Source organism: Plectropomus leopardus, chromosome 6 (genome assembly GCF_008729295.1).
Source record: "Plectropomus leopardus isolate mb chromosome 6, YSFRI_Pleo_2.0, whole genome shotgun sequence".
NCBI lineage: Eukaryota > Metazoa > Chordata > Actinopteri > Perciformes > Serranidae > Plectropomus > Plectropomus leopardus.
This window is the reverse complement of record NC_056468.1, coordinates 14,134,315-14,422,672: the sequence shown is the minus strand read 5'-3', so window position 1 is coordinate 14,422,672 and position 288,358 is coordinate 14,134,315. Positions and strand designations below refer to the sequence as shown.

The window sequence follows — 288,358 nt, the reverse complement described above, 5'->3', positions numbered from 1 at the left end:
TCCCTCCCTCCCTCTTCTCTCTCTCTCTCTGTCTCATTATCTCTCCTTCACTCTCTTCCTCCTCCCATTCCCTCCTCCTCTCTCGATCAGTCCCTTGTGTTAAAATGAAATAGGCTTGGGCTAGCTGTGTATCCCCTGTTTGGAGTCAGACAGGCGTCCCCGGGGGATACAGGCCTGTCGTTGAATGATCTTCCTCTGCTTTTATCAACACATCTCTGCGATGGGGAAAAACAGAGCCAAGGAAAGTTTCCTCTGGTGTTGTACTTGAGTGTGCTGTGACTTCAGTGTTTAAAAAGTTTTCGAAGGGCTCTTTCTAGGGATGCTCAGTTTCATTTCTTTCCAAGGCTGCACAAAAACAAATGCTAATCTGTAGACTTTGTCTCCATTAGCAAGACAAATACGTTTTAAATTCAATTTGCTTGTACAGCATACTGAAGGTGCAGAGAAAATTAAGAACATAACGTGTTGGGTAATGCAACATCCCGATAAATTATCAGATCAAACAGAATAACAAGTCTGTGTTGCCAAGGTCTTCCAGGACATAGAACTGTCCTATGATGATGCATGACATCATGTACCAGACAGAGGACATCGAGGCAGACAAGGACACTGAGACAGACAGAGGACGTAGAGACAGACAGAGGACATGTTAAGAATATCTCACAGGACGGTCGAAAACCCTCAAGGCAGGATAAAAATCACCAATCAGAGAACATCGTCCGCCCAGCACTGACCAATGACATCTCAGTTTAATTGAATCGTAGTGACACTCTCTTGCATGGCAGCACTTGCCCACTGCAGGAGAATGCGCCACCCAAACAGTAGATTATTAGAGTCACGTTCAAGCTCCGACTGATTGTCTGGGAGTGTGTGGGGTTCGCGTGTGTGCTGAATGGTTGTTGGTCTGCAGGCCAGCGTGTGTCCGTACTGTATGAGTGTGTGCGTGCGCTCATCGAGCTGTTGACCTCAGCGGGGCATTACGCAGCCACAGATAATGAGCTTTAACGTTCTATTTCATCTTTCTCAATAAGGAGGTGCACAGCAGACACCTGAGGGCCTAAAGGTCAGAGAAAGCAACTCAGCCTGAAAACAGATTACACAATGCAGGCAAGCAGGTAATTATCAAGACAATCATAAATCGGAGAGGAGGCGATAGAGTTTCCCTACTTTAGCAGCGTGCTGGTTGGATTTAGTGTAGGTGGAGAGGAATTGGGTTTTTCGCCATTAAGGCTGAGTCTTGAAGGCTGCTGACCTCTATAGAAACAAGATAAATGTGAAGCAACATGGATAAACTTCTCATGAGGAATTTTTGTGCATGGCATAGTAGAACTAATTTGAATTTCATGTGACTGTAAATCATTCTTACTTCTTACTTAAAGAAGTATTTCCTGAATTATTTCTTCTTGTCTGTCTATGCAGTAGAAAGACACAAATACTTTAGAAATTGGTGCTACATGACCTGAGAACACAAAGAAAAAGGTCTGTGGCATTTGCTTTTGCTCAAGATGTAGAAAACCTACAGCTACCAGAATGCACTGTGCCGCAACAAACTAATAAATGCTACAAATGGTAGGTGATGTAATGCAAACTTGCCTGTTTGACACAATAGCAGCCAGCTGGTAATACACAATCTTGTGTTACAGGTAAATGGTAATGTTTCTGAAAATATTTGAGGTGAGATATGGGCAACGTCGTAACACAATCCTACTTCTTATTTGATCATCACTGTTTAGTTTTATCGTTTAATCCCACTTTTTAGCCTCTGTTTTCAATACCTCCGCTTTGTCTGTGATTTTGACATCAGTCACCTTTCACAGCAGTGTGATACACAGACGGGCCACATCAGTTGATAACACTGCTGGAAGGAGCTTGTCGCAGCTATACGATACACCGCCTACAGCATCAGCTTGCAATGCTGCTGGTAACGACATAATAAGAGCTAGAAGGTCCCTAAAGGTGGATGGGAGGGGTGGTGGATGGGTCTTTCACCCGAGAGCCCGGTGCTTGGTTCCTGTGTGAATGTAGAGCCATATCATGATGTTTTTTCCCAAACCTAACCATGTGCTTTTGTTGACATCCCAGCGTTGCTTGCAGCAGATACAGAAGTCTGCTGACACAGCTGCCATATGTGATAACTTCAAGTGAGAATGTGTTGGAAACGCAATGTAGTTGAGTAATATTGGTTTATATTTGATCAGGGCTGTTTTATTGTTTGATCACAGTTTGGACTGAATTTGAGAGAGGGAAAGAGAGAGGGGCAGACCTGTCACTTGGTTCACTTCTATACTTTTTGTGTCTGTGGTGCGGGGCAATACAAAATTGTGGAAGTACAGCCTGTAGTTCAGGCAACAACCTGAGAGTGAGAGAAACTAGATGATGCAAAACATGTCATCTGGTGGAGTTTCACTAGGAGTGGAGAAGAGATATCAGGGGGAGGGAGGTTTGCCACAGTTCATTTACACATACATTACCAAGATTGTTAAAATAAGTTGGTTGAAATAGGCAAAATACTTGTGTAATGACTCTGGCTAGATGTCCAAAATAGATCGAAACAACACATAGTAGAAAAGTTGCACAAAATGTTTTCGCACTTACAGTAGTGCATTTTATAACTCATATTCTGCAAAATATTCATTTTAGTACACAAAAAGTGAGTTGATTGATTGATGGTTGTTGTGTCTGCCACAAAAACCTCATCAGATTCAATCCGAACCTGTCACATTTAAGCAAAAATCGACAATAATTGAAAGTTCTTTTCTGAAGAAGCGCCCAGTGTCTAATTTTCAGGCAGTTACTGCAACTAACGAACCAGGAAGCGTGTAGTCATCTCCCATGACGACTGGGGTTGGACAGCTACTTGGAGCATTAAACCCACAAACTAAGTCAAGACCCGTCACTGATTGGCACTGGATTCTATCAGCTGCTTAATCATCTGTCACACTGGCACATGAAAAAGTGGCCAAAAGTTTCCAATTCTTAATTAAAAAAAAAATGTAAAAATTCACACGTCGTGAGTATTATTTTTAGTAGTGAGCTTTCAAGGGTCTAACACTTGGTCGAACTCCATTAGGCTCATTAATGAGCTTTTAAATGCTTAGAATTATTCAAATGTCCCACATTTTTTATGCTATTAGACTAATGAACGCAGAGCGCATCTTCTTCGACTGGCTGGATGCGATGGCCAGATGCAGCACACAGTTCTGGGGGGGCAGAAAGACCATGACAGCTGATTTGGCTGATAGTGCAACCACTGTGTTTTACCTGCTCTCAGCAGCACTAACACAAGGAAACATGTCACGGCTGGGTAGGTGTGAATTGAATCCAGCCGCTTGAATCCAATAGAGGCCCCATGCAGCCAACGTGATCCACTAATGTTTTGTTCAGCTTAATTGAGCGTTGTCCCTTCAACTTAGCCTCACATCTTCATCCCACGTCTAATAGCCACAGCTTCGCTGAAAGTCTAATTACTTCACTGGCAAAGTTACAGCAGAGAAATATACAACTTTAGGATGCCACTGGAGGGAGGAAATTGCCGTCAGACAGGAACTCTCGCTAACACATGGATTCAGTTTTCTTTTTTCTCATTTTGCATGAATATAAGGAGATGTTAATGAATCTTCAGATGTGTTTGGCTGTAGCTCATCTCATGCGCACAACACTTAAATCTGTCCATCAAAACAACAAACACACAGACATGCATGCATATGAAATGAAACTCTTTACTGCAAACCGTGCCTACCCCTATCCGCACACTACACACACATAGTACAGGAAACTCTTAATTTGACCTTTGTACCCGAAACCCATCCGTCCCCCACCATTCCCCCTCCCCCCCTTACCTGCAAAGAGAGTCCTGGCGGCAGACCCTCCGTAGCTCCAGACAGTTGGGTTTTTCCTTGTCTTTATAGGAGCAATCAGGCACAATTGTCTGCCTGCGTCGTTCAGCGCAGCCCTCACTCTGGCAGGGGCAGAAGAGCAGCCGGTGGCTGAACTCAGGGGGCACACGGTCTAGGAACAACCTCAGCGCTTTGTGGCAGCGCTTCTTGCTGCACGCTTCACCCTTGTTGGGGTCCTCCTTGCTGCAGGTAGCGATGTAGGCGGAGCGTTGCCTCTTGCAGCTTCCGTTGAGGTTGCAGGCTTTGGCTGCATCAAGACAGGGGTTGCAGTTTCTTTCTGCATCGACACAGTGGAAACCTTTTGGGGCCGCTGTGAGCATCCCTGACAATAGATGCAAAGACGAGAGAAGACACAGTGACTTTAGTGAACCTAAAGTGAAAAAGAGACGTTAGACATAGCAGATACACTTGAAATAATTTTCTCTCTTTTTCGCGATTGTTGGTATTTAAGCAAACACAACCTGGATCAAATGCAATCACAACAGATGGATGAAAATCTTTCTATTGATCCTCTGACTCAAAATATCAATCTGATAAAGTTAAAGTTTGCAGTCGGCTTAGCTGCAAAGTACGATCAACAAATATAAGAATAATCCTTGCATCTCCACCCGTTGGGGAGTTCATTGCAAATGTTAGACTTGAACAGTGAAGGAGAACCCAACAGCAAGCCACAGGAGGGATGCCTGCAGCTAGCCCGCATCCACTCCAACTGAATAATTGATTCAGTCTGTTTCAGACCTTGAGTGAAATATGAATGAATTAAGCAATGATTCCAAATTGGATGTTAATAAATTATTCATTTCCAGGTAATACTATGATGTGATTATAATATTAGTGCATTATAAAGTTGTCTTGGCAAGTGGATTTCCATACATATAATACTCATTATGATGTTTTTGTTATTTGGCTTATAATGCAAGTAACATGACATTTTAATTATGGAGCTAATGTAAATATAAACAGGAGTCCTTGGGAAAATATTGACAAAACGCCTTATTTGTGTGAATACTGGTCAGTGGAGAGCAACACTAAATACTGTAACATCTGCCCAAAAGGTGCTAAGCTCAAGGACTTGGCAAAGACTCCACGGTGTAGTACGTGCTGTGCTGTATGATCCACTTGTTTGTATGGTTCAAGTACAAGATTAAGTTCCCTCATATGTATGTTTCCGTCGTAATCAAAAGCTGAAAACATTGCAATTACCCCTCAGGCTGCACATCATATTTGTGGAAAACAGATTATGTCATTAGGTGTGTCTGGGTGTTCTGAGATACTGCATATACTACAGTGGTAGTTAAAAAACACACCTTTTTCCTGAGATATACCGGTAATAAAGCAGGATCATGTTCACTTGTGGCGCCCCTCTCTTGTATTCAGGCTATATTAGAGAAGTTAACCTCCCTCCCCTGTAGATAATGATATTTCAGAGGTCGTAGCAGCATGGTGACACCTAGAGAGATTCATCTCTTATTCAACAGAACCAATCTCACTCTGTGTCTATCAGACGGCCTGGAGCAGGAAGAAGACCATTTATTTTAGAGGGGTGTGCTAGAGATGCTGTGTTGTTTCCAAGTGGTGAATCTCGCCTTATCAATCCTAGAAATGGGAATACATAGAGCACATCACCACAGTGGAGGGATAAGAAATAAGCAAACCCCCAAAATTAATGATTTTGTGGTTTTAGATCAAGTCAGATAAAACGAAAGTCGCTGCCACTGAAGAATAGCAGAAGAATATCGGAGCTTAATCACAGAGAGACGAAAGGGCACTTAAACTAGCTTTCTGTTAACCAGGGCTTTCATTTAAGTATCAAGGTTAAATGTAGCAGGTGCTCTGATAAACAGGCAGAGACATGTCCTGAGTTCAAAAGTGTTCAAAATAGTGTTGTCTTTTTCGTTTATGTTGGAGTAGTAAGAGCGTTAAAGGTAAACTTTGCAGATTTTCAAGCAGATTTGTATCAGTAAAGCGGGTAGTATGTGTACATGAACTGTGGTAAACTCTCCTCCATCTAACCAGTGCCTGGAAACACCCCCTTTCTCCCCAAGCAAAACTCTGCCAAATGACATAATTTACATCGTGTTTCGCTGGCTCTCGGGGCTGTTGCTTGAATTAAAGGCTGTACTTCCATACTTTTGTATTGCTCGCAGACCGCCGCCAAACCTGCTGCTGCCACCATGTGCTCAAAGAGTATACAGCTGATCAAGAGACACGCTCGCCCCCCTCGGACCAAAATCCGATCAAATGGTAAAACTAGGCAGAACTGATCGAATATAAATTAAGATTACATTACTACACTGCCCGTTTCTCACCCAAAATGTTTTCAGAAATGTGTTTCAATGCCCTGGTTTTCTGTAATGGTGAGAGTTTGTGAACAGGAAGTGGGCGCCACATTGCTTCATGCAGAGTGAAAATGGAGGCCAAAAAAACTGAGACCAAACTAAGCAGTGCTGATCAAATATAAACAAAGAAGCTGTTACTGAGTTGTATATTCCTCGCCTCAAATGTTTTCATTAACATGGTTTAGCCCACAGTTTAACTGTAACAAGAGATCCAGCTGGCCGCCAATGTTTCACACAGACCATTCCACATTACATCAGGCGCATAGCATTCTGGTAGTTTTAGGATTTCTACTTCTTGAGCAGAAGCACCCTTTTTCTCTGTTTACTCTGGTCATGTAGCACCAATTTCAAAAGTATCTGAGTCTTTCTACTGCAGAGACGGCCTAGTTTTGTGTAAGAGCCGTCTTTATTTTGTGAAATACTTCTTTAATTTTCATGACTCTTTTTAGAATAAGACATCACTGTATCATCAATTGAAACTTGTTTATCCTCGCACTCTCAGAGGAGAGAGGATAAACGATCTACAACAGATGTCTGGCAGCATAGCAAACTCAGTCTTGTTAGTGTAAGTGACTGGAAAGGCAGACAGAATTGTGCTCAGATCACATCTCAGATTCACTTATGCGACAGTAACAAACATCAAAACTTAGAGGCAGGATGTGAGACAATTAGTCGACCTCGCTGGGAGGGAGCGGCTTGGCTGAGCTGTGATTATAATGAGAATCAAAAGGAGAGCTGACTCTTGGCACCGGGCATGAAGAGGCCCGAGCCGGGCCAAAGTTTTACTAAAGTGGGCCAAGCTTGGCTGAAGCGGGCCTGAACAGGGGCAGAACGGTCCAGCTGGAGGAGAGGTTAGCGGGGCTGCTGTCCAGTGGTTCAGGCTACATTACATTGATGGATTGCAGCTCCTAAATCTCCCCTGGCCATCTGCAGGCTCTAATGTGGGCCACTGGGGGGGTCCAGGATGAAAAGAAAATAGGAGAAGGATGAGCTACTAAGATTTATCTGACCAAGCAGGGCTGAAGCAGCTTTTGAGGCTGCAGCTTTGGACGAGGTTTTTACTACCTCTGATTGGGAAGCTGAGATTGAATTTGGTGCTCAACCCAAAAAGATGTCCTGGGGCAAGCATAAGACACAAAGCCCACTTGATGGCTCTGACGTGCTTGCACACAAACAGGATGATGGCAAGAGCAAGTGGAGAGGAGGAAGGAAACAACAAAGTGGAGATGGGAGGGGAAATGTGCAGTATTGTGTTACAGAGTTATAATTGATTTTCCAAGTGCATTACAATGAAGTTTTTCAGCAAACATATTCCGCCATAATGCGAGGAGAAAGGGCTTGATAAGCTAATGATACGAGACGTATAAAAATGGAAAAAGCCTTAAGAGGGGAGAGGAGACTTGAGCAGTTGATTGCAGCAGCTGATCATGACAGATAGAGACATGAAATGAGAAGACGCAGACTCACAGAATGGACAGCCACTCACAGAGACATGTTGGAGAGCTTTTAATTAATCCAGCCTCATTCAGGAGATGTGCGACTCTTGCTCGGAATAATTAACCCAGCCCATCGGCAGTGCAATCAACAACTCGCAGGATCACAATAGTTTACACATATCTATGTACCTCGCCGGCTGTTGTACTATGCATTCATGAGCGAGCGCGGCGCTGACTGAATGAATGAGCAGATAAATGGGCGGGTGGTTGCATTGATTGATTAATGGATGTCATAAACACAGCACATCAGTGTCACTAAGTGCAGGACAAGTCATAAATAATATTTTTTCCCATTAAATCTCAGCACCTGTTGGCTGCGGGGTGAGCTAATTTAAATGTTTGTTGCTTTTTTATTTTTTTATTTTATGAATTCATGGAATACAGAACAAGGATTTACAAAAGGAGTTCCAAATGGTCTTCTGTTGTTTACTCAAAACTGCCTCGTGTGCCTCGGAAAATGCGATCTCATAACTGTTTAGTCGATGTCAACAACAGTTAAAGCATCGCCATTGCTTTTGGTGATCCCGCCGTTTGACTGTAAATAGGCTTTTAATAGGGCTCTCTACTCTATGGGCATCATAAATTAGACCCCACTGATGGCAATGTAGTGGAAATTACCATCTATTCTTCCCGCATATATAACACACACACACGGGGGAGAGGAGGAAAGAGAGGGGAAGGGATAAAGAGAAGGGAGTGAAAAAGAGGTAAAATGTGTGACACCACTAGGGAGAGAGATGGAGAGAAACAGAAAATTACATAAGGCGTGTGTTCCAGTGAGAAAAGAGAGAGAAGGATAATAAGGAGAAAGAGGGAGGTGAAGGAGGTGGACACAGCGTGTTTGAATGAGAGGAAGTGGATAAAACATTCACTGTATCTGGATTTTGAGGCCTTTTTTTCCTCAAAGAGTAAGGGATCTTCTTTCCCCAGTAATTGCTCTCTGTCAGCCTAATTTGAATTCTGCATTTCATACATCATCCTATACTCAAGGGACACTGCGCTGCAGAGGGGAGTTCAGCCCAGGTTAGGAAGAGGCTCTTGGCTCTGGGTATGTTCTCAGTAATTAGGAAAGGTGCCAAAGTTTGGATTTAATACGGCCCTGGGTGAGCGTGCGAGAGCTTGTTAGGGAAGTCTTTAGTCCGGACCCTGAGGAGCATGTCAAGCATTTCCGTGTCAAAGGGCTCATCAGTCATTAGCTCTGTACTCTGTGTCGCTGGGGGGTTTCCAGAGGGGTGGAAGGGGGTGCACCAGATCTACAAAATCATCTCCCTAAGCCTTACTGAGCAAGTTAGACATATAGACGTCATCAGAGGGAGATCGGCAGAGTTCATGGAGTCTTCTGTTCTCGGGGATCAACTGAATTTTACCTCTGAGCTTAAAATTATTGCTGCGAAATGAACCGGCATGCGGATGAGAGGGAGAGAGTGAGGAGAGATGGAAATGATGAGAGAAGACTTAATATTTGTATGTGAGAATAAATACGTGTGTGTGTAGGTGGGAGTGGGGTGTCCAAAGGAATTTTAAATTATTGTAAACACACTTCTAAATACTTGAGCTGTTTATGAGCATCTGCCTTCAAGTTGAGCTTCCTCTGGTGATATTCAAAGCTTGAGCGTCCTCAGTGGCCCCCTCAGTCTTAATATGCATGCTGTTTAGCTCTTTTAGCCGTCACTGGCTATACTGCATAATGTATTGAAATAATCTAACAGGATGTTTGCATCTGGTGGACCTACACTATATCGATAATCTGCTTCCTTGTTCATTACCACCTTGCAAGTAGGGAAATGCTAACAACAAGAAACAAGAAACATGTTCTGTGGATATTTCTCTGTGGTTTAATTCAAACTTGTTAGAGAAAAAAAAGAATGCTGACTATAACAAAGGTTCTCTGATAAGTGAGCGTGGAACAACTCTCATTACTGATCCACAGAGAGACAAGCTAAGGCTGGGCTAAGGGTAAACTGATTAGAAAATTCACACAGAATAATGAAGCATATAAACAAAGTACATAAATACACAGGCACACACAAGAATACACAAAAACAAGCTTGCACAGTCAGTGGATTCGCTCAGACGCTGAATAACTAAAAAACTGTATACATGCTTAAAAAGATCTACATGTTTGCCTAAGTAATAGTAATTGTTATGAGGACAATGTAAAAACGTCAAACATTTCAACAGCATGCTGAGCACGCCTGTTGCACTGCTCCTTTTTCTCCCCAGCTGTAGAAACAGCTTTCTGGATTTAATTGGATGGTGGGCACACTGAGCTGAGAGCCGAGAGGTGAGAGGCTTAGTGCTGAGAGTTAGAAGGTCTAACTAAGGGATGTTAAACTTAATTCCTGGAGGGGCCCCTGAATGCAGGATTCTGCGCCGCCCTCTGCTCCTAATAAGTTAATTAGCTCAGCATTGGGTCAAGAGAACAGAATACATTTTACGCAGGGCATATTAACAATTACATTTAATGATATCTTTGCATGCTGGATGTAATATGGAATTCATTTGGGCTTTGATAAGGGTCCTGGGGCAGTGTGGAGGAAAGTTTCTCTCCCACATCCTTCATACATGATGTCATATTGATTTGAGTAGAGGGCTATTGACTTGTTCTGTACAGCAAATCTGCCTTGAAACCAAATAAACAGTGGTTGTGCATCGTAACTCTAGTTCTATGAAAATGGCCAGAGCTCTTTGGTGGTGGTGGGGCTCTGCATGCCAGCAAAAAACTGGCTGTTCTCATCCACTGTTTGTATTGTTATGTCCCCGACCTAGGGGAAAACTGGACATAGCATAGACATAGTGGTAAAGAGATATACATAGTTATGACCCCAGAGGTCATAACACTATGTATACCTATGAAAACCCCACGTAATCACAAGCCAGTAATTTCTGTATAACCCACGTAATTGGGAGGGCTATGTGACACTGACGGGAGTTAAGAAGGTAGTAATATAAAGACCGAAATTCTGCGTAACAAGGCAGGTTGTGGTGGGGGAAGGGTCAAACAGCACAGGACTTTCTCCTAGGAGACCAACCAACAGAACTTTGGGTTATTCTAAACACATCACCGTTGTCAAAAATATGTGAAAATTAAGTTGTTTGTGTGTTTTTTTGTGAAGTGAAAATTATATTTAATATATATATATATATATAATATATATATATATATATATATATATATATATATATATATATATATATATATATATAATATTTCCAACACTATTATTCAAAATCAAACTGAAGTTTCAATTTCAAATTTGACTTTTTCCAATTTCAGATCTATCTATCTATCTATCTATCTATCTATCTATCTATCTATCTATCCCTGACCTAACCTAAGCTTTACATTCAATAATTAACATCATTTAGTGAAAGCTAATTTGATAATAAAAACCATTAATATCTAACGGTTGAATGAGAAGATTATGCAAAAAATATATATTTTCCTAGATTCTCAAATGTGAAGATTTGCCTTTTTATATTAAGCCACTCTTTTGGACTGTTAGGTAGACAAAAATAAGCAATTCAAATACTTGACCTTGTACTCTGGGGAATTATAATGAGCATTTTCCACTTTTTTTTTCTTGTAAAATTTCATAGACCAAGCAATAAACGATTAATACAGAAGAAAAAGTTCCAACACTACTCATCATCAACAAGAGGTTTCTGTATGCATCAAACTAACAAGTAGGATCACATCAGGCACCAAATGTGATTCATTTTCTGAACTAACTAAGCCTGATGGGGCGAGGAGGTGTCTGTCATTGGCAGGTGTGGGACTGTAAACAAGACAAATGTGCCTTCCTGTAACATCTCCATGCTTCATCTTTTTGTTTGATTTTGTTAGATTCCCACTGGTGTTTAGTCCAATTTGATTAGAACAGGGAAAAATATGCATTAATATTGCTTAATACGCTAAATTCTTACATCAACTGAAGGGGTTTTGGGTAGAAGTGATTATCAAAAGATTTCCTGTGGGAAAGACTCACTCAGCACTACCTTTTATTTGAAGATTTTTTAGGTTACAAAAAGTTACGTGTGTGTATTTCTTTTTGAAGGCTAAATGTGCCTAAGCTTTCCACTAAAGACAGTACAGTTACTGTAAGCGTCCCAGATGTTAAGTAAAGACATATTGGGGGAGTTTAGGTTTGAGCTAACTTTAGAGAGTTCATTCTTGGTAATATTTTGGTGTTTTTATGAACATGTAGCAAAATAATAGATATGATTTTTATATCCCTCCTTTGACAAGATTACTGCTGTAACTGGGGGGAAAAAATCCAATCTGTAATACATGATTGGCTGATACGATCATGATGCTCTGGATTGGACCTGTTGCGAGCTTAAATGCCAAGAAGAAAACACTATCGAGATAAGTTAATGAAATGGTGGTAAAAGGCAACTCCGGGCAGCGGTAAGGTCAAAAATAATACAAAATTGTGGAGAGCTGCTCAATACTGTTATTGCTCGTCTTGGGTTCAGTAGAGAGCACCTGTGAAGTGCATTTAACATGCCTTCATTAAATTTGCTGCATTGTTCTTTGCTTTTTTGTCATTGGAGTGGATTTGGAGTGGTTGGAGACACTGATGATGAGATCAATTACTCTGTACGATTGCTGAAAGGAATATTTTCTGGTTTTATTGAATCTTTTAATTTCTGCTGCATTTAAGATTGCATATAGTGCAGATCGTGCTTTTATGGAGCAGATTTGGCTCTTTTGGTTGTTTTCATAGCCATTGTAGCCATGTCAAAAATGTTGATAATTTGCATGACAGAGGCACTGTCTCCTAGAAATAAACTTCATGAACAACTAATTGTATAATAATAATAATAATAATAATAATGAGAAAATGTTGCTAATTGATGTACCTAGCAAGTCCAAAAAGTTGAGGCTGAATGTATCAGCAAAATGTTTGTTGTATTGCAGTTGTTTTACGCCGATACAGGCAATCTTGAAATACAAACAACCCTTTTTAATAACCCTAACCTTAACCCTAATGAAATATGGACCTTTCCCTAACCTTAACCAAAGTACTTTTGTTTCCTAAAACTAACCCAGCTGGCCAGCAACATCTGTCAATCTTGATATTTTGTTGAAATTAGGTTGTGGTGTCAGGCGACCAAAATTAGATTTCAGGACAACGTCTAATGCCAACGTCAGTTGATGTAGATTCCTGACAACAGATGATATTAATAATTTGCTGGTTTTAAATTGTGTCTTCCAAATGTCGCATGCCAACGTCATCTTGACATAAAATACCAATTTTTACTTATAAGGTATAGAGAATAAAACCCAACATCTGCAAAACATTGTAATGTGTATGTCCACACAATGTTAAATTCTAACCCGAAGAGTCCAACAAAGGTCCTCATTCAGTTTGCACGTCTGCCATCCTCCCCAGCCACCTCCTTGTGAAGCGTATGCTACACATGAATGAATGAATGAATGCTTTTATTTTTGTGTCATGCCACCTAGTGGCCCTTCCCCCACTGGATTATATGACACCTTTGCAACAAGATGAACAATAGTCCATAGTACATAGAGTTTCATTACCTGAAAGAAATGTTGCCTTGAAACATAATTCCAGCAGCACAGCATAATTAAGAAAGCAGTTTAGTAACATACAGATGTAATTTCTAGGAGACAGGGCTGGTGACAGGTATATTCACAGTGACAATAAATCTTGAGATAGTAAATTGTTGTTTTCAGGATATTGCTGGAGTCACAATGTGATTTTTTTCAGCTTCAAATTTTCATGTGGGTGCCTTTTACATAGGTTTACAGCACATAACGATGATCAGATACAGTCTCTAGTGTTACTAGTTGTGGGTGCTGATATACTGTTTGCACTCTGTCAGAAGCACTCCCAAAGGAGAACAACAGTGTTTTTCATAGCATTCCCACTGGCTGGTAACCAGAGGTCACTACTAAACAATCTTTCAGTACTGTCCTATTCACATGTTTTCTGCCCTATATAACCTCTGCTCTCTTCCATCTATCATCTCCATCGTCTATCAGATAACCATGCACTCTGCCCTGACACTGACAGCATGACATAGCGACTGGGAGTCACAGGTCAAAGGAGCGAGCAAACCAGACTGCTTAAGCAGAATGAAGAAAAGTGGGCAGGTGGGCATCACACCTCATGACAGTGGGCCAAAAGGTGGGAGTATCTATCTGGCATTGCACTTCTAGGGTGAGATGGGGAACAAGTTTCTTCCAGCTGATAGTGAAGCCTTAACTGCATGTGTTTGGTGCTGCATCAACTGAGCTGTTTGTCCATTTTAAGTGGTTATATGGGAGGGTGTAGCTGCTAGGCTTCTCTTTGGGATACATAATTTCCTGTGCCTGCCTGGGAACCAGAGAAACATGACAGTAAGTGTTTTTCATGCAACCTGCTAACTTCTAAAAGCTCCACAAAGGGTTAGGGTTAGGGTTAGGGTTAGGGTTAGGGTTGCAAATTGTCAGTGCTTGTAGCAAAATGACAGTATGAATATGTTTCTTTTGTGACGCTGAAGGCGGTTCACTCTGTCTCAAGACAAACTACACCTACCATCACTTTAGTGGTGAGAGGCGTGGCATGAGAGACCACACTGGCTGCCATCACAGAAAAGAGAACAGTGTGAAAAGGCCCACTGATGTCGACAAAGACACTCCAGTCAGCCCTGGATCCAACTGTGCTGAGCACTGAGGTGATGAAACACTGCTGATGCAGGTGCACAGTGCCAGCCAATCCGGGGCGGGACTTTCTAACAAAACCGTACAGTATTGTCGTCACTGAAGAGCAGCCACTGGCCTTATGTAAGGGACAGACCCCACTGGGATAAATGCGCTCATTGTCTTTTTGTCTGTGTTTGTATAGGGCATGCAAATTTTCGGTTTGAAGATATGCAAAATATGAGTGTCTAAGAATACACAGTCCCATTAGAAGAAGAAGCCTGAGTGAAACAGGTTTGCAGGTATCACTTGGGGCAATGCAGAAACTGAGTCTCTATATGTTCTGTTTAATTTTGACTTCAGAGCATACAAAAGTGTATAATTCTTTTTCATTTCTATCACAACTTCTGTCCCTTATCTTCCTCCCAGACAAAAACTTTTAAAGAAGCAGATTATTTTTCAATTTCCTACCTTCCCTCTTGGAGAGTATACATTCCCCTGTCCTCATCAACCAACCAGATATCATATATTCCCTGGGTCTCCATGCAGTTTTACATTTATAGACGTGATTATGAATACTTTTGTTTGGTTGGTTTAGTAATCGAAGTGAGAAGTATTTTCATAAAACAAGTGTGTAATTACTTATCCGTTTGCCTGTGGTTTTCTCTCAGCGCCACAATCAATTACTCTGTCCTCAGAAATGATAAATAATGAGGAAAGCTTGCGGCTAAACAGATTTCAGAGAGCAAATCCAATATTTCACCTTGGAGAGAATGGAGGAAATAGCTGAAGCAAAATAGATGCAGTAATGAGTCCCCTGTTGTATCTTAATATGTCTAGGTACACTGTACTGCAATCCCTGCTTTACCAGGGCAGTTGTGCTCTTGCCAGGCTAAAAATGAGCATCTACGCTTTGATTATTATCTTGTTTGATTGTTAGTTAGCAGGGCTTCTCAAAACTACTGAGCATACTATGTGGGCTATGCCAATAAAATTTGGATAGTTTGAGCCCATTTAGAAGGTACTTTATGTTTCATAACTGCTGAACTGGATTCTGCATATTCATGCTATCACAGGTTTTTCTAAAACTTTGCAGCTTTGAACCACAATTGTCATTCAGCCTTTACCAAATTTGGTTCATAACACATTAGTATAACAATCTTCTCATTTGTAATGTTGCTTACTTTTTTTATTATTATAAGTGGTTGCCTAATTAATGAAGGTCTATTTGACAAGAATGGAGCTGCAGCTAAATGACTGCAAATACTGTATTAATGCTGATCAAAGGCATAGGTTTTGTTTAAACATTGTTGGCGCGACATGTGAAACGGGGTTTGGGGATCCTCCGCTGGAAAATTTTAGCATCACTTAATGTGCTGCATTCTGGTAAAAATTTCTGGTAAAAAAAAAAACTACTCTCATGTTTTTAACAGGAAACAAATGTACGTGTTCTAAATATTGATAGAAACATGTCCTCTGCACCCTCCCTGAAATCTACACCTGTGAATTTGTTTGTATTTGATGGCATTTAATAACACTTAGGTGGCACTATGGCAACAGCATAAATCAAAATGGCAGTGGTTATGAGTCTCACTTGAAAGTTTTTTTCTTGGACAAAACAATAAAAAAAAAAAGCATGATTTTAGATAATTACAAATATTTCGGTGCAGATATCAAATCCAAATGCAACTTTTTATCATTAAAATAACAATTTTTGGATTCTGCAGACTTGGCGGGAGAATGCGTTTTTCTGAATGCCTTTTACATGAATATGCACTTAAATCAGACAAGGCAGTTTGCCATCATTTCTAAAAACTCCAAAGTAATCAAAGCCTGCAATTGTTTTATATTCATTCTGGTACTCTCTCCTTCTTTCAATATATATCAAACAAGTGCATTTTCAAAAACAAGTGATACACTGCTGATTTCAAGCTAAGGGGATTATACATAAAGCGTGTCTTTTTTGTATCTCCCAGTTATAAAACAAAGCAAGATACATCAGCCAAAAGGAAAGGAAAATGTGCTGTCTTCAGTGTTTGTAGATTGCTTCTGGCAAAAAAAAGAAAAAAAAAACATATATAAGAGAACATCCTCCGGAAATTTCTGTCAGAACTGGATGAAAGAAAACGATTGAATTTTCAAGTGACTGTAGCCTGTAGCTCTGGCAATGGACAGGCGCCGTCCCTGTGTCCAATCACACCTATTGTGTAACTTGGTTCTCTGCACTGCATTAACCAGTGTATCTGTGTTTTATAATAAGATCTGCATTGATTAGTGATACCATGACGGTAATAACCAGTAAATTAAACAGCAGGCTATAGCTCCCCTGCTGAGTGGTGGGCAGTTTAATTAGTAAACCAAAGAGGAAATCAAACTGAAAGCTAAATCAATAGCTGCAGAAAAAAATGTGGGGTAATACCCTGAGAGTATATGGTTTCCTCACAAGCTCACAACAACCGTTGTATGTCACAAGACAGATCAAACAATAAGCACTCAATTCATTGAAAGGCCAAGGACAGACGACTGTTGGACTGCCAGCGAGGAAAGATCGACACAGGCTCAGACCGCTAAATTGTTATTCATCCCAAAGGTAGCCCAGTTTCTCCCTGTCTAGAATAAATATCTCCACCCGTGTGATGAACTGTTGAAGTGTTTTGTTAAGATCAAAATGGTGATACCTGAAGAGATGGAGGCCAAGCGGAATGCGTCGGGGTGCCGGTTTGGCGCTACAGGTTCATACGGGGATGAATCATCCATGTCTCCACCTGAAACAACATGACAAAAATGCAAGATTACTCAAGACTATGACATTACCGTCCAAGAAGAGCAGAGCATTTGAACATTTCCAAATAAAACAGTAATGCATTCCTGCTCCAGTAACCTGAAAGAACACAAAAACAGAATTCAGTTCATGGTTCCTGATGGAAACGCTGTAATAAATAAGCTTTTCATGAATGTTTTGGATTTCAACTTAACAGTCTACTGTATTCATAGCCACTATTGGACTGGCTGACCAACAACTGACTCCCACTATGAGCGGTTATTTATTTTTTCATCTGGATTTCCTTTTGGAGGATTTGTTCCTGCTGTGGTTTGATTTGAGGGAGCAACTCAAGGACCAAAGCGTGAGCAATGCATCTTTCCTGCTAACAATGTGTCGCCAGTTTGTTAAAAAAAAAAAATTAAAATCAAATTAGCACTCAACTGACTGAGTCGCTCCCATGTGCCGGCTCCTCTGTAGGCCCTAATCCTGCATTTAAAATTCATAGCCATTCGGTGTGATTGAGACAAACCCTCCAGTGTGTAATAGCTTTGCATTCTGATCCCAACAGAAACACAGTGAGGGTGTTGTGAGGAAGGTTTGGGGGCCCGCTGCTACAAATGAGAAAGTCTGAAACCTGTTGGAACAAGACTGAGCTGCTGAGACGAACAATCAGTAGAGCCAATCAATAGATATAGTACATTTTGTTTATCAACATCCTCCTCAAACCCTTTCTGAAAGGACAAGGCAAACTGATAACACATTGTCTTGTATAATAGGTACGGCTGTTGTTGAAGGTCAGTTGTGTGTATGCATGTGTTTACCAGTGCAGATTGTCAAGGGGTGAGAATAGGGATCAGCGAGTTCACCAGTATCTGTCGATTCAGCTGACTATTATCTGTGTCCGTAGATGCACTTGAAGTAGTTTGGGTTTTAATTTGAAAGTGGGTGCAGCTTTAACTGGAAATGGGTGGGGCCAAACCAGAAGTTATTTTAAACCTGATATTGATATGGCTTGATCAGAAGTTGCTACATTTACCATTTCTTCTGAAACTTTTTACAGAGTGATTTTAGGATTGAACTTTAGATCACTTTGGATAATTTTAGATCATAAGAGTAAGAGATTATCATAGCTACACAAAAGAGGATTGTCCTTTTATCAGCAAAAGAATGCATATTGACACATTTTACTCTAATGATACTTTTACCTGTAAAAAGTACATTAACTCTACTGGATACTTTACAGGACAGCCAAAATAAAAAAATACCATAGATTATCCATAGATTAGATTAACCATAGATTAGTATATGTTTAATATTCAAACTTCATAAACACGTGGATGACAGTACACTTAATAAACAATATTTTGACATTTTTAAAATTAAGTGGGTAAGTGCAGTGGTGTAAAGGTAGTTGATGAGCTGTTACTACTAGGTAGATGCGTATGTTACCAAGAAGGAAATGGGTACATTCATGTATATATTCTGATGGTTTTTTGGCTGATAAATGTGTATACTATAAACAACCAGAAAAAAATAGTGGGTATACCCGTATATCCTCCTCTAATCCACTGGGTAATAGAACTTAAGTCCTTTTTTTGGCACAAATAGTTCAGGTTGTTGCACTGTTCGTAGTCTTCCTGCAAAAAGTAACCCATGTATTTTGCAAGGTTATGATCATATGACCAGTGCACTGATAGGAGTAAAAAAAAAAAAAAAAAAATGATCCCAAGTAGTCGATGAAGGAAGCAGGTTAGGATGGTGGGTGAGTCACAAAAAACAGGACTTTTCCCAGGAGACTGGTGTTAGGAAAAGTTTTAACTTGGGAACTTTGAGTCATTTTAAGGTCCGTTCTCACCATGTTTTGTTTCCTAAACTTAACCACAGTAACTTTACTTCCCTAAAAATTAATGTTAAGTTATGGAGGTTAGGTTTAGACAATAATAGTTACTATGGTTAGGTTTAGGAAAATAAGCATTGGTGTCTTTAGGCTTAGGCATGTAAAGTCAGGGTGGTTAGGTTAAGGAAAAGAAACATGGTGAGGATGTACCTTAAACCACCCAACGTGCACACGGTTCCAAACATGCTTCATCAGAGGAAACTCTGGATCTACCACCCCAACCTGCCTCCTTACAGCACTGCTTTGCTTCTTGTTTACTCCTGTCAGTGCATTGGTCACATGACTGCAGCCTTTCAAAATACTTGGATATGTTATGTATGAATTTGGGTGCTTTAGTTGTTGGAAAAAAATGTATAGTTTTGAGAGGAGCGTGTTGTTGTTTATCATATGAACTGTTGTATGAGTATACATTGAATAGTTCAGTGTGTTCAGTGTTAAGGCTTTTGGCATTTTGCATCAAACTCTGGATTAGTTTAGAATGTAATTTACAAGTACCCTTTTGGCAGTAGAAAGAGCACTTTAATTTGACTAATTTTCCCACAAACTGTCACGTACGCCCCTCTGGTTCTCACACTTTGCAGTACAGTGTTATTCATATCTATTCAAGTCCTGTGAACATATATCGTCATCAAATAAAGGTAAGAAATCAGGGGAAAAAGGCCATGATAACATCAGATATGTGCTGATAATTTACTTAAGGATGTATTTCTGATGTATGAATTTGTCCATTGAAAGAACAGGATGACATGTACACTGTCACATGGTAAAAGGAGATAATTACGGGAAAAAGGAATTACTAAAAGGATTTTTTTTTTCGTAATTTGTCCACAGAGAAAAGAAAACCAACCTCAGACTTGTGTACATCTGCAGAGTCATTGTTCATCTCCCTTCTCCATCAATATTGACAATCATAACAAGATGGAGCAGCTCAGCTGGCCATTCTCTGAGCAGATATAGCTATTGACATCTGGCACAGTTGAGGGTTGTATGGGTTTTGGGAAAGAGAAAAGACCCGAGACACAAAAGAGAGAAAAAATGACGGACAAAGACAGAGAAAATCGCAGAAGGGGAGAAGAGTAGCACATTAAGGGTGACAGACATTTATAGAAAATTACCTAAATCCTCCATGCTTTAGAGCAAATTATGTGGCTTTCTTGTCTGTCTTTTTTTGTGTGTTGAAAAATATGTAGGCACATGAATTCATGCAGAAGTGTATATCTTTTTTTTCTCCAGTTGCTGTCACACACATCTCCATCCATCTTAGTCTTTACATCTCTGTTAATACAGAGGAACTGAAGTAGCTGCCCGACTCAGTATGTCTAATTACAACAATTACCTCCTGAAGCGTTAGTGCTTTAAAGCCTTTCAGAAGCTCAGTAGAAGCCTTTCAAGACGACCACTTTCTCAGTGAAGAACCACCTTAACCCACCTTCCATTTCTTTTGTCAGCTGTAGACACAGTTATTGTGTATTTCAGAAAAAGGGACAAATATTCCACAGAGAAGTGCAATGCTTCTTCCACTACACCCAGAACACTTTGTGCCATTCAGAGCAAAATGGAAATAAAAACAGCCTATCTTTTGCCAAAAGCAAAACATCTTGTTATGAGGTTGCTGAGCATTTTGTTCAGGCAGCCTCTTACAGTGCAGGGAAGCTTCGCTGCACAATCAGCTTGGGATCAAACAGCGTTAAGACACATTACATTTGTACAGTGTGCACTGTGGTGATCCTATAAAACAATAACGTCAAACCTCAACAGTAGCTGTAGTAAATGAATATTAAAAGCTTATTTACATGGATGTTACAAGCCGTGCTGAATAATAAAATTGCAAAACACACTATAATCACACACACCCTTAGGATGTAGAAAACCCCCACAGTGGGAAACGTACTTTTTTTAAAAAAAAGAAAAAAATGTGGTCCTTGACAGTCATCCTGGACCCAATTATGCATTCATAATAGAAAATTCTTCCCAGCTGTTTAGTGATAAGATGTTTTTAGCCACAGGGCAACAACTTATTGCTGTAATTAAGCCTCCGTTTGACTTCATTTGCTCTGACAGTATGGAGCAAGACCAGCACGGCTCAGACAGACATGCATGCCTTTCCCTTGTTGCGGCATGAGAGGAATACTGCTTTTAAGTGGATTCACAGCCCTCCCCTTTGCCATAAGGGGCTTGATGAAGCCGTTCGGCGCTATCACTCATCCTTTTCATATGCATTATCAATGAAGCTAAACTCCTGAGGTGATGGAAACCGTCCTATGGATTTTCTAGCAACTTTCTTGGCAAAGCGTTTATGGCTGGAAGCAAAGTCAATTTTAATAACTGTCATTCACCTTGTTTTGTTTTTTAAAGGTGCTCCATGCTGATTGTGTTCTTGTTTATTAATATTGATTTTATATTGTTCCCTATTTTTTGCTACAGGCAATTTAAGAAAAGACCAAATAGTAATCATACATATTACCTCTTATTTAAATAATAGCATATAGCACAACTGCTTGGGTTCTTGTATTAATCACATACAAAGAAAGCTTAATACGGACTGAGCTGCCTGGAGCACAGCCAGAGTTCCTCTGCAGAGACCTGCTGGTTATTGCGCACACTCGGCTGGTGACAAAAGGTGACCGAGCCTTTGCTGTCAGAGCTCCCAAAGTTTGCAAATGAGCTGTCATTTGAGATCAAGCTAGCCAGAACACTTTGCTCTTTAAAGCACTTCTGAAATCACACTCATATTCTATAGAGATGTATCAGAGGAAGTACACTGGAATATGGGAGTTCACATTTTTATTGCATTAGGGAAAATGCATTAATCTCTCCTCTCAACTTCATCCCATAATGTGCCCATTTCAACAAAGAAAAGATAAAGTGATACCACAGATGCATCTTTCTTCAGATTGTGTTTAACAGGACACAAGTTGAAGCACAAATTCAGTTAACGGCTCGGCGTTTGAAGTGATATTGACACTTTAAACTCAATTCCAAACCATACAAATAGAATATTGGATTAGCTCAGAATAATATTTCAAGTCACAATTCCAATCCTGTGTGGCGTGGTGGGCAAACACAGCTGAGAAAATGAGCTGTGAAATTTCCAAGCCATCCCTTTGGCTATGCGAATGTAACGTTAATGTGAATAGTTACACACTTGCTTCCCTAAATCAGCATTTTAATACCTGGTGGCAGGTACTAAATGTTGAATATGGTGTAAATCCTGCAAAACTTCTGTAAAAATGGCTATCATCTTTATGGCATAGCAGCATATTGGGGAGAACATTAAAAACAGGCAGCAGCAGAGTATGCCAATATATCAGCCTCTCCTCACCATTTTATATCAATATGAGAGTGACTAAAAAACCCCATCATTTTGGATGTTGTAAATTAGCTTAAACAGCTGATATTAAACAACTTAAATATTTACAGTAAACATAATTAGTGCTGCAGTATTGATAACAGAGGAATAACGACCCAAATGATTCATTTAAATATATAAAACATTTGGCTTTGAAAAACTTGGCTGACTTATTTCAACAAGCAGCTATTTCAATTAATGATGCAGAGAGTGACAAACAGAGAGGCAGCGCGAGAGAGAGAGAGAGCGAAAGAGAAGTACCCATGCTGTGATGACAGCCGCCGGGCCTAGTAGTTGACTTCTGCGACGCGCTTTCATTCAGCACTGCTGTGAACCTTCCTGCCAGGAGTGAGTCTTAATGCCCACATCATGACAGTATTCACTGAGCAGAATGGGCCGTCACTCACTCTCCCCTCTCTGATAGAGAGCCTGAGAACTCACTCTGCTATAAAAGGCTAATCTAAACCCTGCTACCTGGGCCCTCATTTCAGCCACACTGTCACACTCCATACAGCCTCGTAGTGAATGGGAGTCATCTCGGGCACTTCACCTTACAGCCTTGAAAATCATTAGATAGATTTACGAGGACAAACAGCGCCTTTTTTGTCATCATATTTCACTGATCCTTTTTACATTTTGGGATGAAAGATGAGAATAAGGAGGGATAAAAAGGACGATGGGGGGAAGCCCTGAAAGACCTTATTGATCACATCCAGAAGCTATCGACAGGTTCCTTTCTCTGATGATAAAGTAGCCACCTAGCGAGTGCCGGCTGGGTCTCTAGCGTTGGGAGGGGGGAAGCAGAGAGGACATATTCAGCATGCAGGAGCCTGCTTCCCCTATCCCCTGACATGCGGGGCAGGCTGGAAAAATGTTCTGCTTATGACAGTGGATGGCTAAGGTAATGGCCGGTGACTGCTACCATTGCTCATAGTAATGATGGTTTCACCCAGGAATACTGTGTACCTTTGTAACTCCCCCTCCTCTATGGCTTCCCCCCATGACTCTCTTTTTTTCCTCTCGCTCTTTCATTCCTTGCTTTTCCCCGTCTCTCTCTTAAATTCTCTTTCCGCACCTTAACATCATTTATCTCTCATCCTCTCCTCACCTCCTGTCCTCACCCCCTGTCCTCTCGTTCACTCCTTCCATTTCTCTTCCTTCCTGCCTATCATGATGTGTGCAGCATTCATACATTGTCCATTTCATTTAACTTCCCACAGCATCACGGGGCCCAACTTGTAGCATTAGCATGACGTGGTGACATATTCTGAGCGCGACCTTTAAGACGATGACATTCATAAACGTGGAGAAAATAAATCATTTTACAAAACTGTCTCTCATGTGCATGTAAAGATAGAGTCCTCTCTCACTATGAACTGGTGCAGACTGGTGTGGAGAACTGGTGGCGCTCCCCTTTCTCTCACTGCACTGAAAGTTGGCTCAACTAATTAAACTGCTCTGAAAGGTCCTCACAAAAGATCTCAGTTTCCTACTTTGAGACCCAGGCTGTGGTTTCATAGCTGGGGCTATGAAATAATGTATGTCAGAGGTGTGGAACTTATCGTTTAAATTACTAATTCTACTGCAATCCTGCAGGGCTATATCCACACAAGGCCCAGGGCACAATTGAAAGAGAACCGTAGCCGCCTATACAATATCCCTGTGTGTAGCAGCCAATGTTTCTTTCTTAGTAATTACTTCTCTTATAGATTCAAACTGCTAGACCTCATTGCTTCACACCAACACCCATTCAGAGCAGAAACCACCCATTATCCATTAAGGACGGCTGCACTGATGCACTGAAATCAGCTGCCATTTTCCGTTACAAAACACAATTAACAGGTCACCGTTTGCACCATTTCTGATGGTTCAAAGGCTGGCATTATGATACCCTTTAGCTTGGGGGTTTAGAGCCAATCAGGGCATTACAGTTTAGCCTAAAGGCAGGGAATAACAGTATAGGGATCAAGAAGGAGCTCTAACACCACAACCTGGCTGGCTCAAATTAACACCTGTATATCACAAAATTTAAAAGTGCTGCAGAGATGTAGCTGCCACCACCTGCCGAAAAGTGCTGGTATTTTAAGAAGTCACATCAAACGACACTCTGTTAAAGTACTGAGTCACGTTGTTGTCACACTCTGTGCTGTAAAGTGTGTTTTCTCAGCAGTGATGCACTATTTCCTCTCGCTAATTGTCAACTTTGAAACACCTTTCAAACACTGAGGCCTCTCGCAGGACTTGCGTAACTGGAGACACTCATGCTGCTCCTGAGTGTGTGGATCTTGTTTGCTATAACTAATGTAATTTATAGTTACATCTCACGGATACAGGGCACACTGCAGTTTGAGGGCCTTTCTGCCAGGGCTTTGTATGGAGAGTCTAGTTTGACTTGGCTTTAGATTGATTACTTTGCAGTCTTTGGGTAGACTCTTCAGTTTGCCTTCAAATAAGTATGACAATTTCAGTTGAAGAAGAGGTAAGAGAGGTGCATGCACCCCTCAGTTCAGCACAATGGTTTAAAGCCTGTGCATGAATAATATCTACTCTAATTTGAAATTCATTTTGAGACCACAGAACTGTACCCATTGATGTCATCACCTGAGTGGGGGAACAAGTAATGCTGGTGATTGGCTGATGGTGTTGTGGTTTAGCAATGATTAGCACACATCTCACATACAAGGTGACATCCCCCCTGTCCTTCATCGTTTTGAGCCATTGTTTCGTGTCCTTACCTTCACTACAATTGAAAAATTTGAATACAAATTAGATAAAACCCTTTCAAAATTGCAATCAAAACACACTGGAACTATCTGCTTGTTTTATTCTCTGTTGAATTTGAAAATTAAAGTAATAACCCTCTTTTTAGCCAGAATTTTACTTTTAATTTATGGTCTCAAACTGTGGTCTGCTGTTTGAGACCATAAATTAAAAGTAAAAACAAACACCATAAGTGGGTAGTTTAAACATGTTATAATGTTTTCAGCCATGTTTGTGGTGACGAAAAGGTATTTTAAAAACACACTTGGACATTTCCAGCCATGTTTGTGGCAAACAAAACTGGAGTATTTTGACAAAAACAATGGAAATGATGTTTTCCTAACCCTAGTCAAGTGTTTTTATGCCTCAAACTAACCACACTAGAAGCTGTTTGGTCATCAAAAAATAGGTATTTTTAATGATTCATTGGCACATTTTCAACCATATTTGTGACTGAAAAAATTTATGTATTTTACTGACCCAGTCGGGATATATCCAGTTGCATTTGGGAAACAAAACTGGGTATTTTTTAATGAAACGTTGGGGATTTCCAGCTGTTTTTGTGGCGACAAAAAAAACAGGTATTTTTAACGACACGTCAGGACATTTCCAGCCATGTTTGAGGCAACCAAACTGGGAATTTTGCAAAAACATGACCTTTTTCCGCTGTTTTTGGGCTTAAAACTTAACACATACAGTATTACCCACATGCATTGTTACAACATAAAGTGAAATATGTATGTGTATATATATATGTTGTTATATATTATGTTATATGTTTTGTATACATATACAAAAACATATCTGTGGTTTGCAGACATGTACAATTCCAACATTTATTCTTTCGATTGGCTTGGCATCATCTTGGAGGCAACTTGCAGGCCCTCATGTAAAATACTATGACAAGGGACTCACTTGTGTAGTCTATATGTAATATTATTGTAACTATCATTATTATTTTCCATACAAAAACAAGAATAATTTCAATTTTTTTTAAAAATCTGACAAACTCATGAGTTATTGGTTAATATTTAGTTCTTACTTTTGCTTTACTTACGGTGCTGATGCAACCATTGTGTAGCTGAATGACATAAACCTCAGTGGAAAGAGACAGAGCTGAGGCAGCAAAGTAATGAATGTGGAGAAGCAGATCTTTCCAAGGTTGTTTTGAATCTCTGAAAGACCGATATTCTTCACATTATTTAAAGCATAGGCTTCCAGCTAATTCACATGGTGGGCACATCTATGTACTGTGGTCTTTTAGTTGACAAAGTCCTTTTGATCCCCCCCCCAAAAAAGATCTGGAGATGAAGAATGTGGTGATGTGCACATTTCAAATGCAATCATATCTTATTCAAGTATAAACCTCTCTGGCTCAGGGGCGATCTTTCCATCATTCACACATAAAGAATGATGAATGTGCGTTCAGATTATGACAAAGTCTGAATTCCAACCAAGTTAAAGAAGAGCTCACGGTTCCAAAAAACTGCACTGTGAATTTTTTTGACTGAATATAAACATTTCACTATTGCGAATGTCGGAAAAATATTATTTATAAGGTATTGTACAGTTCATGGCGTCCATATTCAAAAGAGGTATGTTTCTTTCTTATTTAAGAATAAAACTACAAAGTCATCAACATTAAGGAAAACAGGACTTTATTACTGGAGACCTAATAATAGATATAGTTTGATAGGGTTGCAACTAATAATTACTTTCTTTATTGATGAATCTGCCCATTATTTCTCTGATTTATTAGTTAATCGTCTTATCAATAAAATGACAGAAAATAGTGAAAAATGCCCTGTGTAATTTCCAAGAGCATAAAATTTCCACATTTAAGAAGCACAAATGTTTGGTTTTGTCGTTTTTTTCACTGAAAAATTACTAAAACAAATATGTGAGTCTCAAAATTCCTGCAATATAATTTTCTGTCTCCAGACTAATCATCTAATTATTGCTGCTCTTACCTCAACTGTTTTTTTTTTTTGTTTTTGTTTTTTTTAATATTTCACGATCATGAAGCCTGAAAAAAAGAACATAAAAGCCCTTTATCATTCTGAAGTTATTAAAATTTAAGACAGTTGATGAACTTCATGATTATTCATGTTTACAGGTGTATTTTTTATAGAACTGTTTACTACATCCCCTTGGTTCTGTATTGAAAAATAAAGGATATTAGTGTATGCCCTAAATAAGGTAGTGAGGTAACCTTGCCTGGGGCTGTGGATCTGTGTGCTGTTTGCGTAGAGCTGATCTGGGAGTAGGGCATTGTTTCAAACCCCAGTCCATCCCCATGGTCGACATCAGCTTTCTCTTCATAGACACAATGGTTTAGCCCTCAAGCTTACAGGCCAACGTCCTGCCCCTGATCAACATGGGTCATAAGAAACAGCCCAACTTTTAGCTGGAGCCTGATTTCTAGATGGCTTTCTACTCTTTGTAATGGCCTTAGGTTGTAGTAAAGGGGATATCTGTGCAAAGTGGCTCAATTTGTTTGTCCTAAAGGCACCAGACCTTACTTTTCATGTGGAGCTTATCACATTAGTAGAAAATGACACAGGTCTTTAACAATCCCTGCCCTCTTTGGTCTGTCAGTTAGTCATCCTTGTCCTTTCACCTTCTCTAGCTCTACTCTTCTTTTAATCCCTAGTACCTTGCTTTTCTTATCTTTCTCTCACATGCTCTTGCACTCTTCCTCTCTCCACATTACCATACGTAAAATAAGACTTTCAAAGCTACATTACATGCAATCTAACCCCACAACTACGTCGAAACCTTCCTTATTTGTCCACAAATGATTTTTAAAGTGGTTTAGCACCATTTCGAGAGGGTGTGTGGGGATTTGGCCCTTCGTGTTTGTTTCCAGAGATGGATGTTGTACATAGATTGTTTCCAGTTAACAAAAGCCTGCTTGACTGCACAATGGATCGTGATTAGATTAAAGCTGCACTATAAGAGCTTTTCGTTTGTGTTAAAGCCAGTTTTATCTCCGAGGGCGACGGGGCCAGAACAGGACGGTGCTGAGAGGCGTTTGCTCGAAAAGAGACACGTGCCCCATGAAGGGTATGCTCCAGGCACAGGAGGTCTCTATCCTTGACAGGCAGACAACTTGCATGATGCATTCAAACACAAACACTTTGACTGATGCGCCTGTTTGTTGGTTGAGAGGAGAAAGAGAGTGAGGAGGGCACAAAAAGGGAGAACAGAAAGATCATTACAAAGGGGAAAGAGTTTGAAAAGGAGAGAAAGACAGGGAGGCAGACAGAAGGCCTGGGGAGCATCCATGTCATTACATTTCCCTTGAACTCATGTCAGGGACCCTCTGCTGCCATCAGTCTGATGAAGTGTAGCTGGTGCTATGAGCAGTCAGCCCGGCGAATCACTTCACGGATCACAACACAAAAGCCCAGTATGCTCAGAGCTCGGAGACTTTGCAACGTTTCCACCATTACCCCACGTGTCAAAACAGCTGAGCACATTATGTCCTCCATGTTTACGTGGCATGACACTTGATATCAGTCACAGAGACTTCGGCCATGTGTGCAAGCATGGAGAAATGTCACTCTCGGGTTACGGCCCCCCTTTAGCCTGATCCCAGGGGCACGGCATCTCTAGCAGCTCCAATCAGTCGGATATGTTTTCATGTGAAACACTGCGACCCTTTTGGATGGACAGTGTCGGTTCAGGAGGCTGCTTTATGCCCTCTAAATGCATTGCAATGTAACAACCAGAAGGTTTCAATGTTACAACAAGAGTGCTATTTTACGTCCTGCACAAGTGGACACATAAGGGCCACTGAGCTATACGATTGTAACCTAATTACATAGTGATGTGGAACACTTTAGGTGAAAACCAATAAGTCTACCATAACAGGTCTACCTAATGTAATCCCATTATGGCTCCATTATCTTCGAGAGGGTGAGGAAAGTAGGAAAGCATATATTTTTCATCAGGGGCTTCTGGGTATCACAATAAGAGGGCATCAGGGAATAGAGCATCAACAAGGGTGTGGTTAACATCCCTCTTGTCTTTTCCCGGAGAGCACACTGAGATCAGAACCTTCATTTCAAGTAAATGTTCTAATGCTTAATGATACATGGTGTCATACACATCTTTATCAACAGAGGTGTGATGCACATCCACAGACTGTCTACTACAGAAATGTTGCAATGCATTGCATCGTTGTACATGACCATAAGGCTTATGGAGAGCCCTCCTATGTAGCAAAACCACAGTACACAGTGTAAGCTTAACTCACTGCCACAGAGGGAATACAGAAAGAAACAAATGACACTGGAGCTCCAGGTCGGTCATAATAAACTGACTGGATGGTAAAAGTGTGAAAGAAGCAAGTGCTTATTTCCCATCTGTAAATTTGTAGTTTTAAAAAGAAACTGCAAGACTTAAAGAGGTGTATAACGGGATCTGAAATTGCCACGCAGTTGAACATGATGTGATATGAATTTTGTGAGACAGAGAATCGTAAAACCGTCTGCCTCCTACCTTCAGTGAGTCCCATGTGGATGGTCCAGTAGTTCTGCAGACACTGCAGCTCCTTCTTCATGCCCCTCTTGCAGCGGCAGTCATACAGAGGACTAACCAGCAGCACTTCCAAAGCAGCCTGGCACTCCCTGTTGTTGTCCAGCATGGCTTCCTTCTCTTTGCCCACAAGGCACTGGCGCATCACCCGGTACCGAGAGCTGCAGTAAGGGTTCTGGTTGCACATGTCACTTGCCTGGATGCAGTCCACCCATTCTGGCTGAGCTCCGGGCCCAGACCCGGTGCCCGCAGATCCCGGAGAACCATTGGCCAAGGATACAGACGAAGCTGAGGGACCATCCCAGGAACTCACTGCCTCATCTAGGTGTGAACAAGGGGACAGAGATGGGTGTGACAAGAGACAAGGGGGCTCAGAAATTGCAGATTAATGTGCAAGGGATTTTGTGCTTATATATGTGTGTATGTGAGTGTGTGCAAGTGCAAGCACATATCATAAACCTGCTCTCATTTCTGTTTTGTTGATGTGAGACCTGTAAACAGGTTTGATGGCCTATGACATGCCCATTCATGCCAAGGCATATTTAAGCAAGACAGTCACATTCTTCACGGTTCACACGAGTCTCTTCTCAGGGTCTCATTATGTCTCATTTAATTAATATTCTGTGATTTACCTCTGCTTATCTGTGCCCACTTTAGTGCATCTAAAGCCTCCAAAACAAGTTAGACTGCGGCTTTCAGTTTCCTATTAAATGTAATTAAAGGACGACTTGATCACTGAAGTGTATCTAATTATCTCACCTTAAAAAAATGTGAACTTCGCTTAATTCACATCTAGGTAACCAGAAAATTACAGCTTACGACGAGTAAACAGCAATCCACAGAGCAGAGACTCAGGTGTTTGACAGGAGTCAAGATTCAAACGCGCCTTAAGATAAACACACACACACGCACGCACACACACAGCGGAGTACAGACTGTTTTGGTGAAATGACAAGAGAGACCCCTTGTGGTTATGTGCAGCATTGAGCTCAGAGAGGAGGGGAGACTGCATCAGTATCAGAGAGCAACGGGTACAAGAGGAGTAACATGAAGTTGACTGTGAAAATATTTGGTCAGTCAGATGATTTTGACCGAAGCACTGGCGTTTGTGGACCACTCATAATGATAATTGTGTTAACGATGCCGATGTTGATGATGATGAGGAGGAGGAGGAGGAGGAGAAGGAGAATGATGGTGATGTTTTTCTTATATTCATCCAAACACAACTGTGTAACTGCAAAGACCTCGGAGATTTTTCCTCCACCGAAGCTGGTACAATAATAAGCTTTTATATTCCATCTACTGCATCTGGTTGCTCAGTGGATCCAATATTATGAATTCACTCACACATTCCAACTTCGGTTTGAAGCTGGCTTACAATAAAACATAATGTAATCAAACCCTTCTGCTATAACATGAACGCCCATTAACGTTTTATAATAAAAAATAAAAAATTAGAATAAACCTTGTGCGTCAAACTCCTGTATGAGAAAAGTGGACATATACCAAACAATGCCCCCTGATCGTATTTACTAATGTAAGATTTTATCTAAAACATTTCAAAATTGTACATATTTTGCGCACAATTGTACACGTTATTTTCCATTTTTCACTTCTCACCTAGGAGCAGGAGAAAGATGTGGACGCACATCCACACAGTGACAGACTTCATGTTGGACTCAGCGGCAGGAGAGATGAGTTAAGGTCCAATACGACTAATATTTCCACCTTGTGAAAGGTTAATTCCCCTCTCCGGATCCTTGACCCAGGCGTGGGATAAAATCTATATCCTCATTAAAGACGCACCTCCGAAAAAAATCCTCGACTCCCAATAATAATCCACGATTTTGTTTATTTTGAATAACACACTAACCACGACACATGGAAAAAAAAATCCTCCTATGTAGAAAAAATAAAAAAAGCAAATGCCAATCAATCAATCAATCAGTCAATCCATGAAAGCAGTTTCTCATGGTCCGTCTGCGCTGCGTTCATACCGACAAACTACTGAGACTTGATCTCTCCGCATTATAAGGGCACAGACTGCCCGCTCCAATTGCCCCTTGGAGACAAATTGTCCCTAAAACATTCCTCAAACTGGCGTCAAATGACCTATAAGCTATGCCAATATCTCTGACGAAGTAGAGGAACTCGTCTGAAAGTGCTACAAAACGCTGACTGGATTGTTTTCCTCCCTTCTCACCACTGGCTCCCTCAAAAAGCTGTGCGCTCCTCTGGAGGGAGTGAACGCTCCTTTTGCACTGACTGCATGTGTGTCGAGGCATCACGGCACTTTATAAAGAGGAGAGTTTCTGCGAGCCAGCAGAGGGCGCTGCCGAGGGGGGTGCTCTTATTGGAAAACGTGGGACTCGGTCACAGCGCGGCCCCCAATAGTAAATGTGACCCTATAGAAAAATTACCACGACACAGCTGTAATCTTCCCGCAGGGAGCTTGTGGGGGAAGATGCACCTGTGGTACTCAGCAGTGAAATTACAGTGACCTCACTTGGCCTGTGTAGTGTTTCCTCGATCTCCTGGGGGTATTGCCACAGGATTTTCTGTGAAAGCCTATACATTTTGGGAAACAATTTCTGTGATTCATGTTTAATATCCTTCTCACACGATTACTATCTCTTTCATAAGGGAGTCTTTACAGTCTTGTAAAGAGAGATAAGGCCACAACTGCAACACATCAAGGCAGAAATTGGGAAGCAATAATAAGTGTGTTGGCTACTTGCACTCATAGCAAGGATATCCGGTCTTCCTGCACATAGTGAATCTTTTATTCCAGTATTTAGAAGGGTCACTAGGCCGATTCATTTCTGGCTGACGTTAAGGGCTTAATACCCACAAGTCATAGAAATTTGCAAATGATTTTTAGGGACAGGGTTCAAGGGTGGACTCAACCATGATGATGAAAATGTCATCATTCATCTCAGCAATACCCTGACACTTCTCATGACATCTGTGTTTTCTCTGATTGAAAGAAAGATTAAAAAACGGGCACAATGCCCCGTATTATGCCTGCGCTCAGAGGAAATAAGCCCACAACCCACAGAATCTGCCATTTTTCAAAGTGGCTTCGCATTAAACAAAATGACTTTGTTGTGCATCATCGCTTAAATAGTGCCTGGAATGTCATAAATCTTTACAAATCTTGAAAACAAAGTCTCTATTTAGAGGCACTGACAGTGACAAACTGCAAGGCCACTGGCTCATAATGATGTTTGACTGTCAGCCCAGGCTTCCATCCAAGAGGGAAAAGAGCCCGCCGCTATAATGGCAAAATCAGCCTCATTCTGCCTATATTGGCCTGGGCTTATTCTTGTCTCCCCTCAGAGTTTGAAGTCTCTGTCATTATGAGGACACTGAAAAGCGTCATCCTCCACCATGAATGTGTCCTGCATCTGTCCTGCAATAGTGCTGCAGTGACTGATGCAGCCACAATTGTTCTTAAGAGCAAACACATATCTTAACACAGAAAATCAACCTTTCACGCATTTTTTTTTCCCAAACCCAGACCAATTCTCAGCTGAAAGAAGGCATTTAGTTATTCAAGTAATTTTTCACTGAGAAGCTGTTGCATAAACTGTATGAAGTTTACAGTTGCTTGAGCACTAGGCTCAGGAGGAGGCAGACATTTCTTATAACACAGAAAGGCATGAAACCAAGATAGAACATTAGCTGCGAACACAGTGAATAAAACAGCTACATTTGCATTGTGGATTCTTTTTCGGGCATCACATTATTTCCATCCATGATTGTGCAATATGAATAAATCCTCCCCTCACATTTTTTTTTACTTGAGCCAGGCTGTCAGGTCCATGGTGGGACATTATTCTTTTTGTCACTGCACGACTCGCCCCCTCCGTGGGTATTTAATTGCTCCATTCTGACTTCATAAAGCATCTGCAGTTTATTTCACGTGTACAATTAGTGGGAGCCCACAGAGAAACACACACTGTATTGGTACACTCCTTTATAAATAAGCATATGTGTGCTTGCAGACACACACAGATGCACATAATCTGTATGTCAGATAACCCTGCTTCCACATGATGGCCCGAGACCGTGAAGATAGGGAATGACAAATCTGGATATAGAAGACATTGTTCTCGCTATTGAGAGAAATCAGGGCCTGCCTCTGAGAAGTGTGTCTAATATGGTGAATATAGATGATAGTATTATGAATTCATAGGATATGAAATAATGATACAGATAGCAGTCAAAGTTAAGACTCTGTGCAATAACTTGTGCTTATGCAGAGACAGCGGGGGGGTTGGAGAGTGAGCTTATACGTACTCTCACAGGTCAAATAAGAGCTTAGACAGTCTGAAACTGTCACCTTGAAAGCAGAATGGACAAACTTGCATACAAATGTTGTGTATGGCGTATTATTTTATATTTTAGGTGCCTGCACAAGCGTTTCTCAGAATTACTGTAGTTAGTGTGATGGGCCGTCATTCAAAGTCGACCCAGGTGAACCCAACCCATTTAGCCATCAAAGATTTAAAGCTGCAGTAGGTAACCTCTTTAGCAAATCTGACAAAAAGTTATTGTTTTTTAAAACTGTCTCTATATCCTCACAGTAGTAGTATTTGCAAGCATCATAAAAACAACCAATCACAGCGGAGGAATGTCTAATATTGTGGTTACACCAAATGTAATATAAGCGTCTTACAAGGCAAGTTCATATATAAAGTCAATGCACAGATGCAAATAGATGCACATACGCACCAGGCAACACAAAATCACACTATTCACATATCTGTGCAAGTTGGAACTTTTCAACTTGAGCGAGAAATTCACTTTACGCTGTGTTGCATAAGCCTATTAGCTTTGAGATCTAGTTGGGATTCTCCTGACATTGCAGAGATGGTCGACAAACATTGTCGTGATCTGTGTGCACCAGGAGCTCAACAACTTAATATGAGTACTGAGACAGAACAGAAAAGGAGAGGGCGCGGAGGTTAGTGAGCGAAGCCATAAGACTAAGTTTCTGTAAATATGTATTTACAAGTTATTTTGTTGAGTTGCTGTAATTAAAGCTGATGTTTTATTGTGAAAAGTAAACAGTGGCAGAAGTGAAATAGCAATGCGCTGCTGTGACAGTTTGAACAAATTATTCAGCGTTGCCATCTTGGTTCACGCTGGTTCAGAGCATGTAAATTTGCATGAGTTCACATCGAACAAGATGTTCGATGTGAACTCATTACTAACACAGCTGTTAATCATGTCAATCATGCTCCTAAAATGCTGTCAAACTGTCTAGATAGGAAGCACTGACCAAATACAGAGCAAGATTCTGTTACTGCATTGCCCATTTTTCCACCCAAATGTTTTCAGAAACATATTTTAGTGTCCTATTGAACTGTTCAATGAGAACAATTGTTTCAGCCGGTGGGCTGTGTCTCATGTTGGCTTTACTGTTTTCAACATAGCAGACAAACTTTCTCATTTTACAGCTAAACATTGCACTGAAATGTGTTTCTGAAAGTATATGAGGCAAGAAATAAGCAATGCAGTAACAGAATCTTGATTCATATTTGAGTTTGACAGTTTGACCTCAGTTCATGAGTAGTGATTGACATGATTGACTGCCGCTTTCTCTAAAAATGACCTGTGATTGGCCAGAGTCTCCCATCATGAGCTATATTTTTTCAAGCCAGAAAAACAGCCAAGAAGTCTAGTGTTTTCTCAGATCTCTTGATTTACAATAAGCTCAGAGTTTATTAGGGAATACTGCGCAATGATGCCAAAATTAAACTGTCTACCCTGGCTTTAACTATCTAGAACAACACATTGAATGAACCATCGATCCTTGAGCTTAATGTCTCACCTAATAATGCTTTAAATTAAAAAGGGTGTTTGGAGGAATTGATAAGGTTTTGCTTCCTCTTCCACATTGGGGAAAACGAAATTTAGCTTGAGATTTATCTGGGGGCAAAGGTCGCTATATCTCTCTCTGCTGGTCATGCTCGTCAGAGAAAGTACTAATGAATCTGAGCATACAGTACACACACACACACACACACACACACACACACAGGGGTTAAGCATGACTGATTAGATTAGGAATTATGGGCTAATTAATGTGTATCTTGGGAGACCTGTACAGCACGCTTATTAGAAGACACAGCCTGAGTTAAGCAGGGAACATGACAAAAACATAAGTGTTGTTAAATTAATTACATTAAATTAAATTACAAACAATACTCTGTAGCTCTATTCCCTCCTGTTTTATTCAGTTGAGCGTATTAAGAAAATCTACAGATGAATCCTCGGCCTGTGCTTACTGTACAGTCATAAATTATTGACGGTTAGGTTGCAAAATATCTTTAAAACTTAAAACCCATAGTAACTCTTCACTGAAAGTCTATTTTGAAATATTAAAAAAGGCACAAAAAATATATGGGTCATAAGATATTTGAAACCTCTCAGCTTTCACAAACAGCCATTAGTGCCTGTATCAGGTGCGGAGCCTGAAGTCAGTTCAAATCAATCTGTCCAAATCAATATGAGAAGGAAAATAGCCGATGAAATAAGCATCAGTAAAGTCAATTGTGGAGATGGTGGAGTGACAAGTGCAGCTGTAGGCTACTTCGCATTCTGGGTAGGATCTGTGTGTTTCACTCTCTTCTTATTCGGCCCACAGTTTAATACAATGAAAGAACAAACTGCTCTCGTTCGAACACAAGGTCCTACATGTCAGTGTTTATGTGTATGTCAACTTTGTTTTGGGTTGTTTTGAGTGTATAAACACCACTACATTTTAGATGTGACCTCTGCTAGACTCTCTGGAGGCTATCGACCAGTTAGATCCATTTGTTTTCCAGCCATTTCAGACGTTGTCCATTTCTATCACATTAGTTTGACAGAAATTGAATTTCCTCTGATGCATTTTTATGTATCCTAAGTGCTGTTGTGTTCTCGATGGGGGTATAGCGTTTCCAGTGGCGTGATGATGCAAAAACACTTTGGGTTTACACAGAAAAAAAAGGGGAAATGGATTTTTATTTCAATGTGTGTATTGACTTTCATCTTTTGTCTTTTGTTTTTTTCAACGTAAAGTATCCACATGGGACTTAGGCTGTCGTCTTAAGGCTGTTTTAAAATCTTACATGAGCACATAAGAACACTTAGAGGACGTTCTTTATCAGTGCACTGATGCCATGCTGGGCTTTCTGTCTTGTTAGTCTCCAACAGATTGCCATCTTTCTGACTGTAATGGCAGCACAGGAGGACATGCACCTATTACTATCAAGGAGGCACAAACAAATACCATGAGTCTGCAGTTTTTGTCCCCGCACAGCTCTTATTTCTTTTATTCTTTCTTTTACAGTTCAGGAACTTTGCAGGCAGTGACATCAACAGAGATATTCTGTTTTGTGGATAAAGTGGTTAGTTGCTGGTTCAATTTCAGCAATTTGCCACAGAGCTGCAAACAGTGGCACATCTAGCCCATCTCATTAAACACGCCATGGGTCCCGTATGGGATATTGACAGGGACTTCTGCTCTTCCAAGCTCGGTGAAAGTCTTGGCATCTAGAACAAGTAGGAAAGTACTTTTCTCCTGGAAACAGACGACATTTAATACAGAAAAAGGTCAAATATTTCTCACAGTACGGCGTCAAAGTACACTGTTTCAGTCTAATGTCAGTATCAGTCAAAGTAATGCTGTCATCACTCAGGTTAACGATGTCTGCTGCTGCTTTAGATTGGTTTTGTGTTGTTTTTTTAGTACTTGTTAACTTACTTTTCTGGGTGTGATGATAACTGACAAGACCACTCCATCATCTTCCTCAGTAGCTTTGGGCGACGCAACAAAGACAGGCTCAGACGGGAACAAGCCAGGATAACGCCACACCTAGACGGGGAAGATTACATAAACATCCCTTTCACTCGGAGCCGTTTCATGTTATAAAACCAAAATCCCAACCTCCTGCCCTCAGTGATAGAGAAGCAGCGGTGGAAATAACTTTGATGTGAACAGTTAACAACGGGGTCTCCCTAAGTAGTCTTTGATTGATAGAGACCTTAAGCTCCTTGGTGTGGACATCCATTTTGAGCAGGGAGTCGCTGAAGACGTGTCCAAAGCCACAGGAGTAGAAGTAGCGGTAAGGTCTGCCATTGTACCGGTCGTAGTTGATCTGAGGGAACTCGAGGCCGCCGTATTGCAGCAGCTCATCGTCGTGAAGTTCCTCGTGGGTCATGTAAACCTGGAGGAGTCGCAGAAGAAAGTGAGGATTTTACTTTCAGTGTAACTTTTACATTTTAGCCAAAAAATTCGGCCAGCTAATGCACACCAGCAGAGCTGATTTACTGTACACTGTCGAGAATCAATACTGCATTATTCCCTAAAAACACGTAAATGGATGCTTGCAAGATCCTGGGCACTCATTTCTAACTTCAGTTAAGAATAAATCAATTTCTTGTAATTTTTACTTTGATATATAAATATATGTAGTACCATCATTTGCAATTACAAACCTATACTGTTCTTTTTGCACTCTGGGACCACGGTAGCCGGCAGCACTTTCACAGCTGTTTTTCTACTGTTACATGAACACTGCTTTTACAAAGTACTGAGGACAGTGTCACTTAGGTAGTCATGACAACTAAACATCACATTTTCTTTTAACGTTTCAGCTTTATTCTGTCATAAGAAAACGTGGGACTGTGTGTGTGTGTTTGCATTGTGGGGGCACACACAAGCTGTTAAATGGCAATTGTTCAGCCGCATGATGGACTCTCATTTTGACATCAGTTTTATCTGCCATAAGTCATGAAATTACAATCTTGCAGAAAGTACCTTCAGTGTTTCATCATGCCGGATAATTGCGCAGAGCGTGTGGGAGTGAATTGGCTGTATCATCATGATTATAGGCCTCAGTTTTTACTTGATTCAAGGAAATGCAGATCCAGTGCGATGTACAGTTAAACATATTATGCTGTATGCACAATGGCCATGCTGCACTCTGTTTTATCCTACCTCTTCTGTGTTTGTCTTCTTTGCTGTGGCTTTATAGTTATGCAGAGTGACAAGGTTTTGGTCCAAAGGAGTTTGTTCGTCCACAGTCAGGGGTAGGACATATCTCCTTGGGAGGTTTCTGCACAACGAGTTGTAAAACTGCCAAACAAAATCAGACAGACATGAAAAGCTGTGAGTGGGGCCGCTTTGACTGAAAGGTGCAATGCAACCTCAGGGGCAATCAGAGCCAAACAGACAGCATACTGACACAAAATCATGTTGGCAGTAATATTGTTTGGAGGAATTTTTATATTATTTTTAGGTGAGTATGTTTTGATTAAAGTAACACACTTCACCACTTTTGAAAATTGCAGAGATTTCAAAAGCTTATTGCATCAGAAACTCTAATTTATGAGAGCGGAGGAAGTAAAAGGAAAAATAAGGAAACCTCAGAGACAATTGAATTATCATGTAAACAAGAAAAAAAAGAAAAAGGAGAGAGAGATGACATTAGTAAAAAAAAAACCAAAAAACGTGGCTCTAAATCCTTGCTGATTCATGTTTTATATTTTTTTGTTTATAAATTAATATTTTTACATAATGTTTTTATAGATATTGATTAAAGTGAGTAAAAACTTGATGAGTGGATGAATTGATGTCAATATTAAGAATGCAAATTGATATATTAGCTGAACAATTGTGGAAACAGAAAAACCTAAGATGAAATCTGTTAGTAAAGGCCACAACGTCAAACTGAGCTGTTCATGGATGACAAAATAATAAAACATAAGTTGGTAGGTATTTTTTATTGTGTATGCATTGATTGTTTGCATTTCTTTTGCACTTTATTTGTTTTTAGTTTCTAATTAGTAATTAGTGTCGTCAGTAAATTAAAATTGGTTGAATTAACCAGTTAAAAGACTGAACTTTGTGTAAAAGAAATAGTAGGAACTCTCTGAGGCCCCTCCCTGAGAGGCACAAAATGGTTTAAACCACCCTTTCACTGGATTTGTCTCTAAATGTAGCTAAAGCCCAGTGAAGGACTGCTTTTGCTGCTTGAGCACCAAGGAACAAGTCTTTCCCGAAGAAAGAGAAATCAGGGCTCCACAATAAAAAGGAAGAAAGTAAAGGGGAAAAACAGCAAACTGACTGTGAAAAAAATTATTTCATGAGGTGCGTGAGAGAGAAATGGATCAAGAGATGAAGGGCGGGGGGCCCACAGAAACTGCTTATGCGTCGCGTTCAGAATTTGATGCTACGCCCCTGTGTGTGTGTCTTTGCATATGATTCAGAGTGAATCTGTATGTACCTTGTCCATTTCTCCTCCGGAGTCTCTGCGGAGATTCTCCAGTGTGAAGTCTCCAATGACCTCACCATCGTCCCCACAGCACATGTCCATGATCAGAAACCCGCTATCTTCAAAAGCATTAATTTGATGCAGAGTGAACATGGGTGCTGCTGTGTATTTCACCTTACTCTCCTGTTGGATCGGTCATATCAAGCAATTAGGAAGACAAAATAAAAAAGGATTATAAAGGCAAAACAAAAAGGAGCTTCTGTGTTGGTTTTAACATTTGAGGAAAAGCATCCTCGCTGGCACTGCTGTTATTGTGTTGTACCTTCACATTATGAAAGTTGGATATTGTATGCTTAATGGGTATGCGGTGTAATGAGATGAGAAAATTGAGAGTAACAATGTATGAGAAAATGCTACACCATCAGAGTGTGACTTCATCAAAATAAATAAGGAAAAAGCTCCGCCATGCGTGAAGAGATTAGCTTGCGGCTTTTCTTTTTTTGTTCTGACTATTCAGCATATGGGTTTGTGTTTCCTACCTTACACTTTTTTGTGTGTTTGAAGTCAATCTGCTGCTGTGCCGTAAACTAACCCACCTTGCCAGTGTGCCTGTTGACCAAGTGGAAGATGGTTTTATACTTCGGCTCCCAGGTCATGACTTTATGAAAGCTCTTTCCTTGGATTCTGTACAGCATGAACTTCAGCAGGTCCAGCTTGATCGGCTGCTCGATGAACACAATGTAGTTCTCTGACATGACTGGAGAGGGACAGTACACACAGAAGGAAATGTAACATTTAGAAAAAACTCTTATTTATCATATTTTCTTCAGATATCATAAATAACATTTTCAAGGTTGTATACTATAGACTTACTGTGTCCTGGTGGACTAATACTTTAAAATTTGGTTACAAACAAAGTGTAGGTCACCAGTGCAATGCTGATTACATAGTTCATCATTTTTTGTTGCCCCACTGATATGCCTTTTAAACATTTTTATCAACAAACATCATAGCTCAGTGGGTCATAGCTCATTATTGCAAGGCCACGTGATCTGCCAATGTAATTTCAGTTGTGACCCAAATTTGTAAAATAATGGTAGGGTCTTTATGTCTGTAAATAACCTGAAAATTTGTTTCAAAGTGCCCCCATGTTGTTAAACTGGACCAGGGATAAAGGGCTTGCACAAAAGAGGCCAATGGACTCTTTTTCTGAAGTGGCCTTATCCACTGCTACTCTGCTTTTGGCCTGTCAGTTTGCAAAGTAAATTGCCTCAGCCCCAACCTTTGAGACAAAAGTATTGTGCAAGCAGATGAACATATGGAACAGGGGCTAAACATAACCACCCAATCTACTGTAACCCTACTGACAGAAGTAATTACGCGGTGCCTTGTATAACCGTACAATGTTCCATCACTTGTGAGGTTCCTTGGAGCCAGACAGTCTGGCAGAGCAAGGGTGGTCTGCCGGAAATACAGACTGAGATACAATCAGGGAACTAGTGCAGTACAACAACCAAATACAGCAACATTGTGTTAGATTGTGCAGAGCATTAGCTGATTGTCATCAGCTTAATGCTATCACTTGTGTCTTCATCAACTGCTTGGCTATCAACTGACTAGTAACATCCAGTCATATTCATACAGGTGCATGATGAGGTCAGTGTAACCTGAATTTTCTCCTTATTTCCACTAATAAACATTAGTTTTTCATTAAAGAGTTCTCTCTGCAGAATACTTTTTACTTCTGGGATTCTTTAAGAGCTACCTTAATGAGACAGTTCACTGCAAATTTACATGCATATCTTTGCTCTAACCTGTACTGCTGTTAATCTATCTGGATTATTTTGGCGTAAATTGCTGAGTGTTGGAGATATTAGCGGAAGAGATGTTTGCCTTCTCTCTAATACAATGGAACTAGATGGCACTAAGCTTGTGTTGCTCAAAGAGACAAAATAAATAAATAAATCTGAAAAACTCAACAGTGATGTCTTTTTCCAGAAATTATGACCTGATAACTGAAGATAATCCACAGATGTTGTTGTGAGCATTTTCATGTAGGAACTTTTTTTTTTTATACCAAACTACACCTGCCAACTGTATAACTGTGCAGAGGAACTGGGTCATGATTTCTGGAAAGAGACATTATTTTTGAGTTTTTCAAATGTTTTTGTGTGTGTGTGTGTGTGTGTGTGTGTGTGTGTGTGTGTGTGTGTGTAATTCTTTCAAGGGAAGGCAAACATCTCTACATGCAATCCATCACCAACTTTCCACAATTCACACCAAAACAATCAAGATTCATAAATAGCACTACAGCTGAAAAACCAGAAAAGTAAGCTTAAAAGTAAACTTGTGATGTCATGGCGTATAAAATCTGGAGCTGCTCCATAAAAAACGGATGGGAGACTGATTTTGTGGACCAAAATATATATTTTTATTATACCCAAATGAGCTTAGTTCTACTGTAGTGTTCTTAGTTGTGAAACAGAAAATGTACCCATTCCCTGGGTGCTCTCTGTGTCATCTAGGACATCTTTTCCTTTGTTTGTGGAGTAGCTTAAGAGTTTGTTTAATATTTTGAACTGTCTTAGACCACAGGAATAACATTTATGAATTTTAAAAATGGCCACAATTCTCCCTTTAAGTCACAGAAGAAACTAACAGTAAAAAGTTGATCATGTGTCTTTACAACATATTTAATATTTTTATGAGAGACGCAGAGAGTGAGAGAAAGTGTGTAGTTGAGTCAAAGGCAGACTTATAGATGGAGAGAGATAGTGAAAGCTGAGCAGAAAGACAAAGGAGCTGTGATTGTCAAAAAGAAGCAGGGCGAGACTAGAATTCAAATGAGTAATTAATAAGAGCACGAAGAACTGCAATGCTCTCTTTCAGTGAAGTAGACTCACCCTGTCAGTGCAGGCGAAAAACAAAATCTCTCATAGAACTCATTAATTCCACTTCAGTATACATCCAGCGTGCAGACAACTTAAAGGAGGTGTTTGTTATACTGTAGCTGTATCTCACCAAAGCTGTGATAATAGGAGGGTTTCCTGGGTTCAGATGCACGGATGGAGCAGATCACTTTGGCTCCGCTGAGGTCCGCAGAGTCCCCCGTTGCTACTTTCTCCTCTGGAGGAGGCACACGGATGATGTTGTAGAAGAAACCTGAAAGGGCCGAAAAACAAATATGTAAAGTCTTTGTTTGGATGGATAACAAAAGGATATTTACAAAAATTCAGACATATAGTGGGATGACGGAAGGCTACCGTTTTTTCCGTAGGAGTTGCCCATGTTGTAGGTGGCTCCTTCCTGGTCATAGTGTGGGTGAGCTGTAGCTGAGTTGACAGCGATGTATTGACTCCAGTCCACCTTAAATGGACAGGACCATCATTTTTGTTGTCCTCATCATCGTTATCGACATTTGTCGATCTTTCTCATCTTTACCCTCTGACTGTTTATCAGCATTGGCATTCAAAAGAGGCTTTCGTATTTGTTGCACTGCCTCACCTTTTCCTTCGTCTCCAGGCTCTGTGGATCTACTCGTCTCATGTAGTTGGTTTCTGTGCTGACATAATAGTCCCCCTTGTACTTGACAAAGTTCACACTGGCATTATCTGTGGCCTCTGTTCACACATGCAGATGTTAGGAACATATGAATTATGACACTTCAGCAAACTCATCACATTGGCAGATAATACATTTCTTCCAGCATAGTTTTTCAGAAGCTTTATGACACACATACACACACACAGACACACACACACTCACACACAGACTTGTGTTCACTTTGCCACCATAAAAACACAATATAATGTAACACTATCTTTCATTAGGCTGAAAAGCCCATAAACAATACAGCACATCCAGTCAAGGCTGAGCATTAAGGAAAAATAAAGAATAAGAAAATATACTTTTCTCTGACTATTTGTTTGACTTCTACTTTGCCTGCAGTTATCTGGCACAGCTTCCTTGTTACCTTCATACAGAAATGAATTGAATAGTTTAATAATGCATTTGGCACTGCTGGTGCTAGATTGCGCTGTGCTGAAGAGGATTACCCATGGGAATATGCAATATGTAAAGAAGACACACATACTGGGAATCTGAAAGCGTGAAAAGAAGCGAGCAAAGAGGTTCTTGCAGGGATCAGGCATGGCTAATGTCCCGAACTCTGACACCACGATGCGGTTCCTCTCCGAGTTTCTGACGTAGGAGTCACTTCGCAGGAATCGGCTGCTGTAGGTGACATCTCCATCACAGATGTGGAAGCGGTGCATCATGGCCATGCCATCAAACCAGTGGGTGTAACTGAGAGAACAAAGAAAAATAATTTGTCCCCAGGGTATTTGTGTGAGACAATATTATTGTAATTTTTTGCTTTAACACATTATTATGAAGTAAATGTTGATGTTTTAAATGTAATGGGCTTAAACTAATGACACGAGCTGTGTGTAGATTGGGTCCCTATAAGTCTTGTTTTTACCTTGCAATCCAGTCTGCTGACAGATACGATCAACTTGGAAAATAAGGGCTTGATTTTTGGTGCAAAGGAAGTGCATCATGCATTGTGCAACCAAAACAGTGAGAGGATATGGAAACGTGGGAAAAACAGAAGTAACTGTGGAAAACAAAATGCAGTGTGTTATGTTGTTTCTAGTCTCTGAGAAAATCAGAAAGTGATCCAGTTGTCTTTGCGCAACATTCCTCATTCAACAGTCTCATTAAAAGTTAACACATAGGTTTGTATAATATCTTACAAATTAGCACACTTACCAGTTACGTTTAAGAAAAGATTGTGATGTAATGTGACCCTACAACGTGACTTTTGGCTTTACATGGAACACAAACACAGGTTTCCCTGGTCAAAGTCTTGTGTTTGTTTTAACACCTCAACCACCTCTCTACGCAGACTTTGTTCTTTTTTACACTTCATCACTTCTCCTTTGCCCCCAGCATAGGGAATACAGCATATTGTGCATAGGTCATGTGATGACAGCCTTCTGGCTCACAATTACATGGGTTATATACAAAATTATGGTCCATTTTTTTGTGGATATAAGCACTGACACTGAATGAGAGCAGCCTGCTTTGCGACAGCAGCACCAACAATAATACCACTTAGAAACGCTAGTGTGAAAAAAAGTTGTCTGTTTCCACTTTGAACAATGGTTCTATGGTTCTATCTACGTGGACTCTTCATAGAAATCACTGAATATCCCCAAAGTGTATTTCCACAATCCTGCTATAGATATACAGATACAGGCACAAATCACTGGCCGTCTCAAAACTACTGCACACTGTTAGCATTTAGACGTCTGACTCATATTGTTTCCTTTGTTGCTCTTTCCCTGTTGTGTTAGTGTACTTTAAATTCTTCAAAGGTATTTTTCCCCTGCATGTAACTACAATTATTTTAATTTTAAAAGACCAATCTGTCAGTCAGTGTGGCAGTAATAGAAGATTGCTATAATCTCATGTGACTATGCTGTATTTCCTTTTCTTTGGTAAACTGTCAAGCTAATGCAGCTCTGTAATTTGTGTAGGCTATTCTATAAGTTGTTTCTTTTCCACAGTATTTCTTAAATACCTGTCTTTCCCAAATTCAAATTTCCCAGGACCATTCCTCAGGAAGCTCCCATTGATCCAGGTTGGAATTCTTCCCGTGATGGAGGTGGGGATCGGATCAGGGGTTTCCTCTACAGAACACACCAGAGGCGCAACGCTCTCCAGCCCCTTGGCCTGTGGACATCGCTGCCTGCTGGAGGCTGAGAAAGAGGAGAGCAGAGCAGAAGATGGTTGTCGAATGGTGAATTTTTGATTAAGGTACAGTGTAAGAGAGAGCAGAGAGGAAATATTTAGATACAATCATAGCATGCTGTGCTTGAGCAGCAGCTGAACTCTTTGTCCCTCAACCTCACACCTTGCTGTCAAATTCAAATAGCTCTATTAGCATAAACAAAATTATGTTATCGCCAAAGCAGCTCACCAAAAAAAAAACCGTTTACACGTATTACATACATTCATTTATTGCATATATACCATCTATCTTTCTCTATGCATCTATATCTATATCTCTCTACCTATCCATGTATATATAGACACACACACACACACACACACACACACACACACCACACGTATATGTATATATGTGTATATATGTATATATATGTATATATATGTATGTATGTATATATGTATATATATGTATGTATGTATGTTTATATGGAGTTTACATATATTTTTGTGAAGAAAGTTGTTGTAATTTCTCTATGTTAGCTATATATGTCTTGCTCTCTTGCGTTCTCTCTCTCTCACACACACACACGGGTCATATCACTTACATGTGTTTGAAAAATAGGTGTTGTGCTGTGAACTATAGCTTTTGGACTTTTAACGAGTGAAAATGAGGAAATTATGTAAGTATATACAGTATATCCTACAGAGAAACTGTTTCACACCCTTGCAGGCCGACATTGTCAGTATTTTTTTCTTAATTTAATTGAATTTATCTAACTCTAATGTGGCAAACAGTATCTCACTTTCACACCTTAACACTTTTGCAGCTGTTTTTTAGGCTATCAACACTCAAATCAAATAGTCAAACAAATAATTAGGAAATGGTGAGTGAGATAGTGAGAAAAACATAATCTCCTCTGTGACAGGAGACATTATGTGCTGGAACAGCTCCTGCTTGAATGTTCTCTCCTGGGTCATGCACTGTGAATGACACCTGCACTGTCTACTGTCTTATCTGTTATCCAATAACCAATTCCTGTTCATTACACCATATCTCCTCACATAATGGAGATTGTAAAATATATATGAGAGTAACGTGATTAAAAAAAGCAAATCATTGTGGTTCAATACAGTGCCCCATGCTGAGCTCAGGTTACAATATCAGGGGGTTTTTGACGATGTGAATGGTTATTTCGACCAATCAGCAAAGCCAGAATTTTGTTCATTCCCATCACACTACTACAGCAGACAATAAAAATGAGAATGTGCAATAGAGAGATAACTGCTGTAGGCTTTCACAATCTCTCACAATGTGGACTTTGTGAGTTTTGATTGTGATTACTGCAGCACTGCAAATGATGCCTGAATGTGTGCTGTCATTTTTTAGGGCGGTATTTCATGTACTTTCCCCACTGCTGTATTGAAAATCGTGTCTGCTGAAGACAAAACAGCGACACTGACGAGCCTAGAACTGTTGTGGATAATAGATTCAGGTATTGCTTTTTTTTCTGTCTCCCATTTTTGAATAATCACAATTGCAACAGTAGTTTATTTGTAACAGCTATTACTCTAACGAATTGTTTTCCTCACGGCACCAACAGTATGTCAGGGAAAAAGTAAATGACCTTGTTGGAATTAGCTGTCATATTCATGCACATCTTTTTTATTTCTCTCTTTTCATTTTCACTGTGCAGGGAACTGTCAGCCGTTTCTCCTCTTATAGTTAGCAGCTGAGAATGACTAAAAGCTTTTAATTAGACATTGTGCATATTCTTTCACCGGCTCTGATTGAACAGGAGACCTTGGAGCAGGAACAATAGAAAATGCCAACATGTCATATTATAACTGCAGCTCTGATTTTGAAATGCAAGAAAATAACATCATGACTAAACCACTTTTTCCACTTCTTTATGTGCATGTTTGTTGCTGTGTCTAATTCTATAAAGTTGTTTTTACATTAGATGCTATATTGTCCCTGCCGTAAAAGGAGGTACACCAAAATATGGAAATGCTACAAATGTCTGCACTTTGATTTTTCTTCAGTTCTAAGTACAATGTTGATGCAGTTAATCATTCCCTTTCCTCAAAATCAATGATTAAAAAGACTTGTGCTCAGCTCTTGTAGAGGCTGATCAGATATGTATTTCTGGAGAAACAAAACTAGTGTGAAGCCAGCCAGATACATAAATATTAGAAGGAATTATGTATTTTGTTGTTATGTAATAATATAAAATAGCAAGACAAGCAGAAGGTTTCCCTCTTTCAGGACTATTACTATCCTCACTGTCATTTACAACTCATCCATCTCAAATATACTCTTGCATTCATATTTTTTTTAATGATTTATGAATTAAATCAATCTGCTAGAATCTGGCTGCACTTCTGAAAGTGGTGTTTACTCACTGCTGTGTGTCTGGGGCTCTGTGATCTTGGACATGGCTGGTCGTTCTGCAGATTTGATCAGACCTACGCAGAGGCTTTATACGAGCCCTGAGGAAAACCTTTGAACCTTTGGTTCCTTTCCAAGTTAAGGAATTGATCTCAGGCGTGAAAATGATGTCGTTAAACCAGTAATAAAAGGACTGCAAAACAATAAAGGAATGACAGTGTCCACTTTTCAGTGATGCAAGCCAATGTTTGTATAACGTGACACAATACGTAATATATTATGTGCCTGAGCAAACAGTGACCTGCATCATAAAGCAATAGACAGTAATGGACTGTATCATACAACAGTGTAGATTTCTTAAGAATATAAAAATACACTTATTTTCTGGAAATGATTAACTGATTCCATCATTATGCCATACTCAGTGGTCTAACTCACATCAGGTTATTATTATTGCTATTATTATTGGGTCCAGAGCACCGAACAGTGCGAGGACCCTATTGTAATTGGTCCATTTTTTATTCCTATTAGGGCCTGAGCGCCAACGGTGTGACGGCCCTATTGAAACGGAAGGAATTCTTCCTCTACTTTTTTTTTTGAGCAAGTTAGACCCATTTTTAAGGGCCTTAACATACCTAAAATGTCACCAAATTTTGCACAGACATCAGCACTGGCAAAAAAATTGATATTTTTGGGGTTACTTGTATGGGCTCAAAAAATGGCTCAACAGTGCCACCTAACGGACTTCAACGAAGGAGCCCCTCCGGCCCGTTTCATGTAGACACAGACAGAAATTTGGTGGTGTATGGAGCATCACAAGACAAACAAAAAAGTCAGTGGCAGCCATACGCTAAACCCAACAGGAAGTCCCCCATTTTAAATTGAAAAAATAATTTGCTGCAATTTTTTGCTATTTTTTAGATCCAACTCAAAATTTGTAAATCCTGTCTTCCAGCGGGGATTTGAGTTTTCGTTAAACAGTGTGGAAGTTATGAGGCAGAAAAGTTAGATGTTTTGCCACAAACAGAAAGTAGACTATAACTCAGTTGTACATGATCCAATCTTCATCAAACTTCACATACTATATGAGTCCCGCCCTGAACACATCTATATGACTATTTTATGCTTTACACTTTACACTAGGAGGTCCAGCTCCTAGCAGGTTAACTTGATTGATCTCAAAATTGTGTCAAAAAATCATTAAGATGCTGGTAATGATGGAAAATTAATATTGTCTGTTTTCATTGAATGAACATGGCACAGACATCAAAAGTCCTAAACTGTGATATCTGATAAGATTTTTTTGCATTGATGTGCAAAAATGACTCTTCAGCGTCCCCTAGAAAATTTCAACAAAGCAGCCCCCCCGACCCGTTTAACCTAGAGCTACAAAACTTAAGAAAGCTATGTAAAAGCCCAAGACCTACCATAAAGCCTCTTAGAGCCATGCCCTAAACCCAACAGAAAGTCCACTAATTTTAATTTTCTTTAAATCTTTACCAAATTTTTGCCATTTCTGCAAGAGCCTGACTCATTTTTCAATATACCTATATTATCACCTGATTTGAGCCTTTTACAGACATAATAGAGCAAAATTAGCCTCATCAAATATTTTTTTTCAAATGCGCTGATAGGAAAACTATGTTCACAGACCATATAATGCAGAAAATGATGCTGGGTGGTTTTGAAATGGTTGCATTCTGTAGTTGTTCCAGCAGAGTGCGCTCTTACTCCATTGTTGACACTACTCTCAGCACTGTAAATCACATACACTACAGAGCAGCAGAATAGAGCACATGCAGCCAAGGCACAATCACACAGGCTGGCTGCTTCCCTTTTTCCCACCTGCCATAGATTCACCTGGAGCTTCACCAGCTCCACCACAACGGAGAAAGCACTAATTTACTGCTGCGTGCAGTGTTGCCCTTACTCAGAAAGATGCGGTCGCATCAGTTGGCGTCCAGCATGTAGCCCCGACATGCGCAGAGGTGCGAGGGCCCGTTCATTGCTGCTTGCAGCTTTAATTTTTTATTGTCGTTGATGTTGCTGTTGTTATAGCAATAGTAACTATTTATTGCAGTTACTGTCAGCTGTAAACAATAATATCTGTTAAAATGACCTTTAGATTATATATAGCACTTCGTCAACTTAGTCTGTGCTGATTTGAATTAATCTCACTATACATCGTCTATATTCATGCAGTTTAAGGTTGGTGTATTGCACTGCAGTCAAGATTCATACACATTTTTTTGCTGAAACAAATTATGTAAAATGTCCATCATTACTGTTAATACCACAAATGCAGCAGCAAAAATCCTAGGCCAGCTGTTGTTGTGTATTTGAGCCAGATGCAACTATATCTTTAGTCCTGTGCATTCTTCCAGGTTAAGTGGTCAAAAAACAATTGTAAAAGACTTGACTGCCAGTAAAATATAAATACATGTATAAAAAGGTAATGAGGATATTTTCCCAAAGACAACTCAGTGTTAATTGGCTATGCAGAATTCTGTCAGTGTGCCCAATTCTGAAAAACACTGTTTTCAGGTTCTGTGTCACTGCATGCCTTCCCACACCCCAAGCAACCTGTCAGGCAGGCCTTCCACATCTGTAGAATTGGTGGTTCCAAAACCAAATTACTAAATAACAAACAACACTTTGTTGGATACAAAAAATAAAAATAGCAACTGTGGACAAGACAGTAGGCCTATATAAAATAGACAAAAACAACATATATGTCTCTAATATCTGTTAAGTATTTTTTGTTAAATTTGGTGGATGACAGCTCTTCAAGACTTTCTAAATGTTATTGGACTGAATGGTTTAAATTCTGAGAGTGAAATGAGTCATTTTGCATTAGTGGTAATGCTGAAAATAAAAGTATCCACCAATTTATAGACGTTTCTTTCACCATGTATGTCAATGGGAAAAAGTCTTTTTGGGCCCCATGGAATCACATAACAAATGTAATTTCACTTTTTGGCCGGCCCTGCGATAGTCTGGCAACCTGTCCAGGGTGTACCCCGCCTTCCGCCCGATGACAGCTGGGATTGGCTCCAGCCCCCCCACAACCCTTACGAGGACAAACGGTTACAGAAAATGACTGACTGACTGACTTTTTGGCCACTGCGAAAATTGACTTTGAACCTCGCACACTTTCAGGAGACTTGGATCTCACAGGATGTGTGTTTCTGTGACTTCCTGTAAAGACTGAAGGTGCAAAACCGTAAATCGTCTAGCTTGACCAAAGGTTTTTTGTCACCTCCACCTGCTGCTACCACCTGATTTCAGCCTTCATAGCAAGGCATAATGACTATTTATGAAGGTGGACAACGCAGGTCCACTTCCTCCCACTGTACAAAAATTAAGCCAAAATATCCTTGATACAGTCACTTCCATCTTGCGCTTGTGTCGAAATTTGGAACCAGAATCTGTATGAAAGCGATCTCCACAAAATTGAGTTGCCAACATCTGACCAAAAGCGAGCTGCACCATTGATCACAGGGACCAGATTGGCATACACAGCTGTCAATCATGAAGTCAAACATCAAGCATTACATTAAAGGATCAAATAACTAATTAAAACCAAATGTATCAGTAAAATGAACACTTGAACACACATCAGCATGAAAAGAACTACCTAAAATTACAGAAACAATCTCTGGGAAAAATTTATTTGACATTCACCTTGAACTTTTTTTTTTTTTGTTTTTTTCAGAATTTTTTGGACCATGTACCATCCACTAACATGAAGGAGCCAAGGTTTATGACCCATACTGCAGCCAGCCTCCAGGGGGTGAGCAATATGTTTTGGCTTCATTTTTGGCTATAATTGGTCAATCTTAATTTAATCTTAAACACATCTGCTGAGGCCTTTGCATTTGTTTTTTCCAGTAAGTAAAAGGATGGAGAGTAATACAAGACACTGTTCACCTGGAGCCCCTGAATCACTAAATCTGGCCCTAAAAATGGTCCCAAGCTGCAGCTACTACCAGTCAGAAACACAGGTAAAATACACTCAGCAGATGTTTTAATTGTTAAATAGGGATATTAGTCACATGTTTTGACATAACCACTGCAGTTATAATGTAGAGCATGGATTTACTTAGTAGAGATATTTTGCCAGTGATAACATTATCAGTATTTTAAGTTATATGGTGAGATTGTGGCCACCCATGGTTAGAAACTCTGGTGGAACAAACATGGTCAATATGCTTGACTCTCTGTTAAGTCTTGAAACTCCATTCCTGATGGCTGCACAGAGGGCCTTTTGCTTGCTTTTAGTTCAAGTTGTTCAAGTTTATTTATATTGGGCTTGTTGCAGGTTCAAAGTCCAAATGTGATACTGCATGTCCTTGGGTCCCCAGCGATATGCCCGCTTAATGTGAAGTAGATCGAATGAGCGGTTCTCAAGATATGTGAAGGACACACATGCATAAAGGCACAGATTCCTTGTTGTATAGTTAGACTGATAGTTTATATATTTTTCATAGAAAAAGGCAGAGGGAAGAATATTATCCAGTAAAAATAGAAACATGAAGTGACTGTTAGCATAAGAGGCATACATGCCAAATCAAATAAATAATAGGCTACAAAGCACACAGTTCTTTACACACTGGAGCACTGTTTGAGGTGAGAGAGGCTGCACCCAATCCCACTACTCCCCTACTACTCTCCCACTCAGCATGAGAGTAAAGGAAACCTGGCAAGTACGTACAAGACCTGTAGGAAGACCAGTTGGGTCATGACATGCTTACGGGATTTAATTAAATCAGTACTTCCAAACATGGGAGTTTCTATGGGATGATAAGCCAAAAATGTTGGGAAGCAGTGAATTAAAACCACAGTAAACAAAGACATCAAAATGAAATAAACATATGTGCCAACAATCGAAAAGCGAAGGCAGGGAAGGCCGTCTGTTAACATCAGTGGGAAGGATAATGATAAAAGCAAATCAGCAGCAGACAGCCGATGTTTGGATTTACTTCAGCCCTGCGGCTCAAAACACACTGCCTGTGGCAAATAAGGCAGCCACTGGAAAATACAGCTGTATGTTTTTAAAGGCAAAAAGCTTAACAATATGGACGTAAGTGGGCTCAGAATGGGCTCAGTATTAGACTATTGCCACAAACCAAAAGATCCAGCACACTGTGCGTAGGCATACTATGCATACCAGTGGTGGTTTACAAAGAGGTATGCATGGGAAATCAGTTAAAAACCACACAGCAGGCTCAAGCCAGCAGTGCCGACCTGTCACAATAATATTTATGTATTATAGCAAAATCTGTCTCCTGCTCCTTTGTGGGGAATGGCAATGGCCAGGTACAATGTTTACTGCCCCAAAGTGATATAAGCAACCATAAACCTTACAGGTGTCATTCAGAGTTCAGCTGCCATTCTGATAGGGAAAACAGGCTCAAGTGTACCTGTTTCAAACCCCCGGGGGGCTTTCGGTTGATGAGGTGTTCTGCTTTGCTCAGCCATGAAACTACTAAGCCTCATCTCACGACATGACAGACTGAATCCGACTGCACATAAACATATTTCAGTGGTTAGGAGTAGATATTGGAGATCAGAGGTTTCAAACTGGATTTGAAGGGTCGTTGATATCTCAGGTCAGGCTAATATGTTTTGCTGTAAAAAAAAGAAAATGGAGCAACTGAGATCATTTTAGCAATTAACTATTCAAATCATTTTTTTCTGTTTAGCTCTATCAAAACAGCATGCACCTCAGTTCATTATCTTGTGTCATCTGGCCACTGTCAAATTAATGAATACAAGAAGTTTAATCAGAAAATGGGAGAGGGAGGCATCTATTCTGGACACTGGCCCGTAATATGTTTAACAATGTTTTACAGAATTATTGAAGAGTCATTTTAATTAGCTTTCAATTAACTGCATATCGCAGCCGTAGAGGTGCTCGAACTCACATGACGGGGATGCTTTCACACACACACACACACACACACACACACACACATTTAGACACACAAACAAGTCAAGGATATCTAAGCTTGTTTTGCTGCCGTTGTTCCCTTTCAAGTGGTTATTTTTTCATCCTATCAAGTGTTTTCTACAGTCTGTAAGCTATAGATGGGTAGCTCTAACCAAACTTTGAAGCAAAACATGAAAAACACTGTTTTGTGGATTCAGCTATCATAAGTTGTAAGGTATTCTCCGCCATGTATGAGTGTCTCTTACTATCCTTTGCAACGGCAAAGTGTTCTCTGACCTCCTTTGCAGATGCTACAATCCAGTTAAATTGAGAACCGGTTTTCTAAATGACTCACTTTAAAAAGCTTGGACACAAAATGCTGCATTTAATTTTTGTCTTTTGTAAAAGAGTACAACTCAGGTTAGTGTCTGAACAGATAAATTGTCCCATCTAGTGGTGGAATGGGAAACTAAATGATTCATGAACAAAAGTATAGTCTGCTGTCTGAAGCAGTCTGATGAAAATGTTTTTTTATTTGTGAAATGCTTTGTATTTCAGCTCAGAGTGAGCTGAGAGGGGTCACAGACCAGAGATAGAGCTCCTGTAATGATGTTTGGCCTCCGGTCCAAGCTGATGTCAGGTTCTCTCATCAGAAACAACTTGCAGATAATTACAGACGAGCATTTTGTGTTCAACACACTCAACACCTTTTCTACCAACTCCACAAGTTTAGTAGTTTACTGCTCTATAACCTTTTTTGTGTAACATCACTCAAGAAGCCTTTTGACAGATTTACAATGTCTGCATGCTGAGTCACTTCGGGCTGGCACACTGTGACACTTTCACACCTCAGGAAGCTGTGTCTGTGTCCTCCAAGCCTCATAACTTATTCAAGTCATTATAACAACCTCATGATACACTGGGTCAGTGTTTTAAACTGCATTTTTTACTTTTCAGCAGAAAATTGACCCTAAGAAATAATACCAGGAATGTTTGTTGAGTGACGTGTTTGGTGACAATCATGGACATACAGTATATCTCATACTCCTGGCGCTGCAGAATTTACTGCAGAACTGTGTAGGATGTCAAAGGATTGTGGTGTATCTGTCGATATTTTCTGCACCAGCGACACCATCTGTTTCTCATTGTTCTGGTTATTTATCATAGTTATGCCTCTTAGTTTGAGTTTTGTTTCACATTTCAGAGAAAACAGGCCAATTCCAGTAATCCAGATGTTGGCTTCCCATGCAGTTATGCAAGCATTTAATTCCAGGTTTCAAGAGACTTTTCCATGCAAAGGTGTAAAGGTGAGTTCAAAAACAGAATATGATGCAGAGCTTGTCTGGTATGAGTGTCCAGCATTTACAGACCTACAGTATACATACTATGCATCTTTACATGTGAGCAGGCATGATACACATATCCTATGCATAGTAACAGAGCACAAACTGTTACCTTACATGAAGGTCATGAGAAATGTTCCAAGAAACACACCTGTGTGTTTCATCAGACACCACTGACCTGCATTGCCATTGGTCCGTCTTCATCTCCGGGCCAAGACAAACCAATAGGAGTGTGTGTGAGTGGGTGTTGTCTGTGGTGGAAAGTTTAAAAGAGAGTGTGTGTCCTGTTGTCCCTCAGCAGAAGCATCAATCAACATGATCCCCATTGTGCTGGCCTCAGTGCTCATTGCTAGCGGTAAGAACATCTGGCATTCTCTAATTCTGTGTGTAATTGTTCCTGCAAGTTTGTGTGTGTGCCTGTATATTACCCCACAGGGAGCTAACTCTGTGCAAGAGTTTACTGAAGAGAACAATGATACAGTTTGTGCCATAATTGGGAATCAAAATAATTCCATTGTTCTCCTGCCTCATGAACACACCCAATTTCATGTGCATCACACTTGTGTCTGTTTCCTCCCCATCCAGCCCTCGGGTGCGGCACCCCACCCATTCAGCCCCTGACTTCCCGTGTGGTCAATGGAGTAGATGCCAAGCCCCACAGCTGGCCCTGGCAGGTATGTTAATATCTACACATCTGTTACTGTTTTTATATTTACTGGCAAAACCTTAGGGGTTCTGCATCTGCTTATTTCCAGGCTTTCCAGAGCTAGTTATTAAGAAATAACTATTATTATACATCTGCAACCTGCTCCTTACTGTATCCTTTATGTTATCCCCTTTCCTCTCTAGATCTCTCTGCAGTATGAGAGGGATGGTGTGTGGAGGCACACTTGTGGGGGATCTCTGATTGCTGCCAACTGGGTCATGACTGCTGCTCACTGCATCAAGTACGAGCAGCAGAGGAAAACACAAACACAAAAACACAACCATCAATTCTCACTACAAGTCTTTTGTTAAATGTAGTGTACATACTCTGCACCACACTAGTTGTGTTATTCTGCACCATAAACTCGACTTAAAGGAGCAGTGTGAAGGATTTAGTGGCATCTGGCAGTGAGGATTGCAGATTGTGACCAGCTGAAACTCCCGTGCGCCAAGCATGGACTTGCAGTTAGGATTTTGTCAGTTTTTATCGCTCAGGAGGTTTTTAACTGGAGCCAAATTATCCGCATAGGTCTCTTCCTCTCCAAAGCAAACGGACCAGGTGATTAAAGACGGCAAAAATCCTTCAGCAGTTTCACGCTAAAAATCAATGTTTCTCCGATGACATTCAGCCTGGTGCAGTCTGACCTTTAGCCTGCACCTGCTAATGTGTGTTATTATACATTACATTATTACACTTATAAGATCCAGATATTCAGGAGGTGTTAGGTAGGATCCGAGTTAGCTGCAGAGGTCTCTTTTTCTCCAAAACAAATGGACCCGGTGATATGAATAGGTAGAAACACTGAATAAAGTAGTTTCGCGTGAAAAAATCTGTTTTTCTCATGCTACTTGTTGTGGAGGAGCTGCTAACTATGGTGGCCAATGTCAAAACATAAATACCCCTATCTAGACCCAGTGTTTGGTTTGTTCATTCTGAGCTACTGTAAAAACGTGGCGGTGCAATATGGCAATTTCTGTGGACGAGGACATACTCCCTATTTAGATGTAAACAGTTCATTCTTAAGTAACAAAAACATGAATATTTTTATTTTCAGGTGATTATACACTGAAGAAAACATCCCTTTATATTGTATTCCATGTCTGGCACTGTATCCCCCTAAATCCTGCACACTGGACCTTTAACCCTTACAGAAATGAAGATCGGGCAAATCATGAATTCTTAAACCTGCCATCATTAAAAAAAAAAGTACACTCAAGATCATCTGAGCCACTGTCCTTGTTCAAATCATCTTATCATCTTGCCGTCACAACCACTCATCATTGAACTCATCACATCATTCAGCTGTGCACTGAATTGTCTGTCTGGGTTTGCCTGGACCTCAACAGTCTCTTCTCTCCCTCCAGCACCAAGCTCTCCTACAGGGTGTTCGTCGGCAAATACAACCTGATCGAGGAGGAGGCTGGCTCCAAGGCCATCCTGCCCGAGAAGATTATCGTCCATGAGAAATGGAACCCGATCTTTGTGGCCCTCGGGTAAGACAAGCACCGCCATACAGCAGAAAGAGCTATCTGAGTCACCTGCCGTGACGTACAGTACATCATAATCTCATCTGTTCTGTGTCGAGGTGACAAAGTGGGCTGAGCCTCAAATTCCATTTATTCACTCTGGTCCACCACATACCTTTGACACAAGTTCTCCATCTTCATACATCTCATATTTCTCCACAGTCAATAAAAAGAGTAAGACAACATGAGTAAGAGTAGACCTCTTTAAGCATAATATTGCACTCAAGTATGCAGCTGGACATTTTCCAAAGTGTAAATTTTGAGAGACAATATTAGCCATTGAGTTGATTTAGTTGTATGTAAAGACGTTATAGCACTTTCTGTCTTTCTGGCTCTGGGGGAAGATTAAGGATTGCCTGTCAGTACGAACACCTCACTCAGTTGCTTTCTCTCTCTCTGTCTTTCTTGTAGAAACGATATTGCCTTGATCAAGCTGTCCGAGCCTGTGACTTTGAGCGACCAGGTGCAGCTAGGATGTATCCCTGCTGCTGGCACTGTGCTGCCCAACCTTTACCCCTGCTACATCACCGGATGGGGCAGGCTGTACAGTAAGTCCCTGTTTGTGGAGGGCTGGGTTGTGTTTATGTGTCTGTATTTTTTGTTTTTTTCAGCTTCTCAGAAATGTCCTCATGTCACTGTCCTTTAGGGTGTGAGCGTGATGTCTAGATTTAACTCTGTGAGTGATCGGGGTTACCCAGGGAAACCTCCAAAGTTGGGATGAAAATCACATGCATGAGATTTGAGCTGAAACTTTTTTTTACTGGGGGAGGATTACTCTTAAATTGAAAATTTGGGTCGGACTGTGAATTTGGCGCTCGGGGAAATGCTGTAAAGCAGATTTGACAGACGGCTAGTGTATGTGGATGATGGTAATAGAGTTGGCTTGTATGTTTTAGCCGGAGGCCCCATAGCTGATAAGCTGCAGCAGGCTTTGATGCCTGTGGCTGACCACGCCACCTGCTCCCAGCCTGACTGGTGGGGTATCGCTGTCAGGACCACCATGGTGTGTGCCGGTGGGGATGGAATCGTGGCTGGATGCAACGTAAGTTTGTAGTATGTGTTTGTTTGTTTGTGTGCATGAGGAGGAGAAGGCAAATATTTATTATGTTTTCAGCTTCTCCTCTTTTTTTCCCCTTCTAAAAGAATGCATTGTAAAGCTTGCACAACCTGATTCGGCAATACTGCACTTAATTATGCCAGTGAAGCATATTTCAATTGGTTTAAACAAAAATGTCCAAGTAATCAGAGGGGAAGCTTTTTTGTCATTACACTCATGTGTTGTCTAGCTGCCAAGGAACATGACAAATGTTTCTTGTGTCCCCATTATACTCGGTGAAACAATGATTCTGATTGTGATTCTCGCAGTTGTGCCTTGCCAGTCTCCCAGCAGCTCCAACGTATGAATAAAACATATGCCCTCCTCCTCCTCCTCTCTCTTTCTGCGTCCAGGGCGACTCCGGTGGCCCTCTGAACTGTAAGAACACAGAGGGTGTCTGGGAGGTCCACGGCATTGCCAGCTTCGTGTCTGGCCTTGGCTGCAACTACGAGAAGAAACCCACTGTCTTCACCAGAGTCTCAGCTTTCAATGACTGGATCGACCAGGTAACGGACACACACACACACACACACACACACACACACTTGAATTCTGTTTCTAAGTAGCATCCCTAGTTGGCTTACACTAAATGCTTTTTCCTTGTTTCAGTTTCTTGCTTATGACTCAATACTTGTGTTTTCAGGTCATGATGAACAACTAAAGGAGATGAAATACAATAAAAAACATACCCAGCAAACTGTGCCTCGTGTGATAGTGTGTTTTCGATACCCACCAGATTTAGCAGACTTTCACATCTGATGAATAGTGCATGACTCCTAAACCTTATTAAGCCACATTAACAGATCCTGTGCCTTCCTCTGGGGCTGGCTAAAAAAAGGAAACAATGTCAAAAAATATCCAGCAGGTGTCCTCATACACTCATGATAGGAAATTGAATCTGACAGCTTTCCAAATCAGGAGACTGTGCAGAATGACCAATGTTTCTTCCTGCAAAAACATCACCAACAAACAGACGTCATACACAGCAAATAGCTCACATAATACAAGCAGATGATTCGGATGACATTGTCCATCTACAATGATGTCAAATAACTCCAAGTTGCATATTAGATGATCAGAAGGAATGGTGGGTGCTACTATGAAACAGACCCCTCATATGAAATATGAATCTAATATCCCAGCTTGAAACTGACCTGGTTTATCCCTGTGCCCTCTCAACAGGAGGGCTTTATGAAAACCATAATACTCTGGAGTCTATCATTCCTCATGATAATAGCGCTTTGAAAATGAAGAATGTGAGAAAGTAAAGTTGAGATTAACACTTCAGTCATTTTTTTCATGTAATAAGATGAGGGTGGGACAGTAGAAATAAAGTAAATTCTGTCTCAATTCTCTCTTTTTTTCTATCTGACTCTCTTTTCTCTGTGTCACATTTGCAAGACAGTAAAGCAGACACACACCCTGATTGGTTTTGACAGTGTAATGGAGGTGTGCAAACGTCTCCATTGACATGAGAGGCTGTGATTAGACATGACACGTCCTGCTAGAGCAAGTGATAATGACTCTGTGTGTGTGTGTGTGTGTGTGTGTGTTATTTATAAATAAAACACAACCCTGTTAAAAAATAATAACAACCTATCACTCAAGGAGTAAAACCTCAGCTTAGATCTGCACTGCTTTCTCAGCTTCACACACTACAAACCGAAACTGAAGACAATTCTCTATACAAGAAACACAAATCTAACATGATGTCACTTCTTTGCCATTTCAAGGCACTGCCTTTCAAAACACCATGCATGTATGCACTATTGATCAAACACAGCTGTCAGGTGTACAGACACTCAGGTGCTTACTGTAACTGTAAATTAACCAATCATCAATCATTTTCTTTCTTTTTTTCTTTTAATGCCTCTGTGCAAGCGACAGCAGTGGGCAAAAGACTATGTTTTCAGTTTGTCCGTTCATCCCATTCTTGTGAACATGATTTTTGAAGAACGCCTTGGACTTAACAATGGACTAATTAGATGTTGGTTGTCAAAAGGTCACTTTGACCTCACAAAACATGCCTTTGGACATAATTCAATAATTCATACGCTAATCATGACCAAATTTCACACAAATGTCTAACAGAATAAGATGATGAAGTGATGACATTTTCTATCCAAAAGGTCAAAGATTAAACTTCACTGTGATTTCATTATGTTCTGCAGAAAGACTTTGCTGGCCATTTTTATGGACCTAACTCAAGAATGAAAGGGGAGTCATTTTGTTGGATACTGAGTGGAGACACTTATCTTGACTTAGCTACCATGATGTTACTCATTGGCTTGTAGACTGCTGTTTTTGAAGACTCAAGTTTGGCCTTTTTGACTTTGCCATCCTGTTTTTGGCTGTTGTTGTCGATTTTTTTTACCAAGAATTGACCATATTCGGTTTGGGTGAGAGGCTGGAGATACAATCAGCAGACAGCGTGTCACTAAAGCATTAACTGTCTATTAGGCTTTAATAAAATGTCAATGGATGAGTTACATAAAAATTCACCACCATACAGTTGTCATGAATGTTGAAATTTGCAATGGAGACCAAAACTTTGTATGAGGCCGTAAACATGTTTATTTCTGCTGTAATGTTGGACATTTTAACACAGAGGTCTATGGGGATTAACTTGCTTCTTGAGCCAGCCTAAAGTGGCCATTTAAGGAACTGCAGTTTTTGGCATTTCCACGTTGGCGTTTTATTTTAGCCATAGAGTTTGCCACTTGGTGCTGGTTGTTTAGATTCTCTGTGCTGCCGGGTTAAAGATGTGTGTAAAGCATCAGAGCTTAAGAATTTACAGCTTCTTTACAGAAACATCCTTTTAAGCATTGCCGACTGCCATGGCTGCATATGAGTTTGAATAGACATGGATGTAAACTGTAACTGCAACTTGACTTTTTCGCAGAGGCATTCAAATGTGAGACGCATTATTGTATAGTTGTGAATGAAGTCTTTCATTCTGCAAAAGATCTGAGGTGTTCTGCTACTTGTGTGTGTGGCTGTGTGAACTGTGTGTTGAGTTTTGACAAAATGTGCTTTGCTTCAAGATCATGCTTTTGCAATCGTATAGTGGACAGAGGGAGACACAAGGAGTTTTACTGCGTGTCCATGATTCTCTGAGGCAACACAGTACTTCAGAGTGTTTCTCTGATATGATGAATCACTCCTCTGAAGCAGCTTTCTCTGGAGTATCAGTCTGTGATCAGTGATAACCATCCCTTCTAAGCTCTCATGCAGGCGACAGCACAAGTGTTGCTCCCTGACTAATTCAGTGTGATTTGGATGAAAAAGGAAGGTGTCCGTGGATATTGCCTGTCTACATTTGAAGTCCATCCATAAAAGGAAAACCTCTGCAGCTTTTACAAGTACTTTGTTTTGTTACAGTGTGCAGTACAGATGACATAACACCAAATGAATGTGGAATAATTCAATACTGACTGAGTGCAGTAATTCATCAAAATTTAATAAAACAACTGGGTTAGAAATGTAATTGAACTTTTAATGTGCCTGACTATTACATGACATCATCAAATCCTGGGGCTGAAATTATTATATTGGCTGATAATGTAATAACTAAGATAAATGCAATAACTGAAGTCATTTCGCTTTAATCACTGCTATTAAATGTCACAGACAGGATTAACCTGTTGTTATCCAATGTTGTCAGGATTAATTACATCTTTGACTCATTTAACACAGAATTTAATTACATATATCAAGCTACTACGTCATCTAGCAGTTATTACGCTGTCAGTCACTATATTCATATTTAATTTAAACACTGCACTTGTTGAAGTATTGCTTTTATGTGCAAACAGTACACTTTGACTAAATGTCTGCTCTCTGAATCTGTTAGCCAGCTTTTTTTTTTCTTTTCTGAAGTTGGTGGCGAGGGTGAATATCAGGCCTCAAAAGAATGCTTTGTCTCTGCCTGAACTTTGTGGGACAGGGTGCCCCCACTCTCACTCCCAGCACATACACACACACACACACACACACACACACACACACACAAAGAGGGAGACAGCTGAGAGAGTTGAGCAGTGTCCCCCGGGAACACCCTGCTGTTGTGCAGAATACTAATGAGGAAAAGTGGTGGCAACAAGTTTTTCAGTTTGTGCAACTGCCATTCAGCCTCATGCAACTTGTTTTAAGTGCACTAATCAGGAGAGAAGGTGTTTGTTATTCACTGCAGCTTTGCCAGGATACTCCTGATGCTATGTAATGTTGAAATGGGTCACTGCACAATCATTTCGAGAAATGATCATAGAAATTTTCATCTGTGTTTTTTTTTTTGGTCTAAACGATGCTTCGTTTTTTGCATGTTACACCTCTTTTACCTTACTGGCTGTTTGATTTGTTGCAGTGACCTTTTGTACAAAAGTGTTGATGGGATCTCCGCAGAGGTGTGAGAGGAAAAGCCCTTGATGGGATGTTCCAAGACTGTCTTTGTATAAATAGCTCAGTAGTAACAGACTCAAAGAGGGAGAGGGAGGAGGAGGAGGGGAGGGGAGGGGAGGGAGTAGGGGGGAGGGACTGGGGAGGATGATGAGCAGCCACACTGACAGCAGCATCTCCGCTCTGTCGCCCTGTGCCTGTCAGCAGTCACTGAGAGCCGGCCGGGACTCCGCCAGCTTGACTTCATTAACAGTCCGGTGCTGACCGCCCGCGCGTGCTGTCCAGCCATGTTGCCCAAACGGTCGGACACAGTTTTGTGACCTACTTCGAGGCAAAAGTTCCCGCCTCACAAACAATTTGGTGAAGTTGCTGACGATCGGTGTACATTTTGAACATTTTCATATCAACGCGGTTTGCAGCCGAGGGCGTGCGCGGAGAAGAACGCGTGGTTACCGGACACCCGGAGGGCAGAATTAGGTAGGCTGGTGCCTGAAATATTCATGTGCTTGAGGTGAAACAGCAAGTATACAAACAAGGAAGTTAAATATTGAAACATAAATATATGCCATATGCCATACTTTTGGAGCTTTGCTCATCCTATCTATCCACAATATTTTGAAAAATTCTCATGTTTTATGCGTTATTATATTTTTAATTGTATAGATGTATAAATTAGTATTGCATTACATTTCTTTAGTACTGAGAGAATTCAAAGGTGCTTCCGGTATTATATAATTGTATGCAGAAGGAAATAATTTTGTCAAATATCCATAACGTAATAGCCCACTAAAGTTCCTATAAGGACAATCAATAATTACATGTTAGGGATACACCATATTGGATATTTTGCCTCAATACACTGACATAAAAACAACCCATTCGGCCTATAACCGTTTTTGATATATCCAACTTTAACATCATATCATGCATACTATTATTGTGATGGCCCACCAGCAGATGGAGGCATGAAATATAGGCTAATGCTTTTCAGTTCATGTAAATGTCATTCATTGTGCAAAATAAGAAAAATACTTACCGATATTTCATTTTAAAGCCAATATCTGCCCATATTGATGACATACTGATGATGTTGTGCATCCCTATTATTACTGCCAAGCAGACAAATTACCCACTGCTTGACTATGCCCAAGTGTTAAAAATAGTGTCAGCACTCAGCACTGTTGATTCCCCCCTGCATCATAGTGAAGTTGTTGGCCATGCAGCTGTTTCTCTCAAATGAGCATGGGGACTAAGGGAGGCAGTTCAGTCACATGAGATGGAGGTCACTCATTCTGATAGCCCACTGAAAACTGATGCATTATGCACTAGCATTTGTTTTCCGTGTTGTTTCTGTGTGCACAAGCCTGCGAGTGTGGTGGTATCCCTGCATGCAGTGCCCATTTGGCTTCCCCTGTAAGCAAGCAGTCTTTGTTGTTGGCTAATATTTGCATGCATTTACATTAGATTGTTTGCATGTTCACACAAAAGGCTTTTATGTTTGTCAATGGCATCATTCACAAGCACAAGCGTGAAAGCACTGGCTCATGCTGTACTTTGCTGTTGCATGATACCAGTATCAACCTTAAGCTAGACTGTTTCCTGCTACTAGCCACAGAGCACAGAAACATTACGTAACAGATGGACTACAGATTTGTGTATTGATTGTGACTTTGGTTCAGGAAGTGTGCACATGTGATATGGTATGTGTATGTTTGTGTGTAGTGTTCTGATCTTTGAACCTTCGAATCTACCAAAACAAATAGTTGATCAATCACTCTGAAACCATTAGCTGACCTGTTGACTCAATACTTGGAAAATGCTGTTGTGTGATTGTGTGAAAGAATAGCAGTCATGTTTTTGCATTATATTATGACCCCAACACATTTGCATTCCTCCAGCATGGTCACCAGCTCAAACCAGAGCTATCTTGTGTGTCTCAAAGGAAATGTATTTATCTTGCAAATGAGAATAAATTATCCTTGTAGTTATTAAAACGTGAACCACGCTCGTCTACTTTGGGAAGTGTGGGTTATGAAAATGTGATATAATTGGTGATAATGAACAACTGGTGCGACTGCTGTGCGTTTTCTTGTTATATGCACCACTGATTGCATGCTCATATTGATTTCAGACAAACAGCCCCTCTGTTCCAATACATTGCTCACATTCATTTCTCTCTCTCACATACACATGCAGACTCTGTCACATCTCCCTGTCATTTAATAGCCTACAAGTTCCTCACATTTGCTCTAATTGAAATTGTAAACTGGATAAACCACATTTAGTGTCACCTGACTTCTGTGGAAAAAGTTCCCCAGCCTGTTTTGGAAATATTCTGCCAAGCAGTGAGGGCAGTTTTATTGACAATAATCCCAGTCAGTGATTATGAGGGTTCATTCCCCACAGTGATGCCACCAGCATCTTGAGAGAGACCCATCTGGTGCAAACAGAAAGCGACTTCATGTGTTGGAGAGCAGATCAAATGCATCACTGCCACCTACTCTAACTTGAAGTCATCCATCTTTATTTGGCTTGGTCATAAAATGCCTATAAAGGGAAGGATAACTTTGAAATGAGTTCTCAATAGCAAGCTGGGACTGTTGCAGTATTGCCCTCAGATGGAGAGAGGAGGGAATATGGGGTCTCATTAGAAATGCATTAGAGGGAAGGGAGAGAGGTATAGAAGCAAGGAGATGAGCTTGAGTTTTTTATCTGTTAAACTCGAAGAGGAAAAATATTCACACTCTCCAGCTCATGCTTGATTCCTCTCTGTTAGTCTCTCTCACACACACGCATACCAGTACACCTCAGTGACCCATTTAATGCCAGCCACAAAACTGGCAACTGTATTCCCACACGTTCCTCCTGAAAACACATTACTGCTGAAACTCATTCAAAATAATTCGGCGAAAAAAAGTGCTTACTGGCACCTGCTTTATCAGTTTAATAACTTCATCGCTCTCTGCCTGTGTAAAGGAAACAAGACTGAGAAAGGATGTTTCAACACAGCACTGTAGCCGAAAGGCACTCTCCTGTCGTGTAATACTCTCCCATCATCTGCAGATTATTACACATAACAAAGTCCAGAGAATTACATTTTCACTGCACCTGTCACACTTTTCTTGTACATTACAAGTACAGAGATAATATGATAACACTGCATTGTGTAGATTTATTAGAAAGCATTGTAATGCTCTTATTGCCTTTGAAAAATATTGTGAATAAAACCCTCATGCGCATGTATAGCTCGTTCCATAGTGTCAGCGGGGATAAAACCACCTTGACCTAGTGACTAGCCTGTTAGGGAGAAAGTAATCTTTACTGAGCTGACCTCAGCAGGAACATGTGACAGGTAGTTTAACTGTGGCCAAGTATGCTATGCCAACACTCATAGGTGTAGAATTCGAGGGGATGCAGGGGACACATCCCTCTCAATATTTAGAACATGTAAAAACAAAATTAGCAAAGAGCTTTTATTTTGACAAAATCAAAGACATTTACAATATAAATAGATGCAGAAATGCAAAAATGTGTGCATAAAAGTCACCAGAATGCAGGAAATTAAAGGGATACTTTGCCAATTTTCAACCAACTTTGTATCAAAACAATGTGGGTAGTGTCGTGTTTAGCTGTAATAGTGAGAGGTTGCTGTGTGGCCTGTTTTTTGCCCAAATGTTTTCAGAAAAACATTTTAGCTTACTGTTTAATTATAATATAAGACTATTTCTTGCCAGTCAGCTGGCATTGTTTCACGTGTATGAGTTTGCATTATGTCACCCACCAGCAGGAGTGTTCATAGGGTCTGGTGCGCTGCTGTGCATTTTGGTAGTTGTTGGTTTTCTACCTCTTGAGCAAAATGTGCTTTTTCTCGGTTTCTGTGGTCATGTAGCACCATTTTCAAAAGTATTTGCGTCTTTTTACTGAATAGACATCCTAGTTTTGTTAAATGCCATTTTTCCAGTGAAATACCTCTTTAAGTGTCTGATGGTCAAGAGGACCCCTAAACTTGCCCCAGTGTTGAAACAAAGCCTATGCCCTTGTCAACATGTGTGTGCATTTGCATATGATCTGGTAAAATTAACTCCTGCAATGTATTTTCTTTCTTTTCAGGGAGAATCTGTAACTAATGCGGCAGTGACCATTTGAAGATCTCAGCCCCACCTCTGAGGTGTGATGTGACCGTAATGAGTCTGGAGGCTGCAGTCCAGTCGACCATGGAGAACGATCTTAGGATGGGCCTGTCTGTTTGGGCCATTATAGCCATTGCTTGTAACTCGGTGGTGGGTGTCCTCATCCTCATCCTCTTCGTCATCCTCTACAAGGCCTGCAAGGTGCCTTCACACCAAGAGAAAGTGCCAGTTTTCAAAGCAGTGGCGGAGCAGAAAAAGGCTGAACAGAAATACCTGCTGACAGCAGCTTGATAACAACAGACACGGACCTAAGATGTAGACATCTTTCAACTTTGAGTCCAAAAGTCGAGGTTTAGCGCGTGAGAAGACTAGCTGGACTCTGAACTTTGAGTTATTTTCTACATTTCTCTTCCTCTTCAACTACTCATATCATTATTTTCACTCACATTTCGCCACCATCAGCCCCTCATCTACACCATTCAGGGGAGCTCAGCGTGAGCTAACTGCATTAAGAGTTGTGGCAAGGCCAACAACAACAACAAGCCGACCCAATCCTCTTATCTCTGCTGTGCTTCGCTGGGACTGTCCATCTGTCAGTCTATTTGCTTTGCTCTACACAGGCAGACCATGATCTCCTCCTCTGCTCCATCCTTTTTCATCCCTCCGTATGACTCAACTGAGAGGATGTGGAGGAGAAACTGCAAAGACACAATGCATTGTAGAGGGAGAGTTTGGGGTGATGGGGTTGGGTGAGAGTCACAGTAACATTTTAGGAGGAAAACACGCTCTTAAACAGCCTGGTTTTCGTTAGCTGCAGCACTTATGATGACAGCAACAGAGTTGCCAAACCCAAAAAAGCCCGAAAGAATCAGGAGAGGAGAGAGGTGCTGCTGGAGAAAGTGTGTGTGAGTCACAACAGGGCAAAGAGGGAGGCAGACGGAGATAAAGGAGTGATATTTGGTGGGGATGATAAAGTGCAGGGGGAAGAATCAGAGAGGGTTTGATGCTTTGATGTGTTGTTTACAGAGAGGGAGCTCCAGGCTGCTGTTTGGCAGCCTCCCTGTTTGACACACAAGTCTCTGCTTCCACCGATCTGACTCCCTTGGGATTAAAAGCAGCAGCAAAAATGTTACTCGTGTCCCCAGTGTGCCTCTCTTTCATTTCATGAGCTCCTCTAAAGACTGAATAAGATATTTATAGACAGCCTTCACCAGAAATGACAGACTGACTGAAGACACACAGTCTCACAGTGACGAGTGAATATTGTATTTATTGGAGTGAATTGCTGCAGCTAACACACTGACTGTGCAATATCAAAATTGTCTAAAGGATGGAAGAGGCAATGTGACAAGCCGATGATAAGTTTATCTCCAGAATAGAAAGTGCTACAAAGCTCTATATGTTTTAGTCTTGTACAGTAGATAGAATTAGAAGTAGATACAATTTTGATAAATTAAAGGGCTGTTTACAGAAATGTGCTCTTATTTTGTGTCTGAGGAACAAAAATCTGATCTCAGGTATGGTTTAAAACATACATAGGTTGCTAAAATAAGAATGTGCTGATTTGATCTTCTGTGTATCACTTTCTGTTTTACTTATTCATATTTCTGTGCAACGGAGACATCACTTTACCAGTCAAATATCAGTCATCAGAATGACTGATCTTGAAAGTATTCACTTGCCTCAGCCCTACACTCTACAAAATAGCTATTTCACTGTGGTAATTACCATTGTGCTCTTTGCCTTGTGTTACTGATGAGTTTATTTTTGACTGACACAATAAAATTATTTACTCTTGTTTCTAACAAATGTGATCCACAGTCGATGTTTCCATGCCATTTTTAATGGCCCTCTAAATTCTACAAAATAGATTAAATAAAAATACGGTTATTGTGGACTTCCTCCTCTGAAGTAATCAAAAAGGAACAAATTGACCTCAACAGCGATCCACATCCTGTTGCTTATCAACCACAACCATGTAATCCTTATACGGTAACAATAGTCCAGCATCATTTTAACTGAGGGAACGTCTATGCGAGTGACAAACAGCATCTTGAGTTTAACAGATGCCCATCATTTTTTTTCTCTCTCACAAATAAAAGCAGAGTTTATACAAGTACTGCACTTAAAGCAAAAGCAGTTTTTAGGGACTTGCACTCAAGTGCTTTAATTTTATGCTGTACTTTGTGCTTTTGCTGCATTACATTTCAAAAAAAATTATTTGACAGCTAATCAGTATTATAGTATTCAAAATTAGTCCTAGTCTTAAGACCTCTTTTTTAAGATCTCTGTCTCTTCGACTTCACTATAGTTTTACTTGACCTTGTCTTGGTCTCAAGAGGGACTGTATTTGTTTTTCAAGACTGGTCAAGACCTTGACTGCAGAACATCAGAAAATTCCCTGTGCATGTGAAAAAGAAGTGTTAGATGAAGATGGTTAAATTAACATCATCTCCTTAGTGTTTGTATATGTTTTTTTATTTTTTTTTTACATTTTATCCTGAGTGTGGGACTTACACTGGTTCGGTCTTGGTCTTGACTTGGTTTCCACCCCCAAATTCTTGGCCATGTCTCCATTTCAATACGCTCTGGTCTTGGTCATGTCTTGGTCTCAGTTTAGGTCGTCGTAAATACAACACTGATAGAGGCTATCTCATGAAACACAGTACAAGATGATAGTATACAGAGAAAAATGCATCTGTTATCATTTGTAATAAAAATACTAGTATTAATAATAACAATAAAGATGGTGCCATTCTACCTGATAATTTGTAAGTAACATTTTGAGTGCTGAATCTTTACTTGCAATGAAGTATTTGAAATCAGGGTAATTCGACATGAGTAAAGCATCTGAAAGCCTCTTTCATCACTGCATAAAAGCAAAATATTGGTTTACATTGATTCAGTTTATTCAAGATGAACTACTAACAAGATCACAGATCTTGTGAGATGACATGAACAGTGTAATGCTATTTGTGTGATTATGAATATATGTATGCATGTATGTGTAAAACAGTGGTTTACAGCAGGCATGAGACAGATGGTTGGGGCCTGTGGTGGGCTTTTGATTTCAAACTGATGATCAGAAAGGCGGCTCTACATCTGTCTAATGTTTATCTGCTTCCCTTCTATTCATCTGTCTGCCAGTTCCTCTCTCTCACACTTTGGCTGCCTTCCTCTTATTTGTTTCTCTATTCCCATGGAACCAGACTGGTGCCAGACCTATGCAAGCAACCCAGCGCAGATCCAGTGATCTACTCCACAATGAGCTGGATGTGAAGGTCAGTATATTCACACACACACTGTTTTTGAACCACTGTGCTGACCTCCCGTTTTTTCAAATCAGATACTTTGTTCAAGAAAAGTTTCCATAAGGGATGCACGTTAATTATCGGACCGATAAATACAATTTTTAGATGATAAATAGAACCGATAGCAATAAGTAGGTACAGTGCTTTGATTTCGCACGTTTTGCCCATGATTTCGCTCCGCAAGTAATACACGCACTGCTTTACGCTGCGTGACGTGTAACTGCTGCGCCTGGTAGACTAGTGCAAAACATGTGGTGGCAGTCAGCAGCAGGGTCTCCCCAAAAGTTTCTTTTTCGTTGTTGTTGTTTTTTTTCTCTCGGTGTTTTCACTGTAGTATAGGGGACACTTAGGGATGTTGTGCAATAAAACAACATTTCCATGTCCAAAAACAAATGGAACTAGACGATCTAAGGTCCCAGAGTGAGGGGAGGAGAGGACTACTAATGTGCAAACTTTATCGCTATTTAGCGGCTTTTCGGACCCTCTCAGCGGAGTTGTTTGGAGAAGGAGGTAATAAACACAGTAACTGCTGTGTAAGCGGCCGCCTCCTCCCTCTCTCTCCTGCTCCGTGTGTGTGATGGTGACATGAGGAGAGCAGACGCTGCACACGGTGAGATTTCAGATGTCTTGTGTTTACAGCTCGGTTATGTTGAAAGAATAAACATATATCTGATATTTGATTCCTTCCAACTCCCAACAAGCAGAACAACATGTAAATATGTAGTGATCACAGCAAAGCCCTTACTTAGGGACTGTTCTGTAGCTGTGCTGCTTCCTGACATTTTGGGGAATGTTCTACTGTAACTCAGACTGATTGTTTTCGGCATTATGTTATTATCAAATTGACATACTAAAAACAGAGGGGGAAAAAACAAAAAATATGAAAATGATTTACCAGCTTTTTGTCTGAAATGTTGTGTTTTTTTTTTAAAGAAAAAATGCGCAAATTCAGATGTTGATAAAAAAGGTACAGAAGAAGCTATAATTAATTGTTTTTTTTGTGTATGGAATCTGAAGATCTGTTCTTCATGTTGACTTATTCATTGTTTTTATATTCAAAACACAAAATATTCTGGAGGTCACAACAGTTTATCTGTATTTGTCAGTGTTTTATCTACAGGCTAAGCAGCTGTAGGCTTTTGGTAGTATAAAAGCTTTTATACTTTTATTGAGTGATACAATTTACAGATACTCTGATTTGACAGATTGTCAGAGCATTTCATTTGAAAACAAAATGTCCATTTTAAGAGTCAGAACTGTTCTTGTTTTTGTTGTTTTAACTGTAGTGATGTCAGTTATATTTGGTTAGGTCAGAGCTATAATGTTAAATTCATCAGTACTCACTACATCTCAGCCTTTTATAACCCCAGGTAATGAAAACCAAACAAAAAGAAATGATCACTTATCTGTATTTTATCAGCCACGAGAAGCTGGAAATTATCGGTTTATGGGTAAGGTTTAAATAATCGTTATCATGCATCACTAGTTTTCATGAATTGATCCTGTGTGATACCAGATAAGAAAACATAGAATAAGCATCCATCTTGTTCCCCATCTGCTCTCCTGCCCGTCACGCTTCCATTGATCCATCTCAGATTTGATAGTTAGATGTGGTGACTGAACTTTACAACAGTCAGTGCATCTTTCAGTTTCTGGGAATGCATTGCACAGCAGCAAAGCAGGCTCCAGGGTCGTCCAATGGAAGTTGGGATGGAGTGTCACTGAACTCAACACACTGTTACATAATGACCAGAACAAATATTACAGACATAGAGATTACTAATAAACATATCAGCGGTCAGTAATCTGCGGCTCCATCTGCACGGCTGGAGGGGTTGCATAACCCACATCAGCCCAGATTGAGTCACGGACAGTGTTTATACTTGCGCGCTCATGTGTCTGTTTTGTGTGTGTGTGTGTGTGTGTGTGTGTGTGTGTGTGTGTGTGTGTGTGTGTGTGTTAGCACTGTAATGCCATTACCAAGGGGTGAAATGTTAATCTCCATTTTGGACACTGCATGCCTGGTGGATTTTTGGACTATTTGAATCTTTTGTAGAATATAATTCAATTTAGCAGTTCAATATAAAACTGTGTGTGTGTGTGTGTATGCATGAGTGTGAAATAGAGAGAGGCAGGGTAAATCTTAACACATAACTGTTGCTTTTGGGGCCTTTTATGGTAAAGTATGAATCTGTGCAGTATAATAAATGCTGTGCAGGGAAGGATGTGTGTGTGTGTGTTATATCTTAATGTCCTTGTGTACGAATAATTAATGAGAAAAATTCTAATCACACTTAACAAGATCTTCCTAATGGCACCCCTACAGAGTTACGAACAGTCATGACAATTACACGCACACAGACACGCAGTCATTAAATTGATTTTGAAAAAGCCGCAGCTCAGATATCAAATTCCTCATAATTCGGTATAATTTAGTCAGTATGAATGTGTATTCTGTCAACAGAGGTCTAATTATCGCAGGCTGAAATAATGAGTGTGATAGGAAACACACCAGTATGCATGATACATCAGGAAAAACAGACACACAGTGAGTGCATGTGACACGTATGTTATAGGACAGAAAGAAAAAGAAAAAAAGAAAAAAAAAATAACTCCATTGATGTCTTTTTTTTACCTGCAAATTTGCAGTGCCTCACAAAAGACCAGCATCTCTCATTTCCCAAAGTATAAAAGTCTGACCTCTAGACATGCTGCTATAGTCATGTCTAATCCATATGCATGACCAGAAGTAAGGACCTCAAACTGTTTGCATTTAGCACACTAAAACACTATCACCTACTTGACCCTGCACACACCTCATTGTCATTCATCATCTGTCCACCCTGTGTCCCTCCTCTACTGTAGGATTAGACTGCCACCTGCTGGCTGCTTTTGTTTTTGCGCTGCCTCCAGTTGTAACCACCTGATGTTGGCTTCAGCAGCAGCAGATTGTTGCCAAGACCCTCCTCCATTATTGTGAACCATTGCTGCTCTCTGCTGGTATTTCTAGGTAAGGACAATGTGCAGTCAGACATATCAGTGCCTTTCATTGAGAACGAGTCACAACATCAGGGATGTTCTTCTGGCCGGCCATCATTAGCGGGACATTGTGGTATCTTTTCCAGGATGTTAATGTGCTACATGGTAGTCATTTGATTGTTTGATTTAGTTTTTGTGTAAAGTTATTTGAGAGGGAAATTTTATCTTGATATAATGTATGGTCAATAATAGTTACTCTTACTTTTTTTATTACATTTCGCCATATTTTTCTATTTTTTCAACCCAATGGCCCCTCCTGCTGAAGCATGACTTTTCTACGTTAGAGTAGCAGGGTTTGGGTTTGGACTGAATGTAGCAGACCATGAAAGGATCCCCACAAACGGCATTCGCCGAACGGCCAGTCAGACCAGAAGGAAGAAACAAAAGCACCGGACAAAGAGAGGGAGGAGAGCCGGCATTAGGGCTTCGACCGAGAGCTGTTCCTCTACAAAGCCTTGTTCTTGCTAATGTCCGGTCACAGGAGAATAAAATGGATGAGATGTGTTTGAGGCTCACTCAGCAATGGGAAATCTGGGACTGCTCTGCACATATCTTCACAGAGACATGGATGACCCCTAACATCCTGGATCAAACTGTTGCACTGGATGGGCTGACCTTGTTAGGAGCCGAAAGGACACAAGACTCAACATTCAAAACATGCACTGCAGGAATTGAATGATGCCATCCGCAGCAACGGGATAGAACTTTTCATAGTAGCTGCTGATTTTGATCAACTTGTCCTTCAACTCCAAAGATGTGGCAGGATCAAGGACGATTGTAATTTCATTTTTTAAACATAAATCTAACTTCTGCCTTCTGAAGTGGAAATCCTACAAGGAAACAAAAAATGGAGAAAATAGTGTAATAGTTCTGCAATAAATCCTATTTTTTTGAGGAGTTTATAATCTTTGTTATTGCTATTAACACTTTCATAGAGGTGCCAACTCTGTGGTCATTTTTCGGGCTGTAATTGCAGTTTTACAGTATTAAAATAAGTGTATTTATGTATTTATATACTTTATTTAAAAACTTAGTTTCAAAGTCCTGGATTCTGAAACTTACATAAGTAAGTTTGATCAGTAATATACATTTGAAGTATGAAAATTAGAAGTCATCATGCATTACGCAGAAAACTCCCTTTCAGAAGGATTTTTAGTACAGATATATTTGATTTTTTGATTATTAGGTCTATTACTGATGTATAAATGTACAAGATGCATTTATGTTGTAGTTGGTCAAGGTGACGCAAATTCACAGTACTTTATATACTGCTAAGTTGTTTATTCTATAACAATGCTTTGTTTTCTATAAACTGATTGTGTGTTTGTTTTTGATCAAATGTAAACCTGCAAAGCATAGCTGACATAGCTGTCAAACAAATGTGGAGTCAAAAGTATTTCCCTCTGAAATGTAGTGGAGTAGAAATATAAAATAGCAAAAAATGGAAATACTCGAGGAAAGTGCTTTACTTCACAATTGTACCTGTGTAAATGTATTTAGTTAGATTTCACCATTTACTGTGCCAATTACCCCTCTTAAAGATTTTTTACCAATGATCATTAAGATGTATCAGTTACATTACACACATTACAAAATGTAGATTTAAACATATCCACTGTACCTCTTGGTTTTTTGTCCTGTTTTTATTTGTTTTGTTTTTTAAACCCACTTACATGTCTTATCAAGAGTCCTGTAGCTTGTTCATGCTTTTAGCCAATGATGGTAGGAGACTGAGACTCCCTTCATAAGTAACCACAATGTACAAACAAACAAACAAACAAACAATCAAATAAATAAATACTGTGATACCGAGGTAACTATAGTAAGTAAAACAACAAATATATTATCAGTAATTATTGGAATTACTTAAAAAGCAAAATTTCAGATCGCTATGATTGTATATTATATAATTGGAATATTATAATTGATTAACATGGAGGCAGCATTATGCTTGTAGTGATCTGAGTTGCTTATTATCCAGTTTAATCTAAAACAATAATTATATTTTCATATCTGATCATATGTTTTTTATGTGAAAAAACAATCTGTAAATTTAACTACACGCTGTCAGACAAATGCAGTAGATAGTAGAAGATATAACAAGTATAACATTTCTCTCTGAAATGTAGTGAAGTATAAAGTACAAGGTACAATTAAAGTACAGGTACTTAGAAACGTATTTATTGTACATACTGTCTTGAGTAAATGTGTTCGTAGCATATATGATGCTTAGTGATGAGGCAGAAACCTGTATACTGCAGTTGCTTAGATTGGTGACTGAAGTTAAATGAAATTATAAAAACAAAGTGATCCTGATTGTTTAGCAGGATCCAAAGAAATTTTTCCTTACTAATTTACCGTAATTTAAAATAAGTTTAGGATATAAAACGCTGGATGATAATTTGACCTACATGCATCACAGTCACAGATGAATCAGTTTCCCATAACAAATATTACCGCTGTTTTTGCGGTAGACGTATGGGTTGTCTCTGTCCAACTTATCTCTGGCGCTATAATTAATCGGTTCCAAGCTGTTCATTTGATTCAGTAATTTATTCAATTCTAATTGAAATTCCTGGACAAAGATAATCATTAACTGACTTTTGGAATGATGGGATGTTATACAGTCTGCTTCTGATCATTCTTATATTTTTGTAATAAAGGGATGTATTTTGTCTTCACTGGTCCACATGGTTTCAGCTTCCATTGGAGCAATAAATGTTGCATTTCTATTAAGATTGCCAGAACAGAGACTCTTTTTCAAGAAGATTTATTTTGCTCTGAGGATATAACAATGGAGATGGTTAATCCTCTGATCCTCTGACTTTGTTTATTTACTTAAAGGAGCTTTATACCACATTTTGAGCATTAATATAGTAGCAAACAGCTATTTGCTGTGTAAAGATGATGGAGTAATGGTGTTCTAAGCAGAAAATGAAGTCATGTCTCTGTTGTTGTGGTAGTCGATCCGGCCGTGCATGCTTATTAGTGCATGTGAAACCCTGTGAGTGTCCCACCAGCTAGCTAATTTTTGCTGTGCTGTACTGTGCTCAAATGGCAGTAAAATTTGACTTAAATAAAAGTACAATATTATTAGCTTCAAAGTAGACTTTAAGCATCAAAAGCAAAAGTACTTGTTATGCTAATAACTCATTTCAGAATAATACAATATTATTTCATTGGATTATAATTATTGATGCACTAACATGTAATTTTATTGATGCAGATGGTAAAAAAATGTCTGTGTTTTGTTATTTTGCATATGGCTGGGTATCTAGCTTGTGATTTGAAAAAAATATATATTCTAAACTATAATTGCGCATCATATGTTATTTGTTGATTGGGCTGCATTTTGTATAAGTTAGGCTAACAGCTGAATGTTGAGGAGTAAAAGGTACTTTATTAGTGTAGTGGAAGTAGAGAATAGTGTGAAGCAAAATGGTATGTAAGTATACCACTTCAGTAAATGTACCGAATTACTCTTCATCCGTGCATTACTCATTCTGCGTCCCTTCTGTGTCCCCGGACCCTAGCTTGTGATACCGTACCCGGAAGTGGGTGGTGGAGTCACCGTCACCCAACTGGTCACACCACCGCCGACATACTGCCTGCTGGGATGAAGCTCGCCACCGGAGAACTACAGAGATTGTTACAAATCTGAGATCCTTCACAATCTTGGTGATAACTCGATCAGTTACTGACATATAGTTTTAAGGACAAGGGGGGAAAGAGGCGCGCTGCCAAAATGATGGAAGAAATAGATAGATTTCAAGTGCCGAGTGCCGTACAGGAGGCGGAGATGCAGGCAGAGATGCAGCCGCTGGTAAGTCACATTTGTGGGCTGTTTTCTGTTGTAGACCATCGATCAGTGTTTTGTTTTTTGTTGCTGATTTAATATAATAGTTATTTTATGATGTTTAGTGTATGAGGCCTTCCATTCATAATGTTATGCTCCGGGATCCCGACAGATCCATCACCTGCCATGCGTAATATTGGCTGATGTACCATTTAGCATTTTCAGCAAGTTTTCCCGACTACAGTAAAAAGGTTAAAACGGCAGTGCGGCGTGTCAGGGGATAATTGATTTGCTCATAGACAGACGTTTTTGTTTCTGTGTGTAATGCAAAAAGCGTCCGGTCTGCTGCGTAGTGAGCAGCATCCGTCATGTCTGGCGAAAACAAGCATCCCATCCCAACGCTGCTGCTGCTGCTACATCCTCAGCATCCATGCAGCAAGTTGCTCCGGCTTAACGCCACTTGTGTCGTCTTTACGTGATTAGTGAGCAGGCTTTAATCGCTAATATGTGTTTGTGTGTACCGTTAAATGATTAAATTTTTATTCAGATTTAAGAAAAAATATGTGTACATGATGCGCTCCGTGGCCTGTAGCGGGGCCCTGGGTTACTGCAGCCTGGGCGGCCTCCTCAGCCCACGGCCGGGACCGTTAGAGAGCCAGACTAGACCCAGAGCAGTCTGACCTGACGCTGTCTCCAGGCGGCCCCGTGTCTCCATTCATCCCCGTGCGTCATGTGGCTACTGATTCACAAGGTCTTTTTGCTCTTTACCTTTGCCCTGTGGATATAAGATTAGATTTTTTTTTGCCTCCCAAACTGGGATCCAGCAGTCCTAAATGGTCCCAGAGCAACTTGGAAACATCAAGGATCATGTAAACTTCTGTATTTCACATTTACCATAAGATAGTGTTGTAGCTTTTTTTTTTTATATTTCATTCAATCTCTGCTTTATTAGTTAGAGTTGGGGACAAATGCTAATTTTAAAAAATATTAAACATGTTCTGATACATCTCCCCCAAAATCTACTCCTATGCTATGACAAAATGTGGTTAGCCTGAAAAGATTTTGTTCTTAAGAAGTGTGCGTGTTCATATTTTTAAACAAGCTATCTGCTTAATGTTTCATACACAAGGTGTTCATTAAATACGGGGGGACTCTTCCTTCCATGTTTTATCTATTTATGAACTGTTTTATTCACATTGTCTGGGCATAGTAGGGTGCATTATGCATTACAAAAATACATTCATTATTCATAAACGCCTCAGCGATGCACATTTCTGCTCATCTTTCTATCCACGCCGTCCTCTCATTTGTCTCCAGGACCCGGCCTCGTCCACAGCCTCAGAGGTGGACTCCGACACCAGAGAGGGGGAACCTGTCACCATCAACTACAAGCCCTCACCCCTGCAGATGAAAATAGGTGAGGAAGAGCAGTACAGTATTTGTAGGCCAAGTATCCCTGTGGGTGTCTGCGTATCCTGTAATCAAGTGTATTCTTAAAGTCCTGGAAAGAGTCACCTGCTGTTATTTGCAGACATGGTATCATCTCTAGACACGAAAGAGACTGTTACTGCAGCATTTTGTTTTTGTAGGGTGATGGCATCTGAACAGTGATGGCCAATTTTAAGAGAGCGTTAGTATAACAAGGCAAACCATAAATGTGGTGATATGGCCGAATTCAATCATTTTAGGATATCCGCACATTAAAAAATACCTGTGATAAGTTCCCAGAGACCAAGGTGGTGTTTTTTTCTGAACCACAATACCATACCAAAAAAACTATTTCACAACCATATAAAACAAAGAAAAAGCAACAAAATCTCGCATTTAAGAAGCTGTAACAAGAAAAGGTTAGTGTTTCTGCTTTTGAAGAACATTAACAATGAATCAGTTATCACAGTTGTTGTTGATAATTCTTCAATCAATTAGTTTTAACGCTTTTTTTAAGCTTTAACTTATTTTTTAAGCTCTACTCAACTATATTCTTTGGCTTATGGATGGATATCGATGGCAAAAAAAAGTATTAGCCTCTCTAGTTTGTTTAATGTTTGAGAACTTGAGTCTGTTGTTTATAAAAAGCCACAAGTCCTTACAGTCTCATTTCAGCACCTTGGACAGAGTCCAGTGGTGAGCGGCAGCACCTCTTTCTTTTATTTACTCCTACTGTAAAACTTTCTTAGCTAAGCCTTAAAGAATGATTAATACTGTCACCTATTCTGTGAGAAAAGTGCTTAAAAATGTTTTTTTTTTTATATGTAAACTCGTGTCCACATGTGCAGTACATTACTTGCTGTCAAAGGTCATTTTCTTCTACATTTGTCCTATATTTTGAGAGTGAGACCACAGTGATGTCTGCTGTTGTTTTTCATAGTACTCTACTTAATCTTATTTGCTGTTAATTTTTCATGACACTGTGATAAAATTTCCTTTTTAATACAATACTGTTGGAGCATTATCCTTTAACCATACATGCTTGTTTAACTAGTCACTTTTCCTCTGTGACCTTGAGATGCAAAAGGCTCTAATCTGCATGTGATGGCCTTTTAAAACTCTTGTGGATTCAAAGTGTAATGCCATTGACTGGTGGCACAGTTTGAATTAGATAGAACATTTTCTAGTGTCATTAATGTGTTATACTTTAGCTCACCGATAGCTCAGAATAGACTAATAGCAATAGCTATTTGTCATCTGATCAGTGACGAGAATCATTAAAGAGAGAAAAGGGGGGATAGAGCGTTTGATGTCACATGATGAGTCTTTTGTTTCTGAATGTATTGTGTCATGCTTTGTGTCGTATTGTATTACAGAAATTAAACAACCCCCTCAGCCCTCAAAGCAGTGACCATTATTTTCTAGTCAGCTGATCACTGAAGAAAATCCCTCCAGTAAACATAAACTGATCTGGACTGATGTCACATCTTGTGCTGTGCTGCTAACCCTAGAGTTTGTCATCATGTTCAGGAAGACAATATGTCGCAATCAAGTAAAATTCAGTCCATTTCTCCTGCCCGATCATCACACCTGATGAGTGTGTGCTCATCCTAATTTCTTCTTGTCAAAATCTGGACTCATTTGACACGAGTAAATTTGACAACCTGAGGAGACTTACACAGAATTTGCAGTGTTTTTTCAGTCTATTATGAAAAAATGAAATTCAATAGAAAGTTGATAAATTATATAATCTCTGTCAACAGTGCCCTGGTTTATCAAATGAACAGCTCACCACATGATCAAACATACACATTTTTAGTCTCTTCCTAGTGCTATTTATCAATCTAGATTGTGTGAGTTGCAGAGTGTTGGAGATATCAGCCTCAGGGATGCCTGCAATCTCTTGAACTTAATTGATAATGAATTTCCCAGAGAGCTCACCTTGCACTACATTACAGCTCAGCCAGGAGGACGCCATTAATGTTTAAATCTCACACATCACAAGCACAAGAATTTTGTCCATGTGTAGGTACACTCTTCCTTCCGTGAAGTTATATGTTTGGCAGTTGTAGTGTATAGAAAGGAAATGCTTTCTACATGAAACTGCGCACAACAAGGTCTGTGGATTATCTTGAGAAACCGGGTCATGATTTCTGAAAAGAGACATTTAGCATTTAGCACCACAAGCTGAGTGCCCTCTAGTTTCAATTATTTTGAAGAGAGGGCAAACATTTCTACAGCCAGTCTTTCCAACACTGGGCAACTCACACCACAGTAATTTAGATTAATAAATGAAAAAGGCATGTTTTTAGGATCTAGGGTTGAACTTTTAACTGTACCTTTAAGGAATAATAAGCAAACTGCAGCATTTAATTGGAGGTCAATTGAATAACATCAGTTTGACTTTAATCTTTCACTTCTTTTTGCAGTTTATGTGTTTTTATTGTTTGTTTTTGGAGCTTATTTTGTGTGTGTGTGTATGTGTGTGTGTGTTTGTGTGTGTGTGTGTGTGTTGTGCAGAGAAACAGAGAGAGCTGGCTAGAAAGGGCTCACTGAAGAATGGCAACACTGTAGGTAGTCCAGTCAACCAGCAGCCCAAGAAGAACAACGTCATGGCCAGAACACGGTAAGAAGGGAGCGCTGGGGTCTCGGTTTAGTGGAGAAATTGAGATGATGGTTGGTGTCTTTGTGGGGATTGCAATCATTAAAATCTATTTTATTTTTGGGATAAACTCTATTTAGGTCCCTATTTTGGTGTAATATTGCATTGTTTTGATTAGCTACTGACAGCAAAACACATTAAGCCCAATTAACTTAAACAAGCTTGAAATTAATGAATGGTGTTTTCTAACTGTACTAGATTTGAGTAAAGAAATACCATAAATTAAGTAATGATGTGTTTTTAGGACCAACATACAAAAGCCAATTCAACTTAGGTCATTTTACTATATTTTGATTATATGTGTAAAATCAGAAACGTGTTTTGATGGGCTTGACTCTCAGGTCCATTATCTTTGTGTGTCAGTGGGGCGAACAAGAAAATACTTTTATTGATTTAGGCTTTGTAAGATGTACAATCCAGAAATGAGACCTCTTTCAGGCTTCTGTTACTGTAATTCAGCTGTGATGTCGCCTCCAGGCCCGCCTTCCTTTTCTTTCAGCATCTCTGCCTGTCTTACTCACCTCTTCCTGTTTGTAAATCAATTCTCCCTCCTCTGCCTTTTCCTGTCATATTCTGTTACACCCCAGTTTCTGCTCCTCTGATCATTTCTTCCCTGTTCCCTCCCCACAGGTTGGTAGTGCCCAATAAAGGTTATTCCTCTCTAGACCAGAGCCCGGATGAGAAGCCCTTGGTGGCGCTAGACACAGACAGGTAATAACACACTCATTAATACATTTATTGCCAGATAAACACCATAAACAATGAAATGATGAGCTAAATTTTTTTTTTTTAATTTGCTCCAGTGATGATGATTTCGACATGTCCAGATACTCATCATCGGGATACTCCTCTGCTGAGGTGAGATATGTGTTATAGCAAATGTCTGCTTCTTTACCTCACATTTATTCTCCCATTCACTCCCTCCCTCTACTTCAAAAGCTCGAGTGGAGCCTTCATAAGCCAGTCTCAAAGCAAACCCATTTATATCTGTCCTGTTCATCCGTGTTAATTCTGTAGGCGTGTGCGCTCACTACAAGTGCATCAATACATTGCAGATGCACCTGCACACAAATGTGCAGAAGACACAGAGGAGGAACAAATGTAAATGTCATCTCTGGGTGTCTGCTCCTGTAAATCCTGTTTTCAAAGCTGCTGCCAATTTAAGCGCAAATCACAGCCACATCATCAGATTTATTCTCCAGAGGAATCCTCGTTTCCATCCTCTACATCCGTTTTCTGTCTTTGACAAGACCTAGCTAAGAGATATGATGTATGTTAAATGAACATGCCCATATGTGTTCAGAACCAATGCTACCTCGTTGTCAGAGCCAATATACAGCTAATGTTGTGACCCGGTTTAACCACTATCTCCTAAAGATGTTTTTAACATAGTGGGACCCAGTGTTTTAATGATTATTAATAGTTCCCTAGTGGAGGGTATTTTTCCTTCTTCTTTTAAGCATGCGGTGTATAAGTCATGTTAGCTAGCAGGTTATAAAAGTTACAGAGAGCAAATTCTACAAATTCTACAATTTCATTTAGCAGATGCTTTTATCCAAAGCGACGTACAACACAAGCAAGAATTTAGACTTAAGGAAAAAACCCTTAGTAAGTACAAAAAGTGCTTCGGGTGTGATTGGTCACAGGTATTGCCGTCTAGTGGCAGAAGAAGTGCCGCACAGCCTCGTTATACTATAGAAAGTGAAACCAAATGCCAAAAAAGGTCAAAAACATCATAATTTAGCATGTTGAAAAAATGGGTAAAAATCGCATACTATAGTATGGCAAAAATGTCAAATTTTGACATGTCCCAAAAATGGCTAAAAACAACATATCATAGCTTGTCGAGACACGCCAAAGTACACAGAGTGGAAACTAATGCCAATAAAGGCCAAAAACATCATAATTTAGCATGTTTAAAAATTGGGCAAAAATCGCATGCTATAGTATGGCAAAAATGTCAAATTTTGACATGTCCCAAAAATGGCTAAAAACAACATATTATAGCTTGTCGAGACTCGTTATACTATAGAAAGTGAAAACAAATGCCAAAAAAGGTCAAAAACATCATAATTTAGCATGTTGAAAAAATGGGCAAAAATCGCATACTATAGTATGGCAAAAATGTCAAATTTTGACATGTCCCAAAAATGGCTAAAAACAACATATTATAGCTTGTCGAGACTCGTTATACTATAGAAAGTGAAAACAAATGCCAAAAAAGGTCAAAAACATCATAATTTAGCATGTTGAAAAAATGGGCAAAAATCGCATACTATAGTATGGCAAAAATGTCAAATTTTGACATGTCCCAAAAATGGCTAAAAACAACATATTATAGCTTGTCGAGACTCGTTATACTATAGAAAGTGAAAACAAATGCCAAAAAAGGTCAAAAACATCATAATTTAGCATGTTGAAAAAATGGGCAAAAATCGCATACTATAGTATGGCAAAAATGTCAAATTTTGACATGTCCCAAAAATGGCTAAAAACAACATATTATAGCTTGTCGAGACTCGTTATACTATAGAAAGTGAAAACAAATGCCAAAAAAGGTCAAAAACATCATAATTTAGCATGTTGAAAAAATGGGCAAAAATCGCATACTATAGTATGGCAAAAATGTCAAATTTTGACATGTCCCAAAAATGGCTAAAAACAACATATTATAGCTTGTCGAGACTCGTTATACTATAGAAAGTGAAAACAAATGCCAAAAAAGGTCAAAAACATCATAATTTAGCATGTTGAAAAAATGGGCAAAAATCGCATACTATAGTATGGCAAAAATGTCAAATTTTGACATGTCCCAAAAATGGCTAAAAACAACATATTATAGCTTGTCGAGACTCGTTATACTATAGAAAGTGAAAACAAATGCCAAAAAAGGTCAAAAACATCATAATTTAGCATGTTGAAAAAATGGGCAAAAATCGCATACTATAGTATGGCAAAAATGTCAAATTTTGACATGTCCCAAAAATGGCTAAAAACAACATATTATAGCTTGTCGAGACTCGTTATACTATAGAAAGTGAAAACAAATGCCAAAAAAGGTCAAAAACATCATAATTTAGCATGTTGAAAAAATGGGCAAAAATCGCATACTATAGTATGGCAAAAATGTCAAATTTTGACATGTCCCAAAAATGGCTAAAAACAACATATTATAGCTTGTCGAGACTCGTTATACTATAGAAAGTGAAAACAAATGCCAAAAAAGGTCAAAAACATCATAATTTAGCATGTTGAAAAAATGGGCAAAAATCGCATACTATAGTATGGCAAAAATGTCAAATTTTGACATGTCCCAAAAATGGCTAAAAACAACATATTATAGCTTGTCGAGACTCGTTATACTATAGAAAGTGAAAACAAATGCCAAAAAAGGTCAAAAACATCATAATTTAGCATGTTGAAAAAATGGGCAAAAATCGCATACTATAGTATGGCAAAAATGTCAAATTTTGACATGTCCCAAAAATGGCTAAAAACAACATATTATAGCTTGTCGAGACTCGTTATACTATAGAAAGTGAAAACAAATGCCAAAAAAGGTCAAAAACATCATAATTTAGCATGTTGAAAAAATGGGCAAAAATCGCATACTATAGTATGGCAAAAATGTCAAATTTTGACATGTCCCAAAAATGGCTAAAAACAACATATTATAGCTTGTCGAGACTCGTTATACTATAGAAAGTGAAAACAAATGCCAAAAAAGGTCAAAAACATCATAATTTAGCATGTTGAAAAAATGGGCAAAAATCGCATACTATAGTATGGCAAAAATGTCAAATTTTGACATGTCCCAAAAATGGCTAAAAACAACATATTATAGCTTGTCGAGACTCGTTATACTATAGAAAGTGAAAACAAATGCCAAAAAAGGTCAAAAACATCATAATTTAGCATGTTGAAAAAATGGGCAAAAATCGCATACTATAGTATGGCAAAAATGTCAAATTTTGACATGTCCCAAAAATGGCTAAAAACAACATATTATAGCTTGTCGAGACTCGTTATACTATAGAAAGTGAAAACAAATGCCAAAAAAGGGCAAAAACATCATAATTTAGCATGTTGAAAAAATGGGCAAAAATCGCATACTATAGTATGGCAAAAATGTCAAATTTTGACATGTCCCAAAAATGGCTAAAAACAACATATTATAGCTTGTCGAGACTCGTTATACTATAGAAAGTGAAAACAAATGCCAAAAAAGGTCAAAAACATCATAATTTAGCATGTTGAAAAAATGGGCAAAAATCGCATACTATAGTATGGCAAAAATGTCAAATTTTGACATGTCCCAAAAATGGCTAAAAACAACATATTATAGCTTGTCGAGACTCGTTATACTATAGAAAGTGAAAACAAATGCCAAAAAAGGTCAAAAACATCATAATTTAGCATGTTGAAAAAATGGGCAAAAATCGCATACTATAGTATGGCAAAAATGTCAAATTTTGACATGTCCCAAAAATGGCTAAAAACAACATATTATAGCTTGTCGAGACTCGTTATACTATAGAAAGTGAAAACAAATGCCAAAAAAGGTCAAAAACATCATAATTTAGCATGTTGAAAAAATGGGCAAAAATCGCATACTATAGTATGGCAAAAATGTCAAATTTTGACATGTCCCAAAAATGGCTAAAAACAACATATTATAGCTTGTCGAGACTCGTTATACTATAGAAAGTGAAAACAAATGCCAAAAAAGGTCAAAAACATCATAATTTAGCATGTTGAAAAAATGGGCAAAAATCGCATACTATAGTATGGCAAAAATGTCAAATTTTGACATGTCCCAAAAATGGCTAAAAACAACATATTATAGCTTGTCGAGACTCGTTATACTATAGAAAGTGAAAACAAATGCCAAAAAAGGTCAAAAACATCATAATTTAGCATGTTGAAAAAATGGGCAAAAATCGCATACTATAGTATGGCAAAAATGTCAAATTTTGACATGTCCCAAAAATGGCTAAAAACAACATATTATAGCTTGTCGAGACTCGTTATACTATAGAAAGTGAAAACAAATGCCAAAAAAGGTCAAAAACATCATAATTTAGCATGTTGAAAAAATGGGCAAAAATCGCATACTATAGTATGGCAAAAATGTCAAATTTTGACATGTCCCAAAAATGGCTAAAAACAACATATTATAGCTTGTCGAGACTCGTTATACTATAGAAAGTGAAAACAAATGCCAAAAAAGGTCAAAAACATCATAATTTAGCATGTTGAAAAAATGGGCAAAAATCGCATACTATAGTATGGCAAAAATGTCAAATTTTGACATGTCCCAAAAATGGCTAAAAACAACATATTATAGCTTGTCGAGACTCGTTATACTATAGAAAGTGAAAACAAATGCCAAAAAAGGTCAAAAACATCATAATTTAGCATGTTGAAAAAATGGGCAAAAATCGCATACTATAGTATGGCAAAAATGTCAAATTTTGACATGTCCCAAAAATGGCTAAAAACAACATATTATAGCTTGTCGAGACTCGTTATACTATAGAAAGTGAAAACAAATGCCAAAAAAGGTCAAAAACATCATAATTTAGCATGTTGAAAAAATGGGCAAAAATCGCATACTATAGTATGGCAAAAATGTCAAATTTTGACATGTCCCAAAAATGGCTAAAAACAACATATTATAGCTTGTCGAGACTCGTTATACTATAGAAAGTGAAAACAAATGCCAAAAAAGGTCAAAAACATCATAATTTAGCATGTTGAAAAAATGGGCAAAAATCGCATACTATAGTATGGCAAAAATGTCAAATTTTGACATGTCCCAAAAATGGCTAAAAACAACATATTATAGCTTGTCGAGACTCGTTATACTATAGAAAGTGAAAACAAATGCCAAAAAAGGTCAAAAACATCATAATTTAGCATGTTGAAAAAATGGGCAAAAATCGCATACTATAGTATGGCAAAAATGTCAAATTTTGACATGTCCCAAAAATGGCTAAAAACAACATATTATAGCTTGTCGAGACTCGTTATACTATAGAAAGTGAAAACAAATGCCAAAAAAGGTCAAAAACATCATAATTTAGCATGTTGAAAAAATGGGCAAAAATCGCATACTATAGTATGGCAAAAATGTCAAATTTTGACATGTCCCAAAAATGGCTAAAAACAACATATTATAGCTTGTCGAGACTCGTTATACTATAGAAAGTGAAAACAAATGCCAAAAAAGGTCAAAAACATCATAATTTAGCATGTTGAAAAAATGGGCAAAAATCGCATACTATAGTATGGCAAAAATGTCAAATTTTGACATGTCCCAAAAATGGCTAAAAACAACATATTATAGCTTGTCGAGACTCGTTATACTATAGAAAGTGGAAACAAATGCCAAAAAAGGGCAAAAACATCATAATTTAGCATGTTGAAAAAATGGGCAAAAATCGCATACTATAGTATGGCAAAAATGTCAAATTTTGACATGTCCCAAAAATGGCTAAAAACAACATATTATAGCTTGTCGAGACTCGTTATACTATAGAAAGTGAAAACAAATGCCAAAAAAGGTCAAAAACATCATAATTTAGCATGTTGAAAAAATGGGCAAAAATCGCATACTATAGTATGGCAAAAATGTCAAATTTTGACATGTCCCAAAAATGGCTAAAAACAACATATTATAGCTTGTCGAGACTCGTTATACTATAGAAAGTGAAAACAAATGCCAAAAAAGGTCAAAAACATCATAATTTAGCATGTTGAAAAAATGGGCAAAAATCGCATACTATAGTATGGCAAAAATGTCAAATTTTGACATGTCCCAAAAATGGCTAAAAACAACATATTATAGCTTGTCGAGACTCGTTATACTATAGAAAGTGAAAACAAATGCCAAAAAAGGTCAAAAACATCATAATTTAGCATGTTGAAAAAATGGGCAAAAATCGCATACTATAGTATGGCAAAAATGTCAAATTTTGACATGTCCCAAAAATGGCTAAAAACAACATATTATAGCTTGTCGAGACTCGTTATACTATAGAAAGTGAAAACAAATGCCAAAAAAGGTCAAAAACATCATAATTTAGCATGTTGAAAAAATGGGCAAAAATCGCATACTATAGTATGGCAAAAATGTCAAATTTTGACATGTCCCAAAAATGGCTAAAAACAACATATTATAGCTTGTCGAGACTCGTTATACTATAGAAAGTGAAAACAAATGCCAAAAAAGGTCAAAAACATCATAATTTAGCATGTTGAAAAAATGGGCAAAAATCGCATACTATAGTATGGCAAAAATGTCAAATTTTGACATGTCCCAAAAATGGCTAAAAACAACATATTATAGCTTGTCGAGACTCGTTATACTATAGAAAGTGAAAACAAATGCCAAAAAAGGTCAAAAACATCATAATTTAGCATGTTGAAAAAATGGGCAAAAATCGCATACTATAGTATGGCAAAAATGTCAAATTTTGACATGTCCCAAAAATGGCTAAAAACAACATATTATAGCTTGTCGAGACTCGTTATACTATAGAAAGTGAAAACAAATGCCAAAAAAGGTCAAAAACATCATAATTTAGCATGTTGAAAAAATGGGCAAAAATCGCATACTATAGTATGGCAAAAATGTCAAATTTTGACATGTCCCAAAAATGGCTAAAAACAACATATTATAGCTTGTCGAGACTCGTTATACTATAGAAAGTGAAAACAAATGCCAAAAAAGGGCAAAAACATCATAATTTAGCATGTTGAAAAAATGGGCAAAAATCGCATACTATAGTATGGCAAAAATGTCAAATTTTGACATGTCCCAAAAATGGCTAAAAACAACATATTATAGCTTGTCGAGACTCGTTATACTATAGAAAGTGAAAACAAATGCCAAAAAAGGTCAAAAACATCATAATTTAGCATGTTGAAAAAATGGGCAAAAATCGCATACTATAGTATGGCAAAAATGTCAAATTTTGACATGTCCCAAAAATGGCTAAAAACAACATATTATAGCTTGTCGAGACTCGTTATACTATAGAAAGTGAAAACAAATGCCAAAAAAGGTCAAAAACATCATAATTTAGCATGTTGAAAAAATGGGCAAAAATCGCATACTATAGTATGGCAAAAATGTCAAATTTTGACATGTCCCAAAAATGGCTAAAAACAACATATTATAGCTTGTCGAGACTCGTTATACTATAGAAAGTGAAAACAAATGCCAAAAAAGGTCAAAAACATCATAATTTAGCATGTTGAAAAAATGGGCAAAAATCGCATACTATAGTATGGCAAAAATGTCAAATTTTGACATGTCCCAAAAATGGCTAAAAACAACATATTATAGCTTGTCGAGACTCGTTATACTATAGAAAGTGAAAACAAATGCCAAAAAAGGTCAAAAACATCATAATTTAGCATGTTGAAAAAATGGGCAAAAATCGCATACTATAGTATGGCAAAAATGTCAAATTTTGACATGTCCCAAAAATGGCTAAAAACAACATATTATAGCTTGTCGAGACTCGTTATACTATAGAAAGTGAAAACAAATGCCAAAAAAGGTCAAAAACATCATAATTTAGCATGTTGAAAAAATGGGCAAAAATCGCATACTATAGTATGGCAAAAATGTCAAATTTTGACATGTCCCAAAAATGGCTAAAAACAACATATTATAGCTTGTCGAGACTCGTTATACTATAGAAAGTGAAAACAAATGCCAAAAAAGGTCAAAAACATCATAATTTAGCATGTTGAAAAAATGGGCAAAAATCGCATACTATAGTATGGCAAAAATGTCAAATTTTGACATGTCCCAAAAATGGCTAAAAACAACATATTATAGCTTGTCGAGACTCGTTATACTATAGAAAGTGAAAACAAATGCCAAAAAAGGTCAAAAACATCATAATTTAGCATGTTGAAAAAATGGGCAAAAATCGCATACTATAGTATGGCAAAAATGTCAAATTTTGACATGTCCCAAAAATGGCTAAAAACAACATATTATAGCTTGTCGAGACTCGTTATACTATAGAAAGTGAAAACAAATGCCAAAAAAGGTCAAAAACATCATAATTTAGCATGTTGAAAAAATGGGCAAAAATCGCATACTATAGTATGGCAAAAATGTCAAATTTTGACATGTCCCAAAAATGGCTAAAAACAACATATTATAGCTTGTCGAGACTCGTTATACTATAGAAAGTGAAAACAAATGCCAAAAAAGGTCAAAAACATCATAATTTAGCATGTTGAAAAAATGGGCAAAAATCGCATACTATAGTATGGCAAAAATGTCAAATTTTGACATGTCCCAAAAATGGCTAAAAACAACATATTATAGCTTGTCGAGACTCGTTATACTATAGAAAGTGAAAACAAATGCCAAAAAAGGTCAAAAACATCATAATTTAGCATGTTGAAAAAATGGGCAAAAATCGCATACTATAGTATGGCAAAAATGTCAAATTTTGACATGTCCCAAAAATGGCTAAAAACAACATATTATAGCTTGTCGAGACTCGTTATACTATAGAAAGTGAAAACAAATGCCAAAAAAGGGCAAAAACATCATAATTTAGCATGTTGAAAAAATGGGCAAAAATCGCATACTATAGTATGGCAAAAATGTCAAATTTTGACATGTCCCAAAAATGGCTAAAAACAACATATTATAGCTTGTCGAGACTTGTTATACTATAGAAAGTGAAAACAAATGCCAAAAAAGGTCAAAAACATCATAATTTAGCATGTTGAAAAAATGGGCAAAAATCGCATACTATAGTATGGCAAAAATGTCAAATTTTGACATGTCCCAAAAATGGCTAAAAACAACATATTATAGCTTGTCGAGACTCGTTATACTATAGAAAGTGAAAACAAATGCCAAAAAAGGTCAAAAACATCATAATTTAGCATGTTGAAAAAATGGGCAAAAATCGCATACTATAGTATGGCAAAAATGTCAAATTTTGACATGTCCCAAAAATGGCTAAAAACAACATATTATAGCTTGTCGAGACTCGTTATACTATAGAAAGTGAAAACAAATGCCAAAAAAGGTCAAAAACATCATAATTTAGCATGTTGAAAAAATGGGCAAAAATCGCATACTATAGTATGGCAAAAATGTCAAATTTTGACATGTCCCAAAAATGGCTAAAAACAACATATTATAGCTTGTCGAGACTCGTTATACTATAGAAAGTGAAAACAAATGCCAAAAAAGGTCAAAAACATCATAATTTAGCATGTTGAAAAAATGGGCAAAAATCGCATACTATAGTATGGCAAAAATGTCAAATTTTGACATGTCCCAAAAATGGCTAAAAACAACATATTATAGCTTGTCGAGACTCGTTATACTATAGAAAGTGAAAACAAATGCCAAAAAAGGTCAAAAACATCATAATTTAGCATGTTGAAAAAATGGGCAAAAATCGCATACTATAGTATGGCAAAAATGTCAAATTTTGACATGTCCCAAAAATGGCTAAAAACAACATATTATAGCTTGTCGAGACTCGTTATACTATAGAAAGTGAAAACAAATGCCAAAAAAGGTCAAAAACATCATAATTTAGCATGTTGAAAAAATGGGCAAAAATCGCATACTATAGTATGGCAAAAATGTCAAATTTTGACATGTCCCAAAAATGGCTAAAAACAACATATTATAGCTTGTCGAGACTCGTTATACTATAGAAAGTGAAAACAAATGCCAAAAAAGGTCAAAAACATCATAATTTAGCATGTTGAAAAAATGGGCAAAAATCGCATACTATAGTATGGCAAAAATGTCAAATTTTGACATGTCCCAAAAATGGCTAAAAACAACATATTATAGCTTGTCGAGACTCGTTATACTATAGAAAGTGGAAACAAATGCCAAAAAAGGTCAAAAACATCATAATTTAGCATGTTGAAAAAATGGGCAAAAATCGCATACTATAGTATGGCAAAAATGTCAAATTTTGACATGTCCCAAAAATGGCTAAAAACAACATATTATAGCTTGTCGAGACTCGTTATACTATAGAAAGTGAAAACAAATGCCAAAAAAGGTCAAAAACATCATAATTTAGCATGTTGAAAAAATGGGCAAAAATCGCATACTATAGTATGGCAAAAATGTCAAATTTTGACATGTCCCAAAAATGGCTAAAAACAACATATTATAGCTTGTCGAGACTCGTTATACTATAGAAAGTGAAAACAAATGCCAAAAAAGGTCAAAAACATCATAATTTAGCATGTTGAAAAAATGGGCAAAAATCGCATACTATAGTATGGCAAAAATGTCAAATTTTGACATGTCCCAAAAATGGCTAAAAACAACATATTATAGCTTGTCGAGACTTGTTATACTATAGAAAGTGAAAACAAATGCCAAAAAAGGTCAAAAACATCATAATTTAGCATGTTGAAAAAATGGGCAAAAATCGCATACTATAGTATGGCAAAAATGTCAAATTTTGACATGTCCCAAAAATGGCTAAAAACAACATATTATAGCTTGTCGAGACTTGTTATACTATAGAAAGTGAAAACAAATGCCAAAAAAGGTCAAAAACATCATAATTTAGCATGTTGAAAAAATGGGCAAAAATCGCATACTATAGTATGGCAAAAATGTCAAATTTTGACATGTCCCAAAAATGGCTAAAAACAACATATTATAGCTTGTCGAGACTCGTTATACTATAGAAAGTGAAAACAAATGCCAAAAAAGGTCAAAAACATCATAATTTAGCATGTTGAAAAAATGGGCAAAAATCGCATACTATAGTATGGCAAAAATGTCAAATTTTGACATGTCCCAAAAATGGCTAAAAACAACATATTATAGCTTGTCGAGACTCGTTATACTATAGAAAGTGAAAACAAATGCCAAAAAAGGTCAAAAACATCATAATTTAGCATGTTGAAAAAATGGGCAAAAATCGCATACTATAGTATGGCAAAAATGTCAAATTTTGACATGTCCCAAAAATGGCTAAAAACAACATATTATAGCTTGTCGAGACTCGTTATACTATAGAAAGTGAAAACAAATGCCAAAAAAGGTCAAAAACATCATAATTTAGCATGTTGAAAAAATGGGCAAAAATCGCATACTATAGTATGGCAAAAATGTCAAATTTTGACATGTCCCAAAAATGGCTAAAAACAACATATTATAGCTTGTCGAGACTCGTTATACTATAGAAAGTGAAAACAAATGCCAAAAAAGGTCAAAAACATCATAATTTAGCATGTTGAAAAAATGGGCAAAAATCGCATACTATAGTATGGCAAAAATGTCAAATTTTGACATGTCCCAAAAATGGCTAAAAACAACATATTATAGCTTGTCGAGACTCGTTATACTATAGAAAGTGAAAACAAATGCCAAAAAAGGTCAAAAACATCATAATTTAGCATGTTGAAAAAATGGGCAAAAATCGCATACTATAGTATGGCAAAAATGTCAAATTTTGACATGTCCCAAAAATGGCTAAAAACAACATATTATAGCTTGTCGAGACTCGTTATACTATAGAAAGTGAAAACAAATGCCAAAAAAGGTCAAAAACATCATAATTTAGCATGTTGAAAAAATGGGCAAAAATCGCATACTATAGTATGGCAAAAATGTCAAATTTTGACATGTCCCAAAAATGGCTAAAAACAACATATTATAGCTTGTCGAGACTCGTTATACTATAGAAAGTGAAAACAAATGCCAAAAAAGGTCAAAAACATCATAATTTAGCATGTTGAAAAAATGGGCAAAAATCGCATACTATAGTATGGCAAAAATGTCAAATTTTGACATGTCCCAAAAATGGCTAAAAACAACATATTATAGCTTGTCGAGACTCGTTATACTATAGAAAGTGAAAACAAATGCCAAAAAAGGTCAAAAACATCATAATTTAGCATGTTGAAAAAATGGGCAAAAATCGCATACTATAGTATGGCAAAAATGTCAAATTTTGACATGTCCCAAAAATGGCTAAAAACAACATATTATAGCTTGTCGAGACTCGTTATACTATAGAAAGTGAAAACAAATGCCAAAAAAGGTCAAAAACATCATAATTTAGCATGTTGAAAAAATGGGCAAAAATCGCATACTATAGTATGGCAAAAATGTCAAATTTTGACATGTCCCAAAAATGGCTAAAAACAACATATTATAGCTTGTCGAGACTCGTTATACTATAGAAAGTGAAAACAAATGCCAAAAAAGGTCAAAAACATCATAATTTAGCATGTTGAAAAAATGGGCAAAAATCGCATACTATAGTATGGCAAAAATGTCAAATTTTGACATGTCCCAAAAATGGCTAAAAACAACATATTATAGCTTGTCGAGACTCGTTATACTATAGAAAGTGAAAACAAATGCCAAAAAAGGTCAAAAACATCATAATTTAGCATGTTGAAAAAATGGGCAAAAATCGCATACTATAGTATGGCAAAAATGTCAAATTTTGACATGTCCCAAAAATGGCTAAAAACAACATATTATAGCTTGTCGAGACTCGTTATACTATAGAAAGTGAAAACAAATGCCAAAAAAGGTCAAAAACATCATAATTTAGCATGTTGAAAAAATGGGCAAAAATCGCATACTATAGTATGGCAAAAATGTCAAATTTTGACATGTCCCAAAAATGGCTAAAAACAACATATTATAGCTTGTCGAGACTCGTTATACTATAGAAAGTGAAAACAAATGCCAAAAAAGGTCAAAAACATCATAATTTAGCATGTTGAAAAAATGGGCAAAAATCGCATACTATAGTATGGCAAAAATGTCAAATTTTGACATGTCCCAAAAATGGCTAAAAACAACATATTATAGCTTGTCGAGACTCGTTATACTATAGAAAGTGAAAACAAATGCCAAAAAAGGGCAAAAACATCATAATTTAGCATGTTGAAAAAATGGGCAAAAATCGCATACTATAGTATGGCAAAAATGTCAAATTTTGACATGTCCCAAAAATGGCTAAAAACAACATATTATAGCTTGTCGAGACTCGTTATACTATAGAAAGTGAAAACAAATGCCAAAAAAGGGCAAAAACATCATAATTTAGCATGTTGAAAAAATGGGCAAAAATCGCATACTATAGTATGGCAAAAATGTCAAATTTTGACATGTCCCAAAAATGGCTAAAAACAACATATTATAGCTTGTCGAGACTCGTTATACTATAGAAAGTGAAAACAAATGCCAAAAAAGGTCAAAAACATCATAATTTAGCATGTTGAAAAAATGGGCAAAAATTGCAAATGGGCAAAAATGTCAAATTTTGACATGTCCCAAAAATCGCTAAAAACAACATATTATAGTTTGTTGAGACTCGTTATAGTACACAAAGTGGAAACAAATGCCAAAAAAGGGCAAAAACAACATAATTTAGCATGTTGAAAAAATGGGCGAAAATCGCATATTATAGTATGGCAAAAATGTCAAATTTGTCCCAAAAATGGCTGAAAATGACTTATTATAGCTTTGAAATACATGTCATAGTATACAAAGTGGAAACAAATGCCAAAAAAGGCAAAAAAAAACCTCTCGGAATTTAACATGCCAAAAAGAATGGCCAAATTCGCAACAGTTTAGTATTTTGAAAAAAATTCAAATTTTGACTGCTTCTAAAAACTGCTGAAAACAACATCTAATAGCTTGTAGATGTGTCATAGGGTAAAAAGTGGGAATAAAAGTTAAAAATGGACCAAAATCTCATAATTACGAACAAGAAAAAAATTGCCAAAAAGGCTATAGTATAGTATGTCGAAAAAAGTCAAATTTTGACATTTCATAAAAACCACTGAAAGCGACAATTTATAGCTTGTAGAGTCACGTCTTAGTATACAAATTGGAAATAAAGGCCAAAAAACCTCATGATTAAGCATGGCAAAAAAAATGGCCAAAAAGGCAATAGTATTGTATGTCGAAAAAACTCAAATTTTGACTGCTCCTAAAAATGGCTGAAAATGACATATAATAACTTGTAGAGACTAGTCATAGTATACAAAGTGAGAATAAAGGCCAATAAAGGCCAAAAGCCTCATAATTTAGCATGCAAAAAAATCTGGAGGTCCGTTACGTCATCACTCTCTCCACTCTCCGTCTCTCCTCATTGGCTGGCCTTGGGGTGGCGTTTTCAAGTCGAAGCTTCCGCCTGCAGCTTGGGGTGTCATGTTTGGGTAGAAGCTTCCTACTCCTGCTGCAGGGGAGGTTCCACCCCTCCGCATGTGTTTTCCTGTCAGTGATTACTCAAGACGGCTGCTGCTGCTGATTCATGATCATGTCAAACATGCTCATTAGCCAGGATGCGGCTGTTTGCACGTTCATGAAACGGTTCATTTCCCTCAGGGGGAATGAAAAGCTTGGGTTGGGATCTAGTCTTCATCCTTAGCTGGTCTCCCAACAGCTCCAAAACGTCATACTATAGTAAGCCATCCAAAATCACAGCAAAAAGTTATACTATACAACTGTATGCTGTCCAAATTCACACAAAAAAGTCATACTTCTTGACTTTGTGCAATTTTGGACGACATACTATAGTATGGCTTTTTGGTGTGATTTTGGACAACATATTATCTTATGACAAAAAGTCATTGTACAGTATGCCATCCACGCACCAAAAGGTCATACTATAGTATAAGTCATAATTGTAGTACAATAAAACAAGTCATAATATTGCATGTCCTAAAAAGTCATAAAAAAATCTTAGTACAGTCATCGGCTGTCATGTCCAAAATAGTCTTCAGTCATGCTCACTCCCTAAAATGGTGCTTATTTATAAAAACTTTAAGATCCCCTGAGTTAAGATTTTTGTTTCAAAATTCTCGGAAATGCTCAGTTTTCTTATTTAAGTTTCTGACACACTGAGACATTCCCCTCAGACCCTCCTGAAGGGTTGCGTCCCAAAAGAAGTCAATTGCAAATGGTCAATGTTAAATGGGTGATTGCGGCGTGGTCTGGACCTGATGTGTTTGGATCTGTAAACTGTAACCTGGGACTACTGCCACCCTGGGGTTGGAAAACGCTGCTCAAACCCATCACCCTCATCTGTCTGTCCTTCTCTCTCCAGCAAATCAATCAAGATCTGAACATCCAGCTGCTTAAAGACGGTTACCGCCTAGATGAGATCCCGGACGATGAGGACCTGGATCTGATCCCGCCAAAATCAGTCAACCCCACCTGCATGTGCTGCCAGGCAACCTCCTCCACCACCTGTCAAATACAGTAACCCCACCCTTCTGACCTCATGCCCCTTCCCCTATCCACACAATATAACCCCCGATCTTCATCTGCTGTGAGTTTACTTCGCCGCAGTGGTGACAGTGAAACATTGGTAGAGTATTGTAATGACAGTGCTATGATGATAATGACAATGAGAAATAATCAAATTAACATACAGAGTGTTTGGTTTAAAATCCAGGAGAAGGAACACATTTGAAAAAGTATTTAAAATATGAGATAAAGCGGTGTTTTCCTCCTATGGTAGGACGTGCACTTGTGTTTGAAAGCCCTTCTCCTGGTGTACATGATGTAACATATTAGTGGACAGAAGACAGATGGTCAATTGATGCTATAAATTAAAGCTATAATGAACTCCATTATCCTGAAGAATAAGAAACATCATAACCGCTGACTCAACTGTTCTGCTTACCTTACTGAATTCTGGGTTGCATTTTTGCATTTTTATAGGATTTTTTTTTTTTTTTTTAATTTAAATGCTTACTTTTTTAAGTCTGATGGATAAGTATGATTGTATGTGTTGACATGGAGATATTATAAAAGTGTGGGGTGCAGTCTTTGTGTCTCCAAATAAAGGACATGTGGCACTGTAATCATTGTACTGTACAGGGTTGTTATGTAGCACAGACCAGGTCTTTGCACTCATTCATGCCACCCTCAACACTTTTTTTGCTCGACTAGCTTGAGATGTTTCAGTACCGAATTTAGGGATGAATGTATGAACATGAATGGCTAAGGAACAAAATGCATGAAGAGCACCCAACTAGAAAAACTGAATGGAAAATAATAAGGAAGTAACTTGTTGCACATTTGATTTCTGCCCTATTTTTATTGTGCAATCACATGCCAATGCTGTGGCACGAGCTTGACTTGTGTTTGTTTTTAAATTTGCACAGTTTTTTTTTTAAATATTTTGGGGGCCATATCTGTGTACTCTTTCCTGCATAGCAGTGACAGTGTCTTATCTGAAATGAACTGTGTCAAAAGGGAAGGGATATTACATATCGTTGTAACAACGCTCGCACACGATGCTCACATGATGCTCACATGATTGACATATAATCAAGGCCAAAGGGATTGCAGGGGCCTTTTGATTTTTCAGCATACATTGTTGAGTTACCCCACTACACTAATTTCTCAATCACTAGTCACTCCCTCCTTCTCATTTCTGTTCCATGACCACAGACCATCAGGCGAGTACATAGGTTCAGACAGCAGAAAGATTCACTTTCTCATCTTTCTCTCTCACACACACACACACACACACACACACACACACACACACACACACGCACATAAATGCATATGCATATGCATGCATAAAGACATACAAAGTCTACATAAAGAGTGAGATGGCATCTATTTGTCTATTTAAGGTAATAGGTTGTCAATTGTTTTGTAATTGCAATATCAAGCATCATTGACTTGGAGCACTAATATCCTTTATTCACAACTCCCTCCCTTAAAAATCAGTTGATTATTTGCAATTAGAGTATGCCTTAAGTACAGAGAAATTTAAAAGACGTGTGTATTTATTGCCATCTAGACCATCTAGTTTATTTGAAGAGCATTTTCTGTCTTTGAGTTATGTTTTTTTTTTTTTACATAGACAAGAGTGATAATTGTTTTTCTTTGATATTCTTTTTTTTCTAAAATGATTTTCTTGTAATGTAAACACTTCCATTACAGTATTTAATGTTATTGTTATGTGCAGTATATGAAAAAAAATAAAGACAAAGCTAATGCAGCAGCCCCTGCTGTTTTTGTTGTTGCAACTTCTCTGCACCATCTCATCAGTTACGGTATGGAAGAAGAGCACCTGCTGATTCATAAAAGGTGTGTAATACAGTTTCTGACATGGTCACACGACATGTGGCATAAATAAGCAGATATTTAGAAAGAAAAATAATTTTAATGTTAAAACTTTTGCACGGTTATTATTACACGGCTATGTATATTGCAATAACATTGGGTCTGTGTAAACAGTCCCTGATTACAGTACAGTAGCATCAGGAGTAAAAGGGCTTCGACTTGAAAGGCACCAACATCTAATCACAGTTGTTTTAATGCCAGAAAAGAAAAACAGCATTTCACTTTTTCAAATGTATTAAGTCTGTGTCCTACGAGGTTAACTACACCTAACTTTACACTCTATCCAGATGTTTTAATGCGTTAAAAGTGGCAAGTATAAAAAGAAAACTAGTGACATCAATGTTTCTGTAGTGGACAAATAAGACCTCTTACTGTATTAGTATTATTATAAAAGATTACCAGACAAATAAAAAAATACATTGCACCAAAAAAATACAAACATGCTACGTGATGGAATTCATTGATCACAAACTAATCAACAGAGCCTGGTTCATAATGCTAGCACAAAAAATAAAAAAAGAGGTTTGGTGATTTTTGTTGTGAGAAATGTTGTGCTTCCATGTTACCACCAGAGGGTGTAATATTGATTTAAATGACCAACATTATTCCCTGATAAAATGCAGTCCAGATACAGAGTTAACAAAAGTTAGTTTCAATGTACAGCAACTGGCACTGTTGGCATTAGAGACAGTCATTGATATTCAAAGAATCATTGAATATCAACATAAAGAATCTGGCAATGTCCATTCAGGTAATTGAAAACGTAGAAATTCCGCTCTGCTAGAAAACCCTTCAAAAGGCACAGACCTCCTTGTTATCAGTTTACAAACTGAACGTGTATCATTACAGTCAACATTGAATAGTGAAAAAGTAAAGTCTACAACTTAACCTTTCAAAAGGTTTACCCTGTTGTGTTTTCCTGCACTAGTTATATAATTTGAGCCTCGAAAAGCAATGTCGACATGTATTTTCCCATGAGGTTTGCTATGGTCTTGCCAAAGAACTGCAAAAGTACGTAGGTACAATAATTTGCAATTTATCAAGGTATGACAACGTTTATGCTCAACACAAGAAACTAACTGTAAATTATAAACTCATATTATAACTCATTTACTGAGTCCATCGCCAAATATATGAAATTAAATACCCAAGCTCTGCAATTCTCCATATTATAGCTTTGTCTTATTCCTCTCTAATAACACTTAACTACTCAGTATATCATTCATCAGAAAGTTAATCTGTTTAATCTATTTACATGATAACACTGCTATACTGTACATTTGCCTTGTCTTGGATTGAAGATTAACTGTACAAAAATGAGTCTTTATGTGAAACAATAATATTTACTAAAGGGCTATTCCCAAAACTTCTTAACCCATTAGGAATATCTCAGTAATGATTCCTTTTTCATGTCTTCACCTGCAGATGAAGTCTGTAATCACATGTAGTGTTAATGGAAACTATATATGTACATGAATGCCTCTTGGGTTGCAGGGGGAAAAAACTCACACAACATATAGTAAAATAATTACAAATGGCAACTAGAACCTGTTTGACAGACCCTGGATAACGTTCAATTAATACCACCTCAGGGAATAAGACATCTAGTTCTATTTTGATTACAGTCACGTTTAAACGTATGTTTCTGTTACATGCATAGAAAAACCTTTAAAAGTGGTCTGACATGGAGTTTTTTGATTTGAAGGGATTTGCGTAAAGGTGCCACACCAAACATATGGGTGTGTCTGTTTGTGTATGTCTTTGTATCTATTGCATGTACCTTTATGTATATACTGTATATGTACAGTGGTGCAGGTGTGTCTTACACCCCAACAGGGCTTTGGTCTCCAGAGTCAGAGGAGGACACAGACACGGAGCAGCGGCGTCTCTTAGCCGCACTGGAGCCCTGGAGCATGCTGGGATGGAAGCCTGCATGTCGCCGGGCATGTTTAGTCAGGTGGTCACTCCTGATAAAGCACTTGTCACACAATGGGCAGTTGAAGCGCTTTTCGCCTGTGTGTGTGCGGTAGTGACGCGTCAGCTCGTCTGATCTGGAGAACTTCTTCCCACAGTCTGGCCAGGTGCACTCGAAGGGGCGCTCACCTGCGGAAACACACACACAAGTTTTGTTTAACAACACTTTTAAGGACTTCCCTTTGCCTTTGTTTAATTAATACGCTCCATCCTTAAAGCTGCAGTAGGTAACTTTTAGATAAAATAAGTTTGTCATGTTTGATGAAACTGTCACTATATCCTGGCAGTAGTAAAAGAGACAGATAATCCAAGAAAAATCATGTTTCTCTGGCTCCTCCTAATGGCATTTTCAAGAATAAAGGGTAGTACCAGACTCAGAATTATGCCAGTCGAATCGGACTTGGCTGTTCAATACAAAAAGGGACATTTAGTGCGACAGCGGCATACATGTTAGATAGTAAACAAGCTAACGCTGCTAACGACAGGTTGTAAATGTGCAACAACTTTTTTTGCTGACACTATATATCAAACTAAAGACAGATTGTGCCATATCAAGTTGCTGTGATATGCAAATTCACCACCTCTAAGCAGGTCTCTCCTCTCTTCCACTATCACTGCACTGCCTGCAAGTCTGCAGCTCTTAAGAGTAGCATGAAAGTCAAGAGCACTCTCTCCGCAGCAAAATCTGGGGACCAAAATGTCCCCAGAACTACACTGCACAGCACACTGTCGAGCAAAATTGACTGAGGGGTCTCTGACTGAGGATTTGAATCTCTTACTTCCAAGGGGCAGCCCTTGCAAGAATCCACCTTGCTTGAGAGAAAACAAACAATTAGAGCTGCACTTGTTTCTAACGCATGTCAATCACTGCTAATGTACATGCTGCGTTGCCAACAACAGCATACATGGCAAGGACAAGCAAACAGAAATCAGAAGAAAAACTTGCTTTCACTTTTACAGAAGCCATCTTTTGTTTACTTGTTTTGCCTTGCACATTATTGTTGCTGAAGGAGGGATGGAAAGATTTTTCATTGTTGGTGGTTAGTTCTTAGCTATTGTGTTTGTAAAGGTCCTCCTGAAGCTGCACACAAAGGATACTGAACTTGAGTGAGAGTATGCACCAAGGAGGAAGACTTTGTGGCATGTACAAGCAATGATCCATATACATAAGATTCCTCCTGGCTCTGATTGGTTGTTTTCATTCAGACATGATGGATTCTTGCAAATGCCATTAGGAGCACTAGGTGGAGCCAGAGGAACCTTGTTTTTTCACAAATTGTTTGTTTCATGTAATACTGTGATTACAAAGTGACAGTTTCAACAAATATGACAAAAGATATTTGATAAAAGTTACCTCTACAGCTTTAACCCCTGTATTTTGCTGATGTGCTTTTGCCTTCCTCATTGATACTGCTGTACACATGGGACTGTTTATGGGTTCCACAATGACCCAGTCCTATTTGCCCACTTGGGTTATGCTAGAACTACCTGGGTACCAAGTGGGTATTGGCCCAAAATGGGCATCTTGTCTGGGGCCCACATGGGTAAACCCACCAATGTGGGCAACTGACATAGGGCCAATTATAGAACACAAGGACAATCTCATATGGGGCCCGTTTTCAGCCCATTTACTACCCACAATGTCCCCACATACAAATGCTGGCTGGCTGGGACCCTAAACAGAAATGATGTATCTATTTTTCCTGAAAATCTGAATGAAAAATGCTCTGAATCAAGTCATCAGTTCAAAGTGTGATAAAACAAAATGTTGCATATACTTATTGAGGACTAACAGAGAAAACATTAGGGTTGACCTTCAACAGTTTACACCTAATATACAACCTTAACAATAAACAATAAACAACAATAAACAAATTCAGAAGCTTAACCATCAAAAGAGGGACGGTTGGCAATAATTAACCAACAAAAAAAAAGACAACACTGAAACACAGATACAAAATTGAGAGCGTGATTCAGAATAGTGGGAGGGGGAAGCACAGAGTACAAGCTCCACAAAATTTTGGGAAGGCCTGAATAAACAACATTTTCTGGGAACAATAACAGAACATATTGATTTAGAAATAGTGAGTCATGATAAGAGCCTCGTGCATACACAACTATGGCTGCTGCCACCTCCTCCTCCCACATGTGCTCTATTGAACCACATGTCTGCCCTTGTTTACAACCCGACATGAGGGGAGGGGAGGAAGATGACGTATGAGGAAATGGTGGTGCAGGGAGGGTTATCTCCGGACAAGAACATGAGGGGGGCAACAGTGTCGCAGTGACCTGCATGTGAATCAAGAGCCGAGACATTTATTATCCTACACTGTTACTCGCTATTATTAGCAGCACGCGCGATGCATGGCAACATAAAAACAGATGTAGTATAACACGCGATTAGTGATCGTTAGATGTATTTTTTGGATAACATGTATCATTATTATCATCACATCTGAACGATCTAGCATCACAAATATGGGCGGTGGCACGCGGTGTTCCCAGATCGCATTCTGGCTGCGTGTCAACAGCACATTAAAACACACCCCCATCTCTGTCTCACATAAGCCTCCCCTCCCTCCCCTCCCAGCCTGCCTCTGGGACGACGCTGAAGCTAGCTTCCGATTCGTGGCTGCCGATTCAGCAGTTAAGGGAAGAGCTAAGTATAAAGTAAATTACGTTGCTTAGCAACCGATCCTCGGCGTTTTTGACTAATTATTCACATTACACCAGGTCCAGATCAAAAACCAAAACTGGATTTTCCCAGAGAGGCAAAAGGTTGATGTAAACACACTTTCAGATTTGTGAAACCTTAATTCTATTTATGAAAATGCAAGTGTTTTTTTATCTGGACCCGGTCTAATGTGGGCCACATGTACAAAAAAGGGATATTCTTTCCCCTTAACTGTCCCCTTAACAACTGAATTGGGGGGGCTACGAATCAGAAGCTTACTTCAGCGTCCTGCCTGTGGGCCGGTCAGTCACACCCCCAGCAGGGGCTAATTCACGGGACCACCTTTCTAATAATCTGTTATTCATTTGCAGAAACATGTGGTCTCTCACTTACACGCCTCATGTCGCATTATACACAGACACACACACACACACACACACACACACACACACACACACACACACACACAATATGGACTATATGCTAACATTAGAAATCACGTGTTTACGTATCATATAATTACTTTAAATTGACACTTTTACCGTGCTGTTCTGTGTCTCATTTTCCACAACACTTGATGTACCAGATATAGAAGTTTACACAGTGATGTCAGCGTGAAATAAAGAGTAATGGCAGGAGTAACACAGAGCAGTTTCGCTGTAGTCAACACAATCGAGCCCATTAGTTTTCAGCTGTACTCACCGGTATGGACCCTGAGGTGGGCTTTGAGGTGGGACGACTTTCCGTACATCTTCCCACAGCCTGTGAAAGGACAGCAGTGTCTCTTCTCGGGAGACTCCTGCCTCGCCGCCGCCCTCTTGCTCCGGGGCTGTTTGGGTGCCACCGAGCCCCGGTTGTCCCCGGCGTTCAACCGGAAACTCCCCCGCTCATCCTTCATCTCCTGCGCTCCGACGTCGCTGCCTCCGAGACATCTGCTCTCTCCAGAGCTCACAGCGTTTGGATTGCATTTGTTCAAGTCCAATAAAATCATTGCAACCATCAGTAAAGTCCTGTTCTCCTGGCTGTCTTTCAACATGTCCTCTGTCCGCCCCGGTGGTCGACTGGGGTCACAGTCTGCAGAGACACCAAACTCTGACATCACTACAGCAGATCCAGGAGGAGAGAAGAAAATATGTACCTAAGAGCTTTACACTCAAAATAACTCTAAAATGTGGAGACAACAATTAGACCGCAATCCTCCCAGGAAACATGTGGTTAAGCATCCACACGTGTCGTCTTCAATGTGACTATTCCGCAAAGGCTGCGTTTTCTTGTTGAGGTTGCAGGGCGGATAAATAAACACCCCCCCACAGGAAACAGATAGCAGTTTGAATCTCTTCCTCCCGTCTTCACCGAGATCCTGTTTTCTTCTCCGGATCAATAAAACTGTACCGTTTACCAACTGCACCAAGCCTATTGTGTCTGCGGTTATTCCGCCTTTCTGTAAGCTCCCACACATGCGTCAACTTGTCCTATTTTACTGTGAGCAGCACTTCTCTCAACTCCAAGAAACAATTTCGCGGAATCCCACGGCGTCATCATAAAACGGCGCTGTGATTGGCTGAGAGGAAACATGACTCGTTTTTTGGAACTGTCCATTCACAGGGGTGATGGATGGAGCATTGGACCAATCACAAGCTGAGTGGGTGGAAAAGAGGGCAGGTCGGACTAACAGCGCTTTCAGGTGCTTTAGATGAGTGGGAAATATGGACACCATTGTCCAAAACAGATTTTTAAGTCTCTGCTAACGTACTTATAGATATGAATACGGCTATCTAACACACAAATACAACATATTTGGAAATATCTTAGCATAGCATTTAATTACATCGCGGGTTATAATTGAGTATGTAGTGTGATTTTAATGGAAATCATGCACCGTCACAAGTTCACACTTACTGTGGGCATTTTGTGCTATTTATTCGCCTATAGCAAATTCTAGCATACATATGTTTCTAAACGCATAGAAATTCCCGTCACCCCACTCATTTTGCCATTTCACAAGAAACACATCTCATATTTACGACATGCTATAGAAGACGAGTGAATGCAACATAGGGGCGTGATGAGGACAAACCTTATACTGGCACGCCCCCCAGGCCCACATGCTGGAGAAAGCAGTCTGGTGCAAAAGCCTATTTATTATATATTTTTACAAGCAGGCCTACATATTACGTCATATTTGTAAAGAAACTTGCTGGGGGCAGAATTTATGAATTTAAATATATTTATTTATCGCCAACACAGGCAAGATTATGTTGATTTGCTCAAAATGAACATAAACTGTGTGCAAGAAAACTATAGAAAAAAAGACACAAGGCTGCTAAAGAGCGGGTCTAATCCCATCCTGCATCAACTGCCACATTTAACATTTTTGATAATGAAAAATTAGATGCATTGCAACATCATATCACAGGCCACACTGACTATGGGGGCTTATTGTTGCTTCATATGTGGGGACTGCAGTGTTTGGCTGCTGGGTGTCTTAAAGAAGCCAGTGGTTGCTGGTACTGCAGGATGTCCCGCCTACAGCTGCAAAACTATTTGCTCTGCTGTTATCAATCAGTGAAGGTCAAAGCATGCATGCAGAGGCATACAATAATGCAGCTGTTACACCAGTCCTTCTATGTATGGGCTTTGTACTTTCAGCGACCTTGTAAAGGTTATCTGTGGTCAACAAGTTTATAGTCATCTTATTGTGATTTTTCATCTAAGCGTGAATCCTTTTAGTTTGGCATCATAACATGCTCATGTTAATTGTTAGTATGGTAGGTTACCATACTGTATTGCAAAATAACTAAGTTGAGGTTGATTATGTCTGCTTGGGGAAAAAAAGGAACTGCAGAGTTAAATGTCGATGACAGATCTTCTTTGACTATCATCCACTTGTCAGCAGTTGCACTGGCATCCAACCAGAGCTGGCAGTATAAGTATTCAGGCGATGACACATGAATCTGTGTCATAAAGAGAGATATATGTGTTTTGTTTTTTAGATGTAATCCAACCCAGCCACCGTGGCCCATAAAATTATGGCTGTGAACAGGTCTCACTGTTTCTCGGTTTCACAACCATGGTGCGATCCTAAATTAGTGCAGTCCTCATCTGTCCCCAAAGCTCTACACTTGAACTATTAACTGTCATTGTAACCTCACTTGACACTGTGCTGTTACCACTTTAAAATAGAGATTTTTTTGTCTTTCTTGCAAACTCAGCAAGAAAGAGATTATTAATGTGCCCCATGTGGAGCTTTAGTGTACATAGGTACAAGTCACCCTGTAATGATGTCTGCTGTTGTATGTTTCTGTGTCATATTGTTTGTGCTTTAATGTGTTTTTCATATGCTTTTAACTCTTATGCAACACAAATTGCCCTCTGGGACAAAGAACGAAACTGAACATAACTGACGTGAAAAAGTTAGATTAGATATATAGCCTAACCTAGTGACAGTCGGCTGGTATTGTGGTTAAAGCCTTCTCTCCATTTCTCTCACAAAGTTTGTTTTTGTGTGAAGTCATTACATGGTATAGAGTCACACTAACACTGTAATGTCTAAAATAGGAGCAATTGAGAAATACATCTTATCAGTGCTGTATGCATAGTGTGTAGAAATGTATACTATAGATACATTTAGAAATATAAAACACATCATAGTACTTGAATCCTCATAGTAAGAGGTCATCGCCATTGCATTATTTTGTTTAATAACAGTCATAAAGCCTTACAAACATGAATATAACAATACATTAGGACATAAAATGGCATGTATCACATACCGTCAGTTGCTCTACTTATTTTGCTTGAGTGTTATGGGGTTTTATGAGTATCATAGTAGTTTATGTATTGGTGGAGAGTGTGGTTAGCGCTTGCCATAATGTCTTTTTGATTGCTCAATATCTGCTTCAAGTAAAGTTACATGCTTACAAGATACAGTTCATGGGGATTTAATATTTAAAGATGGATGTTTGTTTGGGGAAACAGGAAAGGTTTGTTCTATTCGTGAATTTAGTGTAAAGTGACACATCAAGAAACCCAGTTGCTGGAAAAAAAAGTTGGCAATGTCCGCTTCTGCAAACCATGGATACATTATATTTGCACATTATTATGTAGCAGGCATATTGAAAGTTTACATTTTAACAATGCTGTGGTTAACCCTTGGTTAGGTTCAGGCACAAATACCGATTGCTTATGGTTAGGAAATAACCATGTTTTGGCTTAAAACACCCAGTTTTGGAGCCAAATTATGAAAAACAGCAATGTTTGGTGCCTAAAAAGCTGCTGGCTAAACAGCAAGAGTTCGATACATACACCCACAGTTGGTACCTAGAAAGCCGCTGGTAAAATAGTGATAGATTGCAACAAATACCCATGTTTAATGCTTTAAAAGCTGCGGGTAAAACAGCAAAGAGTCGCTACAAAACACCCACGTTTGGCACCTTAGCTGCTGGAAACACAGCAATGACTCGCTAAATCACAGTTGGTTTTGTTATTTATTGGTCTGCTGGTTGGCAGCAGTTTGGCCAGGATGGCACACCATCCTCTATCCCCTCCACCTCACAATGACTAGGCCAGCTACGTTACTTTAGAAACATTGATATGAAACATATGAAACATGTGAATGTAATGTATCTGTGCTTGAAGAAGTGTACAATACTAAGATTTTCTTCTGGCAACTGGGCTGCATGAAATATGTATCCTATTTTTGACACAGTGTAATTGAAACGGGAAGACACAGGTGGGATGAGTTCTGCTATGGATCTAAGATACTTTTTGTATCTTGTGAAGTATGAGCCATCAGCATACTGTGTTTCTTTATCCTGCCGAGGCAGCATGCCATCTCTTTTAATGACAGATGTGCTTTCAGCAGGTTGCTCTGTTCATCAGCAGTTTGAATGGACGGCTGCATTCTCACCCAGGGTTTTATAGAGGAGTCTGGTGTCAGGACCAACAAATAGTATGGTGGTCATATCATGCTCCTGTTTGAACCCTGTGTTTAGTAGAACATTACTTGACCTAAAGTAGACATTGTGTTGCCACTGAAGCATCAGGCCATAACAACACTGTCCCTTCAATATGGTTACAAGAAGCAAATGTGTGCTCATTATAACCTGTAGCCTTATATGGAAAACAGGGTTCATATAAATAGATATAGGACTGTGGATACCATGCGTTGTAATGCCTTATCAGAGTTTATAATACATTAAAAAGTGGGGTTTATAGGAATTGTTGTTGGTGATTTATTTGAATTTGAAAAATAAAGTTTGGTGTGGAGATATTTTAATAAATAGGCTGAGCTATTATAGATACCGTTTTGTTGTAAGGAAAACTTACAGTTGAGGACAGAGTCATCAAGCATGGTAAAGGGTGTTGGTTTCGTGGGGCGTGGGGGTGTTACATATGAAAAGAAAGGATTGAGTCCTCTGCTTGCAAACTTTGAGCATAAAAACAATGAATAGCCTGCTGAATTTTATGCAACAGCTGTCCCTATTATTTTATTTTTTTTCTTTTTAAATAAAAATCCTCTGCTACTTTCATGCATTCACTGGGGGCAACAAATGCACATGTTCTAAACTTTGAGAGGGACGTGTCCCCTGCATTGCCTGTCCAGACTCATGAGAAGTGCTAAGTGATGTGGCCTATATATACAGAGTATAAGGGTTACTCTGCAAGATACACTATAATGTAGCCAGTCCATTTGGAAGTGTAACAAGACACTCGGCTTAAAAAAAACAAGGGAGTGCCATGGGTGATTCATTCATGGGTAAAATTCCTAGAAAAACTCTCTGAGTAGTGGGGTTGCTGGGATTGAGCAATGCTGCCTCTGAACAATTTTTCCTTGGCAGCAGGAGACATGCTCTTCCCTGGGGCTGTTATGTGAGAAGAAAGGAGCTTAGACATCAACACAGAGGTGTTTTCCTGCTTTTGTCCTCAAACGCCCCTGTGCTTCTCTCTAAGGCACATCTTGCTGTATGCTGACGTAGCCATTATACTATTCATTGTACACATTTTTAAGGGTTGGTTGGTCACACTGTAGCAATATTTCACAACTGGCAGAGAAAAGTACCACACCTCTTTTGAACAACTGCAAACTCTTCAGACAAGGATCCTGTCTGCAATGCAGTAGTGACTCACTGCCTAACAGCACATTTATCGTGATCCCTTAATAAATAAAATGTCTAGTGCTCACACGATATGAGAAACCGCATGTGCAGAAGGAACAGTTCAAGAAGACCGCAGCAGTAATAACGCAAAGTTCCTATTTTAACTCCAAACACTGCAGGAACTCATCGCCCTTTTCCCAAGTTGTCCCGCAAAGAAACTCCACCTCCACTTAACTCGACTCACTGGCAGAACCCCCAACTTTCCAGGAATAAAATTAGGTTGAAAAGGGGGACTTGGCCGGACGCGTATAGCCTACAGCCTTCCTCCAACTCCTCCTCCAGCAGAGCTGTAAACATTTCTCTGAAGGAGGAGGCGCCTCTGCTGCTGTTGCTTTTGCTGCTCCCCGCTTCCCTTCTCACAAAAGTGCAAGAGTTCAAGAGTGCACGGCGCATCTGGGTCAGGTTGATGTGTTGACACGAAATACTGATTGTGTCAAAGTTGTTTTTGAGTGTGCATGCGCGTGCTGTAACAGAGAAAAGAAGGTGGGCACGTGCGCAATCTTAGTACAGAACGTTCCCCTCCACGTGCCGAGTAGGAACTGACGCACCACCCGCACCCTTATATGAAAAACTCTCACCAGCACCAGCAGACCACAGGCGGACAGACTGGAAGTCCTTGTTCAGTTTCCTCCTCTGTCATTGCAGACCGTGGATTCATGCAGAGAGGAACAGGGTGCAGTGCTGCTGCGCAGTGACGACAGAACACACAACAGGGCGGCGAGGAGCCAACACAGGGTTAACAACCCTGCGGCTGCTGCAAAGTCACTAAAACAGAAAAAGGGAACAACAAAGTAATCATACAGGGATAAATCACAGGCAACGTACATGCAGTGATGGTGGTATTTCCAAGATACGCTATTATACTTTATCATTACCACATGTCAGAGGTAAAAACTGTATCTTTAATATTAGTACATAACAGCCATAGTCGCTGGTTACTTGATATATACACACTACATATGATCAGCTCATGTCTTTTAATTAATTTTTCCAAGTAGTTTAAATTAGCCCCAGAAGAAAGATGATGACAATGCTATGTGCAAGTCCATGCATCAATAATAATTCAAAAGTATCATATAGGTTTTAGTACAGCGTATAGCCTAATACTCAGAGAGAGTGTTCTTCATAATGAGTAGACCTACTTTAATCTTTAAAAAATTAAGGTAATTTTTGGTATGTAGTTCAACTTAAATTGAAAAATGAATTCATGACTTTTACTATATTTTAGGTGTGTTATTACTGCTTTTACTCAGAGGTCCAGTGTGTGGGATTTAGTGGCATCTAGTGGGGAGGCTACAGAAGTGAAATTTCTCTTGCGAGCCAAGTATGCAGGGAAATTATGCTGGTGGATGCAAAAATGTGAATGGCAAAATCTAGAGCCAGCAATAACATGGCAGACTCCATGGAAGAAAAACTGTAAATGTTCGTTACCTAATACCCTTTTTCCACCAGAATTAGCATGTGTACACATTTTTTTAAACATGGGTAAACCTGCTAAAAAATGAGCAATACACTCCTTTCCCATTGCCAGTAGAGCAGAGCAGTGTACAAAGCTCTGCCGCAGATGAGTATGCCTTCCTGTGTTTGGTATTATTTTTTAGTGTGTCACATTCGGCCCCGTGGACAGGCTGAACAGCAGGTTTGTAAACAGTGGAAAGCAGCATGGAGACCTGTGAAAACTTTATGGCAGTTACTGTTACCTGTCCAAACAAAAATCAATACAATCATATCAGTCAATCAATCAAAACAACATAATAAAGCATGGCCTTTCAAAATTACCTTAAAAGTGACTCAGCATCTTTTAAGCATGGTATCAACAAACATTGAACATTGTAAGCTTTACAAAGGAAAACATTCATTACAGGGCTTTTGCATGGATTGTATTGTAGTGCAGATGGTAATGTTATCGTGTTCACAAGGCAGAATGAAACAGAAAGACATAAATGCAGAAATGATGACTTTCAGTGTGTGCACTGACGCACAGAGGGTTGTTTTACACAGACTTTAAAAGTATACGTGCTGTAAAATGTGACCTGTATAAACAATCATTACCAGAGAATGTGGTATAAAAGGTGTTAATTGTATCGGAAAAATAGTTAGATATAAATTACACAAATTGCATATTTTTACCACACATTTTTTTTTGTTATGGGACTAACTCAAAGTTGTGTTTGTGCCTCATGGCAGTGGGACAAGTTTTAAAAATGACAGACTACCAAGCTGCACCTGTCACACTCATCTTACAAGCAGTCAGCGAGGCAATGGGGGCCTGATGTCCTGCCTGAACTGCAGAACAGCTTGTGTTATGTGCCTCATTAGTCGATGGTCGACACACTAGATGTTTTATGAGTTCTACAACGTTGAGGCTGACAGCTCGTGGCCCCAATTTGTTGCTCACTTAAAAGGAGTCACAGAAATGCTTCCCTGATGTTTAGTCCAATAGGCAATAAGCAGAATGATGAGCCCTTTTCTCTGTGTATGAGTGTGTATCTGAGACACCCCTCTGTTTGCCTTTTTGTCATTAATGTAACTTGGAAACTGACTAGACATGCTCACTACCTCTCACATCTGAACATCGTTCTTTTTGTCGTCTGATTAAGTGAAGTAAAAACAGGCGAGACATGAAGTACCAATCTATTTAATTTTTTATTTAACAATGCATGCCAGACATGATCCTATTCACATTGAAGAATACAGATTTGTATTTGCATCCAAATACTCACTACTTTGATTTCATATTATAATCTCTCTATATATCTCTCTCTCTGTCGTCTTTACAGGTCGTCTCTGTACACTCTGAGTGGAAGAGCTGCATGCATTTGAAGGATATTAAATAAAGTGTGACCAGTAGGGGGTTAAGTCCCTTTCAGTTGTAGAAGCACATCAGCAATTATTGCAGAAAAAAACGTGCGTGGAACTCTCTTTAGGTTATGAATCACAGGTCGCCATAGGAGGGAAGCTGATAATCATCATATGCTCATGAGATACAGTATAGGAAAATATTTAAAAAATACTGTACATTGAGATTCTGTCGGGTTGTGTTGTGTTGGCATGCCTCCCTGTCACTGGTGTCATCTATATGTCCAGGTTCACACACAGTCAATGTACACGCACATACACACATACGCACGCTTCCTATCAGTACTGTCCCGCCATGTCAACATACCACAAAACCATTTATAGAATCATGTACACACGATTTAAGAAGTGCCATGGACACATATGTTATCTCATATTCCTTACTGTAAGGATAAAGAAATTTAAAAGGGACTATTTTCATTTCTCGTCACAGTAGGTCAAATAGGAGGGTCTAAACGTTCTGTCTGACACAGTTCTGTTTTCATGGTTAGCCATGCATAACTGAGTTGGGCTGTACGACCTTTGCTTGGTTAACCCCTGTCCGCCACAGCTGTGTAGACAACACCTCAGCAGAGCACGACTCAGCTCGTTTTCATTTGGTTTGGCAAGGTTTGGTTTGGTTCAACTATAAGGGACCAAAGCCCTCTCAAACAATATGCAGTTGTTAAGAAGTCAAACTCCTGTGGATCAAAAAAGTCAGTCAATCGAGTATGAAGACATTCATATTCATATTCTATTGCCATTTCTGAAGACATAAGACACAAAAGAATGTCCCTACAATCCCCGAAGACTCTGGGTTCGACTCCTAAAGCACAGTGATTATATTGGAAGCCTTCTACTGCAGACAAATCCAAATCTCTATCTCTTTCTTTCTTTCCACCATGATAAACTTGCTACCTTGCATCACTGGGGTAATGTTGTCCCTGAGCATTGACTTGGGGTCAACCTTTCTCTCTTAAACATATAATACTACGTATTTGTTGACTGTAAATGTGATCCTTTGTTTGTACCAACGGGCTACAACATTCCATTTGTCATCTTATAGGTATTTTAAGTGTGTTACTTCCTGATCTGTCCAACCCACATGATCCATACTGAGCATGTGTCCACAATGACAGAGTTGTAATTGCTGGGTTAAAGGAGCACTCCACCAATTTTAGTTAACTATTCCGCCTATGAACACAGTTGTATGTATTTTGTAGCTCTGGAGAGGGCTTGCTGAAGTCTAAAGCCTTTTTTACATGGATATGCTGATGAGCGACTAGAAAGTCCCTTCATCACATCACCTTTGCTTTTTTACAAAGAAACTAACAGCAGCGGTATCACACTGCCCAAGTGTGTGATTTTAGACAGCATACCAGCATCGCGGAAGCAAAAGAGGCATGACAGGTGTGACGTGACACAACGGCATTAGCTTTGTGAGCAAGTGTGACATGACTTACGCAGCGTCACCGCTTTCTAAATAATAATAGTGACATGACATGGCAATAAAAGTAATTTACCATTCCTGTTAGCTGATCTTGTTCTTTTTTTTAGAAGGTAGGGAGCTGCCCGGCCTCATCTTTACCCCAAATTGCAGTTATTTTCGGTTGCTGGTCTTGCGTGAATAGCAGTTAACAGCTAGTAGCTGATTTTTAAATCTCTGCACACATAACATGTTGTCAAAATGTCACACCTGTCCTGTCCATGGTCCTGTCTGGCCAGCTTTACCTTTTACACAGACCTTGATTTCGTGCTGTTACTTACTCCGCTGCCAGCTTTAAGGCAATGAAACTCTGTCCCCCTCATTCTGCAATCATACCTTTTACAAAGAACGTCAAGGTGTAATAACTGCCCATTATGAAATTTGTAAAATGGGCTTCCAAAAGTAACCCTGATGATGTCATCAGGGTTAATTTCAGTTAGGTTTGAAACTTTAAATATTTCATAGACAACCTGTGTTACTAACCAGGGACAATGAGTTTGTAAGATGAAATGATTTAACAGTCAGTCTATAAAAAGATGCTATTGAGTTGCACCATGGGAAATGTAGGATCCATATTGAGGACTAACAGTCTGTCTTCAGAAAGTCCCCCAACTTTAGCAGTACTAAATCACTGGAGAGCCCCTTTAAGGTTAAGGGTTTGGCTCAGAGCTAGTAGGCGTATGAACAGTTTGGATCATCAAACAGACTGGGTTGTGATACAGAGAGAAGTCAAACTGTACAAATTCATGCTATCGTCAAGTTTCATGTGCAAACACATTATTTTCTTCATGAAACTGTTGCTCTCAACAAAATTTTTCTATGTGTTTTGGTGGATTTTAATGTCCAGATGAGCAATGATACAGTCTACCAATAACAACATCCCCCACTCTGTACATCAGATGGGTTTAAAGAGAACAACAAAGATCTGTGAGTGTATGCGAAAGCCACATGTTGAAAGCAATCACAGATATTTGAGGATCTATGACTGGGGGGACAAAAAAAAATCACAGATTTCTGAATCACTTCAGGTCCCACATATTCCATCCATGCCCAAAAGGCACCCTAAGTTTGGTATACTGGCAACCATGTATTGCCACGACAATTTTACATTAGAAAATTCTCAGAAGCTGCTTGATAAAACATACAATAAAAACTACTTTAAATACTTTAAATATGATTGAAATGTACAGTATATCAGACAATTCTATATTTAATAAATAATATAATACATCAGCATTTAGTGCATGTCGATGGTCATCTTTTTATTAAATTTAAAAGCTTAATTAGAAAATACTTAAAATTCGACAAAAATATCACTGAGAAGATATAAATATTGATTTCGTAATTCAAACAGGCATTTACTGTAATCGTCGATAATGAGCAAGGAAATGTCAATAAATATAATCAATCTCAAAATAAATGCAACATGATTAAACTGAATTGTAATAGTGAGGAAATATAAAACAAACATAAAAAATCAGTAAGAATTCTATTAATTTTACCTAATCTTATCTTTACAAAGCCATCAGAGAAGGGCGTCTTCCTCCCTTTTTTCCCATTAGAATAAAAAAAGATAACTTTTTAAAACACTGATCTGGCTTTCATCTTTTAATAATAATAACCCCATGTTTCCTCCTCCATGTCACTTAAAATGCACATCTTTCTCATATGCATATACTTGACAGCTCATTTCAAGCTTTCTTTTTTTTTTAAAGATAAATTCATAAAGTACTTCTTTCTTACGGAACTCTGTTCATGTTTTATGACGGGCTTAGTCATCAGGTAATTGCTTTTTCTAAAAGTCTCCTTTTGCAGTGCCTGGCTTTAAATGCAATTAACAAAATAAAGGAGAAAAGCAAATGAATGACAGTTATGGAGAAGATGAAGGACGGATCCATTAGGCGTAGGTGGATGTAAAACCATTGCAACATAATGCCACTGCCAAAACCTGAAGAAGGTGGGCTGGGCTACTAGAGAGTTTAAGGATTTTTGGTGTCAGGTGCAGGCAAAGAAGGTTCACATCAGGTTCACCCAGCAAGCATTGCTTCGGAAATAGGCTTTTAGCGCCCTCTTGTCCCCATTTTTTGCAATTGCACTTGTTAAAGCTCTCAGGGATCAGGTCTGAACTTCAGTTTATATCCTAGTGTTATGAAAGATTGACAGTGTGTGTGTGTGTGTGTAGACATGTAAATATGCATGTGAATGTCAACATGCACTTGATTAATCCCATCTATTCTCATTTTCCTGTTATAGATTCATGCCTCAACATCAGTTGTAAAACACTACGTGTCGTCGACTGCTAATCTCATATCCCATTATTTCTCACTTTTTCCTGATTTAGCTTTTCAGTCTTTATCACGTGGCTAATTAAACCCAGTTTTTACTGCAGATACAGACTGCTGACACTTGACAGCCGTGACTTGTGATAGAGTAATGACCTTTTGACTGGAGTACGTTCAAACACTGCTTTCTTTTTCTAGCTGGACTGAAAGAGCAGTTAAGTAGATAAATTATGTGACAAAAACACAAGACGATAAAAGGCAAATCTGATATACTTTGAAAAAAGAGATAAATATTGATTATTTGAAAGGTGTATTTGTGTATCTAGAGGTAAGTTGTTGCCATTTTACAGCGATCATTTCCAGTGCAACCAAGAGAGGGAATAGTTCCCAATGGTTTCAAACATGTCACTGATTCCTTCATGAAGCAGTCAGAAATGTTAGCTCCGTTCTGTTTGCTAGTGCCGGGCTCTTACAGAGTGGAGTTAGGATTATATGAAGAGAGGATAATGTATTTAAAGTGACATTAATGGCTCTATGCTAAGACAAAATTACAAAATGAGGTGGCTGTTTTTTCTTTCTTTCCGTCGCCTCTCTTTGTTGCTCAGACTTGACAGTTTCTACCATATAATGCAGCTAGGAGTAACAGTACACGTTCTCTGACTCACGTGATTGATATGTGATGTAACACAGTGACAGATGTCTACTTGACGTAAAGGTGGTGGATGGAAGACATACAGTACAAATACACCTTCCATTGCCATAACACCCCATTGAGAGTTACTTAGCTACAAGAGGAGGTAAAAACTACTCTAGATTCATAGCTCTTTGTTTTTGACTGGTGTACAGTAGGACCCCTACATCTCCCATCCTTTCCCTCCTAACACCTGATCCAGGGTAAAGTTGCCCATCCCACCAGCACTGACTATCAATAAACTTGTACCACCTTTTCTAACCTAAAACATAAGTGAAAAAACTGTAGATCTGGTTCAGATCAGCATCTCTGGGCAGCTTCACCCTGCTTTCACTTTTACCCTTGGCCCTTTCAGTTTTCCTGCCTGGTCCTATCAGTGTGTGAGTGTGCTGACCAGTGCTCTTGTCACGTGTAGTTTTGTCTATCAAAGCTGCGGAAAGCCGACGGAGTGGCCAGCTTCCTCATTGAGAGGCTGTCAGTCTTGGCTGCTTCGGGCCGTGCTCCAGACTTACTCCTGAGGAAGGGGTTTCTGGTTCCTGCCAGACCCCGGCCCCCCGGCCCAGGCCCCCTGTCTGCCCCCAGACCCGGTCCCCTCTCCATCCTCTCACTCACCGACAGGCTCTTCCTGTGCGGAGGGGCCAGCGTGAGGGAAGGATGGGAGTCGTCTGAGGAGCAGCTGTTTGCTCGCTCCAGCCTGGAGAAGGGGGAGCAGAGAGGGGCCCCACTGGGCCCGCCAAGGCCCCCTAGACGAGGGGTATCAGGGGCTGGAATCAGGTCCTCAGGGTCCTCTGGATCAGACTCTGTGTGGCTAAGCTCTGCCTCTCTCTCTGGATGAGAGGAAGCAATGTCTGACGGCTTATCAAAGGGGAAAGAGGTGGATCCTCCGGGGGAGTTTGAGCGTTCTGCAGGAGTGTACGGAGCTGAGACACAGCGTGTATCGATACAGTCTGTGATGCTGGTGTACTCTGCAGCTTTTACCTGGACTCCTGCCCCCAGTCCACTGTAGCAGCCTCTTGGTGTGAACATGAGGCTGTGGGACTTGACCAGAGGGGGCTCATCCAGGAACGATGTGCCTGCTGTAGAGAGGTAGCGGCTGCTCTTGGAGCGCTCGAGCAGCCCTGCTGAGGGAGGTGGGGATGGTTCCATGTCCCAAGGAGGTAAAGTGGTGTCTGGTAAGAGGTGGGCTGAGCACAATGACAAATCAGCAGCTGCACTGTCGTCAAACATGGCTCCAGCTGTTCCGCTGCTGCCTGCCCCGCCCTCCGAGTGCCTGTCGCCCATACCGCTGGTGGCAGTGCTGCCAAAGTCCCGGCCTCCCGGCAGCACCGTCTCCATGATATCTGACTGCAGGGAGCACTCTCTCTGGAGTGGTGGGACCACTCGGAGAGGATCCAGAAAGACCTCCGCAGGCCCCACCTCCTCAGAAGTTGAGACATAGATATCAATGCATGATGATGGACGGTGCTGCTGGGAGACCGACAGCGTTGCCAGGGGGAGGGGCTTAGACTCCTTGGGGGCAGCACCTGAGGACACTGATTGTGAGCTGTTTGCTCGATGGAGACTGAGCGAGCGTTCTTTGAAAAAGCTCTCAGCTCGTTCAGCTCCACTTGCACGTTCACCACCACGACCAACATAAAATGAGTGGCTCCTTGTCCGTGCGGCCATGCCAGTAGGAGAAGGAGGGGACATGGAGCCTTCAGCTGTTCCCTCCAGCGCCTCCTGCAGACGGTAGGCGTTTCCTTCTGTGCTGTTAAAGCTGCTTTGACGCAGGATGTATGCTGCATCAGGGCACTCACCCTGACGGAGAATGTATGCAGAGTCTGTGCAGTCAGATGAAGTCCGGGAACGTACTTTGTTGACCTCACCACGTTCGACACCTGTGACGCGCTCCAGTGCTACGGCAATTCGACCAATCAGTTCCTCCATTTGGGCCAGACGAATGTCAACAGTCTGCAGGGAGGCCTTCATAAAGTGTTCCCTTTCATTGACTTCTTCCAGACGCATTGCCATATTCTCCACCCTGGTAGAGAAAAGAAGAAAGGAAAGAAAGGACATGAAAGGGAAAGTTCTGTTTTTTCTTAAGTGGGGTTTTAAGGCGTACTTACCCATAGTCATACATAATAATACATAGTACAGTAGATGTGAGTCGACAACCTCTCAGTTTGGAGAAGCAGGCTGAAATCTGACATGGAAGCTAAGCTGCTGTACTGCTGTGGATGAGGGTCAGCAACAAGACATTATTTAGCAAACTTAAATAGACCCACCTAAAAAAAATCAATATCCGTTTGTGTGCTTTATATTGACAGTATTTTCACCGCTTTACAGCCTGTTTTCGACAGGGAAGCCATTAACTGCTTTAATTCCACATCTATGCTGTCATCAAAGCCACCAGACTCCATTAAGAAAAACAGCAATTTTAGCTTGCTGAATACAGGAGCTGCTGGTCTACCGCTGCTTTGATTGGTCAGTTAGTTTGTGTTATTATTTGACTTTGATGATCCCCAGCTATCCCTTTTAAACATCTAAATCACACAATAACACAATCAAAATGACTGTTCGATGCAGTGGTCGACTAGCAGATAGTGTGTTCAGCAATGTTAAATCACTGTTTTTGTCAATGGTGTTTGGCTTTAAAAAGATGATGAAAATGGAATGGAAAATACAGTCTGACATTAAGGTTGAGTAGTAAAAATACTTTCAATATAGCGCACACTCACACTGATATTGTTTTTTTAGGTGGGACTTTTTAAAGTGGCTTAAATTTTTTTTGTTACAGCCCCCATCCACAGCAGTGCATTGCTTTGCTTCCATGTCAAACTCCTGCTGCTTCTCCAAACTTGGGGTGTGTCAGCTGAAGAAAACTCTGTCTATGGATAAGGACTTCATTCAACCCCACTTGAAAAAAATCTAAACTATCCCTTTAAAAGCACTGGAGAAACACACCAGAAATTAAAGCATTTCAGCTGGATATTTTTTTTTGTATTTTGTATCTCACCTCTGTTGTGTTATGAGAAAATTGCAGCATGTGTTTGAAATGTGCACTATAACACAGACAAGTTTTCTGTGTAGCTATGTCCGACCTTTCAGAAGTGACTCTGATCCTCTCATCATTTGAGGAGTGGAATCGGTCATCTTTCTCTCTGAAGTACTCTTCTATGCATTGCTCCTCAAAGTCATGGACCTTCTTTAGCTCATCCTCTGTGATGAAAAGTTCTGTGGATGAAAGAGTTTGAGGAAGGGATTAAGTCACAGTGCCATATTTAACCATTTGATTCATAGTATAATAATGTCTTTTCGCCACTCACTCAGTCCATAGTCTCTCTCATCATCGTCATGCTTGCGCCAGCGACAACACAGGTGCTTGAGGACCATAGTGATGTGGCTGAAGATGATGAGGGGTGGAGGAAGGACTGGGCGCTCGTGGAAGGTCATAATGAGCTGATATCGCTGGAACTTCCAAACCTGGTTGGAGATGGACTTCACCTCGAAGAATGTGTTACTATGATGACAGACAATAACAGACAGCATGCCACACCAACCAAGAAACGTTACATCCACTGCAAGCTAAAATAAACGGAATCAAGTCATCGGTGGCACGACAAAGATCATAACCATTTCAAATAGTAGACAGACCAAAGTTTGGACCCAGAAAGTATATGGAGAGAGAAATGAATGCAAATGCTTGCACAATACATGGTTGCCTTAAAGTGTGATGAGATTAAACAAGCTATTTTGTCTATGGTGCACTTTTTGGCAATTAGCCTGACAAATATAGAGAGGATGATGATTATTCTCTCCACACGGATTATTCCAAAACACAATAACAGATTGTGAGCATGATCACGTCTCTGCGGACGAAGCACCATCCTATTCTGTTAATACAATTTGCTGCCAGCCTCATTTCTGTCATTTCTGTTTTTCTCTCACAAATACACAGACGAATCCCAAATAAAGTTGTTTAAAATAACAGTAATTAGATACTGAAAGGGATTGGACAACATACAATTTTATATTCAACAATTAAAGAGACTCTGCAGAAATAGACTCTGCGGCATATACACCAACATTAAGAAAACCTCGCAAGCACTGGCATATTTCATATCAAAAGAAATGTTGCCATTTGAAATAGTTAAAAACCCTGGCATTTGTTTTTCATTATAAAGGATGTTAACTAAAAATGTTTGTGTGTCCTATCTGTGATTCAATAACAACATCTGTTTCTTAATAAGGCTTGGGCGATATTAAGGTATACCAGTGTTTTAAGAAATACTGACAGTATGATTTCAAATCCATTAACACTAAAGATGCCCCTCTTTTTATTAACTCTTTGAAACATGGGAAAATTGGCCTAATTTGTTCAAAAACATGGTAAGAAAGCAATGAGCAACGTAAGAAGGAATGACCCAGAAATTAGGAATAAATTAGTAAAAAGTATTACCAAATTAAAAGAAAATTACCTGAAAATTAGCACCTACAAAAACATAGAACCCGATGTCGATCCAAGTTTCAAAGGGTCAAACTGATTCAGAGATGACGTATTGAGGTGATGTATTGTAGTGCACAGCATGCACCACCAAAGGTCAGTCTCTACTAGTGGAAGATAACTAAGCTAAGAGAAAGATGGTGGTGGGGATAACTTTACATAAGTCGTAAAAAAGAAAAGTGCTTCTGACCCTGTTTGGGAATGCTGCCACGTATGGATTTACCTTGAGATAACTTTTCGGACTACAAAAGCAGTTTATTAGCAACATGATTTTATTAGACACATCATCTCTGCTCAGCCCACTGATGTTTTGGTTTTAACAAGTTCCATTGGTTCTTTCAGCAGGAAGGGCACTTATTCCCTATCAATTCATTATTTAATGGACCATAAGTATTAAAACCAGCATGACTTGTCTGAGTAGATTAATTGCATATTAAAAAAACAGCATTTTAAGCTAGACACTGACGTACATGGCACAATGAGTTCTGTCACCGGCAGCTCAGCTTTTACATTTTTTTAAAGTAATACTTTCATATACACCCTGGTGAAATGTCAGAAAGGCATGGCGGAGCAGGGATGGAGTGTCGACAGAGAGAAATCACTTCTGTAATCTTGCTGCCTACTTTGGCAGCAAGATTACAGGAGTGTGTATCAGTTCCTGAGCGGCCTGCAAAGCAGCGCAGTGTCTACAGTTTGTTATAGGAGGAAAATGTAAACATATTGAAGAGTTTACGTACTTGAACACAGCTATGAGTAGGTTGACCAGCAGTATGTTGGCCACCAGCAGATAGCAGGCCATGATGGCTGGGACAATCCAGGCACCCGTCTTACAGGGAGGCAGGGCCACCACCACCCCATCGTCTGTGGTGATGTTCTGCCCACAGGGGGCTGCATACCGCCACAAAAGAAGTACACACACAAACAAGTTAAAACAAAGTAAACTTTCTCTCTCAAAAGAGACTTAAATCCATAATGATGAAATAATATTTAGAATAATGTTTTAGAAGAAATTTGTAGATGCACAACAAATTAGAAAGACATGCAAACGCATGACAAAACAGAAGACAAAGTATACAGTAAAAAAAATAACCTTATAATAAAACCAAAGCAAATTAAAACATAAAACATTTAAGCACATACTGTACACTGAGCTACAACACAACAATAACAAACAAAGAGACAAGCAGAACCGAAAATACCAAACAAAATGTTTAACTACATATTTTGCAAACAAACAAGAAGCATAATTTATCTTTATGCTTCTTAAAGAGGGCACTGGAAAGAGTGGACACTATAATGATAGGAGCTAATGTTCAGAAATGTGCATCTGAAAACAAAATAAAATACATTCATCACGTCTCATCACAACTTGTGTTCCCAATATATTTAAACATGCAGTGGATGTTTAAAATATATTGTCACATATGTGTGCCATCGCTTCATTCAGCAATGGTCGTTTGCTGTGAATCATTTGGAATGTATTTCGGATACATAGTGTGTTTTTTCCATCTGTGATGGTTCAGTTGCTGCGGCTTATCTGGGGAACATTCAGCATTTGTTCTGGGTTTGTTTGCCTTTGAGATCCATTCTAGTCATGCTCATCGTTGCTTGATGTTCAATTGTTTCACACAATGCAGCCCAAAGACAGAGAACTGAAGTAATTTTTCTATTTTTTTTTTTTTACAAATTTTCACCTTCAAAAAATTTGGATTTAAAAACTCTGACAACTGAACCACGTGAAAAAACAGGTTACAGATGATGAAAGGTGGCTGATAATTATATTCTGGTGTGGATGTTTTATTCTTGCATGGTGTGATATTCATATGTAAACTTTAATGCTTACTTCTATTAAATGTTGGCTTTGTTGAGAGAAATATTTTGGCAATGTTGCAATTGCTCCAGTGAGAAGCTGAGCCAGCGTAAAAAAGGGAGGGTGATATGGTTTATGTGACAGACGGTGTTAACATGGCAGGGTCACTTCTTCAAATGAATTTCATCGAAAGTCAAGGAACAAAAGGAGTGGAAGAAACATCAAGGGGATATCAAACTTTGATAGTTCCTCTTGATGTGACAACTGAATATTAGAGCACATCTGAGAAGTGCTTCTGCCATGTAACAGTGCCATTTGCCAGCCAGTGCCAAAATTAGTCAGGGTAAAGTTGCTTACAAAATAAAGCCTTAGGTCAAGCTGCTCGATAGTCAATCAAAGATTTGGAGAAGACAGGCAGCCACATTCAATCAGGCTGTGGTACACTTCAAATTACCTTAAACAAGCTTGTGGCGTTGAAAAAAAATGCTGTTTTAGATGCAGTAGCTGACCCAAGATGCGAAACAAATGAGGGCAACTTTAACCTTAGAGCGTGTGGAGCCGCATGCACATTTTAGTCTCAAGTGGCCTCTAGTGGTAGGAGTGGGCATGACATGGTAATGTGAGGATGATGGAGAGGTGGGATAGGTACATGTGATAAAATTGAGGTCTATATATTTATTGATTTACTGTTGTTTTGACTGCACTGGGCAATGTGGGATGTACCACAGCTACTACGCCAGGTTCCTTGAGTGCGAAAGTAATTTTCGACCAGCCAGAGTTTTTCATTCAGCCTGTGCTGTAACTTCCTACTATGCAAATCTGAAACAAAGAATGAAAACATTATTTCAGATCTCTTCTCTTTGGGCCACGCCTCACACTCCTGTACACACCATCATATACACAACCACACAAAAAGACAACAGGGCAGCACACGAACGCACTCTCACTCTCACAGACACTTTATTGAGTCACTTTGTCTGCATGATATAAAATAATGTAGAGACAAAAACGATCAGGACAAACTGACAGTAAAAATTAATGTCCTCATAAAAAGATTCTGTAAATATGGAGTTGTAGGAGAAAAAAATGTGCTCCCTGTTATCAATATGATGCAATTCGTCATGTAGTGTAGAGTTTTAATATGCATGTGTTATAAAGCATATCTTCCAGTGACCTGTGAAGGAATGACTGAAAATTGAATATAATTCTGCACTAAGATAGGTTCAGTCACATTGCTTCCATCTCTTTTAAGAGTGAGGAACTATTCTCCCCCAAATTAACAAAAATGTATTCAAAAGCTCTGACACTCTGGCCCTGAACTTACGGTCAATCTGGTCAGCAAACACCTCTCCGTAGATCATCCAGTAAGGCATGAAGAAGATGTTTCTGGCTAGCATCCAGGACGGGTCTTCATTAGGGTTAAGGATGGCCTGACGGGCCACCCCAAAACTCATCAGCACCACCAACATGATGATCACAAAATACATCATGTCGATCATCTGACAAAGGGAGGGGGGATAGAGGAGGACGGTGGAAAAAAAAAGAGAAGGGATGAGTGGTTTAGTTAGAGAAAAAATGGGAAGCAGTTGGTGAGAATGTTTACAGACAGGACTAGAAAAAGTGAAGAAAGCAATAATGAGGCAAAACAAGACAGCGTGGAGGGAGTGTTTTGGTTTGTTACAGCTGGAGAAGCAGTTTGATGAATGATGTTCTGCATTAGCATTTTTTGATTCCCTCTCAGGGGCAAATTCACAAAAACATTGTGGCTGCTAAACCTGCACAAATAAGACAAAGAAAAAACGCGTAATTCTCAAAGCACCCGCAAAGAGTGAAACACACCCATAACTGCGCTGCCAAGCAAACGGTGTTTTGGCGCTCCTGTGCTATTTGCATGGATTTACATTTGTTAACATGCATAAATTTGGCAAAACATTTGCCCCTTTCTATGCAAATGAGCCTCACTTCAAAATAAGTCAAATTCACAAAGATCAACAGCCACATGCAGCTACAGTGAAATTATTATAAAATGCACCTGTAAGGGGCGTCACATGCATCTACATTTACAGTCTGAGGGTGTGCATGGAAAACAACGACAGCACTGACAGACTGGGATATTTAATCCTAAGTAAGGTCGCTCTCTGTTACATTTAAATTCTTTGCCCGAAGTTTTGAGGAATGTCTCTGCACTTCATCGGTCAGGACCTGCAGCTCGCTGTCTAAAAATTTTTGTTGTCTTTTTCGCTTTGCCGTTGTTGTTCTCCTGTGTTCTTGCCGCAGAGACAACAACAATACTTTGTCAAATGGATACTTGCAATCAGACGCAAAAAATGGCACTCATCTGAAAAACGTTATGGCCGTGTTTGCACTGTTATATCATTACTAAAATATCTTTTGTGAATGAGAGCTTGAGAAGGAGAAAAACAGCAGTTCATTGATGGGCAATTGGTTCTATTCGTTGCCACAATCCATTCTTTGTGAATTCACACAGCAGTCTTAGTCGGTAAATCAAACTGTTTTTAGTCTGCTCTGAAATAAAACCTAAACTCAATATTCAAAATGCACTTAATCTAGGTTAATCTCAAATTGATTACGGACTTTACAGATCTGAAGTGAGGCCAACACTATTCATTTACATTCCACCGGCCTCTGTTACCGTAGCCTCTGAGCATTGTCTTTCTAGAGAGCTAAAACACATCTAAGAAACAGTCACATTTTAAGGCCAAATTAATAATTTAAGGCCTACAGTGGTCATTGTTAAAATCTTGAGACACATACTAATTTGGCAGAAAAAAATCAGAATAATTTATAATGTTTTTGCTTGTTTTTTTTTTTGTTTGTTTTTTTAAACAAAGAATTTAACTCTTTGAAATCTGGGCAAACTGGCCTGATTTCTTTCGAAAACAACTTCAGAGGGAATTACCCAAAAATAGCAAGAAATTAGGAAAAAGTGCAAGAAAATTACCACAAAAAAGATGAAAAAATAGATAAATTGGTGTCTTATTATGTCAGTTATAACTATTTTTCTCTGTTCTCTTTTATTAAAATAATTTTCGAAATCTAAACATTTCTTGAATTTTGCAGGAAATTTCTTGCTACTTTGCTGATTGCCTTTTTCTCAAGTTTACAAAAGAACTCAAACTTATTTGTTCAGGGTTAAAATGTTTAATGACTGCAGCACAGGAAAAGTGATATTGATCCAGGTTTCAAAGGGTTAAAACTGTATTGCCTAACGGATGCCAAAGGAACATAAAATTATGAACACAAAGTATGATGGTATGACTTAAACTCGCTGCTGTTATTTATGCTGCAGTATTGTTTTGTCATTACTGCTGTGAACTGCTCCGACTTCAAATCCGCTTATGGTGCTTCAACTTCATATATTCCAATTATGTGACGAAGTCATTGAATCCAAATCCCTTCCTAACCCCCCTCACTTTCTCTCTCTATTAATTGCTGATTTTCATATCAGAGAGCATTTGTGTCCAGCGGTAAACAGCTCGTGTCAAAGACCGTCAAACATCAGACAGATACAAATTTGAGCCTTTGATCCTGTCTCTAGTTTTGTCTTCATGTATGTATCAGAGGCTCTGATCTTGTGCTCTTTGAGATCAAATAATGTGGTTAAGAGGCACAGAAGCTGTGTTAGGACCAAGCCTGCACACCACATACAAATTAAACCTCGGTAATTATAGGACTTAGTGAACTCCTATAATCAGTACGGATCACGATCAGTAGAGGTCAGAAGGTAGTAAAAGTCAGACATGAAGGAAGAATACTTAATGGGGAGAGGAAATATGAGAGATGCTGTTGGTAGAAAAGACACACACACATACACACACACACACACACACACACACCACCCCCTGCCTCCTCTCACCATCTTGCCAATCATCATCACATAGGGACCCAGGTACTTGTTGACCCCAAAGATGTCCAGCAGCCGGATGTACCAATAGATGATGTTGACGCAATAGATGACCCTCCCGTAGCTCATGAGCGGCGGCTCCTGGAGACGCAGAACCATGCCGACGGAGAATATGAGGATGGCCATGAGGTCCGTGATGTTCCAGTACTCCTGAAGCCACACCTTCACCTTCTGTAACAACTTCCCCGGCTCTGACATCAGGATCTGGGAGAAGGTTGGAGGGGAAGTGAGTTGAGAAAGGAAGATGAAGATGCTCAAGTCTAGTTTAAGTCAAGTTTAAAAATGCTTTGGACAAAGGATTTTTTTAATAGCTTTTTTTTCTGATACTGCATTGTAAAATTTAAAAATCATAAAAGTATTTTTCTTCAGTAATTTCCCACATAACTCAAATCAAGATAGCAGAACCAACAACTCATGTTTTGTTTCTTGCTGGGATGGACAGAACAGAGGATCCAGTGTCTGCTGGCTAGCCTTAACTTTCCTGGACAACACAGGGAAGTGCAAATTCAACTAAATTTGACTATTTAACCAAGATTATGCATGGCATGGCTAATCGAGTAAGAAGCAATACATATTAGGCTTGGTGTATTTTATGCAAAAAGTTGATCAAACTCAGCAAGATGGGAATTAAGGCAGTTAAATTCATATGCAGAGAGAGAAACACAAGATCTGCAGTTTTTTTCTTAACTTTTGGCGATTATAAAAATGTTCTTAAATATCATTCCGCGTGGCCTTGAAAAGTCTTAAATACACAGAAATTTAAGGGAGAAATCGAAGTGATCCCAAAAAAGGATTGAAATAGGATTTTTTAAAAAATGCAATACACCATGATGACCATAAGAGGACAGTATGAGTTCACCAATCAGGCAATCTAGCAGGTGTGTGAGGAGGTATTGTTGTGCAGCTGAGAATGATGTGCCATAATGATTAATGTATTTCATACACTTACAGTACAAACACAGCCACAGAGTCAGGATGAGCCAAACAGTCTCACATGGCCACATACCTGTATTTTCAGTTTACTCTGTTTTCTTTATTTGTTTCCCCGTCTCTGTCTCTTGCCTTCATTTCCACCCTACTTCCTTTCTCTTTCCCCTTGACTCTTTCTTTTGCTTCTCCTTCAGTGGTCGCCGCACATTTTTCCCTATGTATCATGAGCAATTTGATGATATGGACATGACATGCCTCTGCCCTCCACCACAGAACTCGCTGAATTTAACAGTGAGCGACATTATGGTGACAAGCTTTGCGCCTTTAGTTTAGCCTTATTTATTACTGTGTGTTCAAAATAGTTATGGATGCTGGTGCACATTTGCATGTAGACACTGCCAGGATCTGTTGTACCTCTCTCATCTTCTCAATGCCGTTGGTGAAGATGTAAGCGATGACGATCCACTCCTGAGGAGACGGCCACAAGTCCATCTTGACCAGGACGATGTAGTTGAACAACATCAGGTAGCCAACGTATGCCATCTACGAAAAGAGAAAACGGCAGACGAAAATCAGCAGGGACACATTTATGGTTATGTGCATGTGCGCTTTTCCTACAACAGCAAACGGAAAATCAATAAAGTTAATTTTTTTTCTGTGCAAACAAGCTGACTCTTTTGTGTGCAACTACTAAAATTAAACATTTTTTTTTTTATTTTAATTTTTTTTTTATAGTGAATGTAACTCTCATTACACCTCCCTTTAATCTGGGTTTTCAGATCTGATAATAGAGATTTGATGTCAAGACACCTAATTGCTGTACCTCCACACTTGGCCTGAAAATGTCCATTATGTGTCTCCTGTGGCTGTGTCTATTTAAATCCATGTCAGCTGTCCACTTTAATTTGCGCTCTGTGGCTTATCATGATCCACACTAGATAATAATTTTATCACAATGCAAGCCTCACCATCAAAAGATCAGGCCTGGACGACCTGACAGAAATTTATTCACAAAAATTTTTATGTTTTTCTCATTCTCGGTTCCTGACATTACTGGGTTTCAATCAGATATTCGACATTTTTGATTCAGCAATTTGTGATCTAGTATCCTCTGAGGCTGTTTAACCCTTTAAAACCTAGGCAAATTGGCATGGTTTCTTTTTAAAAACACAGGAGGAAGGCAATTAGCAACTCATGAAGAAATGACACAGAAATTAGCAAGATATTTGTAAAAAGTACAAGAAAATTAAAACCCATCCCAAAATCCTAAAAAACAAAAATAAATTTAACAATCATATAAAAATAATTTTAAATATATAACTATGATCATCTGGAATTTTTTCCCTTGGTGGCTTTTAAAAAAAATCTACATCTACTGATTTCTTGCAGTTTTTGGGACATTTCTTGCCAGGTTGCTCAATACCTTTTTTTCCTATGTTTTTGAAGAAATCCATTTGCTCAGGGTTCAAAGGTTTAAATACTTGTGAAAGGCATCTGAATACGCAGCACAACACAAGAAAAGTGATGTTGATCCACATTTCAAAGGGTTAAACCGCATGAATGTATTCAACAGGGATCATGACAAAATGTCCCTACCTTTAAATTTGAAACAAAATTAAAAAGCTTTGACACCTTTAATTTATATATTAAAATAACTGCAAGCAAACTAGGGATGCTTGAATCAAGTATTCCGGTGAAGTACGCAGGTAAAGTGATTTTAATGAAGCGTGACTGGGACTGTAAAAGAGTCCCACATGCACAGTTGGTTTGTGTGATAACTTTGACTAATATTACTTTAAACGGGGCAGCCCTCTAAAGCGGGTGACGGGTTTGAATACAAATCTGGTAATGAGGTAAAGACCGTGTTTTGACCCTGAGAAAACTCAGCATCTGCTCTGCCAGTGCAGTAATGAAATTCACAGTAGAATATTATTCTTTAACCTGAAGGGCAGGGAGGAGAAGTGAAGGGGGGAGAGGAGGTGGGGAGTAAATAGCCAGAGAAGAGAGACAAATGGGATGAAACAAAAAGCAGTCAAAATATTTTCCCAGCATAAATAAACAGTGAAATCCCTGCTGGTGATGTTAAGAGATTTTTTCAGAAGAGGTTTTCACTGGGCGAGCAAACTGAAGGAGGCCAAGACCGGGTGTGGGGGACAAAAGATCAGCTTATATTAAACATTACATGCACACTCACAGGCTGATGCTGTACAAAACACAAGCTAAACACGGACTTTAAAGACATCGACAGGCACAGAATCCAGATGAACAGTGCTGTACATAAAGACACACATGTAAACGTTCATTACTTGGTTATGTTTTGTTTTTGTTGGAAACTTATTACTTTTGACTTCACTATATGGCTCTTGTTACTCATTACATTTGTTCTGAAGTCAGTGGATGATTTTTTTTCTCCTTTTCTGAAACGCAAAAGTCCATAAACTGTGTTCATGCAGTTCTGCATGTTATTTGCTTGACAAAGTGGTTTTCTCGTAGCTCTACCTCACACATGCACTGAAGACAATAGTGATCCTCATGTCAAAATTTTGTTTCTATGGTTATTTCTACAGGATTTACAGAATATTCATTAAGCTTTTCTTTCTATTTGTTCTACAAGCAAAACAGTGCTTTTTGTGGATTAGTGTCCTTAGGTTCTTGTATTGCGATGACATAAAACACTATGTTGAGATTTTTAATAAAGTACTTTGAATACTTACATTTTTTAGAAAAGCAAGTTCTTGCTACTTTAATTCAAGTAATTTTTTGACTCACCAACTTTTACTTGGTGTATTGGAGCAATATTTGACAGGGAGTACCTAAAATCTGACTCAAGTAACAGAGTTTTGTACTTTGTCCACCACTGTTGATAATATTGACTTACTGTATTGTAGTAGCAATATGCCATGGCTAAGAGGTGTTTAAACTGTTCTAACAAAACCTCCTGATTTGATTTTCGATACCTTTCGCTCCCTCTGTTGCTTCCATCAGTCTCCCTGTCTCTCTTGTACTAAACTTTCCCACCCCAGGAAAGCTGGGTAATGACAGTGTGGAACAGGAGGTTAATGAGGCACTGTGGCAGTAGGAGCTAACGGCAAGGAACCAGGAATTGATGCTGTTGCAGAAATAAAGTGAGCACTGACAGTGCCAACAGGAAGCTGAGCACGTAGGTGGTGTTGCTGAAAGCCGACACTGACCGTATGGAACCAGAACTTGACAATTGGAGCGTTGTAGAACTCGTATATCTTGCGTCCCATGGGGATGAGGCGGTGGCGTTTCTGAACCTCCTCGACATCTTTCTTTCTGGATGTCTCTGTGGTTACCTTACCCAGCATTGCCTGGGGGAATGCAAACCCCACATGGAGCGCGGGAGGAAGGAGTGAAAGGTGCGAGGGAACCGGAGAGTGGGAAGAGGGAAGTGCGATGGATTGGAGAGACGGAGGAGGATGAGTGGGGGAGAAGCACAGAGAAGATGGAGATGAAGTGTGTGGAAGGGAAGAGGTGGGATGGGAAAAGTTGAATAAAAAAGAAAAAAAGGAGAAAAAAAGGAGAAGGGTGAGAGGGTTACATTCTGTCTACTGCACAGTTTTAATATCATAATCAAAGAAGCAAGCACAGGCAATGTCATCATTCCAAAATGTGAAATGTGTGTGTGAGGTGGGGTGTCGGGTGAAGGCTGGTAACACAGTATGACGCGGACACAGACACTCATGGATTGTGTCTCAGACAACAATTAAGAGACAGAGGAGAGACAAGATAATGACAGAGAGAAGACAGAAAAAAGGAAAAGATAAGACATAGATATCTCATTTTGATCTGTGACACATTTCATTATCCATGAGAGAGGGTTTGGAGCCCACTGTTTTTATGGGTCATGGTCTTAATGTCAAAGCAACACCAGACCTCTGAGGGAGTTTATTGATGGAATTGTATTGTATGTAAAGACATATACTACCCTACAAAGGCAAAAAGCAGCGTCTACATATTTGGTCAAAACTGAGTTAGAACCTGTCTGACTTTTTAACAGCTGATTTACTTTATACAAAAATATCATGCCACAGAAATGTGTAATATAATCTGTAAAATAAGGTTTAACTAGCAGCAACACAAAGGAGACACAGTGTCTGCACTCTGGGTTAGTAATCCGTGCGCTGTATAACTCATCACTGTACTCTGCCATAAAAGACAGCTAGCTTAAGTAAGATATGAAGAGAAAGTTAGCTTGTGAGACAGCTGCAGCTAGCCTGAGCTAACACTGAAGCTAAGTTTAAAGGTCAGGTATGTAGGATTTAGTGGCATTTAGCAGTGAGGTTGCAGAACTGAAACTTCTCCCATAAACCAAGCACGTAGGAGAACTAGGGTGGCCAACCTGAAAATCCTAAAATACAAATGGCCCTTTCCAGAGCCATGTTTGATTTGTCCACTTAGGGCTTTTGCAGAACACCATGGCAGACTCCGTGGAAAAGGACCCTCTCTCTATGTGGATATAAACTGCTCATTCAGTCCTGCAAACTCACTGCTGAACGCTACAAATTCCTTTACACTGGACCTTTATATGTATTTAATAGTAAATTAATGTAATGTTTTGAGTGAGTATTCGTTCCTATAAGCTATGGACTGTAAATAATTATCAAACTAAAGTTAATTTTGGTAAACAAACCAGTTAAAATAGATAATAATGCTGAGAGAACAGATTTTGTTGGTAAATACTTCAGTTTCTCTGAGCATGCTGTGGTTATCTAAAGGCAGAATGCAGTATCTGCATTTTTTTTAGGTATTATGTGGGTTCTATGGCAATGAATTTTTGGGGTAAAATAATCAGCCTATGAAGACATAAAATGAAAGCACTACAACCTTTCCATTAGTTTTACAGTTTTCTGAAACTGTAATCTGCCTTTGTAGAGCAGAATAGCAGACCTGGGTAAAGTTAAAACGTTTGAAAGTCGGTCCTAATATTTAATATACAAGATGAGGAGTTGGGTAAAGTTCTTAGGCCAATGAATAAAGACAATAGTGATACAACAATATAAAAAATCAAAGAGAAAATCAGTGATCTTGGGATTTGTATTTTTTTTTTACAAATATATGAAACATATACAGCTACAAGTTTTGTCCAAGGCACACACAGACAGGGCCTTCAAGGTGAACAGAATCAGATGCCAGTGTGTAAATCACACCATTCCTTTACTGTATCGAGCATGCACATTATCCTGTCAGCAAGTGGTAACAGGCTATCACGCAGGCTGTAACATTCATCACAGTGTGGTTTATCTAAAGCATCTGAGGATAAAACAATACAATCTCCCTCTGTGGTGTAGCAGTCTGTGTATATCTGTATGAATCTCTGTGTGATTCATAAGTATCTGAAGGTGCATTTGTACAGTCAGAAGCCAGGGCAATGGGAAGGGGCTCATTGCAAATGCATCCTCCGGCAGCAGGGCTCTTTGTTTAACACCACAGCGCCTCAAGGACTGCATGTGTAAAATGGCCCATTTGCGCTGGCTTGCTGGATGTGCTCAATGCAGATGGAGAGTATGTACAGTGGTGCTGAGGGGCGTTCAACTTCAGTTCAATCATTTCGTGGAACAACCTTAGATCCAGTTAATGTCTTAAAATTGTCACTCAAATTCCAGCCTTGCTTTCAACACACAAACTGGATCTTGGTATCATCTCCAGAATTGATTGGACTGAAATGGAACGAGTCCTAATCCTGCTGTACATCCATGTCTATGCAGATGGACCAACTCTTCCACTGTGAGCCGGGAGAAGGTGCTCAGACTCTGCATGATTTAAGCTCTGCAGCAGCAGGCGGGCATGGTTATATAATGCAAAAGCCTGGGCCTCCCATGCTCAGCAGCCGACATGCTGAGTGGTATGCTGCAGCAAGCCATCATCATGATGGGAGAGAGTGAGGGGGCAGCAATCGGCTAACATACAGTACTGTACCTCAATCAGAACTGAGCTTGGAGAGAGGGAGAAAGAGAGAAAGAGCTAGAGAGAAAGGGGGAGCTGAAAGCAAGAGAAATAAAAAAAAAACAAAAGGAGCAAAGAGAGAGAGAGAGCTGGGCAGGGAACAAGAGGGACCAGAGGAAAGGCAGAGAGAAATAGAGAAGGAGATAGATGGAAGGAGAAACATACACGAGGGAACCCACAAGCGGCGACAGACTGAGACGCTACAACTCCACGACCATGTCTTTGCTGAGACGACGAGAAACAGGAAAGGCCAATTTGGCTGGAAGGGTCCAGTTGGCCAGGATAGAGAACAAGTATGTGTGTGTGTGTGTGTGTGTGTGTGTGTGTGTGTAGAACTGGGTGCGTATGTGTGTACCTCATTGTGGACAGAAACATAACACTGGTCCACGAGAGATTTTTTTTTACAAAGGACACAGAATCTGGGCCATGTGTTCAAAGATCAGTCAGCGTGTAGACTTAAGTCTGAATATGTGTATAGATTCTGAGATGCGGGGCTGAGGTGGGTTCTCTCACCACGGAGTTGTACTGCGCCTCACAGTAAGATCTTACTGTGAACTCCATGTCTTCCTCCTCCTTCTCCTTGACTGGTTTCTCGGGCTCCTCCTCCTCCTTCTCCTGCAGGTAGGCCTCCTGATCCTGGGGCATGTAGGACATCTCATCCTTGTTCTTGAACTCCAGACTCAGGATGGAGGGTGGCAGAAGCAGCCCTAAGATTACCTAGGTGACGAGGAAGACAGGAGGTGGAGGTGGAGGAGGAGGAACATTAGCGAGAAGAGCTAGAAGCGACAAATCACAGATGTGATGAATGTGTACGCTTTTATGAGCAGCACTGCGGAAATTAGGACACAGAGAGTCTGGAATAAACCAACCCCTGTAATGGGTCTGTGACACACACGCGTGAAACTCACATAATACAAATTCACCCTCGTGAACACCTCCTCATTATGCCCTGGCCTGTGCACAACAGAATGACAAAGCTTTGGTATTTACAACAGCCAAGCAAGGGTTCTCATTGTGAAAGTCAATTACAAAAGCATTAGTCCAGAGAGGCAGCGAGGATGCTGCGCTGCCTCGATGGATGAGAGGGACACACACAGCGGATAGAGAAAGCAGGGGTGCCGTAAACACTTCAGATTCATACCAGTCACATAAGAAAAGCAAGAGCGAGGGTTTTAACACAGTGGGAACGTGAAGAGAAGAAGATGGAGAGCAGAGCAGCCGAGTGTCTTCTTATCTCTGGAAGCAGCTGTCTTTAAATAATTTAAGAGTGGAATTTTCTGTTTTCATTTCATTGACTATTGGCTAGAAATGTATGCAATTTAAATTTACTTAAAATTTGAGACAGTTCATGTCACATTTTAATAACAAAGCTGTCAGATGTCAAAGTGACTGCATATATGAAAAGGATAGTTTAGGATAGTGAAGGATTGGGGTTAGTGACCAGTGAGAAATACAATTAGAACCACAGCACAGAAAGTGATGTCTCAGCTTCTCTTGTCAATGGTCGTGCCAAGGGGTCGAAAGCAAAGATGTCAGCAGTTTGTCACTACTTATTGATGTGTGAAGAAATCAATGTACTTATCTTTGCAATTCATAGTGCATTCGTAGCCTCCAGAAACTTCTGATATGAGTTAGCGTTTCGGTGGGTTGAAGACAACTGCCCCTGAGACTATAGCAACTCAAAAATGTGCACACACATTATCTTGACAACATTTTGACAATGTTATTTGCTATGTATCATGAACTCCTGGGGGCAGCGAATCTTGTTTGTTCCACTTGTGGTTTCCTTTCTGTCTTTCTGCTCCGGTGAGCTTGCTTTAGCAGTGCACGCTCTCCCTCCCTCCTGCAAAGGCCAAACCATACTTAAAGCACTTGTAGTCTGCCTCGGCTCCAAGAGGCGAGCCAGCCAGACCCATCATCCTGTCTCAGTCTGTGTATGAATGAGTGTGAACCCAGCCGTCCCTTCAGCAACTCCCAGGGCAACTCTTCATTATAAATAACTCTAACCTCTCTGATCTGAGCAGCTGCCTCCTATCACCATACTGCCAGACATCTGGAAAACCCACATGAGCAAAAATTGTTCAACGGTCAACCACCAGCCTTAACTAACACCTCTCCCCTTGACTCAAAGGGATGTTACCACACCATATAAGATGTGTGGACACAATTTTAAGCAATCAAGGTCAGTCCTTCTGCCCCCTCTGGATTGGCCTTTAAATGAAGTTGTGGGCCACATCGCCCAACACACGTTTCTCCTTCCTGTGGCAGATCCTTATCGTCTCTGTTGTCACAACAGACCTTGACTGGCTGAGCTTCAGGTAGGTCTATCTTTAAGTACATAATTTCACCTCCATAAAATGACCAGTTTTATTCATCTGTTATCAATAAACACTACTTTGTTAGTCTCTTTGATTGAACTGAAGTGTGTACGCTTCTTATCTCTTTTAGCCTTGAAACACCATGAAAGACCGAGAACTTAAACAACTTTCTGTAACTGACCAAATTGCAGGATTTAAAATCTTAGTTTGTAAACAGACTGACTTTGGCAACCTATCTTCCTCTCACAGTCCAGTGCACACTCTCCACATTTTTAAGAATGAGTCATCATGGTCAAACCACAGTTATAACTGTCCAGACTAATGTGCTGCCTCCTCATTACTACAACTTTGCTTGAATACATTTTTCACCTCAATATATACATTTTTTCACCAGTACCTTTTGGGTCGTATGTATTAAACAAAGATAAATAGGCGCAAACTGTACAGATGAATTGGAGGCTTTCCTTTCAGTACCAGACTGGTGGTGCATGAGATTAACGAAGGCCATGTTTCATCATAATACCATATTATAAAAATTCTTTGAAAAATTATACAATATTTGCTGATATAATAAAGTCTGATATAAAAATAATAACATTTCAAATTCGATTCATTTCAGGAGCCTGTGATCGATATCAGATGATATCGCTAAATATCCTGATTGTCTTTTTCTTGGCTTCATACCTCTGTCTGCCTGTAGCTAGGCAGCGAGCACTGTTTGAATGTTTAGGAAGGAGGTGGACATAATTAGTGACACAGACGTGCCATGGGAATTTAAAAATAAAGATGAGCTACAAGATAAGGCTGCCCCCTGAAAGTCAAACATTCGAATCACCAATCGGGGACCCCTCAGTCAACTGAGATTCTCTGTGTCGCGGAGTCTCTTTTTTTTTGTCAGTCAGTGTGCTGCTGCAGAGTAAGCTCTCCTACTTTGACTCTGCTCTTCAGTACGGGCAGCTTCTGATCAAGACCCAGAGTGAGTCTGAGTGAAATGGAGGCAGCTGCTTTGAGGAAGAGAGGCTTTTTCTTTGGTCAGCCTCCAAGAATCATCATCATCTGCCTTCTGTTTAGAAGTGCAGCTCACAGCAACTTCATACGATACAGTCTCAAGCTTTTATCTGTTGTTGGCAAAAATGTTGTTGCACATTTACAATCCTTTGTTAACGTAATTAGCACCCACTAGCTCAGAGGGCTGATTGTATTTGTTTACTATATTATGTGAGCATCACTGTCACCCTTAACGTCTTGCTGAACTACGTTCAAACTAAAAATCTGAATGTGGAAAAAAGGCACAAACAGTCAAATATTGATAGTGAATTGCCAAATCTGCTTTGACAGTAATTTTCTACAGAAATCAGCAATCTTCTCAACATGCTTCACATCCCTGTGTTTCCACACCTGGTAACGGTCATGTAAAACCACTCTCTACTTTTCTGTGAGCCATTCAGCAGATCCACTGAAGTGATTCAGGCCACCGCTACTGTAGTTCCTCAGGGAGGTGAGAGGGTTTCTCGTTAATTTCCCTGCCCAACTTTTCTCAGGCAGTCTGAGGAGATTAAAACACACCAACACAACTCTGCCTCGCTTACACCAAAGCCTGAAGTTACTGTAAGTGCACAAACGGTTTATCCAATGTAAGTAAATTTTTTTTCACTCACAGCTTATCCTAAACATCTGGCCCATTTCCATTACCTTCAGGCCCGAGTTCTTGCGCATGCGCAGGCGTCCCATCCACATATCGGTCAACAGCATCTGACTGCAGGTGTGAGCGATGAAGTCTCTGTGTTTTGCCGCTACCGCCAGCTGCAGGCAGGTGGCGTTGCTCCAGTTCTTCAGCTCATACGTCAGCAGCTTCATGGCCATCTGCTCGTCCTGTTTATAGGACTGGTCGAGGAGTTCCACTGCCAGCTGGCCAAACTCTCTGGGAAATTATATGCAGGACATATACGAGCACACTGAGACATGAACAGAGACAGTGACACTTTGTCCAAACATGTAAAAATGTAATTAAAGAATCACTGACCATCTGGCCAAATTCTAAAGGAGATTAGATTTGGATACAAACACTTGCATGCACGCAAGCACGCAAGCGTGCGCGCACACACACACACACACACACACACACACACACACACACACACACACACACACACAAACACACAAACACAACTTTGCGCAGAAAGCACCATCCCTTACGTCAATATTTTAATCCCTTTCCAGACAATAAAAACATGAGACAGTGCTCTGAAATCAAGTTTCACCCTAATTTCAGCCTCTAAAATGACTTTCCATTACTGAGACACACACATACACACTTATAAATACTCTGCACAGTATTGCACACTACACTGGAGAGCAATCTGTCCTGTGCAGCTTAATGTGTACAACAAGGCACTGACATCGCTGGGGTTTGGAAGATTTATAAAACAAGGGTTCACGATGCAGTGATACACAGCACGACACAGCTCCGCAGGGTTGTATAAATGGATGAACGAGGGGCCGTCCATATGACATACATAACGTCATGAAATTTACAGTAAAAGGTGAATATTCCAGCTGTATTTTGCTTGCAAGTGCCTTGAAAACGAAAAAGAAATCCCTACAGAAAGCAGACATTACTGTATGTATGTTCCTCACATTATACATTTCACAAGTTCGCACAAATGTCCCTTGTGTTTATACACACACACAAACACCATTAATGTAAAGATTACATGAAGATATCAAAATGTATGTGGTTAAATGAGCACTTCGAAGGAAGCCAGCTAAATTCTCTGTGGAAAGTAAATTCAAAATGTGCCAGCTCTAAGGCTGTTTTTTGAAACTGTGTGTAAATGTGTGTCTTAGTGTGAAGGGAGTTTTTGGTTGGTGTTGCTATGCTTCATTTGTAGTATCTAAAGCATTTCCCCCTAATTAACAGTCGTTTCCATAGCCAGCATCTTCATCTCTTGGTGATTACCTTCATCTTAAATGCATATCCTTAACTAACGGAGATGCATGTTGTCAGATTTCTATCTATGTCACTTACATCCCATGGGAGCCTGGAGTAGTCTGAAACAGGTCAGTTTGCAGAGAAGAAGGAGGATGGTGTGTTTGTGTGTGTATCTGCTGATAGGTGCTGAAGTGTGGAGGTAGCTTCTCCTCTCAACTCTGCATTAATTAGTGCAAAAATGTTTCAGTGTTCAGGACTACAAAATCACACTATACTGAAACGTATTTCATGTCACCCACCTGGAATTGTGGTTCAGCTCCTGGGAGATGTCATCCACCATGTCGTTCTCAGAGGCCTCGTGTGCCATGGCTTTACAAAGCTTACACGCTACTAAGGCTTTGGCCATGGCCTCTTCCCCATGTTGCCAAAAGAACAGCGCCATCTTCTGACGTTTCATAAGCACAGCCCACACCATCAGCTCGTGGAACGGAAAAGGGAAGTGGTTGATTTCAGGGTCGTCCAAATCAATGTCCACTTCCTCCTCTCGTTTGCGCGTCGTCTTCTGGCGGCCTCTGCGGATAGGCATGTCATCCTGGTGGAAATTCATACCAAGTTAGTGGGGATGGACAGAAAAGGAGTATGCTACTTAGAGGTACATATTTTTGGGTGACCTATTACGGATTATATTTATTACCAGGACAACACTGGAGTGGTCAAGTTGATGCTGAACCATTTTTAAATGTACTGATTCAAAGCTTGGGTTCTGAATTAAAAGAGAAACCCAGGAATCAGGATCATAGCCATGGCTCTATTTCCTAATGACTCTCCCTGTGTTTGTTCACATTAGACACTCGTCTAGAGGGGTCATATCAACCAGCGAGGATTTTCATAATGTAATTTCTGAAACTGCTCACACTTCACATGATGACAGCTAGTTGAATGCAGAAGCAAAATCAGACTTTGGAGGACACAGGTGGAAGGACAAAGTACTACACACAAGATATAGGCAGGTTCTCACTCCCAACTCGTCAAATACTGCTGCTTTTTCAGTGATGTCGAAGTTGACACCAATGCAAAGAGGCATCTGTCACGATGATATGATACACACATCAGTTTAAGACACAGAGGGCAAAAACTTGTCAAAAACGGTTGTATTGTCAACGATGTTTCGTCAGACAGCAATGTAAAGTGGCATCTTTGGTGGCAGCATGATATGCAGCAGGTGAGTCTGTTTTAGAGGCAGAGGGCAACAACCAGAACTGTCAAATACCTGCGCTTTGTCAGTGATGTCGCATCAGACACTGACACAAAAAGGCACCTTTATTGGCAGTATGATATGCAGCGAGCACATCCATTTTAGAGGCAGCGGACAACAGCCCAGCCTTTCATCGACGTCCAAAACAATCACATTTTCAGTGGATGTCGGAGTCAGACAGGGACGCACAAGGCTCCTTTCACAGTGGCATAATACACCCGGAGTGGCAGCAGTTTATAACGTCCCGCACAGCTACGGTAATACAAAGAGTTAGAAAATCCCTTTAGTGTGGGCAGGAGGGGAAGTGGGTGGGTCCAACAAACCCCGGACTTTCAAACGGGGGCTGGCTGTTTGCCTCCTGTGTGAATGTTAAGCCTAACCATTGATGGTTTGGTTTTTTTTGTGCTATTGTTATGCTATTGTTATAGGTTATTGCAATAACCTGAGGAAAAACATGCAACAATGAAGTGTTTCTATTTTGAAAAAGACTGTATGTTACAAGCAAACTGTATATTTCCTGTGAAAATACAAGTATATTTTGGAAAGGCACAATGCATGAAACAAGCGTTAATTGACACGCCATCCCGAAACATCTAAAACAGACAAAGGAGTGGATTGCGGGTCACATTTAGACATGAAGATCCACTGACAAAGCAATGGTATTTGAACAGTTGGGATGAGAATATGTTGAAATGCACATAACTGGTATGGTCTTTTACAATTTTCAATAAAATCTTTTCAAAGGATTTTATCTTTTACTCTCTTTTTTTAAGCTTCCTTTTCCTTTTGAGTGAAAAAATAACTCAGCCATGGGTGAGGTACTCCAGGTTGATTCCCTTTGTCTGGAGAGACTGATGCTGCCAGTTAGAGTATAAATGGCATGTCAGCAGAGCAGCATTGATCTCCAATAATTTCATATTTTAAGAGTTAAGGGCTACTGACAGTTGATCAATTCCAGAAATCTGAGAAATGACTCTCTGTGGTTCTACAAATGCTGTTTACGTTGAGACAGATTATCTGAATATAATAAAAGTGTAAAAACAAATTGCACAGTAATACTAGAAAGTGACACTACATTTAAAAAAGAGTAAGTTTGTGATTTTATAGATATTTAGAAATGATTGCAGCACCATAAATGTACGACCATGCTGCCATTCTGATACTGAATAATAAACTGGATTACAAAAAGACAGCAAGACATTAGGGTAAAGACTTTGACAAACACAAAGAGAGAACACACACTGACAGGGCGACAGATTTGAAACAGGCAGTACGTGTCCAAAGGAATGGACAGCCATGCACATTAGACATGAATACCTCTGAGGAAATTGTAGACACATGCTGTGATAAAAGCTTCATGATGTGAATAGTTTATGGTGTGTACACCATAGATACATGTGAGTACACAAACCATGTATTATGTAATCTGCTCTGGTCAGTTGTTACCTATTTAATTAAATGTAACTGAGCTGCTCTAACATGTATCATAAGTTATACATATTTATATTTTTGGAGTCCTTGAGCAAATCTGTAGTCATACATCTTTGTTGAGGTTTTTTTTTGTATTTTACAGATCTCTGAAAAATGTAAATTGAAAATAACTTTGTACAAGGTGGTGTAAAATGTATTAATAATGTTATCTCACAACGAGCCCTCAGCTGGCTTAAAAGTGTATACAAAATGCCAGCAAAGTAAATGAAACATGCCTCAAGGTCTTCCTTTCAAAGACTGCAAGGCACACGACACACACTTAACGACTAATTTTGCTGAAAAGGTTCTGCAGACTGACTGTACACTCAACACGTTATGAGGGAGAAGAGTGTGTTTTAAACGAGGGAGAGGAACAGTGAAGGAATGACTGAATAACAATCTCGATGAGATCAACACTCACCTCCATCCCCAGCAGTTTCAGGGCTTTGGGCTAGAAAAGCAACAAAAACATAAACAAGCAGAACAAGACCGTGTCGAATGTATTTTATAGAGTAATTTACTCTATAAGCACAACACAGCACAGACTGACAGACAGACTCGCTCACACAAGACCAGGAATATTCTTTAATGTGGTACATCGCTCACTTTAATGGTTTTCTTTAAAATGGCAACAATGAGGGATAGTAGTTTGTGCTGTTGTGACTGACAGTATACTATACATACAACTACAATGTCTTACATTTGTGTTTTTGCATGTATTAAAACAGAGTGTATTTGTGCATTTGGTACAGTACTGTGTGTCTGTATTAAAGCAGGGCATGTATGAATTATGCATTCATGAGCCATCATCTGAGTTGGTAAAAATAGCTCAGGTCTCCTGTGGGGATTTTGATATCTGCATCTATTTCAAGGCTTTGTTCTTAGTTAACATGTGTTTGTGTGTGCGTGCGTGCACATGATCGCACATTCATTTCATCTAGAAAATCACAGTTGAATTAGACCTGACTCTCTCACTCTCTCTGTCTCATTTTGCCTCTTTGCTCAGTCTCTGTCCCGTTTCTTTGCTTTCGCTTTATCTGCGTCTTTCCAGCTGCTTTGTTGCTGCCATGGCAGACATACAATGAGATAAACAGGCACATGAAGACCCACATACACACACTCGCAAACACACACGCTCAAACATACAAACACAAAGGTGCGCCATTCGAGCAGCAATATGGTGTTGCAGACACAGCTGTGTATACTTCTGTTCTCATCACACTTGTGGCAGTGTGTGAGGTATTGAGGCAGAATGAGAGAATTATACATCAGAACAACATGAACACAGACCATATAATATGCTGTTTGTGTGGTGTGAAACACATAATCACCAAACACTTCAGCTCATGAATTCAATGATCAGTTCCTCCACTTAGTTTGAAGGTGTGCTAATCAGTGAGATTAGTTTCTGTAGGGGTTTGGATGAAGTGTGTTGTGTATATTATTGGGGTTATGATGGCACATGATGAAGATCCACTGCTATAGATGGATGATTTGTTGCATCAAGCTACTAATAGCCTATGCCCACTTGATGTGGAATGGAGAATAACAGGACTGTCAAGTCTGACCTGCGCTGATGAACAGCATCCTTGATTGAAGGAGATCATGATTTGTGTGGATTTAATGAGGATACATTTCCTAACATCATATTTTTCAAAATGTGCCTTTTTAATGGATGTGGTGCACTTTAGGGCTGACAGGCTGAGATATGTAGATTAAAGCTGGGGTAGGCAGTTTTATTTTGCCTTCGCTGGGAAAAAAATCCAATAATAAATTTTAAGCATATTGTAATTCGTGGGCAGAATTCAAGCCACTACAGGCCCCAACTGAGGGTCTGTCAGAGCGACAGACTTGAGGTGGTGACCTAGCCAATTCTTGTCTCATTTGTGGTCTGTTAAACAGAGAGAGAGAGTGGGGCAAGGAGGGGCTGAGGGAATGTGCTGCATGCAGCTGCACAATAAAATAAGATAAAATCTATTAATGTATGGGAAACACTGGGTTACTGTATGAAGCATGTGCATATGCCCATATGCCCGTGGACGTCTGGTGGGAACTGTTTTAAAAAAAAGAGAAGGGAGAGCTGCAGGAGGAGGGTGTATTTTCAAATTCCACCCTTTTTTTTTTTTTTTGCCTTTCCCAGTTTTCTGCCTATCTCAGCTTTAATATTCAACATCAGTGCTGCATTATCTACCAGTTGCACCATGAAGAGAAACAATTCACACCTGCTGGTTGGGGCTTATAGATAAGCTAAGCAAAAGTAGCAGTGAGTTGATTTCCATTTATTCCTAGAGAAACTTGCCCCAATGTTTTCCAATTTCACTCAGTTTCCTGATATTTTATAAAACCCAATCATCTAAAAGGATCAGAATCCACCTGCAGTATTAAAAAACAATACACATTACGGTCTGTAGTTTACTCATTATTGCTCCAAACATCAAATATCACACTTGCTAAGATCTCATGTATTTCCTGCCCATTCAGTCATGACATTGTGTAAATGCTAATTTACTACTAGCATAAGCAAGGTGACGTCTGCCCTTGAGTACAGTTCCCTGATTAACATGTTATTATATAGCATAATTTGCCTATATCATTAATCTTGCCCTTATCAGAGCTAATTTGATCACAAGGCTCATTTCACTTATACTGGTCCTTTACTTAATGGCATTAAAAAATTCCACACATTAACACTGAAATGCATTAAATGGTGGGATAAGAATAATTTACTCACCCTCTTGGGTCCAAAGAGGTTGTGGTACAGAGTTCTGAATCTCTTCCTGGTGTAGTTACACCGATAGGCCCCGCCCATGAGGTATTCAATGACCAGTCCAATGTCGATGAGGCTGATGCGGTAGTCCGGAGGCAGGTTTCCCTAAAAAAACAGACAGTGTTAACAGGGCAACAACCCACGCCACCTGATTAATAAAGGAGGGTAAACAAGAGGGAAACAAGAGTACAGAACAAATCACACAGACATACACACTCACTTCACAAAATCCATATCAAAGTGTTTTTGGCTATGAAAGAAAACTTGATTATCTGATTCACCTTGAAGTAGATCCAACTGAACCCTGGATATTCTCGCTTGGAAAGAACACACAATGTCAGTGAGCAAGAGCAGGGGAAATAAGATACACAGAAACTCTCAGGCAAGATCTCTCTTCCAGCCTCTTTAATGAATTGTTATCTCAACCAGACTGTGGTTCAGTTTATGTTTTTGTATTGTGTATTCTTTAAAACTATGTGTTTTGAATCTAAAAATCTGGAGTTATTCCTCTGATCTTGTAATCGGCTGCACCAAAAACTGGTTATAGTTTCAGTTGTGATATTATTGGGGAAAGCTGTCGAGAACATGAATCTTTAAAGCCCTGAGCTGTAACGCCTCTTACGGTGGAGTAGAAAATGAGAAGAGAATGGAAACTCAGGTGCATAAAGAGAATGTAAAGTCTGAGGACAATTGCAAAGGATGTAAGAAATTGAATGATTTGTCATAATTTGCATTTAGGGAAATAATGAGATCTTCTCAGTGAGGTTCAATGCAGTCTTGAAGAGAGGAAAAGAAAGAGAAAGTGGTAATGTCTCATTAGCCTGGAAGAGAGGGGCAATAGCATGGAAAGACAGACAGACAGACAGCTATTAACGCTGGAGGCTAGAATCATTATTGAAACAGAAGTCCTTTCACGTGAGGACGATAACTATATCAACACCCGCTGCTCCTCCTCATGCCCTCAACATCAACCTTACATCCCGAAGTCATTATCCTGACCCCCACTGTTCCTTTGAGATGCACCAATTACCTTACATATCTTTACACCATCCTCGATTTCCGCTCCTCTCCGATCAGATGTGGGATCCTAGAAATCCTCTCCGTCCCACTCATCCCTATCCTGTCCACATAACCAACGATCCAGTTTCCTTGGTGGTAAAGCCTGGCAAACCCCCGTGGGTCATCTGACATGCTTTGAAGTGAAGAGAGCCATAGATACTGCTTGTCTTTTCATTCGTCCGCGGTTCAAAGAGAGCACACAAAGCTTCACCTCCTCATCCTACTGATATATATAGTTCAAAAGCACCAGTCTGCGGTCAGCCAAGTACTTTTAATTCCCTGTGGAAGTGAAGCTCAAGCTAATAACTGTTTGTTTACACCTTGTGTGAATACACTGTGAGAGCTTATCGAGCGCTGCAGTTTTTAATTCTGCAGTGTAGTTAGTGAACTTTGAGTCCTGGTTGACTTACTAATGGGGATGCAGCTCTCCTGAAAATGTCTCTACACCATTACCGTGACATTAATGGCAACCAGTTTAACAGCTGAACAACCAGTTCAGCAAATATCTCCTCACGGTTCGCTACCTGTCTGATGCTTGTGCACTGAAAAAAAAAAAAAACGTGTCTTGAAGCAAGCAATCAACCTTTTACCAACTGCTCTCCTTCCACCTCCTAGTTCACCACAAACAAAGAGACACTGTGACAGCAATGAAACCCTCATGACATCAGAGAGGAGCACTTACAAAACGGTATACTTAAAACATGGTTCCCCGCACATCATCCAACAACATGCAGTCAAATCAGGTGCTTCAAACCTTACAGATGGAGACTTCCCAAGATAGAAGAAAAGACTAGGTCACACTGATCAATCTAATAGTACAAATAGACTAACATTACAACACCCCTGTGTCTTCATCAGAGTCAAAGAGACTCTGACACTGACCTTTTTTGACTCTGATGACGACATAGTGGCACTGGAACGTAATACCCGGGGCGCACTGCCTACTTGAGCAGTGTGTGACAGTTACCTCGCTAAACTGCTGCAGCTTGCATGCAGGAGGTGTTCACAGACTGTTGCAAAATGCAGCACTGCCTGCTGCTATAACTACTGTATTTCCACAGTTTAAGGCCAGTACTCCACTCATTTATGGAGTTGTGCAAACCACCGCATTGTCAACAACACGGTCCTGCAAATATTTCACGATAAAAAGCTTTGTGTTAACAACTGAGGGGATTTTGTCAACAGAAACATTGTCAGAGGGGTTTTATTTATATTCTAAAGGGAAAAGAGAAGTGTTTAATTGAAAATAAATAGTGACATTTTTTCATGTCTGTGACAGATATAAAAATTTAAACTGTACTAAAAGGCTGTATTATGCCGCTTTGGTAGTAAAAATACATTTTCACGGTCTATTTTTTGCTGAAAACCCTGCCATCACACAGAAAAAAATGGATGAGACACCCATTCTCTACATGTGCTGCAGAAGAGCAGCATGATGCTGTCGTGGGCAGTGTGGCTGCCCTAACCTGTTTATGCAGGCAGGGAAAAAAATTACAAGCAGTTCAGGGCGTGTCTAGAGAGTGGCCTGGGGTGGCACGGACCACCCCCGAAATCTGACTGGCCACCCCAGGAGCTATTCCATCATCGCTGGCTATTTGCCAAGTCAGTTTGAACTGTTTTGACAAACAAATTGAATTTTTGTCTATGAGTGCAATTCAGTCTTGAACCTGAGAGGCAGCAACGTGCCAGAGTAGTATGTAGCCTGCCAAAAAGCCACAAAGGAGGGTGAGATCTGTTTGATTTAGAGCGGAGCCGCAGAGCAGAGTTTTATATTTCATTTTCGTGCTCCTCACTTAGGCATTGTGGGCCCGGCTTTAGTCTGTGTGCACTATTAAAGGCTGTAAATTGATCAGTGTGGTTAAGTCCTTTCTTCTTTCTTGAAGAGGTAAATTTGTTTGGGTGTTGAGCTCAAAAATCAACAATCCCTCTCTCCAGAAATGCTGACTCCATCTTTAAGTCTGTGTTCTCATCCTCTGCAAGTTAAATAGTGAGCTGATGACCTACAACTACAAATTAGCCATCATTCTGGCCCATTTCTGCTTTCAATCCACACAGAAAGCTAAGAAGTAAAACCATCTGTTACATTCGGATTTTCTCCTAACCTTTCCTGAAATCTGAGACATAAGGTGTGTTGCTACCAACCTGTGGCCATTTACTCTGTAGGAAAACCAATTTCTGCGTCGGCAGCTGTAGTCCACAAGCCAATCTCTGTGTTTCTCTGTTTTCTGACTCAGATTTCCCACAATCTAATGAATGAACTAGATAAAACCTGAGAGCGACCTTCATCGGCACCTTACAGCTGTTTTTAGCCCAACATCTGTATCTGGATCACAATAAAACCTGCCAACAGTATGACCACACAATCCACAGGGAAGAATAAGAGAGAAAGAAAACAGCGATGACATGGTGATTCAACCCGAGGGATGGCAGTTAAATCTAATTAGCATCATACTATGATACAACAGCGACACAAAAACACCCAGCTACACTATGGCAATCACACACAGCTCTGCAAAAAGAAGATGAGGATGTTTTGCCATGCACTACAATGTGTGTTTTGCATGTGTGTGAGGTGAGGAATTAAACTGCATATTCTCTCTGCAGCAACTTAAGATCAGAGTTGTGTTTAAAGACCGAGAGGAGGTAAAGGAGGAGTGATTACAACATCAGGCCTTTTCAGCCATTCCCAGAGGAGCATGCGGCATTACTGTAATCAGTAACACTTTAATTAATGAACACCTCTCAATGCTAATGGTGGTGTTGCTGACCTCTCAATCATCTCACTACAGTGGGATCACTACTAATTGGCATGCAGACATGTGCTGAATGTAAATTTTAGGTTGCTGCCTTTCTATTGCAGTTATCAGCAATGTGCTGCAAGAGATATGCAGCAAAAAACACTGCATTGTGTTTAACTTTTTAATGGTTTAGTGCAGCCAAAAGCTATACTGAAAGAGAGAAATCCACAATTTCATCATCCTAAACATGTATATAATACAGTCCTGATGCAGAAAAAAATCTGTGTTATGTAAGGTAATGTGCAATTTCACTGTCCAAAGAATCAGATGATAAAGAGCATGCAAAATCGTGTGGTAAGAACACAAATAAAAACAGAAAATAATAAACTGTGTGTCTACTGAGTTCTTCTTTCTCAGCCTCGCAGCAGTTCCACTGCGGCCTCAGTTTGCTCAAACTCAAGTTCTGTGGATAAAGCAGTGTTTAATACATGTAGTGTTTGTTTACCATGGTAGTGTGTGCCTCAGAGAAAGAACAGAGTAAATTGCTGAAAAGTCATGAGAGGGATGAGAGTCGTGCATAGCTCTACACAGCCACTGCAGCCCGCAACTCCAGCTGAAAGAGAAAAGCCGGCCTCTATTTGCAGTATTGACAGCAACTAGGGCTACCAATATGTAGACACACTAATTGATGCAAATAGAGTAAACAACACATAAGGCAAAAACAAAGCAACTAAAAATCTATGTGGTCAAATGTGTCTTCTTAAATGTACACATTCAAGCCAACATTCCCATACAGTGCGCCTGAACAGCCACCGAGCTGAAGAGACGGCGGTGATGGTCTTACCTTTTTGACATCTCTGACGAGGTGGTACAGCGTGTTGGACGGTCCATGTCTCTGTTGGAAAACAAACACAACATATGAGGGTATTATTACTATTACTGGCAGCATTTACAGATCCCTAGGACAAAACTGACCCTGCCTGGCAACCTTTCAATAGACATTTTACTTAGAAATTCACAATTGCAACTATTTGCAATGAGGCTTTTCCCCGCTGTGTAGCAAAAAAATGCGACACCTGTATTTACAATGCATTTCTCTGCATTTGTTTTTACCGTGTTGTAGAGCTCCTCAAGTCTGGACAGCGTGAGGAAACGGTGCATACTGACTCCATTTTCAATCAGCAGCTTGACAAAGTCCACTCTGTCCAGAACTAAGGCATCCAGCATTGCCTGCTCCAGGGAACCCACCTAAAGACACATGGGATGGAGAATACATGATGCCAAACACAACCAGCCCTGTCTGCTAGAAATCATATTTAAATACAAATATTTTGAAACAGCAAATAGACTTCAGAAGGAAATGTAATGCCAGGCCAAATTCTGTTTTCTATTAGCTTGATGAGGAAATTTTGCTATTTAAATTCTAAGTTTATACTTTAAAAGTTGATACTAAATGTATCAGCAAAATGTTCACATATTTCTATGTTCTCCACTAAAATAAGCCATCTTGCCATACACTATTAACTTGTAGTGACTAGAGAATTATTTTATGATTCCTAATTAACATTTCACGGAAATAACAGTCTTTTCCTAACATTTACCAAAGTGCTTGTGTTGCAAGACAAGAGTCTGGATGCAAACCCAGAATTTAGTGTCACTGTGCGTTCACCATTTACCCCGACCACGTCCCTGCGATTACAATGCTGTAAATAATTGTAGTGTTTCAGTAATTTAAAAAAATCATCTGTGAAGATAATCCAGGCAGCAACTGAGTTGTTACCACAACTTGATTACAAAAACAATTTAGACATATACAAAGGTAATTTCTAAAAGACAGGGTTGACACAGCACATACCACAAACTATATGGGAGTATAGCAGATAAATATATATAAATCAGCACTACTATTTACTAAAACTACAACAGGATTATCATGATGGGATTTCACATAACATGATAGGAGCCACAATTAATACATATATTGTAATATTCTTTTTCATAATGCTCTTCACACTACACATTCAAAATAAGGTTCAAATAAATCGCTGAAGCATTTTACAATGGTTTCAAATTATACTTGAAAACTGCAAGGAATGCAAACTTCTCAGTTATGGTCACAGATAACCGCAGCAGTGCTTGATTATTGTTCGCAACCATTTGTCAGTTGCTGAACCTTTCCCCCACAAGTGACACTGAGCTGCATTACACATCAAAATTGGTTTTTAAAGCTGAAAGTATCCTTTTGTTACCATCTTTCTCTTTCTTATCACTTTTGAAGTTATTTTGAGTGAATGTAAAAACACTCTGAACTGCACTTCTTTTATGCGATACATAGAAGTTATTAATATTATCTGCTGTTGAGGACAGTTTCTTTGAAGAAATTTCAAGACTGAGGTACAATGCAAAAGACCATTTTAGGCAGTGCAGTATACCGTTAATGTACTTAGAACAAACAAGCCCTATCAAAACAAACAGCATTTCTAATGCAGTATGTGTATTTTCGTGTCTACTGTTTATGGTTCTTTCTTACAGGCCACTGCTGTCCGTAGATGAAGATTTGACTGCGTGCGATGTCCACTCTGTTCCAAGCCAGAGCCAAACTCAGCTGGTCAGGAGCTGAAGCATTTGCACCTGAGAGAGGGCAAAAGACAGATGAGAGACAGGGTCTTATTAATGGAAAACAAGTTTTCTTTAACACTGATACATAGTCAAAGAATCAAGTTTAGAACATAAGTTGTACTTTTTCGTTGTAATGTAGATACAGATCTGTCTTTACTGCTCATTTTATATTTTCTGTATGTGCCTTTAGTCTCATTTTCTCTGCTATAATATATGCTGTAGTGCAGATGTACACTTAAAAGCCTTTATAAATAATTTTCAAAAATTTCTGAAATAAGACATTTGAACAACTGTAGTAGTGGCAGAGTTCAAATTCAAGGCCTTTTGCATATTATTCAACGTACAGTATAAGGTGGACCTTAAGAGAAAGACATTTTCTGAGATCAGTCCTGATTAATTGAACGTGGAGGAACAACCTGTTCTGTGAGAGGGTATCAAGATTACGTGAGTATGAGTGAGTTAAAAGGAATAAAATGGAAAATGGAAACATCTGCATCAAAGCTTTATAGATGAATAAAAAACAATGCTTTTCTACAGCAGGAACTGATAATATTGTATATATGTGGTTTGGTTGCAGCTTCTGTAATTGTTCAGCATTATTTCAAGTAAAAAAATGTACTAATTTGCAGCTTTTGTTTGTTTTTATCTAATCTTTTAATTTGTGTTGCACTTGATAGTTATGGAGCTGCTGCTGCCCACTAATAACAGCGAACTCCTTCATGGATGCAGAGGTTGAAGGGCTTCTGTTGTGAGCTGCAGGGGCTTCATCTAACTTCAGGCTTGGTGGATCTTTGCTTTTCTTTACTAGCCTGCCAGTTACTGCCTTTTTCTCTCTGTGTGTCTGTAGAGAACAAGATGTCTTCTCATCAGACAACGACAGCTGAGTGTTTGATGTATCACTTCATTTAACGCTCCATCTCACCCCTGCATAAAATGTGGAATACAAACTGTGTTCTTTTGATTTGATGCGTACATGAACATCATATACACTGCTCTCGTCCTTCAGTAAAATCAACATGACGTAATAAGTGTAGAAGAAGAAAAAAAAACTACATTTACGTACATATACAAGAAGAAAAGAATATTAAGGCGATGAAGAAAGATAAATAAAAGAAAAGAGGCATTCTGGAGAGTCTGATCTGATTTGCCTAATGTAATACTGGACGAACTAGAGAAAAAAAAAAAGATTCAAGGGCACACTGACATATAAGGATAAAATAAAAGTCTTGTATGGCATATCTGAAAGACGGCCTTCATCTTTTTCTCTCATCTCTACTTCTGTCATCGCTCTGATAGCGCTGCTGCATGTCAGGGATGTTTGCTAAAGGACAGATTGGTGGTTGTTAATCTGCTGAAACACTTGCAATGCAGGAAGGGCTGCTTTGTTTGTTTGGTGTCTTCCTTTTAAAATTTTACTTTTTCACCTGGAATCTTTTATATATGCATGTCTCTGCTCAGGCATTGTGTATTATTGATAAAGCTTTGCGTGCTTTCTTTTAATTCATCATGAACTGTAAAGCCTTGACTCACCACTGCGAGCTTTAAACTCGGGTAGGCTGGCCTGCACTGGAAACCAGCAGTCAAACACACTTGTATACTTTTATAGTTTTTCATACACAATGCAATTCTTGAGCTGCTTGCATCTAATCTTTATCCTTATATTTCACAGTATTCTCTGCAGTCACAGGACTTTATATGTCTGTACCAAAAGTTCATACAGAGTGGGAAATGGGCCTTTTGATACTCAGCATCCTAATACTGGAGGGCAGTTTAAAACTCTATGATTTGATTTCTTTGAATGCACTTAAATCCATTTTAAAAGACCGGATGACAGAATCATGGCTCAAAGTGACACACTCGATACATGGCTTGCACTGCACTTTGTTCACTGCAATGTCTTAAATTGTATTACTGTATAATTGTCAGTCCGTCTGTTTTGTGTTTGCTTATACGTACTTGTTTTTATCTTGTGCTCCTACCTATCTTGGCTAGGACTACCTTGACAGTCTTAATGGGACCTATCCTGATTACAACATAAATAAATAGAATTTAAAAAGCCCTATAATTATTTCTGCATAAATATTTAGTTTAGCCACTTGCAATGGGGCCCCAGTATGTACAGTAATAGTGCTTACTGTTTGTATTTTTTTTACAGGACCACAGACAACAGTGATACAATATTTATTAGAATAAATACATTCTAAAGAGGACCTACTCTGCTTTTCCATAATATGTCATATATATAGTGTTACAATGAAGGATGGTCATATTAAATGGGCCAAAATTTTCAGTGATCAGGTATGCTGAAGTCACCCGAGTGAGCAAAAACCTCAGGCTTCCTATTATACTGAACAATTTGTTTCCAACATTTTGCCAACTATGGCCACAATATGATGTTATGGTGTGCCAGATTTCTCTATATAGTCAACAGCTCCAGGCACGCTACTGCAAATGTTTACATTATGTAGCTTACACATGAAGCTACATGCTAACATCAGGGAAATGTATGTTAATTTCTCCCCAATTTTGGATGAGATTCCTGCTGAATCATGTTGTATTTAGAAGCTCTTAATGGAGATTTTTCACAGTTAAAAAATGCCACAATGCCCAGTTAGAGTGATTTTCCAGCTGCAATTACGGTGCAGAGCCGCAGAGATATGGAAGACTTAGACACGCTGACCATTTGGAGCAGAATAGAGGCTTTTTTAAGCGGGGGCTTAAAGAGCCCTCTCAGACAGTGGGTGAATACCGATGTGCCAGCACAGACAATATGAGGAAAAATGAAGCCTTTTTTTGTTTTTTTAAACATTAAAACATGGAAACATGTTCTACTAGAAACCCAAAATACAAGTATGAACCTAAAATATAAGCATAATAGGTCCTCTTCATCTAATGGACAGGAAATTCAAAGGCAGCACAAAATGAGACAGGGACAGAGAGAATAAAATACCAAATACCAATACCATTTCAAAACCAAACCTGGCTATTCAGAACAGATAAGGGCTGTAAAATCTAATGTAAAACATCTTCACTGTAAAAAATACTGTTGAATATTGCAGTAATAAAGTATTTATAGCTATTCACTGTTTTATTGGCATTCCTAAAACACTGTTGACCAGTAAGATCTTACTGGAAACTGCAGACTGCTGTTCACATTAATAATTCACCTGCACACTGGGAGGAGTTAACCAAAATGAGAAATATAAGGCGATTCATTGCGGACTTGAGAGAATTCCAGTGCAATATAAAGTAGAATAATAATCCTGTGTGTGTAGACAAGACTGTGTTATTTTTAATAAGCACAGAAGAATCATCACTTTACACCACCTTAAAGGCCTGTGAGGCATTACTGGAGCTTTCTGGTGTAAGTTCAGATACAGCCCTGCTAATAAGATGCAGAGCCCACTAATACGAGCTTTAGTGGAGATATGTGTATATTAAAAGACAGGGCGGCCTTGCTTTATCAAAGGCCTGTGGTTTCACTTAGCCTGCCTGCAGGGAGGTTGAGCTGCAGCCAACTGACTTTATAGACCCAATCTTCAAGATATTGACTACTTCAGACAGCGGACCATCAATTACTCTAAACTCCCCTCTGTTACACCATGTGTCTTTAGCTGTGGTTTCCCTCCTGTTCCCACTTCTCTAAATCTCTCTCACACACACACTCACACATACTCACTCCATTTATTCTGCTTTTTTTTTTGTTCCTATTGCTTCTGTTCTCCCCTCACTGTGTATCCCTGACTGTGCTGTGCCTTGTTGAGCTTCAGGCAGTAGCTTAGTTGTTCAGCAAAAGAGTCTAATCCAGTGTTTTAAAAAGCTCTCAGGCAGGATGTGACTGATTTTATTTTACACTAAAAGCTTTAACGCGTCTCATTCAGTCAGCCGCAGAATGAGACTTGCATGTAAAATGACCCTCGTGCTGTTTACCATAAAGCATTTCTTGCCCCTTTTCTCAGTATTCCCCTCTCATCCCTTCACTTTTATGATCTCCTCCTTTTCATTTCCTTTGTGCTATTTTGTTTTCTCTGTCTTTGATTTCAATTGCGCCCTTCACTCATTCCTCCACATGTCACTCCTATCACAGTGAGAACTGAAATGAATAGAAGGGGGATAAAAAAGTGAACAGAAATGACGGATGGAGTCGACAGAATACACGAGTGAGACGTGTGTGCACAGAGAAAGTAATAGCAGGAGTCTGAGACGAAGACGGAGCTCAGGGAGTGATGCATGTGCCGCAGAAATCATACATCTCGACTGCAACACATAAATCATGTAAAGCACGTTCCTCTTTTCACGCGCACTCTCCAAACTCACTTGTTTAGTCTCTGTGGAATGAAATGTTCCTTTGAGGAGTGATTCCTGAGATAGTCAATCATATACAGCGAGAGCATGCAAGCAAACTCTGGTGAGGGCAGCGTAGTATTCCATGAGGAGGCAAGAGCAAGCATGATCAATATATGCCACTGAGCAACCAATCGAAGTATGGATCTGTGAATCCTGTGTGTGTGTGTGTGTGTGTGTGTGTGTGTGTGCGTGCGTGCGTGTAAAGGAGGTGGCATGGGAAACACTGAAGTGGGAAATAGGATGAGGTGGCTGAGTTTAATTGCTGTGTTTGCACTTGAGGAATTTTCAATTTTTGTAACTCAATTTGGTCCAATTCATTGCCCTTTTGCTAAATGCATAACAATTACTTACAGTATAAGAATTGCAGCCTCTGCTCATTGTATGTCTCATTCTATTTCTTACTGTGTCATGCTTTATGTCCGTGCTGCTGTTACCACACAGATTGGTTATTCTGTACATTATAGTGTGATATATGGAGCGGGAAATTTAGATAGATATCAGCCTTTAAATCGCTACTTGCTTGTCCGCAGCAACTGTAATGCCAATTGATGGCTGCATACCATTACGTGTATGCTCCTTGCAAAGGTAATAAACTTGAACTTTGGGATGCTGGCCACACTGTAAGGATTAGTGTAGATTTTATTAATAATTAACCAAAATCGCAACCTTTTCCTCACCTCAACCACAGAGCTTTTGTTGCCTAAACCTAAGACAGAAGTCTGGACACATACCCAAAGTTCTGGTGAACATAACCCAGGCAGAAATTACGTTGCCAAAACAATGTAATTTAAAAAAAAAAAGAGTTAAGTAACACACAAATGTAATCTCTAGGTGACAGGGTCGGTAGTTCTGAGAAATAAGATGCTGATGTGGCATATTAGCATATAGTTAGGCCATGTGTCCCTTTCAAAAGTGGTAGTTGACCTCAAGGGGAATTCATTTTTATAAATAAATGCAAATTTAACTGAAATATATATACTTCAAAAGAGCCGAATGAAAAGACACAGGACTTATCATAATTCATTGGTAACTGTAAGTGTCTTCCTGTAATTACTTGTCTCTGGCCAGACAGTTAATGAGCAGCTGTGTTCATGCTAATTGATTATTCTGCAGGTGTTGTTGTGATATCAGGGATATATTAACATATTAAGTAGGGAAGCTGAACTCACTGCAAGCTTGTCTGAAACGGCTTCAAGCTACAGCCTCATTTATCACATTTTGAAGGAATGGTTTGATGTTTTGCGGAATACACTAATATTCTTTCTTGCTAAGAGTTAGATGTACAATAAATATGAAGTAGCTTACAAATCAAAACTTTATGTCTTGTCAAAAACAAATGTCACACATGCTGGAGGAAGTCAAATATTTAGTAAGGCAAAAAGAGCCAGGAGTGAGTGGATTCAGTAGTAGTGAATACTTGACTTGTATTAGGCAGGCAGTGAAAAGAGGACTCCACACCTGTGACACTCCATTTCTGCTAAAACTGTAATAAGGCAATTGTTAATAAGCTAATATAAAACAAGAGTCAATGCTGCCCTTCTTCCTGCCCTGCAGTGATCACAAATCGCTTAATGGAGCTTTAAGAGAGAGAGAAAAAAATTGGCACAGATGTCTATGTTTTATTCCTGAGCTATGAACAACAAAAGTAAAAACATATTTGGGTGCTTCTATCATGCACCTAAACTGGGACAGTGAGAGGAATGCTTTCTGAAACGATATCATCCTCCTTTTATGTACAGAAACTCCCAAATAACAACATCCCTGGAGGGCGACAGTGAAGTGGAAGCCACTTATACTGTACATTCATGCTCCAGCACACACACATATATGCACACACCCACCTTTGAGTAGTGCAGTAAGGATGGCAAGGTCAATGTCCTGATGACCCTCCGAACCCATCCGGAAAACTGTTATCTGAGAGACAATGAGAGAGACAGAGACAAAGAGTGAGAAGAGGTTCTTTAATTCTATACAAGCCAAACTCCATCACTTCTATTGTTGTTTGTTTGAATGCATCAGGGCTATAGCATAAAAAATTCAGTCACATCCTCAGAGAGAGTGCTCTTATTTGCTGGACTAAACAGCTTCAGTAGAAACGCTGAGGTGCAGGAGGAGAGGAGAGGTATTACTCTGATGTAATGTACTGTATCTCCTCTCCAGGCTCTCATCCGTCCTCTCTTGTGTCTTTTGCACAAAACTCTCACATACAGCTTGTTCACTGCGGGGAGGAAATGAAGACATTCACCGGGAAGGCAACCGACAGGAACGAGAGTAAAAACATCACAAAGAGAGAGATCAAATGAATATGAACTAATTATGCTCTCCAATATTACAGACCATTATGTTCTTTTTCTTTTGCAATGTCAAACATTTTTTTGGATTAGGTTTTCAGCAGATTATTTTACTCTGAGGCCAGTTCAGGTCTCTGTCTGTGAGGTCTGATATGTCTTTAAGCTGCATTTTTTTATATCCGTAGTGAGATGAACGAATGGTGCTATTGATGAAAGCCGAAGTCCACTGAGAAGGAAATCTGAGAAATGGGGCAGTTTTTCTGGATCTCTTTTCTCTGTTAAACACGTGCACGCATTACGATGTTACCATGTGTGCGGGTGTACATGCTTGTATGTGTGCATGCATGAAGGGCACCTTGTGGGAGGAGTGTAAGGGAGAAAGCGTGTTCTGAATGCCTGACGAGCTATTCCTCTAATCCTTCCATACACCCATCCATCTCCTCCCACCTCCCTGCAGCCCATCTCCCTTCCCATCTCCCCCCATTAAATGGCTTCTTTCGTAGAGCTCTGGGAATCTGCGGGCTTTGCTGCTGCTCCTTTCCCCTGGGCGATGCTGCAACATTGTGGCCTATCCCTCCTCTTTCTTCCCTAATCTCCTTCTTTTTTTTAACACAATCTAAATGCAGAAAAGTAATTCAATTCACACTGATGATCTACAGTATCTATTATGTTGGCTCATTCGTCATTTGCACGCCATATGCTGATGACGTGTTGGCTCTTTCATAAGAGCGAATTGAGGAACGTGACATCATGTAACGCCTTAGACCTGGGTCATGCATTGCAAATGCAATCAATAATACGGGGAGCATCAAAGTATGTGTGCGCCTTTGTGTGTGTGTGTGTGTGTGTGTGGTGGTCACTATCAGTCGGTGTAATCAGAAGGTCTTTCTCCAGGTGAAATAGGAGTGCAATGGGATGTGAAGGTATCGATTGAAGACTTCATGAGCTAGGACATTAATGAGTCGCTGGTGCAGTGTGTAATGTGTTCATGTGCTTCTCTAAGTTAAGTTACAGTGTTATGTTTGGTTGTGTGCGTGTGTGTGTGTGTGTGTGTGTGTGTGTGTGTGTGTGTCTAAATGGTGCGGCCAGTGGCTGGATTATTATGTGCTAGAATGCATCTCAGCCATCACTCTAATAGATGTTAACAACACATTTAGGGAGCCATCTGCTGAACACACATACAATTCTGTGATCTAACCAAGTGAGTGTGTGTGTTTAAGGAGGTGTGTTTACAGAACTGTATACAACATTCAGAGCATATCTGTGATCTGGGGCCTGAGCCCCAGATTATTCTGCACACGGCTCTCAACATGGAGGTGGCTAAGCTGGTGGCTAGTGGCTAATGGTGCTTGTAGTGTGAACAGTGCTTAAACAAAACGTTGTTTAACAAAACATCAGCAGTTAGGGTTGGGTATAGTTTTTTTTTTCTGGTACTGGATCTTAAACGATACTTTTGCAGCAGTATGTGTGCCTAAACTGTGCTTTAATCAATACTTTTACAAAATGATGATCAACTCGATCAAATAACAGCTGTTTTCCAAAGGCAAATTTCAACTTGAAATTGAACTATTCATTACCTTTTAACGTTTAAAATATATGTCAATATATAACAATGAATAAAAACAAAACACTTTTAATACATTCCCTTAATAATTAAAATCTAAACCAACTACAATAATGAAATACTAAATAATAGCTACAGTAGTGTTGTGTCCAGATTTTTTTTTACTGGGGTGTCCAAAATGTAGCACTGACTTACTCCACTTAATCTTTTCAAAGCAAATCATTTTTGGCCACTAAATTAATGCTCTGAATGTTGTGTAAAGAACCTTTAAGAGAGCGATTTGTCTTGTGTGCTCTTACGTAATGACTCTGAAAGGTTAACTTGATTTTCTAACAAGAGCAGTTTAAGAAATAGCCACTCTATCATTTTGAAGAGCGTGCTCATGTGTGAGCTGAATTTCACCTAATCAGTACAGAGTTCTGTTCTGGCCACTTGTTCATTACATCCTGTAGTTATCATTATAGCTGAATGGAGAACTCCTCTACACACACACGCACGCAGGCACGCACGCACGCAGGCACGCACGCACGCACGCATGCACGCACACAGAGGTTCTTGGCTGTCCTCAGGACTAAAGATGGATGACAGTATGATAGACGAAAGATGATGATTATAGAAGACGCTCACCTTTGTATCTATTCTCTCTTTTCTCTCCAGGCCTCTCCACCCCTACCTCCTCTTTCTTTCCTCCACCCATCATCTTTCTGCGCCCACTCTACCCACCTGCAACCACTAATCTCACAACAGCCTCCTACTGGCATCTCCCTCCCCCTCTCATCTCGTCCCGCTTCCTCCCTCTTCCCTCCCTTTTATCACCCCTCCAAGGTGACCCCTGTGGATATTTGCTACCTGTTATCATTAAGGCTGTGTAACACAGAGGCTACTCAACACAGCCACTATGACAATGCAAGGTTGCTAATTTAATCTCAACGATCACACAGAGAGTCATCAATAAGTCTGTCCAAAGGTAAACAGACCGCTTCTCCACTATCTGTTTTCATCCTCTGGTGCAAGTAAAGGTGCTTTTGCGTACTTACTGTGAGCAAACAAGTTTATCGAAAGGGTCCACACAGCTTTTTTTTACTCATGCTCATAAACCCAGCCATCCATTTTACACTACATTTTCAATGTACTTGGCTAACACTGTAGTTTAAAACATCTTTAAATGCTGAATTTATTTTGGACGATCCTCTGCCTCTACACTGACAATCATCACCTCAGGGGTCAACATGCAAGCGGCAGGGCACGGACTCGTGTCCGTCACAGTCCATCGCTCTGCTGACAAGAACAGAGGAGAGAGGAAAGGAGTGGGAATGACAAGGAAAGGCAAAAGAGAGGAGACACGGATCAGGGAGGATAGACGTGAGACAGCAGGGAAGAGGAAGCATGTGTAAATCAAAGGCAGACAGAAGGAGGGAGATTTAGTGTTGACGAATTCAAGACTGGTGTAAGAGATGAGGAAGGAGGAGGCAGCGCAGTTTTTCTCAGTGTGACTGGGATCTGTTGGAGGATTCCCGCATCTTCAGAAACGCTAAGCTACATGCTTAGAGGATCAGAAAACTGCTCTTCACGCTGCAGTGAGCCAAGCTGATTGGAAAACATTCATCTTCATTTAACAGGCAAAGACCCTGCTGATGTTGCCACATGTGCATACTGTACCACAAGACACACCACACACACACACACCAACTGTCCACGGAGGTTTCCAAATCATCTTCCGCGCTCCATACATTAACAATGGTAGCATTTCAGATCTGACAAGGCTTTGCTAATGGTCTAATCTGTGGGAATTTGAGCATAAAATATTTAGATGAGTATTACTTTCTGGAATAAACCAACAGGCTTAAACATGGCAGCCAAAGTAGAGGGAAGGGAGAAATAAGTTTATCTATTCATGAAATTTTAAACTGATAAACTGCTGTGCTGATAACCAGGAATTGTCTCTCTTCAAGCATATTTCTCTGCTTGCGGCTCAGACTCTTTATTGTACCTCATTTTCACATTTGCTCCTCACATTTGTTTCCCTTCTCTTACTTCTTGTCTCATTTCCTCCCCCTCTCTCCCTCCATCTGTCCCTCACACACACCCTCCCCGCTCCCTTCCTCTCTCATGGTCCATTTAAGTCACTCTTTTTCTCTCCTCATCTTCCTCCTACTCATTCTTAGTTTCTCTTGTCATGGAGGCGGAGGAACATTGCGGGCTGGTGGTTCCTCTTCAATATTTAATCCGAATTAAACATATAAGGACTATTCTAGACTCAATTATTCATACAAAGCTGGAAGATACCAGGACAGTCATCTTGGCCCTTCCCCATCACAGATGAAGAGCGCAGGAATGAGGGAATGCGAGAGCGGGAGGGGGAAGTAGAAAGAGGCACTTCTCTTTAATTAGACGTAGAATTGGATTCACACAGCAAAAAATAAAAAAGCTACAACAAGCCTTAATGATACTTAAAGGCACTCGTTCTCACGCACCTTGTAGTCTTTTCAGCGTGCTTTATATGAAATTGTTCCACCTCTATGTTGAAGGGATAAAAGAAACAAGATAAGTGATGTTAATATATGAGAAGTATAAATACCCTTATCATGCACAAAAATGGATATAAATGTAGCCTATGCTTTCTTTAAGTGTCTCCTTTCATTGCACCTGAATAACACACCATCTATACACTTTACATCCGATACCTCTAAGTTAAACTCAAGACTTTTCATATTATACATTGATTAGCTTTGCATTTATTTCCCTTTCCTTCCCCCTCTGACTTTGAACCTGAAAATCTATCATGTATCAGGCCGTAATTTTTTACTGGGAGATGATCCAGCACACTTCTAAATTAGAACAAGCGAAAGCATAAAGCAAATAATTGGCGCTATTGTTTGTGGCTGCAAACAGCACTACCCAGTTTTAGAATTCATTGCCCAACTGACTTCACAACAACATATTAAAAAAATCATTCAAATTGTTGAATGAAAACAACTACCAGTTCCACTGCAGGAAAAACAAGGACAACAAAGAAGAGGTGCAAACCCATGTATTCATTTCAAAATGCACACATTAAGGTTTGCAAGTTTATTGCCTCTTGATATAAAGTATAAACAGCCCCTCAGTATGATAAACAAAGTCGAGGCAACAGGGAAATAACTGAAGCACAAAATGTCTACATGAATAAACCAACATGCAGAAAATAAGGAAAAAGTAAGACACAGTCTTTCTTTAGTCTTTCCTCTTTCTCTTCACCCTCTTAAGCAGGCACACTCGCTCCCTCTCTCATACATTATCCTAGCCAGTCACCTTTAGTCTTTCTCTTTTCCTCCTACTCTTCGGCTTTCCTGCTGCAGAGCCAGAAAAATAAAAGCACAGGCAAACTGGCACACAGACAAACACACACCCTCATTGTCTCTCTCTCACACACTTACCCCTTTCAGACCGCTGCACTGACCCAGGATAAACCCACATCTGCTGCCAGTATGAATGAGCCAAAACTACGGTTCTGTGACCCTGCTCCTGACCTGCATGTTAACATGAGTTTGACTCTACTTGGCTTCAGTATACAGGAGTAAACACAGGTGTATAAATGCAATGGGATTGTAGTACAGGTACTATAGAAAGAAGTTTTCTTTGGATCCCTACAGCAGTTATTAGCTACGACATTAAGATCTCTCAAGAGGGACATGGCAACAGCATGACCAGCTACACTATCGCAGAGTCACCTCTGAAGCGCCTGTTAACAATCATCAGACTTTTTTATTTATTTATTTTTACATCACATTTTACTGTCCAATTGCATCTCTGTGTGTAAAGGTAGAAACAAAAGCACAGGATTTGTTGATGCCTCATCCTGTCATTGGACCTCTAAAAAAAGTTGATGTCAGCTCAACCTTTATTTGTAGCACACCATGCCTATCAGAAGTGATAAGTGTCAGGCGTAACTTTGAAGCTTTATGTCACGAGCTTTCATTGAAAGTGACCTGTAGCCTGTTGCAGTGTCACTCGTAGTGTAATTACAGCATAAGTTACACAAATGTTTATATTCCCCTGCTGTGTCAGTCATTTTCATTCTCCAGTGTAAATATCGCAGCAACCAATTGAAATAAACTGAAAATCATACACAGTAGTGTTGCATTAAAGAAAAACACAGTAATCTTGTGGGTTCTAGATATTTAACCTGTGACTTGTTTTTGATGCTTTGTGGTCCGTGTTTGTGAGAACCTCTGCCAAGGGTGTTACAGGTTGAGACTGGGTTTTTTTTGTGTGTGTGTGTGTGTGTGTGTATGTTGTTAGCAGAATTATGGGAAAGAAAAAGAAACACAATTTTCATTGATCTTAGGTAATGGGTGTCCCATGGGCCAAGAATGAACCCATTATATTTATAAACCAGATATGAATCAAATTATTTTTCACTTTTGCTAACACTGAAAGAGAGGAGATTTGGCCTTTACAGAAAAATGCTGCAGATCTTGAAAAACTATAGATGAAAGTAAACTTCAATAATAATTGGGGGTGACTGACAAATGTATCTGCTCAAAGTTCGAGCAGAAAGCAGTTGTTATGGAGCACTCAGGGACAGTGGCTTGATTGGAAAACTGATACAACTGTAAAACCACCATAACTGTAGCAATGATTTGTGCACGCACGCATGCATGCACGCACACACACACACACACACACACACAGATGATGAGGCTTCAGCCAGGCACAACCGTATTTTGGCGTCATTCCCACAGATCTAATTCTTACAACAGATTTGCATAACATACAAGACTGGACTATGGGCCTTGGTGGAGGTCTGCGCTCTCCGACTGCCCTCCTAGTTTAGTTTGTTTTTAAGTGTGCTAATAATACATGATAAAACATGATAAAAACAAGTTTAGCAATCTGGTCCTGCCAACTAAGAATGGTGAACTGTTGCAGTGGGTAGGGGCCAGAAAACATGCTTAACATCTTCAGAGACTTGTTTTGGCCTCATCTTTTTTTTTTTAACCTTTAACTATTCAGGGAGGTTTCACTGAGAGGAAGCTCTTTTGCAGGAACGCACTGATCACATCTGCACTTCAACACACACACATACACACTTGGAAGCTGCCCAGTACAACCCCAGTCTGATATGCTGGCCACTGTGCAGGTACACTGGAGTGGTGGTTGAGGTTAAGGGCCTCACTCAAGGGAAACTTCAGTCCAGGGATGAAAATAATCACTACTTTTATCTCGTTGTTCCTCAGCATTTGTTCATATTTGAGACGTGAAAATGTATTCAGTCAGATGGTCAGTGACTGACAAATGATCAAGTGACTGAGGTTAAAGGTTTACTATGCAGGATCTTCCATTACAGTTTGTAATCACACACACCAGTGAAAGTGAAAGTAATAGCCAACCCCAGATTTACTCATTTGGTGTTTTGCCTCGCTACATTTGCGCTTTCCCGCACCATGTGTCTTGGATGTGTGCTGCTCACAGTCTGGCACCTGATCGCTACCTTTTTATAAAGCCCTGATCTCACCTGCAGACCCTGGGGTACACGCCCATAAACATCCCAAACACAGAAAATAAGAAGAGAAATAACCGATTACAGGCAGAGTGCAGAGTCTCTGTAGAAAAGTACACTGCTACACACCTCCAGAGGGTCATAAGGGATAATCAGAGTGATTACTTCTATATGGCTCCTATACCATGTTTTTTAGGAAGGTTCTGCAAAGCATGGAATGGGGAACACATGGGGAAAATGAACTCGCAGTGAGAGAGCACCCCAGAGCAAAATGAAACATGTTTTACTGAGTGAAATAAGAGACAGGCCTTACATGTTCTGCTTTCTCTAATAAAATCAGTTAACCATAAAGGTTGTATTTCTTTGATGGTCTTGAGGCGAGGCATGACAAGAGTGTTTCAGGTTTTGCATGGGACAATGGGAAGACTCTCTTTTGCTCATTCTCAGTTTCTTTTTTCCCTTCCTCCCTTGCAGCGACCCCCCTCCAGTCACATACCCATACACACAGTGATCCGTGGCTTTCTGAGCGCGGTCAGGAGGGAACCCCTGTGATGACTATCAGCCTGATAAAAAGAAGGATGGAGAATCTATCGCAGAGAGAGAGAGAGAGAGAGCGAGAGAGAGCGAGAGAGAGAGAGAGAGAGAGAGAGAGAGAGAGAGAGATGTGCCAGACAGCAGAGAGACGGCAAATATATCTCTCTTTCTCCAAAGCTGACTTTTTGAGACTGCACATGGTGTATAGGCACTAATAATTGCAGAATGTGTTCAAAGAGAATAGACTTTCTTTTTGGAAGACTTACTGTACAAGGATGAGGATTGCTTCCACTGAGCACATTGTCAGAGTATGCTATCAAAGTTTCATGTGATTGGTAAATGTTTTATGGCATTGTTAAGGTTATAAACCACAGATGACTATTTCTTTTCACATTCATACATACTTCATGAAGTACAGCATTCTTGATATAAACACCTATCCCACTGTTGGATTTACCTGTTCCTGCACTCTGCTATCTGTGATTATACTGACGTAACAACTGGACAGGTTTACACTAACTCTATCTCTCCACCTCTGCCACATAAAAACTAGCGTAGCCCCAAATTTTTGTATTTGAAATGTGGACGGCATTTAAAAGAACATTTTCTTCCTTTGGCAGTAAATGGATTATCAGAAAAATACTTAATTGGCTTGTGAAGTGAAAGAACATTATTGCAAGAGTGAAACAGGGTTTGTGGACTTTTATAATATTGCCAAAGTGCACTTTCAGTGCTTCTTTCAGCACAGCAGTGGTAGAATTTTTTAAGTTCAGAGAGCAGCAGCATCAGATTATCTGGTCTGTACAGCCGCTCCTGCTGAATGATTCACAAACCATTGTTCTGCTCTGCAGTATTGTGTTCAGAAGATCCATCAGTGTGAGCATCAGTCAACCACTGGAACCCCACTGACAACACAATCAATCCACTTGCATGCTGCACAACCATGACCAATGCTGGGCTGCCTGCAGAGTACTATGTGTATTACTGTATGTGTGTGCATGTTTCTGTGCGTGTGCTTCCCACGTGCACATGCTTTTGATTGTTTTGTGTGTGACTCATTGTGTTGCAATTATTATAATAACTGAAACACAGAATAATACGATTAACCTACTGTATGTTTTACAAACAGGGAAGACTATCAGATGATAAATACCTGCTATCATGCTAATGAGTGAATTCTATTTCAGCACTTTTACTTCAAAAGTTATACTAAAAAAACACTTTTATAAGTGTGTGTGTGTGCGCGCGCGCGTGCGTGCGTGCAAGTGTACTTCTCATTATAAATTAATAAGAAAAATGCCAGTGGCAGCCAGCAGTACCAACAGTCACTCATCTGGCAAATATTCCTCTCCCTTATAAAACACATTGTACACTATGTTCAAAGTGCGTTGAAGCGAGAGCAAGCAAGGAGTAAATAAGTTAGTGATGCTGCAAAACTCAGATACAGTAAAAGCTGCTAGCTATTCGTTTGCATCACAAAGGATGTCACACTATTATCCTGTGAATGAGTATAAGGTTGTGTGTGGGTGTTTGCATGCACTGCTGTTGTGCACACTTTCAAGCATTAAGCATCTCTGCACTACCAGTTCCCTCGTCTCAAATCAGTAGGTTCTTTGAATGGATTTTTGGATAGATGCCTGAAACACGGTCTGCGGTTAACACAAGCTTAAGATATTTTCACGTTTGGTTCTAAGACATAAAATTTGTTAGCAAATACCCAACTCATGCATCTTAACCTTTTAGTTGTCTTAAAAATGCAGTTGCAAATAAGTGGCTAATTGAGACTACAGAACGTCATCTCGCTGAACACGGCTTTACAACCTTGTTGTGTTGGTGATGTTGTAGTCATGCGATTGTAGTGAAGTTTACTTAGCCTTACGTTAGCTTTTTACTTCTGCATTAACACTTCAAAAATCACAAAAGTGGTGTTCATTTGTGTACATTATCTTGCATGTTAAGTATCATGAACTATTGTTTGCCATAAAGCTTAGTTTCTGTAATAATCCAAAACGTAATGGAAAAATCCCACTGGCTTTTGATGAGGGAACACCGCATCAGGCCACAATGACTTTGATAAGAAAGCATCATGCTTCCTGCGACTGCGATCAAATGCACCACGATAATCGTATGCGCACACACACACATGCACACACATGCACACACACACACACACACAAACACACACACAAAAAAAAAAGATGCATATCACCTCTACATTTACAACATTCCACAGCATTAACAGGAGGTTGGTTCATGTGAGTGACAGTGCTCTAAAGGGACTTAGAATTAAAGACTGCCAAAGGGATACAGACTCTCAAGGTGGAGGCCATTTGGTCCCAGATGTCATCTGAATACATTTACATCCACTTAACATTACATATCATGCATAAAAGATGGGTTAATGATTGCTTCAATAAAACTTTCATGACGAGCAAGCTTCATTTGACAAATCCATTTGTTCCTCCTTCCCATATTTTTTTTCCATTTCTGTGGCTTCTTTATACAGCAGAGACATCAACGCTTAAATGAATGGTAATATTACTGTTATTATTAGTTTAATTGTGTGTGTGTGTGTGTGTGTGTGTGAGCATCTGTCTCTGCGATTCTGTCAGTGCTTCAGTGTTTTGTACATACAGTGCTTATGCATTAGATTTTTCTGCATCTGCAAATACACTCATGCATGTGCAATATGTGCATGTGTTTCTGCTGGCATGTGTTGTGCACATTAATGAAAGTGACACTCACCAGCTCCTTCTTCTTCATGCACTCCATGAGAATGATGAACAGATGTTGGGCCTGTGTGCGGCTGTAGGTGAAAGTCTTCTGGATGGTCACCAGCAACTGGTCTCTCAGAGACTCGTTAATTATGCTGCAGAGGTGTGGAAGGAGAAAAAAAAGTGTGTGTCAAGAAGAGGGTCACATGAAGGTATGGAGACTTAAACAGTGAGAGGGAAGCAGGAAAATCAGATGTGTTTTGTCAGTGACTGAAACCAAGGTTGACTGGGTCTCTAAGCATTACTGTATCAGAGTCCCTGGTGAGATGTGAATCTCACTCTGGAAGTTTACCTTTATCTGTAGCTGGATATATGAAGCAGTAAACAATTCTGTTTTCATGGTGTGTCTTATGAGGAATATACTGAAAAATGTTTACAGTATGTTTTTAAAGTAATGCATCAGCACATTTCAGAAAATGTGTACAGTTTTGCAAGTTCTTGCATCAAGTTTACAATATCTCTTTCCAAAAAATGCACATCTGCAGAATTACTTTATTGTACAATATAAAACTGTATGCTTGTCATAATCAATCTAGAGCACTATGTTTATTAAACAACATTCCTATAATGCAATATATTTTACACTGGATAAAATGTTAGGAAGTGTTTGTCCTTGGATTACAGCACAATGTGCACATGTAAGTGCATACCCTCCCTCCTCAGAGTATTTGTGTCCGAAGGCCAAAATGTCAGAGGCCCTGCCGCTGCCATCACACACCACCACAGGGACAGGGGGTGTGTCCCTGAGGTATTCCAGTACAATAGAGATCACATTAGGGCCTCCCTCTACAATTAGAGCCACCACCGGCACACCCTGTCCGATACCTGCACATGGGAACAGGTGGGAGGAGGAGAAACAGGGGGTGGAGAGTGATTGTAGGAAGGAAAACAGGGATGAATAGTGCAGGACAAGGGACAGAAATATGCAGAAGGAGGAGGGAAGTTAAGGATAGACAGAAAAAAAACAGGAGAAGAGTCAATAAATAGGTTCATTTCATCAGCAATACTTCAACTATAAATAGAAATGTGTTATCAAGGTGTGAATGTGACACCTGTGATGTGTCACGACTGTACTGTCAAGACACTGTGAGCTTTTTAATAATGGGAGAGAGATTTTTAAAAAAGCACCAATACCAAAAATAACCAGCCTGCTTTGTGCTTTGTGCTCAGTTCTTGTAGCATGGATGTGTGAGACAGAGAGAGAGAGAGTGAATTTGACTGATAGACCCCCCACTGATCCACGCAAAAATGTCTCCTTGCCTGTTAATCACAGGCTATTTAGGGTAATTATGCATAATTAGCAGGTTGGTTTTTCTGAACACGTACAGTCTATGTATAGGAGAAGGTACTGTAGATATGAAATTTATTGCAAAACTCTCAAAGGAATTTCATGCCTTATTCTTGCTTGTCTTGCTCTCTTTTCTGCTTGACTATTTTTTATTGCTGAGCATTGCCTTTAAGACACCATAAACCCTGTAAACCCCAGAGTCTCATTGTCTCTTACCCCCTCTATGTTCTCTCCCCTTTTAGTGTTCTCAGTCCAATCCATTTCCTAATCCCTCCTCCCCTCATCCCGCTCTTTCCTGCTCACTCACTTCCTGTCTCTCCAGTCTTTCTTTCTATAGACACCCCGTTCTTCTGCTCTCCTTGCCATTCTGTTTCATGAGGTTGTGTTTTCTGCCGGGTGTTTTGACTCTTCTAATTCAAAAGCTGTGTAACTGCCGGATCTTCCCCGCCCTGCACCCTCATTCTGGTCTGCATAATTCACATTGGAAGAAAGTATGGTCTGTCTCCCAAACACGCAGGCAGACGAGTGTGTACAGATGCGTGCTTACATACTATATGCACATACGCACACACATCGAAAGCATACCCGCCACCATTACGCTTTGCCTCACACAGCCTCGTGCGGCCTTGCAACAGGGACAGTTACATAAGGAGAATATTTTAGGGGCCTTGCCTACTTCAAAGAGGTAAAACGTCACTGTGCCACAACACATCATACGACCATACATCAACAGAGCTGAGGAGGAGCAAACTAATAACTTGCATTTTGTATCTGATTCTTCCGTTTCTTTTGGATGTCTATTTTTGCTGTTACTCGCATGTGTGTGAGTTTGCAGTTGTGTCACATTGAGCATTGATATTGATGACTAGTGAGCTTTGGAGGCAGCACGCCAGTATCTAAAGCAGATTATTGTTCAACTGAAACCCACCAAGGAGCAGATGAGGAGGGGAAAGCACAGCTGTGTCATTGCTAATTGGTTGCGTGCGCGCGCACATACACACACACACACACACACACACACACACACACACACACACACACACACACACAAATACAGATAAATGCACACATAAACCACAAATGAAATACAATTTTCTTTTGGCTGACTACCCCAAACGAGTGGGCACACATTTTAGGGTGACTTTTGACCTCCCAAACACTGTTGGCTTTTCTAATTAACAGACGAGGGCTTTGACTGCTGTATTTACACTTGAGGGAACTTCAATGTATCAAAACATGGATGAGGAGGCCAAGCATGGTAACCCAATCATTTGAACTAAAGCTGTCCACCCAGTGCGCACACACACACACACACACACACACCAGAAAAGTTCCCCTTGTTTCCTCCTGCAAGTGAGTGCCCTTTAATTTGCTTATTTAACATGTTATTCTTATTTAATTAATTTTATTTTTATTGTTTTGCGCAAAGGGAGACTGGCAGTAATACAATTTCATTGTATGATGTAAACCGCTTTGTTTTTATTGTGCATAAGGTAATAAACTTCTTGAATCATGAACAAACTGCAGAAAATAATGTTTTAAAACTATTTTTTTTTTACATTTACATTTGATGGAACTAAGGGTTAAAATTGTGATAATTCAATAAGTAATCTCTTGTGTGATGCAAAGGAAATGCTCAACTTTAGCTATACAAATATATGAAGAATAATGTATGTATTTATAGTGTTTTTCTGGATTGATGGACATGATGTGACCTGAATTTCAATGAGGACACTGCTTAAAAAACTGCCACAGTCCTATGCTATTTCTGGGGGTGTGACTGGGAAATGAAGCCCTGAACATAGCAGTGTTAACGCTCTGCCAACTGCTGCTTCTACTGAACTTGCAAATTTATACTTTTTTTTAAACTTATTCCTGTGATTGTTGTAAAGCTGAGAGTCCTTTGAATAATTTTATCTGTGAAGGTAGATTTTGTGGTTTGAATTCTCCCTATATATAAAAAAAACACTAAGCAGTCAGTGGTTACATGAGTCAGCACTTGGAACAATGCCTTTTCTTCTAGATGTAAATGTAAACCCACAGCTGGAGAGCTTATCTGTTAGAGTATTTAGTGAAGATGCAGTCCTTCTTACTGAAGTTTAGTGTTTCCTTTGCCAAAATGCAACACTGCTGCGCAGTGAACTGTGCATTCAGCATACGTTGTCATTTCTCACAATATTCTTGCACTGCATTACTTTTTCTTTATGTTTGCTCACCAAAAACTTAGGTGGGACTCTATTAATGAAGAGGGACATGAACTAAAATGAGAAATGCACTTGAAGTGGAAACAATGTTGTCCTTTATGACCAAATTACTCCAGTTCTATAATCCTAACACTGGCTTCCCGTCACTCACAGACCTGATTTTAAAATCTTGCTGCTTATCTATCACTCTGTGGCTCAGCGCCAAAAATATATCTGTGACATGCTTGTGACATAGGAACCCTCTAGGGCCCTCAGGACATCACAGGCTGGCTGACTGACCGCCCCAAGAGTTAGCTAAACATGGTGAAGCAGCGTTTTCATGCAGCACAGACCTGGAATAACCTCCCAGATGTTAGAAAAGCCCCGACTATGACCACTTTTAAGTCAAAGTTAAAAACGTTCCTGGTTTAAAATGCCTACTCCACCTGTGAATGACTTCAAACATATTTCAAACTTGATTTTGAATTATTTTATATAATTTGTGTACCTCTTGTCCACACTTTTGCTATTTTTATTGGTGATTTTTATTAAATTTTTAAAAAAAATCTATTAGCAATTAATTTGACCTTTTATTTCATAGCCTTTATTATGTTTTTATATTGTATTGCTCTGTAAAGAACTTTGAATTGCCCTGTTGTAAAAAAATGTGCAAATAAAGCTGCGTTGCTTTGCCTTTTCCAGAAACAGCTGCAGAGGTATACTCCAAGGTGTGCCAGCACCATAGACTGTATAAATAATGGACGTAGCTACAGTGACATAACCCATGAGTTTGTGGACTGCTGTTTTGAAGCCTTGGCATTTCAGCTGTCGCTTTTGGAGTCAGAAGTGACCATATTTGGACAAGATGTTGGAGCTGTGGAGGATCGAGGGGTGGATCTGACTCACAGACTGTAGCGATGCCTCACAAAGAGCCTCTCAGTCAAGCATATGCTTTAATATGATGAACTTTGGGCCTTTATATAATACAAAAAAAAAAAAAAAAAAAATCACCCTCCGTACAGTTGTCATGAATGTTGAAATTAGCTACAGAGACCCAAACCGCTTTTTGTACCAGTGTGTAAACATTTTATCTCTGCTGTAAAGTTGAGCATTTTAACATTGGGATCCATGGGAATTTACTGTTTTGAGGTAGATGCTGTCACTTGTTATGTTTCCCTTTCTGTTTTTCACTATACAGTTGGTTACAGATGTACCGAAACTACCTGTTTTTGGATAATTCTGTGTTTCTAATAAAAAAGCCAAAAAAAGAAATACTACTGCAGCCTGTTTTTGTGGTAGCACAACATAGAGCAGGCTGCAATCTAACTGTTTTATGACCTTAAAAGTCTCCTTGCCAGTCTGTGTGTTATTTTGGTGCTCAGTGCAGAGCGCACAGGTGGGAGGAGAGGTGCAAACAGGTGGGAGGTTCATTTAAATAATGCAGTGCAAAGCAAGTTGTTAATATTATGGATCTTATCACTTTTTGCTGAGAATATATCAGAATTATGTCAGCTTTTGTTAATCTGCTGCCAATAGACAATTTTATAAAGACGACCAATTGCTCTGTTCTTTTTTTTAAATTATCTTACAATATTAGTATAAGATACAAAATCTTTAATTGCTTTTAATGTCCAAATAAACAGTTCAGCCCTAAATTTTGTTTTGGGGAGAGGGTTTACTACAGTGACATATGGTATATAGTTAATAACACGCCCTAATGTACACCCTACACAATAAACCCTATACACTTTGTGCTTTCTCTTTTAACACAGTCAGACTTGCCACCCCTTACTGTTTTAATGAGTGTATCCATGCACCATTCACACACTCCAACGCATCAGATAACACAATCGACAAACCCCTACTCGCTCCCTTGTCTCTCTGTATCTCATACATGGTTTTAACCCAGTGCCCACACCTTATCTCTCAGGAGGGAGACTACCGTGAAAACATGTGAAATAGCAGAGGTGGGAAAAAAAAAAAACAAGAGAGGAGGTCGATGAGACTCAAGAGGCCACAACTTTCTATATTTATCCCACCCAGGAGAGGAGGAAGTAACAAGAAAAAGAGGGAATTTGGAAGGGAAAGAGGAGCATGTAAGCGAGACACACATAACATGCTTAAATGGCCCTAATTAAGCATCCAGCAATGACTCATCCATTGCGTGTGCGTGTGCCTCTGTGTGCGTGGGTGTGTGCGAGTGTCTGCGAGTTTGTCCTTGTATGTGTCAAATTAGTATCAGCATGACTGGAGGAGGTGTGCTACAGTATGTGGGTCATTGTCTTCGCACCCCCCCCACCACCACCACCACACACACCAAAAATAAAAAAAATAAAAACACTCACACACACACACATAAGCATCATTATCCTAGCAACAACTAAAGCAGACAGGAGGCATCAGATCTGTGAAGGCAACATGACTCGACAGGCTACAGAACAAAAGGTCAGGGGGTCCGCTACATTAAAAGGGCAAAGCTTCTCTCAAACTTTACTTTGTCAGTTGTGTTGTGACATCATCACATCCTGACGTTTTCTTACACATTCAAAAGAATTCAGATTAAATCAAATGGTCCTGGCCACCTTTTCACCAGTAATGTATGTCGAGTTGTGTTGTCAAGGCCATGAGCCAGAGAGAATCAATCAATACATTTACAACTGGGAAATCAGGGTTAAAGGAATAATACTGATTGATGATTTGTGTGGGTGCGTGAATCTGCGCTTCTGTGAGATCTCTCTCCATGAAAAAATCATGTATGGAATCCCCATGTTGTTAGTGCTGAGCGTACCCGAAACATGTTTTGTTTTATGAAAAGTCTTAGTCTGCATCCACCTAAATCAATGTATTATCCCAAAATGTAAAAATAAGAAAAAGATGTTAAAATGATAATCAGAAAACCAACATATTGGACCCCATTTACACCACCCACTCATTCATGTGTCCTGCATGAAGCATCTGAAAAGAACTTAAATGCAGTTTTGAGCAAGATACTGAAAAAGTGTTATGCAAAGACACAAGTGCAGGCTTTACTCCTCCCAAGAGCATCTCCGTCAGTAAGCGGTCTATAGAAATACCAAATCATAAGGTCAGTCCCCTGTGAGTGTTATTCAAAGGATTTTAACAGATATGATCACTTAGAGGTTTCACCAAGATGTAACATGTATATAATCTCTAATCAGTGGTTGTGTTATTCCATGTTAGTTGTTAAAGTTTCTAGCTAAATAGCTACTGTTTTAACTTAACTGCCATAATGCAAACGTTACTCTTCCTTTGCTATTTTTGGCAGCTGGACTAGATAGGACTGACCCTGACCTGCATGTAGACAGATTGTAATCATATTTCTGATCTTTCTGACAGAGATGCACACATGTGCAAAAGTGTAAATGGAAATGTATTCAGTGTCTGTTGATTTGAAGCCAATGCAAGACGCTTGGAATCCCTCCTTTGTTCTCAAAACAATTTCCATCCACACAGTTAAAAAAAAAAATCTACGGCCGAATGAAATGCACAACACAAAAAAAAAGACTGTCAAGAGCCTGCAAAACCCATAGGTGGCGACATAACTGTAAGGCTAAAGCCACACATCCATGAAAAAGATTTTGGAAAATCTGAAATAAAAAAATTTACCAAATGGTTACCTGGAACAGTAACTTTGAAAGCTCATTTGACGCCTCTATTCCTCAGTTTGAGAGTGACTGTGCATTTATGTGTAAATATGTAAAAAGTCCTGTTAGCAACATTAAAGGTCACCACTATTTTGGCAACCTCCATCATTGCATAAAATTTGACTAAATTGCGAGACCTCATGAAGGACGTAACAGTGCACACTCTCCCATTACAAGCCCAAAACTCTGTTTTCCCTGTTTTTGGAGATTCTGAAAATCTTATCAGTCTTTACAAAAGGTCTTTTTTTATTGACCTACAATGCAGTTTGCCTGTGGATGAAAAGACAAAAGGGATAAAAAAAAAAAAGCTTTGATTACAAAATTACCCATGTTCAAAGACCTTGATTTGTGTGTTTTCTCTGATTCAGTGTCAGGTCATCCGCGTTAGTGTTGTCCCTTGTGTTCCTCGCATCATCCTGGTTTGTTCCTGGTTTAATTTTTCATTGTACTTTGAATTTGCTTCACCTTTTCCTGCTCAGTTCAAGTAAATTATTTCAGTGAGCCAGCATGCACAATACCGGGACATTCGCTAAATGGAATGCAGCCATCATTAATGTTATTATACACCTCTACTTTTCCTACTTTGACCTGGCAAAATGTCTGATTCATTTTCTGAATTTAGGTCCTTCCTGATCTGTGAACTGTGTCATTATGTCACAAGTGCCACAGTCCCCCTCTGGGTAGTCCTATATGTTTGTCTACCAGGACATCACTGACATTCTCACCACTGTTCCTTTTTTTTCTTAACACTCCAATTTTCCAAAAACATTTACACAGTTCACACTACTGATCATGCACTCCAGTTCTTTCCACACCACATGAGATGTTGTCATTCATGCATATCCTCAACCTGGAGCAAGTCTTGCATCCAATCATACCCACTGCTGGCTCTATTATCTCTCCACCACAGGGTGAAACACTCTGGTTGTTCATGTTAATCTTTTTGACACATTTATTGTATCCACTTTTGCACAAACACGCCTTACATCAAATTACTTCAACTTTCTACATGCTGTATTTGTGTGCTTATTCTCACATGCCAGTGACTATTTTATCGACTGATTCACCACCACAGAGAAAGTTCAGCTCCACTGATTTAACCAGTCATCAATGCAGCACCACCACTGGGACCAAACCGCAGACCAGAGGGCTAATAAAAAACTAATATCAATTTATATGACTCATATTGATTGTCTTGAGACCTGAATTTACTTATAAACACCTAATTGGATTTTGAGTATATATTGTTGCACAGCAAAATTTACAAGCTTTACTACATAAAACGTTTCTGATATTTGTCAGGGTTCCCACTCTTTTCTAGAGATCTCACACAGAGATCATGCTACAGGGCCACTTTGAAGTTCCTTCCTTATGTCGGCTTTGCATTTTGACATAGGACTAAACAATGGCAGCATCATGCCACCTCAGTGATTTTAGATAGCATGCCGGCATCACAGAAGCAAAAGAGGCTCAACATTTAGCACAGCAGCATCTGCCTGTCTTGTGACCTTCAACATACATGTTGGCAGCCCTTACTAAACAATAACAATGGCATAACATAGCAATAACAGCCATTTCCAGTCCAGTTATATTACAGCTGATCTCACCATCTGTCTGGATGGTAAGGATCTCCTAGACCTCACTGTCTCCCCAATTTGCAGTAATTTAAAGCCATTGTTCTTCTCCTTTGAGTAAGCTGCTAGCTGCTATTTAAATCTCCCACAATCAAAACGTCAAACCCGTCCTGCCCATGATCCTGTCCTGCCACTTATCCCTTTTACATAGACCTTGTTTCAGTGCATTTACTACCTCAATAGCTGGCTTAAAGGTGAGACAACTCGATCTCCCCATTCGGCAATTGTACCTTTTTAAAAATCCTGTTTTTGCTTTACTGGATACAGACACTTCCAGCAGAGGCTGACATTTCTACGCCAGATTCAAAATGTAAAACTGCAGCTGTGCAATATGTATCAAAGAACAAGAGCCACCAACTAATCCACTTGGTCACACAGTTGAAAAGCAGGGAATTTTATGAGCTCAATTTGAAAAATCAAGAGTTTGTCCTTGCACTTACAGTGCTTGAAAAAAGAGTAATAGTACCCTCTTGACTTCCCATGTACCATAGCTTTACTGTAATCTCTTCTGCATGGGCTGCACCACTGTAGAGGTCACAGTGTCACAGCTAATCTGCAACGCAAGGCCTTATGGCTTCTAGATTCAATTACCAGAGCTACTTCATCTTTTACCTATGCTGTGATTAATGAAAGCACTGCTATAGGAGGGTCAGTGAAGGTTACACGGTAGACACAGAGTTAAAACACACACATGCCTACACCTACGCACAAATTTAATATACAGTACAGTAGAGAGTACTTGTGTGCCCATTTTAATATTCCAAGTAATGTAGGTGTAATGGAACAGGGCGCACTCAAGGCACCTTATGCATTCTTGCAGACTTAATTCTAACTTGCAAATTAACAACTTTCTTTCAGGCAGGCATGTGCATTCAATTTAGGATTTTCACGTGTGTGAGTGAATGATGCAGGGTTTTCTTATTTAAGAAAACATTTGTGAATGAAACTTATTATGTCCTGTCGCTTGCTGCCTTTTCACTGTTTCATCCTGCTTTTTCAGTGAAGAAACCTCAAGGCAATATCTCGTCTCACTGCCTGCATCCTCCACAGCTGCATCACACTTTCTTCGCGCTTCATATAATTCTCTTCCCTCTCTGCTTACCCTCAATCCCTTTTCTCTGTCTTCATTTTCACACTCTACTTTCTTCCTCTTTCACTTGTCCTCCCTCTGAGGCAGGTGTGTGATTAAACGGCATTACAGCCACATGGAGACATGTCAAAAGAGCTGTGCAGTGGTTGAGTGAGCTGAGCTGAATGGTGCCAATCATTTCATTGATTTTCACCATCTTTGAGTCTGACAGTGTCTGCTAGCTTCAACAGATGGTAAGGAGGAGTTAAACTGGAAATGTGTCCCTCTGTGTGTGACCTCAGACACTATGAATGAGAGTGTCACAATGAGCAATATGTTTTTCAAAACAATACACAAAAGCACGCACATCCAGATGATGAACACTAGGTGCAGGACAAGAAAGCATGCAAAAGACAAAAACAGAGTCCGCACACTAGACTCCGCTCCCATGAACATCTATCTAATTACCACTGAGGTGACTTATTGAGCTTTTTGTCTGCACTTATGCCTATAGTTGTTTTAAATTGGTATCTATCGAATATGTATGTATGTACTTATATATTTATTCAATGTATATTCATTTAGGGAGCCAACTAGGACCAGGTTACCTGTTTTGTGCTCTGTTAGGTGAGTTGACCTAGTAGGTATTTGAAGATGTGTCTCTGTCGGCTGTTGCTCAAACTACAGACTGTACGTCTGAATTTTGGTATTGCCTACCGCCCTTGCCACCACCGCGGACACAACGAATACAGAAGTGGACCAAGAGACAGACCCGCCCCTCTCTCCGTCTCAAACTCAGACCAAACTCCAATTAAATGGTAAAACTTGGCAGTGCTGATGAATTAGAAACCCAAGACAATGTTACTGCAGTGAATATTTTTTGCCTGCTTTTTTTTTTTTAAACTCATATTTTAGTGCACTGTTCAGCTATATTAGTGAGAGTTTGTGAACAGGAAGTGGGCACCACACTGTTTCCTGCACTGTGAAAATGGAGGACGAAAAACTAAGATCAAACAGTAAAACTTAACAGAGCGTTGCCTATTTCATTTGTCACCAACCGGCCACCATTGTGTCAATAAGTTGATATTAAATCACCTAACAGTGGGCACGTTTTTTGGTCTGGTGCAGTACATTCTGGTAGTTGTACATTTTCTACCTCTTAAGCAAAAGCAAATGGCACAGACCTTTTTTTTTGCTTTTTTTCTAGTCACGTAGCACCAATTTCAAAAGAATTTGGATTTTTCTACTGAATAGACGGACAGATAAATAGTTCTTAAAATATATCTTAATGGGAGCATAGACTAGTGTGCGGATCCTGTTTTTACGAATATTTTTTTCAAATCAACAACTTGTTTATGGACCTATGTGTCTGAAACAAAGTTATACTAAGCCCTATCCCTCTGTTTACATCTAAAGCTTCCTGTGCTGCCTTAGCTGAGTCCTTGTCACGGTTATCTGGGCTCATTTGCATCTGAATTTCTGTCCATGTTCTATCAAACTAGACCACCTCTGGCTGAACAAGTCACGAGACAGCCATGCATGTACAGCCTGGGCACACTGCTGCTGAACATTTACTCTAGCGTGTGAGTGTGTTGGCTCCATCCACCATATTTACAGCCTCCCAACCCCAGTTTCCTGTCTTAAGTCATTTATTTTGTTTACCCCCAACCAGAGCTGAAACTAGATATTCTTGTCCACTTTCCACTGCAGAGGGCACAAAACCACAGGAGGTGACACCTTCCACAACATTAAATATACAGCAGAGACTGGTGGAGAAAGTATGCAGAGGAAGTGCACGTCTTGTCACCAAGGGTGGTGTTGAGAGGGTTTGAGAGGTGCCCAACTGCGCTCCAATGATAAGTTTTGACAGGTGCCAATAGTGCTGCCATAACTTGCAATAGAAATGTGCAAAATGACCATAAATATCTTTTGGCTACAGGAAATCAAAATCAAAACTATCGGGACATAGAAGATTTGTTGAAATATTGTCTGCAATATATCTGGGACATAGTCAGGCCAAAACAGACATACATTTGTTATATAGAATCGATTCCCATACATATAAACTGTTTTACAATATTGTGGAGCCAATTTGATTGCTACAGCATTTTTCGACACTCACATGGTGATAGCCGTTGCATGAAAAATCACACACAGGCACAGTAGGATTAGCTACAGGATTGCCCAGACATCACAAAAATACCACAGGGGGAGATTACGCATATCTATCCACCACACTTCTTTCATCTTGTGTTTGAGCGCAATGTGTGTGACTGTGTGTTAAGAGAAAAAAAAGAGCTTGTGGTTACGTGTGGTCTGCTACCCACGTGTTAGGCCATTCAAACTAAACTGCTTTTTCCTTTTAAATTTTGTATCCTCCTTTCCTTTACAGGGACCTAAAGCTAGTCTTGGATGCCATGGGTGCACTGCTGTGAGTACTACTGATGCACTCCTGGATTGACAGTGGATAGGTAATCAAATCAAGAAATGGTCCTTGTCTGCCAAACCTTCAGAGGTGAATTAGGAAGTAAGGGATACACTTGTGTATGCACAACATGGGATAGTTCATTATACACACACATACAGTAATCACACACTGGGGCTGCAAATTTACAGCAAAATTAGTGCAATTAAATAGTAGCAACATCTATACTACAAGAGATTGGATATACGGCTGGTTTGGCAATAGTGCATTTAACTCCTTATCCTGTTGTGTGTGTTTACTTCTTTTTTCTTCTTTCTTTTCCTTACTTTTCAAATTTTCTTTTTAACATCACCTCTTATTAATAAGTGCATGCATGCACAGCTGCCACACTTGTATTTTTAAGACCTATACTACAGAGCATTAAAATTGTTATTATATTTTAAATACTAAACAAACAAATTCGCCTTGGCCATACTTGTGCTATAATGAAAGGGGTAAACTTAAATTTGCTTTACAATAATATAATATTATTATATAATAATAATAGGATTCTGTAAATCTACCAACTACGAAATGCGGAAATTCAGGACAATATCTAATGTAGATTTATTGCATTTTCTCAGTGTAATTTAAAACAAAAAAAGACCAAAAAAAGAAAAGCTTGATTTGATTATGCAAATAATGCTCTTCACGTAGGTCACCACTAAAAATGATGTCATACTTTAAAAGTAGTTTTTAGAACAATTTTTAAGGCTATGGGTCCATTTTGGCTGATGTAGCACTTCAACCTCAGGAGGCAACTGCTGCCAACCTGCGTGGCGTGGCAGGTTATCATGTTGAAGCTCGTTATCGGTGTAACCTCAAACACTGCTGAGTGATAGCTGTGTGTTATGGATGGTCAGCAGCAGATATACATCACACATGGTCACCTATCGACTTGTTTCATGAGTAGATCCAAGGCAGTATTACTGCTGGATACAGATATGTTAAAGCTTTTCAGGTGATAAAAAACAAAAAAACTAGGGATGGTATATCACATACCATTATATGGATTAGGTCAGATGCTTGTATGACGACTGGGCGTCCCTTTGCCTTCCCAGCCCCTTTTGTATGATTCCAGGCATAGGATGACAAAGGGAAGTCCATAGGTCACATGACTGGATGATGAACAAGGAGAAAGTACATTTGTGTAACTCCAGGGACATTTCTTAAATCCCTGAAGTCAAAGAATTAGAAGGAATATGGTGGTGGTTGTTACACTTGTAGAAAAAGTGACATTTAACATACCCTCATAGAGTCTCTATCAGTGAACATCAGTGACAGGACTGACAGTGAATTAAAATGGTGCAGAAGAAGGTGCGATCCGAGTCATGATATTGCCCTCAACACTCACACACGTCTCCATTTGGTAACATCTACCTGCTGCCAGCCTCAGTTTTTAAATAAGCATTGATGGTAAAATGTGTGCATTCATGTCAACCAATCCTAGAGGAAATTACTGTAAAATGGCTTTGTGTTGACAACAAAAGAAAGTAAAAGCAAATAAATCACAAATTTCTCTGACTCAGGTTTGTTCCCGGCTCTGACACATCCTAAACAATGCTGTTAGAGGCTATTGAGAAATGTATTTAAAGGGTATCAGGGAGGTTTGTGTGTGCTTGTGTCTTTGTTTGTGTGTGACAGAAACTGTGAGAGAGGGAGAGAGAAGAGGGAGAAAGACAGAGAAATGCATTTTGTATTCATGCAAATCCATTTGGTTTCTAGCTGAGGTATAATGTGGAAAATTGAAAACGGAGAAATGCAGTGTGACAGGGGCTCAATGGTGGATGAACACTCCTCACACACACACATTAATATACAAGCACGCACACATAAACACCTGCGTTTCACACAAAGCAGAATTCAAATGTACTCTTGTTGCCCTTTTATGAGCATAAAACACCTCGATTCAACAAGTTTTGAAATGAAAATACAAAGAGTTGCACAGAATTGCACAATACAGAGATTATGTTGACTTTCAACAGCAGTGTGTGACAACATCCTCTTATTTATTTGTCTGCCAAAATATACGAAATTCACAAATAAATTGGCCCGTCCTGACGTCTGTGGTGTGCTTTAAAAAATCTCCCATGTACCATTTTTTAATTGGTCTGTACTGTCAAGTATCAAAAAAAGATGAAACATCGTTCATCCTTTAGGTGTGTACATTTATAACTTAATGTACTTGTTGTGTCAGTATAGCACATACAATATGTGCGTATGTACATGAACAGCTTGTTTGTTAGCTTTGTGCAGCACCCTAGAACAAAAAGACGAGGATTATCAAACGGGTTCATTTGAGGAAAGAGTTCATCTGAGCTGTCAGGAAGCTTTGAAAGAAAAAAAATAAACTCCTCCTGAAGGGGGGGACGGTTTCAAAGGCGCATCGAGTTATATCACAGCCGGCTAAAAATACGATGTCTGACAGCATGTGTTCAGTATAAAGCAGGTAATGATAATTTTAGTCTGGTTCCAGCTGTAAAATAGATTCTGAACCCAATTAACCCACAGTGGTGTCGTTGATAAAACAAGGATTACAGTTTCATTATGCTGTAATTGCTCGCTGTGTCATTTAAAAACACCTCCTCTAATGAAAGGTAAGTAGGTCAGACTGGCAATAGCCATGACAGGCAGATACAGTAAATTGTCTTACGTGTGTTGATCTTCTGCAGTGAGATGTGTTTCTCTAGCTGCCGTCGCAGTTTGACCTCAGCACCGTACTTTCCCGTTGTGCCATTGTCTGCCAGGATGAAGTGGGAATGGAGGCTGTTCAGAACCGTCAACTTGCTCATGGGGTTTGACATGGTCTGGTATGGACGCACCACCTATCCAAGAGAAGATAACACTTAGACAAACATCTGAGACGCCCACGGTGCATGGAGTATGTTACAACTTGAACAATATATGGTTTGATGATAACAAGAGCTTGCTTTGTGTATTAATGTAACCCAAGTATGGGCGAAAAATCACTTGACACACATTGTGGACTGCGCTCATTAAAGGAGCACTCTATCAGTTTTCCACTTCAAGTTAAATTTACTTGTCATGAGGAGTATACCACCCTCTCTGGCTCTAAAGTTTGAAAAAACAACCCTAATGATGTCATCTGCAAATATTTTGACTTGGGGTCTACAAATCTTTATTGGCAACCCTATGCTAGAATCTGGGGCACGGAGAAACAGATAAAGACATGGTACTGGCTGCATCATGGGAGATCAGGATAAAAGTCAGGATATTTCTGCCGCTACTGCACTGATTTTAATAACTGTTTTTGAAAGTCTGTCCCTTGTGAGTCCTCCAGTTTAATGTAGGTATAGCACGAAGTCACTGGAGTGCCCCTATAAAGGAGCAGCATGTAGGATTTAGCACAAATAGTGGTGAGAAGCAGATTTCAGCCAGCTGATGTTATTCAAGCGTGGCAAGCATGAACTCCCCATTAGGATTCCTTCAGTGTTCATTGTTCAGGAGGTTTTTAGCAGGAGCTGAATTATCCACAGAGGTCTCTTCCTCTCCAAAACGAACAGACCAGGTGATTAAAACCAATAAAATTACTGAATAAAGCAGATTCATGTTTCAAATCAGTGTTTCTCTGAGGGTCTGCTAACTATAGTGGCCGACAGGAAAACAGGAATGGCCAGTGTTTGGTTTGTCCATTCTGAGCTACTGTAGAAACACGGCGGTGCAACATGGCACATGTGGATGAGGATACGCTCCCTGTGTAGATATAAACTATTTATTCTAAGGTATGGAAAACACAGCAATACTGATATTCAGGTGATTATACCCTAAAGAATACACTATACTCCATTTCTGCCAATGTATACCCCTGACTCTCATACTGGAACTTAAGACATCCATGTTTAAGTGTAAAGCTTTTGTCAGGGTAATGAAAGATGTTTGTTTGGTCCTTAACACATAATTGAGACTTTTTCTCCTGCCGTTTTATTGCACTGTTATTAAAGTTCCACTAAGTGACACTAAAAACTGGTTGAATATCCATACAACATAAATGACAGTTTCTCAGAAGCTTGGATTTGGTCTAGTGGAGCAGCGCCTGACAGTCTGAGGTAAACTCATCTGGTCATTAGGCTTACAGTTGAGTCTAATCAAGCATGGTAAAGAGCTTCAGCACTTAATAACCTCATTTAAACCACCAACATTAATCTGTTCTGCTCGACTTGTTCAGTGGGACAGAGTGCAGCACACTCTGATAAAATTTTAACTATAACATAACACTGATTCCAGAGAATTGAATGAGTCAGCATGTGCTCCGCAGTCTCATGTGGTTCTGCCAGCTGTCCGACTCACTCCGAAGGAGTGTTTATCACAGATTGGATTGTCTTACTCAGCATCCCAGTTAATAAACTATCAACAGCAATTTACAGGCTTTGGCAACTGTTGACTGCATGTTAGATTTTTCACATATAAACATGCAAATGATTGTTGTGTTTGTTTGTTCTCAGCAACTTACATCTTTGCCAACAAGGTCCTCTTGATTCTCCACGATGCCCCATGGAGCAATGCCAATGGTGCAGATCTTCCCCCTTGATTTAGAGGCGTGGTCTTTCAACGCATCACCCACATGGCGAATCACTCCTGTGTGTGCATATGGGTGTGTGTGTTTGCATATGGGTGTGTTTGAGAAAGGGACAGATAACAATATCAGTTTCGTCACGATCAATACACAGTGTAAACTTAGATAATGCTACACTCTGCTGCGAAAGATTAACAGGATCTGTGAGGCGTGGGAGACAACAGTGTGAAGACCAATATGAAGGCACACACGGCTTCAGACACAGACAGGTCTTAGCTCTAGACCGCTACCTGTTGTCCTCAGGGAAGCAGCACTCAGACCTGGAGGCCATCTTATCCCATCTTTCCTGCTAACATTCATTCTCTCTTTACCTCCGCCCTCCAATCCAATCCTTCCATCCATTATTCAGGCCCCTTTCTTCCTCTTTCTTGCCTCTGAACCCATTATGTCACTAGATCTTACTTTCTAATCCTTTCCATACTCAAGTGTGAGCTCTCTTCAATGCTGTATCATTTCATCCCATCTGTTCTTCCTATCAAACATGTTCTCCAGGCTTTGTTCTTATTTAAAGTCTGCTAAATTTAATCTAAGTTACTAAAAATACTTTTCTTTTTGTAGACTAGAAACATTATAAACACAAAGTGGGAACAAAGTGAACAAACAAAATGACACAGCACTGATAAGAAGACCAAAGGTAAAACTACAAAACAAATCAACACATTCTCACTCTGAATTCGTCACACGGTGACGGTCAGTGATCTTCCTTGTCAACCTATGACGTTTTAGGTATCCTTGCCAAGTCAAGCTATGACGTGCCAGGATGCCGCTACCGTGATGTCAACAAATGCACATGTGGTGGGATGAAGCTGCACGGTCCCTGTGTTCACACATCAGTGCAGACTGTCACAATGCTTGGGATTAGTCACCAAAGTCACAGATGGTTAGGTTTAGGCAAAAAAAGCACATGGTAAGGTGTAAAAAAAAAAACAACACACACACACACACACACACACGCACACACGCACACACACACACACACACACACACACACACACACGGGACGCAAACTCCAGACTCCCGCACAAAAGTCGGTTGTTTGTGTGTTGTTTGTGTGTCCGTCACCCAACCTGTTACCCACTCTAAACTCACAAAGCATGACAAGGCAAGGATACCTAAAACGACATAGGTTGACGTGGAAGGTCACTACCCGACCGTCACCATGTGACGACTTCGGAGCGAGACTAGGTTGAACAAATATGTAGTCCATACTGTTGCAGGAAATGTGCTCTGTGGTAAAAGTTCAGCAAGATTATCTTGTGGACAACACCTTTAGAATGTTTGAAGCCTAAATGCAATAACCAGAAGTAAAAAGCTAACTTCAGGCTATAAACAAACTACACCATGGTCATATGACTTAACATCCCAAACACAACCAGGCTGTGCAGTCTAATTTAGCCACCTGTTAACAACTGCCTTTCAGACACACAAATTGGGTACAAAATGTGAAAGTCTCTTAAACTTGTGTTAACCCAAGACCTTATTTCAGGCTTCTCACCAAAAACCCATTCAAAAAACCCATTGACTGAGATAAGGGAAATGAAGGTGCTAAAATGCTAACTCATTTCAAGTTTGATGACTCATTAGAGCATGTCCGTAACCGAGGGTAAATATTCTCTGCCACATTAACATTTGTGTCATGCAGGCAGGCTTAGCAGATTTTTTCTGACTATGGAAACCTAAATGAAACTGATTGCTGTACAAACATTCTCTCATTTCATTAAATTTAGATGACGGCAGAAAGACTGTTGATTGACTCTGATCGACTGCGTTCAAACTTATTAAAACTGTTGTGTTTCTGCACAGTAAAATTATTTGGAATCCATAAGGGAATATATAAAAATAATTGGTTTTATAAAATCTTACCAAATACCATCCCTATGAAACAAAAGCAGCAAAGCATTTACCAATTTTAAGACTTCTTGACACCATTCACAGCTTTACATGATCAGAGACAGTGGAGCGCAAGTTCACTCACAGAGACTTTTTACATATGTATGCATGATGATGCCTAATTCATGTGCTGTCAGTCTGCCAGCTGAATTTTCCCATTTCTACCTATCGTATTTTGTCACAACTCCAATGTTACCAGATCATCTTGTTGCTGTCAGACTTTGACACTGTCTCTTTCTGCACTGCCTTTACACTTGCAATCCTCCACCTCATATGCTCGGGATCTGGTCCACTGAGCTCCTCATAAATCCTGCTGCAGGCCAAATCCATCCAGCTACTCAGTATCTCTGAAAAGAGATCTCCTTAGTCATCAAAGTCTTAAGCCGATCTACTCCGCGATCTCAAATGTTCAAGACTCTAACAGAGAAACTCTCATATTGCTTTCAATGGAATACCACTCCTTGAAAAGTATATGATAAGCCCTCAGTCACTTCTGTCATGCAACTATTAAAAGAATTACTCTTTTCACTCTATGTTCAAATAATCTTCTCTGCTTTGAACACGGTTTGTGTAATAAAATACACCCTTTGGTCTAAATGTCACAGCCTCTTTCATTGACTCCACAGCCATAAAAATAAGCAGTCTGGACGCACGGACACTCTGACAGTTATCCTTCACCTGTCTGGTCTAACTGTGACTGTCTGTAAGTGCAGTTGAGAGCTGATAATATACTTAAAAGAACCCTTTTGCTGAGATCCAGTGGTTTTACATCTTAACTGCCCCGAGGGGCTTGATAAATGGTTATTTAATAGCTGATAACTTATGAAGAACATTTTAACACACTTATCACTCCTAACACAAGTGCACAGCCACTCGTTTTGTATAGACAGTGGTGAGACTGCAAACTGCTGATATAATATCATATTGAAATATTTTTACACATTCAAGCACATGAAGCATCATTTTTTTACTTTTTTGAGTACAGGTAGAACTTTTTTACAAGAGTTATCAAAATCAGCTCCGTGTATGTGCTGTACTTCACCTGTGTTGACCCCGCCGGTGAAGATCCAAGCTCCTGTTGTCATGGCAGCCTTGATGAGCCCTTTGCCAAAGACCTGTTTGAGTTTGGGCTGTAATTCAAAGTTCTGCAGGCCCCCGTGGACTGAGATGAGCAGCTTGGGCAGATCCAGCTGCCACTCCTTGGTCATCAGGTGGAGCAGCAGGTCAGGCTTGGTGTCATAAGACACTCGCACGTACTGAAAACAGCGGGGCATGTGTCAGTGACGATGTGTCTCTGACACATGATGACTTCAAGTCTGCATGTGCCAGAGATATGAATACAAATATGTGCACATGCTTCATGTTATAAAAGCACTGCAATTTAAATAACAAATATGTGAAGGCATAATTATGAAATGGAAAAATTTCACATGGATCAGCGCTGCAGGCATGCCCGACTGTATAGCCTTCATTTTTCAAGCTACAACAGTATTGAACAGATGTTTGCTGTGATTGGAGAGGCACATGCATTATAGAGCATCTGTTTATCTATCTAAATCCCCCTCAGACACCCAACCTGACATGTGTCGGCCTGAATTATTTAACACTGGGAATAAATCAGACATAATTCAGCCTTTAACAACTCGATTCCCTGAAAGCTAGAAGACATGTGATGTGATTCTGTCACCGTGTTGATTCTGTGAATGACGGGTACAATCAGACTACTTTTGGGATAGACTGATTAATCAGGCAAAATTTGATCTGCTGCAGTCTCTAGACACTTAAGTCTTTCATATCAATAATTATATGCAATTACATAATAATTACACCCATTTGATTGATTTTGCTCCATCCTGATGTGGTAAATTTTGTTGCATATATGTAATGCATTTAGATTTGGTTATCTAGCCACCTACAGAGTAATGTGAGGAGAAGCTGGATTTAGAAAGGTACACAGAAACTCTAGATGATTGAAATGTACAAAATGTACTAATTGACAAGAAAACTCTGCAATCTTTGGGATATTCAACCATTGTCCCAGCACTGGTATAACTGTGCCATCAAGAGCTGAATTTTATTTTAGTCAGCAAAGCATCCGACTTTCCTCCTGCGAATCTGTGTGCTGTCAGACTGCATCACTTTACTGCAGCTGAGGAAAATATCTATAAATCACATTCAATTACTATGCACTTTCAGCTTTCGTGAGCGCCTTTATACAACCTTCTTTTAACAATATATTCAGCGAGGACCACTTGGTGTACTCTGTCTTTAGCCCCTTTTTCACTGCCTGTTTGAGGCAGAAATGTTACGCCATTATTCTGCCTCGCTGTTCTTTAAAAAGGTATAATCATAGAATCAAGAAAAAAGTTGCGTCTACTTTAAGCTGGCAGCAGAGATAGCTACAGCACTGAATTAACATCTCTGTAAAGGGGACTAGTAGGACGGGGCAATAGACAGAACAGGTGTGACTTTTTTTTTTAAGATTATTTTTTGGGGGCTTTTAATCTTTATTTGAGAAAACAACTTAAGCATTAAAGGGGGAGATAGAGGGGATGACATGCAGGAAAGGGCTGAGGTTGGAATTGGACTTGCGGCCGCTACAGCAAGGACACAGCCTCTGTACATGAGGTGCCTGCTCTACCAACTGAGCTAGTGGGCAGCCCAGGTGAGATGTTTTGACAACATATTATGTGTACGATGCACCGCTGGGAGATTTAAATAGTAGTTGATAGTAGTTAGCAACTAACTCAAAGTAGAACAACAACCAAATTAGGGGTACAATGAGTTCCCAGAGCTCCCAGCAGGGAGAGAGATCAGCTGCCATATAACAGGAATGGTATATGATTGTTTATGCTATGTTATGCCATTGTTAATGTTTAAAGGCATGATATCTAAAATAACCCAGTGGGGCAGCATGATGCTATTCTTTGGTTCTGTGTAAAAAAGCAAAGGCAATGTAATGAAGGGACGTTGTAGTGACCCTATCGCGCAATCGCTGATAACAGCTGATGCATACCGATACATGGAAAATGATTCACATACGTTCTACCATTTTCACAACCACACTTGTTAATACAACGGAGCGCTTCCAGCAGTATAGGGTGGCATCTGATTGTTTGGATTGTGTTTTAAGTACTTTTAAAACTGTCAGGTTGTTTTGTTGATGTTTGCCTTGAGAATATCCAGAGGAGCAAGGTTTCATTAAAACACTGACAAAATGCAACACAGTTGATTGGTTTTGGGAGTCACCATGGCTTTGTTGGAGTGTCCTCCTCCCTGGAACTCAATGGTACCGAAGGCATCGGTGGGGCTGAGCTGCGTGTGCTTGCTGATTGACCACTTCTCCGACAGGCTGTCATTCTTGGCCAGTCGTTCTGCCTTATCATTCTGACTGGATGAGATGCCCGGGGGCAAGCCCACATGCTGACCTATCAGACGACCACAACAGCACCTGGATGAGAGGAGTAAAAGGGAATTTAAGATTGGTCTATTACCAATTACAGAGAGTAGTTGGGCTGCAAGAGAGGCAATTGTAGCATCGAGAGGAGGGAGAGAGAGACTGTGTTTGACTGATGGAGGGAGAGAAAAAGCGTGAGAGCTGCTACAGTCGTGTGCCTGAGCAGTGAGAGGTGGGCAAGGATGAAGTGACAGCTTGTCATCTGACTTTCATCTCCTGATTGGGAGGAGAGGAGGAGAAGGCTCTGTAGGTCCCTGCAATCCTTTATTGGCTCTGTCTCCTTTTGTTTTCCGCTCCCTTATGCTCTCTTCTCCCTCTCTGCAACTGCAGGAGTTAGCAGAATGACAGTTATTGAAATTGTAGTAGTACTTGCTTATTCAGATCTGCTGAATGCAGCTTTCATATTCTGAGTTTTAACCTTACAGGATGGAGTGGGAGCCCCGGGAGGAAAGAGAGTTGGAAGGCTTTGATTATCACTTCATGTTTCCGTCATCTCTTACCAAAGGTACTTTGCCTCCTTCTGCCTTATGCGTCAACACAAGTGTTTTTGACTAAAAAGAGAAAAGTTGATTTGATCTTGAGGAACATCTCTTTTCCCTCCTCTTGGCTCCTGGCTTCCACCCGCTTTCCTCCAGTTATGCTAATCCTGTTTACCTAACAAACAGTGCCATTTCCTGTGTGTGTGCATGTGTGTATAAGGGCTGTTACTACAGGAATTAGAGTTGCCTTTCTGAGTTTGTCACCCAAAGCAACAACATCAGCTGTGGTAAAGATTTCCACCACGTCAGTGCTAAAGTGACTCTGCAGAACAGAATGACAGGAACGTTGCAAAAGTGCCTTTCAAGACTACAATACATATTGTTGTACGTAAGTTCTATACAGACCAGGCCCTAACTACTTTCACAGTTACACTTTGTCATACTGATAAAGCAGTGTGCACTTGTGGCTCGATCTTGAGCGTTGCTCAAATTAAAAACCTTTTAAAATGACGAAGAATAGTTTACTCTTTATCATCTGGCATAGCTCTGGAATTCACATTTGTGTTTTTAAAAATGAATAATGTCAGTATTTTGGCTCATTAGTGTAGAGCATCTAACTGTGATGCAAATAGAGGCCGGCGTGATATTACTCTGAGGCATGTTTTAAAAGGTCAGCAGTGAAACAGGGCTCTTAATCTGCTGCATGCAAGGTGGGCAATCGCATTAACTAACTCACTTAGTAAGGTTTTGTAGTAAATATACAGACTTCTTCAAACTAATGGACTTTCAAAATTCAATGTATTTTCTTTATCTCTTCAGTCTTCCAAAATTCAAAACAGAGATGACAAACTGGAATTAAGGATAATACAATTTACATGTATAAACAACAATGTAATGCAGTGAGATTTTTCCCCATGTCTTTCCCATTCTTACTCACCTATGGGGGTCTTTGGCGCTCACTATGATATGAACACATTCTCTCTTGCTGAACGCTCTTTCTATCCACGATTTCTGTGCCTGCAGGAATGAAGACAGAGGTACTCAGTCAGCCTTTGTTAGAAAATTGAGCTGTGACCTGAACAAATGGCAGTGACAGCAGAAACAGGCTCAAATCATGAGCAGACTTGTGTTTGACAGAGGAGTTCACCTGTAAAAGAAAGTTGTTTCATGTCCTTGCAGAAACACGAATTGTTCTGATTGTGGTGTCAAATGACACGGTCTGAGCTGTGTAACATTGGGACTTATCTTCCACTGTCGATTTCTCTGCAAGGAGCAGTCAAGTTTTGGGTAGATGGTACATCAAGCATAAAATGTTGGACCTACTGTCTTGTTTTAAAAAGCACTAATCAAAAATTTACAGAAAAATCAGCAATTTTGCATTTAAACCTGGTTTAAGAACAGAAATCGCAGCACTCTTGAAATTGGGTACATACACAACACAACACACACACACACACACACACACAGTGGAGGCACAGACTCTCACGCATAATTCAAACGCTGAAGACACTCTGACAGAAATGTTTTATGTTATTCAGCGACTCTAGCCCAAACCGGATGAGATGAAGAGCTGGAAAAGAGAAAGCGGATGTTAAATGCAGTGAGGCAGTAAATTATGTCAGAGTTCCAGTCCTTAGATACTCTTATGTGCAGCCGGCTGAGTGTGTGTGTGTTTGTGTGCACAAGTGTGTGTATGTATTTCTACACTTTCTATGTGTGTGCTTTGTGCTCTTGCATTGTATACAGTGTATACAGACTCCCTTAGAGAGACCATTCTCTCCGAAAATATGGCTGTATATGTCATCTGTGCAAGGAGCTTTTTATAAGCCATATTCATGTTTATTGCAACCTTTAGTTGATGTAGTAATTATGACGGGAGCAAAGGAGGAAGCGAGGTGATGTAGTATAAAGAGCAACAAAGTCTAGTACAAAGAAGGTTGGAGTGGATAGGTATGTCAAACAAACACAGGACCTTCACCCAGGAGACGGCTGTTGGTGTCCTGTAAGTAACATACTTCACGTAACTAAACTAGGGGACACAAACAAATGTTATGTGTTATGTAACAAACTTGCATATTTTAATCTAAACCATGATCTTTTTCCTAATCTGATCTAGTAGTTTTGGGGCCCATATGCTATCATTTCAAAGTGTTAACCGTGTGTTTAAAACTGCAACAGTCATACATAGTCATTTACATAGTCATTGGCAAAGAATATATTCTGTGGTGTACGTATTAGGACATTTTGTCCCCAGCATAATGCAGGTAGTGTAATGGTGTGTTTGTGTCACTGTGATGCTCTGCAGCTGCTGCAGGTCTGAGTGACAGAGACTGACTGAGACCAATTATCCTGCTACAGATACGGAAAGAAAGACACTGTAGAGCCGCAGTGCTAGCCTGAGATACAAATGCAGCATAGGATTAAAGACTAATACACATCTGTGCAGGTGTCTCCACAGAAACATGCATAAATCCTTGTTACGTGTCAACAGCTATCATTGTGGGACAAGAGGAAATATGTTGTTATGTGCTACAGGAAACACCTCTTAAAGCTAATAAGAAAGGACACTGTATCCAGAGCTTTATGACTAAAGTAAGACAGATATCGAGTCGGCCTGTTTTATTTAAAGGGACACTAAATTGCTAATGGCAAGAGACCTGGCGGCATAAGTGTCCCCTCTATGGTTTGATATATTTAAGTTGCAGCTGCTTGCTCAATTTTCTCCTTTACTTTACAGTTGAAAATGGCAGTACACTAAAGCAGAGAAACAGCTTAACAGTAAAAAATGAGCTGCAAAGTGAGTTTAAAATGTCACCATTACCAGAAGTTCCTCTGGGTTTGACAAGAGGAAATACACCAACTGCAGTTATTCCCAAATAATATCTGAAAACGACAACTGGTTATGGTACTAAAGATAATGTATCCAACAACAACAACATTTTTTCTTTTGTTTTGTTTTGTTTTGTTTTGTTTTGGCAGCCAGAAAGAAGCACACACAAGGACTGGTAGACTTTGATTTGAACTGGAGAACTCAAATACTCACATGTTCACTTGACACAATAGAAACTCATTAATCATAAAGGGAGTTATTACCTGTTGCACTGGTGAAAGACAGTAAAAGTACTTTGGCTAACAACTGTTCCACGCACAAACAGATTTTTTTTGTCTTGGCAGCAATAAAGGAGCACTAAACAACTGAGTAAATCAACATACTTCGGATTGGTAGACTTTGATTTGAATTGCGAGGATAGGTAACCACCAAAATCCTGGAGAACACAAATTCTCACTTGTTCATTTGTGAGATGGAAACTGATGCATCAAAAAGAGAGTTTGCTTGGATGACTTGTAATGCAATCAAAGCTTAAAAGGTGAATAAATACAGCAAACATTCTAAATCTGGACGAGACGGTGGATGGAGCTGTGTCATTTTATCCTCTTACTGCTGACAAAGCAAGACTGGAAAAGACTTGGTCAAACTTATTCCATCAGCTGTCACACAAAAAATAAATTGTAAGGTGTCACCTGCCTTCCTGCATGTTTTTCCCTCTGTATTTTTTAATGTGTGTGTGTGTGTTACCTTATGTTGATAATAAAGTCCTGTTCACCTAAAACAGCTATGCATTAAATAATGTAGAGGTTCTCAGTGGTATACATTAGGTCACGGAGCCCCATTTGACAGGATTTCGATTTAGGGAGCTCTGTCTCTATTATTGAATACTACAGTTGAGCCCTTGATGGAACCCTGAAGGAAGTGAAACATATGATAAGTAGAAAAAATGTGAAAATAAACTATTCCCCAATTTTTTTGGGACCCCCTGTAACTTCCTAAAGGACTCCTGGCTGAGAACAACTGAATGATGCATGACGTTCACTTTCTATTTCTGTTTCTATCTCTATGTACTACTTTCTACTCAGCGCTTTGTGGTTCAAAGGTTTCACTTCCTGGGTTGACACTACCATCCAGGAAGTGGACTATGTCTGTGTGAGGTTTGTGGCGACGGAGCACAACACCAGAGGTCCAGAATGGGACCGAATGTCACAGCGGGACAGTCACAGACAACCAGGAGGACACACAGACCAGACTCCCAAACCCACAGCAGAGGGAATACAACAGCCATGAAAACAAAAGGACAGCTTTTTTCTCTACGTTTTTTTAATTCTGGGAGAGCTGCCCCGGCTCTTCTCCCAGCCAGCAGAGCTGAGAGCTGCTTGTACAGGGCTTTCCCCACCGCCACGGCTACAACAACACACGCCCCATCCGCCTGACTGGCCCTGTCACACCACGGCACGCCAAAACCCACCGCAACTGGAACCAAACAGGCACGGCCTACACACAGACACACTTACCCTAACACCAGACTTCCCACGATTAACCATTACTCTGGGGGGCTGGGGGGCTGCTTTTAGAGCTCACCCTGGCCACGATGAGTCAGCGGGCCACAACAACGCCCCCAGCCCCATTCTTTCCCTGACATGCTAGAACAGTGTATTCATCCGCCAGCTCATCCCGGGACAAACTAGATCCCCTCAATGGTAGCAGAGGTTTTTTTTAAAGATTTTAATAGTATCGATAAGGCTGATGGCAAAATCACAAACAATTACGCAACACAAAAAGCCTTTTATGCTCTCTATGGGAACCCTTAAAAGACAGACAACTGTAGTTTCACCACCGAGTACCCCAAACACAGATTTAACTCCTTTCGCACCCCGTCTTTTGCGCTTCCCCTTTCAATTGCGCTTTTCCTCCTTTCTCGTATAGATACGCACATTTTGTCACTCACTCTCTCGCTCTCCCTCTCACACTCTCTAGTGCTGCTTATGAGATTTGACATGGCATGATGAGATGGCACATGGCCTGCACTGCATTGTGTAATTAAGATTTATCACCGGGGCACACACATTCACACAAACAACACTTCACCAGCCGCATGTTTGTGTGTGTGTGTGTGTGTGTGTAAGAAGTGAGTGTGCTGCAAGTGAGCAGCATCTGACAGCCTGTTAGGGGTCTTGACTCCATTACAATCAAACTCCGCCACCTCCACCCTCTCCTCCCTGTCCTCTTTTCCCCCTCCTTTACAATTGTGTCTCCTCTTTTTTATTGGCACTGGCAGGGAGCTGAATTGGGAACCATATCCAATCAACAGCCTAATCCCTTTTGCTCTCTGCCTTTTCCTCTCCCTTTATTTCCCCTCTTTTCCTTTCAACAGACATGAATGACTCAGCTTTTATATGGGCATATAGGTATGTAGGTGTCCTGTAGCACCTTTCCATAAAGTAAGTTTTACTATTTAACAGTAGTTTCCTTGACAGGCATTCAATAAAAACTGGCAGTTAACAAGATCAATATAAGTACTGTCACGATATCCAGACAGTTTCGCTTTGTCTTTCTGGTATATCAATTACAAAAAGAGATAAAAGCTTAACCCTCATCTTTCCTCTTGTGCTGCATTAAGTCTTTATCTTTTTTTCATTTGTAACATTCTGTGACAAATCTGGATTTGGTTTTAATGCCATCTCAGTGATAAAAGCACAAAAAAGCCTAGCTGCTTCTGAGACTCTTCTTTTGGTTCACTTTACACACATTAAGTATGATATCATAACTCAGTCAGTTATACATTTTTTAAACAATCAATGTCAGTGGACTGTGAACACATTCATGATAAATCAGGATGGTCCAAGATGAGAGATTTTTTGAGGTATTACAAAAGATACAGTCTTCCTATTTCATCCTGAAGGTCCTTTAAATGTGTCATTATAAAACCGGAATAAAGAATATCATATCTTGCCTTAATATAATACATTTCAGGCGCCTTTAGGATAAAAACTAATTAAGTCGAGAGCTAAAAAGCTAAAGACAAAACCATATGCATATTTGTTTTTTATTTGTATTAGTGATATTTCTGGTGAAAAAAATATTTGTGGTACGAGACGACAGTATTGCAAATTTGTTGTACTTTCAATCATTCACCTAAAAATAAAGAACTAGATCAAATAAGAAAAACCTAAAGACAAGAGACAGTTATCTAAGAAATAGATATTATTTCCGATGAAGCATCCCCATATATATACAAAACTCTGAATGCACAAAAATTGAAACAAGTAGCAACAGGACCAGAAAAAAGACTGATTCCACATATGGAAAATGATTTAGTAAATTCTAGAGAAGAAGAGGACATAGTTTGCCAAATAAACAAAAAATTTAAAATCAGCTTTAGTTAAAATAAATAAATAAATAATCTTATACTGTGACACACACGTGTGGATTTCATGACTCACCTGTCTTATGTGATGGGCTGCACTGTTGTGGCCTTCCTTTTAAAAGCATGCTTGAATGTCGTGTTACAGGCATTATCCTACCTTAGAACTAAGATCACTGAACAAAACTGATCAGACCACCTCTCAGTTCACTGGCAACTGGTCTACTCTGGGACTATTAGCACTGCTGGTATGTGTGTGTGTGTGTGTGTGTGTGTGTGTGTGTGTGTGTGTGTGTGTGTGAGAGTGAGAGAGAAAGAGAGAGAGCGACAGAGGCAGAGGCAGAGCGAGGGAGTGCTTCATCTTCCTCAGCCACATTTCTGTCAGAGATCAAGACCGAAGTGGGAGTCTGAATGGCAAGAGAGCCTATTAGGTGGAGCTACATGACATTCACCTTCCTACTCCCCATCTTTATTTTGCCCTAAATGGCATACACACACACACACACAGAGAGAGAGAGAGAGAGAGAGAGAGAGAAACAACACACATTTGTGTACATGATTTTTTTGCCATTGCATTTGCAGTTTTCCTGCTGGTGTGTTTTTGCAGTACGAGGGCAGTTTCCTACCTGTTTTCATCAAAGGGATTAACAGACTTGTGCATAATACGGACCAGGTTTAATTAGCAGGAGCAGTGGGGGAATCTGGGCACATAAGACTGTAATCTGAACTAAATGAGGTTTAACAACACACAAGCATGAAAAACACAGAAAGGAAAAAGATGTACTTTCCAAAAACTATAATCCCTCTTAATGTAAAACACACACACACCAACAAAATTTGAATGTAAGCAAAATCATCAGAAAAGAAGTTGCCCTAGATCCAGTGTGAATGGAAGCATAATGTATTCAGTGTCATGACAGACTCAGAGTGCTTAGAGGAGTGCACCTGAGTCCAGACAGTCCAGATGCTTCAAGGCACCAGAGCCAGGTGTGTGTGTGTGTGTGTGCATGCACATATGATAAACCACACACAGACACACACGAAAACACACCTATGGGCAAGCAGGGGGGATGGCAAGGTCATTTTTCTCTGCTTATTTATGTGGCTGTTCCCAGGTAGACACACACACACATGAAAACACACACACACACACACACAAACCTACATACATGCACCTGACCTGTATACAAACCGTAGCTTTCTGAAAACAGCTCAGTAACCAACATTTGCATACAAACACGCTCCATTGCACTTGTAGTACAACGCATATGCATTATAGACGAAACATACAAGCATTCATACGTAAAGTAGACCCTTGTGTTTTGTTTGTCCTTTAACATATGTTTTCTTTGTCTTCCAAAACAAACGTGTATTATTATGTTTTTACAGTCTAAGCGAATTCAGACCATTAATGCATAAAGGCATGCCAGGGCTGTATGTTTGTTGTTTTTCTTTTTCTTTTTTGTTATTTTACAGCAACAAGATAACAAACCAGATAAAATGTCTTTTGAGAAATCAGTGTAGGCATTCCTGCTACTGGCCGTGATTTGTCTTCCGGGAGAGAGACAAGCATTTCCAACAACATTTTAATGGCCAAAGCAGATCAGATCAGTCCCCTGCGACCACGTACAGTACTGAATCTACTATTCAATCAGAATAATTCGGCCACATATCTGTTATGTCGACAAGAGTGCAATCAGACACAGCCGAGTAGAATAACATATTGTTTGACACATGGCCTGTGGTTTCTGCAGCCATGTGAAAGCAAGCTGCATGCACCAAAATACTGGTTTGTGATATTTATATGCAGTGTTGTATGTTCTTTCAATGCCAGTTAAGTTCAAACTTATAAGCTTCACCTCAAAAGCAGGTTTTACTTTGTATTTTGAGATAGAAAAATTCGATACTGTTATAATAGACAAGTTAAATATGCACATACTGTATGAGCTACACATCTTAATAGCAATAGAAGAACATGTTGAGGTACGATTTGCAGTGTAATGATGTCTCTTTGTTGGTGCACGCTTTTACACACAAAGAAATGAGGCTGTCCGCCTTGTTCTCACCTTTGCAATGGGATTATGCAGACACCACCGGGTTAATTACTGTGAACTGCTGCAATTTGTAGAATGAGTATGAACTCCGACGCATATTAAATTTTGTGAAATTATGTTCCTTGACACAAACAAATAAACCACTTAATTGATGAGATGAGCTTCACAGCAGAGGTCATTTGTCTGTCCTCTCCCATCCACAGAGTCTACTGCAGGCATGGCCACATTCAGCTGTGAGTTCACTGAGGGCCGGACCTCAGTAATTAATTCCTAAAAAAACCATTTCTCTCTCTGCTTCTGAATGACGTTAAACCGCTTACAAGTGACATCTATCCATGAAGAACAGACTTAACATCTTTGTCAAGTATGCATACCCAGTATGCCTTCTGTGAAGACCCGCTCCTACTCTGCAACTGATTGCCTTTAGTTGCGTTTCCCCCAAATCCTTTCAGTATAGTATTCTTAGAACTGTATGGAACCTGACAAGAACCTAAACCATAGACCCGTTTTGCATTTCCACCACAGACAGTACTCTTAATGTAGGCAGGGTTGTTACCAGATGGGAATAGCCACTCGCTGCTACATCCTGTGCACACTGTGTTTCCTCTTTACTGACAATGTCTGCTCCTTGCTGATCGTTCATGAAATGGGGTGGGTGACCTTTTTAGAACAGAAAAGAAGAGACGGAAGTGGATGGAGTGGTATTTTATGCTGCTGGGGAGCACAGGAACAATGTACTGACAGTATTTTTCTCCAAGTGAGGAAATCGAATACTGGCTTTTGTGCGCTTGATGAGCCAATCATCGGTAAAGTGTATGTCATGCAAGAGAGCCAATAAAAACAAATGGAATGGTCAGAGTTAACACACTGACATTTAAGGTGTGCTGATTGATTCACAATGTCAACTTAGGCATTGAGTAACATGCAAGAAAAAATTCCACCTTAAAAGTTGCTGATAGCTGGTAGTCTGTGAAAGACACCGCGAATTAATTTATTTTTTTCTCAGTCTATGACTGCTAAATGCTAATTAGTGAAAATGAAAAGGAATCAAAACAGTGGTTAGAGTCCACTGTGATCCGAGGAAGAGCACTGATTCTCTCTTGACCAATCACCGGACTGCAGTGTTTCTAGCTCCACCTTTTAGCATCAGATCAGTGTGCTACATATCTCAACAGAGGCGTAACTAAAAAACAGCACTGAATTGATTGATTTATTGATTTACAATGGAAACACAAAAATAAGTGTTCTACTGTGTCACAAACTGAACTGGACCGAACCAGACTTCTGAGTGAAAAGAAGACTTCACCTGTCACCTGTCAGGAGCCAATGAGTCGCCTGCAGGGCACAGTCTAAAAATAACTATGGACAAGCCAGCCGTCAATCACACTACATCAGCCGACGCTAAAATTGTTGTGGGTCCATATACTGACATTTATGGTAAATTAATTCTAATGGTCCAGATAGAGCTGACAGGAAGAGCTAAGGACGGGCTTGGTGAAGTTGGCTGAAGATTATATGACCAGGTCTCTGAGCACATACATACAGACAAAATCAAGCTTTATACTGTATCAATTTACAGACAGTCTAAAGTTAAAATTGTGCCTTGAAGTAGCTACATTTCAGGTGTTCACAGATGTTTTATTTTGAAAAAGGAGTTCAGAAGTACTAGGTGTATGGTTTTTTTCTTCTGTTTTTTTTTTTTTTAAATTGGTTATTGTATTACTCCTGCTATATTTTCAGAATAATTAACTGTATTCATTCAAACCTTCTAAAAATCTGCTCATCTAGAAATAAACCACTTAAGCTCCATTAAAAAACGCTCTGACTGGAAGTGATCTGAATGCTTCTATGCACAGATGAAATCCAGATGGTAGCATTTAGGATGTGTGAGCTGGTTTAAAATATGAAAATGGCAAGTGAAGAAGCCAAGGCAGTGCTGCTATATGCCACCCTATCCATTAAGCAAACCTGACGCCCTATAAATTGCCTTACTGACTGACCAGTTGACAACCAAGACGCCAAAGCATTTCTAGTATGCAAAAAAAAAAAAGTTTAGTAGTTTTAATTTTGTTTTGGCTTTGCTGTTGGCTCCAACTGAATTGCACTCTTAAAATAAATTCAACACAGCCACTTCACCTTCCATCTCTATAATACTCCTCTTCTCTTAATGTCCCTCTGAGTGCCTCTATCTATCTCTGTTTATCCCTTCTCTCTCCATCTTTCTTTTCCATCAAGTCCCAGTTTGTGACCCAGACAACAGCAGCCAGAAGAATACCATGCACACTGTATGTAACCAGAGACGGACAATATGCTTTACGATGACCATCACAAGGTAGCCATCAAGGTTAAGTCAATGCATGGGTAAACAGCACTACACTGTGACTTAATGCTTGCTGCAGACCTGCAAAGGCCAGTGCCAGCACCATTTAGTTACCGCTTGCATTACAGATGAGGTCACTGCCTTTAAATGCAATCTTGTCAAGGAGAGCAACTACTTATGCAAGGGAAATAGCATTTACTGACCCGAACACACATAAAAACACTAGGTTTATCTTCCTTGAGGGTAGCTGGCATGCATGAGTATAGGCAACAAACAAACACACACACACACACACAGTGACATGCAACTTAATAATCTTTCTCTCTGACACACACATAAAAACACAAAATTTGTTTCAGCATTTTGCAGCTTAAGAGAGATTTAAAAGTATAAACCGAAATATGGCAACAGAGTAACAGTGCTGATTTACAGGACCAACTTGAATGTGAATGTGTGTGTCTGTATTTTAACAGGTCAAACTGCGCTCATTTTTACCTTTTTAGTCAGTAGTTGAGGTATTTACTCACATAACAAGAAACATGCAACAGCAGATTGGAGCCTCTCTGCTGGTCTACTAGAACAAATTACAGACCATACTAAAAGCTCAGTCCACACCGACATCAGGGCTGTCCTGAAAACCAATCCCTTGGGCTCTGGAGTTTCGTTTTTTGGTTACACGGGATAGACATTGACATCACTGGCAGCTGACGTCCAGTACTCAGAAAACTTACATTTTCATCATGTCTAAAAATTTGAATCCCAAAATTGAATTTTAAATATCTTCCCAACAAACGAATAGTGGAATAGTCAAATATTAAGGTCTAACCATAGCCAAATTTCTCACCTCACCTATTCACCTATTCAGCAGCTCTTCTCTGGTCTGGTAGACTGGAGGCAAGTTTTAAAAGTTGCAAACGCACAACACAAGTACAGACTGCCTCAGACTAATCTTTTCCACCTCTCTAACCTCTCTATATTGTGCAAAATTGCAAAATGTCCAATTCACAAGATAGCCAAGTGAAGAAGGGTTCTCCTCTGATGTGTTACACCAGAGAAAAGCCTCAATCCCTAACAACCTTTTCCTCTTCTGTTCAGCAGCTCTCCTTCAGTCTGACAGACTTGATGACAGAAAAAAATAGGTCTACACACAAGATAACTCACTAAAACCCAAACCAACCTTTCTTACCAAGAGGTATAACACAGGTCAAATAATAAAATAAAACAAATACTAAGAATACTTCATATACGTGGCAGAGAGACTCATGAACTCATAAATACAAGAAATACATAAGACTTTTTCCTCATGAGGCAATTGCCCACAATTTCATCATGCTCCCCATGTCGTCCAATTAGAACCATGTCACAACCAAATTTTAAACATGGCTCAGTTAAATTCCAAACATTAACAAGCACTAAAGCTATTCATGGAACATTTATTCAAATCCAGTAATTTGTTAAGTGCCACTGGGAGTCTATGTTTTAATCTCACACAATACACAAATTCACCCTGTGCAGACTTAAGCTGCTGAATAACAAGCCTGTCAATGTGTTTTTTTAGTGTTTAACAGCACATATTGTGTCATCCACCTGCAAACAAAGCACTTTACACTCAGAAGACTGGCTCCTATGCTTAGTGGTTACTTTCAAAGAAATTCATGTTGCAGATTTGAGGAGGCCCTGTTTATATAAATATTTAAGCAGACTTGCAGCAATTTTAGATTTAATAGATGAAGACTGGGTAACATAAGAGCCCATAAATACGCTCCTCAATTTTAAACAGGCTTTCAGGCTTGCTGAATACACTCATATCCAGTGTCAGCGTTTCGGTTTACACAATGTAATTCAATAGTTTAAAATCATTCACAACATCGATGACTAGATCAGTAACTAGTTTAAGAGTTTGACCTTTCAACTTAACGGCCTTGAGGAGACCTTCTGGAATGGGATTTCTGTTATCCTGATGACAGTTTTTACAGCAAGTTGCACTCAGGTTTATAGAGTGACTTATATGTAATTTACGGCTTTGAAAGCAGCTATATATTGTCCTATAAAATAGAAGAGTGTGGGTAGAGTAAAATCCTCAGAGTAGCTACTTTATTCTGCTCCATATGAACTGTTCTTGATTTATATGAAATTTAATTGAAAGAGTATATCCCTCAAAAAAATAAATCATCCTCTTCAATATTTCAACTATTGATGGATTTCTGTGAAAGAGACCTAAGTGCACTATGACGCTGTGAGTCACGTCCTTGGCAAGTAATTGTAAATCAGAGCGCTATATAAAAAGGATAAATAGACACTGGCAGAAACCCTGTAGTGTAGTCATGTGAGAATGGTGGATAGAAATGAAGAAGAGAAAGAAACAGAAAGAAGGCTTTCACAACAAGGACACCTGGCCTGGATTCAAGTACACTTGACCACAAAGTTTAATTGGTTTTGTTAGGATGAACAGTGTTTTTCGTATCCAGGCACAGGTTCACTCAAAAAGGTTATCTGAAGTATTTGGATACGTTTCGTATTATATGTGAAAACCAAACTTACCAAAACACAAATATGGAGCGCTATTAAATGTGAGCACCAGTCAAGGTGCAGAGCTGCAAAGCCATTTCTCAACATCATCGGTCTCCTCCGGAAATCTGCATATACGCAAAGCACCTGCCAGTCTCATCCTCTGAACTGCACGGCGTTCATGGGTGATACAGTACGAAGGCAGGTGAGAGGGTCGTTCTTGGTATTGTCTTAAAAATATAAACAATAATAGGCATAATGTTAATGTCAACTCCGTAGCATGGGCTTGGGGTCTTGTGATTAGCACGCTCTTCTACACTTGCAGCAACATAAACAAATGTCATGTAGATGATGATGCAAGTGCACTCGGGTCGAAAAAAAACATTTACTGATATGAAAGCTGAGCAGCGGGGGAGCAGAAGGTGCCGGCAGTACTTGGACAAATCAATCGCACTAAATATGAAAAAAAGCCTAGAGAGGGGCAGAAAAGGAACAACATGGTTGATTGTGGGAGTCAATAATTTAAGAAAATGAAAAAGTAAAAAGAAAACAGGATATAGATGTACATGTTGTTGTTTTTGTAAATTAGTTGTGAACTTTAATGCGCTGCTCTCATCCAGAGGATCAGTAGTGGTGTTTATAATGACCTGATTTAGTAGACTGGGCTGGATGCAACTGATACACTTTTTTTGGTCAATGTTATTATAAAAGTTTTAGCTGTCAGTTACATTTATTCAGTTATGACATGCCACCAACTGTCTGCTACTGTAATCTACGGCCTCAAATGACTCACATCATCCCAATGAGATTCCTGTAAAGATATCAAAAAAATGAGAGCAGTGGTATTAATTCAGAACAAAATCTCTGACGTGAGGCATTAAAATCAGCGCAAAAAAAGTTGTATCGGTGCATACCCAGTTGTTTTGCAGAAGTCTTGAATTGCAAATGGTACTGCTTTTATGATTATTTGTATGCAGAACAGCGTCTTTTATGTAGAAAAATATTTAGTTAGGTAGAGAAAGAATAACAATGATGAAAAATCACATTGATAGGAAAAATCATGTTTTTCTCAGTTCCTAAAAGGATTAAACACCATATTGAAGTTCATCGCATTACATTGAACATGCATATTTATGCATGTTTACTGTATTGTTCTTCAAACAAAATGAATCCTCTGCAATAATGCATTAGTACTCCACCAGCCGAGGAATCTCTGTAGAATTCAGCACACAACATGAGATGCAAAATGCATGAGGAGAACTGTTATATTGTGCCTTTTTACAATGTTCTTGGGCATGCATCTTCTTGAGTAGACTGCCGTGTATTATACGCGTCTACTTGCACACTAGTGCGCATGTGCAGGCGTGTTCAATGTGTGAGTGTAATGAGAGAATGCTTGCTTGTTTTAGCTCCCGTCGTTTTCAATCCATCTCCTGAGGCTAGAATAAGCAGCTCTCTTTCCCACAGGCCTCTGCTAAGCCTAGCTGAGCATCTGGCCATGCGGGCTCTAATCAACACTGGCATGGCCATTCTGTCTGTGACACAGGGGGGAAAGGGGGGGATAGGTTCCCACTTTGGGGGGTTGGGGGTGGGGGACTGGTGTCAGCATGAGAGGAGATGAGCAGGAGGGAAGGCGTTAGGTAGAGAATGGAGAAGCTGGAGGAAGAGGTAGGTGGTGGTAGAGATAAGAGGTGAGGGGGAGGTGAAGGTGGTGGTGAGAAGAAGAGGGGCCAAGAGAGAGAGAAGGGGAGAAAGCGGGAAGGTGTGACATAAATTGTGTTGTATCAGTGACTATGTGTGAGAGGCATGAGGGTCAAAATGTGATGTGAGATAAAAAAAATAAATCAAAGTGTGGAGATGAGCGAAAACACAGAACTGCGGGAAAGGGTGCAGGTAACAGTAGTATGATGTGGACACCACTGAAGAGAGAGGAGAAAAAGACAAGGGAGAAGAATCTATCTGCTCTAAATCAGGGACCAGCCAAACAATTAGCTTAAAAAAAGCAGACGGTAACAGAAAAGCTGTAGAAAAAGTACAGAGAGAGGAGTGTGGAGAGAGAGAGATGGACTGACAGTGAGGAGAGATAAGCTGTATCCATTGTGTCTGTGTTAAGCTGAGGGCAGAAGAGTGAGAAACCTTACATCAGATGAAATGAGAAGCCAGCAGAGAAAGAGGAGTGATGAAAGAGAGAGTGAAAGGCAGCTAGCCACAGTGAATGACAAGGGGAGCAGCCAGCCAGTGAACTGCAGTCCTCCTAATGATCACACAGTGTTTTAGTTAACTGCACTTTGATTGACGCCTGTCCAGCAGCCTGCTGGAAGTGATGGTGGACTTTAAAAGAGTCAGGGCGCAGAGGAAGGAAAGAAACAGGAAGAAGAAAAACAGAGCTAGTGTTTCCAGTGGTAGGTATGTTAGCACTCAGCTGTGCAGTTTTGGTTAGCAGTTATGTTGGCTTGTCATCTTGTATCATGTTGTGTTTCCTGTTGTGTCATATTGATTTCCTCTGTGTTGTGTGATGTTCATATTGTGTTTTGACATGTTTTCTGTTGAATTTCATTATCTGCCTAATGTGTAACCCACAGCCTGACAATCAGACTATAGTTTACATTTTGTTTCACTTCAGTCATTCAGTTTGACACTGTGTTTGTTTTCTGTTTTGCCCTGCAGCTTAAGTGGTAGCTTTTTATGAACATAACGTTGTCATGTCTCTCCTTCCCACCTGCTGCCTCGAAGGGCATTCGCTACAATCAGACCGTGGAGCCGTCAGCAATAACCAATCTGAGTTGAGCAGTCTCTTATTCAGCTGTGATCTTGTCAATCGCTGTGGTCAAACTTTCCGACTAGGCAGCGCTGATCACATATAAATCAAGATTCTGTTACTGCATGCCTATTTCTCACCGCAAATGTTTTTTAGAAACATATTTTAGTGTACTGTTTAGCTGTGAAATGAGAAAGTTACTCCCTTTAACTGTATCCAACAGGGCGGCTGAGTCAAAAACGTTCTTTTGCTGCCAGAAACCTTACTAACATGAAAAAAGTGGAGCACATTACACCAGTCCTTGAATCACTGGTCTCCTGTGTGTCAAAGGATAGATTTTAAAATTGTCTTTACTCATCTATATAGCACTAAATGGTTTCAGGCCTAAGTTCTGATTTATTTGTACACTAGGAAGCATCTAGATCCCTTGGGTCATGTGGGACTGGTTTAGTGAGCGTTCAATGGATCAAAACCAAGCAAGGTGAAGCAGCTTTTAGTTTCTACGCCCCCCAATTGAGGAACATACTCTGTGCATACCTGAGATCTGCTAAAACTGTAAACTCATTAAAATCAGGGCGTAAAACATTATTGTTCACTGTGGCTTTCCAATAACTTTTTCTACAGCCTACAACTATTTATTTGTTTTCTTTTGCTTCTTGAATTGTCCCTTAATGTTTGAATGCAATTCTTTAATGCTTTCCAAATGTATTCCATGTATTTCTATGCCCCTGTGAAGCACTTTGTATTGCCTTGTATCCGAACGATGCTATGTAAATAAACTTGCCTTGCCTTATTTTACAGCCAAACAGTACACTAAAATGCGTTTCTGAAAACATTTAAGTTGAGAAATGGGCAATGTATTAACAGAATCCCGATTCATAGTTAATCAGTGTTGCCTTGTTTGACAGTTTGGCCACAGTTTAGAAACAGTGATTGACACGACTGACAGCTGCGTTAGACATTCCTCGGCTCCGATTGGTTGTTTTCATTCACATTTAGTAAGGCCATTAGAAGTGCTAAAAGACAAAACAGGAGGCAGAGGAGTATGATTGTTTGTTTGGGGTTTTTTCAGTTTCAGCAAATTTAAAAAAAAAAGTTATTTTTTATAGAAACTGCCAGCCGTATATTAACAACATTAACCAACATTGTTTTCACTTTACATGAACAGCATGGTTGTGGTAGCCAGGAGCAGTTAACTGACGATTCTTTTCATAAAGAACTAAAAAACTTTTTTTTTGTGACAGCTTGCTAGCTATGAAGGAAGTTACTATTTTTAATCCTTCCTGCAAAGCTGTCTTTTGTTGATTTGGTCTCCGACGGGCAGAAACAGACGTCAATGGGCACAACAGACCTATTTTAAATCACTGAACAAAAAAGAGATGTGGGCGACAATTCAGACAGCTGAAATCAGGCTATGTAACCCATTGTACTGTTACAACATGTGCTGGGTATATTAAGTTTGTTTTTCCTTTGTGTGCTTTTTAGCTTCAAACTGTATCTCTACCTGTCCAGCACTGTTGCATCCCTGATTATTCTGTGGCTTTGGCTGTTCCACACAATTATTTGCTGTTCACCAGACCACTGGCAACATGACTTGGACACTGCATGCTACCACCATTATCATCAAGTGCCACATTCAAGACCACAACACGAGCCGTTGCCCACTGTGCTGAGTTGTGTGTCCATGTGTGCGCAGCAGACCAGTGTTAGTGTACTGTAATGAAGTTGCAGGTGCTGAGGTAGTTCGGGCCAAGGGCTGTGAAATTGCTTCTCATTCGACCACCACACTCTAGCTGATAGGGAGTTTGAATGTGTGGATAGAAAAGTGAAAAAAGGACATCTGCAGATTCTGTAAAAAGCTGCAAAAAGAAGATCTGTGCCAGAAAAGCTCATATCGACTGACTTTGACTCTGTTCTCCCCCACCATATCTCACTTTTGTCCTCCCAACTTCTCACTCTTTTCTGACGCTCTTTCATCATGATGGATGCATTTCTCAGGTCAAGTGTACACTGCCAATGATTCATTTTTAATATCACAACCGGCACAGCGGTCACACAGTGATTCAGATGTGGTTCCATTAGCGCGGCTCACACTCTCGCTGTGAGGCAGTCCAGTGTTCTTTAGGCAGCAGCCAGATATGTCAAATGGCTTTCTGAGATCTCTGAAACATATTGTGACGCACAGAGTTTTTTTTTTACTACTTTGACATCATAGCTGTTGAGATCTAATGGTGCATTGTCTCGTGATCCATAGCTCTGATGGAAAAATGTAATGTAATTGGAATAAATGAAGCCACTACAGAGAAAGAAAAGATGTTCAGTTCTGAAATAAATGGAGGAGAAATGACACCCCCCCCCAAAAAAGACTAGATTATTTCCTCCATTCAACCTCTCATTTTGGATGTGGAATACAGATCTCAAACACAACAGAACTTTTATTTATGGTTACTGAGCTGAAGCAGAAATGAGCAGCTAAATCTATTTATCACAATCACAGACAAGCGTACACAGTGTGGTCGTACAAATAGCCCCACACGCAATATCTGTCTCTATTTCTCTCTCTGTCTGTCTCCCTGTTGTTTCCATCACAGCGGGAACAGCTGACAAGTTTCCTCTTCTGGCACACCATCAGTATCATTTCACACCACCCAAGCATACACATAAAACCTACACACACATGGAAGAAAGCCCTCTATCGAAACTATAGTGCACCGAGAGCTTCCCATTACACCGTCACTCCTCTGTTGCCCGAGAATTAAATCATTAGGCCTGTATTGAGTTGTAGATCTCCTCCTTCACCTGCCTCTCTCTGGAACCTTTTCTCAATCGATACGCAGTTTGGCGGGATGGTACACTCAGTCTGACTCCCACAATTGAAAGAGACAGTGACTGGCTCCACAGAGGTACAGACAGGAAGAGAGGTGGGGAGAGGAAGGAAGTCACAGCTCGTCCCCTCCAGCCAAAATGCATAGTGTTCCTGTTGCCACAGAGAGGGGCGTGAGTGTTGGCTGTGGGGCCCAGAGCACGTGGGTGGAAGATGCAGGGATATATGAGGCATTACGTTATTGTGAAATAAGCTAGCAGGTACAATTCAAGTCACTGAACCTTGTCAGATTTTCTACTTGGATATCCCTCCCCTTGCTCCCACCTCACTCGATTTATTTGCCGCTTTAGCCACAGACCACATGAACTCTGTAATCCACCCCATGCCTCTTTATTTCCCTCCTTTTTACCTTTCAATCCCTCACATCCATTTCACCTTCCATCAATTATTTTCAATAATTCTCCAACTCCGTCTTTTCTCCCCCTCCCTCCATCTCCTCCTTGCCTCTCTGCAGCCCATTTCAGCACCACTGACACAGATCCTGGCAGGGCAGGATGGTGTTACCATGGATACTGAAAACTAGGAGGAACCCCCCTCCTTGCTTCCTGTGCCCCCCTCCTGTAGCCCCTCGGGCATAGCTGGGAACTGAAGTGGTGATCTCTGGAGCATGCCCATGTGCGTCAGCACATGCTGATACAAGCGCACACACATACACATACCAACACACACACACACACACACACACACACACACACACACACACAGAAAATGGTTACAAAGAATAATTACATATTCGCCTTACAATATTTCCCTGACAGGGGTATGGAAACATGAATCATATAGAAAAAGCGTGAATATAAATAAGAGGAAATGAGAAGCTGGGACAATAGATTGGGACCTTTCAGTTTATCTCTTCTGTCCATCAAAGATTATTCTGTGTGTCAGGTGACAAGCCCGGGAGGGACAGCGCCCCATCACACTGTGTCCCAGCATTTATAAAATGACAATGATTGCTATCAGGGGAGCGAGCGCTAAAAGTAAAGGTTAAAACATGTAACTCGCAGGAGATATCTCTGAAACCATGCTGACAGACAGCCAGATCATTGAAGTTACTGACTGGCCCGAGAGGCGTCTTTCACATTTGCAGAAAACAACCCAGTAAAAACAAAAGAGTAATTTACATGTCAAATAAATCTGTCACACTTTTTTACAAGTGTCTTTTGAGTCTTGTGTTCCCAGTTTATTTTCCTCTTTTTTCGCTTATTTCTAAAATGTAAAATGAATTTAGGGACCTATAAAGACACTGTGTGTCTCCACCTCATATACTACCACCATAAAAGTGCAGTGTATTACATTTCTTATGACTATAAAGTAACCTATATATGCTGTACAGTTTAGCTAATTACTCTTCTCTGGAAGTGGAAAAGTACACTTATTTGTTATTAACCTGTTTGTTAAACTGTCTTAACATCGTAGATCTCATCGCAGATGATCTTCACAAAGACCTTTCAGAGGAATAAACACATCCTTGGTCCATTTATTCAGCCCACATACTGTGGACTGATTAAAATGTTCGTATTATTAAGGTCTAAACAGCTTCCAAAATACACAATTTAAACCTCAGCCAGAGGATGATTTACAGACACCTTATTCTCTTCTGTATGTATATCTGATACATGTTACGGAGATTGAGGAGTATAGAGAAGGACAGTGGAATATATCAGTTCCCCTGCAGAGGGCCTGTGGCCAGAAACTCATCCATGTGAATCAGATCTACTTTGTCTGTGTTTGCAGAGATTCAGTAATGTATCTGTAGTTGAAGCTACTCTGACACAAAGCTATTTACAGAGACCTGAGCCTTAATCCTATTGTCCCTGTCCAAATCTCTCCATGTCTCTCTGAGTGTACATTAGCCTTTGTCTAACCCTGCATCTTGTTTTGTGTATGTGTGAGTGTTTGTGTGTTCAGATGGCATACGCACTATCTGTAAATGTCATGTATGGGGCCACAGTGTACCATAAGAGTAGGACGAGAGGCAGAGAGAGAGCCATTAAAAATCTGAAAGATTTACACTGCCGCAGTGAAACAGCATGGTACAGAATAAATTATAGCGTACACTTCAGTACAGAAAGCCTTGTACAATAAAACAGCAAGAAATCATGCACATAAAACGAGAAACTAAATACTTGCTGCACCAGAACCTCTGAAAACCGTTGCTCATGGTACCACATACTGCAGATGTTCTAACTACATTCTGCTAAGAATCTCAAGGATCCACTAAAAAATAAAAATGCCAAGACCATAGACTTAAAAAGAAGTGGAGGTAAACGCTGCGACATTGCCCACTGGTTTGTGCTTTGGACCCTCGAGTTAGGCGTTTTGGTTATAGCTCAATTAGGTCATTTAACTAGACTACTATCCTTGTCCAAGTAAACAAGCACCGGGGGAGAATTGCTTTATTGACACAAGTATGTCCGACTCCGCCATGGTAGGTGGCCAAATGCCCCCTTTCAGCTAGTTGCTTTTGGGTCTTCTTCCTGTTAACAAATTACAACACATACCAAATAAGTTAGCAAGTGGCGCACAGGTTGCATGTCGAAAGGTGAAAATATGGATAACTTTTTGGTGCTGTACATTTTGTATGTACTCTTCCCTTTGCTCTTTACCTTGTTTTGTTTTGTTTTCCTCCATTCTTCTTCTTTTGTTTTTACCAGGTTTTTTATACTAATTTATGCTATTCGACTTCCAGGTCAAAACCCTGCGCAGGGACAATGGATGCATAGACTGCCTAGGCCAGTTCAAGTCCAGCTGAGACATATACATAAAAGAGTAAATCGACCCTCAACCGCATTATTTACGTGAGTTAGTCTGACTTCAAGAAATGGGACATATATGGGAAATATTTGCTGGTCTTTTTCTCATAGACTTCTATACAATCTGAGGTCGTTTTGCAACATCGGAGTCTCCTCATGTTGGCCATTAGAAAGAATGCAGCCTTACAGCACTTTAGCATTGGCTCTCAGACCTGCAGGCTATATAGAGCTCTTTTATACAGTCTATGGTCCGGACACATTATTTACAGAGTTGCACATACTATACACAAACACACACACACACACATATAGAAACACAACCACTCCCTACCTTTCTGTTTATCTGCTTCACTACGTGCACGTCTTTTTCTACTTCCAGAGAGTTGGCAGAATACCACAATATGTCCAAAAGAGTCAAAAAGAAGAGCTGTCAGCCAAACTGCTTTTATTTTATAGGAGCTTCAAATCTTAATGAACTGTGGCTTTTTTTAATCACAGCGAGGGGGAATCTGCCAAAAGGAAAGCTGATAACAACCACTCACACAACACATATCTCTCTCTGTGTCTTTCTACATCTTCATTAGCAGGTCTATTTTTCTGGGTCTGAAATGGCAGGTCAGGATGACCTCTTATTCGGGGGGACTGGAGAAGCTGTCACTTCGCTGGTGTGCCTGGCAGCAGTGCTACAGTCCAGTGTGTTTTTGATGTTTTGCCAGTAGGCAGGTTGTGAACAGTGTGGCAGTGCTTTCAGGGTGAATAAAGGTGCAGTGATGTCTCCAGTCTTGTCCACAAGATCACTGCTAGTGGTACTTGAGTGAAGGGGTCCTGGTCTCACTGTTAGCTGCAAGGGACCAGAGTGTCACATTTGTCTCACTCCATTAAGTTTGAGGTTCCACCTTTAGTGTAGCTCTTCAGTCTGTCATCGTACTGATGCTCTGCAAAGACTCAGGTTAAATCAAGTTTGTCATCCTGTAGACGTGGTATTTATGTGTGTGACAGGAGCTGGTCAAACTTGGTCAAAACAAGTCTGGCGACAGTCCCCCATGTGCTTTATGCCATCACAGACAGCCCGCACTGTCTTGAGAAGGGAAATCCCGGACATTAGAAGTTATCTTCTCAGCATTTGCAGCAGGCAGAGGGAAGAGACACCCTGTGGGGTTGTCACTGTAAAGCAGATGGGCCGGGGCAACAGGCAGGACATGAGAGGAGGCCTGTGAGGTTGTGAGAGGATACTAAGAAGACCAACTGAGGGATAACAAGGAGAGATAACGATGAGAAGGATGGAGAAGCAAGTGATTAAGTAGTTTGACGTGGAAGTCTAAGGCACTAAGAGGGGAGAGGAAAGTCTGGCAGAGACTCAGTAGAAGTTTTTGTGACAAGAGAGGAGGGATTCTTCAGAGAGAGTGGGAGTAGTGAGACTGGAGAGGAAAGGAAAGCAAAAATGTGAGGAACACAAGGAAGGCTGGAGGTAATATGGGTGCAGTTAGAAATGTAATCTAAAGCTGGATCTATGCTTGGTGCAAGGCGTTAACAGAAATCCTGGCGATAGCTACAGGGTTAGTTTTGATTTATGGCTCAGCATCGGATGTGACTCACTGATTTCCCCATCGAAACACTAGGAAGGAGCATCATAAACTAAAATCTGACAGCTGATCTTACTTGAAGTAATCTTGGAAACCTTGAAAAAAGAGAGTAAATATAAATGTCGATCATAATTTATGATTACTTTACATCTAAGTGTTAAGTTCACTTGAAATTTAGTTGAGTTTGTTTAATTTTGTGATGTTGTTTCAACTTAAAAATGGCAAGTGAAATTACCTTGTTCCTTTAAGTGATAACAATTTCAGTAAACCAAGTTAACTGATTTAAGAGGGTCTTGGCAATGATGAAGGTGGGCGATCTGTGAGTTCTGTTCTGTTAATGCAGCCAGCAGAATACAGATATATAGCACTGTAAACCTGATTTATTGAGGATACTAAAACTTGATTGATTGCATTAAAGTTGCCATGGCAACAACTTTATAGAACTAAGTAAATAAAAAATAGGTAAACATAATTAGATATAAAGTTAACATAAATTAAGATTAATAGTTATGTTTACTGACATTTTTTAAAGCAATCTGTTTCCTAGACTTTTTTTTTTTTTTTTAAATCAACCTGACAGACTTAGCAGTGTAGGTGCTTAAATCATATTCTCCACATTTCCATTCTTTAATGTGTGATTCGAGGTGCGTCTCCCCTGGTTTGTTACAGTTAGTAACAGCTACATACAGTTCCAGTATTTAAGTTCTTTCATTCCCTGAGATAGGTGATGGCACTGAGCAGAGGGTTTATAGTGGAAACTGCTTTAGATGTCTATTATTGAAAATCAGAAGATATCATAGTTCTTCTCCTAGCTTCATGGTGTATTCCCTGCAGACATCAAGAGGAGCCGACAACATAGCCTTTGGCTAAACACATTCAAAGCCTACACACGAGCTGCTGCAGGCATGGCTTAACCCCTTCATGCAGGAATATAAATCGAAGCTTCAAGACAGAAGCCCTAGAGGAAGAAGAAATTACATGATATGATAATATGGTGGGCAAGAGGTAGTTATGCGGTAGGAAGCCAAATAGATTATGAATACCTGTCAAGATCCAGAATTGTTTCTCTTGAATATAATTAAGTTAGGTTGGGAAGTGAGAAAGACTTTAGATAAGTTATTTTAAATTCTTAATTTTATGCAGTTGGCAAGAAGGCTCTTTATTTTTTGTAGATATTTTTTTTCTCCCGAGACATGAAGGTCAAGCACATCATCTCTGAGGCCAGATTTGTAATGGATGAAAACCAAGTTGCAAAGGAAGCACAAAAGAAAGAAAAAAAACAGCAGTCCTTTCTTCTTAAAGAACATAAATGTTAAGTAGTCTTTGTGGAATCACATAAATCTAGTTTGATTTATATGTGCTCCAAACTCAGATTTAGTCCGTTGAAACTACACTTAACCACAAATTGGATCTAAATTCTGACCCTCTTGCATCTGATTTTTTGTAATGGCAGTTATGGCTTTTATGTAATTTTCAAAACGTTGCATAACACTGTCTCATATTGCGACAACATGTGTATGGGGAGGGATAGTTGCAAGACACAGGCGGTTAAGGCTGCCCAATTTCAGGCCAACTTTACACCTGTGTCACTGCTGCAGCGTCTAATGAGGAAGAGGTTGGGGGGGATAAGTGCAGCTGTGCTGAGGCTCCGATTGATGGGGTTATACCAGAGTTCAGAGAGATGGCTCTCTGGGATATGGAGGGTGTATCTTAGGCAACTGAGGTGAGATCGTCTAAGTAGGAGTGTCTGTTCCCTCTGCTGTCACACAGAGGAAGAGTGCTGATAATTAATGACCCAGTAGCTTTGTGCCTCTTAAAGCTCTCTGTGATACTAAACCCTCTGGCACTTTTCTGGCAGTAATCCAGAAGCAGGTGGACTTTGGGTCTGGATGTCAATGCCTGCACACAGCTATTGTCTGTAGCAGCCAATTCGCACCAACTATCAGTCAATCAAACCATCTATATGATACATTTTAATTAGCACTGGTATAATCTAATTAATGAATATTTGGGGTAATGTGTGCAGTGGGCTGAAGTTAGGTGCTGCTTTCTCCATTTCAAAACAACTAGACCATGATTCTGTAAACGCCACTGTGTTGGAGGCCAATGAGTTAGTTCCTGGTGTTTACTGACCAAAAAAAAATCTGAAAATGTGGAAAAACTTTAAACTACACATTCAAATTGGGCACAGGAAAATTGTGTGCATTTTGACAAGTGGTGTCACAAACTAGCAAACTCACAGTATCTGAGCAAGTGCAAGAGGTAATTCTTCAGGAGCAATTTAAAAAGGTACCTGCCAGAATAAAATGTGGCGTATTTAAATGAGTTGAGAGCTGCCACATTTTAAGAGGCTGCCAAACTAGCTGATGAGTTCTCTCAGACACACACACACACAAATTTTTCTGTGGTGAACGGCTTGCCTTACCCTTAACCAAAAGAAAACTCAAATTTCCAAAAGAGACTGGCTCACCTCTGGTGACACAAGTGTTGCTCCATTAACCTGGTCACCTAAAACATGCTTGTTCATCAATCAAGTAAAAACTTCTGTCTAATGATTTTAGGCCTATCTACTGTTAGTTTGTTCCAAACCAAGTCCAACACAACTCTCTCATTTGCCTGAATCTGACTGCAAACTGAATGATTTTATACCAATGTGTCTTCTTAGGGCAGGATCCACATTGAAACTGTGAATGATACTTGTGCCAAACACATAATGATGCCATGCTATGTTACAACTATTTGGAATGAGGAAAAGCCATACAGCGAAATCCAGCTGCGCCAAATTTTGCCATCCTTGTCACCCCTGCCAGTTTCCTGGGAAAAAACCCAATCAAGTTATTTCATCTGCAATGCTACAGCTAATTCCAGGAGTTGGCGAAAAATTGGATCAGCACAGCATCAAGGAACTTTGCCATGAACCAAGCCTGGACAACAACATGACCTCACTATCATGTGCATCCTGTATCTGCCAAATAAACATTCAGGTTTAAAAGACCTAAAATTCATCATTAGAGCTGTGAGTGGGCCAAAAAAAAAACAGGGCCACCATACATGAACCTGCTTAGTTGCTGTCCAAGTCTGAACCACAGCTGCATTCTTGGGCCCGAGCATGATTAAAACCCAAATTATTATTGTAAGTAAAAAAAAAGCGTGTTCCCAATAAAATATTTATTACAAGCTGGTGTCAAGTAAAAGTCTTTTCAGTGCCAAAACAGACATTTGTGACACAAGCTCTAACATGTGCCATGTCCTTCCAAATGCTCAGCACAGCCCCAAAACTGTCATATGCCATAGATATGTTGAATAGAGATTGTACAACATTTCTCCTCATTAATATGGCGGGAGTTAATGGGTTGATGGCAGCACAGCCCATCAACTAAATTGGAGCAAACTCAATTATTCCAACTTGGTGACTTTCTCACTTGACTAGTGATTTTTCAGCCCCTCTTAGTGGCCATGGAAAGCGACTGGCAACAAATTCAGCAACTCAAATTCAGACCATTAGAGAAAAGAGAGAAATATCACAGCAATCACAGTCCATGGCTCCAACAACATCCGCACAGGGTCTCTCCCCCTCTCTCCTCCTGCGCTGTGCAGCAGGCGTGAGACAGGCAGGAGGAAAGGAGACTCTGCTCGCAGGAGTAGTTCAGTTGCAGTGAGTTTATATGTTTCTGTTGACGCTGTCGTTTTGTGGTTTGGAAGCACCAGAAAGTGTTGCACTGTAGTACAAGTGCCGTAGCTCTCAAGCAATTCAAATACATTTTTGTTGAGTTTTGTTTCTATTGCATCTAATTCAGCAAAATTGTAACGCTTCCATTAATGAGTGATGATGTCACCAATATGCAAATGAGTGTAAACTGTTATCTGGCAACTTCTAGCAACATTTGGAGCTAGTGCAAGATGCTTTCAAAAGAGTTGACAACACTAAGTGAATGTGACCAAATTCAAAATGTTGGAATTTTGAGAAATTATAGCCTGGTCCAGCCCAAACCGGCTCAGTCAGAAAATCAAAGCTCAAAGCAGTTGCCAGTTTATCTGCACCAATGTAATTCAAAGTAAAGCCTTGTAAAACCTAAAATTTTCAGTATTTGGTGACACTATGTCAAAAAAAATGTTGATTTAACTCTATGGTCATTTTTGAGGCTATAATTAGTGATAGTGTTCAAATAAACTGCATTTTTTTAATAGTTTCTTTTATTTAATTTATCAAAATAATTTGAATTTTCTTAGCCCTCCACCCACAAAGGCCTGTGGGAAACACTGCTGCGTGTGTGTAAAAATCAAAGAGCTTTCAGGGTTATTTCAGTGTCTTTCTTTGCTTTGCTGCAACATATGTTTCATTAAAGAACATCAGCAGTCAGAGTGACTATTAGCAGGTTCACAAGCCCAGTCCAGCGTCCACCGCATAATCTGTAGGAGAATTTCCTTTTTCCGTGTGAATCAGTGAACCAATTGCTCTGTGCGCAGCCTTTCCCACACACACTCACGACAAGAGCCTGTCAGCTAAATCAAGATGAACCTTGGCCTAAAAAGACAAGCATACAAGTGGGAGGAGGAGGAACAGCAAGGCTCATTAAAATGATTTGTCCCTCCTACACTCTCAGCACAAAGCCATTTAAGGACAATTAGATGCAATATGGTTGGAAATTAGATTAAGGGAGAAGTTAAATAGAATGAATAACAAAGGCCTAGGACTGAAACAAATGTTGCTCTCTCTCTGCTTCCTCTCTTTCATGGCGGCAGGGAAAAATCAATGTTTGCATGTTTTGCAAGTTATCCTTTCAACAGTTAAGGTCAAAGCTCAAGACTGCGTGAAAACAAAGTTACAGTGTATTCCCCTCAGCCATGTCAAAAGCAGTTGTGACATTAGACTTCAGTCCAAGTCACATGCCTTGAGTCCCCAATTGTGTCCCTGAAGCAAAGCACGACCTTCATATATTCACAAAATTACATTCAGTTAGAAGCTCAACACACCAGACACTCTCATCAGTCTAAACCCATCGTAGCTCTGCGTTGCTCTTACTTGGTACTTTCTTTTAATTCATGTTTACTTTCACTGTTTTATGTTTCTGTTTTCTTTGCGAGAGAGCCTCCTTCCTCATTTTTTGTCACATTTGTCAAAAAAGAAAGAAAAAAAAACAGGACTTTTACACGACTGTCCCACAGACTGCACTCATTTTCCTACAAGAATAAAATAGAAGTACGTCAAATTCAACTCATCAGATCCAGAATAATTCATCCATACTAACTGGCAAACTGTTATAAAGCGTCTGTGTTCATACACAAATGCCAGTGTGCCTAACAGTATGACATCATATTAACTGGACTAATTTTAATAGGTGGAAAAGTCAAAGGACACCAAATTGTCACCGACTTCAATGGTTAGTCTTTTGAACCTTGCAACCACACTTGTCACAACATCTTCAGTATCAGTCGCATCTAATCAAACGACGGAATTATAATTGCTCTCAAAGTAGAATTCATTATCTCTATTATGAATCATTACTGTGTGTGTGTGTGTGTGTGTGTGTGTGTGTGTGTGAGTGTGAGCGAGTGAGTGAGTGGCCCTGTGCGTGTGCATGTTTGCGCACTGATAATATTGCTTTGCAGCTCCTGCAGGCTACTTATTATAAGCAAACACGAAAACCAATCAAGTGAGACCCGAGACATTATGCAAAACGGCGGGCAGGCCTCGGCCAAATCCTTGTGGTGATATTCAGATTTCTGCTCTCAGCGGATTCATGACTTGATCAACTTTGTTTCTGCTAATGATGCCTTGAAAGAAAGCTTTTGGAAAAAAAAGCTAGAGGAAGGACACATGTCTATTCGCTCTCCCTCCTGCCTTTGTTCCCTCCCTTGACTCCATCACTGTTAATGGAGTGTCGGTTCATGTGTCATTGGTGTTGTGCTGTGAGAAACTGAGACTAATTGGATGGGCAGGAGCAATGGTTTGTTTAACCACAGACATGGCATGATAATGAGGACAAAAGCCCTGACACAAAATGACTTTGTACCTTGTCTGTGATTCATACACAGAGAGACTAGGGATGCACGATATTGGATATTTTTTGCCGATATGCCGATACAATCACTCATTTGGCCGATAACTGATACCGATAAAGATATACTTTTTTCCCCACTTAATGTTAGTGATCATCAAGTCTCTTCCATAGTGGGATTAATATCATATTATGCATTCTCTTTTCTAGGGGCTGACCGATATCAGTTTTTCAGGGCCAATAACTATACTGATTATAAGTAGTTAATGAGACTGCTAACCAATATTTGCAATCAATATGCATTTACAATAAAAATGAAAATCCTGTCAACATTCAGAATTTGGAATATAACAAACTCCAACACAAAACTTTGTTAAAATGCCTTTAGAAAATGTTTTGGTTTTTTTAAAGATTTTTTTTGGCTTTTAGCCTTTATTGGTGACAGGACAGCTTGAAAAGGGGGAGAGAGAGAGGGGATGACACGCAGCAAAGGGCCGAGGTCGTAATCGAACCCGCGGCCGCTGCAGCAAGGACACAGCCTCTGTACATGGGATGCCCGCTCTACCAGCAGAGCTACTGGGCTCCCCCCTTTAGCAAATGTTTAAAAAACTGAAATGTTTCACATCATATAGAGAAATTTCCCTGCAACTTTATTTTTTTATAAAGTCAAGTGAAAATTTAAATAAAAAATGGATAAATAAAAATAGCTCCCTGTGGTTTTACAAAGTAAAAGGTCCTCCATGCTGACACTTTCTTCGTAATATTTTAATTAATTAATTTTATCGGCAATTATTAAAATTAAATGGCGATACAAATAATCAGCAAAATGCCAAATATTGGCTCCAATAACGTGTCGAGCCCTACTTTTACTGTGATGGCCCACAATCAGATGGAGACATAAAATACAATGCTTTTTAATCTATGCGATATTCATTCACTTTGCAAAATAACTTTTAAATATGTTTGTCGTATTGGTAGAAATCAGCATGTTGAGTGATTCCGATATTTCATTTAAAGGCCAATATCTGCAGATACTGATGTGTTTTTCTATTTTTTGCCCCCTCAAGTCTTATCATTAATGATTCCCGAGTCCTTTTCTGATTCACAAACAGCCAGCAGTGCAATACAGGAAATTTACCACGCATAGGGATGTCTCACACACACACATAGCGTACACACACTCTTATTTGCGGTGGTAAATTTGAAGATGAAGCACAAAAGCTCAGACCATCTTGCTCTGACTCAGCACGACATCACTCAGTAAAAGTGTCAATACGGACTTGTGCATAAAAAAAGTATAATGCTTTTTGCATCATATGAATATCGTATGTTTATATGGGAGGAAGAAAGGGTGGGGGGTGGGGGGGTGGACTCCTTGTTTTTGACATCTGTTATAAGCTTATCTCAATCTTTCTCAAACAATCACAATTTGTCAGCCAGCAGCATCTTGCCTGCTTTAGCAGATAATCACCAGTTTGCTGCTATTTGTCCTTGCTCAGTGGGGATTTGTGTCATGCCCCTCTAATTGCACAAAGAGGAAGTGGATGGTACAGTAAATGGCCTGTATTTACACATCATTACTTCAGCAAGAAAAATCTCCCGCAGTGAAAACATACAAAGGCCTTTTAATTAGTGAGGCAAAGAGAAAGAGAGGGAGCAAGAGAGCAAGATAACACAGAGATATAAGTTGAGACAAGGACAGCTCCACAAACGAGAAACTGCTATGGCATATAATTTGTACTTTGATTCACACCTTACACAGATGCAACCTGAAGTTGCAACATAATGATCTCAGGGAGCTCAAATGAGTATCTGCCGCTGTCAAGTGGATGAGGTGTTGAATAGGGAGTTAGCGGAGTAATGATGGATCATTAAAAGGTTGCATTATGTAATCAGTTATATAACACCTAGAAGGGCTCTGGTGGTATAAAGGTGCAACATTAACATGAATGAATGCCATCCGGTGACAAATTAAGCAAGAAAAACCATCATAGCTTCAGTAACTGAGATCTTTTCAGCAGAGCAGGTTCAATAAACAGAGTTGTTTATGAAGCCCGGACGGACCAATTCTCACTGTCATGACTCAGTTCAAGTTGTAATGAATGGATTAGCAGGTCAGCACAGACTAAAGTTTATTTTAATCTCTTAAGTGAGATGTGATACTGCTACCTGATGATGATGCTCAAAATCTAATCAGCCAGATAAACCGTGGGCACCATAGGCAACAGTGGGCTTTCTTTTTGGGCATACAAGGACTTGAGAGGGGATGAGGGGGGCACACCATTGATTGATGATTGTAGTTTGAGCCTCACCCTCTAGGACTGGGCAATATGGACAAAATCAAATGTCATTATATGTTGGACCAAATACCTTGATGTCATATCCTGACAATGTCAGGGTTTCCCTCATATTTATTATGGCGGGCCGCCACAACGTCAACATTTTCATTGTAACCACATTCTTGGAGCGCAGGGTGTACTCCGAGCACAGACGGAGCAGCAGAACATTAGGCACAGTGAAAGTGAAACATGGTGAAGTGAAACATAACCATTCATCCAGAATAACCTCTGCAGCAGCTGCTTCTCTCATCTATTGATCAAAGCTCTGATTAAACCAACTGATCAATTATTTTTTAGAGATTGGGGACACAGAATGATAGAAAGAAACACACACACACACACACACAAAACCCCAGGGGGTTTGCTTTGATTTGAAAAACCTAAGACATTAGCAAGATTTTTTAAAAATGTTACTGTTTATATGCATAATTTTTTAAAGGTAATGTAGGCTAAAGAAGAAGCATTCATTTCTGGTGCATGCAAGTGTTGATTTGCTGAGATTAATGGTGTCAAGTAAACACTGTGTCCGGTGAAATGAACTGTCAAACCAGCTGGGGCTCGGAGGACAGCAGCATTACCTACATAATCAGACAATCAGCACTGCCCCCAATCACACATAAACACACACACACACACTCTCAGCATTGCAATCACAGCACTCACATTCTCACTCCCTTTCCTCTCTCTTGCTTTCCAGTCAACCTCCCCTCATGTGTGTCAAGGTGCAGGTGCACATCACAGCCTGATTTCACATTAAATAACTTTCCTTTACATTTTAGGTCAGCAAATCCATAATTATCAAAGTGTCGACACTCGCAGTGGGAGCTAAATGTCAGTAGAATTATCTGCTTGTCTATCAGCTGAGCTGTGTACTGTACCACTCACCCTGAGCACACACACAAACAGGCATAACTTACATCCTGTCTCATCTATCTTATCTAAATATCGTTCACTTGCAGCAGGTCCCTTTTTAGATAAAGCATCTAATTTTTAAGAAAATGCACAATAATACCTCTGCACCGACTTGCAACATCCCACACAGATAGCTGCAGTTATGTTTAGAGTGATCGCACTTCAAGGTCTGCACAATGTGTAACCGAGCACACTCAAAAACACACATTTGTCTGTTTTCATTTTTGGAAAAAAGAAATGCAGTAAACTAGTACTAGTCCTGTTTTGAGGTCTAAAAATATAAAAGTGATATTAGGTTGATAATATGCTCTGCTGCTTAACTACCCCTCATACATAATAGCAGATAACTGACTGAGTGCTTCTGAAGTTAAAAACTTACCCTACTTTAAATGTAGAGGAAAAGCATTTTCAAAAAGTATTTGTACATTTATTTCAGAAAGTCATGCTATAACCACACATAATCACATTATAATCAAATTATCAAATCATCAAAGCCTCGTCATTTGGTCCCTTTCCCAAAGCCATTGGCACTCTGCCACGTTGTCTTGCAAGACTAGTCGAGGCTTTATGCATTTCAACACCATCATTCAACTGTTCAAGAAGTCAGAAAGAAAGAAAATTATTGCTCCTGCAACTTCAAAGAAGATAACATCATGTCCCTCCAAAGCAAAAAAAAAAAAGTGGAATTTTTAATTAAAACCATAAATCAGTACACAAGTCTCTTCCAAGTAGGCAGTATACTAAATAACAGTATCTTGGAAGAGTTCACAGATAACTGAAGTGCTGCTCCTCCTTTGAACTTCCTGCCAAATCACCAGCCAGTCACCATAAAATTTCCACTAAATGGGTATTATTGTAATTTTCTGTTTCTCTGTGATTTAAACTTCAGTTTTAGTTACATGAACTCTATTAGTCATGTCGTTGTGCATCAAACAGGTGTGTTTCAGTCAGCTCCTTAGGAGAACACAGTAACGTGGTTGACACAGGCAGGTTAATCCACAACAGATGGACGGAAGCAACAGGAAGTCACATGCCACAAAGACACACAAAGTCACCCTGAACAGAGACTTGGGTCTAATTTCTGCAGGCTGCAGTCCTCTGCCCTAACAAGTAAATATGTTCAGTAACATGAGAGGTAAAACAAAGTATTTGTACATGGATGGATAGTTACAAGAGTCACATTGCTCCTCTTGTAATCTGTTAAGATTTTTTTACTTCTACATAATGTTTCTCTTGCGCGCTGCAGATGGAGATGCTCATCACATCTTAATGTAATTTCCACAGGGAGTTTTAAGACACTACATTTGAAACCTTGCAAACGCACAGCGCATAAGTCACTTTCTCGCTCCCCACCCCTCTCCCCCTTGGTTTCTCGCTCTCACACCGTGCACAATATCTCATTTCAAATGGCAGAAGAATGATTCGAAAGGCTTTTATGTCGATTTTTCACGCCTGTGTCAAGTTGAAATGACATCACATAGTCCGCTGGCTTTTACCCTTCGGCTAAGGAAATGGCATCGCAAGCTCATCAACCACCTCATCAATGTCTATCAGTGAGAGTCACACTTACTAAGACCTACCTTGATCCTGCACAAAGAGTGATGTGCAGATAGTATAGACACACACACACACACACACACACACACACACACACACACACACACACTGCATGGCCCTTAGAGGTGACACAAAATGAAAACTACACATGGGCAGTCTCTAATGCACATGAAGTTAGTGTGCACGTGTCACTGTAAATTACATGTTACTTAACAAACCCCTTTGATAAATGCAGTGGCACTAAGTGATGTTTGCATTTAGACAGCGCGCTCATTAGCTGCCCTTAATATTGCCAGGGGTTGTAGCTAACTGCAGCTGAGATCTGCTGTCGACTGACTGGTACACATGTGAACTCATTTTTGTAAGTGTCCATTCAGGCAAAAAGAGACTTGAAATTGACTTAAGGAATAATTGTTACCGTGAAAGAAAGAGGAACTTTGTTAATCACAAAGAAAGACATCATCTCTATGTTTGGTCTGTTCTGTACGTTCTTTGCGACTTTGTGTCTGTATGTCCTTGTATTTGTGTTGTTTAGTTTGACTTATGTCTAAACTGCCAACTTAGAAGAAGATACAGCCTGAGATGTGACCTGGACTCCACTTGTGATTGCCGATGGCTGAGTCCGGGGCATGCACGTGTGTGTTTGTGCATGTCTACCCAGCTCTGCACCCAAATCTTTCCCTGCATCCAGAGATGAGGAGCCGCTGGCACTGGCAGGCGACCTCTGAGCTGATAGGACAGGGTTAGGGGTTCATTTCAGGCGGATGGGCGAGAGCCACAGTGCATTGTGGGTGCATGTTTTTCTCCCATGTCTGGACCAGCCTGATAAGAGCTGGCTAAGGATCAGGGCCAGTGAAACCTCTGTCTTTCCCTCTTTCCCTCTCTCTTTTTTGCAGCCAGGCTCTTTCACACCCTCGTTCATTACCAGGTTTTCACTCTCCATTTCTGACATGCCTCCCTCTCGTATTTACTGTCCTCTCCGGCTCTCTTAATAATCATATTGTTTTTTTGTACTATTTCTGTTTTTCTCAGCTTTACAGTGGACCTCTTCACTCCTTTCCTGTCCCTGCCTTATTCTCTCAGCAACTCATTACTGTTGTCAGTCTTCACCCTCTCTTTTTCTCTCCCTCGCTGAAAATGGGATTTATTTCCCTCTCTTTCCACTGCTGAAACACCTCATCACCTCACAGCTCTCAACTCTTCCCTTTCCCTCTGTTTGGCTTTCTTTTTCCTCTCCTCCCCAGCTGTCAGGCTGTCAGCCCACAGACACGTTCCTGCAACACAAACACTGAGCAGCAGGGACATGTGAGGAATGTGGAGGACCTGGGGGTGGTGGTAGTTGAACGGGATGGAGGAGATGAACTAAGGCTGTAAAGCTCTGGGAAACTCACAATATTTGAGTTGGATTCGGGGTGCTGCAATTTGTCCATTCCTGCATCCATATTATTTATCTTACTGTATGATTTATAATTTAAAAAAAAAAAATCATTAACATCCACCTGTTGTTGTTTTTTTGCATTATCATTTATCATCATTACACGAGTCTGCCATCTATGTTGAGGTTGACATTACATGCATGAGCAAGTCATAATTTCCACTGATGTTGAATGATTACTCAAGGAGCTCTAACAAACACATGTGCCTTTGCATGTTAGTGGTACTGCGAAAAAAAAACATGCATTTTGTCTCTTAATGGAGGTATTAAATCATGGTTAAAAGAGACACATTGTTCTCACACTTGAAATCACAGTAGACATTTGTATTGTGTGCAGTACGTGGCTGTATTTCTGTGTATGAATTTGGGGATGTATTTTAAGTAGAGGTCGACTGATATGTTTTTTTTTTTTAGGGCCAATACCGATATTGATTATTTGAAGTTAATGAGACCCATAACCGATATTTACCGATACCGATTTTTTGTCCCAATAATTGCCCGGGCTGATAATCTGTCGACCCCTAATTTTAAGTGTTTATTTGTTGCTGTATCTTTTAAGATGTATTTGTGATACATGTGGATGTATTTTGTGTATGGATTTACTGGTGTTTTTTTATGTGTGTGTGCGTGTGGATGCATTTTCTTCTCGTTTTAATATTCTATTTCTTCTGTGGACAGGTGTTGAAAATTAATGTTTCGCTTCAAACACTAAACACAGGGTATCTGGTTTATGTGCATAAAGGTGAATTTCCATATCAAATAAACTGTAACTAACTAACTAACTAACTAAATAACTAACTAACTAACTCTTCCCTCTTTGTTTCATGGTATGCAGTACTCTTTATCTCACAGTTTACTCCCGCGCAACACACTGAATTTATCAATGCGGAATTGTTCCACACAGAATCACTATGTATCTAATGATCAAAAAGCATTCCCACCCCATATGAACAAAAGATGGTGCAAAAGAGGGCAAAAGAGGTGAGTGAATTAATGAGAAATGATGGATTTGATGCAGGCATGCACCTAAATACAAGCAACTGCTTAGACTGCATGATGGCTTTGAAAAAGAAGCAATAAAATATATGGGCAGCGTTTAAAGTCCTCAAAGAGCTGCTAAATTTATCTTTCATTATGTTTTGTTCATTATGTCAGCTGTTAAGCATAATGTCTGTCGGTCAGCACCTCTTAGTGTGTTTTAAAGTCTCCTCTCATCCAACAACTTCCAAAATGTTTTAATCCTAACAGTTTTTCCTCTTTCCCTCCGAAAATTATATAGGCAACGGTGGAGTCAGATCGCACATTAACATGAATCCTGACCACATGTTCCTGCTCCTCTGGTGTGTCGGGATGACACATCTCGTGGTGAGGGCTAAGCGTAATTAAGCCAGGGACTGACTCCATCCGATGCTCTGCTGCACAGCTACCATTTGACTGCCACTTTAATTGCTTTTCTTCCCCCTATTCCCAACTCGCTAACCTGCCCCGTTCTATCAATCTATTCAATTCCAGAGAGACAAGTGCCTCCATACAAACATGCAAATATAGGAGCGATAGAGAGATAGTGTGCACGTGTGTGAATGTGTGTGGCTATGCATGTCTTGCTGCGTGTGAGGGCACACAATTCTGACTTTACATGCACGATCACACACACACACACACACACACACACATATACATTCATATTTGCACATGTCCCAGTGAATGTGTACTTTGCATCCACATGTGTACTCATGAGCTGGTGTCTGCCCATGAAATGACTCATATGTGTTTCTCTTGCACCTGTGCTGCAGAGCTGTGGAGAGTGAGGTTTCCCCAAATAGCTACTCTCATTTACAGCCACTCTATGGACTAGGTTTTCTTTGTCTGCCTCCCTTGGCAGCAGCTACTGTGAAGCACCTGACCCTTTTTTTGCGTCTGGCATGCTCAAAAACATACAAACACATATGTAACGCATTTACACTTCAAGACGAAACGCTGGTTCTGTAGAGCTCTTGAACTTGAACATGCTGTAAAAACATACAATATGGAGATGTTCTCAGGGGGCAATGAGTAGCCTCCGATAAAAGCATACATGAAACACCATATGGGATGGAAGGAAGTGGACCAACACGGTGCATTACTGGCTTTCTACATGCCTCAGTAAGAGTTACACGCTGCTGAACCGAATGTGACCTCTCCTGATCAACAGCTACAGTAAAAACAAGAGTTGTTTTTTCTGTTTCAGCCCAGCTCCACTCAACCATGCAATGTTTGCCTGTCCTCCTGACCCCGTGACCTTGACCTGAAAGAGGATTTTCAGGAAGGAAAGAATGGCAGTGATCAGACAGCAACAAAAACAAAAGCAAGCAGAAATCCTGAAATAATATGCCATTAGGTATGGCTGCACACAATCTGGGTATGTGACGTGAGCGTGTCGAGGTAGACGGAGCATCTCACTGCTTGGTGCGTGTTTTGCACTGACCACACAGTCAGTGTCTCATTAACTTCATAGCTGAAGTCCCAGTGTGTAGGATTTAGGGGGATGCAGTGACAGAAATGGAAAATAATTAATAAATATGTTTTCCTTACTTTATAGCCACCTGAAGATAAGAATCGTCATGTTTCCTTTGCCTTATAAGCTGTTCACATCTACATAGGGCAGCTCAAAATGGACAAACCAAACACTGGCTGAACATCTGAATCATAAAAAAAAAGTTGCGCACATTAAAAGTTATTCAAGGAAAAAGGTGCACACACATCAGCAGGTATTTGGGCTTGCGTCCCATCTGTGACGAGCCAATCTGCATCAGAGAAACACTGACTGTTGATTGATTAATCTTTATTGTCCTTTTTTGTTTGTTTGTTTTTTTTCATGAAACTGCTTTACTCAGTTTTTTTTCCAAACCAGCTTAAATAACCTGGTTTGTTTTGTTGCCTTGGTCTTCCTGCAATTAGATTACCAGTTTAAATCTTTGAAAGACAATATTATATAATATTGGTTGAGGATTTCATGTGTGTAGTTTCAGAGACGGTGGTAAGTCGCAACTGACACTGGTCTGTAAGTAAGATTCAAGGACACCCGGTTACTTGATAAAACATATGAAATGTTTCATTCCATATCCAATTTGTTGTAAGTCACAGTGGTCAGTAATTTGCAATGATTAGCATAATAATGATCCACCAACAGACCCATTTGAAAATGAAACCACAGCGACCTTGAAAGTCAAATGCACAAAACCAATGTGACATTTCAACAAGCTTTGTTTTTTAAAGCGAACCCATTTTAACAAAATGGATTGAGTCTCAGCACGAGATATAATCTATTAAGAGCCAACAAAGTGAAGCTGAGCCAGCAAATCCTATTCATGTTCTCCACTAACGATCTCCAGCTCAATATTTCTTTATGGCACTTAGACAAGAGGAAAGCAATGTGCCGCTGTACCTCTCACCCTCGTGGAGTGACAGGGATAGAGCTTCATTACATAAGGTTGCTGGCAGGACTGGAGCTGGTGCTCAGTGGCACAGAACCTGCCAACAATCACACAGAGCAGCGGGCACACATTCATCATTACGCAGACTTCCTGCATCCTATTTTCTGTATCCCTCTTCGTCTGCTTGTTCATTCATTTATCCCAACTTAGCTTTTTTTCTTTTTTCCTTTATTAATCTTTATTTTCATTTTTTTCCCCCTTTCTCCCCTTCATTCCCCCCCCCCTCTCTCTCTCTCTCTCTCTCGTTTTCTCCGGGAAAGTGATGCATCCTACTTTCCTCCTGCCTTTTGGGATCAGGCTGAAAGGCAGGCGGAGAGAGCAGTGCTGTCTAAGTCTCGGGTTGTCCTCACAGAGTGTATAATCCTCTTGATGTTCTGCCACAGTTGTTGCACACTCCAGAGGGCGGCACACTGTTAGAACATCCGTACTTGTATGTATGTGCTGCTGCGCAAAGTATTTAAGAACAGGAAGAAGCAGCGGGTGTGTATTTAGAGAGTGACGTGATATAAAGGTATGAAAAATGACATTTAGGTCGCACATTACGGATTGTAAACAATGAGAATCTGTGCTTTGTGTTATGTTTTCTGTGCCCTCTGTGCGCACATGGGAGTAACCATTCACAGAGAGTCAGGCTGAAATGTCAACAAGCTGCTCAGTGAGGCAGTTTTTAGTCCTTCAGTAAACAGACTTCATACAGAGGCTGCTTCTACAAAAGACCTTCAGACTATCTGATCACATGCTGTAACATTCCTCTCTAATAAACCACAACCTTCAACACATCTGGTCTGCCAGAGTGACCCTCATTTCCCCTCGTAAAGAAATCATCACTTACTGTAGCTGAGGCAGAATTGAATTTTTATAGATACAGATTAATGTACCATAGCTGAGCTGTCTACTGTAGAAGTGGGTGAGGAAAAGATGAAAAGGAGGAGGTAAATCCTTCATAACTATGCAGAGAAAGAACTCTCCCCAGGGGCATAACAACAGGGCTACTTCAGTGCGGATATATATAAAAAAAAAAAAGAAGAAGAAAAGACTACATAACTAAATATTATGCAACAAATATGGGAAAGACTGAAAATCTGACTATTGGAGACAAAATTTTATAGGCTGTGTGTGGAAATGATTTATGAGGGGATTGCTGAGATAATTTTAGACTGTTGTAAAAATTGCACTCTGGAAGCCTAAGTGGAGCACTGCTGAAATAACCTCTTAGATGTAAAACCACAGTCATCCCTTTAGGGCAGGGGCTGTAACCACAGTCAAAAAACGGAAGTGTGACTGGTGCATAAGAGATGGCATGTTGAGAGGGTGGACTGGTTCATCTGGGCTGATATGGCCACAGCTATATCAGATATATTGGACAGGAGGAGAAAAAGTTGGGGAAAAGGAGGGGGGAGAGGGGAATCCAGAGCTGAGAGAGCGTGAGAAGGACTGAGATGGATGGAGGGACAAAAATAGCCCTGTGTGGCCATGCTGTTCACTTTCATTTTCCATGTCCCAATATCCAATTTACAGCCACACACACACACACATGCCGGCACATATGCACACATACTCACACATCTCCCACATACTCAACACTACCCCAAATTACACTTACATCACACACATACATATAAAAGCACACACACACAATTTCATTTACCTTTGTGATAAAATTGGTTTATTCTCACATTCTTTTACACCTCCACACTCGCTCATTTTCTCAGTCCTTCTCCCACCTCCATACTGTATACTTCCAACTAAGGTTTACCTACACATGCCTCGGAAACAAATTTATCCTAAAAGATAGGCGGACTTATGAATACACATGTACATGCACACACACTGACTGCAGCTGGTCCCCTGGGTTCTGTCCTACAGCTGTGCAATGAGATTTAGAGCTGTCAGCCCATTTAAAGAGGAGCAGAATTGATAGTAAGAGGCTGGAAGGAGATACAGACAGTAAAGGAGATAGAAGCATGGAGATAAAGGGTGAGATGCCGGGATGGAGAGGGGAAACAAAAACGGAGAAGACAATTTGCATAAATGGTCTTAACTCCAGTGAATAGTGACACACGGGATTCCAGCCTATTTTTCACCAGATTTAAAAATGGAGCTTTAATGTTGCAGCTGATCTTCAAAGACCCTTCATGCTCTTCATGAAGCACATGTGTGTGTCTGTGTGTGTGTGTGTGTGTGTGTGTGTGTGTGTGTGTGTGTGTGTGTTATTTCAGCTGAGAAAAAAGCCATAACGCCTCCATTGGGTGCAGACTCCTTATCCATTTTGCAGGCGAGAGAATTCACTTCTATTAAAAGTATCATTACAACTCTAAGCCAGAGAGAAAGCAGGCTAATCACACACGCACAATAAACCAGCACTGTCTCTGTGGTTTACCTATTTTAGGTACCTGCATGCGTATGTGAAGTTGTTTTGTCATATGTGTGCATATTTAGCTGAATGTGTGTTTTTTATTTGGGGTTTTAGTGTGTCTGTGTGCTGATCAACGAGTGCAAGCACAGGGAAACATTTCAGAGGAGGCATTTGGGGGAGCTAAAACTGCCCCTGCATGATTTAAGATGCCAGCACTCACAGCTAATGATCTGAGTGAGATCACTGACACTGAAACAATACACTGTGTGAGCTGCAGCAAATAGCGTTGGTAGAGGGATGGATACGGAGTGAGAGACAGATGTTGACAAAGAGCTAACAACAGGGGGGAAGACAGAGACATCACTGTACAGTGGGAAGTGATGGAGGAAAACTTGAACAAAAAAAACAAAAAAACTTGAACAAAATGTTTGCAGAGATGAAACTTAAACGGCCAAGCGTGAATTCTTCCTAAGCATACATCATAAAAAGAACAGGGCTCCCTTTCCTGGGTGCACTTTTAAATGTCTGAAAGACTTCTGCAAGACTCCAAGACCACATACTGATCGTCAATAAAAGAACATGTCATAGGCTTTAATAAAAAGAAGTAAAAATTGAGACGGACAAGACCATTAGAGTATTGACAAAAATGTGTTTGTGTTTGAGTGTGTGTGCATGCGTCCATGTGTTAGGCACTAAACATGACAGATGACCTTTCCCACTTTGAATCAATGCACAGTGCTGCATGTTTCTGGGCAGCTGGACAATAGAAAAACATCTGGGCTGGTCAATCAGCTGAGCTTTTTCCTTTCCTTAGAGCTATTACACCAGAACATTTTGAGAAATACACATATTTACTCTGTTCGGGAGAGTAGAAAAAAGGAGAAAATCAATTCAAGTATTGGAACTTGGAAATACTTCCCCCATTGAACATCTGTGGACAGCTGTGGTCACACAGATGCAGACATGGTTCTATTCATAGTGCAACCGAGGGTCTGTGTCGGGCCCCTGCAGTAAACAGGAGGGCTGGGAGGGGAGCTTATACCTCCTGCATGCTGCCAACATCAGGTGAAACTGAAACTAGGAAGACGCTGCAGGGGTGTCTGTCAAATTTCCAACTTGAAACTAACTTCACCGTGGTGCAGCTGCTGCAGCTGGCATGACTGCAGTGTTTTGTACTGGACTGTGGACACACACTTGCTATGTGTGAAGTCCACATAATCACAAAAAATGGGCTGCATGCAGATGTCCATGATGGACATGGGTGCTTGATAATAATTCTGTCACCAAAGCACACCCTCCTGGACACACAGAAACTATAAATTTGCCCTAAAGCGAGAGTCAGTATGAGCAACAGCTTAGCTTAACATAAATATTGGAAACCATGAAAATAATGTGGTGGGGGGGTCTGCCTTTATTGGATAGGACAGAATTTCAGCGTGAAAGGGGGAGTGATAGGGGATGACAGCAAAGGGCCACAAGCTGGAAGCAAACCTGGAGTCACTGCGGTGAGGACATAGCCTTTGTACATGGGGCACCCACTCTGTCCACTGAGCTACCAGGCTCCCCAGCCACTTAAGGTTTTACAGGGAGTTGGGTGCTGGATCCATTTGTTGGCAGCCAGTGGCGTGGCACAGATTCGCTAGAGTCTTCTTATCACCATGATGTTGCCAGGCAACCAAATAATGCTTAGCTAAGCTAATCAGGCCCTATCTTTAAACAGGACTTAATGGGCAGACGTGAGAGTGGTATTCCTCTTTTAAAGCAGCAGCGTGTCGAGGGAGTGGCCTCCCCTAAAATCTGACTGTCCATCCCATAATGACTGACTGTTAACTGAATTTTTGTTTTTGGGTCTTAAACCTGAGAGGCAGTAATGTGCCAGAGTATTATCTAGCTAATTTTTTTTTTTTTTTTTTTAAACAAAAAAAATTAATAAATGCAATCAAATAATATACCAATATACCTTAAAACATTTGTTCACAAAGGCTTTTTTTTGGCACTTTATACTTCCTATTGTACTATTTACATTTGGAGGCACATTTTCATTAATAAAGTATGGAAGCTTTATTTTGTATTTGTTTGGTGTCACTCTGTGTTGTGATTGGTAAGTCTATTTATCTTTTAAACTAAACTATAAAGAAGGGAATGTAAGACATTACAATGTTAGTAATTCAAGAAGGTATAGTTAGCATAGACAAAAATGGTAAATTAAAGCTATGACAATGCGTGTGCATGCAGCAGCACTCATTCTTCATGCCGACCCAGCATAAGTCAGTGCCCCACTTGGGCCAATCTAGTATAAAAAGTGCCTGAACAAGCTACTGTTTTAAAATGCATTTTATTGAAATGTGAAACTATTCCTTTAAATATGATAACTGCTGACACACAAGAAGATGCTTCAATAGAGCATCTTGAAAAAGATTGGATTTGATAATAGCAATGTGATTGAGTAAGATGAAAACAGTTTTTTGTATGAACGGTGTCGTTTTTCATGATCAATAAAGAGAATGCCAGACATAGTTGAAAAGGGCAAGTTTGAAAGTGATATTGATAGTCACGGATGCTGAAGCAGGGAAGGAAACATTGAGAGGGGACAGATACAAAGGTATGAATTGAGATATGATGAAATGAGACATTACATAAAGCAGGACAGGCAGAGAGACAGCGCTCTGTTTCAATGCTCTCTCAGATCAAAGCATTTTGTTAAAAGACTCTTCCTGTCACAGAGAATCGTATTCTCTTTCAACACACTTTTATTAAAAATAATCTTTTCTTCACTCCTCTTCATTTGACTGTCACACAGAGGCACCAGCCCTCCAACACAACAGACATGGTGCAAGATATGCTCTCTTTGCATGGAGACTAGATCATTAGCAACAAACCACAAAGCTCACCGTGCATCCTTCTGCAAAAAAGTTTTTGCCAGTGCACTGTTGAAATCCAATAAAAGTCTTAACAATGATAAACGCTTACTTCACAAATCTGTGAGGCGAAACAACCAAATGTGCAGGCAACCCTAAAATGAAGGAATAAAAACTAATAAAACACACTTTGTTTTTATCTGATGCCCTAAAATGATGAAGGACAATCTACTGTAACTGTTTATGCAACAGATACTACGTTGATCTCCTTTACCACCGTGGAAAAATATTAAATCAGCAATATGCAAAGAGTGAAAGCAATATCCATCCTCTCGAACTGTCTTCTTTGCGTGATAAATGGCACCTCAATTTAAGCAAAGAGGCAGGTTGGGTGTGAGAAATAGGAATTCTCTACCAAGTTTTTAGGGCACTGAACTGGGTCAACAAGCAGTGCAGGCTAATATACTGCACACAACCAGAAGCTTGCCTGGTGTTTATAATAGGTTAGAATCTGGGGAAGTTATATCATGACTCAGCCTTTCAAACACACACACACACACACACAAAGGCACACACCACAATTAGCAAGGCCATCAATTATTTACCCACTACCACATGCTCAGACATCCACAGATGGGCAGGCCCACGCGTCCCGTCCCATGAGTTTGTCTGAGGTTAAACAGGTGACAGTCCATCAGCACAGACTCCAATGCGTAACTTGTCATGTCACAAATACGGAAACACGCACCATTTCTGCTATAGATGGTCAAAATCTCATCTCACTTCTAGGCAAGTTGTGATACATTCCCTTTCATTCTAAGTCTGTCGTAGTTATCAACCACATTTTAAAATAAAATCCCAGCAAAGAACAAAGATTATTCTCAAACAGTTAAAGTCTCAAAGCACATTAACTGTGGAAAGTGCCTTAATAGACAAAAATCTTTTATAACTACTCTCATTTTTCATTTTTCAAGCAAAACATTTTGTTAATATAAGAAGATTTGAATATTTTTTGTCCCATGAAAATAGATTCTTATGAAAATCGAATCTTTGCAATCTAATCAATTAAATAAGAAAACGATTGAAAGATATGAAAACATTGGTATACTGGTAGGTGGGCTCTAACAATCTGCCCAGGGAACGTTTTAAGTTCCTTTAAACTCTTTTATGTCATCAGTTTTTACACACCTAAGTGGTTTTTTCTGTTTTTTTACTTGTTGCCTTGTAAAGCACTCTGTAACTGTTTTGAAAAGTGCTTCTCTAAATAAAGATTATTATTATTTTTCATATTACTCTAATTCTGCTTCTTCTGATATTTATAATTTTCAGATGTAGCTCTGATGATTTACATTGATTGTTGTGTATAAAAAAATAAAACAAAATCTCGGGTTGGTATTTGGACTATCACTGCGTCTTCAGCATTTGAGCTCGGCGTCTGAGAGGCTGTGCGGTCGCTGTCCGTGGTGCTGATTTTGAAACTGTGACTAATCTGGCTGCATTTCAGCACATGGTCAAGTAGCAGTGATTGGCTGGCTTCACTTCACCACGAACAACAGCTTGATTGATTACACACGCCTCAGCAACAATATGGCTTCAGATCTCAGATTAGTAGAGAGCCTCTAATTTTAGTCTCCTCAGCTCAGGATGCAATTTCAATACTCTTCCCATCCGCCCCTTACACCTCAGCATGCTATTTCATTATCTTAACAGCCCTGCCAATTACATGGGAGTGTGATTAAATGAAGATGTATTGATTGGTGGATTTACTGATTTTCTGTTGACCTATTGATTAGCTGTAAATTACCTCCATGCTTATATGAATATGCCATAATGCACTGAAGACAACCACAACCAGCCCACCCCCATACATATACACACAGTCCAACATCCATTATGAAGCTGCCAAAATCCCTATTGAAGGCAAGCCCACACTGCAACAGTACCACTTCACTAATCAAAGTCATTTATTACATCGATCCACCCACTAGTGTATTTTGATTTATGTAAAGCATTTGAGGCAACACTTTCAATTCCATGGCATGTGTAACACCCAATAATGTAATAATTTCCTGAAAACACCTGAAATTGTAATAAAATTTGCACTTAACTTGATCAAAATTTAATAAAACCCATAAGGCAAAAACTTGACCAATAATGTCATAAAATATCCTGACTGATAAGGTAATAACATTACAGAACAACTGTACCGAAAACTTAACTCCGATCACAAATCCAACCAACCATATAAAACCTGTATCTGTGTAATGAGGTGTCGCTGATACCAGATCTCTAGTTAATAATAAATAAATAAATTCGAAAAGCACAACTGAACTGCCTTCTACCCACGTCCCACTTAATGGTCCCCTTCTGCAACTATTATTATTATCTGTAATTCAGTCACACTTAGGTATTCATTTATGTATATTTGTTGGTTTTTATTCAGTTTATATTTGGATATATAAACTCACCTCTATCCATGCATAAATTTCATAAGATTACGAGAGGCAAAGGAGACACTTTACTCAATAATATATGAAAAAGAACATTTCACAGATTGAAGCGACTCTTCTGCTTTTATCACTTACATGTGTAACTTTAGTGATCTTCTGCAGCGTGGGTATGAGCGGGTTCATTTCCCATCCACAGATATTTTGGTTTAATGCATCTTTGCCTAATGATAATGTACCACTTGCCATCTGTTGTAAATTTCAAATTCTACATTAATCCTGGAGTTTTAAAACATAAGATCAGTGTTGAATGTTAGTGTTTTTGATAGGCAAACTGGACACTAACAGCATTAACAATTTTGTGTACTAGCACACATTTCCAGGAAAAAAAAAACGTACATTTTACATTATGTCAAAATTATCACATCATAAGCTTTATTTAAAAAAAAAAGTGTCACCTGTAATATGTTACATTATCTGTAAAACATAACTACAATATCAAATAGGGCACTTTATCCCATTATTGGTCAAGCTATTATATCATTGGGTTTGATTTCATTTTTGATAAAGTTATGTGCTCATTTTATTAGGCGTTTCGTTACATTACTGGGTGCTACAGGAGGCTGAACATCCAGTGTGTAGGATTTAGAGGCATCTATTGGCAGAAATATTTAAAATCAGCTGAAAGTAAGACTTGTAATATTTTCATTATCTTACATTGAGCGCATACTCTTCCACGGAGGCCACCATGTTGTTTCTACAGTAGCCCAGAAGAGACCAAACACGGGCTCTAAATAGGGCCATTTGCATTTTTGCATCGGCCCCTGTAGTTCTCCAACACACAAGAAAAGTTTCAGTTCTGCAACCATACCACTAGACCTTTAAATGAATAACTCAACATTTTCGGATTAAGCAAAGTGTAAAAACAATACACTGCAGTGTCCATACTGTCGTTTGGACGAAGCCAGACTAGCTGTGTCCCCCGTTGTCCAGTCTTTTATGCTAAACTAAACTAGCCTCCGCCTGGGTTTGACTCGAGCCAAATGTAACGTGATATGCAATAAAAACAAAAAATAGCATAAAGCTGCTCATAAAAACCAACAGCAACAAATTTCAAGAACAATCGTCCGCACATGAAACCCAAGCAACAAATATACAACTGCACATTGAAAATTCTCCTAATACCAGTGTCACGCTCTTTACACCAGTATGTAGTGCTCATAAAGCGTAACAGCAGGGGTTCATGACTGTCCTGTACATAATTAAATAGCCCTCCATCACGAGCATTTAATCCCCCCTGACCGTTTAGAGGCCAAAGGTCAGCATTCAGAGTTCATAACTCTACTGCTGGTATCATGGATGCTGCTGCTCTGACTGCCAGGTTCGAGCTGTGCGTTGATGGAAATGCAATGTGCTATTCTGTGTGTGTGTGTGTGTGTGTGTGTGTGTGTGTGTGTGTGTGTGTGTGTGTGTGTGTGTGTGTGTGCGTGTGTGTGTGTGCGTGGGTGTGTGTGTGGGTGGGTGCACACACTGGTGTTTATACACTATATGTGAAAAATTTCCATAGTAAAAGGCAGAGGTGGTTCACCAACTTATACATTTATTCTGAAACTGCAGGTCCTTTCACCATTGATTCTCATAAATGATTCAGTCATTGTGTACTATGTGCCACATGAATTCAGAACAAATACATTTCGAAGCAAATAATACAGACTACATGGCGACACATTGTTCCTTCAAGCTGATTTCTTTGTTTAAAGATCCAGATATTTTAGTAAAACATAAAAGATACATTTGGAAACAGCTTGTTTCACTTCCCATGATGTTGGGTGGAAGCGTGCCAAATAGGAAATATAAAGTCTTTGTGTGGCTGAATAAAGGAATGAGGTGTTAATTGGCAGCTTATGTTCTCGTTTTGGCTCATTAGTGAGATACTGTGTTAATTGAAATCTCATAAATGCGGTATTTGCTGCTTAATTGAGACATAAACAAGCAAGCTTTAAGAATATCCTGTGACTTTGAGGCCTGGACACACACAACAGAGGAAAAAGAAGAGAGTGAGAGAGAGGACCCTTCCTTAGGCGTGTGCGTGACAACACATTCTTCCAGTTTCAGTCAACACTCAAGTAGAATTTGTTCCCAACACATTGGGATCTGTCAGCGAGTGTGGAAGTAAGAGAGAAAAAGAGTGTGGTGATTTTGGAAGATACAAAACGGACCTCAAATCCACTGTAAAACATAAGTGAACAGCATGCAGAAATGTTTTCTTTGTTCAAGTACTGTACACATGATGGATTACGAATAGTATAGGATAGTACATTAGTCTCTGGAAAATGTTATGCAAAGCCTCGCTTCATCTGTCATGTTTTGGATTTATGTTATGTGCGCTTCGCCTGATCACATCAACTCAATAACAACAAAATTCACACACAGATTCTACTGCAACATGCGTATTATCGATGTCATTATGATGCGACATGGCAAATTTAATCAGATAATCGGTGGTTTCTGAGAGCTTGGTAATTGAAACAATCCTGCTGCCTCGATCTTAACGATTTATCAGAATGTGTAAAAGATGCACAGAACGCAAAGACTCAGCTCAGCCCGAAAAAGCAACACTTAAGCTGCTCCAACAATCACATTACACCTGATAAGCAGTTTAAAACAGTGTGATGTTTATGCACGGTATATCAACCTGAACAGACACCTGTTATCACACACATTATAGGGATGTATTACAGCCTTTAGTCAGTAAAAACAAAAGACGTGCTGAGAGGCAGCACTGCGGGCTGCTGCACTGGTGTAACATCTGTATCATTTAAAAGACCGCACACATTCCCTAATACAGATCAGATAAATACGGAAAATGCAGCTCAGTTTTGGGTTATGAAAAGTTCTCATTTGATATAAATATGCTACCTACAAAATGTGTGATATTTACTATAAAGGTACACAGGCTCGGGTACAAGGAACCCATCTATATGAAAATTTTAGTTTCACAGTAGTTTTTGTGCTGAGATCTATTGTATCCATCTACCCTCTACTGTAGATACAAAAATGGGTGGTGCCACCTATGGGTGCGAGATTGTACTTCTCTCCCTTTTATACTGTACACTGTAGGTGTCAGAATTCACATTAAAACAGGAAATTTTTGCAAAGATGATTATGTTAGATTGCTGTGTAGGATGAACTCCCATGCAGATTCACTCCTCGCAGCTAAACTAGATGATACAAAGCACTGCAACAGTGCTTCTTTTTATGTAACACAAATGTATTTTTAGCATTAGAGAGATATATTTATTTTTTTAGCAGCAGCGTCCCGTCCCCCATGTATTTTGCATAAGATGGAGTGTTATCTATGCTTTATGATTATGAGCTGCTAGGATGTAAAAAAGGAAAGAGAGAGACAAAAAGAGAGGAGAGAGGACAATGTATCAAAAAGAGTAAAACAACAGACAGACAGACAGACAGACAGACAGACAGACAGACAGACAGATGGACAGATGGACAAAATTGCAAGGTTAAGACAAGTTAGGGAGGGCAGGAACTGAACAACTTCATCTAGAGAACGAAAGAACACATTACTGTATTCTCTGTACGCAACGTTTTCTTTACACAATTACTGCACAGCACTGCAGATGTATTAACACAGTCTGATTTCCTAAAAGGGTGAGGAGATAATGTAATGAAATCCCCTTGAAACTGATGACAAAGAGGCAGTTAAGACAACTTAATGAAGAATGATGATCAAAAGTCAGATAAAGCACACAATCAAAATGTGAAATACTAGAGAGGCTGTCACCTTAAAAAGCACAAGAAAAGACGGAGGTTGTGTTGAATATATTCACATATAAAATAAGTATTAAAGTCGCCAAGAGAGGATGAAAGAAGTCAGATTTTCCATTTCCAATTCTCTGTCCAATATTGTCTCCCTGTCCCACACTTTATCCCGCTGAGTCTACACCAAATCCCAGGCTTAAACTTGTAAAAGATCTCTGCTGTCAGTGTTGCAAATATATAATTATTTCAGGAGCACTCTCTAACAAAGAGACATTTTTGATTAAATCTACACTGTCAACCTTATCCAGGAAAGAGCTCTCTTTTGTTAAGATCCAGATAAAAGAGCACAAGGTTACAGAGGGATGAACTACAAACAGCATGACTGTTGCTGGGTGGCTTTCTGGCAAGACACAGGATGAGAGCACATGACCCAGAGTGAAATTCCAGGTATGCTTTCCCATCCTTTTTTTAGGTGTCCTAGTTCAGGAAATACCTCTCCCCCCTCCTTGTCTAATAGGGACATTACTCTCCTGCGAAGTAGCACTTGCTTGTCATTTTAAAGGTCAATAGGAAGCTGTTTTAATGAATTCAATTACTTGTTGAACACTCATATCAGCGCAAACTTGATTCATTGCCAGCTCGGGATTATTTATAAGGCTGAGTTAGTGAAGCGATACCGCGCTCGCAGACAAAAGCAAGTACTCGGGGTTATCTTCAATTTAAATAAAATCTGCATGCTGTATCTTTAGACAGAAAATGATCCTCTTTAAAGGTAACCTGTAAAATCCACTTGAATCTATTCTCACGGACAAAGAACTCTACTACATTTAACTTTGAGTCAAACTGAAAGACGCGCGGGCACATAACCGCAGACAGATATCTAACATTTGAATCAACATCTTTACACCAAGTTTGCACTCAGGACATTTGCAGGCACACACAATTTTGCACACTGTGAGCCATGGCTCACTAATGGCTGAGCTGTCACATACAGTCGATGCCATTATCAATGCATTGAGCTTCTGGGTCTCGCCACTGTGAAGATGATATCTTCAAACGATCAATATCTGAGCATGCTTCAGGTCTGTCTCATGCACACACACGCGCACACACTCACACTTCTATGGCCATGTGGTCATCTTAAAGATAATGGAGGTGGAGGACAAGAAGATTTAGTTTTATCAGGTTTTTGATTAACTGCATTGAATCATAAAAGAAACGATGGCTGGGGCCGTCAGCAGGTTTGGTTGGTTGTGTGTTTCTATAAGGGATGAGCTTAGATTGCATTACTGGTTAGCCTTGAGGAGCACGATGGTGGTGCTTACATGATGTAGACTTATCTTTGTGTGTTATCCATACCTGCAATATCAATCTAATATTCAAAATAAAGGTTACAGCTCTAATTAAATGTGCTTTTCATAACGGTGTCTGCCACTCTGAGCAGTTGTCAGGGTTCAAATCAGCGTTTGCAGGGCACATACTGGCTGCGATGTCAACTGTGCCTGCAGCGCTGCTTTATAAATGCACATACTCCGACACAGAAACGCGTGTGCACAGACACGCACACGAACACACACACACACACACACCTACACGTAAACACACACAAGCAATCTGTCTGACATATTTCTCTGCCCAAGGAAGACACAAAACATCACTGACAGCCTATAAATTGTAGTCACACTTAGATGCACACGCGAGCATAAGTATGCAGTTGGCAGCAGCGAGCAGGTATTAAGTTGGAGGCACATGGGGGGAAAGTGCTTGTCGTGCAGAAATTTCCGACAATAATGACAGGCCTATTACGTTAATTTCACACTGACAGCCTGATGCCTCTCAAGGAGGACTCACAGACAGCAGACTAAGGGACAGCGATCCTCTGTGGCTTCATCCAGTGTGCTAACACATGCAACACTGCAGGTTCAGCAGCTGCCACTGACAACGAAACTGTAACACTTTCACCTCAAAATAAAAAAATCCGCCAGTCAAAAGCAGTGACAGTTTAAAAAATAATTCTGAAAGTCCACTCTGGGTGAAAATTGGAGTTATTTTTTATAGTTCTTTAAACTAATGTGTGGTTCATTTAAATAAGACAACACTGTTATAATGATGCCGTTATTCTGGAGCTGCTTCGTAAAAAGTCCCTGGACACAGAGGGGAAACTGGATGGGAAGATTTTCTGTGTCACAGCTGGAAGCCCTAAATTCAAATACAACTTATTTTAGTGCCCCACAGAGAGAATCACTTATTCAGTGTTAATGCACTAAATCCAAAAGGCTTCACTTGATGACATCATCCACTCAAGTCTTGAGGAGCTTAGGGAGGGAAAAAAATCACTCAACTGAATCTAATTTCTATAAGTTTACTTTAACTTTTGAGGAGTCCTTTTTTTTCCTCTTACATAGTAAAACGTTTTTTCCTGAGAATAAAATTTACCAGTGTTTTACTGGTTCAATCTCTAAACCTTTTTTTCGAAGAATACTGTGCAGCTATTGCTTTATTTTTACAGGTGCTCAAAACACTCTGAACACACACAGAGACAAACCTAACATAACTGTAACCGCATATGAAGTTCAACAATAAAGCATGTGTTAACAACCACAACTACATCCTCACACACACACACACACACACACACGCACAGAGAGAGCCTATGCACATTCAATCACAGATTACAATGATATTCATTTAACCAGGCTATACAAATGCAAATGGCTGACATGTGAGCCCAGGCACTTCAGTTGTGTGCTCCAACATCACAGCGACTCTGTTCTGTGAGACACTTTGATAAAAGCCAGATCAAAGGAGAGTGAAGAAGAGGCATTCAAGACCCCCAACAATAGACCTCCTTAAACAGTGCCTGTAACTGGCTTATAAAAGCAGCATGGATGAATAAAGATGAGGTTTTAGACTACAAATGTCTGTAAACAAGCCCTGCAGAAGCACTTTACGACATGCACATATACACAGATGAACATGCACACATTATATCACACACCTCTGCTCAGGTGATGAGGCGAAAAGGTGGAAGAGGTGTGGTTTGCCAACTAAACCTGACTACTTAAAACAAAATATGCAAGTCCCACACAAGGTTTTACATTGAGGTGCATTGTTGAATTCATTTCAACACCTGTCCACTGGAATTTGATGGTGCACATCCCCCTCTGTCCTAAATCTCCTCAGCCCCTGTCTGTCATCTCCAATTCAACATTCCTGCTCAGCCATCCTTACAAAGCCTCTCTTCCCTTACATTCTGCCCGTTTGGCTCACCATCTACCTTTCCTTTCGCCTTCTCGAATTCCTTTCGCTTGGTCTCTTCACCTTCACCCTTTGTGCAACCCTTGTGCTATTTCCAACACTGGACTCCCATAGTCCACTCACCCCCTGACTCTTTCCATCTCTTATAGTCAGTGTCTCGTCCTCTCCCGTCCTTCATCTTTTTTCTTCCTCTCAATCATTTATAAATCGTTGCTTCTTCTCTTTTAAAACACTTTCTTTGTCACTGTTTCTTCCATTTCTCTATCTCAGTCTCTGTGTGCATCTCTGTAACATCATGCTCCAGCTTTTCACATCTCCATTTTTATCCTCCCCTCTTTGCGCATCCCTGTACTTCCAAAGCTTAGTGTGATGCTGGCAGTTTTGCCACACTTCTCTTCATTTTCAACTACATCCTTCCCTCTATCCCCTCTAAAAGCCTGCCTTACATCCACTGGGTTGTGCACTGAGTACACCTGAAGGCAGCCAGGTATAAGGCACAGCAGCATTCATTTTGTATCCTCACACTATCTTCTTTTGGAAAAGTGGCAGAATAGAAGAGGGGCTGCATGACATATTTTACTATACATCTCCCTAGGTATCCATTTTTTTTTTTTTTAGTTCATTCCCACTCTCCCTTCCCCTGTGTTTTTTTTTTTTACCTTCAGCAGGCGTACAGATGGCAGGAAGGCTGCATGGCACAGTTTTCTGATGGTCCAGTTGAGTGGCCGTGGTGCATCCAGCTGGTTCATGGTGCCCACTCTTCACGGTGCAGCCACTGGTGCCCGGCGGCTTTTCCCGGGACCAGGATCAATGCTGCCCCACAAGGGGGGCAAAAATGGGAGAGGGTCTCCAACTCCAACTGCCGAAAAGCACACAAGTCCCAGGGCATGACCCTCGACGGACAACCATCAACCACTACTGCCACCACCGTGGAGCCTTTACTCCCCTCGGCAGATGAAGCTCTCACCTGGTCCGCTCTCTGGCCCCCCTCCCCTCCCTCCCTGCCCTCTCTTCCTCGCTGGCCCACACAGATCCAAAGAGTCCGAGGCAAGCCAAACCTGGAGCACCAGGAGCATCTGATTCTTCTTCCACCAGTAGCCGGAGTGTACACAGCTCTGGCGCGAAAAAAACCAGAGTGTACAGTATTTTCCCAAACAATGGAGCAGAGCGCAGCAATGCACAACAAGAGATGAGAGCGCGTAGTGTGAGAGGGACGCAGGTAGAGAAAGAGAAAGAAGAGAGAAAGAGATGGAGGAGAGATGGAGATGTGAGGAGAGACGAGCAGTGCAGTGCAGTGCAGTATAGCGCAGAGGGGAGAAGAGAGGAAAGGAGAGTAGCGCAGAGCGCATAAACGGAGCAGCCTGACAGGCAGCGGCTTAGATTTGAGGCTGCAGGCACACTACTGTCTCTAAGATGAGAGGAGGAGAGAGAGAGGGAGAATGGAAGTGAGAGACACAGAGAGATGGAGGGAGCGAGTGAAAGGGGAGACATAAAATAAGATCCAACACAACTGATGAACAGGCTGAAATTGAAACTATGGGGATAGGATGCAAGAGAAACAGATTGCTTCTGCGCATGGGAAAAAGGATGAGTGATGGAGAGACAGAGAGAGAGAGAGAAAGAAAGAGGACAAGACGGAGAGAAGGGAAGAGATGTGATGAGGCACTGTATTGTGGTCAAAGGAAATGGGTGAAGTGGAGTCAAAGCTCTGTATTATACATATGAATTCAGATGGAAGAAGACGGAAGCACATGAAACAACTTGGTAATGTGGCAGCGGAGTACGACCTACTTACTGATCTGCATGTGTGACAATTTGTCTATGCATAAAACCTCTAAAGTGGTTCATCAAAAACACAAAAAACACATTCATGTGTCATTCTACACACCACGCTCTCCCATTTACAAATTTGTTTTCTGTATTGGCATGAATGTTAACCTGCAATTATGAAATTAGGACAGATCATTTCTTCTATTTACAGGTTTTGCTTTGACCCTGAAGGAACATTACATTTTAAATCAAGTATATTACAGGTGTATTAACATATCACTGAAGTGGTTGACATCCAAGAAGACAAAAACAAGCATATGTTTGTTTTTTGACTGATCAAACAGAAAATATAGTCCTGTTTTACCCATGTTGACAAAGGAATAATAAACCCTTTGAAACCTGGATGGACATTAGTTTTTTCTTGTGCTGCATTCAGACGTTCTTCACAAGTATTTAAATGTCTAAAACCTGAGCGAACAGATTTATTCTATTCAAAGACACGGGAAAAGCCAATGAACAAATTATAAGAAATTGGTAGAAGGACAGCCCATGCGCTCTTTTTTGGTTTTGTTTTGTCATTTTTTGTTTATTTGTTTTCAGGTCATTTTCATGTAACTTTTATCTATTTTGTTAATAATTCTGGGGTCATGTCTTGGTCAGTTGCTCATTTCCTTCCCTCATGTTTTTGATAGAAATTAAGCCAATTTGCTCAGGTTTCAAAGGGTTAACAGCACTGGACAACATTAATAAATTACTGTTGGAATATTAATCCTAGTAGAGACTTAACTTAAATACATGATTTGATGTCTCTTCACAGTCAGATGTGTCTGAACAGAATATAATAATGTCTGCGTATATTTTACATTATCTGTTACAACTGAAACAATCAATCTACAATCTGAAACATCTTCAAACGGCCAAATTGATCACTATAAGCAGATGATCTTCATAACCAATGTTTGTTTTCTTTTTCTGTATTTCTCATGCAGATTACAAGCTAATTGTACATCTGTATATTTATTACATGATTATAAAGTAATACCTTGCTGAGCGATATCAATCTACTTGACAACAGCGGCTCCAGCCGCAGGTGCTGTCCCCGTGTGCGTTTGTTTTCTGTCTCCATCACTAGCGGCCATAACTGTTTGGTGTGAGAACACTACACAAGGTCGCCTGCAGAACAATGCCATTTCACTGCTTCATCTTGTCGGCTTGTTTTTGACAGTTTGTCGTAAGCTTTGAGGAGATTGCGTTTTTTCACTTCGAGAAAATGACTTTCTGTTTCCTGTCATGATTTCAGTGTGCACGCAGCACCAGCCTCACGTAGCCAGCTGGAAGCAGACAGGTTACAAGGCAAAGTATCCTGAGAGAAAAATAGTTTAAAAAACTGAATTGTCGTAGTTGTATGTTGTCATGTATGAAAAGACCCAAATTAAACACTGTAAGCAGACTACTTAATTGCTATAAGCAAATAATTTAAACAGCATCTGTTAAGGAAATAACCTGTCCTAAAATTGTTGATCCATATAAGCAGATGATCACTGAAACCACAAGCAGTTTCTGTACTTACAAATGAGCTCTTTCCACTAAATGCCTTTTTACACAAATAGTTTTTAGTTTTATGGTGTTATTACTTCCAGTGCCTCAGAAACAAATGCCTGCATCCATCTCTTTGTTAACTTTAATTATACATGAGTATGTATAATATTTGTTATCTATTTCTACACAAGTGTGAGATTTTCATATTTGATTAAAGGCTGGATGATTATTGTCACTGTTTTAGTTGCATTGGAAATTGCTTTTTCTAAAGGTTATTGGTGCACACATTTCCACCATCCTTGGGAACTTAGAGCATATAAACAATGGCAAACGTTATCAGTGGACCAGCTCTCAGAGATTTGAATGATTGGTTATGAAGCCCACCCGCTATTGTTGCTTCATCCTTGTTGGTGTTTGGTATGCCTTTATTTCTATTTCTAGACACTCAGATTATCTGTCTCCAGTGGGTTACTGATTCACAACACTCAAACACCCAAATTCTTGTCAAAACAAAAGATATAAAAAACAGAAATTAATGACTGTCTTTGTGATATATTTGGACTGGTTGAAGAGTGACTCAGCGTGATTTGATTCTCTGGTGTACGGACAAAAGCACTGAGGGAGTAGTGGTCTTAGTGACAGTACATGATGCCTCCTGTTAGATAAAATACACATCGTGTCAGTGAAACAAAAATGGTTCAAATGAATGTCCATAAGAATTTTTTCATTATTAAGAATCAAATGTCTGAGTATGCCTTTGAAATATGCGCTCTACCTCAGCTGAGGCGCTAACCCTGAGCAAATACAAGATAAGTTTGTAATATGGACATAGAATACAAAGGAAGAAGTTCGTCATATATTTGAGCTTTCATAAAAGGGAAACTTAAGGAAAAATTAAGATCAAATGTGGATGAAGCACCCCACTCAGTGACGCAAAACAGACTCTCAGAGTTATCCTGGAAGCCAAATACAGTCCAAAGAGAAAAGGGTCGCACGCACCAAGAATGACAAATATAAAAGCTGTGATGTGAGCATATACTCTGATGAACAGTAACGTTACATAAACAGTGGTATCACGCATGTGCTGCACACCCCAGTTATGTCAGCAACTTCAGAAAATGATCAGAATCTCAAAATGTCATAATCATCTTCTTGTCTCTGTTGATCATAACAACACAACACAACTGATTCTGAGGATGACCCCGACTGCATCCCAACTGTCTTTTTCCTTGACAGTGTCTTTATAAACACCGTTTGTTCTATCAAACAGGGGGACTTTTTTTCCTTCACCTAAATGACGAGTGTCTCTGCAATATCATCTGGCATATTGAACATGACGCCCTGTAAATTGGAATGGATTTTGACTGGCTGTCATAGTTTCTATCGTTCATCCAATCGCTCTGAAGGTGATCCAAACAATGTTGTTCACCACTGCTGTTGTCACTGTAGTTGTGGTGTGCACTCTGCCATCTACTTGAAATAGAACCTTTATTTAAAAGATATATATATAGCTTTTGTTACAGTTCATTCTTTTGTGATGTGGATGATGTTTTTAAATGTATATATATATACAGCTTTTGTTACAGGTCATTCTTTCGTGGACGGCAGGGCACAAATATATATAGCACCAGCCGCGAGCAAAGAGCTAGTAAAATATGCAGGCGGCCAAAGAAAAAATTGTATTCTATTGAGTGGCTGGTAAAATGTGAACATTTACTTTGCATTTTGCTGATGGACTAAATGTTAATTGTGCACCCTTGTGGGCGGCGTGGTTTTTCTCTCTTAAAGTTAAAACAAAAGCTGCTGTAATGCCACACAAAATGAAAAAAAAAACAAAAAACCCACAAATGATACTCTGCCACATTGCTAGCATGTTATTTTAATACATCAGTGATACTATAGATCATCTTACTGTATATGCAAATGTCCTAAATACTTTTTTGAGTAACCATCTCAGTTAGTAGGTGTTTTGCCCCGACAGTCAGGGACTGACCTTAAGAATATCCACCTCACTGACCAACGGCTCCCCTGGGGAACTCCGAGACCTCTGGGAGATCTGTCTGTCAACCGTACAGCCAGTCTCTGTGGAGATGGCGTGCGTGCGTGCGTGCGTGTGTGTGTGTGTGTGTGCGCGTGTGTGTGCGTGCGTGTGTCAGTAACATGACAGCATGCCTTCCTCCCCAACCCTCTTGCTTCACACTTCTCCATCACACATCCAGCTTAGTGTATCACTCTGCATTGTCTGCATCCCGACTCTAGATGGCAACCTTCTAATGCACAATACCCATCTCAGCCTGGACCCCGTCACTCAAACCTGACTCCTTTGTATAAAGCGACAATAAAAATTCTGAGTCGACATCAAGCAGCCAGTTATCTTTAATATAGAATAAGGCTGCTTTCATATGACTGAATGCACCAGCATACCGAGCAGATAAAGTCTGCATTATTTTACAGCCAAACAAGCTACACACACGCTGCAACCACCAGGGGGCAGCAGCTCAACACACCTGCTGCAGACAGAAAGTGTCTTGTCTGTTCGGTCCTCTCACTCTTCTTGGTTAAACTTAACTATCACAACATTTAAAGGTATTAAAAGCACGGGCAAAAAAAACAAACAAGACCAGACATGATGAGATTTAATTGTCTCACAGTGATTCATTTCTCCCAGCGGGAGCTTAACTTGGCAGATGAGGGAGGCAATTTACTGTGATTACTTAAGTGCTTTAGAGCTGAGAGCTTGATGGTGAAGGCAAAAAAAAAACATATTCAAAATGTTTTAGTCAGTCACGTTTTCCAACGAAGTGGAAAAATTATCGGTATGTGGTGAGATGGAGATGAGAGGCACTTTAACAAGCTTCACAATTGACTATACTATCAACTTTAACAGGTGCTGCACTACACGCATCACATGATTACTGTGCCAACTACCATCACTTCACTCTACTGCCTATAGATGTGGGTTTATGTGGTATTATGTAAATGCAAGAAAGTAAACGTGTACGTGTGTGCATCGTTGAATGTCTGAATAATTTTCCCAGGAATCATAATTAGTCGTGAAGAAACTATACATTTAATCATCTTCTGTATGTATGAGTGTGTCTGAGCACATCCATGAGTGGGTGTTATCTGTTGCCCACTTCTACTCAGAGACATCTCTGCTACAGATAGACCTTGTGACATCGCCTATCTGCGTCGTGACAGTAGTGAGAAAGGAGCCCATTTCCACCTGTCATTCAAACCAAGCCAGGAGCTCCTGAGAAGCGGCCCGTTCATTGTAAAAATGTGAATCCCCTCTGCTGGTATTTGTGTGAAAAATGCTTGTAAAGAATGAAGATCAGTGAGTGCCTGTTTGGGTAAAAGAGATAGATGTGTGCAATGTTACTGTTGTATATTATACACAACATTTTAATAAGAGTCCTGTCAAAGAGGGAACAGTCTTTACAAATGGCTGCACTTAAAAGTCCAACTGAAATTCAATTGCAGTTTTCTGTCTGCATACATATCTGCTTTGTATATCACTTGTTTTGTGTTCTTTGAGAAAAAAAATCAGAAACTATCATAGAGAATTTGTATGTTAAATTTTGTTTTGTGATGGCTCCCTGTAGTTTTGCATTAATTCCAGTACTGTTAATTAGCCATATACGCAGATGGAGACCTCATTCGGATCATTTATGTGTGAAGATGCTCTGTATCGTTTCTCAGTGTGTTTTGTTTGATCTGAAGCTTTTGTATGTACGGGATGCCAACCATCTGATTGCTCTCAGAAAATCACTAACCTAATCTACTCCAACTGTGCTGTAGAAAGCCTTTCACTGTTACTGTCTAAACCTACATTTCAATTGTAGATATGCTCAAATAAATGAAGTATTCTTTCATCACACCAAATTAGTGTCAAGGTTTCAACAACTCATTATGTCCTGAAAATTCATTATGATTTGTAATAAAGTGACACAAACCTACAAAGACAGAACCATATTTGACTTTTTTTTTGGCTTATAGTGCAGTTTCTCTTTAACCTCTCTTCTGTGGAATTACGATTACTAAAGAACCTATCATGGTCATCGCACATCACCAGGTTAAAAAAAGCACAGAAAAGCTCTACTTCCTACGTAAACTTAGGAAGGTTAAATTCCAGAACAAGTTCCTGGTTAACTTCTACAGAGGAGCAAAAAGTGAATAGTGTAAATGCTAATTAAACATTGAATGCACAGACTTGGTAAAAATGTTAAAAATTGACTTTTACAGTTGATGTAACTCAGTTTCCAAAGCAATGCTGTTAAATTTGACTTAGTTGAATCAAGTCTAATGCAATTCATATGTTGAAGTTAAGGCTGGTTGAAATACTTTTCTTGGCTTTTTCCATGTAGACTGTACTCAATTTTTAGACTTAAGACTGTTTATTAAGATTCCCGTAATCATAACAAAATAAATGTTGACTATACTTATAAAAATTGGGTGGAAAATGTCCCCTCAATTTTTCGTTCGATCTAAGAAACAATTTTTACAATGCGTAATGGCATTTACTCCAGATATACCATCTATTCTTTCTCTTTGAATGCAGAAATGAAAGCTCTGATTATGGGTTCAACTCTGGCACGGTCAGTCATGGTGAAAAAAAGCGCACATGATTAGGAAGCGGTGTAGATGACTGCATCACTCAAACAGACACACATTTACAGTCAATGACACTGTCAGTTTTTCAGTCCTACATGTGACTGAAGGTACGTGAAAACAAAGTTGTCTGCTGTAGATTTATGATGCCAAAAGCCGTTATCTAATTTGTCTTCCTCACCATCTTCCCTGTGTGGTGCTCATCCCCTGGAGGATTCTTGGTAAGTGACAGTTCAATACCTCCCTCCATATGCACTCAAAAACACGTAGGCACACACACATACACATTCTCTCTCTCTCACACTCACACACACACACACCCACTACTACTACCCCCTACTTCGCTTGCCCTGAGGGAAGCAGGAAGACCTCTGCTGAGTCGGGTACACTCTTCCATCTGGAGAAAGGCAATGGTTTTTAGCCTGCAGGATGGAACCACACGCGACACACACTCACACACACACTGCAGCTCTCAAAATGAGTTGATTTCTCGAATCACGCACCATCAGAGTTGTGTGACCAATCATAGTTTTGCAAATATGCCAATACCCCATTACCGTTTAATTCTACCTAGAGTGTCTGTGACAGGTGTTTGACCTTATGAAGTAAACATGTTGACCATGCCAAACACGTTGTCACATTAAATATCTGCCTGTCTTCACATTTCTCACACCAGGTCCACATTTTACACCTCTGACATTTAGGCCTCTAGCAGAACTGCCAAATGTTATCGGCAGGTGCAAACAACTGTGGGCAAACAGCAGCGTTATCACTTAAGACCGAGGTTACAGACTTAGAAGATGGTAATGGTTAAACATAATGGCATTTACCCTATATCACAGCTTAATATGTTATTTCATATGGGTAAAAATTCAGTTAATATTTCAATCAGCCTCTGGACACCACAAGATTTACCCACCGAGTCAAATTTGCCTGAGCTCATCGCCCAATCTGAGGGGATCAAAGGACCCAAAATCATCTTACACATAATGAAAAGGTCTCCCATACCTTCACATTAGCACATACTGTTATTCAAACATGAGTTGAATCAATTACAACAGCATGTCAAATTTTCCAATGTGTTCTACAGTACAGGAGGACCATACATATCCAGTGTGGTATTATAGTAATATTTGGTGTCATCGCAACATCAGGAAATTGTGTTACCATCTCAGTAAATATCATCTTCTGTAGCATTATCAGCACCACCACTCTCCAGCCAGCAGCTCTTAAAGCCCCTGCTATTACACCTGCATGTTCTTGTTCTTGTTTGTTTGTATTAACGTCAATCTAAAAAGTAAAACCAAAGCTGTGTTCAAACTGCAGAAAAAAAAGAGGACCGTATCAGAACAGCACAAATTACATGAAAACTGATCATTTCCATTTTGATTTGCAGCACTTTCATATGTGATCCTAAATCAGATCCAGGTCTATTTTTTTCTAATTTGACCTCAGTCCGAACAGTCGTATCGAAAGTCGTGAAACTTTAACTTTACTCAGTGTCGTGCCGAGTGGGTCTTTTTGAGAGGCACTAACAGATGTTTTTTAAAAGTAGCCCTTGACATCCTGAAATTTTGGATGAAATCTGTTTCAGCGAAACCATTCACATCACGATCCCACCACTCCATGTTCCCACTTCAGATCCTCACACACCTCCATACAGTAGTTATTCAAAATTTGGCTCTTTCCCCTCATCCTTGTTATCATCTGTTCGCAAATTATCATGCTTCACTGCACATCAACTTAAAAATAAAACCAAAACACTGACTTCAGTGGCAAAACACTGACTTCCAGTGAACAGTGTACTGAGTGTGACATCTTTATCATTCATCTTTTATGTGGGGCAGTTCAGGACTGTGACCACTTCTTACTGGAGTCTAAAAACTGATGTGAACATCCAAACAAAAGAAAAATATTTGAGCAATAAATTCAAATGAGCACTAAGGTTTGCGAGCAAATGAAGCCTAATAGGACAGGTGTGAAAGGTGCAGAAGAAGGGGTTCATGGGAGATATGATATAGTAGATTTGAGAGGAATATAATAAGGTGTGTTGTGAGACCTAAATGAGACTGAGACAAGACTCGCAACAAAGTGGAAAAGAAGGAACTGAGTATTTCACAAGGAAAGTTAAGACTCAAGCAAGGAGGGAAGGAGAACTTTAACAATCTCCCCTCCGGATGAATTCAACCTTTTAGTTTAGCGCACATTACTTCATGCTGTGAGGTAGCCTGACAAAGGAACAGCAAGAGTCAATCCTCTTTTCTCTGCGGCAGAAATTATTTATGTGGCATTTGGTATTCCCAATAATAGGAAGTAGTAAAACTCCAAGTATCTCACAACTACACAATTGCAGAAGAACAAGGACAAGCACGATTGGATTTATAATTGAAATCCTGGATCCATCATTCATCACGACCATGAAACACATCCCTTAAACTACATCTCTATGACTTTCAGATATTTGTTCCTGCCAACAAGATTGGACTGACTGTGTAACTACACTTATATGTAATATCTTGTTGTCTTGTTATACAGCTTGACATCAGACAAATTATCAGATGAAAACATTCATTAAATGCTCAGTATGCGCATGTAAACTCTGAAGAGAAAGATGAAATCATCTTCACCCAGAAGCCCTCAAGCTGTCATTCAGCAACACAACAAAATCAGATGTGTCAAGGTCAGAATAAAGTTCACAAGAAATAAGGTAATGCATGTACAGTAATGTGTATAGATCTATGTGTGTGTGTGTGTGTGTGTGTGTGTGTGTGTGTGTGTGTGTGTGTGTGTGTGTGTGTGTGTGTGTTTTCAGTCGTAGCTGAAAAGAAGCTTCAAACTTCCCCAGAACTGAGGAAGGCATAAACAGCACGCAGCGTGGTGCAATAATGAGGACTCTGTCCATGTAATTGGCAATGAATAATAATGAATGATACAAGGACTGCTGGCGGTCCTCGGAGAAGGAATCATTTTGTAGTAATATGCCACCTACGTTGTGAACTGTACGCACGATCTCAAATTAAACATCGACTAACTTCTCTGTGACTGATACTGGCCGTAGCTCAGCGGTTAGGCTGTAAGCACTGAGAGTTCACCGACTCGTTTTAACTATTGTATTATTTAGTTTTACTCCTAAGATTTAAAAATAATTTCTATTATTTAAAAGACATGCAGGTTTGGTTAAGTAGTGACTGTAGGGGTGAATGGTTTGTTTGTCTCTGTCTGCGCTGTTATGGTCTGGCAAACTTTCCAGGGTGTGGCCTGCCTCAGCTGGGATAAACCGCTGCACACCCGTGACCCTTAACAAGATGCGTGGCTATGGATAATGAATAAAACAACGAATATGTTGTTAATAATGAGTAAACTTATATAACTAATATAGCATATGATCTAGCGCCCCAATAAGTCAGTGATTTGAGCTTTTTGATGGTGAGCAACAATTCTCAAGAAAACCTTCTCCAGGGTCATTCAAGGAAAAAAAAGTTAACAACTGTAACCACTTCTTTACATCTCAAAACTAAGCTGCAACCTCCACAGCTGAAAAAAATTAAGACAACAGGAAAAATGCCCAAGTCTGATGCAGAAATAATCATCTTTAAAGCCTGATATAAAAAAAACAAGCAATTCTGTCTCTCTCAATTATTTTTACAGTCGAGGATAAGCACTCAAAGTTAGCAACTTTACAGCCTTGATACCAGTGATATTTTTGGGGTATGTGGTACTTGTAACGTGCAATGTTCATCCAGTTAACATAGAACTGGTCCTCTGATGTATTACTTATGTAAATCCTCAGTATACAAATCTGAGTACTTTTGTGATTAATTCATCCTCTTTTTCCGAGAACGCTTTACCTAAAGCAAAAGAAATTACAATTAACCCTACAGAAAGTCACAATCTATCAGCTGTTTTTGTGTGTCTGTAAAAGCATTACCATCAAGTTTTCATCTAAACCTACTTTACCAGCTTTTAGTGTAATAAAGCTCAATTATGACTAAAATCACACCAGTTAAATACAACACGGACCTATGTAAGGCATTTTATCTCTATATATGTAAATCTGTATCTATAAATTACTAACGTTTTTGTTTTCTGGGAGTTTATCCCTTTAGACTAAACTACAAGGCTGTTAAAAAAAAAAACATCATTCAGTGATATACAAAAATAAAACAAAGTCTGGCCCAGGTTTAATATGGCTACAGTTTCTCACGAGGTACAGTTGGGGAAGAGTTTTTAGTGTTTCCATTTTCTGTCCGATGAAGCAGAGGTGTGACAACGATCCCTGACAAGAGAACATCTCTGCAGTCTCGCTAAGACACACCAGTCTGATACTGACTGAGGGCAGAATTAGAGAGAAGAGAACAAAGGCAAAGAGTGAAGAAGACGGGGAAAGGAAACAGGGAAAAATGAAAGACAAGAGGGAAACAGAGAGGGCATGAAAGAGACAAATGAATGGACACAGCCATTTACGATAAACATTGTGGTATAGCCTACTCATTTCATGCGTATCGATGTTGGACGCCAGCACGGAATTGCTTTTTTGCATAATGTTGCTGCATTAAAGCAGCTGAAGCGGTTCAGGCTCTGACATTAAGTTTTTCATCTGAATCTCTGCAGAAATGAGGCTGGGAAAGAGATTATGTTTTGTGTTTAACAAAACATTAACTGTCTACCAGGGTAGTTTAGATGATACAGTACAGTATGACCTTTGAATCCATACGGCCTTTTTTTTCAAACTGTGTTAATACCAGTGGCAAAAATGATGTTGCATGACTGTTGAGCATTTAAATTTCTTTGAACCAATGATATGAATTTAGTTTTTTTTTTTTTTTTTAATTTTGGGACATTCTAGTCTTTCATAGTCTTTCACATCTACAGTAATAGACATTTCACAAAAGACAGCAGGTGAGGGAGGTTGCGGGGCCCGGCAGGAAGTGTCAACTTCTTTACAATGGAAGACATAATGCAATGTCCACATATGCTGTGCCTCAGGGGGAAAATAATATTGGCCCCAAAATTGCTGCATTGCAGAGGTTATATTGCCTATGGTAGAGTTATTGTTGCCAGAGGAAGAAATTCTTTCTAAAAAGAAAGAAATCAGACCAACTGCACTTCACTTAACAAAATAACACTCAAGTTAGGCCCAGAGACTGTATATAAAGATGGACAACATTTGTCCACTTCTAATGTAAAAAAAAAAAAAAAAAAAAGCCAAAATCTCCCATATACAGCCAGATGTAAGCCAGAGTCTGCACAGCAGAGATCTATGTATCCAGTTCTGCCAAACCACTCGCCCAACCGATGGTGAGAGATCTTTTTATTTTTTAGCTTGAAATAACTAATCAAAACCAAATTATCCGGGGGAAAAATACTAAGATCTACTTAAAATGTCAGAAACCATCATTGTAGTTTGGCTCATGTCCCGTCTGCTAATATGGAGGGGGCAGGGTTTATAACCTGTACTGCAGCCAGCCACCAGAGGGCAATCGAGAGGTTTTAGCTTCACTTTTGGGGAGCTGTCATGTTGTCCATCTTTATGGTTTGGACTTGAGGGTTACAATGCTTGCACTCACTAGAGGTGATGCAGAAGACAAAAGCCAGTGCATCTGTATTTGCTTTTGCATAGAATGCTGAAGACCACATGCAATCATTAGCTTAATGCATTTGTTGCCCATTGCTTTTGTTGATCACAAGTTTTAAATAGTTTTTTTTTTTTTTTTAAAAACTTCACTTTTTCGCCACACCTCAGTCTACGACACAACAGTGTTATTTCATGTCCTCTGAGATTGGAGGAGATTTCATCCACAGTCTTCTTTTGCAACTTGGTTAACCCACAATCATAGTAGTTTCAGATAATTTCAATTTATAATAAAGTACAGAATAAAGGGCGTAGCAATATGGAAGTCGAACCTCTGTTTAAATTAAAAAAAAGATAAGATAATCCTTTATTAATCCCACAGTGGGGAAATCTGCAGTGTTACAGCTACCATTAGGTACAGGATAAGCAGCAAAAGAACAATATAATAGTAAAATAAGAAAGTATAATAAGAAATCAAGGTGCAAAAATAGTAATATAAAGTTACAAGGTGCCAACAACTCAACAGTCTAGAAAAATATATATATTTTTTAAAAAATATGTACAAGCAAATATGTACCCCAATTGCACAGGGAGGAGGGTATTCAATCTGCATCTGTCGTTTCATACTAAAGATAATGTGCCAGTGCCCCCCATCTCTCTCCCTCTCTTTCGACAGGAGATCAGAGCAGTGCCCATCTAGTAATACCTGAAGCCCCCAAGTCCTTGTCAGCCCAGTGCTCAATGGAGAAATTCAGCAAACACACACACACACACACACAGAAATCTATAAATGCCAGATTAGCTTTAGTGCTTGCCGATCTAATCTTCTGAGTCAACAGAGCAATGCAGACATGGCTCAGTGTCAGAAGCCACTATAATGAACAGTCACTCATTTCACCCCAATACTGCAGAAGGAGACTTTCGTCTTAAAACCTAAAGCCTCATTCTCCAACACTCTGTGTGGCTTTGCTAGACTTTTGATTCATTAATTCAATCCAGGATCAAGTTGAGAAACTTTCAGTGAAACTCTCACAGCCTGAAAGATTTTCAGAGGCTTGGGTGAAGAATATAATTTTATTCATCACATTTCTACCTTTATATATTAAAAAAGGCCCATTTCACTAGACTAATTCTGAGCAAGCCAATATGAGCTTATGTAAGGCGAGCACAAGCCATAAGGCTCCTGCGATTTTGATGAGATAATGTCCCTCTGGCCAAGACGGCAGAGTTTGGATCGGGCTAGTTCAGGCTAGTTGTATCCGAAAGCTCCGCGCTACAGAGTGTTTGACATAGCTTGTGTTTAGGAGTGTTTCTGGGTTGTCCTAAAAACCCAGGCCTCAGTGCTCCGCTGAGTGGATAGAACCAGTGAGGTGAAATAGTGGATGGTATAACTAATGGGTCAATCTCCTCCATTTGTCCCTGCATCTCTGAAATGAGCCCCCACTGAGAAGGCGTCACACAAATGCACTACGACAAAAACCGATGCGCACACACACACACACACACACACACACTCACACACACACATATATACAGAACGCCTGCCTGCAGTGGTGTGCATGAAAGCAAAATGCCAAAATCCCCTGACATAAATTCTGCATTAGCCGTTGAGAACCTCCATGTTGCTGTAGCAACGTAGACAAAGTGTAATTACCATCTTGCGGGTCGGTGTAATAAAGCTCGACCCACAGACCGGTGGCCCCAGGGCCCCTGATAATGGCTTTTATGGCAATCATTACTGCCACACCGCTACACAAGGCAACCCATCCGAGGACACACTTTCGCCTTGAAGCCCAGAGCTCATGGCATCACACACAAGAGCTTCAAAGCCACAGTTCAAAGACAGGGTGCAACACGGGTTTTAGATCAACAGATCTATTTTTACTAAATTTACATAAATACGAATATCTACATTTGCATAAAAAAAGACAGAGCGCCCTACTATAGGGTTTTCTTATTCTAGGTTTGGCCACAGGTTTGAGGAAGGCCAGGTGTAAACACAGTCTGCTGACTGCTTTCTACTCATGAAATATTGATAATTTCTGTAAAAATACCAAGGTTTCCCACAGAATACTACAATGGAGGCAAGCCGCCTCATCTGAAGTAAAGAGAGACTCTGCCAATGTCAGAACAATTTTGGGGAATAAACCCTGAGTAATGCTATTCCGTACTAAAGTGTAAAGCAAAAAAAGAATAATCTAGAGCAATGGTTCCCAAATGGTCAAGACACTGGGTCCAGATTTTTCCTTAGTCATTAGTTCAAAGTCCAAACATAAGAGAAATGGCCAAATATTCAATTCTATTTGACAAAATGTAAAGAACATGTGGGCTTAAAACACAATTAAACAAAAACATACTGTGAAAATAGTGCAAAGAGACAAAGTCACTAACATTTTTTAAAGAAGACATGCACTCCAAACCAACAGGCCCACAGGTTTGGAAGGCATGTTTTCTTTAAAAATGTCAGTGATTTCTTTTTTTTTTGGTTAAAACTTTTTAAGGGAATTTTAGAATAGACCCAGGACCCAGTTTTGGAACGCAACCCACCAGTTGGGAACCACTGGTCTACCGCTCTGACTTTAAAAAAAAAAAAAAACAACAGCCTGCTAACATCTGGTATTAACATGTGTCTTGGGTGATCCAATCACAAGCAGCAAGGCGACACAAATCTGATCCTGATCCAATAATTTTAGTACTTGCCGAGGTGGTCTGGGACACATTTGACCACTTTCCTTTTGCAGCGTAAAGGCTAACGTCCCCTGAGACGTCTCCAACAGGGACATCATCATCAATGCAGGATGTGGTGGTTGTTTTGGTGACAGCACGTTAACGCTCTATAACTTGCCCATTTTATTACGAGTTGGACGAAGTGTTGCGTGACTGTCCATCGTTTTTGTCTCTGAAAAGAGACAGACTGAATTCTGTTGACCGTGATATCTCCATTTGTTTTGAGTACAACTAGTAATGTGACTAGCACACAGCTAGTGAGAGGGCGGATGTAATAACTACTAGATCATCTGACCTTCTAGCAGTAACAAAATCTGAACACAAGTGGACAGCCGGAGACACATGAGACACACAGGTGTGAACGACAACGTGTCTCGGCTGTTTTCTAGTGTTCGGATCACCAAAACGCATGATAATACCAGGTATAAACAGGGTCCACGTGTAACTCTGTGTCCAGGAGACATGGCATAATCAAAGCCTTGTTCATGACATCAACACATAGCACCAAAATCTGCAGAAAAAAAAGCTACGGGAGTGAAGGACATTAAGGACCAAAATGTATCATCTCTGCATACAAAACAGCTCTAATCTAATGTGAACTGCCTAATGGAAGCTGTTTTGGCTGAGGCACGACCGAACATATCTGAAACGTATCTGTCTGTGCCTCTCTCTACATTTCTGCTCCTCTCTTCTGTCTGAGTGAGGATAAATTAGCAGAAGGAATTCAGAGCGATGCTGCTTAGAGGAGGGTTTAAAAAAGCTTTGATCAGGACCCGTGCCACTAATCTGACAAATCCATAAGGGGAGCAACTCATATCATGTTCTTTTGTAAGAGGCTATGTATTGCTTTAGAAAGTCACCATGCTCTGTGTGCATAAATACATGTTTACTCCATACTACGTTGGTGATAATGAACAAAGATTTCTTTAATTATTTTTAGTAATTTAGCAATCTGAGAACACTTTACATCCTCTGATCATTTATGATGTGATTTGCTGTGCGTTCTAATGCCCACACTACCATATCAGAGGATTTAAGATGCTGTATGCCAAAAATACCAGGATGTTCTACTACATCCGCTCAGATTTTGCAGAACGCAAGCCAGCATGCTTTTCTGGAGACTCTGACCTACAATTCTCTATGCAGCGGGAGACATGTCACATTGACTGAGTCAAAAACAGATGACAGCTGATTGACAGCTGACAGAAGCCGCAGTGACGGATGACGGTGCATTTAAGTGACTGATGACGAGGAGACGAATTTAATTGTTTTACACATCAATCATTTAAGCGAACAAAATAATAAGAGATTATCAGTAAACTAAACTATAATACAGAAAAGCATATCCAGGCTAATCTTAGTAATATACGGTCGGTGAGTTATGTTTTCTTTGGTTACCATGGTAACGCATGCATGAGCAAGAGGGTCAAAGTTCAGGGTGCCGTGTTAGACGGCAGCGCATGTAGACGCAGCAGCCAGTAGCTCCTCAAATCCTTGATACTTTTTTGCTATATTTTTCTATTTTTTCGACTCCATGGCCACTTCTGCTGAAGCAAAACTTTTCTATGACAGAGAAGTACGTACTAAAAACAAAAAGAAATAGTGATTCAGAACACACCCTTCGTTTCCTCTAAATGTTCATGTTTCTGTGTGTGTACAATAAGTGTGCATACTATGTGTGTGTGTGTGTCATCCAAAGAGCTGTGTTGAAGATAAGACATCCTCACTGTTTTTTAATCCTGCGGTCCAGGTTGAGCGGATTTCGCTGTTTCTTTCACTTTGGCACAAAAGTGTGCGCAAACAAGTGATTTCACTTCTACATCCCTGCCACTCAGAATTAGTGCACTGGCCTCGAAGGCAAGGAGCACAGCGTGGACAGAGCTAACTTAAGGACAGTGGCATACTTCAATCAGAGTGATATAATGAAAAGAGTTTTTCAGTGCAATTCATTAGCCCCTCACAGTGTACTTTTACAGTTCACTTCAACGAACGATCCAAAAGCCTTGCAGAGAGAAAGGATTATGGAGCTGTCATAATACCTCTGCCTCTTCCTAAATCTCATGGAGAGAAAAGAGAGGGAGGGTGAATGGATCCACAGATCGGTAAAAATGAAAGCGAGAGAAAGAAGAGGTGATAAATAAAAGCCAAATTAAATCTAGAATTGTGATGGTTACATGTTTTCTGACACAGACGCACGTGTTCTTGTCTGGCATTTTCAAGACTGAAAAACGAGAAGCTCTTCGTGATGTAGGTTGTGGTATTTCATCTACAAAAATCTGTCAGCGCCTTTTATCTATCTTTAGTCATTTCGGCAGACAGTCGGGCAAACTCACTAATAGTTCAGTGGAACTTGGCGGGCTGCAGAGTCAACTGGAGTCAAACTGCAGCGATGGCGATGAGTGTTTTTAAGGTCAGGATACGCCCTCCATCAGGCACTCCATGTTTCCACATCACTTAATCACACACACACACAGATAAAGTCTGTCAGGTCGTCTGTGGTCATTACCTCAGCAAGGTGAGCGGGGGAATCATTGCCACAGCAACAAAAGTTTGCCATGCGACCTTATCAAACCTGTCTTCTTGCGTTCCTATCCCTCCCTTTCCCTTTTCATCGCCAGAGTTCATTTTGCCCTTTCTATCCCCCCTGAAAAGTTCACCATACACATCCTCTCTCTGAATAGTATCTAGGGAGAAGATCTCCTTAGTTTGGCTTCAACAAAAAAAGGGGGGGTCATGCTACACCCCACTGTGTCTGTGTGCGAGAGAAAGTGATAGATAAAATGTACCACTTTTATTCGTAACACCTTTCTCAAAATTATCCTGCCTCCTCAATCCTCTCGCACTTTAAGCTCCATCTGTATCACGCACTCACTCTCCTCTGTCTCACAAACAGTCGCATACAAATAAGTCCTTTCATCCTCCCAAAAGATGCTTCATCTCCTCAGCACGCTCCCCCACCATCTAACACCTCCCACCGCGTTCACTGCTTAAGCAAACTACACGATACTTCGAGCTGTTTCCGAGCTACTGTTGCTAAGGATGTCAGTCAACACCCTCCACAAACACACACTACCTCACACCATCACCGCCATCAAATAACCAGCTTATTTGTACTACCAGTCTGCCACTGAAACGTGTGTTAAGCAGATTAAAATGTTGAGGACTTAGCTGTGTCGGCATGCCAGCAGCCCTGCCTCAGGTTTATGACTCAGCTCCACAGAAAGTGAAATGAAAGGTCTCAGGAGCTGCATGAAAGTTACTGAGAGAGAGCAATTAATGACTGCTCACTCATAAATGAAAGAAAGCCAATGTTTTTGGCAGCCTGACTTTTTTGTTTTGCTGCTTTTGCTCATTGCTTTATGTGGTGCTTTGCTTACAGGGCACTGTGAGAATGGATATGTTCACGTTTTTTTCACACATCTGTCTGTGCTCCTCTGGCCTCCTCCCCTACCACTACCTAACCTTTCTCCAGATGGCTCTCTCATCTGTCTGCTTCCCTTTGCTATTTCATTTCTCTTTAATTAGTATGAGCTGTATTACGATAGGCTGAAGATTTACAATGCACCATGGGTATTATTCCACCCACACCATTGCCTGTGAATTACTATCAAAGACTCCATAAGAAAATAACGTGTATGAATGTGTATTTAACAATAACTTAATTAAACGCAATGAAAAACACAACTGTCACAGTCTAAATTAGTACAGCTCTAATTGGCAGATACAGGGGATAAGGATGTCCAAATCAAGTTTGTTTGGCCCTAATCAGAGTAATTTAATATTTGGTTTCTGTTGATCCAGATACTGATCATATACTATAGGAGCAGAGTATTTGCAATGTCGATGATTAAATATGTTTCTGACACATTGAAATAATGGGTGAAGTCTTTTGACTTTGATAAACATTATTTTTTTATGAGCTACATAATGATTCAAAACGATTAAGTTGATCTTAATTCATTAATATGATGAGAATACAATTTTAACTGGAAAGAGCTGATTCCTGAAATTGATGCTAAATGACATTTCAAGGGGCTTTCATAGCGCTGCACGGTAACTCACCGCCTCCAGTCATTTCAATGAGGGGAAGGCGGCAAAGGGGAGGCAGTTTTGAAAGGCGCGGTCGGGGTATGAAGTGTTCGCCGCCCACGTGCACACGCAGTTTTTTGCTCTGCTGCAATGAGTTCACAGTAATGAACTTTTGGTGATTGCTGCCTGGGTTTTGCCGGTCAAACCGGATGGCAGGCATTATAGAGCAGAAAGAAGACAGGATGGAGTTGTTCAACACAGCACCAGCAACTTGTGAGGATGAACAAAAGAGAAACTGGTCCTGGGATAACATTTCCACCAAGCTTCAGAAGACTGGTAAATTGTCATAATATATAGACATCTTTGGTCATTTCAGAGGTTTCTGATGTCCTGCAGCAGCGGGCAATTATAAGCCAGCTTGTACTTCTGGCAGTATTGACCGGAGCACCTGCCTGGAATCACAGCCACTGACCATGGCGGCAGCAACCACTTCTAAAAACACTTTTGGGGGAACGCTCTTGCAGAGGTTGTCAGGGCGATTACTGTGCGGCGGTGTGAAAGCCCCTTTAGTCTGTCGGAATTTCAGAAACACTCATCCACTCATAATCACAGAGTCTGAATACAGATACACAAACCCAACAACAATCAAGCTGGCATGACGTTTCCGTTGACGTTTGTCATTTTGACAAAACTGAATAGGGGTTATGTCAGGATTGGGCCATAGTGGCTGTCAGTCATCAACCAACGAGCCGTTTAACATTGTGATTTAAAAGCTCCTTCCTCGTTCATTCCAACAGCAGGGCGCAGATTTGTGATGGCACTAATGGCGTTCATTGGGCACATAAAAATGAATGAATTGTAATTTATCGACCACATGAACTGTAGACTGCCAGATGGGCAAAGTGGTATCCTTTTTAGGACAGTTTGTCACCGCCATCATGAAGATTTGCCACAATTAATGATAAATATCTGTTCACCTCTGCTGAGCTGACTGCTGTATTTTATTTTTCTTTATAATCCACTAATAACTTATAAATATTACAGTTTTCATCATAAAGCAGCGTTCCAGCACCAGTTGGGTTTTTTGGAGGGCTTTTGTTTGTTGACATAAATATCACCATATATCGTATACCCCGCCGAAATTTAAGAAAGGCATGAAGGTTTGAAAAAAAATAAAAAATACTGCCCAAGACTAGTAAAAATTATATCTTCTCTAAGTGACAACATCAGACTACAGGATAGGGAATAAAGTACCGTTCTCTCTAAATACTCAACTCAACCTTCAACTCCAAAGATGTAGCAGGATCAAGGATGATTGTCATTTTGTTTTTTTTTTCTTTTACCTTCTATAAGAGGACATGAATCCATACTGTTTGTGTATAAGTGATTTTGGTTCATCTCTTCAGGGGAAAGGAGAAATCAATATTTACTGAGTACAAACTGACTCCTGTAGCTCATTAAACAAACACTTTGTCTGTGGATAAGCAGACTAACTGACGCCCAGGATTTTTGTGCAATGAAGTCAATCAATTTTTTAATAGTAAGATTATGATCCAAACGACATTAACACTACTTGAAAAAACACAGCCTGCTCATTTATTTTAATGAGAGCACTGGATCTGACAAGCTTTTAAACTTAATGGATGCTTAAACAGGACTTCCAAGATCATATTTCATCTCCTCGTGGAATTCTGTACCACGACCTGTAGCCGCCTCGAGCCCTTCAACGTAGCGTTCATGCAGCACTTCTAACATCCTGGAAAGTGGAGGTTTTTTTTCATTTCATAGATGCACACGCCTACAGATTCTTCAGAGTCTGCAGTGCTCTGACAGGGACAAAAAAAGAGCTGTCACCCTGCTGCGCAGTGTCCAATCATGTGCATTGCATCTTGCGAGAGTGAACAGACAGGCCAAAGGAGAGAGTTAGATAGCAGTGTGAAAGTGCCATTTCTGATATTACCACTAGAGTCACCAACGTCACAGATTTCCACATGGTGGATTTAAAGAGCACAACATTTAAAAGAAAGGTGAATGCTGATTGTCAATGGGACTTTCAGTGTATTTTACCACAATGAAAGTAAGAATTCTGCTAGCAGGCCCAGTGAAAATTAAAGCAAGTTTAGCCAAAAATGAAACAAAAAGAAAAAAAAAAGGTCTGGTAGGAAACCAGAGGGTGTTAACAGAACAATACACCGTTTTTCTTTCACATTTTTTTTCTGTAATAATAATAGTGTCAGTAGGATTCAAGCAAAAGCCATCACCAGACCATCTGTGGAGGCCATCCTTCCTCACGCTTGGTTTTACACTATCTTAGCCTCATCGCCCACATATATCTGTAAACTGGCTGTTGTTTGTCATCCTGTTTAATAAGGCTAAGATACATAAGTGTGCGCTCAATGAACTCTTAATCCGTAAGTCTTTCACAGTAAAAACCACATGGGGCCCTAGAAGCACTGTCAGCATAGCAGCAAGAATTTGCGAAATAAAGTTGTAAAATATGTTTAGTATGACCCTCATAGTTTTGAATTTTTAGGTAATATGTTGGCATCAGATTATATTTACAGTAATGTAGATAGATAGCATCTGAAAATGCAAATGATAGAAAGGCAAAGGATCATGGCTACGCTGCAAAACATAAACATAAAGCAGCTCTGAAACTCACAAATATGAATCCAGCTATGCAGAAAAAGCCCAGCTACAGGGGAGACAGCTAGCCTCACCTACAGTCATTCAGTAGCATTCAGGCAGCAAAGGCAACCATGTGGGCCTATTTTTCATCCTTAAACCATACTGTCTTTGCAGAAGAACCACACTGTCATATTCTACGTGCTGCCAAAGACACGACCTGGAGAACTCTGTGTGAAAAGGCTGTTGGGAAAGTTGGTACAGTACCACTCTTCAATTTCAACCTTGGAGCAGGCGAGACAGAGCTGGATGGAAATGTATGCAAGCACAGATGCAGCCGAGGCTTCACAGTTGTTTATATTTGGTTTAGCAAGAAAGAGAAAAATAGCGTTTGGAGAAGATACTGGTTTTGAAGCATTCAAAGCTTTCTTTTCTTTTTTAAATTTTTATTTGCGTCTTTTCTCAAATACTGGACATTATTCATGAGATAATGAGGGGGAAAAACCTACTGCAAACTGCAGACAGTATCTTCGGTGGATACTAAGTATAGTCAAGCGATAGCAGTGCATGTCTGTGGTCGCAGTTACTTAAATGTGCATTTCAGAGGACAGAGTAGAAAAATAAGAAAAATAATCCTGAGCAATTGGGCATTTACCCAAAGGTATACAGAGAACACTGAATAATAAATGGAAATTGATTCCTTGCAAGAATAATGAATTCAATAAACAAATCAGTGAAGGAAAGTAGCAGTACTTCTGCTTATTTGAACCATTACTACCCAAATCAGGCTGTGCCACACTTTGTACCACGGGTGCAGGCCACTTTGAGACCAAGTATCATGGCATGTTGATTTATCATGAGATCCTGCCTCTGTATGAGAACATGTTGTAAAGCCCCAATCACACCACGACACGCCTCCAGCAAAACACGTCGCCAGTAAAAGCATACTTTTACTCTGCTATGGCGCCCCTGTCATGCACTACTCTGTTGCGCCACAAATCCCATTTCTCTAGTAGTTTTTAGACGCACGTAAAATAGTCTCAACTCTTTAAGGCATGGCGAGGAGATACACAACTTTTGAGCTTGGCCAACCAAGTCAAGCAACAGGCGTGATTTTTTTCATAATCAATTTGATACTGCCAATGTTTAGGACTGTGTCCTTGTTTGTCAGTCAAAGTTTTTTTGTGTCTTTTTCCGTCCACTGTGAACACAACATTGGACTTGAAGCCTCATTTGTTGCATATGCATGTTCATCCTGCTGGCTGGCTCACTTTGACTCTAGCAGACTGGACCGAATCAACAAATGGCTTTTTCCTAAAACAGAAACAAAAAAATGTGAAAATCACTAACAATTCTTGCTGCCTGCACCCACAGGAATAACGCAAGGCAAAAATGAAAATAGCAATTAGCAAAGAAACTAGTTTTCAGTCCTGACAGCAACAGCCCTATTTCTAAACTCTCCGTTATTACAAGAGAGTTGGCAGGTCAACCCCTCTTATGAAGTAAATCAACACAGACTGAGGCTGTGGGTTATTGTTAATATGTATTTCTGTAACAAAAAAGGAATCACCTGGCAAACACAGTGTCTCACTTTACTGTCTGCACAGTCCACAATCACTCCCAAATACCACTGGTCCCCGAAAAAACCTCGCATACAAACAGATCAGTAGACGAGGCAGTCAATATGGAACGACACTACACAATGCAACACCTTAACTGACCAACAACTGAAACACGGTGTAACTTCACCTGTAAATGAATGTTGCTGTTTTTGACACACAAAGCAGTATGAGGTTGGGGAAACCACAGGGAAATGTGCTCTTCACACTACTCTCCCCCTTTACCACTGAATGCATCTCAAAATATTTCATGACACAATAATGTTTGGATGCATCTGAGGTTGTACAGCTGCATGGCAGCTGTTTTTTGATGTTCGTTTTGCCACTGCATGTGAGAAGAAGCAACTGGAGCTAAATCATTTGTTTGAGCATTGTAATAAACTTTATTCTAATTTTGAAAATAACTCCCTGTCATGATCAAATTGTCAATTTGAAATTACAAATTTGAGCTTTGCAATGTGAGTGATAATTTCCAGGCATCCAACATGCCTCTGAACCTTTCTGGTTTTTCAGGAATGAAATGTGTTGAAAAGTTGTTTTCGGCTGATTGTGCTACCAAGGCAGCAAAAGCACAAATGCCTGATTACCTGCTATAACTCACAGAAAACACATTTGAATGTGTGAGCCGCTGATAGTTCTTCTAAAAGCATCCCTTTTAAAGACAACACAAATTGCTGAACCATGCACCGTTTCCATAGGAACTGTTGCAACTCTTTGCTTCTCTCCGGCCTCTGCTTCATGAAGCAATATCACACTTGGGTTCATTGTAATGACAATCTGATACAAGCATTCACACATTTTAGGTTTCATCTCTCTAGGGTACAGGAGTTTCAAAAAGAACAAATTGAATTTTCAATTAAAAAAACCTAAAACAAACCGACCCATTTTCTTGCAATGAAGCAGTGACAAATCAGTGGTACCTAGTGGCCTTATTAGATCATTATGCATATATGTATTGTGCATGAAGAGAGATCAGAGATCAGACAGAGAGCTGGTTATGTCTGTACTCTAATTATAATATATAATAATTTGGTTAGATAACGTTTTAGAGACATGCATAATAGCATAAGAGCATTAACAAAGTGTCCTTCTATGTAAGAATCATTAAACGTGCAATAATGGATACAAGTGAGCCCTTTCACATTGTCACTTGGTTTTCAAATTATCATTTGAAACATTCTACTGATTATAGCTGCTTCAACAAACATGCAACTCGCTGTTGGACATTTAGTGACTGATGCAAAGACGACATGTCAAATAGGCACATTTAAGTGGCTAAACGGATTCATGAATTCATTTCAGGAGCAATATTGTTCAGTCACCCAGAGCAACATTATTAGATACAGAACAGTCCTTCAGATGGATTATTTCAATGTTTTTGATACCAACACCGTCATATTCTCATGTGATACTGGGGCACAGGCACATCCTCCCTTTACTGGAGCTTTTAGCTTGCTTACTAGGAGTGAGGGAAAATCGATTCACATTAGAATCTCGATTCTCGTTTTTAACGATTCAGAATCGATTCAAAAATCCTAAACATCGATAAAAGATTATATTTACTAAATATAGTCTATTCTTAACCCTCTAAAAAAGTGTATCATTTAGAAAAGTCTTAGTAATTTTGAGACCGTTTGTCGGATCGTCTTACTTGTCTCTGCAGTGAAAGCTGTGCCGGTCAGAGGGATGAGTCCGACGCATCGTAGCTCTTTCAGAAGCCTCAGTATGCAGCCTGGGAGTTCCGCTGTTTTTACGGGACCCTTTTTCAATAAATCCGTAATAATGGATCCGATATTGGGTGTCGTACGTCCATATTTTATCTATATTTCGATGATAAACATACATTAGCGTCTATGCTAAACGCCATACTGGTTTCCCATGATTCCTTTGGAGAGAGGTCAGAGGTTGTTTTAATGTTGTCCACCAATCGGAAGACGAGCCGACGCTTCGTATCCGCTTACGTATGCTATACGTCATCTGGTTCAAACTGCACTGTGATTGGTCTAATCCACCTGTATCTATCGCTCTGTGTTATTGGTAGCGCCTCATGCGTTAGTATAAACTCTGGTAGCCCCTAATAATAATAATAATAATAACAAGGGTAAATCAGGAGACAGTCTAACAAGCAGCAGGGCCTCATATGGATGTAAACTCTGTGTTGACTGCAGGCAGAGCAGGCAGGAGAGTCAGGGCCCTCTCTGAAGTGTCAGGAGTGTGATGTGGCCCTCTGCATCATCACAGATAGGAGCTGCTTTGCAGAATGGCACAGGTAATGGGATACACAAAACAACTGCAAAAAAAAAATGGTGGGACTTTTTTTTTAAGTGTGTCAATTTTTTGAAATATAATAATTACAATGTTTATTTTTTCACTTTCTGATTCCCAACACTTCTACAACAAAAAGGCTTGTACATAATAAAACCTCCATAATTTTATACACACTTTGCTTTCATAACATAATATGCCACTGGCAAAACAGACTGGAGTAGATCCTGTAATTACACCTCCTATATTTTGAATCAGAAATCAATTCTGAATCGAATTGTGACCCCAAGATTCGAAATCAAATCAAATCGTGAGATACTGAAAGATTCTTTGACAGATCAGCATTTTGCCATTTTATGGCTGTTTCACTTTTGATTGATGGCACATGTGTACAAGTTGTTGTGTAAATGATTATGCAGTTTGGTTCAAGTTTTAATTGGTTATTTCTTCTTCTCAATGTGAGAGACAACTCACAGTGACAAACACATAGTGAGCAACAATGAGCCTAATCAGAGCGACTAAAGACCAATGAGGAAAGTCATGCTCTGAACCCAGTGGTGATCCCAGTTGGCAAAATGTCTGTTTTCAAGACCACTGTAGTCCCACTGTGACACAAGATGAGACTCATTACAGCCAAAAGCATCAGAGCGATTGTTGCAGCTATAAGGCTTTGACACCACCATCCTATCTCAAATTGCCATATTCTCCCAGGGAGAGTCCACATGACATACTGCTGAACACACTGAAAGAAATGCATGCACAGACACACACACACACACACACACACACACACACAGTGAAGCAGAAAAACTAGCGCATTAAATACGCAATTTTAACCTAAAAAAAAAACATTTTGTCTTGCTGTAAAAGGGACAGGGGATTTCTCTCGCTACTCGAGCTATACTGAACAGAAGGCCTCCGTGATCCACAGATGGCTTCATGAACTGCAGGGCATTCATGAGACAATGAAGACAGAAGCATGACACAAACTGAAACACACGCTTTACCACACATTTGATTTCCACTGACTCAACAGGCTCACAAACTGAAAAGAAGCAGCGTTCACTAGGTGGAAATACCACACAGGTGCGTAAAGATCTACTAAACCTGTAAATTCAGATAAATGGTGACACTGATTCAAAATCACAGATAAGCACTTGATGTGATATTTATCAAAACCTGTCGAAAATATTTAGTCACAACTTTTTCTTCTACATCACCACGCCTCCTCCAGCTTCACACAGTACTTCTTTTGAGCCATGCATAACAAGAAAACACCTCAAACTCCAATGCAAACAATGTACCAGCCAGACTAGTGTTCAGCTAAATAGTTGCTGTGTGCAAAACATATCATGCAAACATATGCTTCTGGCACTGCAGTAACAGTATTTGAAGGAAATTTAAAAGAATTTTCTCAAGGTGATCCTGAGGTATCGCGTCAAATTCAGGGTCGATGTGATTTTTGACCACTAAAATCTAATCAGCTCATCCTTGAGTCCACTCGAACATTTGTACCAAATTTGAGGAACAGACTGATAAGGTCACAGTAACCTTGATCTTTGACCATCAACATCTAATGGGCTCATCATTGAGTCTAAATGAATGTTTACGCAAAATTTGAAGAGATTTCCTTGAGGCATTGTTGAGATATCAGTTTCAAAAGAATGCGCTGGATGGACGGGCAGACCGATGACCCAAAAACATAATGCCTTCAGTCTCGGCTATCGCAGGTAAAGAGGCATAAAAATAATGTGAATCACTGGATACAACTTCCAATATCTGATTTTATTATTTGTTTGTCTGCAGATGACGAAATGCAAATAGATGTGAGAGATGAATAGATTTACTTCCCTACAGTAAAACCCAGACAAACGTATATCCACAGTGTTGAAGTCTCTTAAAGCTGCTCTCTTTCATTTTCCCTATCTGTCCCTATCTGTCCCTATCTGTCCCTATCTGTCCCTATCTGTCCTGGCCTCTGATCCCTCTCGTCTTTCACTCTCTCAGCACTATAACTGAGTATTGGATTCTCAAAGGGCCTGTGGAGTAATTCTCTTACTCACTTTCTCTCCCAATTTCTATCCTTCACTCTCTGACAGTTAGTCACACACAGGATCACTTACTCACTCAGTAACATGCACACACACAAACGCACACACACAACTGGCCATTACAACTGACTAATGATTCAAAGTGTCCAATGAGTTGAGACAAGCAGAGGTGTTGTGGCAGTATCACTCACTGTTGTGGTTCATATCTAAGCAACATAAATCCCAGAGGATCAAGCTTAAACACACAAACACACACACACACACACACACACACACACATACACAGCGCAGAAGACAGACAAGAGCACACACAAACTTTTTCTATGCTGATTCACTTTTCAAAAATCTTCTTCTTTACGTTTACATAGTCCCTCTTTACATCTGTGATCAAACTGTCTGACAGCCCACTACCTCACTGTAGTAATGCCTTAAAAAAACACTTCCTCTAATATTTTCACAACAGAACATGTGTGCAATACAAACCAGCCCTGGTTACTGGGGCACAACTGAAAAGCCAGAAATGGATCTGGTATCTTCAACCGTGCATATCTCTGTCTCCCACACATCTCCCAGCTCAGATATCTCTGCCAAATATCACCCCACAGATCGGCTGAGTATGATGGTCCATGAGCACCAGCTAGCAGCCAGCTTTTAGTTATTCTGACCTTGATTCATAAACATCAGTGAAGTTCTACATTTCAAAAATAGAGTGGATGGTACCCCGGATCCCTCTGGAATTTTTTTTTCCCCCACTAGCGTGAAAGATGTTGCCAAAAGACATAAAGTAACCACTGATTTTAAAAAACTACAAGCATCTGCAACACCTTGAAGCAGGTGCGGGAGATAAAAAAAAATATGAAATAACAAAAGAAGAGGGCAACAAATATGAAGACAAAGTTTGATTTCCAAAAAGTCAGTGGTTTCTCTTTCACATTCTCACAATTTTTCCCACTGCAACAATCTTAAAACTTAATTTACCAACAAACAAACTTAATTTACAAACTTAGTTTAACTTAATACTAACAGTTGTATGGGGTATTCAGGTGTATCATTCACAATTTTGGCAGATGGATGTTTCTCTTCCAGTCTTTCAAGGTGTCCTTGAACTACTACAATACTACAGTACTACTACATGAGACTCTGCATCATGCACAATAGCTTGACGGGAGAAATCTGCCAAAGTCACTGACAGCCTTTAAGCTATCGGCTGTTCTATTACGCTGATGTAAAATTTGTGTTATTTAATTAATGTTTATAATAATCCCCAAGAATCTTACATTTCTTGATATTAGCAACAGCTTTGTCGAGTCTTCATTGATCATCATCATCATTCCACCTTTTAATAAATACTGCATCTATAAAGATGTTAATATCTAAGCCACTTATACATTGCTCATAATGCATTGGATTATAAAGTCATAAAACAGATAGCTGCCTTTTTTAAAGACAACTAATTTGCACACATCTCTCTACAGGATTGTCTCGTCTTTGGTTTATACACCAGGTAGTTATCTGAAAGGTTGAATCACTATTGCATGCTACAGTTTTTGTCTTTTTTCCCACTGGATATGGGGTGTTGAGGGTTTTTGACAGACTGGCCATTTGGTCAATTTACTCATTATCTACAGAGAGCACAGACACCATAATTGCCACAGTCTTTGACATATAATGTGTTTGGATAATGTGTTTGGATGCTCCAGTAGGTGACTAGCATTGATTACCTAGCATTATCTCAAAAGTTTCAAACAAGTAGCAGCTTATGTAGTCAAGTTTAATTTATATTTTTTGTATTCAGTTGTGTCGTGAAAAATATCAATACATAGCGATACTGAGTATCTGAAACTGTTTCAATACTCATTTTACCAGTACCAGCAGTCATTCTGTCGGTAACGGTATAACAGCGGTATAGTAATTCTGCTGTTCTCTGCTACTAACCAAGACAGAAGAAAAGTTGTCATGGTATCAACCAAATCACGATGTTTGTTTACAATAACGTTTGGGTAGAAAACCCCCACATCACTGACATTAAATGAAGCAGTGCTGAGCAAATGCAGCCTCACTTGGTTAGATTTAAGCCACCTAAAAAAGGCCAATGTAAAAAAATTAAATACAATAATTAATTAAATATACTAAATTTAGAACATTTAATACCACTTTGCCTTGTCGAAAAAATGGCCCTCTCTGACAGAAAACTTAAGATGTTATCTCAAAGCCTCAAGACTCTATTGACAAAAACAGAAATATTACTTTGCTGAACAAAGGAGTTGCTGGTCTAAGGCTGCCTTCACTGGTAAGGTTAAAAAGATATTACAAATATACAGTAGTGTACATCTAACTGATATTTGTTTTTTTTAGGTGGGTCAATTTAGATGGCTAAAGTACGTTATGCTGCAGCCCTGCCCACAGCAGTAAACAGCTTAACATTAGCCTCTGTGCTGGTTAATTAACTTTATCAACGATGCTAGTGAAGCAACACAATGCATAGAAAAGCACAGTGGAAATGTCAGACACGTCAGACCACCATGTTTAACCGTAAATCTGTCAGAAATGAACAGGTTTTTCTGATTTTACATATCTCGACAATTCAAATCAACTGCGAGCTGTCTACCCCGGAAGTGATAATTGTTGTTAGTGGGACTTCAAGTTGATTCAGTATGTGGCCTTTGTATATTTATCCTGTAATAAAAACTTTAAATTGTATGCCCTTAATGTCATTTTTTCCCGTTGTATAGAAAGTGGGGTAGATATTTTTCGAGGTATGAGAGGAACAACAAAGTTAAAAATGTCAGTACTGTGACAACACTAGTATATAGTATGTAGTGTATACATAGTATGTATACAACAAACCCAGAAATAAGTACAATGTTTTTTTCTGTCCGCAGTACCTCGTTTCCAAGGTAACAGGGGATGGAAGACTGTGTAAAGCTAAAAACAACTGCAATGAAGCAAAAACCGTCTGACTTTGGGTGAATGCAACATGCTTCGTCACTATTAGCAGGCGGCACCGCAGCGTGAATAATCCATTGAGGATTTTAAACACTTTTACTGAACTGGTAAGTTAACCAACAAGTTAGACTTCCAAATTTCTCTACCCCATTAACTTCCTAACCCCTCACTGCTGCTGAACTCGCTCCCAGGCAGGGTGCTATCTCGACAGCAGCCTTTCCTGTCCTATTTCCCGCCAGCACCCGGGTCATTGATTAATCTTTGGGGGAACATGTAGAGGGGGCCTGTGTATCCTCGAAACATCTTACCGGTGGCTGCTGGGAGTTGAGCACCCCCCTCTTGGTGGACCCCCCTCTGGAGCTCAGCCTCTTCCACGACTCTGAGAAGCGCCCCCTGGTGGTGGGACGCCCCGGCCCAGATGTCCCGGACGCAACAGATGAATCATCCCGGGTGGAGAAGGGACGCTCCCTGCGCACCTCCCTCCGCTCAGCCCACTTCTTCTTGGAAGCCATTTGTGTTTAAAAAAAGTAAAAGTGGTCAAAAAGATGTGGGAAGCGAGGCGCCCACACTGAGTCAAGGAGGTTGTTCTTTGATCAAACTGGTGCCACAGGTGGCATCTTCACTTCACTCTCAACTCTGCTGCCTCCTGAACAAGCCTGAGTCACTGAGTCTGTGTCTTTCTTCTTTCTTTATGCCTTCCCTCTTACTTTAAATGTTGCAAGAGAAATCTCCAACTCCTTTCTCCCCTCTTCTAGTTTTTCCCTCTTCTGGTCTTTTGATGAAAAAAAGTAGGACAAAAGATCTCCACCTGCTCGGCTGCACTCCTGTGCTCTTCTTTTTTTCCCTGCAGGCTCCCTCTGGGAGGGATGAGAGTCAGGGAGGAGAGGTGGCGAAACAGAAGGTGCTGTCTGCACCCTGTTGCATGTGCTGTTACTGTGGCTCGGCCGTTGATGCTGTTCTCCCTCCTCACAGAGACAGAGAGAGAGAGAGAGAGAAACCGGCGAACAAGGCAAGGGAAAGAGAGAGGGAGGGAGGGGGTTGGAGGGTACAATATTCAGATCCGGGTGAAAGGGGCTTCAAAACAGAGACGAAATAATAACAAGGAGCTCCCAGAGTGGGCAGAGAAAGAGCAGGAAAAAAGAGCAAATGACAGCAAGACAGGTGGAGAAAGGAAAAAAGAAAAAAAGCTCCCCGACAAGGAAAACGAGGAGAAAAGAAGAAGTCTCTGGAGTGCAGGGCTCGAGTTGAGAATAGAGCAGAGCTGCTTTAAGCTGACTGAGAGACACAGAGACAGACACCCTGTTCAGTAAGTCACTCTCTCACTGCGCTCTGAATACCACAGCCACTAAACCTCCATCTCCTCCCTCTCCTCTTCCTCGAGCCTTCATTCACAATCTCACTCCTGTTTTCAGGGCAGGGTGCCTGTCTTAACGGTTCTTCTTCTTTCTCCTCTTCCTCTTTGATATACATGGTTCACAATCCATGAGTTAAGCCACCTGAGCCTTTGGAGACTAAAAGAAAGATACCAAATAAAACCTGCAGTTGTGATCTCCTCTACTTTTTCAATTTCCTGCAGCATTACTGGTTGTCTTCTCCTCTCGCTCTCAAACTCCTCACTCAAAGTCTTCAGTGGTGTTTAAGGTGATGCCATGCTGTGGAGTTGTGGAGTCAACGAAGGTGAAAATTTGAGTTATCTCTTCAAGCGTCGTGAGACCAAAAATGCTTGTTATTCTATGAGAACCTAAAATGTTTCTCGCTCTTTTTTGGCCAAAGAAAATGAGAAAAATATTCTGGGACAAAAAAACAAGATGAAAGACACTAAGGGAGAGAGAGCAAGTGAGATAGCGGGACAGATACAGGGAGACAGAGTAAGAAGAGGTGACAGTGTCTGAACACCAGGGACATTGCCATCGGCGCTACCAGCAACCACTTACCACCTGGGAGAAGCTCCAGTGTGTATGCGAGCGTGTGTGTGTGTGTGTGAGAGAGAGAGAGAGAGAAGAAAGAGAGGGAGAGATTGTATTACTGAGCAAGTGAGAGACGGGGAAAGTGAAAAAGCAAGACAGATATTCCCTGAAGGACAATGTGAGAGCTGGAGAAGGAGGGGGAAAGGGAGAAAGTGGGAGTAAAAACACATAATCACAAGTTTGATCAAACATAGAATGACCCCATGGGGACTCCGCAGAGAGAGAGCCCTCACTACTGCATTGAATCACTGATGCAATGATTAACCTTTGGCCAGTGAACAAGGACTTCATCATTTACACTGAGTGGAAGTTATAAAATAGTTTTAAGTGTAAAAATGTTTAAGTAAATGAATAAGTAATGCTGAATAATGATACTAGTCTTGATCAGCCAGTAAGGGTTTACAACTGTGCACAACATAAAATAGACTTTTGGACACCATCAGTTACTTCAGTCATTGTAAAGTGAATATCTTTGGGTTTTGAATTGTTGGTTAAATAATGCAAGACAACTGAATTATCTTGGGTTCTGGGAAGTTATGGCTGCATTGTTTTGCTATTTTAAAACATTTATGAGGCAAAAAAATGAATGAACTGAGCAAAATGATCAAGTTAATAATCATCCACAGCCCAGTGGACGCTGTAAATTATAATGTGTGGAACATGTACTGCAGTGTAGATGGTGTATCCTATGTACAAGTTTAGCCTACATTAAATGCAATTTTGTGGATTAAAATACAAATGCTAATCTGCATTTCCTTTTGAAACAGCTCAGCTCATCTGATAATAAACAGCAAAAGAAAATGTTTCTTCAATAATTAATACTGTTCTTCATGTGTTTTATGTTTTGGTTCCTTTTCATATACTAAGTAAATGGTCAACATTATACTTTGTGCTAAAATAAAATTTAACAGACAAATGGTAGTTTACAATCGCTCCTCTGGCAATAGCCTGCAGTACAAATTATTCACTTTAATATGCTAAATTGCGTTTAATTAAGCTATATGCAACTATACTCGTCATGCTGGATGTGTTTTGTTGGACTGCAACACCCAGTGTGGATGAAGGCTTGGTTAGTTGATGGACATTTTTTTTTGGGCATCTCGGTGACAGATGTTAGTACAGTCATCAACATAGCTAGCTAACATGCTAATGATTTCCAACAAAATAACTTTACTGCCCAAAGAAAAAATTAACCATAATGAATAACGCTGCATGGCTTAGCAGAACTACAATTTATGCAAGTAAGTTAGGCTACTATATTGTTTACTAAATATCTTACCTGAAACAGTAAAGAAGAGCATGCAGACCAAACAGGCCTGCAGGAGGTCAACTGCTTTATGCCTGCGGTGTCTTTTTACTACCACTAGGAGGCGCTACATCTTCCTTAGCCCAAATATGATTTACCCTGAGCTGAAACTGAGATGCATTTATAATTTCTGGCCACACGGGGTCAACTGAATTAATGTAAACAACATATTGATTTAGTAGGAAAAGAGGAGGTGAAAGTGATAACATAAAAGATGGCTCAGTTCCATTAAGCTTGCAAGTAAGCTATCCCAGTGAACCAGCATGCTCAGTATAGGATTCAGCTGTCATTAATGTTATTAAAAACACCTTTCCAACTTTTTAAAAGTTTATGTAAAAATGTGTTTATCAAATCTGAAAATATGACTATGAAAATTACAGATATCACACACAATACTGTACATTAACTTACAGTCAAAGATGTGGAAAATAACACTGATATTTTGACTCTTTAAAAGATTTTATCAAAAAAAGCAAGACAAAAAGATAGATGTTATCCCAAACCACACAATCTCATGAACACAGACAATCAAATGTTTTGTTAAAGTCCAATTCACAGTATATTAGTTACAACTTATGGGGAAAGTGGGAACATGGGCCAAAAAGGTTGAGAGACCTTGTGACAGAAAGTGAAAAAGAACAGAAACTCTGACAGGCAGAGGGGGAAATAAGAGTTTTAAGGAGCTTTTAGAAAATTTGACGTTGTGCGTTTAAAGTTGGACTAGTCGGTGTGTGCTCGCTGACATGTGCCTTCCTCCTGTCCCCCCCAGTACCACCCCCTTTCTTTAACATCAAAGATCTACCCACACAGGGCTATGTGGTTGCCATGGTTACTAAAGTGAAAACTTTGGGGTTTGCATCATCACAGCTTCATTATAATCCTCCCATGTATCGCCACATGCGCTCATGTACAATTTCACACCACTACACCCATTAACACAGCAGCAGCATACACACAACCAATCAGCCATGAAAATATGAATGTTTTTTGTCTCTTACACACGCACACACAAACACTAATATGCAACCATCTTCCAGGATCACACACTGATCTCCTGAATTTCCAGAACATTGTCTCAAATGCAGGGTGAAAATAATTAAATAATAAATAATATGAATGATAAAGCTGTATACTGAGTCTGTAGTAAAAAAAAAGGACATCTTGTTCAGTTTCAGCTTCTGTGAGGCTGACCTGTAAATGGCCCAACACCAAATAAATAAATGCAATTACAACACCTACAGTTGCTTGCCTGCTCAAAATCTTCTCGTTAATTTCAGTTCATTCCATTAAACTCCTTAAGGTCCCTGAGTAACTTTTTTTTTGGATGGGCTTTTTAATTGGCCGTCTGATTAGTGGCATGCTTTTTCTGGGGTTGTGGAGTGTCAAGCTCCGACTCTAACAAGTCACAGAAAAAAAAGAAAGAAAAGAGCAAGGCATGCCCTTGCAAAAGCAGATGGCATTAGCCAAAGAAATAACAAAATACTTGAGATAATTGCTCAGTTAGTTTGTAATCTACAGAACAAAAAAGTCATTGTCAGACTGTCTTAAAAAGAAATTACTTTTTCAGTTTGTTAAAGATCAAAGGGCATCTTTTCCCGAAAGCCGCGAAAGAAATGAAGAAACGCTTTGATTTTTAACCATGAAGAGCTGAATATCACCTCAGCTGAGAAAATTAGAAGGAATTCTGTGTTGTCATTCTCCAATAATGTGGAAATACACAAACAGGTCTTATGAAACAAATTATTCATCTCACAATTTTACCCAACTTTCATATATTCAGAGCTTAGGTTCTTTTTCTAGTCAGAACTTTTAAATCATTGCTCATGAAATCTTTTGTATTTGTCACCACCAAAAAACCTCTCTGAGAGTCAGAAAGTGCCCAGCTTTGACTGAACATGAACATCAGAATGAAACATCTTCACGCTCTAAAGTGCAGTCAAAACTGTGAGCCACAAGTAAAATATAGTAAATTATTTAATGTTTTCAGACTAAAAGCCTGATTGGCCCTCTTCAAAGCCTATATGTCCCATATGTTCCCATCTAATTGATGTCAATGCACTTGTACTTAAAATTAAAGAGTAAACAAATTCTGCTAATTAATTACATAATTAAATATCGTTCTGAAGTCAATTAGCAGGAGTAAAAGCAACTGTTGCAGATGAGCTTCTACAATAATTTCTGATCGTAATCAGATATATTGTGTATGGAAATACATAAATGCGAATCTAAATATAGTCAATATAAGTAATTATGAACTCTAAAATTAGCAAATGTTATTTTTTGCTGATTCATTGTTTATTATGTTAAAGATCCTGGAGGAACAAGAGGTGCATGTCCTACCTTCAGCTCTGTGCACAGCGGAGTCAGAACTCTTCTTGTGTGAGATTTCCTCGTCATTTTCCTCTGAAAGACAAAATAAGAGGGAGAAGAAAGTAAGAAAATATCTGCTGTATTTCCCAATCATGTAAATGGGCTCCAAAGTCTAATCATAAAATGTGTAAGTTAATTACTTTTTAAAGTGTCTTGCACTGTCATAACATAAAAATGTATTATAATGTTTGAATTTCTACATTTTTGTTTTTATGCCTGCAGTCATTGTCCTTGTTATGTACTTCTTGCACAAAGTAAGTGTTGATTCCACAGCCTTCATACTGTCAGCATGATGCAATGCGCTGAAAACATGCACACTGAATATGGCTGCAAGAGACTAGTCCAGGTAGTTTATTTTCACTGAGCACAAACATTTCTTTCATCATTTATCTTTCTTTACTTCACTTCATCTGGGTGATATAAAGTTAATTACTGCAAACAAATTTTTCAAGGCTAAATTAAAGGTCAGTTTTGTTACCAGCAGGATTCTAATGATTTAACAACTTTGCATCCTGAACTTTGCCCCAGTGCTTTTTTCTCAAACTACATTAGATATGAGGATTAGCTCTCAGGACGTTTTAGGTCCAGGGGTTATAAAAGTATTTCAGACTCAGTTAATTTAAAGTATTACCAAGAATTACTGAATTAAAGAAATATTTCACTGTTCGAAAGATGGTCTTTCTATAAAACTGGGCTGTATATGCAGTAGAGGTAGGAATCATCAGAGACTCCATGAAATGATATTATCATGATAATTTAATCATTATACATAATTTTTATGAGTTTTTATGATGTTTTGTGATACGCGGAGTATTGTGATAATATATATTACAATACACTGCCCTTTTCAACAGTCATTTATGTCCTTGAATAAAAACTTGATCAACATCTGTATTATCTAAGGAGATAAAGTTTTAAAGATAAAGCCTCAATCTTGTTTATTACAGCAAAATGAATCAGCTGGACTGAAAAAGGAATTGGTTTTATTAATTTAACAAAAGTTTAATTTGTATAAGAAATAAAAAATATATAAATAATGCCACACAAAATATTGCCATACCCCGCTGTATCAATTTTCCCCCCACCTCTCTGATGCAGTACAAAAATGCATATTGGAAATATGTGAAAAATACTTTTGAAATTGGTGGTACATGACCAGAGAAAAACAGAGAAAAGAGGCTGTGGCATCTGCTTTTGCACAAGAGATACACAACCTACAACTACCAGAATGCACTGCAAAACACCAGACAAATAAATGCCTCTGCTGGTGGGGGACATAATGCAAGCTTGGCTGTTTTTCCACAGTAATCAATATGGCGTCCGGCTGGTAACAAAGGATCATGAAATTACAGCTGAACAGCGCCTTAAAATATTTTTTTGAAAACATTTTCTGTGAGAAAAGGGCAACACAATAACAGAGTCTTGGTTTGTATTTTATTAGCGTTGCTTAGTGCTACTGTTTGATCAGAGTTTGGTCTGTAAAAAAGGGAGAGGCGGGTGGGTCTCTCTCTCGATCCACTTCTATACTCTTTGTGCAAAAGCCCCAAAACCAGAAGACGAGCAGAGAGATCTGGGCGCTGATAAGACGGAGGGAAGTTCACCAGAGTTGATTTACACAAACTACCCGGACTGCAAAGCATCCCTTTAATGTTTCCAATCACTAAAAAAGATACCATAAGAAGGCAAACTGCAAACTGCTGAATTTAAATGTTAAATAGGCTATAAAGATTTTGTAAAGAAAATATATATTAAGAAAACATTTCACAGTTTTGAATAAAAAAAGAGAAGAGAGGAGGGTCTGGCTTTACCCTCTCCCTAAGTTATTTAGCTTTTTTTTCTAATCTAATTTCACAGTTCATTTTGATGGTGCTGATGATGATTCCTGCTGCTATATGTTTCTTTTCTTATCCTCAAACTGACCACACTGATCCATCAAGGAGCTCCATACCAAGTAGTCTTTGGCATTAATGGCAGGAGGCAGGTGTGACAGACTCCAGCACCGTCTCAGCTCTCACCCGTCTCTCCCTTCACAAGATCTAACCATCAGCTTCTCCAGCTTCATTACAGCCACCTAGACTTAAGCAATTTGAGCTCCTCTGACTTCACTTTCTCCACCTACTCAACATTTTCTCCCTTCTGCAGTGGTCCCAGCTCCATCCATTCCTTCATACTTTTTTAATGTATTCAGTGGTGAGTGCCGTACTCAGAGTCTGGCGTATAGCCACCTCGCTTAAATGAGCAAATCAATGTAGGAAATTTGTGTAATGAATTCTGGATCATCTTGTCCTCAAACATGGAATGGTCTGGTAAGTGGCTCATCCAAGTCTTTCCTCCAACTCTGCATTTATCTTTCCATAATCAGACATCACCGTTTTCTTTTTTTTTTCAATTTACTGTACATTTATGCAAAAAGAAACGACATCTCTCACCCCCTCTCATCCTCTCTATACCTTTTTCCTCCCTTGAAACCAAACCAGCTGGATCATGTGATGAAAATAATTAACAAAATTGCATGTTTTTAATTTATATACCTGCAGAATCTGTTGAAAATAAGAAGGTTTCTTCCAAAAGCGACTTCCAGGGCTGCAGTGTTTACCCCACTGATAATTAGCCCCTGTCTCCTCTCATATCCTAACACTAATTACTGCTTCCTCTCTCTGTGCGACAGAAAGGTTGGGGATGCATTTTTAAGCAGGCTGATGCCATCAATAATTCACGCCCCGCATCCACAGACAATATGTGTGTTTCTGTATGCCCGAATTGGTGAATTTCTCTCAAGTAGGCTCACACCAGGTACATATTTATAATATATTACTGGCCCAAAGAGACAGAAATCTACAAAATCAACACAGGGTGAGTTATCATTTGTGATCAGACCAAAAACTGCAAACATCGGTCCATGATAAGATTAGAACCATATTCATTCGTCTATTGTTTCAACCTCTCTGCAGCTGTCTGGGTAAAATTCAACTAGCTGACAAGCTGTAATAGATGAGCCAAAAGCTAATGCAGCCTCCTGTGGAGAGGTGTCACTAAAACTGTCCATCGTGCCACTGAAACTCCTACACATCTCACAGGCTGTTTGACGACAGTCTAAATGGCAGCCAGCAAACCCATGATATTCTCAATATGCTCACACAATGATGCATCGGTAGTTTATGAGCGTGTGTGTGTGTGTGTGTGTGTGTGTGTGTGTGTGTGTACATGGGGGTTTGAATGACTCAGTCAGGCTGGCTTTCCATCTGAGCCACACGCACTAATGAGGGACAGCTCATCAGTGTCTGAACGACAGCCACAGACCGGCTCGGAGACAAGTCACTGATCACTGAATCATGGAGAAGAGACCTGAGTGTCTCAAGCATGAAATACATAAACACAAATACACAGATTCTATCAGTAATGACTGTTCTGCGCTGAAGGAGAACAGCCCAGGTCATGACTGTATCTTCCCTCCCTCCGCATCCTGGAGATAAAAACTCTCAGACGTTATAAAACTATGCTTGGCTCTCGGCTATGTGTAGCAGGAGATGCTGTTATTTTGAAAAAGGTGTGATGGAGAAAACTTACACACAGTCCAAAGAAAAGTTAAACTCAAAGATGTGAAAAAAGACGAAAGAAAAACAATGATTTCTCTGTTTAGGGGGCAGAGAATCCCTTCAAGGCTTGTCCTGGAGAAATGTGCTAAATCCATGTTTTATCAGACTAACAGGGATCAGGCTATTGTGGATGATTTATACATAGAGAGCATATGGTTGCTTCAGTGTCCAACGGCCAACAGATGGAGGAGCAAAGCAATAAAGAGAGGGAATATGGGGAGACGACTATCATTTATTCAGCACCCCCAGCAGTCGACCACTTCTCCGCATTGATCTGTTACTACAGCTTACATAATGCATTTTTTATCATCACCCAATAAAAATTCAACACATGAACAGTGATCCCAAAAGTAACACTGCCAAATCGCTGTGTCCTCGTTTCCACTACTTTTTCCCCCTCCAACTTTAATTTCATCAAACTTTCTGTGTGGGGGAAAAATCATTATCATTGGCTAAATTGTTCTATTTTTTATACACTTAGCCCAAGCTTCATCTCCAGGAGAGCAATCAATTCAAAATGGCCGATGTCTTACCACTCTGAAGGTCTTTGAGGCTCCTTTTGGAATCGCTGTCCTTCTCCTCCTCACTTCACTGAAACTTCTGAATCCTCCCCTGGGCAAAAGTCCTTGTTTTCTTTAAAAACTTAGCGTGTAAAGCTGAGTACTTTCACAACCAGATGAGGAAAGAGAGAACAAAGCCAGATGATTGGAAGAAGAGAGAAATGGTGGCTGAGAGAGAAGATGGCTGGTTCCAGGAGTCAGAAGCCACAGGTGGGCAAGACGTCCCTCTGCTAGTGGAGGCGTGCTGGAGGACAGGGCATGACGCAGCCTGTGTTCGTGTCTGACTCTGTGTGTGTGTGTGTGTGTGTGTGACACTGTCAATCTCTATCAGAACACATCTGTAGGTCCAGGAGAAACTCGGGGCAGAGGACGAAGATCAAGATCTTCCACAGTCATCTTCTGAAAGCCTCAAAATCAAAACCAGCTAACTCCTTCAGTTATTATCATCACAGGTATTGAATTAGTCCAAAACTCATGCTCATTTGTTTAAGTGCTTGTTACGGCGAGCTTTGTCCGTGTTTAAACCTTAAAAGGCAAAAAGGGAAAGATGAAGAGAGGATTTCTTCTTGTGTTGAACCTCTATGTGAAACATAGGTCATCCATGAAGATTAAATAATTGTCCATGGTGATGAAGATGAAGCTTCACTTTTCCTTAAATGACGTGGCAGGTCGCCTCTGCCCTCCCTCATTGGCTGATGCGTCTGTGCCTTGTTCCTGTAATAAGCGGGCGAGGCCTTGTGTTTCAGCAGCACGGAGGAGAGTGAAGATCAGGGTGTTCAGGGAGACCCGTTCCTGCAGATCTGGCTGCCGCCTGGGCCTGATGAGCATCTGGCAGGTGGAACGTCATCAGCCAAAAACACCTGAGTCACAGTTACTCTGAGGGGCTGCAGGGTTGGAGACTCAGTGTGTGTGTCACCCCCAGTGATCCGGACCCTTTGAGCATCTCAACAGGGCAGGTTGCTAGGTGAGGCTGTTATGATGCCCACCCTGAATCCCTCAACCCACCCCTTCACAAACACACACAAGCACACAAACACCGCACTGTTTCAAGGGAGGACGGTTAATGATAGCAAATAAAGAAAAGTAAACAGCGGGTGGCTAATGAGTGCTAATTTAGAACGGCGCTCTGCTATGAATTAATGAAGAGATCACTCGGATGCCACAGCAACAGAGGGGAGGAGCTGTCTTGTGGGATGATAGTGAGGGGCCCCTGGTAGTTTTAGGGCCCTGTGATGCCTCTCTGTTGTCTGGAAACATGAGTATGACATAACGTCTCATTTGGCGCACTGGAATCCACCTGTAACAAATCAACTTCCCTCCTTTTATTTCACTCGTCAGTGCCTTTCCTCCATTTTGTGTTCTTTTTTTTAAGTCTCAACTTCTTTGTCACCTTTTATTCCTGCTCTTGCTTTCCCTTTCCATCCATCCTCCCACCATCACTTTGTCTCTTCTCTCATCATGGCCTGTCTGCGCTGATGCAGCTGTGAGATTGCAAAGTGGTTCATTCAATAGTGGGCTGTCACATCAGGTACAAACCGGTGCTGATCAGGGCTTCATTCATTTTCACACCGCTCCATCATGCAACCGGGCACACCTGCTGCACAGACACACACACACACGCACACCAAAAGCCTCCT

At 39.9% G+C, this 288,358-nt stretch overlaps 6 protein-coding genes and 2 long non-coding RNA genes across 9 annotated transcripts in view; 4 read left to right on the top strand and 4 right to left on the bottom strand.

The window, feature by feature from the left end:
- The window catches only part of LOC121944971 (GDNF family receptor alpha-2-like), a 54,887-nt gene extending 22,941 nt beyond the window's left edge, over positions 1 to 31,946 (bottom strand). Inside the window, exons 1-4 of the mRNA XM_042488953.1 lie at positions 31,319 to 31,946; positions 29,663 to 30,019; positions 17,065 to 17,151; positions 3,840 to 4,218 (exon numbers count right to left, since the gene is read on the bottom strand). Of these exons, the coding sequence (XP_042344887.1) occupies positions 3,840 to 4,218; positions 17,065 to 17,151; positions 29,663 to 30,019; positions 31,319 to 31,370 (875 nt within the window). The 5' untranslated portion in view covers positions 31,371 to 31,946. The remainder of the gene's footprint in view (positions 1 to 3,839; positions 4,219 to 17,064; positions 17,152 to 29,662; positions 30,020 to 31,318) is intronic.
- A 5,060-nt stretch (positions 31,947 to 37,006) lies between these two features.
- Positions 37,007 to 48,145, bottom strand: bco2l (beta-carotene 15, 15-dioxygenase 2, like). The gene is made up of 12 exons (XM_042488251.1): positions 48,106 to 48,145; positions 45,551 to 45,728; positions 44,060 to 44,271; positions 43,471 to 43,586; positions 43,230 to 43,332; positions 42,988 to 43,128; positions 40,563 to 40,723; positions 39,979 to 40,149; positions 38,691 to 38,828; positions 37,735 to 37,917; positions 37,455 to 37,565; positions 37,007 to 37,271 (listed from the first exon to the last, which is right to left on the bottom strand). Exons 1-12 carry the CDS (start codon positions 48,137 to 48,139, stop codon positions 37,155 to 37,157), a joined length of 1,665 nt encoding a protein of 554 aa, XP_042344185.1. The 5' UTR covers positions 48,140 to 48,145; the 3' UTR covers positions 37,007 to 37,154.
- LOC121944462 lies at positions 45,699 to 55,324 on the top strand. Of its 2 annotated transcripts, none has more exons than XR_006105908.1 (4): positions 45,699 to 45,786; positions 51,807 to 51,884; positions 51,983 to 52,095; positions 55,228 to 55,324. It is a non-coding gene; the product is annotated as an uncharacterized LOC121944462 (long non-coding RNA). The 2 variants fall into 2 exon arrangements; XR_006105907.1 differs by lacking the exon at positions 45,699 to 45,786 and adding an exon at positions 47,078 to 47,195.
- A 289-nt stretch (positions 55,325 to 55,613) lies between these two features.
- ela3l (elastase 3 like) lies at positions 55,614 to 59,391 on the top strand. Its single transcript, XM_042488809.1, has 8 exons — positions 55,614 to 55,721; positions 55,952 to 56,040; positions 56,216 to 56,313; positions 57,437 to 57,565; positions 58,010 to 58,146; positions 58,495 to 58,640; positions 59,048 to 59,200; positions 59,338 to 59,391. The coding sequence occupies exons 1-8, from the start codon at positions 55,682 to 55,684 to the stop codon at positions 59,353 to 59,355; spliced, it is 810 nt and encodes a 269-aa protein (XP_042344743.1). The 5' UTR covers positions 55,614 to 55,681; the 3' UTR covers positions 59,356 to 59,391.
- A 3,920-nt stretch (positions 59,392 to 63,311) lies between these two features.
- Positions 63,312 to 69,028, top strand: LOC121944801. The gene is made up of 2 exons (XR_006105926.1): positions 63,312 to 63,566; positions 67,200 to 69,028. It is a non-coding gene; the product is annotated as an uncharacterized LOC121944801 (long non-coding RNA).
- An 8,106-nt stretch (positions 69,029 to 77,134) lies between these two features.
- fam219ab (family with sequence similarity 219 member Ab) lies at positions 77,135 to 99,212 on the top strand. The gene is made up of 6 exons (XM_042488458.1): positions 77,135 to 77,392; positions 78,683 to 78,782; positions 81,314 to 81,419; positions 82,086 to 82,166; positions 82,259 to 82,313; positions 97,565 to 99,212. The coding sequence occupies exons 1-6, from the start codon at positions 77,315 to 77,317 to the stop codon at positions 97,721 to 97,723; spliced, it is 579 nt and encodes a 192-aa protein (XP_042344392.1). The 5' UTR covers positions 77,135 to 77,314; the 3' UTR covers positions 97,724 to 99,212.
- A 414-nt stretch (positions 99,213 to 99,626) lies between these two features.
- On the bottom strand, positions 99,627 to 105,758 carry klf9 (Kruppel-like factor 9). The gene is made up of 2 exons (XM_042488950.1): positions 104,957 to 105,758; positions 99,627 to 101,709 (listed from the first exon to the last, which is right to left on the bottom strand). The coding sequence occupies exons 1-2, from the start codon at positions 105,351 to 105,353 to the stop codon at positions 101,429 to 101,431; spliced, it is 678 nt and encodes a 225-aa protein (XP_042344884.1). The 5' UTR covers positions 105,354 to 105,758; the 3' UTR covers positions 99,627 to 101,428.
- A 12,126-nt stretch (positions 105,759 to 117,884) lies between these two features.
- On the bottom strand, positions 117,885 to 277,434 carry trpm3 (transient receptor potential cation channel, subfamily M, member 3). The gene is made up of 26 exons (XM_042487953.1): positions 277,231 to 277,434; positions 192,635 to 192,714; positions 191,011 to 191,212; positions 188,804 to 189,017; positions 185,749 to 185,873; positions 183,931 to 184,102; positions 169,625 to 169,799; positions 168,946 to 169,069; positions 158,171 to 158,243; positions 151,894 to 151,994; positions 150,477 to 150,611; positions 150,208 to 150,258; positions 145,531 to 145,671; positions 143,221 to 143,250; positions 140,374 to 140,666; positions 138,835 to 139,063; positions 135,338 to 135,541; positions 132,049 to 132,189; positions 129,272 to 129,400; positions 127,880 to 128,131; positions 125,327 to 125,501; positions 124,690 to 124,821; positions 122,930 to 123,080; positions 121,015 to 121,208; positions 120,790 to 120,922; positions 117,885 to 119,729 (listed from the first exon to the last, which is right to left on the bottom strand). The coding sequence occupies exons 1-26, from the start codon at positions 277,432 to 277,434 to the stop codon at positions 118,115 to 118,117; spliced, it is 5,475 nt and encodes a 1,824-aa protein (XP_042343887.1). The 3' UTR covers positions 117,885 to 118,114.
- Positions 277,435 to 288,358: the final 10,924 nt, after the last annotated feature.

Coding starts and splice junctions, on each gene's coding strand:
- trpm3 (XM_042487953.1), bottom strand. CDS start 277,434: ATGGCTTCCAAGAAGAAGTGGGCTGAGCGGAGGGAGGTGCGCAGGGAG. Junction 185,874..188,803: donor CACCGGCGGGGTCAACACAG/GTGAAGTACAGC, acceptor ATGCACACACAG/GAGTGATTCGCCATGTGGGT. Junction 145,672..150,207: donor TCGTCAGAGATGTCAAAAAG/GTAAGACCATCA, acceptor CTGTTTTTTTAG/GGAAACCTGCCTCCGGACTA.
- fam219ab (XM_042488458.1), top strand. CDS start 77,315: ATGATGGAAGAAATAGATAGATTTCAAGTGCCGAGTGCCGTACAGGAG. Junction 82,167..82,258: donor GTGGCGCTAGACACAGACAG/GTAATAACACAC, acceptor AATTTGCTCCAG/TGATGATGATTTCGACATGT. Junction 82,314..97,564: donor CGGGATACTCCTCTGCTGAG/GTGAGATATGTG, acceptor TTCTCTCTCCAG/CAAATCAATCAAGATCTGAA.
- klf9 (XM_042488950.1), bottom strand. CDS start 105,353: ATGTCAGAGTTTGGTGTCTCTGCAGACTGTGACCCCAGTCGACCACCG. Junction 101,710..104,956: donor CCACCTCAGGGTCCATACCG/GTGAGTACAGCT, acceptor GTGTTTCCGCAG/GTGAGCGCCCCTTCGAGTGC.
- bco2l (XM_042488251.1), bottom strand. CDS start 48,139: ATGTCCAAGATCACAGAGCCCCAGACACACAGCA. Junction 45,729..48,105: donor AGAGCCCCAGACACACAGCA/GTGAGTAAACAC, acceptor CCTCTTTCTCAG/CCTCCAGCAGGCAGCGATGT. Junction 38,829..39,978: donor CCGGAGGAGAAATGGACAAG/GTACATACAGAT, acceptor TTTGTTTGGCAG/TTTTACAACTCGTTGTGCAG.
- ela3l (XM_042488809.1), top strand. CDS start 55,682: ATGATCCCCATTGTGCTGGCCTCAGTGCTCATTGCTAGCG. Junction 55,722..55,951: donor CTCAGTGCTCATTGCTAGCG/GTAAGAACATCT, acceptor CTCCCCATCCAG/CCCTCGGGTGCGGCACCCCA. Junction 56,314..57,436: donor ACTGCTGCTCACTGCATCAA/GTACGAGCAGCA, acceptor CTCTCCCTCCAG/CACCAAGCTCTCCTACAGGG.